At 47.0% G+C, this 281,543-nt stretch overlaps 11 protein-coding genes and 1 long non-coding RNA gene across 29 annotated transcripts; 6 read left to right on the forward strand and 6 right to left on the reverse strand.

The window, feature by feature from the left end:
- Positions 1-29,433: 29,433 nt before the first annotated feature.
- On the forward strand, positions 29,434-31,757 carry HDDC3 (HD domain containing 3). 2 transcript variants are annotated; one of them, XM_058156409.1, is made up of 3 exons: positions 29,434-30,531; positions 30,629-30,684; positions 31,386-31,757. In XM_058156409.1, the coding sequence occupies exons 1-3, from the start codon at positions 30,417-30,419 to the stop codon at positions 31,755-31,757; spliced, it is 543 nt and encodes a 180-aa protein (XP_058012392.1). In that variant the 5' UTR covers positions 29,434-30,416. The 2 variants fall into 2 exon arrangements, with proteins under 2 accessions (XP_058012392.1, XP_058012391.1); XM_058156408.1 differs by lacking the exon at positions 30,629-30,684 and adding an exon at positions 30,932-30,987 and having other exon boundaries at positions 29,435-30,531.
- VPS33B (VPS33B late endosome and lysosome associated) lies at positions 31,734-41,186 on the forward strand. Of its 2 annotated transcripts, none has more exons than XM_058156406.1 (23): positions 31,734-31,869; positions 31,942-32,022; positions 32,561-32,622; positions 32,699-32,748; positions 32,824-32,891; positions 33,846-33,891; positions 34,096-34,190; positions 35,186-35,290; positions 35,614-35,710; positions 36,114-36,191; positions 36,357-36,430; positions 36,553-36,639; positions 36,724-36,814; positions 37,089-37,163; positions 38,380-38,444; positions 38,546-38,600; positions 38,685-38,731; positions 38,880-39,012; positions 39,118-39,191; positions 39,261-39,362; positions 39,460-39,532; positions 39,942-40,103; positions 40,500-41,186. In XM_058156406.1, the coding sequence occupies exons 1-23, from the start codon at positions 31,783-31,785 to the stop codon at positions 40,634-40,636; spliced, it is 1,944 nt and encodes a 647-aa protein (XP_058012389.1). In that variant the 5' UTR covers positions 31,734-31,782; the 3' UTR covers positions 40,637-41,186. The 2 variants fall into 2 exon arrangements, with proteins under 2 accessions (XP_058012389.1, XP_058012390.1); XM_058156407.1 differs by having other exon boundaries at positions 39,993-40,103; positions 40,557-41,186.
- Positions 41,187-43,668: 2,482 nt separating this feature from the next.
- On the forward strand, positions 43,669-46,496 carry LOC131184740 (protein regulator of cytokinesis 1-like). The gene is made up of 6 exons (XM_058156445.1): positions 43,669-44,189; positions 44,294-44,426; positions 45,655-45,802; positions 45,887-46,023; positions 46,099-46,194; positions 46,275-46,496. Exons 1-6 carry the CDS (start codon positions 44,179-44,181, stop codon positions 46,458-46,460), a joined length of 711 nt encoding a protein of 236 aa, XP_058012428.1. The 5' UTR covers positions 43,669-44,178; the 3' UTR covers positions 46,461-46,496.
- Positions 46,497-46,505: 9 nt separating this feature from the next.
- On the forward strand, positions 46,506-63,123 carry LOC131184742 (protein regulator of cytokinesis 1-like). Its single transcript, XM_058156446.1, has 8 exons — positions 46,506-46,529; positions 47,685-47,832; positions 47,917-48,053; positions 48,129-48,224; positions 48,305-48,451; positions 57,605-57,706; positions 58,835-58,936; positions 59,652-63,123. The coding sequence occupies exons 1-8, from the start codon at positions 46,506-46,508 to the stop codon at positions 60,027-60,029; spliced, it is 1,134 nt and encodes a 377-aa protein (XP_058012429.1). The 3' UTR covers positions 60,030-63,123.
- Positions 63,124-63,825: 702 nt separating this feature from the next.
- Positions 63,826-76,373, reverse strand: UNC45A (unc-45 myosin chaperone A). Of its 4 annotated transcripts, XM_058156621.1 has the most exons (19): positions 76,193-76,373; positions 76,060-76,096; positions 75,806-75,981; positions 75,583-75,675; positions 74,600-74,767; positions 73,789-73,957; positions 71,809-71,979; positions 71,564-71,735; positions 70,332-70,632; positions 70,102-70,196; positions 69,594-69,735; positions 68,163-68,303; positions 67,881-68,008; positions 66,993-67,059; positions 66,795-66,908; positions 66,568-66,683; positions 66,377-66,494; positions 66,146-66,301; positions 63,826-65,909 (listed from the first exon to the last, which is right to left on the reverse strand). In XM_058156621.1, exons 1-19 carry the CDS (start codon positions 76,367-76,369, stop codon positions 65,646-65,648), a joined length of 2,805 nt encoding a protein of 934 aa, XP_058012604.1. In that variant the 5' UTR covers positions 76,370-76,373; the 3' UTR covers positions 63,826-65,645. The 4 variants fall into 4 exon arrangements, 3 of the variants coding, with proteins under 3 accessions (XP_058012604.1, XP_058012603.1, XP_058012605.1); XM_058156620.1 differs by having other exon boundaries at positions 75,806-76,096; XM_058156622.1 differs by lacking the exon at positions 76,060-76,096 and having other exon boundaries at positions 76,193-76,325.
- Positions 76,374-79,721: 3,348 nt separating this feature from the next.
- Positions 79,722-137,409, reverse strand: MAN2A2 (mannosidase alpha class 2A member 2). Of its 4 annotated transcripts, XM_058156616.1 has the most exons (23): positions 137,157-137,408; positions 136,827-137,084; positions 136,601-136,745; positions 123,632-123,803; positions 121,734-121,861; positions 87,700-87,873; positions 87,201-87,387; positions 86,850-87,027; positions 86,549-86,751; positions 86,277-86,459; positions 86,086-86,200; positions 85,921-85,988; positions 85,662-85,827; positions 84,928-85,164; positions 84,717-84,839; positions 83,748-83,862; positions 83,532-83,665; positions 83,302-83,443; positions 83,001-83,134; positions 82,221-82,298; positions 81,854-82,048; positions 81,625-81,735; positions 79,722-81,470 (listed from the first exon to the last, which is right to left on the reverse strand). In XM_058156616.1, exons 1-23 carry the CDS (start codon positions 137,286-137,288, stop codon positions 81,315-81,317), a joined length of 3,534 nt encoding a protein of 1,177 aa, XP_058012599.1. In that variant the 5' UTR covers positions 137,289-137,408; the 3' UTR covers positions 79,722-81,314. The 4 variants fall into 4 exon arrangements, with proteins under 4 accessions (XP_058012599.1, XP_058012601.1, XP_058012602.1 ...); XM_058156618.1 differs by lacking the exon at positions 81,625-81,735 and having other exon boundaries at positions 137,157-137,409; XM_058156619.1 differs by lacking the exon at positions 87,700-87,873.
- A 1,370-nt stretch (positions 137,410-138,779) lies between these two features.
- FES (FES proto-oncogene, tyrosine kinase) lies at positions 138,780-157,139 on the reverse strand. Of its 7 annotated transcripts, none has more exons than XM_058156626.1 (18): positions 156,602-156,945; positions 155,904-156,077; positions 155,678-155,774; positions 154,146-154,329; positions 153,700-153,837; positions 153,477-153,605; positions 153,134-153,256; positions 151,970-152,156; positions 151,627-151,713; positions 144,747-144,956; positions 143,438-143,560; positions 143,308-143,361; positions 142,456-142,574; positions 141,705-141,799; positions 141,302-141,425; positions 140,782-140,939; positions 140,465-140,587; positions 138,780-139,151 (listed from the first exon to the last, which is right to left on the reverse strand). In XM_058156626.1, the coding sequence occupies exons 1-18, from the start codon at positions 156,815-156,817 to the stop codon at positions 139,009-139,011; spliced, it is 2,484 nt and encodes an 827-aa protein (XP_058012609.1). In that variant the 5' UTR covers positions 156,818-156,945; the 3' UTR covers positions 138,780-139,008. The 7 variants fall into 7 exon arrangements, with proteins under 7 accessions (XP_058012609.1, XP_058012611.1, XP_058012608.1 ...); XM_058156628.1 differs by having other exon boundaries at positions 144,834-144,956; positions 151,627-151,719; XM_058156625.1 differs by having other exon boundaries at positions 151,627-151,719.
- Positions 157,140-159,625: 2,486 nt separating this feature from the next.
- FURIN (furin, paired basic amino acid cleaving enzyme) lies at positions 159,626-186,098 on the reverse strand. 3 transcript variants are annotated; one of them, XM_058156062.1, is made up of 16 exons: positions 185,963-186,098; positions 179,983-180,285; positions 170,137-170,235; positions 169,172-169,267; positions 168,546-168,674; positions 168,234-168,310; positions 167,916-168,004; positions 167,658-167,830; positions 167,359-167,571; positions 166,392-166,492; positions 166,203-166,306; positions 166,006-166,123; positions 164,845-165,024; positions 164,636-164,760; positions 163,050-163,166; positions 159,626-160,976 (listed from the first exon to the last, which is right to left on the reverse strand). In XM_058156062.1, the coding sequence occupies exons 1-16, from the start codon at positions 185,972-185,974 to the stop codon at positions 160,417-160,419; spliced, it is 2,496 nt and encodes an 831-aa protein (XP_058012045.1). In that variant the 5' UTR covers positions 185,975-186,098; the 3' UTR covers positions 159,626-160,416. The 3 variants fall into 3 exon arrangements, with proteins under 3 accessions (XP_058012045.1, XP_058012046.1, XP_058012048.1); XM_058156063.1 differs by lacking the exon at positions 185,963-186,098 and adding an exon at positions 185,648-185,787; XM_058156065.1 differs by lacking the exon at positions 185,963-186,098 and adding an exon at positions 185,173-185,586.
- A 10,524-nt stretch (positions 186,099-196,622) lies between these two features.
- Positions 196,623-205,443, forward strand: MFAP1 (microfibril associated protein 1). Its single transcript, XM_058156007.1, has 9 exons — positions 196,623-196,810; positions 196,918-197,137; positions 197,229-197,358; positions 197,713-197,904; positions 198,660-198,764; positions 198,848-199,008; positions 203,852-204,011; positions 204,206-204,295; positions 204,445-205,443. The coding sequence occupies exons 1-9, from the start codon at positions 196,729-196,731 to the stop codon at positions 204,625-204,627; spliced, it is 1,323 nt and encodes a 440-aa protein (XP_058011990.1). The 5' UTR covers positions 196,623-196,728; the 3' UTR covers positions 204,628-205,443.
- A 45-nt stretch (positions 205,444-205,488) lies between these two features.
- Positions 205,489-207,957, reverse strand: HYPK (huntingtin interacting protein K). The gene is made up of 4 exons (XM_058156008.1): positions 207,738-207,957; positions 206,678-206,733; positions 205,975-206,026; positions 205,489-205,851 (listed from the first exon to the last, which is right to left on the reverse strand). The coding sequence occupies exons 1-4, from the start codon at positions 207,921-207,923 to the stop codon at positions 205,756-205,758; spliced, it is 390 nt and encodes a 129-aa protein (XP_058011991.1). The 5' UTR covers positions 207,924-207,957; the 3' UTR covers positions 205,489-205,755.
- Positions 207,958-215,745: 7,788 nt separating this feature from the next.
- PDIA3 (protein disulfide isomerase family A member 3) lies at positions 215,746-222,627 on the reverse strand. 2 transcript variants are annotated; one of them, XM_058156005.1, is made up of 13 exons: positions 222,469-222,627; positions 222,129-222,207; positions 221,896-222,013; positions 220,958-221,062; positions 219,858-219,987; positions 219,158-219,274; positions 218,946-219,071; positions 218,108-218,290; positions 217,765-217,873; positions 217,106-217,234; positions 216,774-216,853; positions 216,508-216,565; positions 215,746-216,130 (listed from the first exon to the last, which is right to left on the reverse strand). In XM_058156005.1, exons 1-13 carry the CDS (start codon positions 222,609-222,611, stop codon positions 216,011-216,013), a joined length of 1,497 nt encoding a protein of 498 aa, XP_058011988.1. In that variant the 5' UTR covers positions 222,612-222,627; the 3' UTR covers positions 215,746-216,010. The 2 variants fall into 2 exon arrangements, with proteins under 2 accessions (XP_058011988.1, XP_058011989.1); XM_058156006.1 differs by lacking the exon at positions 219,158-219,274.
- A 50,174-nt stretch (positions 222,628-272,801) lies between these two features.
- LOC131184891 (uncharacterized) lies at positions 272,802-280,092 on the forward strand. The gene is made up of 4 exons (XR_009152050.1): positions 272,802-273,078; positions 275,985-277,260; positions 277,369-277,427; positions 279,722-280,092. It is a non-coding gene; the product is annotated as an uncharacterized LOC131184891 (long non-coding RNA).
- Positions 280,093-281,543: the final 1,451 nt, after the last annotated feature.

A 281,543-nucleotide genomic window follows, 5' to 3' on the forward strand; every position in this document is an offset into this window, starting at 1 on the left:
ATCTAACTCAGTCCTGCGCAATTAAATAAGTATGTTCTAAGCCCGCGGCGGAAGGTCCGAAGGTCCGGAAGCTGACGAAGTCCGGGGGGTAGTTCGTTCCAGGGGGTGGGAGCCCCCACAGAGAAGGCCCTTCCACTGGGTGTCGCCAGACGACATTGCCTCGCTGATGGCACCCTGAGGAGTCCCTCTCTATGAGAGCGCACGGGTCGGTGAGAGGTATTCGGTAGCAGTAGGCGGTCCCGTAAATAACCCGGCCCTATGCCATGGAGCGCTTTAAAGGTGGTCACCAAAACCTTGAAGCGCACCCGGAAGGCCACAGGTAGCCAGTGCAGTCTGCGCAGGATGGGTGTTATGCGGGAGCCATGGGGGGCTCCATCTATCACCCGCGCAGCCGCATTCTGGACTAACTGTAGCCTCCGGATGCCCTTCAAGGGGAGCCCCATGTAGAGAGCATTGCAGTAATCCAGGCGAGACGTCACGAGTGCGTGAGTGACCGTGCATAGGGCATCTCGGTCCAGAAAGGGGCGCAACTGGCGTACCAGGCGAACCTGGTAGAACGCTCTCCTGGAGACGGCCATCAAATGGTCTTCAAAAGACAGCCGTCCATCCAGGAGAACGCCCAAATTGCGCACCCTCTCCATTGGGGCCAATGACTCGCCCCCAACAGTCAGCCGCGGCTGCAGCTGACTGTACCGGGATGCCAGCATCCACAGCCACTCTGTCTTGGAGGGATTGAGCTTGAGCCTGTTTCTCCCCATCCAGACCCGTACGGCCTCCAGACACCGGGACAGCACTTCGATAGCTTCGTTGGGGTGGTCCGGTGTGGAAAAGTACAGCTGGGTGTCATCCGCATACAGCTGGTACTTCACACCGAAACCACTGATGATCTCACCCAGCGGCTTCATGTAGATGTTAAACAGAAGGGGCGAGAGGATCGACCCCTGCGGCACCCCACAAGTGAGGCGCCTCGGGGCCGACCTCTGCCCCCCTGTCAACACCGACTGCGACCGGTCGGAGAGATAGGAGGAGAACCACCAATAAACGGTGCCTCCCACTCCCAATCCCTCCAACCGGCGCAGCAGGATACCATGGTCGATGGTATCGAAAGCCGCTGAGAGGTCTAATAGGACCAGGGCAGAGGAACAACCCCTATCCCTGGCCCTCCAGAGATCATCCACCAATGCGACCAAAGCCGTCTCCGTGCTGTAACCGGGCCGGAAACCGGACTGGAGCGGGTCTAGATAGACAGTTTCATCCAGGTGCAAGGGAAACTGATATGCCACCATACTCTCTACAACCTTCATGGCGGGTTGGAGACGATAATTACCTAAAACAGCCGGGTCCAGGAAGGCTTCTTGAGGAGGGCCTCACCACCGCCTCTTTCAAGGCGGCCGGAAAGACACCCTCCACCAGAGAAGCAGTCGTAATCGCCTGGAGCCAGCCTCGTGTCACCTCCTGAGTGGCCAGCACCAGCCAGGAGGGGCACGGGTCCAGTAAACACGTGGTGGCATTCAACCTACCCAACAACCTGTCCATGTCCTCGGGAGCCACAGGGTCAAACTCATCCCAAACAATGTTACCAAGACCACCCTCGAGCGTCTCACCTGAGTCACCGCAATTTTGGTCCAACCCGTCCCGAAGCTGAACGATTTTATCGTATAGATAACCGTTAAACTCCTCAGCACGTCCCTGCAGCGGGTCATCCCGCTCCCCCTGGTGAAGGAGGGAATGAGTCACCCGAAACAGGGCGGCTGGGCGGTTATCTGCCGACGCAATGAGGGAGGAGGCGTAGCAACGCCTCGCTTCCCTCAATGCCACTAGGTAAGTCCTAGTATAGGACTTCACTAGTGTCCGATCAGCCTCTGAACGGCTAGACCTCCAGGAGCTCTCTAGGCGTCTTCTCCGGCGCTTCATCCCCCTCAGCTCCTCGGAGAACCAAGGAGCCGGTTGGGACCTGCACCGGGTCAGAGGCCGCAGAGGCACGACACGATCTAAGGCCCCCGCCGCGGCCTGTTCCCAGGCCGCAACAAGTTCCTCAGACGTGCCGTGAGCCAGACCTTCAGGAAATGGCCCAAGCTCCGTCCGGAACCTCTCCGGGTCCATCAGGCGCCTGGGACGGAACCAACGCATCGGCTCCGTCTCCCTGCGGTGTTGGATGGCGGTCAGAAAGTCCAGGCGAAGGAGAGAGTGATCTGACCATGACAAAGGTTCAATGATTATTTCCTTCAAGTCCAGATCTCTCAACCACTGACCAGAGACAAAAATCAGATCGAGTGTACCACCCCCAATGTGGATAGGGCCATCAACTACTTGAGTCAGGTCCAAGGCCGTCATGGAGGCCGTGAACTCCCGAGCTACTGTCGATGACGAGCCGGAAGATGGCAAGTTAAAGTCCCCCATGACTAAAAGTCTGGGGGTCTCAACTGCCACCCCAGCAAGCACCTCCAGGAGCTCGGGCAGGGCAGCTGTCACGCAGCAAGGAGCCAGGTACGTGACCAGCAAGCCCATCTGACATCTATGGCCCCACTTCACAAAGAGGGATTCACACCCGGCAATCTGAGGTACAGTGGTCTCCCTCGGCTCCAGACTCTCTCTAATCACAACCGCCACCCCTCCACCCCTACCCTGGGCTCTCGGCTGATGAAATGCATGGAAGCCTGGCGGGCACATCTGTACCAGGGGCACGTCCCCTTCTGCGCCCAACCAGGTCTCCGTAATGCCTATAAAGTCCGCGGCACACCCCTGAATAAGATCGTAAATTAGGGGGGCCTTATTGGCCACGGACCGTGCATTACACAACATCAGCCGAAGGCCCAGGCTCTGAGGGTCTTGACCATCCGGGGAACGGGAAAAGTCTGGGGGCTCGGGGCGCGCGATCGCCTGCAAGCATCAAGCGCGCACCCCCTTAACACGATCCGAGTCCCCACTTCCGCCAAATCTGCCCCTCCCCCATACCGTGCAAATAGCGCCACCCTCCACTAGTGGAACCTGAACTCCCCCCGTAACCCTCGGGCCTATTAACTCACCGCCACGAGCATGCGCAGGAACTGATACCCCACCCGGCGGGTTTCCCCCAACACCCGCCCCCACCCCCAACCCAAACCCGTCGTCTTCCCTCCCCCCCCCTTAAAATCCCCTTTAAAACTCCCCTTAAAAAATCTATTAAAACAACTAATTAAAAAACCCCTAAGCCTCCTATTTTTCGCATGCCACCTCTCGGGACTCCAAAGCCCGTCCTCAAGGTGGGCCCTCGATAATCTGGAGGGCCAAACCCGCGAGAGAGGGGCATCTCGCAGGGCAAGTAGGTCAGCCGCAGTAAATGTTCGCATCACTGAGAAGATCCAGCAAAAGGCCCATCCTGGGCTGGTCAAGATGGTAGCAGGTGACAAAGCAGATGGTAAAGTAAATGTTGTGACCCAGGTTCCTGGACCCAGACTCCTGGACTCGGATGATTCAGAAAATGAGGGAGAAGACCTGGCAAGCCCTGCTTCTCTTGAGCCCTCTCCCTCCCTGGCACCCACTCAAAGGGAGGGGCCGGCAAGGCCTGATTCTCCCGGGCCTTCTTCTGATTTGGCAACGCCCCAAGAACAGTTTTGGAGGGACGCAAGATTACGAAGGCTTGATCGGCGTGCGCAGCAGCGGAAGAGTTGGGACAAAGCCAAGTCATAATTGTCATGCAGTGACATCTGCAGAGACTATAAATAGGAGGCGGGACTTCCTGGTTTTTTGTCTTGGACAAAGCAATGAATTTGGCGCGAGCTAATTCATGGAGGGAAGAATATATTCGTGAGTAATTCTGGCCTTATCTATAATTTCCTCGTTATCTCCAGAAACTTGGCAGGCCCGTGGGTAGGCGTGGCCAGGACATGTATCTATGTAAATAAAAGGAAAAAAGGAAGGCCTCTGACGGACTCTTTGCTGGGAGTATTGGGGGAAGGGAAACAGAACATTTTGTCCAAGACCTGACTAAAACATCTTCCACCAAAGATGGACCAGCAGCAGGTACAGCAGCAGTTAGAGCAGCTACAAGCGGCTAATCAACAGCTCCAGCAGCAAGTGGCTCACTTGGCAGGCCAACTTGCTGCCAGGAATGTGCCTGCAGCCCCCCATCCTCCTCCTCCTCCTCGCCGCAAGTGCCCGATAACCGTGCGGATAAGTTTTCTGGGCAGCCTGAGATGTTCCCGACCTTCTTGGGACAGTGCCAGCTCTACATGGCTATGAGGCCAGAGGATTTCCCAGGCGACCGGGCTAAGGTGGCCTTCGTGATTAACCTTCTTTCCGGCTCGGCTGCTCGATGGGCCACGCCCTCTTGCTCCAGGACAGCCCCTGCTGGCGGACCAACAGCGTTTTGGCAGCACCTCGCACCATGTATGAGGACCCGTTCGAATGCTGGCGGCAACCAGGCGCCTTAAGGAACTCCGTCAAGGGAAACGCCCCTGCAGGAGTACATCGCGAATTTCGTCTTTTGTGCCAGGACTCTGACTGGAATGATGCAGCGCTGGTGGGCCAGCGTTCAGGAGGGACTCTCAGAGGAATTGCAAGACGAGCTGGCCCGCGTGGGCGCCGCGGACCCTCGACAACTTGGTGCCCTTTGTCTCCGCCTCGATGCCCGTCTGCAACGGCGACCGTCCGTCGCACCCCGGGACCCTCCGTCGACATCTGCACCCCACTTCCTGCACCACCAGCACCCAGGGTCGCCCCACGTTTTGTAACCGCTGCGGAAGAGCCCATGGAGTTGGGAGCGGCCAGACCTCGCCTAACAGCCCAGGAGCGGAACCGAGGCGCCAAGGGGATTGTGCCTGTACTGTGGGGAGCCCGGCCGCCGCTTCTTGCCCCAGAAAGCGAAGTGGGGCACGCCGGTCCCCGAATCACAGCGTGACCAATCGAAGCGGGCAGGCCCGACCTCGGGAAACCCTAGGTCGGGCACGTACTAAGCCCCACTGGGCGTTGCGGAAGTAGACTCTGGGCCCCTCGGCATCTGATTCTGGACACACGGATATGGTTGGGGAACCAGTCGGACGGGCTCCAGGCGCATGCGCTGGTGGACTCAGGGCCACAACAAACTTTATGGACCAGGCCTTTGTGACCCAGTTTGCGGTCCCGTGGTTCCGTGGACCCTCCGATGCGGGTAGAGACAATTGATGGGCGAGAACTGGTGTCCGGCCCCATTAAATTCGCCACCCAGCCTTTGCGCCTGGCTATTGGGGACCATGAGGAGGCGATCCAGTTTTATGTCACGGCGGACCTTCATTTTCCCTTGGTCCTTGGGTTGGCCTGGCTTCGGACCCACGATCCTCAGGTGGCCTGGTCGCGAACGCCATCTCTTTCCCGAGTCTGCAGTGCGTCGATCACATCCGCCACACCTGTGCCGGCCAGAACGTCCCCACCGCTGCCATCACCTTGCCTCCTGAGCTGACGGACTTCGCCCGGCGTGTTCAGCGAGAAGGAGGCGGACCGACTACCCGCGCCGGCCCTCGATTGCCCGTGGACCTTCTGCCCAACGCACCACTGCCTGTGGGACGCCTGTATTCCATGTCGGAGCCCGAGTTGGCCGCCCTCAGGGACTTCCTGGACAAAAACCTGGCCCGAGGGTTCATCCGCCTTCAAAGTCCCCTCTCTCGGCCCCGGTCCTCTTTGTGAAGAAGAAGACAGGGACTTGCGCCTATGCTGTGATTACCGCCGGCTAAACGCCATTACGGTGCGGAATCGCTACCCCTGCCGCTCATCCCGGAGCTACTGGAAAGGTTGCGGGAGGCCACGATCTTCACCAAGCTCGATCTCCGGGGCCTACAACCTGGTGCGGATACGAGAAGGAGACGAATGGAAGACGGCATTCGGCACCCGATACGGACACTACGAATACACTGTCATGCCATTTGGGTTGACCAATGCTCCCGCCGTTTTTCAGCACTTCATGAACGACGTGTTCCGAGACATGTTGGATCGGTTTGTGGTTATCTACCTGACGACATCCTGATTTACTCCCGGTCCAGGAAAGCCACCTTCGACACGTCAGTCTGGTTCTGCAACGCTATGGAGCAACAACTCAATGCAAAGCTGGAGAAATGCGTCTTCTTCCGGACTTCCATAGAATTCCTCGGGCATATCATCTCGCCCGAGGCATAGCCATGGACCCATGTAAAGTAGAAGCTTTGTGTAGCTGGGAAGCCCTCGTCGGGTGAAGGATGTTCAGCGCCTACTGGGCTTCGCCAACTACTACCGGACCTTCATCCCGGCTTCGCCACACTGACAGCTCCACTTACCCAGCTCCTCAGGAAGAAGGTTGCATTCGGTGGGGTCCCCCGCAGCAAGAAGCATTCACAGCCCTCAAGAAAGCCTTCGTCACGGAACCCGTCCTGAGGCATCCCGACCCGCTCCGGCCTTTTGTGGTGGAAACGGACGCGTCCAATGTGGCTCTGGGAGCGGTGCTGCTACAGGCTCCGACGAATGGTGGCACACTTTTTCCCTGCGCTTACTACTCCCGGAAACTCAACCCTTCCGAGCGCAACTACACTATCTGGGAAAAGAGTTGCTGGCTATCAAGGCTGCATTCGAGGCTTGGCGACACCATCTGGAGGGGGCCCGACATCAGGTGGAGGTCCGAACGGACCATCGGAATCTCGAGCACCTCACCACAGCTCGGAAGTTAAACCAGCGGCAGATCCGGTGGTCGTTGTTTTTTGCCCGGTTCAACTTCCGCGTGACCTACATTCCCAGCGGTCACAACCGGAGGGCGGATGCCCTGTCCCGCAAGCCAGAGTACCTCTGCGCCAAGGACCCCCTTCCTCCACGGACAGTGCTGCGGCAGAAGCCTTGGCCGCAGCACGGAGCCAGTGGACTTGCGGGCCCAGGTGCGAGGCGCAGCGCCAGGACGCCTGGTCGCAGCAAAGGAGAGCGGAGGTGGGCCCCACGCCTCCTTGGACCTTGGAGGAGGACTTACTCAAGTTTCGGGCGATTATATGTGCCCACAGGACCACTCCGAGCCCTCGTCATGACCCAGTGCCACGACAACCCTGCAGCAGGACATTTTGGGTTCTTCAAGACCCTCCACCTGGTGACACGGACCTTTTGGTGGCCCCAAGTGCGGCATGATATACATGCCTACGTGACATCCTGCGTACCATGCCGGCAAGCCAAGACCGCCACGGGGCCCCTCCCGGCTCCTCCAGCCCTTGCCGACACCCGACAGACCCTGGGGCGATCTCTATGGATTTCCTGACAGACCTGCCGCCGTCCTCTGGGTTCACCACGGTGCTGGTGGTGGTGGACATGCTCACCAAGATGGCACACTTCATCCCATGCCGCGGACTGCCCACAGCCGCAAAACGCCCGCCTCTTTCTGCAGCACATCTTCCGCCTCCATGGTCTACCGGACAGGGTGGTTTCGGACCGGAGTTCAGTTCACAGCCCGCTTCTGGAAGAGCCTGATGGCGCGTTGGAGGTGCAGGTATGTCTGTCGTCATCGCACCATCCGGAGACCGACGGGGGTACAGAGAAGGTCATCGGTATACTGGAACAGTATCTCCGTTGCTTCATCAACCAGCAACAGGACAACTGGGCCGACTACCTGTCTCTGGCGGAGTTTGCTTTTAACAACTCTCAGCACACCTCTACTCAGATGACCCCGTTCTTTGCCAATGTGGGGTACCATCCGCGGCTCTTCCTCTGGCACCACCGGACTCTCCTGTTCCCAAACGCAGACCTTCCTGACGGAATTGCATGCGGTCCAACAGTTGGTACGCCAGCAGCTGAATCGGGCAAAGGAGGACTACAAACGGTCCGCTGACCGCTCCCGACGGGCAACGCCCGCTGGCAGTTGGAGACCGGTGTGGCTCTCCACCAAACACCTCCCGTCCGACCGCCGGTAAAGAAGTTGGACCACCGATTCATCGGCCCGTTCCCTGTCGAGGCAGTCATCAACCCGGTAGCCTACCGACTGACCCTGCCACGATCCATGCGGATCCACCCGTTTTCACGGTCCCTTCTGGTTCCTGAGGCCACACGAGTCCCCTTCGGTGCCCAACAGCACCCGTCACTGTCGCCGAGGACGGGTCGGAGGAATCTGAAGTCCACAGCGTCGAGACTCTCGCTGGCTAAAGTCGTTTCCAATATTTGATCGCGTGGAAGGGATACGGGACTGATTTCTCCTGGGTAGATGCCTCCGACGTTCATGCCCCTGACCTGGTGCAGGCCTTCCATGAGCAGAACCCAGCCCGACCGCATCCCGATCGTCAGCCCCGGGGGAAGGGCCCTGCGGTGAGGGATAGTGTTGTGACCCAGGTTCCTGGACCCAGACTCCTGGACTCGGATGATTCAGAAAATGAGGGAGAAGACCTGGCAAGCCCTGCTTCTCTTGAGCCCTCTCCCTCCCTGGCACCCACTCAAAGGGAGGGGCCGGCAAGGCCTGATTCTCCCGGGCCTTCTTCTGATTTGGCAACGCCCCAAGAACAGTTTTGGAGGGACGCAAGATTACGAAGGCTTGATCGGCGTGCGCAGCAGCGGAAGAGTTGGGACAAAGCCAAGTCATAATTGTCATGCAGTGACATCTGCAGAGACTATAAATAGGAGGCGGGACTTCCTGGTTTTTTGTCTTGGACAAAGCAATGAATTTGGCGCGAGCTAATTCATGGAGGGAAGAATATATTCGTGAGTAATTCTGGCCTTATCTATAATTTCCTCGTTATCTCCAGAAACTTGGCAGGCCCGTGGGTAGACGTGGCCAGGACATGTATCTATGTAAATAAAAGGGAAAAAAAAGGAAGGCCTCTGACGGACTCTTTGCTCGGAGTATTGGGGGAAGGGAAACAGAACAGTAAACATGACCAGTCTGTCCTGATGGGAAACAGTTAGAGGTAATCCATGTGCGGTAGATGACCAAACCGCTGACTCAGTCAATTCACCACCCCATACAAACAACCCGGGGTGGACTATGGAAGAAGGGGGGAGGAACGATGGTAAAGATATTATTTAAAGATGGTAAATAATGGAGGGGCATCCGCTGGGCCCGCGGGCCTTCCTCCGGCGCTATCAAATATCCACGCCATTAGGGCAAGGTCACAACCACCTTGGGCCTACCGGGCCATCCGCCGCATCAAAGCACCGGGGCAGGCCGCCGCCACCTACCGCCTCCGCCCGGCCATCGCCGCCGGGAAAGCCCCATCGCCACCGCAAGCAGGCCACTGGAATCTCCACCATCCGGGAGGGGACACCAGTCGCCAAGACCCGCCAGCAGTCCCGGGGTTCCACCGGCGCCAGCACCCGACGAAGAGAACCAGGCCGCCGCCGCCGCCGCCGTGAGTTCAAAGAGGCCGATGGAGCCCGGGCGGCCCTCCAGATCTTCATTGGGGCGCAGCCCCTCCGGGGCTCCTCCCATCGCCCCCGGAGACGCCCAAACTCTAAAACCCTTCTTCAGATTGACTGAGTCTTCCAGGCAGGAGTCCAGGGGGCGATGTCAGCGCCCCACCACCACCGCCGCCGCCAAAACGCCGAAAAGGCTGGCGGCGGCTCAGCAGGCCGCCAGGATTGCCTGCAAGGCGCCATGACTCCGGGGTTCCTCCCAACGCCCCTCGGAGTCACACAGCGCCCAGCCACCCTTTTTTAGGGTGGCTGGATCTTCCTCCATCAGGGCGGGGGCCTAAGATGTTATTCAGGCCCCCCCCAGACCCGAATAGAGCCCGAAAAGGCCCGTCGCCGCTCCCCCGATCAGCAGGGCGGCGCCATCTTAGACATGCGCAGAAGCTGGAAGTTGACATTCCCTTTGCACACAGACTGCCTCCAGGAAGTCAGGAGTTCCCCTGCAACCATCCCTCCTCTCCTGAAAGGTGTCCAGTGTAATCTGTCCATTTCCCAGGGCACAGGATTTTTACTGTTTCCACTTCTCCATGTTTTTATCCACACTGGTCTTTTATAAACCAGAAGCAACCTTTGGTAGCCCCCTGCAAGATTCACAGAGTCTGCCAATTTCCCACTTGCCTTCCTCCCTGGATAATTCCATCAACACTGTCAAACTATTTACTGAATCTGCACTACTTTTAATCGTCTCATAGTTCCCATCACCAATCTCTTTCCACTTATGACTGTATGACTATAACTTGTTGCTGGCAATCCTTATGATTTATATTGATATATTGACCATCAATTGTGTTGTAAATGTTGTACCTTGATGAACGTATCTTTTCTTTTATGTACACTGAAAGCATATGCACCAAGACAAATTCTTTGTGTGTCCAATCACACTTGGCCAATAAAATTCTATTCTATTCTAATTCCTGCATTTCCCCTTCAAGTTATGATCACCCTCCGTGTCTGGAATTGGAAGGTGTTCCCGACTTGCCTTTTCTTTTCCTTCCCTGCGTTGATTATTGTGGTCCTTGGAGTCACATCTGGGGCTATTTCTTTCCACCCAGGAGGAGCAATTTTGATGATCCCTTCCAATTTCACACATTCTTTTTCCGTCACAGCCTGTGGAGGCCCCAGTGAGGGCACCGGACCCACTCCCAGCCCTGGGCCCGAGTGAATTGATATATTTCTTTGAGAAAGAAATCCAGCTGAGAACATTTGGGAAAACTATTGTGGAGTGCCATCTAGGCAGTCAGATCTGGATAATGCTCCCCAGGCCAAGTCATTCAGAGAAGAAAAGCAATAACAGAAGGTCACCCATTAAGAGTAACCTAATCAAGTAAAATCAAGGCAGCAAAATCCCTCAGAGTCCTCAGAGAAGAAATAAGGAGACTTGGCCCTTCAGGCCTGATCCTAAACTGCAGGGGAAAGGTGGGAAAAGCTGGAGGAAAGGACTGTGTCCTTCAACTGTTCTGTTCTGGGCAGGGAGTATTACGTTGCTGCAAACAATGTTCAACTTTCAGGACCTACATCTGAAGAGAGTTGCAGAGGTGCCACCTGCACCCCTTTCTGGAGCCTGAAGGATCTCAGAAAATTGGCAAAAGGCAGAGGCTGCTAGTTTCAGAAAGGACCAGTGAGCCACAGACAGGTTGCATTGTGAGCATCTGCTCAGCAAGAGGCTGCTGGAATAAAGTCAATAAAATAAATCAGGAATAGTATCTGCCAAGCCCAACGACCAGCTGCTTCAGTGTGGCTGACATATCCATATTAACCTCAGCAGAACCTCCTAAAGAATTTAACAGAGGCTGGCAAATGCAGAATGCTGGCCTTGCCCTCATTAGGTGGATGCACAGCTGGCTGACCAACTGTCCCAATGAGGTGACATCTTGAGGTTCTGCATCAAGACACAGGCAGCTTTGGGTTGGATCCCTGCTCTTTATGAGCAACTTGGTGAAAATATTTCTTTGTAAATGACACAAAGATGGGAGAAATATCTGGCATTCAGGAGAATCTTATAAGCTGAAGCAATAGGCAGAAAGTAGTACAACTAGTCTGTCTTACAACCATTTGTTTAGTGACTGAAGTTACAAAACTGAAAAAAGTGACTTATAACCATCTGATCAATTAAGTCATATCATCACTTTTTGCAACCTGACAACAAAGTCAATGAGGAAGCCAGATTTACTTAACTGTGGCAAGATATGTCATAAAATGGGGCAAACGTTACTTAACAACTGTCTTGCTTAGCAACAGAAATTTTGGGCTGTATGGTCATAAATTGAGCATGTATGTATTCATACCTGTATGAATTTGTGGCCCAAGGTAACAGGAATTGTAATGGCAACACATGGAGAAGACCAAACTGCTATTTCACTCTCTTTCGCCGGCTTTGGCAGTTTGAGAGCAGTTTGGTATAGTGGTTATGGTGGTGGCTTAGAAACCAGCAGACTTAGTCTATGCTGACAATGAGGGGAGAATTTTTATGACAAAATTAGATACGGAATATAAACAAATTTTATTAGTAGTGGTATATGTCCCAAATAAAAAGCAACAGGAATATTACAAAAATTGCATAATAGAATAATAGAACAAGAAATAGAAAATGTATGCATAATAGGAGATTACAATGCCATAGTTGATAGTAAAAGAGATTACTACAGTAATTTGAAAAATATAAAAAAGAAAATATTACCTAAAGAATTTTTCAATATGGTATCAGAATTAAGTTTAAGAGATACATGGAGAGAAATCTATAAAAAAGAAAAGCCCAAGTTGCGCACCCTCCCCCTGGGGGCCAATAATTCACCCCCAACAGTCAGCGATGGCGTAAGCTGACTGTACTGGGAAACCGGCACCCACAGCCACTCTGTCTTGGAGGGGTTGAGCTGGAGCCTGTTCCTCCCCATCCAGACCCGCATGGCTTCAAGACACCGGGCCATCACCTCGACGGCTTCATTGGGATGGCTCGGGGTGGAGATGTACAGCTGAGTATCATCAGTGTACAGATGGTACTCCACCCCGAAACCACGGATAACCTCACCCAGCGGCTTCATATAGATGTTGAACAGGAGAGGCGAGAGAACCGACCACTGTGGACCCCACAAGTGAGGCACCTCGAGGTCGATCTCTGCCCCCCTGCCAACTCCATCTGCGAACGGTCCGAGAGATAGGAGGAGAACCACCGATAAACAGTGCCTCCCACCCCCAATCCCTCCAACTGCCGCAGCAAGATACCATGGTCGATGGTATCAAAAGCCGCTGAGAGATCTAAAAGGATCAGGACAGAGGAACATCCCCTGTCCCGAGCCCTCCAGAGATCATCCACCAACGCGACCAAAGCCGTCTCCGTGCTGTATCCAGGTCTGAAGCCAGACTGGAACGGGTCTAGATAGACAGTTTCCTCCAGGTATTGGGGAAGCTGATATGCCACCAGACTCTCAACAACCTTCGCCAAAAAACGAAGGTTGGAGACTGGACGATAGTTCGCCAATACAGCTGGGTCCAGAAAGGCTTCTTGAGGAGGGGCCTCACCACCGCCTCTTTTAAGGCAGTGGGGAAAATGCCCCCCAACAAAGAAGTGTTGGTAACTCCCAAGAGCCAGCCTCGTGTAACCTCCTGTGTGGCCAGTACCAACCAGGAGGGACACGGGTCCAATAAACATGTGGTGGGATTCAGCCTACCCAACAACCTGTCCACGTCCTCGAGAGTCACAGGATCAAACTCAGCCCAGGTAATATCCACAAGACCCGTCCCCGTCATCCCGCCTGAATCTACCCAATCAGCGTCCAGTCCATCCTGGATTCGAGTGATTTTATCGGACAGATACTGCACAAAATCCTCAGCACGCCCCTGCAAGGGGTCCTCTCGAGCCCCCTGCGTGAGAAGGGAGCGGGTCACCCTAAACATTATCTGCCAATGCAATAAGAGCAGAAAAATAGTTACGTTTTGCCGTTCTTATCGCCACTAGGTAGGTCTGAATATAAGACCTTACTAGTGTTCGATTGGATTCGGAGCAGCTGGACCTCCAAACACTTTCTAGGCGTCTTTTCTGGCGCTTCATCTCTCTCAGCTCGTTATATCAAGGAGCTGGTCGAGTTCGGCGCCGGGTCAGAGGCCGCAAAGGCACAACGTGGTCCAAAGCCCCGGCCGCCGCCTCTTCCCAGGCGACTACCAGTTCTTCGGCCGAGCCGTGGGCTAATTCCCCAGGAAATGGCCCAAGCTCCATCAGAAACCTCTCTGGGTCCATCAGGCGCCTGGGACGGAACCATCGAATCGGCTCCGTCTCCCTGCAGTGTGGTGCAGCAGTTCGAAAGTCTAGTTGAAGGAGTAAATGATCTGACCATGACAGGCATTTAATAATTAGATCCCCTAACTCCAGATCATTAAGCCACTGTCCCGAGACAAAAATCAAGTCCAGAATGTTACCCCCGATGTGGGTGGGACCATTAACTATCTGGGTCAGGTCCAAGGCCGTCATGGAAGCCATGAACTCCCGAGCTGTCGTTGACGATTCGCCTGCCGACGGCAGGTTGAAATCCCCCATAACCATAAGTCTGGGGGTCTCAATTGCCGTCCTGGCTATCATCTCCAACAGCTCGGGCAGGGCTGCTGTTACGTAGCAAGGAGCCAGGTACGTAATCAGCACGCCCACCTGCACCCTGTGGCCCCACTTCACAAGGAGGGATTCACAACCGGCTCTCTGCGGGACAGTGACCTCCCTCGGTTCCAGACCCTCATTAATAATAACCGCTAGCCCCCCACCCCTACCCTGGGCCCTCAGCTGATGGAATGCACAGAAGCCTGGTGGGCACATCTCAGTAAGGGGAACCCCCCCCTTCTGTGCCCAACCGGGTCTCCGAAATGCCCATCAGGTCCGCACCCCCCTCTTGAATAAGATCGGCTATGAGGGCGGCTTTATTCATAACGGACCTGGCATTGCACAGCATCAGCCGAAGGTCCAAGTTCCGGGGAATGCAGCCACTCGGGGAACGAGTAAAGTCTGGGGGCCCGGAGTGCATGATCACTAGCAAACATGTCCCCGAACATGATATGAGCCCCCGCTTCCACCGTATCTGCCTCTCCCTCATACCGTGCCGATGGAAATGCCCATACATGGTTGAGTCTTAGCCTCATCCTTTGCCTCCGTTTCAAAGACCTCCAAACCGCGAACCTTAGAAGGGACCAGCCTAGCCCCCGGTGGGTGTCCCCCCCCCAACCCAACCCTCCCTCCCCTTAAAAACTCCTTAAAACTTAACAATATAAAATTTCTAAGCCCCTTCTTAGCTCTATGCCATCACTGGCATTAATCTATTAGCTAGTATCTTATAATCAGTATTTAAAACCGATATTGGCGTATAATTCTCTGCTTTAATACCATCTCAATCTTCCTTCGGTATTAACGAAATAAAAGCTGTCCTCCATGAAGGGAGAACATCCCCTCCCATTTGAATTTTATTGAATAGCTCTTTAAGTAGTTCAACCATCTCATTTTGTAAATTTTTATAATAAACAGCTGTTAAACCATCTGTACCTGGTGCTTTACTGACTTTAAGCTGCTTAATTGCTAACATTATTTCATCTGAAGTAATTAATTGATTCAATTCTTCCCTTTGATTTTCTGTAAGCTCACAAATATCGTTGTTGTAAATACCTTTCTATTTCTGTATCCTCAATCATATCCCTAGTATATAACTTTGTATAATACTCTAAGAATGCTTTTTTAACCAAATTCTTTTGATACACTTCTTTACCCCTATATTCTATTTTATTAATCGTTCGAGATTTTTGTTTTTTCCTTATTAAATAAGCAAGCCATCTTCCTGGCTTGTTAGCATTATTAAAAGTATTATGTTTTACATATTGTAAGTTAATTGCTACTTGATCTGCCATCAACATGTTAAACTGACCTCTTAATATATTTATTGATTCTTTTATTTTACTATTTCCTGGGCTATTTATCAATAACTGTTCTTTCTTTTTAATTTCCTCTTCCAATTTCTTTTTCTGCAATCTATTTTTATATTTAATATTCATTTGTATAAGAATTCTTCTCATATAAGCTTTATCTATCTCTATAGATGTCTCTTTTTTCATATTCATAATAAAAAATTCTTTCATTTTTTCATTCACCAGGAAGGCAAATTCCTTCCTAGCCCTTAACATTTTGGTGGAATTTCCTTTAAGTTCTCTTGTTTATTTTCCTTTAGACCACGGTTTCTTAAAGCAAATTCCATATTTCTATATTGTATCAAAACTATTTCATCATCTGTTTTTCCATTTTACTTTGAAATTCATCCATTTTATTTTCTAATTTTGAATTAAATTGCTTGATTTCCTCAACTTCCTCTTCTAATAAAATCACATTTTCTTTGGGCCTTGCTCCTCCCACTGTTTTCGTTGTAGTAGTTGCCAATTGTTGTTGTGCCTTTACATCTTGTTCCTTGTGTTTAGCAGCAGCTCTTGTCAACCTTTGTTCCTTTGGATCTGAACCCGTCGTAGGTATTTCCAACACTTGCAATAAAACTTCTTTCATCACAATCTGTTCTTGTACCTGCTTCACTTCTCTTTCCTTCACTTCACCCTCCCTTCTTCTAGCTTCCAATGGTGGAAGACTTCCAGCTTTTAATGCCTCAACATAAACTTCTCTTGCTTTTCCAACTGTATTGAGACGATGTGCTTTCCCTGCATAATATACTATTATACCAATTGGAATATCCCATCTATATTCAATCTGACGTTTTTTCATTCACCAGGAAGGCAAATTCCTTCCTAGCCCTTAACATTTTTGGTGGAATTTCCTTTAAGTTCTCTTGTTTATTTTCCTTTAGACCACGGTTTCTTAAAGCAAATTCCATATTTCTATATTGTATCAAAACTATTTCATCATCTGTTTTTCCATTTTACTTTGAAATTCATCCATTTTATTTTCTAATTTTGAATTTATCAAATATTTCTGATCTAAAGATTTAATATGTGTTTCTTGTAAACAGATAATGTCATTTTTAAATTGTTTCAGATAATGAAATACTTTTCTTCTCTTCTGTGGGGAATTCAAATCATTAACTTTCCAAGATAATAGTTTAATAGCCATTATCAGCAAAAGGAAACTTTTGGAACACCAGCCGCAGATCACATTTTTCTTTGGGCCTTGCTCCTCCCACTGTTTTCGTTGTAGTAGTTGCCAATTGTTGTTGTGCCTTTACATCTTGTTCCTTGTGTTTAGCAGCAGCTCTTGTCAACCTTTGTTCCTTTGGATCTGAACCCGTCGTAGGTATTTCCAACACTTGCAATAAAACTTCTTTCATCACAATCTGTTCTTGTACCTGCTTCACTTCTCTTTCCTTCACTTCACCCTCCCTTCTTCTAGCTTCCAATGGTGGAAGACTTCCAGCTTTTAATGCCTCAACATAAACTTCTCTTGCTTTTCCAACTGTATTGAGACGATGTGCTTTCCCTGCATAATATACTATTATACCAATTGGAATATCCCATCTATATTCAATCTGACGTTTTTTCATTCACCAGGAAGGCAAATTCCTTCCTAGCCCTTAACATTTTTGGTGGAATTTCCTTTAATATTAAAATATTCTTGACCAGCAACATGAATCTTCTCCCCCTTGCAAAATCTGATTTCTCACTGTTCTGCTTGTAAAGTAGATAACAACATCCCTTGGCAACTTTTTTTGCCTTGCTCTCCAAGAGTTCACACAATATATTTTGTCAATTTGATAAGCCACATCTGCTGGACGGGCTGCTAATATCTCAGCAAATGCTTCAGAAAAAATTTCCTTAAATTCTCTTGCTTTTCCAACTGTATTGAGACGATGTGCTTTCCCTGCATAATATACTATTATACCAATTGGAATATCCCATCTATATTCAATCTGACGTTTTTTCATTCACCAGGAAGGCAAATTCCTTCCTAGCCCTTAACATTTTTGGTGGAATTTCCTTTAATATTAAAATATTCTTGACCAGCAACATGAATCTTCTCCCCCTTGCAAAATCTGATTTCTCACTGTTCTGCTTGTAAAGTAGATAACAACATCCCTTGGCAACTTTTTTTGCCTTGCTCTCCAAGAGTTCACACAATATATTTTGTCAATTTGATAAGCCACATCTGCTGGACGGGCTGCTAATATCTCAGCAAATGCTTCAGAAAAAATTTCCTTTAAGTTCTCTTGTTTATTTTCCTTTAGACCACGGTTTCTTAAAGCAAATTCCATATTCCTATATTGTATCAAAACTATTTCATCATCTGTTTTATCCATTTTACTTTGAAATTCATCCATTTTATTTTCTAATTTTGAATTAAATTGCTTGATTTCCTCAACTTCCTCTTCTAATAAAATCACGTTTGTTGCCAAACTTGGTACTGCAATCATAAATCCTTCCTTAACTTCTTTATTTCCCACTTGAATTTCTAATATCTGCTCTTTCATTTCAGACATCTCATCTGTTATTACTTTGACTTTTTCTTATATTATATATTATATTATAGTGAAAAAAGTAAGGTTCTACATTTAGGCCAAAAAAACAAAATGCACCAATACCGTATATGTGGTACCTTTGTCAATAGTAGTACCTGTGAGAGGGATCTTGGAGTCCTAGTGGATAACCATTTAGATATGAGCCAGCAGTGTGCAGCAGCTGTTAAAAAAGCCAACACAGTTCTGGGCTGCATAAACAGAGGGATAGAATCAAGATCACGTGAAGTATTAGTACCACTTTATAATGCCTTGGTAAGGCCACACTTGGAATATTGCATCCAGTTTTGATCGCCACGATGTAAAAAAGATGTTGAGACTCTAGAAAGAGTGCAGAGAAGAGCAACAAAGATGATTAGGGGATAAAACATATGAAGAACGGTTGCAGGAACTGGGTATGTCTAGTTTAACAAAAAGAAGGACTAGGGGAGACATGATAGCTGTGTTCCAATATCTTAGGGGCTGCCACAAAGAAGAGGGAGTCGGGCTGTTCTCCAAAGCACCTGAGGGTAGAACAAGAAGCAATGGGTGGAAACTGATCAAAGAAAGAAGCAACTTAAAACTAAGGAGAAATTTCCTGACAGTTAGAACAATTAATAAGTGGAACGACTTGCCTTCAGAAGTTGTGAATGCTCCAACACTGGAAATTTTTAAGAAAATGTTGGATAACCATCTGACTGAGATGGTGTAGGGTTTCCTGCCTGGGCAGGGGGTTGGACTAGAAGGCCTCCAAGGTCCCTTCCAACTCTGATGTTATGTTATGTTATGTTATGTTATGTTATGTTATGTTATGTTATGTTATGTTATGTTATATAAAATCCTTCAAATTATCAAATGTAACGCCTCCAAGTTCAATGTTTTAGTATCTGCTGTATGGGCTGGAGAGGTGCCAGCTGAAGAGATTCCAGAGCTCTTTGTTACAGTTGTCTTTAATTGTTTAGCTGCCATTTTCTATAAAGTTTTTTTTCTTCCAAACTTAATATTCACTTTAAATCTTCTTAACCTCCTGAAAACACAGTCTTTTAAAAATCTCCCATAGATTCAATCAGCAGGCAGCAAGGAATAAAAGTAAAAAACAGCATGCAATTTCTATCAGCGGCAGACGGCAAGCAGCAAAAGTTCTGTCACTTTCACCTTCCACTCGTTAACTTGTTAACAACTCACCACCATTTTCTTGCTATTTTTCAAGCTTGATACAAAGTAATGGGGAATTGGATTATTTATTCATTCATTTATTTATTTATTTATTTATTATTCATACTTTTATGCCACCCTATCTCCCTAGGGACTCAGGGCGGTTTACAGCCATATTAAAAACATACATACATACAAAGTAAAACATTAACTTAAAAAACTTATTACATAGGCCGAATATTTAAAATAAAGATATCAATAATAAAACCCCATTTAAAACCAAATTTAAAATTTAAACATTTAAAATTTAAAAAATCTAGTCCAGTCCTGCGCAGATAAATAGATGTGTCTTAAGCTCGCAGCGGAAGGTTCGAAGGTCAGGAAGTTGGCGAAGTTAGTTACTTGCGTGAGGTTGTCCCACTTTCGTTCTGTCTGGTATAATCCTTTATTGACCAAAATAGATCTCGGAGTTTGGTCGTGGTGATTGAATCCGCCAAAGCAGAAAAATCCTCGGATCTGGAGCACTTTGGGTTGCTGAAGGGAACTTAACCCTTCAAACCCCTTTTCTCAGGGGTTTTAGGGAAGTTCTACCTCTACCCTGCAGCTCATCTCCTCTTCTTCTCCCAAAGAGGGAGTTTTCCGAACCGCTGGATGGCAGATTTACGCTGTCCTAGCGATTCCACATAATCCAGAGGTTGGCGATCATAACGATCGTCGCCATCACCTATGGAGCCAAACTGGAAGTCAACCCCGGACTTAATGAAGCACAGTGGATCAACACCAGCAAATGACATGGCTCCCCAAATCAACACAGACTGTAGAAACTTCACACTGGACTTCAAGCATCTTGCAGTGTGAGCCTCTCCTTTCTTCCTCCAGACTCTGGGTCCTTGGTTTCCAAATGAGATGCAAAAGTTGCTCTCATCAGAAAAGAGGACTTTGGACCACTGAGCAACAGATCAGTTTTTTTTCTTTAGCCCAGGTAAGACGCTTCAGACGTTGTTTGTTGTTCAGGGGCGGCTTGACAAGAGGAATACAACATTTGAAGCCATGTCCAGGATCCGTCTGTGTGTGTGGTGGCTCTTGATGCACTGACTCCAGCCTCAGTCCACTCCTTGTGAAAGTCCCCAACACTTTTGAATGGCCTTTTCCCGACAATCCTCTCCAGGCTGCGGTCATCCCTGCTGCTTGTGCACCTTTTTCTTCCACACTTTTCCCTTCCACATGACTTTCTAGTAATGTGCTTTGATACAGCCCTTTGAGAACATCCAACTTCTTTTGCAATTACCTTTTGAGGCTTTCCCTCCTTATGGAGGGTGTCAATGGTGGTTTTCTGCACAACTGTCAGGTCAGCAGTTTTTCCCATGATTGTGATTCCTACTGAACCAGACTGGGAGACCATTTAAAGGCTCAGGAACCCTTTGCAGGTGTTATGGCTTAATTAGCTGATTAGAGTGGGACACTTTGAGCCTAGAATATTGAATCTTTTCACAATATTCTAATTTTCTGAGATTGTGAATTTGGGGTTTTCATGAGCTGTCAGCCATAATCATCAAAATTATGACAAATCAAGACATGAACTATCTTGCTTTGCATGTAATGAGTCTATCTCATATATTAGTTTCACCTTTTAAGTTGCATTACTGAAATAAATGAACTTCTGCACGATATTCTATTTTTTTGAGTTTCACCTGTATACTTTCAGATCAAAAAGGGGTTTTGCCTGGTCGACAAACTAAAAACAATACACGGACTATAATTGATATATTAGAGTTTTATGAAGTGCATCCAGAGAAACAAGTTTCACTGGTTTTTCTTGATGCCCAAAAAGCCTTTGATAATTTGAATTGGAGATTTATGAACAAATTAAAAAAAATGGAATTCAGATCAAAATTTGAAAAAATGATTGAAAAAATATATTCAAAACAAACTACAAGGGATATGACAGTTAGATTTGAAGATATGACAGAAGATATGACAGTTAGATTTGAAATAACAAAAGATGTGAGACAAGAATGCCCACTTTCCCTGCTTCTCTTTATATTATCATTGGAGCCACTCTTAAAAAAAAATTAGGGAAGATCGAGAGATAAAAGGATTGAAGATAAAAAATGAAGAGTATAAATTTCAAGCTTTGCAGATGATATGGTTTTTATAATTGAGGAACCTCTAAAATCAGCCCCCAAAGTGATTAAAAAAGTAGAAGAATTTTGCACACTGGCAGTTTTAAAAATTAATTTTAAAAAATCTAAATTGCTAACAAGAAACTAAGAGAAAATAGTATGAATATTCAGATAACAAAAAAAATATATCTAGGGATTTGGCTAACAGCAAGAGGTTCCTCAATCAAAAAGGACAATTATGATAAATTAATACTGCAAATTGGAAAAGATCTGGAAAATTGGAAAAATCTACAAATTTCATGGATGGGAAGAGTGGCGGCAATAAAAATGAACATCCTCCCCAAAAGTCTGTTCCTCTTCCAGGTTATACCGATAAGAATAGAAAAAAGCTTTTTTTATTTATTAAACAGATTGATTTCAAAATTTATATGAGAAAGCCTAGAATTAGATTAAAAACTTTACAAGATACCAGGGATAGAGGAGTAGCCTTCCCGGATTGGGAGACTTATTACCAAGCAGCACACCTAACATGGTTAAAGGAATGGATGGAGTTGGGAAATAAAAGAATGTTAACAAGGCCATGATTTACCAATAGGATGGCATGCTGTCAACCTGCCTCAGATCAGTGTTTAAGAAAATAAAGACCCAACTCATTTTGAAGAAATTGGTAATTTTTACTAAACAAGTCTGTATGCAATACAAGCAAAGCCAGAACTGGAAGTAAATCAAAACCAGAGAGCCATATCCTCTCCTGAACCCTCCCCCTACTAGAGGTCATACAGTAATAATCCAATGTCGTCTTCCTCCTTGGCCACATGTAGTTTCACTTCCGATATTCTCCCTCTGTCAATCTTCTGGATGGAATGTGAAGCAAGCAGCTGCCGTTATATTCACGCGCCAAAACAGTTCAAACGTCTATTTAAAAGGCTATCTCCCTCCCCCACACATGCAATGTCAGCCGAACGCTGGGAACAGTAAAAACCTCCCCCCCCCTCCATAAATCATGTAAGACACTCAGTAAAGCAAACTTTTAACAAGGTAATAAAACAGTAAAGCAGTCTAGTAGGAGAAATACACTTAATTAAAGCGGAGGCTGACACATGCATTCTTATGGGGTGAAAAGCATAAAACTCATGGGTACTTTAGAAGACATATAATTAGGAACTCACTATTATTAATCTGGAACAAAATCAAAAAGCAACATTACATGAGAATATGGTTTTGGATTTCGCCCAATGAAACATTAATGCATCCAGATTTAATAGATTGGTCTAAAATAATTAGATACAGGGATATATTAAATTGGGAAAATTAAAAACAAAACAAGAATTGGAACAGGATTTGAATACGGAAGTCGAATGGTGGACATTTTTACAAATCAGATCAAAATATATAGAAGATACAAAGACTAATCAGATACTATTGGAGCAAAACGAATTGGATAAAATTATACACGGGAGGGAACAAAAATTAATTAGTAAAATATATAAATTCCTGTTACGGTATAAAATGGAAGAGGAAATAGTGAAGGAAACTATGATTAAATGGGCATAGTATGGAACTTCAATCACACAGTAGAATTAGAGAAGTGGGAAAAGATGTGGAGAATAAATATGAAATTAACAATATCAACAGCATACAAGGAAAACCAGATGAAAATGTTCCATAGATGGCATCTTCCGCCAGCTAGAATAGCAAAGATGTTCCCTAGTAATTCACCGAAATGCTGAAAATGTAAGAGTAACTATGGAACATATTACCATCTCTGGTGGACTTGCCCAACGGCAAAGCAATTCTGGGCCAAAGTTAAAAAGTGGATAGAAGAGATAACGCAGAAATCAATAAAGAGAAAGCCAGAGCAATTTTTACTAGGGATCCCCATAGGAAATTATACAAAGGAAATACAATATTTAACTGTTGCATGGGCCAGGAGGCTGAAGATGATTGAGAAGACTTTACAACAAACAATGTCCAGAATCAACAGCATTAGAATCAACAGCACTTTACTGAGCATCAGACAAAATTTATATAGTTTCTCAGTTTCTCATGTCTCACCTAACATACGTGTTACTTCATTATTGGTTAATTGGTCTCCAAGGCACAATAATTGGTTAGTAATTACATCATTGGCTTTTCGTGAGAATACGTGTTCATGCTAGAAAGCCAATGCAACAGTGTTTCAGGGCTACAACTTTGTTTCATCCTGTATTCTTGTATATGCTGGGAACGCTGCTTAAATGAGGTTTGCCATCCAAGATAAGAGCGCTACCCGCATTCCAAAATGCATACATGATGAATAACAAAATGTTTGCCTTTCACAATGTTTGCCTTTCACAAACCCTTCATTTCCTCGCTTTTTGTTTTTAATGAAGAAAAGAGAGACTTTTCAATAGCACGTAATTGAATTGGATGCAAAGTAATTGGAGAAGGCTTAAGGAAAAGAGCACAAAATGAAGGAATGCATTGCATAAAACAACCACAACTTATAAGAAAAACAAATACAATCAAACCATAGAAAAACAATAGTTTTAGCCAAGAAAAATCAGGTAACCAATTAGTTAACCAATCAAAAGGAGAAAACTTTTCATGAACATTATCTTTTATGGAAGCCTGTAAATTAGCCAGTTCCTCCTCAATAGTTTTATTAAGTGAATGAAAATGCACAGCACAAGCACGCTGACCAACCAAAGTACAAAATCCACCTTGATGAGCCAATAGTCTATAGCAAAACGTTGTTGAAGCATATCTTGATTTAACTCTTCAATCTCATTCTGTAAATCTCTACTGATTGCAGCAGTAGCATTGATTGATTTTTCTAAACGACATGTAAGTCCTAAAATAGAATGTCTATTTTCTTGAGCAATTATTCCTGGATATGATCCCAAGGTAATGACTCCAGTTATTGCTCCAGTAATTGCACGTCCATAGGTAGACAATGCAGAAAGTTGAGTGTCCATGATGACTTCATCAGAACATGCTAGTCCCAAGGCTGCACGCTTCCTGCGAGATGATAATCAACCAGGAACACCTATTTGTACTGGTAAAGACAAATATCCAATTGCAGCACACTGATAGTTCTGAGGGTGTACATTTGTTGCATATTTATCAAAGAAGAACCACATAGTAGGATCTTTTAACTGCCAGCCAGCGCAAATTGATCCAACATTAAAAGAATCTTTGGCTTCAAAAAGAGGAAAATTATCAGGATACATATCAGGCACAATATTAGGACCTTGTGATGTTTTGTTAATATTACCCCATAACCAATATTTTTGAGTACATGACTATAATTTCCCAAGTTATTTAAAATACGTTTTGCTTTTGGGTAATCAGACCGGTTATTAAGCCAAGTTTGTTTAGCATAACAACAAAAACATAAACCTCGCATAAACTGATTAATACGAAGATAATTCCATTTGACAAAATTCAATTGACTTGGAAGTTTAGAAAATAACCAAGAAGAAGAAATATGTTGAAGTTGTGAAACAATAAAGGTAGAAGAGGTAATTAGATTAGGAATAAAAGCAACTTGACCAAGAGCCATAGGAGGTTCATAATATAAAGTTATGTTATGACCATGAATTAAAAACATATATTGAGCATGACGAATCCAAAGGTTATGACTGAGGGAAAAAGCAGGAGTTGTTTCAGAAATAGTAGAAACAGGAGGAGGAAAACAAAGAAAACAACACAAAAGAATAGTAACAGAATTAGCAGTTATAACAGCAAAGACTGCAGTTACAAGATTTTCTGGAGTTTGTGGTAAAGAAGCTTTCTTCAGTTGTTGTTGAGCGTCATAGGTTGTAGCTTTAACTTGACTCCAAGTCATGGCAGGAGGTGTGGCGACCTGGGAAGACGAGTCTCCGTTTTGAGATTCGGATTGAAGTTTGGAATAGGATTGTGAAGACTCTGAAATTCTGAAAAGGAATCTAAAAAGGTTAAGCAATTCCAAGCATAAAGAGCAATAGAGATCAAATTTTGAACCTTTCGCAGATTGTATGGACCAGATTCAGTTTTCAGTAATTTAGTTAATGTAGCTTTAAATGTTCAATGAGCTCGCTCAATTATAACTTGCCCTTGAGAATTGTAAGGAATTCCATGAGTCAACTTAATATTCCATTGTTGATAAAAGGAAACAAAGTCCTTACTAGTGTATGCCGGACCGTTGTCTGTTTTCAGTTGAGTCGGTCGGCCCATTGCAGAAAAAGCAGAAAGACAATGAGATACTGCATCAGAAGTGCGCTCATGTCTAGAAGCAGTAACCCACAAAAAGTGAGAATATGTGTCAATGGATGCATGCAAATAAGTGTATGGCTTAAAATTAGGAAATTGTGTGACATCCATTTGCCAAATTTGATTAGCTTTTGTTCCACAAGGATTTACTCCCATAGGAAAAGGAACAGCAAATTGTTGACAAGAAGTACATCCTCGAACAATATCACGAGCCTGAGAAAAAGGAATATGAAATTGTTTAACCAAAGACTTAGCATTTTGATGAAAATATGAATGACTAGCAACAGGATCAGAAAATAGTATTGCAATATCTTTCAGAGCTTCATCAGCCCGTTGATTTCCTTCTGTCAAAGAATTCTGAAAAGGAGTATGGCTTCTAATGTGTTCAACATATAAAGGAAAAACACGTTCTTCCAAAATATGTTTTAAAGATAAAAATAAAGATAAGAGATTGACATCAAGAGAAGCTGAACAATAAGCATAAGGAAGAGACTGCATTGTAAGAAATACATATTGTGAATCAACAATTAAGTTAAGAGATTGGTCAGAAAATAATCTTAAAGCCAAAATGACAGCAGCCAACTCAGAACGTTGAGCAGATGTTTGAATTGAAGTGTATTTAGAAAACCATTGTTGACCATCTGTCCAAACTACAACATCTCGAGTAGGTGATCCATCTGTGAAAACTGTTAAAGTTTCAGGAAGAGGAGAACGAATAAAAATAGAAGAAAAAGAAAGATTTAATGTATTTATAATGACTATGCGAGGATCTTTAGGCAAAGAATAGCTAATATCACCAAGATATTGAGAAAAAGCAATCTGATATGAATCAGAGATAGGCATTAAATGTTCATGTTCAAGTTTAGTACGAGTGAAAGCAATACCTTCTAAGTCTTGGCCTGTTAGTTGTAAAGCTCGTCGCCTTGCCTTCATGATTAATTCTTCTAAAGCTGACTGATAAGGAAAAATGTTTCTCGGAGGAGAAACAGATAAATTTAACCATTCATGAATGTGAATTGCCTTTTCAGTAAAGAGAGAATAAAGACAAGCAGTAGGTAGAGGTGACGTTGGAATTATTGCTAACCATAATCCCTTAGCTGTAGAAGCTATTCTATCAACATATCGCAGTTTAAGTTTAGTTAGAATTTTTTGTAAACAATTCTTCTGCAAAGTGGTGAGAAACACCAAGTCTCCAGGATGCTTGGAACCTTTTAACAAAGAGAAGAGAGGTATCATTTCTCCTGTAGAGATTTGAAAATATGGACGGGCCCAATTAATTATGTCTAACAATTTTGCCTTTTTCAGGAGCTATATAGAGACCCCTGCTGGCCACAATGGCAGTCAATTTTTTCTAGTGAAGATCATGTAAAAATCTCCATTTTCCACTTTTCTTTTTTTATAACAAAAACAGGAGTATTCCACGGATATTGGAAGGCTCAATATGGCCAGCATCCAATTGCTCCTGTACTAAGGAATGAAGAGCAATCAATTTTTCAGATGATAAAGGCCATTGCTCAATCCAAACAGGTGTAAAACAAATCCATTTAAGAGGAAATGCCATTGTCTAAAACCAGATGAGTGTTGAGAAGAGAAAGAAGGTCCCTGTCCCCATATATTAGTATGAATATCCCTATAGAAAGAGAAGTAGACCCAAAACCAAAATCACCACAATGCCCTGTGCCAGAAGCAGGAACCTCATATGGAAGAAAAAGAAGTTGTGCCACAGAAGAGCCTTTAGAGAGAAGTTGTGGAATATTAGCCCAAATTTGCATCAGAATAACTCCAGTATAATCAGAATCAATAACTCCTGGAACCACAAAACATCCCAATTTATGAGCAGAAGAACGTGGTATAATAAGACCAACTAGTCCAGAGGGAATAGGACCAGAAAACTGTGAAGGAACAAGTTTAACTTCTAAGGGAAATTTAAAATCCAAATCTTCCTGAGTAACTAAATCAATCCCAGCACTATTGGTTGTGGCTAGGGCTGCACAAGAGAGGGAGGAGGAGGAGGAGAAGATAGGGTTACGGGAAAGGCACGCTTTGTTTTCTCCATTGGCAAGTTTCCGAGCGAAAACTTAATGCCTTCTAACAAACCCCTTGTAAAATTTCCACTAACTCCATAATCAGTAATAGCTTTTTTCAACTCATGTAAAATTTGATATGGCAAACCTTCCCATTCTGCTATCTGTTGTCCAGCTTGCGGTCCTGGATGATATTGCACTGGGCACACAGGTAACAATTCAGCTAACTCTTCCCCAGAAATAGCAGCATCTTTCTTACAATTTTCCACCATCTTTTGAAAAGAAGATTGTGGAACGATGTCAGGGGGAGGTTTTTGTCCAGTATCAGGAGGTGCAGAAGGCAGCAAATAGAATAGATAAAAGAGAAACTTCCTCATGGCCAAATGTTTCCACAGCATGCCTGCACAAATGCCAAGCATGCAAAATTTCTATCTCTGCCCTTGGCTCAGAATGCAAAGCTTCACCAATTTTTTCCCACTCCGACAATTTTAAAGAACCGTTTTTAGGATACCATGAACATCTTAAAGAAATTTCTCGTACCAGCCGAAAAAGAGCTTTCTGTGAACCAACTAAACCTGATCTTTTAACTAGATAAGTCAACTCATTTGCATGCTTTCTCTGCTCATGTGAAAGCGAGCACCCCATATTTACAGAAACCTCGAAAGGTTGAGAAGCCCGAAGGCTGAAGGTGCACCTGTCCTCGCTGGACGAAGTAAGGGGTCCCTGTTCCGGGCGCCAAATGTTGCATGGGCCAGGACGCTGAAGATGATTGAGAAGACTTTACAACAAACAATGTCCAGAATCAACAGCATTAGAATCAACAGCACTTTACTGAGCATCAGACAAAGTTTATATAGTTTCTCAGTTTCTCATGTCTCACATACGTGTTACTTCATTATTGGTTAATTGGTCTCCAAGGCACAATAATTGGTTAGTTATTACATCATTGGCTTTTCGTGAGAATACGTGTTCATGCTAGAAAGCCAATGCAGCAGTGTTTCAGGGCTACAACTTTGTTTCATCCTGTATTCTTGTATATGCTGGGAACGCTGCTTAAATGAGGTTTGCCATCCAAGATAAGAGCGCTACCCGCATTCCAAAATGCATACATGATGAATAACAAAATGTTTGCCTTTCACAATGTTTGCCTTTCACAAACCCTTCATTTAACATTACACATATAAACAGCAGCCCGCATAGTCTGTGTGCAAAATTGGAAGAAGGCGAACCCACCAACAGAAGAAGACTTAATTAAAAAAAATTTAAAGTGCGCAGAGATAGACAAACTAACAAAAGAACTCAAGGAGAAAGAGGATACAGAATATTATAAAGTGTGGTGTAGATGGTATGAATGGTTGTGTAAGGTCCAATATTAATATTTTTAAGCTCATAAATGCCAAACAAGAAACTTAAACAGAGGCTTGAGTAAAATAGCATTTAATCTTGATTAAGCTTAAATGGTTAGCTGTTCCAAACACATACAAGATACATGCAGGGAAGAACTACAAACCTGAGACAAAGCAATGTCCTCTCTTATACCAAAAAAGGTCTTTGTAATATTCTAATTACTCTAGTCATATAATCTAACTACATTGTAAAAGTCAGAAGTGTGATCTAACTCTAGATTTACATCTTCCTGCAGTGTTTATTTTCCATTATCTTTTCCTCTTTTTTTTATTAAATTTTTTTTATTTTTACATTTATATCCAACAATTCATCCAATGTACAGTCATATACAATTAGTCGGGCTTGCCCAGTCATCACCCCCTCCTTTTAACTCTCTTCCCTATTCTACCTTCTTCTACTTTCCAGGCCTTCCTCCCCTTCTCTTATCTACATCCTCTCCTCCCTCCAGCGTACACCTTCCTTCTCCTTCTTCTACCCCTCTTCCTTCCTCTTCTCCCTCTTCTCCTCTTTCCTACCTCCTACTCTCTCCTCCTTTCTCCCTCCCCACCATTCTAAAATGGTAGTTGGGCAGACCCGACCCTACATTAATTATATTTATATATCTTCAATAATCCCTGTACATTAACCATCACTCCATCCTCTACCCTCTACCCCCCAATTCCCTCCCCTTACCCCCCCCACTTCGCAGAACAAAATGCAGGGTATCAAAACTAACAATTATAACCCAAAATAAATCTTAAATTATAATCTCTAGTCACTCCACACATAATCACACTCTCAATTCCCCTCTCCTTCAAAAGATATATCTATCTTTTCCTCCTTTTGTCTTCCTAATTTGTCACTTGATCCCCTGGAGTGGAGGGAACTCAAAAGATCAAAGATGAGATAGTTCTTAGGCAGGATGGGGAGAGGTAAGGCTCTGATCAAATGGTGGGACATATAATTTGACAAATGCCAGATATTTTCACAAGAGACCTCAATAACAATAATAGTCCATGTGGCATGTTTGTGATATAACTACAAAAGGCATAATATATATGTCAGTGTCACAGGAAACAAATATTTGCATCGTGCAGGTATACAAAGGCATCATTTACATATATATTCTAGTATTTCGGTACATCTATTCCCTTCCAGTTGGAAAATGGGAAAAACGAGAAAGAGGAATAAACGAGAGATGTAGACGAAATAAAGGAAGGCAGATAATAAAAGTAGATTAAGACAAAGTTAAAACATGTGTAAATAGTAGAAAGGACCACTTCGAATGAGCTGATAAAAAAAGTGATATGTATATAAACGGTGTATGTTTGTGTCTTGTTTTAATGTGTTTAAAATAAAAAACTTTTTTAAAAAAAGCTGCCGCGGTGGGGAAAGGGACAATTATTACCCCGCATCTGGCTACTTTACATAATCTTCCTATTCTCCCTTCAACCACCACCAACCACCACCCTGGGAGGCGGCTGGGCTGAGAGGCAACCGGCCGAAATAAAAGGGAGCAAAAGCTCCGCTCTCTGCCCAGGGCGGCCTTCATCCCTCAGGAACTGCGCCGGGAGGCAGGGGCCGCTTCCGGCGAAAGGCTTCCGGGCTTCCGCGAGGCGGTGCGCGGCCCCGAAGGCCCCTCGGCAGCCCGTGACGGCGGCTGGAGGCGGTTGGCGGCCCCTCGCCAGGCCATGAGCGGCAGCGAGGCAGCGCGGCTGCTGGACGCCGTCGATTTCGCGGCCCGCAAGCACTCGGCGCAGCGGCGCAAGGACCCGGAGCGGACGCCCTACATCAACCACCCCATCGGTGAGGAGGCCGGGCGGCGAGGCGGGCGGCGCGAGGCGGGCGGCGCGAGGCGGGTAACGCCGCCTCTCCGTTCCTCCCCCCCTCCCGTCTCCCGCAGGCGTGGCGCAGATCCTGGCGCGGGAGGCCGGCGTGACGGACGTGGCGGTGCTGCAGGTGAGCCAGCCGGGCGGCGAGGCGGGCGGCGCGAGGCGGGCGGCGCGAGGCGGGCGGCGCGAGGCGGGTAACGCCGCCTCTCCGTTCCTCCCCCCCTCCCGTCTCCCGCAGGCGTGGCGCAGATCCTGGCGCGGGAGGCCGGCGTGACGGACGTGGCGGTGCTGCAGGTGAGCCAGCCGGGCGGCGAGGCGGGCGGCGCGAGGCGGGTAACGCCGCCTCTCCGTTCCTCCCCTCCCGTCTCCCGCAGGCGTGGCGCAGATCCTGGCGCGGGAGGCCGGCGTGACGGACGTGGCGGTGCTGCAGGTGAGCCAGCCGGGCGGCGAGGCGGGCGGCGCGAGGCGGGCGGCGCGAGGCGGGCGGCGCGAGGCGGGCGGCGCGAGGCGGGCGGCGCGAGGCGGGCGGCGCGAGGCGGGCGGCGCGAGGCGGGCGGCGCGAGGCGGGCGGCGCGAGGCGGGCGGCGCGAGGCGGGCGGCGCGAGGCGGGCGGCGAGGCGGGCGGCGCGAGGCGGGCGGCGCGAGGCGGGTAACGCCGCCTCTCCGTTCCTCCCCCCCTCCCGTCTCCCGCAGGCGTGGCGCAGATCCTGGCGCGGGAGGCCGGCGTGACGGACGTGGCGGTGCTGCAGGTGAGCCAGCCGGGCGGCGGCGGCGGCGGCGGAAAGCGAGGGCGGTCCCGGCAGACGCTGAGCCTCCCTCGCCCCGCAGGCCGCGCTGCTGCACGACACGGTGGAGGACACGGACGCCACCTTCGCGGAGCTCGAGCAGCGCTTCGGGCCGGAGGTGCGGCGCCTGGTGGAGGAGCTGACCGACGACAAGGCGCTGCCCCGGGCCGAGCGGAAGCGGCTGCAGGTGGAGCGCGCGGCGGGGCTCAGCGCGGGCGCGCGGCTGGTGGCCTTGGCCGACAAGCTGCACAACCTGCGCGACCTGCGCCGGCGCGCGCCCGAGGGCTGGTCTGAGCAGCGCGTGCGCGAGTACCTCTCCTGGGCCGCGCGCGTGGCCGACGCCCTCCGCGGGAGCTGCCCGGCCCTGGAGGAGCCCCTGTGGGAACTGCTGGCCGCCGGGGGCGCCGCGCGCTAGGCCGGAACCGTCGCGGCGGAGCGCCATGGCCTCCCGGGGCCCCCCCGACCTGCCGGACTTCGGCCTGCTGAAGCGTTTGGCGCGGGACCAGCTGGTCTACCTCCTCGAGCAGGTGGGCGCGGGCGGGGGCGCGGGCGGGGGCGGGGCGTGAGGGGCGGCCCTGACCCGGTTCTCGGTTCCGCAGCTGCCCGGCAAGAAGGACCTTTTCCTGGAGGCCGACCTGATGAGCCCGCTGGACCGCATCGCCAACGTCTCCATCCTGAAGGTGGGTCCGGGGGGGGGGGCCGCTCTGCGACCTTTAGGCCTGCAGCCCATTTACAACCAGCCTCCGTCCCTGCCCGTTTGCCCAGGCGGCCTTTGACTGCCCGCAGCCAGTCGGGCGGCAGGCAGATGCGATGGTGGTGGGTGATTGCAGGGGGGGGGGCGGGGCAGCACGTGGTGCAAAAGCATCACCAGGACTGGGGGGGAGGGGCAGAGGGAGTAGCAGCCTGGAGAGCCACTGGGGGAGGACACGGGTGAGATTGTGTTAGGAGGGACCAGGAAGGGAGAGAGGGGCGCCTCTAGGGAGCTTTGCAAAGACAGCTTGGCTTGCAACTCAGGTCAGCTCCAACTAATGGAGGGAGGAGAAGCAAGGCTGGTGCGGCTCCTTGTGTTACAGAGGGTGGGGGTCAGTAGTGGTATTCGCTTACCTTCGCTACCGGTTCGCAAATGTGAGAGTGCCGGCCACCTCTGCGCATTCTAATCCACGGTGGGCGCCTCCTTTGTTCTCTCCTGCATCCGATCGTGTCTGTCTCTCCGCGCAGCAGCACGACGTGCACAAGCTCTACAAGCTGGAGAAGAAACCGGCGCACAGTTCCAGTGACCAGTGAGTGGGCTGGGGGGGGGAAGCCGGGAGGCACTCCACCCGTGTCCCCTTGACCGCAGCCTGCCCTTCCCTCCAGGTTATGCTTCCTGCTCCGTCCACGCCTTGCAAGTGTCCGGCTGGTGGCGGGTGAGTGGCAGGGAGTGCCTCCTGGGAGGGTGGAGGGGTCCCATGAAGGCGCAGCTGACTCGGTGCTCCTTCCAGAATTGATCAACTCTGACAAAGCGGTGGGTCGGATGCGCAAGTACAAGATCATCTTCAGCCCACAGAAGGTGAGGCTCGGTGGTGGTGGTGGTGGCCACAAGAGTTGGGTACCCTGGTGTACCCGTGAAAGTCTTCCCAGGAGGGGTGGGAGGTCACCATGGGCTTGAGTTTCGTAGAGCTTCCTATTGGTCAGCATGCCAGCTCACATTTAAGTACAACAGACTCCTGCTACCTCCTAGCAGAAACCCCCTATCCCATTCCAGGGCAGATTACCTAAGGGTTGGGGGCAGATGTGGTTTCGGTTTCCTGTCCCCAAAACCTCTGGCCCATCAAGTGGGTATTTCGAATTAGAGCATCAACTTTTTGTGAGAAACTTGCAGAATAACAGAAACATTGCCCACTTGGAAAAACTTTTCTTCCCCACCTCTATTTGTTGAGATGGAAAGAGAGGTTTCAACCTGTGCTGGTTTATCCTCGACCCCCCAGTTCAGTTTGTCAGTTCTGCCTGGGATTCCAGTGACATTGGTACAGGGGCTTCTCTGAGGTTGCATGCGTATATGAGCGTTTCAGAGGCTGTTGTGATGCCCAGGAAAGATGGGATAGCTTTTCCTTTCTATGTTTCCTCAAAACAGATGGGGAATTATGGCCCTTTTATGACTTATGAACTTCAACTCCCATGCTGGCTCAGGAATTCTGGGAGTTTAAGTCCACAAGTCAAAAAGGGGGCAGAGTTCCCCACCTCTGCCTTAAAACCTGCACTATTACAGCCCCAAATTCAGAAAAACATGAGATTCCAGGAACTACCTTCAGGTTAAGGCCTTATGTGGTACTGGTCAGAAATGCTCTGACTGTCTTGAAGATGGCACCACACACCACCCTTGTAGTTATCCTTGCCTGGATTATTGAGCCTCAACTGGTAAAGGAGGTTTGTGCCAGGAAAAATTACGAAGCCCTTAAAGTCCTTGAGGCTTCCAAGTATGGCACGTTCATGGTTAACTGAAGTTGGCTGTCTTCTTCTGCAGTTCTACACTTGTGAGTTGGTGTTGGAGGAGGAAGGGATCTATGGTGGTAAGTCTCAAGAACTGGGCCCAGTGCATCACAGCTGGATGCTGCTGTTCAGCCCAAAAGTACAGGGAGAAGGGGCTTGGAAATAGATGGGAGGTGATGATTCTGCTGGTCTCTCTTCCTGTAGACTCAAACTGTGGCTATTCACTCAGATTGTGAAAGGCAGATAAGAGAATAGGCATCCAAACAATATCTCTGACCCTCTAGATGTGACCTGGGATGAGTGGTCCTTCTCCCTCCTCCCTCTGGATAATGACATCATCAGCATGGAGCTACCCGAGTTCTTCCGAGATTATTTTCTGGTTAGTATTAGATTTGGTAAGGTCATTTATGCTGGCTGTAATGCATGTCTTGGTGGTTGCCTGCTATCTCACCAGTATCTTGGAGATTGCATCTTAATCCCATCTTGTAAATCCTGCAGAGAGGCAGAGAGATTAAAGCACCAGGCTAGAAACTGCCAAAGCGGGGGGGGGGGGGGGCAGGGTTTGCTGAGAGCCAGTCACTCTCTCAGTCCAGGAAGAAGGCAAATCACTTTCAAAACTCTACAAGAAAATTGCAAAAACTTGTCCAAGGAGTTGCAGGAAGTTAACACTGCAAAGGCATGTGTACTGCATCCACGTACATGCACACAAATAGCAACAGCAATAGCACTTAGACTTATATACCACTTCACAGTGCTTTTACAGCCCTCTCTAAGTGGTTTACAGAGTCAGCATATTGCTCTCAACAGTCTGGGTCCTCATTTTACCAACCTTGGAAGGATGGAAGACTGAGTCAGCTTTGAGCCTGGTAAGATTCAATCTGCCAAATTGCAGGCAGCCAGCAGCCAGCAGCAGTAGCCGTAGCCTGCAGTACTGCATTCTAACCACTGTGCCACTCTTACATACAACCTTTAGGACATACGGCCTTTAAATGTACATGCAATCTTTAGGACTTGACAGTAATCTTTTTAAAAAATCATATTTTACATTATCATAGCAGCAGCACATACTCTAAAGAAAAGTATTACATATTCACATAAAAAATTACATGTTTGTGTAAAGAAATCTTTGTAATAAAAGCCATATTTAATTATTACTTGCCAATTAGTAACTTGACATTACAGTATTTGCATATATTAGTAAAAGGCTCATATTGCAAATCATGATGCTTAACTGATAAACCTTTAATCTTTGAATGCTGATTGAGTGTGCAAATTCCATTGGCTTTATGTTGGTGAGGAAGAGATTTCTGGGTTTCCAAGAGTCAACTATTCCCTTCTGGTTCCAAGGTTCCAAGATTCCATTTACTCTTGCAGGAAGCAGACCAGCAGTGGATCAACACAGTGGCCCAAGCTTTACAGCTGATGAACTCTCTCTTTGGCCCATTCACTGAGACTTATGGAATTGGGCGGTGTGCCAAGGTGCGGCCAGTTCAACCCTGGCGGGTGGACTTGCTTAGAGAGCCCCAGAGAAAGAAATGGCTCTATGGAGGCTATTGTTGGCTGAGCTGTGGCTGGAAGCAAGGAGAATGGGTGGCCCCAAAACACATTGACTAAATGCAGCCCTGTTTATGTAAAAGGCCTTTTCCTTCCAAGCTACCCAATACCTTCCTGAAAGGTTTGCTCTGTGTTGGTAAGATGTTGGTTCTCTTTTGTCGTAACGAAGCAGGCACCTGTCATTAGAAAAGGATCTTGCAAGAGTCCTGCCTGTGATGTGGTAAGTGCAATGGCTTCATTTCTCCTAGATGGTCCATGAGCTTTGGCGTGACATAGCGGAAGAGAGCGAAGTTGACAACATGGATCGGAAGCCAGAGATTGGCCATGTCTTCCTTATAGACAGAGGTGGGTCTGGGGGAAAGCGAAGAGGGAGGTAGTATTCTGCCTAGAAACCTTCCTTGATTCCAGTGGGAGTTTGGAAGCAAGAGAGAAAGTGATTCCCACAGACTTTAGTTCTTGGTTTCACATGTCCTGGAAGCTGCCAAAGATCCAAGCGATTGCCAAAAGGGACTCCAGTGCCATAGGAATTTCAGAGAGAAGCAGCTGTTGTGCCTTATTTTGAGCAAACAGTTTATTGATGAGCTTGAAATTGTAGATAGAAGTGGAAAATGGTCCGCTCGTCCCAAGCGGAAGCTGTTCTCCAGCTTAAGATCACTGTTCTTCTACCCTCCCCACAGACACTGCTTTTAGCTTCTGAGCCACCTTGGACTCTTGTTACAAGAGAGGATTCATGTTTATCTCTTTTTAGATGTGGATTATGTTACAGCCCTTTGTTCTCAGGTGATCTATGAAGGCCTGGTGGATGATACTTTCCGTATAAAATGTGGTGAGTTCCTCTCCAGCCTTGAGCCTCTGGCATTGGCATCTGACTTTCCAGTTGCTGAGGGCTAGATTGGAGGTGTCCAGGGGTTGCCATCATCCAGAATAATTACTGGGCCCTGGTAAGCTGAGTGCCATGGGGCAAGTGACTTGAGCAACCCACTTTCTGCAGGAAGTGTGGATTTTGGTCCAGATGTTACCTCCTCTGACCGAAACATTAAAGTCCTGCTGAATTCCCAGGACAAGGTAAACGTTTTCTGCTCTGGGACAGAAGCCGTTCAGGAGTTTCTGAGAACAGAAGCCGGATGGTTGGGAGAGCGCCAAGGGCTTCTCTGGGTTACCATGGTCTGGCCTGTATCTGTCTACAGGTGTTCAGCGAAATCCGCAATGAGCACTTCTCCAACGTGTTCGGTCTCCTAAGTCAGAAGGCACGGAACCTGCAGGCCCAGTATGATGTGCGTAGGCTAGAATGGGGCAATAATGGCCACAAGGGGTGGATTTGAGGCTGGCCCAGTCTGTAAGAAATGTCTCTCTTCCAGCGACGACGGGGAATGGATATTAAGCAGATGAAGAACTTTGTCTCCCAAGAACTGAAGGGCCTGAAACAAGAACATCGCTTACTGAGTCTCCGTAAGTCCTCTCAGCCGGGGTGGCCCGGGCAGAGGAATCTTAACAACAAAACCTCCCTAGATTCTTTTTCCATGGCCCACTGCCCCGTCCTAGCCAGATGTGGGCTGCAGAGCCTTTGCAACCATTTTGTAATACCAGTCTCTGGCCTGGCCCCAGCAGGAGGACTTAAAGTTGTCTTTAGTTGTTAAGTGCTGGAGGATTCACTGGCAGCTTTAGGTGTGTTCCAGAAAATATTTTCCCCCTCCTGGTTTGACCATCTTCCTCATATGTGCAGATATTGGGGCTTGTGAGTCCATCATGAAGAAAAAAACCAGACAAGATTTCCAGGAACTGTTGAAGACGGAACATGGTAAGAAGGGTTGTACAAGTGAACTGGCTGAATTTGATTATGGAGTTGGAGTTGGTTACTGAATGTGGGAAGGTATCAGAGGACGGAAATTCTCTGAGAATCATTCAAACCAGTGGGAAGGTTAGCAAGTGGGCAGGAAACAAGAAGAGTTTTTTAACAAACAAGTTGGTCTTTTCAGGTATTTATGCATAAATATATAAGGAAGTCTCTTGGCAACAGCAGAGGTTTGCTGGTTGTGGACATGAACATTCATGTCCTTTTGCATGCAGTAAGTTCTGTGTTCATCTATAGTGATGTACCAAGCATGGAAATGAAAATGTACCAGAGATCAAGGTAGTTGTGTTTGACAGGGAAAATAGAATGAGTAGTTGCAAGACACATATATGGTAAAGACCAGCTCAAGGAGGTTTGCACTTTGGAGGAATGTTTTCAGATGAGGGGGAAAGGTTTCAGAAACATTAAGACTTTCAAATGCTGCGTAAGGGAAGTGGATCGGATGTGGTCCATTGTATGGAATAAGCAGCTGGAAAGGCAGAAAAGGACATTGATTCCTGCTGCCTTGTTGCTGGGTGTGTGAGGAGAAACATCAAGGAAACTTGAGTGGGTGGGTGGCAAAGCCAGGACTGAAGAGCCAGGCCTTGGAATACTTGGCCCTTTGGGGGTCTGGTCTTGCAGAGGAGATGAATTCAGATCCAGGTGCAAAAGAAGTGCATGAAGGAAGAAGGGAAGGAAGAGGGGAGAAGACAGGCAGGGTATGAAGCGGGGTGAGCATGGTTGCAAGGAGAGGAATGGATGAAAAGCTGTATTAAACAGTTTTGGTATCAAGGATTTAGTTAGTTTTTTTAAAATGTCCTTGGCTCACCGCACTTCATATAACCCTACTACCTCAAAGCAAAGTTGGAATCAGTGCATTGAATGTTGATCTTGGGAGCCTCCATATGGAAGTGGGGAAATTCCCCCTCCTGCCAGCCTTGGACACTGGCCTGATTCCAGAAGATTCTCAGCTTGAGGGTTGGGCTGCTTCTGGCAGATGGTTTATTGGCTTTGGCTGCTTCCTTTCTGGTAGCTGGAGGGGCCTCAGGAGGAGGGGAGGTGCTAGGAGGCAGAGGCCATGCGGGGGTGGGGTGGGGTGGGGTAGGGGTTTTTTGGCAAGCAAGAAAGGTGCGAGAGAGACTGGGCCTGGCTTTACTGTCATCACTCTCTGTTTGCTTGGCAGCCCTTCTGGAAGGATTTGATATCCGGGAGAGCATCAGCTTCATCGAAGAGCACATTGACCGGCAGGTGAGAGGAGGCTGGATCACAGGGGAATGAGGAAGTGGCCCGAGCCGAGGCCTGGGGAAGGCTGTCCATTGACCGGTTTCTCCTGCACTCTTCGGAAACAGGTCACCCCTATTGAGAGTCTGAGGATATTGTGCCTGTTGTCAATCACGGAGAATGGTGGGTTGTGGCTCAGGAGGGAGGGTTGGGTCAGGCAGGCCCTGCTGTGTGCATTGACCCCACGTCTTCTGCCTGCTTCCCCAGGACTTTCCCCCAAGGACTACCGCTCCCTGAAAACCCAGTACCTGCAGGTGAGGCCGCACATGTGGCCCTTCCCTGGGTTGCAGAGAGGTCCCAAGTCAGTTTTCTGAAGGTGAAACTCTGCCCCCCTCCTCAAGGCTTTCACTTACTTCCACTGTCTCTTGTTCTGTTGTGATGCCTATCCCTGCCCGTTGGCAGAGTTATGGACCAGAGCACCTGCTGACCTTCCATAACCTGAAGCACTTGGGGCTCTTGACAGAGCAAGTGTCCGGTGAGACTCTGACGGCTATGGAGAACAAAGTCAGCAAGCTGGTGACGGATAAAGCAGCAGGTAAGGGACCTTGGGATTCCGTTGCGCCCTGGCTTCTTCTGGGGAGGGACAGAGAGATGGGTATCCAGTCCTCAGGATCCCTTTCCCCTTCCTCCCCCTCCCCAGAGAAGCTCTCGGATGCCTTCAGTTCACTGGCCAGGAAGAACAATTTCCGAGCTATAAGCAAGAAGCTGGGCCTGGTGAGTTCATGATTCAGTTAAGGCAGGGAGGGAAGAGGTCTTCAGTTGTGACCACTTGTTCCCTTGCAGATCCCACGTGGGAATGGAGAATACAACCTAAAAGTGCCCCGGGACATGGCCTACGTGTTCAGTGGCGCCTATGTGCCCCTCAGTTGCAAGATAATAGAACAGGTGCTAAGAGCCTTTGGATTGCTGGGATTAATGGGGGTATTTGGGGAGGGCTCCTTTTCTCCCTTGGCAACTCTGGCTTGATTCTATTCTATCTCAGGTGCTGGAGCGGAGGGGCTGGCTGGGCCTGGAAGAGGTGGCGAGGCTGCTTGGGGGCCATGAATTTGTCACAGGCAAGTGACTGGCTGGGTCTGGTGCTCCTGCTTGTTAAGATGGGGGGGGTCCTGTTCCCACAGCCGGGTCTCCATCCAGCAACTTCACTCTTCCGGGCAGAAAGGGGCATGCTGCCTGTTCCCTTCAGTGGTCATGGTGCAGACTTTATTATCAGCAAAAGCACTGGCATGTGTCCTCCAAGATTTGTGGTGACTCAATCTTGCTAAACTGTATAACGGCAATATCAGCAAGAGAATTGGGGAAGTTAGGAGAGCTGCCAGGGTCCTTGTGATTCTCCCGATTCCCATTCTGGTCTCTGGAAAGTGCTGATATGAAGGAATCATTGTTAGGACTCTGCTCTGAGCAGATCCAGACCTGAGGAGGACATGGAAGAGAGACCATGTATTGATCAATCAGATGCCTCCATAGGCATCTTCCAACTGATCTGGAGGCATGGATTTAGGTACGTTCTCCTTGCAGCTGCAGAAGAGCCTCGACCTCCAACCTCCCAGCAAGTCATCCTGGCAGTCTTCTTAGGAGGCTGCACCTTCTCTGAAGTTGCTGCTCTCCGCTTCCTTGGCAGAGAAAGAGGTATGAGATGCACCCAAACTGGGGCAATGGTTGGCGGATCCATGTGGTGCACCATTCTGAGCTCCTGCACATAAACTGGGTGGTGATTAGTTTGAAGTGAGGGCCCTGCTTCTAGCTATTTTGAAAGTAAGCTTGAGCAAATCAAGAGAAAAAGTAAGCTTTTTGTAACTGGTTTCCCCTCCGTGTCCAGTTACGCAGATAAACCAGTTGGTGGTAGCTTCCCGTCAGGCTTCTTTTGGGACTGAGTTTGGAGTCTTTTGGATTTTTGTCTCACTCTTCTTTCAGGAAGTCAAGGCAGGTATAAATAGCCTGCCCCTTCAGTTCTTAGGATAGATAGGTTAGGTTGACAAGGGGCTTGAGCCGGGGTCTCAGCATCACTGCCATCCCACCCTCCAGGGCAGGGAAACCTTTTGTTCTCTGCAGGGTCACTTTCGGTTCTTGCCTCTCCACCAGGGCTCCGGTTCATAATCCTGACGACGGCCATCACCAGCAGTGCTCGCCTGCTGGAATCCACCATAGAGATGAGGATGTGACCGCATTGAAGGCAAACTAGAGGCAAAGAGATGCTTGAAAATACCTTGGTTGTTCTGCCCAGCCAGGGAGAGGCTGTGTTTCCACCAGCTGGAGAATCACTGTCATTTACCATCTCCCAGGGATAAGAAGAGCATAGAGCACCTTTTCCCTTCTGGTCTTCCATTGGGTGGGAGCTGCTGGGATCTCTCTGTTGGATTTTTTTTATTAGTCCGAAGGTGACCCTTTGGAAACTGAAACTTTCCTTGGGAGCGGAAGTGTCTAGCAAGGCAGAGAAGTGTGCAGCAGTGAAAGAAAATTAGAATGTCTTTAGTGAAAGGAAGAAAGCCCAGGATTTGAGACAGCTCTTCCTTCCTCACCCAGGAAAAATGAAGAAAAATCCTCCATAGATTGAAAAAACCCTACATGGCCCACTGCCCCCCTCCCTCTCTTTTCAGCCTTCAGCTATCTGGAAACTTCTGTAATAAATGGGTCCCTGTATAATGCACATAAACATCTTGCCAGAAGCCACAGGAATAAGACAAAATAAAAGATTGATGTAATTGCTACTGATCAATTGCCTATCATGCGGTTTCCTGTTTATTTGATGCCTTTGTGCCTGCTCGCTCTCATCCTCTCCCTTTCCCAAATCCCAAATCAGAAACACTCCCAATCCGTTCCCTTGTAACGGAAGCTGTACCAAACTAAACTGGATGGAAATCGGGGTCGGGGGGAGACAACGTAATTTGTGGGGAAGGAAAGGACAGAAAAGGTTACAAAGAGTCCACAGCCTGGCGGGCGGGCGGGCGGGCGGGCGGGCGGGCGGGCGGGCGGGCGGGCGGGCGGGCGGGCGGGCGGGCGGGCGGGCGGGCGGGCGGGCGGGCGGGCGGGCGGGCGGGCGGGCGGGCGGGCGGGCGGGCGGGCGGGCGGGCGGGCGGGCGGGCGGGCGGGCGGGCGGGCGGGCGGGCGGGCGGGCGGGCGGGCGGGCGGGCGGGCGGGCGGGCGGGCGGGCGGGCGGGCGGGCGGGCGGGCGGGCGGGCGGGCGGGCGGGCGGGCGGGCGGGCGGGCGGGCGGGCGGGCGGGCGGGCGGGCGGGCGGGCGGGCGGGCGGGCGGGCGGGCGGGCGGGCGGGCGGGCGGGCGGGCGGGCGGGCGGGCGGGCGGGCGGGCGGGCGGGCGGGCGGGCGGGCGGGCGGGCGGGCGGGCGGGCGGGCGGGCGGGCGGGCGGGCGGGCGGGCGGGCGGGCGGGCGGGCGGGCGGGCGGGCGGGCGGGCGGGCGGGCGGGCGGGCGGGCGGGCGGGCGGGCGGGCGGGCGGGCGGGCGGGCGGGCGGGCGGGCGGGCGGGCGGGCGGGCGGGCGGGCGGGCGGGCGGGCGGGCGGGCGGGCGGGCGGGCGGGCGGGCGGGCGGGCGGGCGGGCGGGCGGGCGGGCGGGCGGGCGGGCGGGCGGGCGGGCGGGCGGGCGGGCGGGCGGGCGGGCGGGCGGGCGGGCGGGCGGGCGGGCGGGCGGGCGGGCGGGCGGGCGGGCGGGCGGGCGGGCGGGCGGGCGGGCGGGCGGGCGGGCGGGCGGGCGGGCGGGCGGGCGGGCGGGCGGGCGGGCGGGCGGGCGGGCGGGCGGGCGGGCGGGCGGGCGGGCGGGCGGGCGGGCGGGCGGGCGGGCGGGCGGGCGGGCGGGCGGGCGGGCGGGCGGGCGGGCGGGCGGGCGGGCGGGCGGGCGGGCGGGCGGGCGGGCGGGCGGGCGGGCGGGCGGGCGGGCGGGCGGGCGGGCGGGCGGGCGGGCGGGCGGGCGGGCGGGCGGGCGGGCGGGCGGGCGGGCGGGCGGGCGGGCGGGCGGGCGGGCGGGCGGGCGGGCGGGCGGGCGGGCGGGCGGGCGGGCGGGCGGGCGGGCGGGCGGGCGGGCGGGCGGGCGGGCGGGCGGGCGGGCGGGCGGGCGGGCGGGCGGGCGGGCGGGCGGGCGGGCGGGCGGGCGGGCGGGCGGGCGGGCGGGCGGGCGGGCGGGCGGGCGGGCGGGCGGGCGGGCGGGCGGGCGGGCGGGCGGGCGGGCGGGCGGGCGGGCGGGCGGGCGGGCGGGCGGGCGGGCGGGCGGGCGGGCGGGCGGGCGGGCGGGCGGGCGGGCGGGCGGGCGGGCGGGCGGGCGGGCGGGCGGGCGGGCGGGCGGGCGGGCGGGCGGGCGGGCGGGCGGGCGGGCGGGCGGGCGGGCGGGCGGGCGGGCGGGCGGGCGGGCGGGCGGGCGGGCGGGCGGGCGGGCGGGCGGGCGGGCGGGCGGGCGGGCGGGCGGGCGGGCGGGCGGGCGGGCGGGCGGGCGGGCGGGCGGGCGGGCGGGCGGGCGGGCGGGCGGGCGGGCGGGCGGGCGGGCGGGCGGGCGGGCGGGCGGGCGGGCGGGCGGGCGGGCGGGCGGGCGGGCGGGCGGGCGGGCGGGCGGGCGGGCGGGCGGGCGGGCGGGCGGGCGGGCGGGCGGGCGGGCGGGCGGGCGGGCGGGCGGGCGGGCGGGCGGGCGGGCGGGCGGGCGGGCGGGCGGGCGGGCGGGCGGGCGGGCGGGCGGGCGGGCGGGCGGGCGGGCGGGCGGGCGGGCGGGCGGGCGGGCGGGCGGGCGGGCGGGCGGGCGGGCGGGCGGGCGGGCGGGCGGGCGGGCGGGCGGGCGGGCGGGCGGGCGGGCGGGCGGGCGGGCGGGCGGGCGGGCGGGCGGGCGGGCGGGCGGGCGGGCGGGCGGGCGGGCGGGCGGGCGGGCGGGCGGGCGGGCGGGCGGGCGGGCGGGCGGGCGGGCGGGCGGGCGGGCGGGCGGGCGGGCGGGCGGGCGGGCGGGCGGGCGGGCGGGCGGGCGGGCGGGCGGGCGGGCGGGCGGGCGGGCGGGCGGGCGGGCGGGCGGGCGGGCGGGCGGGCGGGCGGGCGGGCGGCGGGGCCGGGCGGGCGGTGGCTGAAGCGCGCTCTTCTCTTCTCTCCTCTCGGGCGCCGCGCAGGACCTGCTGGAGCAGATGGTGGCGGAAGATGATGCCGGGGGAGCCACCGGGCAGGAGGGTCAGAGGTCCCCTCGTCTTCAGGGACGGGACGGATGCCTTAAATGGCCTCAGATCTCCGGCCGTTCCCTACCTCGGTGAAAGCGCTTCTTCTCCCCCCCCCCCCCGCTTTCGCAGTAGCCTCCCGATGTCCTGCAGCGAGCCGTGGTTGGCGTGGCGGAGCAAAGGGAGGCCGCTGACTGCCCTCCCTGCCGTTTCCCCGCTTCGCTCGTGGCTCTGATTCGGGACGGAGCCTGCGGCCTTTCTCCTTGCAAGAGCTGTCGGGCGTTTCTCGGGGGCGGTGATTGGCCGGAGTCACCCGAGGCTGCCCTACCAGGAGGAGGCCGCTCCGAATTTCTAGCCTCGCGTCACAAAGGGGGCCCCGTGCGAGGCCAGCCACGCCCCTTCCTGCGGCCACGGGGACTCCTCCCGGCCCCGCCCACAGCGGCCCCGGAAGAGCGCTCGTGGGCGGGTCCTCGGACGCAGCCAATCGCGCCGCGGCGGGGCTTTGAATCCGCGAAGCAGAAACGGTCGGGACTGAGGCGCAGAAGGCGCGGAGCCGCCTGGCCGGCCGAGATGAGACGCAGGTGTGAGGCTGGACGGGGGGGGAAACGGGACGGGGGGGCGCCGGGGGGGGGGAGCCGGGGGCGTCCGAGCTGACGGGCCCCGCCCTGCTTCCCTCCCTGCGCAGCGAGGTCCTGGCCGGTGAGTCGGTGGCCTGCCTGACCCAGGCGCTGAGCCACCTGCGCGGCATCTGGGAGGAGATCGGCATCCCGGAGGATCAGCGGCTGCAGCGCACCGAAGTGGTCAAGAAGCACGTCAAGGTGGGTGAGCGGGCGGGCGGGCGGGCGGCGGGGCCGGGCGGGCGGTGGCTGGAGCGCGCTCTTCTCTTCTCTTTCTCTTTCTCCTTGCAAGAGCTGTCGGGCGTTTCTCGGGGCGGTGATTGGCCGGAGTCACCCGAGGCTGCCCTACCAGGAGGAGGCCGCTGACTGCCCTCCTGCCGTTTCCCGCTTCGCTCGTGGCTCTGATTCGGGACGGAGCCTGCGGCCTTTCTCCTTGCAAGAGCTGTCGGGCGTTTCTCGGGGCGGTGATTGGCCGGAGTCACCCGAGGCTGCCCTACCAGGAGGAGGCCGCTGACTGCCCTCCTGCCGTTTCCCGCTTCGCTCGTGGCTCTGATTCGGGACGGAGCCTGCGGCCTTTCTCCTTGCAAGAGCTGTCGGGCGTTTCTCGGGGCGGTGATTGGCCGGAGTCACCCGAGGCTGCCCTACCAGGAGGAGGCCGCTGACTGCCCTCCCTGCCGTTTCCCGCTTCGCTCGTGGCTCTGATTCGGGACGGAGCCTGCGGCCTTTCTCCTTGCAAGAGCTGTCGGGCGTTTCTCGGGGCGGTGATTGGCCGGAGTCACCCGAGGCTGCCCTACCAGGAGGAGGCCGCTGACTGCCCTCCCTGCCGTTTCCCGCTTCGCTCGTGGCTCTGATTCGGGACGGAGCCTGCGGCCTTTCTCCTTGCAAGAGCTGTCGGGCGTTTCTCGGGGCGGTGATTGGCCGGAGTCACCCGAGGCTGCCCTACCAGGAGGAGGCCGCTGACTGCCCTCCTGCCGTTTCCCGCTTCGCTCGTGGCTCTGATTCGGGACGGAGCCTGCGGCCTTTCTCCTTGCAAGAGCTGTCGGGCGTTTCTCGGGGCGGTGATTGGCCGGAGTCACCCGAGGCTGCCCTACCAGGAGGAGGCCGCTGACTGCCCTCCTGCCGTTTCCCGCTTCGCTCGTGGCTCTGATTCGGGACGGAGCCTGCGGCCTTTCTCCTTGCAAGAGCTGTCGGGCGTTTCTCGGGGCGGTGATTGGCCGGAGTCACCCGAGGCTGCCCTACCAGGAGGAGGCCGCTGACTGCCCTCCCTGCCGTTTCCCGCTTCGCTCGTGGCTCTGATTCGGGACGGAGCCTGCGGCCTTTCTCCTTGCAAGAGCTGTCGGGCGTTTCTCGGGGCGGTGATTGGCCGGAGTCACCCGAGGCTGCCCTACCAGGAGGAGGCCGCTGACTGCCCTCCTGCTGCCTCTTTTAGCTACACCTGGAAGTCGACCGCTTGGAACAACTGCAGTGCCAGAACCTGCAGAAGGTGGTGGAGGCCATTCGGGCTGAGCTGTCCGCTTACTGGGACAAGTGCTTTTATGGGGAAGAGCAGAGGCGCTCCTTTGGCCCGTACTATGAAGGTGGGTTGGGGGCCAGCGTTGAGAGTCAGTGAGGCCATCTTCAGTGGCTCTTCCTGCCATCCCTCATGCTTTCCTCCTTCGTAGACACCTTTACTGAAGAGTTGTTGCAGCAACACGACAAAGAGCTCATGCGACTGAAGCATTATTACGAGACACATCAAGAGCTGTTTGAAGCAATCCAGAAGTGGAAGAAGAGCTGGTGTCTCTTTCAGGAGCTCGAGGTAATTGTGAGCCCGGCTGGGCTGGGCTTAGCTGCCTCTCCAGGCAGCAGGATACTCACCTTTTCTTCCCTGTAGAAAAAGGCCACTGATCCAAGTCGCTTCACCAACCGAGGAGGCAACCTCCTGAAAGAAGAGAAACTGCGTACCAAGGTGCAGAAGACTCTTTCCAAGGCAAGTGGCCCTTCCCAGCCACTCTCCCCATTCTGCGAACCTCTGTCAGCCCCACCTAAACCTGCCTTCTTCTGGTGCAGTTGGAAGAGGAGCTGAGGGTCCGGGTTGAGCTGTGGGAGCAAGAGCATACTCAAGACTTCCTAGTGAGCGGGCAGCGCTTCATGGAGCACGTGGCCGAGCAGTGGCACCTCCATCATCTGGAGAAGGAGAAGGAAAGGCAGGAACGGGTGAGTTGGCAGCCTCAGCTTTCCACCCATGGCTGTTAGTTTATCATGTCCAGCAAGGGTAGCCAAGCCTGTTGACTGCTGGGTATGCTTAGTCCCTCTAGCCAGAAGGTAGCCAGGAGGAGCCATTTTGCCTGCAAGCCCACCCAGCAGTTGCTTCCCCCTCAAGGAGGCAGTTATGAGCTCCCTCCAGCAATGCTCTTTGTTTTTTTGTTTTTTTTTTTTTTTTTTTTTTTTTTTTTTTTTTTTTTTTTTTTTTTTTTTTTTTTTTTTTTTTTTTTTTTTTTTTTTTTTTTTTTTTTTTTTTTTTTTTTTTTTTTTTTTTTTTTTTTTTTTTTTTTTTTTTTTTTTTTTTTTTTTTTTTTTTTTTTTTTTTTTTTTTTTTTTTTTTTTTTTTTTTTTTTTTTTTTTTTTTTTTTTTTTTTTTTTTTTTTTTTTTTTTTTTTTTTTTTTTTTTTTTTTTTTTTTTTTTTTTTTTTTTTTTTTTTTTTTTTTTTTTTTTTTTTTTTTTTTTTTTTTTTTTTTTTTTTTTTTTTTTTTTTTTTTTTTTTTTTTTTTTTTTTTTTTTTTTTTTTTTTTTTTTTTTTTTTTTTTTTTTTTTTTTTTTTTTTTTTTTTTTTTTTTTTTTTTTTTTTTTTTTTTTTTTTTTTTTTTTTTTTTTTTTTTTTTTTTTTTTTTTTTTTTTTTTTTTTTTTTTTTTTTTTTTTTTTTTTTTTTTTTTTTTTTTTTTTTTTTTTTTTTTTTTTTTTTTTTTTTTTTTTTTTTTTTTTTTTTTTTTTTTTTTTTTTTTTTTTTTTTTTTTTTTTTTTTTTTTTTTTTTTTTTTTTTTTTTTTTTTTTTTTTTTTTTTTTTTTTTTTTTTTTTTTTTTTTTTTTTTTTTTTTTTTTTTTTTTTTTTTTTTTTTTTTTTTTTTTTTTTTTTTTTTTTTTTTTTTTTTTTTTTTTTTTTTTTTTTTTTTTTTTTTTTTTTTTTTTTTTTTTTTTTTTTTTTTTTTTTTTTTTTTTTTTTTTTTTTTTTTTTTTTTTTTTTTTTTTTTTTTTTTTTTTTTTTTTTTTTTTTTTTTTTTTTTTTTTTTTTTTTTTTTTTTTTTTTTTTTTTTTTTTTTTTTTTTTTTTTTTTTTTTTTTTTTTTTTTTTTTTTTTTTTTTTTTTTTTTTTTTTTTTTTTTTTTTTTTTTTTTTTTTTTTTTTTTTTTTTTTTTTTTTTTTTTATTGAAAAGTTTTACAACAATTAAATTTTCCCCTCCCCTCCCTGCTGCCTCTTTTAGCTACACCTGGAAGTCGACCGCTTGGAACAACTGAAGTGCCAGAACCTGCAGAAGGTGGTGGAGGCCATTCGGGCTGAGCTGTCCGCTTACTGGGACAAGTGCTTTTATGGGGAAGAGCAGAGGCGCTCCTTTGGCCCGTACTATGAAGGTGGGTTGGGGGCCAGCGTTGAGAGTCAGTGAGGCCATCTTCAGTGGCTCTTCCTGCCATCCCTCATGCTTTCCTCCTTCGTAGACACCTTTACTGAAGAGTTGTTGCAGCAACACGACAAAGAGCTCATGCGACTGAAGCATTATTACGAGACACATCAAGAGCTGTTTGAAGCAATCCAGAAGTGGAAGAAGAGCTGGTGTCTCTTTCAGGAGCTCGAGGTAATTGTGAGCCCGGCTGGGCTGGGCTTAGCTGCCTCTCCAGGCAGCAGGATACTCACCTTTTCTTCCCTGTAGAAAAAGGCCACTGATCCAAGTCGCTTCACCAACCGAGGAGGCAACCTCCTGAAAGAAGAGAAACTGCGTACCAAGGTGCAGAAGACTCTTTCCAAGGCAAGTGGCCCTTCCCAGCCACTCTCCCCATTCTGCGAACCTCTGTCAGCCCCACCTAAACCTGCCTTCTTCTGGTGCAGTTGGAAGAGGAGCTGAGGGTCCGGGTTGAGCTGTGGGAGCAAGAGCATACTCAAGACTTCCTAGTGAGCGGGCAGCGCTTCATGGAGCACGTGGCCGAGCAGTGGCACCTCCATCATCTGGAGAAGGAGAAGGAAAGGCAGGAACGGGTGAGTTGGCAGCCTCAGCTTTCCACCCATGGCTGTTAGTTTATCATGTCCAGCAAGGGTAGCCAAGCCTGTTGACTGCTGGGTATGCTTAGTCCCTCTAGCCAGAAGGTAGCCAGGAGGAGCCATTTTGCCTGCAAGCCCACCCAGCAGTTGCTTCCCCCTCAAGGAGGCAGTTATGAGCTCCCTCCAGCAATGCTCTTTGTTTTTTTGTTTGTTTTTTTTTTTTTTTTTTTTTTTTTTTTTTTTTTTTTTTTTTTTTTTTTTTTTTTTTTTTTTTTTTTTTTTTTTTTTTTTTTTTTTTTTTTTTTTTTTTTTTTTTTTTTTTTTTTTTTTTTTTTTTTTTTTTTTTTTTTTTTTTTTTTTTTTTTTTTTTTTTTTTTTTTTTTTTTTTTTTTTTTTTTTTTTTTTTTTTTTTTTTTTTTTTTTTTTTTTTTTTTTTTTTTTTTTTTTTTTTTTTTTTTTTTTTTTTTTTTTTTTTTTTTTTTTTTTTTTTTTTTTTTTTTTTTTTTTTTTTTTTTTTTTTTTTTTTTTTTTTTTTTTTTTTTTTTTTTTTTTTTTTTTTTTTTTTTTTTTTTTTTTTTTTTTTTTTTTTTTTTTTTTTTTTTTTTTTTTTTTTTTTTTTTTTTTTTTTTTTTTTTTTTTTTTTTTTTTTTTTTTTTTTTTTTTTTTTTTTTTTTTTTTTTTTTTTTTTTTTTTTTTTTTTTTTTTTTTTTTTTTTTTTTTTTTTTTTTTTTTTTTTTTTTTTTTTTTTTTTTTTTTTTTTTTTTTTTTTTTTTTTTTTTTTTTTTTTTTTTTTTTTTTTTTTTTTTTTTTTTTTTTTTTTTTTTTTTTTTTTTTTTTTTTTTTTTTTTTTTTTTTTTTTTTTTTTTTTTTTTTTTTTTTTTTTTTTTTTTTTTTTTTTTTTTTTTTTTTTTTTTTTTTTTTTTTTTTTTTTTTTTTTTTTTTTTTTTTTTTTTTTTTTTTTTTTTTTTTTTTTTTTTTTTTTTTTTTTTTTTTTTTTTTTTTTTTTTTTTTTTTTTTTTTTTTTTTTTTTTTTTTTTTTTTTTTTTTTTTTTTTTTTTTTTTTTTTTTTTTTTTTTTTTTTTTTTTTTTTTTTTTTTTTTTTTTTTTTTTTTTTTTTTTTTTTTTTTTTTTTTTTTTTTTTTTTTTTTTTTTTTTTTTTTTTTTTTTTTTTTTTTTTTTTTTTTTTTTTTTTTTTTTTTTTTTTTTTTTTTTTTTATTGAAAAGTTTTACAACAATTAAATTTTTCCCCTCCCCTCCCTCCTAAACCCCTCCCCGGACTTCCCGGAGCAAACACAAGGTATAGTTCCTTAAACAAAACAGTCATACATTAAATTTTTAAAATCTAACACAATTATAATCTTTCTCTCTCACATAACCTGACTTCTTCCATTAAAATCAAAATAACATCCTTCATTCAAAAGCAATCCGAAATTTCTTAATCTGATATCTATTTTGAATATAATCAATCCAGTTCTTCCATTCATTTAAATATTTTTCTTGAGTACTGTCTTTCAAGAAGGCTGAGATTTTAGCCATCTCAGCCAAATTGGAAACTTTCAATATCCATTCTTCTATTGTGGGTAATTCTTTTTTCTTCCAATATTGTCCAATCAACAGTCGTGCTGCTGTTATTAAGTTCAAAATCAACTTAGTCTCAATCACTGTACAGTCCGTTGTTATTCCCAAAAGGAAAAATTGCGGTAGGAACTTTATCTTCTTCTTCAGAACATTCTGCATAATCCACCAGATTCTTATCCAGAAAGACTTAATTTTCTTACAAGTCCACCATACATGAAAATATGTAGCATCATCACAATTACATCTCCAACATTTCGCTTGCATATCTGGATACATACATGATAATTTTCTTAGGATCTAAATGCCATCTATAAAACATCTTATAAAAATTTTCCTTAAATTCTGCGCTTGCGTAAATTTAACATTTCTAACCCAAATTTTTCCCCTCCCTCCCTCCTAAACCCCTCCCCGGACTTCCCGGAGCAAACACAAGGTATAGTTCCTTAAACAAAACAGTCATACATTAAATTTTTAAAATCTAACACAATTATAATCTTTCTCTCTCACATAACCTGACTTCTTCCATTAAAATCAAAATAACATCCTTCATTCAAAAGCAATCCGAAATTTCTTAATCTGATATCTATTTTGAATATAATCAATCCAGTTCTTCCATTCATTTAAATATTTTTCTTGAGTACTGTCTTTCAAGAAGGCTGAGATTTTAGCCATCTCAGCCAAATTGGAAACTTTCAATATCCATTCTTCTATTGTGGGTAATTCTTTTTTCTTCCAATATTGTCCAATCAACAGTCGTGCTGCTGTTATTAAGTTCAAAATCAACTTAGTCTCAATCACTGTACAGTCCGTTGTTATTCCCAAAAGGAAAAATTGCGGTAGGAACTTTATCTTCTTCTTCAGAACATTCTGCATAATCCACCAGATTCTTATCCAGAAAGACTTAATTTTCTTACAAGTCCACCATACATGAAAATATGTAGCATCATCACAATTACATCTCCAACATTTCGCTTGCATATCTGGATACATACATGATAATTTTCTTAGGATCTAAATGCCATCTATAAAACATCTTATAAAAATTTTTCCCCTCCCTCCCTCCTAAACCCCTCCCCGGACTTCCCGGAGCAAACACAAGGTATAGTTCCTTAAACAAAACAGTCATACATTAAATTTTTAAAATCTAACACAATTATAATCTTTCTCTCTCACATAACCTGACTTCTTCCATTAAAATCAAAATAACATCCTTCATTCAAAAGCAATCCGAAATTTCTTAATCTGATATCTATTTTGAATATAATCAATCCAGTTCTTCCATTCATTTAAATATTTTTCTTGAGTACTGTCTTTCAAGAAGGCTGAGATTTTAGCCATCTCAGCCAAATTGGAAACTTTCAATATCCATTCTTCTATTGTGGGTAATTCTTTTTTCTTCCAATATTGTCCAATCAACAGTCTTGCTGCTGTTATTAAGTTCAAAATCAACTTAGTCTCAATCACTGTACAGTCCGTTGTTATTCCCAAAAGGAAAAATTGCGGTAGGAACTTTATCTTCTTCTTCAGAACATTCTGCATAATCCACCAGATTCTTATCCAGAAAGACTTAATTTTCTTACAAGTCCACCATACATGAAAATATGTAGCATCATCACAATTACATCTCCAACATTTCGCTTGCATATCTGGATACATACATGATAATTTTCTTAGGATCTAAATGCCATCTATAAAACATCTTATAAAAATTTTTCCTTAAATTCTGCGCTTGCGTAAATTTAACATTTCTAACCCAAATTTTTTCCCATGTTTCCAACATTATTGGTTCTTGAATATTCTGTGCCCATTTTATCATACAATCCTTTATTAAATCTCTTTCAGAATCTATTTCAAGCAACACATTATACAATCTCTTTATATGCCCCTGAGTTTGATTTCTAATTTGTTTAACCAGATTTTCTTCATTTTGAATGATACCAATTTTCTGATCTTCTTTCCATCTAGCCTTTAACTGTCCATATTGAAACCAAGTATAATTCCTCCCTTCTTCTTTTAATGTATCCAAAGATTTTAGTTGTAAATTTCCCCTCTCATTGTATAAAAGATCTTTATAAGTAATCATTTCTTGTTCCTGTTCTATATTTATATTCTCTACTGCGTGCGAGGACATACCCATATAGGAATTTTGTAATTTAACTTATAATAATATTTTTCCAGACACGCAGAAGAGAAATTCTCAACACATGATTCTTAAAAGCTTTATCTACTTTCTTATCATACAATAAATATGCATGCCAACCATATAATAAATCATAACCTTCTAGATTCAAAATCCTTGGCACCGTCAAATTAAACCAATCACTTATTACCGAAAGAACAACTGCTTCATAATACAGTTTTAAATTAGGCATTTTAATCCTCCTCTTTCCGTGTATCTTGCATTATTTTCATTTTGACTCTCGCTTTTTCCTTCCCATATAAATTTATTAATTCCAATCTGCCATTCATCCAAATTTTTATCTTTCTTAATTATTGGTATCATCTGAAACAAGAACAAGAATTTAGGCAAAACATTCATTTTATAGCTGCTATTCTCCTAACAAAGATAATTGTAATTTTTCCAAGTATTCATTTCCTTCTGAATTTTTTCCATAACACATCATAATTATTCTTATACAATTTCCATTTGATGAAGTAAGAAAGACTCCTAAATATTTAACCTTTTTTACAATTTCAAATCCTGTTATTTCCTCTAGTTTTTCTTTCTGGTTCTTAATCATATTTTTGGTTAACACTTTTGTTTTATTTTGATTCACTTTAAACCCTGAGACCCTTCCATATTGATTAATTACTTCCAACAAATATACACTCGAATTTATAGGCTGAGTCAACATAACAACCAAATCATCTGCAAATGCTCTGACTTTATATTCATATCTTCTAATTCTAATACCCTCTATCTCCCTTAACTCTCTTATCTTATCCAATAAAGGTTCCAAAGATAAAATAAACAATAAAGGTGATAAAGGACACCCTTGCCTTGTTCCTTTCGCAATTTTAAAACTATCTGTCAAACTACCATTAATTATTATCTGAGCTGTTTGCGCTCCATAAATTGCCCTAAGTATTCGTATAAAACCATTTCCAAATTGCATTTTGTCTGTTAATTTAAATAAAAATTCCCAATGCAAACGATCAAAAGCTTTCTCTGCATCCAAAAATATAAACGCTGCGGAATCTGATTTTTCTTTTCCAAATATTCCAATAAATTCACTATCTGCCTAACGTTATTCCTCATTTGTCTCCCTTTTATAAAACCAGACTGGTCAGTGTGAATCCTTTGTTGTACAATTTCCATTAACCTATTTGCCATTATTTTTGCAAAAATCTTATAATCATTATTCAAGAGTGAAATCGGTCTATAATTCCCAGGCTTAGTACAATCCTGATCCTCTTTTGGTATCAATGAAATAAAAGTAGTCCTCCATGATGGTGGTACTCCTCCTCCCATCAATATCTGATTAAATAACTCCATAAGTGGACCAACTATCTCATCCTGTAACTTTTTATAATATATTGCTGTAAGTCCATCTGTGCCTGGGGATTTCCCTATTTTTAATTGCTTTATTACCAAAATAATTTCCTCAGAAGTTATAGGCCGATTCAACTCTTCCCTTTGTTCATTAGTTAAACCTTTAACCTTATATTCTTTCAAATATTTATCAATATCCATATTCAATATTGTATCTCTGGCATATAAATTTGTATAATATTCCAAGAAAGCTTTTTTAATTTTATCCTGTTGAAATCGCACTTTACCCTTGTATTCAATTCCTTCAATAGTACGTGCTTTCTGTCTTTTCCTTAACATATAAGCCAACCACCTCCTGATTTATTGGCATTACAAAAAGTATTATGTTTAGCATATTGTATATTGGTTGCCACCTGATCTGCCATTAACATATTAAATTGACTCTGTAATATCTTTATCGCTTCAGTAGTTTTTAAATCATGTGGATTATATACCAATAATTGTTGTTTCCTCTGAATTTCCTCTTCTAAATCCCTACGCTGTTTTTGTAGTTTTCTCCTCTGTCTACTATTAATATATATCAAATTTCCTCTCATAAAGGCCTTGCTCGCGTCCCACACCATTTCTATCAAAGTTCCCTTTCCCAAATTATAATCAAAAAATTCTTTCATTTGTTTTTTACATTGATTTACATTATCCTCATATCTAAACAAATTTTCATTTATTCTCCATGATCTTCTTCCACCTTCATATTGCAACTCCATCCATACCGGACTATGATCAGTTAAACACCTTGGAAATATCTTTGTTTTCCTAACCCTAGAAAGCAAGTCATTGGTAATTAATATAAAATCAATACGTGAAAAGATTGATGCCTATCCGAAAAATAAGTATAATCTCTATCATCAAAAATTCTGCCTTCTCCATATATCTTTCAACTCAAAATCTTCCATCAAATCAAAAAGATTTAGGCAATTTTGCATGCATAGGAATTTTCTTAGAAAGAGTTCTTTTATCTTTTCTAATGTCCATTACACCATTCCAATCCCTAATATAATAAATGTTTTATAGTCCCAAAAGTCAATTTTTCATGTAACAGTTTATAAAATTTTTCTTGTTGTTGATTAGGTGCATATATGCCAATCACAAGTGTCTTTTCCTTCTAAAATCAATTCAATAGCAATATATCTTCCTTGAATGTCCGTTTCAATTAATTTACTTGATATATTTTTCTTCAAATATATAACTATACCATTTTTCTTATTCGAGCAGAAGAAACAAAATGTTTACCTAATTTGAATTAATCAAATATTTCTGATCTGATAATTTTATATGTGTCTCTTGCAAACATATCACATCATTTTTAAATTGTTTCAAATAATGGAATATTTTTCTTCTTTTCTGTGCTGAATTTAAACCATTAACATTCCATGTCAAAAATTTATTTGCCATCTCTGGCCTCTTGAAGCTTCTGAGCAATTAGCTGAAGACCCTCACTCTTCGGCTTGGCTCCTCCCACAGCTTCAGTAGTAGAATCCGTTCCTGTCTTTGAAGTCGTTCCTCCATCTCCTTACGCCTAATAGCTCCCTTGTCACTCTTTGTTCTTGAGATTGTTCTTGAGGTACTGATATCACAGGTGCAGTTTCAGCTTCCCCACTCTGTTTCTCTTGAAGACTTTTATCCACTGTTTCTACATCCACTTTCAATACATTAAAAAGAAAATCTTTTGCTTTCAATTCAGTATCAATTCGATATCTCCTGCCTTGAAAAAATACTGTTAAACCAATTGGAACCTCCCATCTATATTGAATCTGATGCTTCCTAAGCTCTTGTGTAAAAACCTAAAATCCTTCTATCCTTTAACATTTTAGCAGGGATCTCTTTCAAAACCAACACCTCCTGTTCTGCTATTTGCAATTTCTTTTGGTATGTAGCTTGCAAAATCTGATTTCTTATTGTAGAAGTTAAAAAATAAATTACAATATCTCTTGGGAGCTTTTTCTGCCTCGCTACCCAAGAATTAACCCTATATGCCTTATCAATTTGAAAATCAACTTCTCGAGGGTCCATGCCTAACATTTCAGCTAAGGCTTCTGATATAACTTTTTTAAGATCTTCTTCCTTCCGGTCTTGAAGACCCCTAATTCTCAAAGCCTTCTCCAACGCTCTATATTGCAATACCACCACATGATCCTCATTTTTATCCACTTTATTTTGAAGCTCTCCAACTTTATTATCCAAATACTGATTTGCTTGACTAATTACTTCCACTTTATCCTCCATTACTTCCAAATTTTTTGCCAAACCTTGAAAACCATCAATAAATCTTCTCTAATTTTTTTATTAGTCTCTTTAATTTCTTCCCTAAGTTGATCCTTCACACCATGAATATTATTCATAATTTCTTTAAATCGCTCTTCAGAAACTCTATTCTGTTCCTTTAATATATCTTCTAAATTAGTTTCAGACCCCCTTCTCGTCATGGGAGCTTTTGGTGGCTTAGAAGCCATTTTAATTTAAGTAAAGTCTCTAATTAGAATTATAAAATCTCAAAGTCTCAAAAAGTCTCCAATTAAAGTTGTAAAATAAAAACTTTCACCTTGCCTCCTCTGGAAAGCTTCTATTCAGCTAAAATCCACAAAGACGAACTTCACTTTCACAAGCAGCCTCCAATCCACTTCCTCTCAGACGCCATTTCTTCCTTCACTAAGTTCAAGTGAGAAAAAGTTTTCCCCTTTTAAAAAGGAATAGAAGTCAGCTCTCTTCTTGCTTCCCCAGTAATCGATCACTTGTATTTGTCCCGTCTGCTTTAAGTTATTCAAAACGGAATCAATTGAGCAGAGGTGGGCGTTTTCCTCTTGTCCTGCTTAATTAACAGGATCGAGCCGAGTCTGGAGTGGGGCTGGGTTATGCAGGCACCCCTCCGAGACTCTGCATAAGAAAGCAGAGCCCCTGGGGCAATCTTCTGCTATCCAGCCACTCTTGCTAATCTCTTTCACCCAGAGAAAAGCTTTGAAGCTGGCTAACAGCTGTTTCACCAGCTTTTACAGAATCTCAGTTCGGGACGCCATTCCAGGCGTCCTCCCGGGGAAAACGAAACCACCGGAAGCCGAAAGTTAAGTTCTTAAACCTGTATTTAAAACTTTTCTCGCTAAGGCTGAAGGAGACTCACTTGGTACTTCGAAGTCTTTTAATCCAAAGGCTCCTGGTAGCTGAAAAGCAGCTAACAAGTAACTTCTGAAAACAATTAGAAAAGGAAGTAGGCAAATGGAGTGACGCGTCAAAGGCGCCAACTGCACCTGGGACAAAAAGCAGTTCAGGGGTCAGAAAAGTCAGGTCCTGCACTTAGGCAAGGAAAACCAAATGCCCAGGTACAGAATGAGTGGCACCTAGCAAGTGTGAGAGAGCCAGGTGTCCTAGTGGATCAAGTATAAACCAGCTGTGTGTGGCAGCTGCCCAAAAAGCCAATGCAATCCCAGGCTGCATCATCAGTGGGATGGAATCAAGATTGCGAGAAGCGCTAGTACTGCATTATACTGCACTAGTGAGGCCACATTTGGAATATTGCATCCTGTTTTGGTCGCCACAATATAAAAAAGATGTTGCGACTGGGATGATCTAGGATCCTGCTTGCACAGGACTTGAATGAGAAGACTACCGAGGTCCCTTCCAGTCCTATGATTCTGTGCTCTAAGATGGCTATTCCCTTGCCTCCCAGGGCTCTAAACCCATCAGAGACCTTGAGGTCTCTTCACAGCGATCCCGTCTTTTGTGGGTTTTGGGACACGCAGATCAGGGCTCCACCACTGGATGCCAGAAGGCTTCTTTCCCCATGCTGGAGCAGAGCCTGTTCCAGCTGTGCTGCTGAGAGCACTTGGCAAATTGGGAGGCCTTGCAGCCCCTCCTGCAGCATCTTCCTCCCCCAACTTCTGACTTGCCCTCTGATTCCAAGTGTGATAGCCAAGCAGCCGGTCCATTTCTTAGATGAATTAAATCCATTTTTTAAAAAAGTTCGCTTGAGATCAGTCTCAGATAAGCCAGCTCCTGTTTAGCCTGCTCTATTCCCTTCTGTCTTTCAGCAACTCAAAAAGTCCCGACAGACGGAGGAGGAGATGCTCTATGGCAGCACCCCCACCAAGAGACGGGCTTTGGGCATCACCACACCTGGCAAAGCACGAAAGGTAAGTGGGGTTGCCCAGAAGTCAAGGTTTGCCTTTTTACCTTGTATAAGTAAATGCAGGACAGCTTTTTTCCTTTACTCTTTCGTGCCATCTTTTCCCCTTGTTGACTTTTTTCTCTGGAGCCCTGGAGACTCCTGGCCTTTTTTGAGTGCCTGAAGACACCTCGGGTTCAGGACTAACTCAGAAAGGGGGAGGGTGGTTTTGTTACTTGCTATATATATTCCAGTTAGAAGCTTTTTTCCTAATCAAATGTAGTTTTAAAAAACTGGGGAGGTTGGAGGACGTCTCTAGGATACAAACTCCTCCCAGCAGCATTATTAGGCGCAAGGTACCAAGAACAAAACGATGGCTTGCTCAGGGTAGTTCCTTTATTGCTGTTCATTGCTAAAGCACCTTGGAAAGATTTAGGGAGGGCCTCTCTCTGCACACTAATGACTCAAGGCTGATCTGCCTCCGAGTTCCTTGGGAAAGGCCCCCACCCTTTTGCAACTCAGCACCAGATTCCACCGGAAGCATACACTCCCTCCCAGGTACAATTGAAAAGAGCAAAGAAGATGATTAGGGGGCTGGAGGCTAAAACATGAAGAACGGTTGCAGGAAGTGGGTATGTTTAATCTAGTGAAAAGAGGGACTAGGGAGGGGTAAGAGGATAGCAATGTCCCAATATCTGAGGGGCGGCAGCCATAAATGAGAGGGGATTAACCTCTCTACAGCAGGGCAAGAAGCAGTGGGTGGAGGTTCATCAGAAGGAATCCAACCTAGAACTAAGGAATTTCTTGACAGGACAATTAATTATGGACCAGCTTGCCTCCATTGGGGTCTCCATCACTGGAGATTTTTAAGAAGAGATTGGACAGCCATTTATCTGGAGTGGAATAGTCTCCTGCTGAGTTGGACTAGAAGATTTCATGGTCCCTTTTCAACTCCCTTATTCTAAGTCTGCCAGCGTGAGACACAATAAAATTATGTCCTTGATCAGGTTTCTAATCCATTTTCTATGCAGCTGAAGGTATTGTGATGTAAAGACATGCAGTAGATCTGAAAGTGAGAACTGATTAGCAGCCATCAGATTATTTTGCTTTGCACCAGGGACCGCTTTCTTTCCTAACACCTGAACTTTTATTGTAGCTCAACACTACCACTATGACTCCCAACAGCACCATCCGCTCGGCCCTGAGAGGTTCGGTGTTAAACTCCCCCGGATGCCACCCACCCCTGTCTGGAGGCAAGGTAAAGAGTCTGTCAATTCCAAGCTCTGTCAAAGGCCAAGAGACAGGAGAAACTAAAGGAAGCTCAGCTGTGGGAACTGGGCAAATGTGGAAGTGGAAAAATTACAAAATAAGGGGAGAACTGTAACAGAATGCTGTAAACTGCTTAGAAATGAGAGAATGCAGAGACTGCTTCCTGGAGAAGCTGAAGGGCCTCAAGGTCCTGCAACCACAGCTGACTTTGGTGTGTTGTCAGCTGGCCAGACACCATTGCAGCGCCCAAGTGCTACACAGGCTCCAGGTGCAGCTGGCAGTTGGCAAAAGGCCCTGGCCAAATTAGAGTAGGTTAGCCTCCTTGGGTGGGCTGCTGCCCAAATCCAGCCCTTTAGCTGTGGCACAGGCTTTCTGCAGCTCAAGGTTTTGGAATGCAGACAAAATTATGCAGAAGGCAAAAGCAACCTGACAGCTGGGACGTTCCTACATTGCCCTCAGCTATGCCCAGGCAAGAGCACCAGAGTTCATGGAGCCCACATGGCGCACACCTGTGGCACTAGGGACTGGGTAGCTGGAAGACTGGAAATGCCTTCAGAGCAATTGTTTGGGGAGGATGGAGAATGGCGGTCCTAAATTCCCAGAATAGCTCTACCATGGCTTTGTCAAACATGGCCCTTCCCGTGCTCTTCCTTTAATCTTCTGGCTGTCCTTGCCCAAAGTGCCACTGCCCTCTCTGCCTGCAGCCTGTCCGGACCCCCATCCGTGTGGTTACCAAGACCCCTTCCAAAGGCCAGATGGAGCGCAACAAGGAGAACGTGTCTCCCATCAACAGAACAGTTCTGAGCGGTGGGTGTACCCCGACAGCCCCTGCCCAGCACAATGGCAGTATTTACTCTATTGCCAGCACCTATTCGGCATTTGCGGTAATTCCCTTCTCCCTCTTCTTCCCCTTTTGCCCTTCTGTCCCCACTGGTTCTGGAGCTAGAAGCAGCCTGCGAGAGTTGCCAGATGGCTGCATTCCCTGCCCAAACTTGGGCTGGTCAGCCCTTGCCCAGGGGCTGACTTTTGGGGCTGGGTGGGTCCCACTTCCTTTTGCTGCTGCTTCCCCAGCCTGTGAATGACAGCGAAGGAGGGGCTGCTGCATGCAGAAAGACAGGGCTCCATGGCTGGAAGCAAGTTTGGGCAGGGCAGCCCACAGTTCTGCCTCCCTCTACCCAGTTTCTTCCCTGCCGCTGCTTCCACGCCCACCAAATGCCCCTCTGAACACAGCACCCTTGTTCTTTTCCCTCCCCAGCGCGCATTTTCAGAGGCTTCCAAATCTGAGCACCCGTCCCACGTCCTCAACTCCACGGCTTCCAATCCTGACGGCTGAAGGGGGGCTGTTACCAGCCCTGGACCCTCTCACCATCCAGGGTCCGGCATGAACTTGACCTTCTAGGGCCTGGTTTATGCTGCCACTTTTAACTGTTTTTAATGAATTGATTTAATGAATTGGAAGTTTTATGTTACAGGGAATAAAGGTCTAGATGCAGCAGCTGTTCTGGGCCCAGGCCTGCTGCCTTGCTCATGGGGGAGGGGGAGGGTGGGCAGGGGGGAGCAGGCAGAAGTTTGCCTCCCTCCTTTCCTTGGGCAACTTTGTCCACCCAGGCCTGCTTTTCTGTTGATGGTGTGTTCACCTTGGGCACAGGAAGGGGAGACACTACAGGGATCAATGAGGATCCATCACTTTCCTCTTCACCGACTGGGCCCTCTAAGAGGCTGGCATCCCTGGCACTTTGACTGTACCTTTAATGATCATGGCTAAATTTGCACCTCCTTCACTACAGCAGCCTCTTATTTATTTGTGTGGCTATTCGCTTGCTCAGAGATGTAGGTGAGCAGCAAAAAATCAGTTCTACTGTTTTGAAAAAGCTTTTTTAAAATTTCTGACTTTGCTCTACATAAAAAGTTATTTTATTCTGCATTTAATGTTGTACTTCTGATATGTAAACATTCTTAGCTGTGCTGCCTTTAAGAAACATCTGTGCTGCTCACCTCAGAAGAAACCTGCAGACACATACACACCCCACCCAAGTTTCTCGTTCATGTCCCGAAATCAGGATGGAACTCTGTGAAGCTGCTCAACCTCCAGAGAAATGTCTGTTGGATGTGGCCACATCCTGGTGCCCTAACTGGGGAAAAAGTCGGCCCCACAAAATCTGGCCAAGCCTCCCAAGCACCTTACCTCCCTCAGCCCCAGGTGTAGCACCTGAAAAGGAAATGAGCAGCGCGAGGAAGCAAGGGCTGCAATGGGGACAGTGGGTAGTGCTGTGAAGGGTAGGCTGGGGAGCCATGTAGCCATTGGGGGCAGCCCTGTGGGGAAAAGGGTGTGTCATCTGGAGTGGGCAAGGTCACAGCCACACCTCTGCCTGGCTGCCCACCCGCCCAGGAGGGGGCAGTGGGCCAGGCTTCCAGTGCAGCCTCCCGCAACAGCACAGGGGGAGCGAGATGACCCGTTGCAGGGACGTGCCGAGGAGTTTAACGGTTATCTATACGATAAAATCGTTCAGCTTCGCGACGGTCTGGACCAGAATTGCGGGGATCTGGAGGGGGCGTCGGGGCGGTCTTGGTGACATTGTCTGGGATGAGTTTGACCCTGTGGCTCCCGAGGACATGGACAGGTTGCTGGGTAGGTTGAACGCCACCACGTGTTTACTGGACCCGTGCCCCTCCTGGTTGGTACTGGCCACTCAGGAGGTGACACGAGGCTGGCTCCAGGCGATTACGAGCACTTCTTTGTTGGAGGGAGTCTTTCCGGCCGCCTTGAAAGAGGCGGTGGTAAGGCCCCTCCTCAAGAAGCCCTCCCTGGACCCGGCTGTTTTAGGTAATTATCGTCCGGTCTCCAACCTTCGCTTTGCGGCGAAGGTTGTTGAGAGTGTGGTGGCGTGTCAGTTTCCCCAGCACCTGGAGGAAACTGTCTATCTAGACCCGTTCCAGTCCGGTTTCCGGCCCGGATACAGCACTGAGACGGCTTTGGTCGCGTTGGTGGATGATCTCTGGAGGGCCAGGGATAGGGGGTATTCCTCCACCCTGGTCCTATTAGACCTCTCAGCGGCTTTTGATACCATCGACCATGGTATCCTGCTGCGCCGGTTGGAGGGATTGGGAGTGGGAGGCACCGTTTATCGGTGGTTCTCCTCCTATCTCTCCGACCGGTCGCAGACGGTGTTGACAGGGGGGCAGAGGTCGGCCCCGAGGCGCCTCACTTGTGGGGTCCCGCAGGGGTCGATTCACATCTATATGAAGCCGCTGGGTGAGATCATCAGTGGCTTCGGTGTGAGGTACCAGCTCTACGCTGATGATACTCAGCTGTATTTTTCCACACCGGGCCACCCCAACGAAGCCATCGAAGTGCTGTCCCGGTGCCTGGAAGCCGTACGGGTCTGGATGGGGAGAAACAGGCTCAAGCTCAATCCCTCCAAGACAGAGTGGCTGTGGATGCCGGCATCCCGGTACAGTCAGCTGAGTCCTCGGCTGACTGTCGGGGGCGAGTCATTGGCCCCGATGGAGAGGGTGCGCAACTTGGGCGTCCTCCTGGATGAACAGCTGTCTTTGGAAGATCATTTGACGGCCGTCTCCAGGAGAGCTTTTTACCAGGTTCGCCAGTTGCGCCCCTTTCTAGACCGGGATGCCCTATGCACGGTCACTCACGCCCTTGTGACGTCTCGTCTGGATTACTGCAATGCTCTCTACGTGGGGCTCCCCTTGAAGGGCATCCGGAGGCTGCAGTTAGTTCAGAATGCGGCTGCGCGGGTGATAGAGGGAGCCCCTCGTGGCACCCACGTGACACCTCTCCTGCGCAGACTGCACTGGCTGCCTGTGGCTTTCCGGGTGCGCTTCAAGGTGCTGGTAACTATCTTTAAAGCGCTCCATGGCATTGGGCCGGGCTATCTACGGGACGCCTGCTGCTACCAAATACCTCTCACCGACCCGTGCGCTCTCACAGAGAGGGACTCCTCAGGGTGCCGTCGGCTAGGCAGTGCCATCGGGCGACACCCAGGGGAAGGGCCTTCTCTGTGGGGGCCCCCACCCTCTGGAACGAACTCCCCCCAGGACTTCATCAACTCCCGGACCTCCGAACCTTCCGCCGCGAGCTTAAAACACATCTATTTGTCTGCGCAGGGCTGGACTAGGTTTTTTAAATTTAGATTTTAAATGGGTTTTATTATATATAGTGTTTTAATTATCGGGCTATATTTAATAAGATTTTTAACGGACATTTTATCTTGTATTTATATGTATTTTATCTGCCTGTGAACCGCCCTGAGTCCCTTGGGAGATAGGGCGGTATACAAATTTGAATAAACTAAACTAAACTAATTGGAGGGTCCAGACAGTCCCACAGTGCTGACATGGCACCCTACAGCCAGACCCACCACAAAGCTCCAGCTTGGCCTCATGCAGCGCACTGGCCCACAACCCTTCACAGACAGTGGCCTGGGCCTGCCCCTCATGCCGCTGGCCCAGCCACTCTCCCCGCCTGGCCTGGGTCCTGGCACCGTTGGCTTGGATGATGGGTGCTTTGCTGCAAGGAACTGTCCGTGGATGGTAGTGGACAGTGTAGCTTTGGCATTGGCTGAGCCAGGGGGGCTGGATTGCCGATCCCCCTGCAAGGCAAAGTCCAGCAGCCCAGTCACTGCTGTGCAGATAAAGCTGGGCAGGCCCACAAGCCCAGGGTGGGGCCTATACACTCAATCGAGGGGCTGGGGGTGCCTTTAGCACTGGCACCCAGCTGGGGATCCAAGCCAATCTATGGAAAACGTGATTCCCCCTTAGAGACAATTTCTGATTTTTTTTCCTCCTGCCTCTCCCTTGGCCAGATAGAGCTCCTTTCACTGTTGCAAATGCTACAATTTCAGACACTGAATATACCAGATGCAGGGGTTTATTTATTTATTTATTTATGCAGTGTGTCCTGTTATTTCCTAAATCCTATAAAATTGTGTGCCAGAGTACAAAATGCAAAAAGTGCAGGAGAACCATTGTACAAGTGAAACTCAAAAAATTAGAATATCGTGCAAAAGTTCATTTATTTCAGTAATGCAACTTAAAAGGTAAAACTAATATATGACATTGACTAATTCCATGCAAAGCGAGATAGTTCACGCCTTGATTTGTCATAATTTTGATGGCTATGGCTGACAGCTCATGAAAACCGGAAATTCACAATCTCAGAAAATTAGAATATTACATGAAATCAATATCGGACCTCTGAAAAGTATAAGCATGCATATGTACTCAGTACTTGGTTTTGGACCCTTTTGCATCAATTACTGCCTCAATGTGGCGTGGCATGGAAGCTATCAGCCTGTGGCACTGCTGAGGTGTTATGGAAGACCAGGATGCTTCAATAGCGGCCTTCAACTCTTCTGCATTGTTTGGTCTCATGTCTCTCATCTTTCTCTTGGCAATGCCCCACTGATTCTCTATGGGGTTCAGGTTCAGGTCTATGGGGTTGCTGGCCAATCAAGCACAGTAATCCATGGGCATTGAACCAGGTTTTGGTACTTTTGGTAGTGTGGACAGGTGCCAAGTCCTGCTGGAAAATGAAGTCAGCATCCCCATAAAGCTCGTCTGCGGAAGGAAGCATGAAGTGCTCCAAAATCTCCTGATAGACGGCTGCGTTGACCCTGGACTTAATGAAGCACAGTGGACCAACACCAGCAGATGACATGGCTCCCCAAATCAACACAGACTGTGGAAACTTCACATTGGACTTCAAGCATCTTGCACTGTGAGCCTCTCCTTTCTTCCTCCAGACTCTGGGTCCTTGGTTTCCAAATGAGATGCAAAAGTTGCTCTCATCAGAAAAGAGGACTTTGGACCACTGAGCAACAGACCAGTTCTTTTTTTCTTTAGCCCAGGTAAGACGCTTCTGACGTTGCTTGTTGTTCAGGGGCGGCTTGACAAGAGGAATACGACATTTGAAGCCATGTCCAGGATCCGTCTGTGTGTGTGGTGGCTCTTATGCACTGACCCCAGCCTCAGTCCACTCCTTGTGAAAGTCCCCAACACTTTTGAATGGCCTTTTCCCGACAATCCTCTCCAGGCTGTGGTCATCCCTGCTGCTTGTGCACCTTTTTCTTCCACATTTTTCCCTTCCACATAACTTTCTAGTAATGTGCTTTGATACAGCCCTTTGAGAACATCCAACTTCTTTTGCAATTACCTTTTGAGGCTTTCCCTCCTTATGGAGGGTGTCAATGGTGGTTTTCTGCACAACTGTCAGGTCAGCAGTTTTACCCATGATTGTGATTCCTACTGAACCAGACTGGGAGACCATTTAAAGGCTCAGGAACCCTTTGCAGGTGTTATGGCTTAATTAGCTGATTAGAGTGGGACACTTTGAGCCTAGAATATTGAACCTTTTCACAATGTTCTAATTTTCTGAGATTGTGAATTTGGGGTTTTAATGAGCTGTAGGCCATAATCATCAAAATTATGACAAATCAAGCATGTAATGAGTCTATCTCATATATTAGTTTCACCTTTTAAGTTGCATTACTGAAATAAATGAATTTTTGCACGATATTCTAATTTTTTGAGTTTCACCTATGTGTGTGTGTCTGTCCCAGGACCCCCAAGAACTCCTGCTTTGCCCAGCAGCCAGTAGCGCCTCACCAGGCCAGCCTGGTGCATGTGGCCAGGTGCAGTGGAGGTGCTTCTGAGCGGAGAGGGAGGAAAAGGGACCAGGGCCCTCACTCCCCTGCAGCAGCATTGGGCTTAATCAAGCCATAGGAGACAGCATGAGCCAGGCACTCCTGGGCCAACTGAGCCACCTGGGGCTTATCCTCTGCCGTGGTCGCCATGGACAATATCTCCAGCATCTCGCTCTCCATCAGCTTCATGGCCACCTCCCGGTCGGCTGCCATCATGTTTCTCACCACTACCATGCCGCGATGCTGAAGCTCTGTGCAGGGGCTGAAGAGCAGAGACTGCAGGATTTCCAGCCAGTCCGTTGCCTTGGAGGAGAAGCAACAAGGGGCAGGTGGCAGGCATGCCTGACCCTGCCCTTGTGACCCACTGGATGCTCCACCAGGCAACAGCCCTGCTTCCAGAGCTGTCAGTGCCCCTGGAAAAGTAGTCCTGTGGCAGAAGGATCTGCTCAGGCTCAGAAGCAAGGTGCACCCCTCAGGAAATGTGTGCGCGCCAAGTGTGTGTGTGTGTGGCGGGGGGAAGAGATTTCACACAAACTTACAGCTTGTGAAATCCGGACACAGATCTGTGGCAACAGCGATGTCAAGACTGCCAGCGTCCCAGAAGCTGCCTGACGAAGCCTCTCATCTTCCTCCCCACTGTATAAAACCAGCAGTTTGAGTCGATCGCTGCCTTCGGCCAGAAACAACTCTGCCACCTGTATGAAAGACGAGCAGTGGTCAGGCCTGGGGGATAGTGCCCACCCCTCCCCAGCCTGCTCTCAGCTGCCCACCTGGGGGCTCAAGGCCAGGTTGCACATGCACTCCGTGGCCGCCAGACGAATCATCTCGTGTTCCTCAAACATGAAGCCTTCAATTAGGGGCACGGCCTTTTCCTTCACAATCTTCTGCCTGCAGGAGACATGGGGAGAAGTAGCCACAGAAGCCATGCACAGCCCTTCCCAAACCCAAAAACAGGCCTCACCTGAGCCTCTCACTGGTCCCAGCCAGGTTGGTGAGTGCCATCAGCCCCTCAAAATTCTGCAGGCCAGAACGAGTCAAATGCAGGAGGCTCACCAGGGGTCTGACCACCTCATAGACCTGCGGAAGAAAAGTGCCAGGCTTAGCCAGGAGGAGCCCTGCCTTGCCCACGGGAGAGGAGGACCAAGGAAGAGCCGCCTCCCATTCCCATCAGTGCTCCCCCGCAAAGACCCGTTCTCCAGGAAAGGCCATCTCTGGAGCCGTAGTGATGGCGATCTTGGCCAGAGCCTGGCCGGCCTTGCTCTGCCCCACTTCAGTTCCTTCCAGAGCCAGAGGGATGAGCGCCTATTGGGTAACAGGGAAGAAGGAAAGAGGTCAGTCCCAAGAGCCTTCTTGGGAAGAGTAAGAGGAGGAAGGGGTAATACTGACCTTCCCCCCTCCGGCAGCTACCACAGCCCCACGGTTCTCTGGGTTATCCACTATGGCCAGGAAAACCCTGTAGCACAGTAGGATATGGAGGAGGGGGGAGGGTCAGAGCCAGGTTAGAGCACATACCCTCCTACCAGCCATATGGGAGTACAGATATGGCAAGCAAATAGGACTCCTTATCTCCACCTGTCCTGTTAAGTCACAGTTTGAATCACGGCTAAGACACACAGAAACCCTGCCTCATCAGAGCGCAATTTCAGGAGGATGTGACGTGGCCTCCTCAGCCATGCTTTCAGCTAGATTCCTGCACCACGTAGAGGACTGGATTGCAGGACTAAATGGCATTTTCCAACTTTTGGGACTCTAGTTTTAACACACACACACACACCCAGAGCGGCTCAAAAATAGTAGCTGCAGAAAGCAGGGCTGGGTTGTATTTTTCATCCCTACAGTCTCTATTGGGCCCTGACACCCACCCACCCCCAAACAAGACCATTCAACTGATGTTTTCCTGTCTTGGGAACCATGCTAGTTTGCTCCAATAAGCCCCAGGGAGAAAAAGATGCTTCAGACCCTTTTCCTGGAAGGTGCATGGAGCCCATGGACTGCTGGTTCTCAAGAGTCTTCTGCAGCCCTTCCCTTGTCCAAGTATAAGTCTTAGAGGAACCACTGCCTAGCAAGGTCAGCAGCAAAATGAGAAGCTGTATCTCACAGGTATGTTCAATCAATGGAGCATTAACCAATGCCTTGAGATGCAAGTCATCTTTGGCAGGAAAGATCAGCAGCCAGCTGTCCCCTAGAAACTCAAGCCCCTCTCCGCTGCCAGCCCCACCTGACTGTTCCGAGTTTATTTGCCTTTGGACTCCAAGTCAAGTCACAGAGCCTCACCTGGAAATCAGCTCCCGGCAGGCAGGGCTTAAAGGAGGACTCTCGTTCTTGATCATGCAAACAAGAGCCGAAACCACACCTGCGGCCAAGAGCTTCTGCACGCGCCTGTGGACGAACTCTGGCTTATCCTAGAAGACAAGATGAGTGAAGGCACCAGCAAGGGCAGCCCTTTACAGGCACCTCCATTGCACCTCTGCCCACTACCCTAAGATGCGCAGCCCCTTCTCTCCCGCAGGGCTTTTGCCTCCACTCTTCATCCCCCCGGGCACTTGTCTGTCTCACCTTGGGGTGCTTCTCAGGGATGTGCTGCTTGGCATATTTAGCAAGTTCCACCATCTGTGGGTCAGGTTCCTCAAAGTCATAGCTGCTGGTACAGTTAACCAGTGTAGAGGCCACTGCAAATAAGCAGCTCCGATTCTCTGACTAGGATAGAAGCAAGAAGAAGGGAGAGGGGAGGTTTATTTAGCAGCCCTTTGAGTTCACCAATCAGCACCTGTAACTTGCAGATATTCTGGATTTCTGGAGTTGGATACACAAGCACTTAAGCCAGAGTGGTCCAAGAATCAAAACTGAGCATCTCCAGAGACAGCTACCTTCTTCCACTGGACAAAGCCAGCCTATCCCCATTGCGGCAACTTGTCTTATCATCATTCAAGCAGAATCTGCCTTCCCCTGAGCTACCAGTCAATGGGCTACACAACCATCTTTTTTTCAAAATGTTACTGCTTTTATCACAGACAAACGTACAATACAGCCACACTGGAAAGTGACTTTGTACTTTTCAAGCACAGGGGCAGACCCAGACTTGAGCAGACTCCATCCAAACTGAAGAACTTTCTCACAAGATGCAAGAAACAACAGAACAAAGAAGCCAACATAGGAAGTAGACAGTGCAACAAACCCAGATGCCTCCATCTACACCAAGAGCCGCATCACAGGCCCAACAAGAACACACAGGATCAGAGGCACTTTCACATGTTGTTCTTCCATGGCGAGATATGCCATCATCTGCTAGCAATGCCCCTCTGGATTCTTCACATAACCAAGAGGACAACTTTGCACAAAAGAATTAAGGGACATGTTTGACATCAGAACTCAAGCAAGGTCTAAGCATTTCAACTTCCCAGGAGCCTCCATAGCAGACTTCAAAGTGACTCTTTTAGAAAAGCAGGATTTTCACAGTATCACCAAGTGAGGAAGAGCTGCATCCGCAGACATTAAAAGGCTTTGGACAATCTCTTTCAACAAATACAATGGGTTTTAAACAATTGATGAAGTACTCTGTCTCACATGTCACTTCCATCTGTCAGACCAACCATCTTCCTCTGCATTTTTCCCCATCTCACCCCAATTTAACTCCTGTGCAGCTACTCTGTGCATCTGATGAAGTGAACTAATAAAAGCCTTTCTAAAAGTTGTTAATCAAAGAAGATGCACTCTGAGTTTTTGCCACCGGACACTATCATGATTCTCCACCCCAAGAGGTGGGAACCCCACTGATATGTCAGAGGCCAGCAAAGGTCACAAATAGCAACCATGTGACCACAGGATGCTACGATGTCTCGACTTCAAGGACCAATCATAAGTAGCATTCATTCAATCCCTACACAAACTTGAACAGTTGCTGAATGAGTGGTGTTTAGCAAGGACCACCCATTATAAGAATATGGATAGCTGCCTCCCTATCATGTTCAACTCCTGAAGAAGCTCTACCTGTGCCAGATGGAACAGAGCCTGCAGAGCTGCCTTGTCTTCCAGAAGTTCTTCCTTGACATCTGCGTCCAAGGTAAGGAATGCCAAACCTTCTGCTGCCCAGTGGCGGGTGCCAGCATCAAGGGTCTCATTGCACAACCATCTAGATGTGGGACAAGGGGACATTAGATCCACTAAGGCCCCGGCCATTCAGCAGGGAGCATTAGAATTTCACTCTAACCATTAGGAAAGAGAGCTCAAACATGCAAGGTTGACAGCAATCACAGAATACCAAATCCAGTCCATATTGCAACTACATCAGATCTGCTCAGGTTGTTAGTTTTCATTCAGCATAAAAAATGTCGTTTCACTCACCCTTGGTCGTCCACCACGTTTACAAATGTGAACGCAACAAGCAACACTTGATGCCTTCAAGTGGGTGCCAGGGTCTGGCACCCAAAAGGGTGCCAGACCAGCTGGAGGCTTTAGGGCAGAGCACCTCTTACAGCCAAGGAAAGCCCACACTCACTTGCAGCACTGCTTGGCCAGTTTCATGGTGGAGCCTTCGGCAAACTGTTTCATGCTGAAGTCTGTGCCCCCTGCCGAGCCCAATTTACAAAGGCCCTGAAAACACAGACAACAATCCATCATACAAGCTGCACCAGGCAGGTGTCACTTACCAAAGGCAAACAAGCAACAGAGAAAGCTCCCTTCCTCCCTGTCATCCAAACTGATCCAAAACAAGCTCCTTCTACTCACCACCAGGGCCCGGATGCGAATGCTGTCACGCTCACTGTGCTTGTAAATCTCCTTGAGCAGCGTCACACCATTCGTGGTAATGAAGGAGGCACGTTTGGCTTTATCAGCTGCATGGATCAGGGCCTCCACAGCCACAAGCTGGTGAGCCACCTGGGATGAGGCACACAAGGCCAGGATGTTCTCCATGATGCCATTCAGTTCCAGCACCTGGTTCCCGGCCTCTGAAGGGCCTTGCAGGAGGCAGCTCACAGTCTGGATGGCCCTGAGTTTCCCAGGCAGGCCATGATCCTGGAACTGATCCCTGGAAAGGAAGAGAGAACAATCTCTATCAACAAAGAGAATAAACATAGGAACTACTATGTCAATACGGAATATATATTAGAGGAAGAAATGAATATCTAAAGTACCATGTTTCCCCGAAATGAAGACCTAACCAGAAAATAAGCCCTAGCCTGCTCCTAATATAAGCCCTACCCCAAAAATAAGCCCCGGTTAAGGTTGTCATCAGCTGGGGTGGGGTGCACGGGGAAGACAAGCGATCCCGATGTGCTACGCAGGCTGCAGGAAAAGAGTTGGTGGGATGGAGTGGGTGACCAGCCACAGCAGGCTCGTTTTTGCATCTCTCGGTCTGCTTGTGGCCCGTGCAGCACATCAGGATCACCTGCCTTCCCCCCTCCCATGTCTCTGCCTCTGTCTGCTGCCAGTGCTGCTGTGCGAAGATGAACCTCCTGCGGCCACCTGCCCGCTCCAGCCTGACTCTCAGCTTTCCCACTGTGCGTCCGGATCACCTGCCCTTCCCCCCCCAATCCCTCTGCCTCCGTCTGCTGCTTGGATAGGTAATCATCTCATCTACGCTGCACGGGCTGCAGCATCAGTGTACGCCGACCAAGAGGTCAGTGGGCTGCAGCTGCTGCTGGACACCATTGGCCTCCCGTGTGCTCGCCATCTCTTGTACCCGTGCCCAGCCGGGCTGATCACCCTGATATTGTGTTTTCCCGAAAATAAGCCCTAATGCTTATTTTGGAACCCAAACAAATATAAGACCAGGTCTTATTTCGGGGAACACAGTAGCTCATGCCTATCTCATTCATGAGGCGTCTGCCATGAAACACTCTCCAACAAAAGCCAGCAAAGCCAAAAGACTGACAACCAGTCAGCATTCATTGCTAAGAAGCAACAGCTCCCTCTGTCAAACAGCAGTTTTCTCCAAAGGGCCACATTTACACACTTACCGGACATAATCCTCACAAAGTCGGTGAAAATTTTCTCTTTCGCCATCACACTTCAAGTCCTCATAAAGCTTATTGAGCAGCACGGCCACAGTCATAGGGGTGTTCTCTGTCACACGCAGGCCTTCAGGACTGTGGGGCACTGTGCCCCCAACCTCCAGGATCTCTCCGAGACCTGCAAGGAACCCTTGTTTACTAAAGCAGAGAAGGAGGCCAAGAAAAGTTACTGCACAGAGAGTCGTGCTCACCATGATCAATGACCCAAAGAGTCAAAGAGTTGTTGGAGGCTTGCAGTGGCTTTGGGGCTATTACGCTGATCAGCAGATTGAGGATACTGTCACGACCATAGGAAGAGATGCCTGCTCGAGTGAGAGCCTCTAACAGCCATCTAAGGAGCAACCTCAGCTCTCTGGATGAGTCTACAGCAACAAGAGCATCAGATAGAAGGGTAAATTAACATTTCCACTGATCCTTTTGAACAACCATCACTTACAGCACACAAGTGAACAAATCCATAACTTGACTTAGCGTAACTGCTCTCCTGCAAACATCTAAGATGCTTTATCCAAGGTGAATGTAAATAAAAACATGAATATGAGATGTCTAAAAACACAGTAATTAGAACATCCTCCCCCAAAGCAACATGCAGCACAATTTGAAACAAGGCAGGCCAGGCTCTATTTTTTGTTGCAAAGCTGGGAAATCTGCAACTTATGTTTCTGGCCCTTCCTGGTATGAGAGTCACGAGCTAGGACAGGGGTGTCAAACTCGATTTCATAGATGACTGCATCAGGACTGTAGTTGACGGGGGGGGGGGGCAGCTCAACGTCACTCATGCCAGGGAGGGGGCGCCTGTGGTGGCCTGGGAGATCCATTGTCTCCAGCAGAGGAAGGCAACACCAGGGCAAGCACCAAACTCTTGTCTACCAGAGGAGCCTTGCTGTCCCTCAGTCCACGGAGGACCCCTGGACGGCGGCGTAGGCTGCCCCGAGCCCTGGGCAGTAGAAGGCAACTGCTCCCAGGAACCACGACCCCACAGCCTAGCCTAGTCCAGCCCAGCCCAGCCCTGTTTCCCCAAGAGGGCGCTCGGCTGCGCTTACCTCCTCGAGGCTGCTGCTCTTTGGCTAGCCCCAAAAGTGCTTTTTCAGGAGGCAACTGGAAAGTCCAGTTTCCTCCTGAAAAAGCACCTTTGGGACAACCATGACCTGGATGACTGAGAATCTCTACAGATTTTTACCTATACAATTTGGGATGAACATCCTTTGAATGGTGTTGGAGTAGGAATGGCTTCCCACTGGTGTCCGCAAGAAAATTTTGGTGGTCTGTGGAGAAATCTTCATATTTTTGCCGGTGCACCCTGGTGGAGCAGCTTCTTCGGGATGACTAATGGGCCAGTTCTGTGAGTGTCATTATTACAACTCTGGAATATGGGACTTTGCCATGGCAGGGCTGGAAATCTCTGCCCTGGGGTGGCACATGCAATACGCAAAAAGGAGTACAGCCCTCTCCGTCCAGAATGAAATAATGGTGCTGTTGCCACAGCGGAGGAGGGGCGGCGCAAGCTGTGGGAGTGAAGTACTATTTGCACTTGCGCAGCATCAGCATTTTGCCTTGGTATATTTGTGCCAGCCGGTGGCGCAAAGCAGCCTTTGTCTCCTGCCGCTTGGGACTCAGAGTGGTAAATGGCAACTGGTCTGGCGAGCAGCCGGATTTTGCTCTCCAGTGCGGACGCCAGATCGACCCCTGCAAGCTCTCATCTCTCGCGGGAAACTTTGGCCGGGCTCCCCGAGACGAGAGTTTGCAGGGCTGCATACCGAGTTCGAATGCTGATGCCGCACAAAATGAAATAGAGAAAAAGAGAGAGAATGAAAGAGAGAGAATGAGAAAGAGCACTGACATCCTGGATGAAAGGGGAGCACTCAGAATGCAATCAGCCTGCAGGGCAAGACAGTCCCTAGGGACGCCATTGCCTCCTCTGTGCATGCTCGGGGTGGAGTGGGGGGCGACCCCTCATGTAGCCATGCAGATCTAAGGCTGAGCGTGTTCTGGCCCAGCTGGCTGCCATCAAGTTATAGACCAGCGCCTGGCCGGCCTGGGGTGCCGGGCCTTCGTTGTCTCCAGGGCAGCCCCTTGAGCCAGATCTAGCTATACCATGGGCCATCCTTCTACTAAGCAGTACAGACAGTGATGTCATCCCCACATCTTCAGAAAGGCAGCTGGAGACTTACCTGATGCCAAAACATTATCTCTGTGCAGCACTTCTTTCTGCAGCCCCTGCCTGAGGGTCTCAAGCATGACCTGCAACAGGTTATAGGCAGCCAGTGAAAGCTGCTCATCCTCCCTCTCTAGCACAGCAAAGAGGCGCCGAGGCCCCAGGTCACTCAGAATCACCACTGTCTGTAAAAAAGTACCCAGCTTTGAGACAAGGGAAGTACAAGAGTAGGCCCATCTTACCTATCTTCTCTAGAACCAGCTACTCTGAAATTCAAGTCTAACTAGAATTGCTTCTTGAGGAAGCAGGCACAGCTTCTCAAAATCCTAGAGGAACAGAAAGTTTTGGGATCCAAGCCAGTAAGGCTAAGGAGGTAGGGTTGATTTTTCAATAACACAGTGAGATCTAGTCCCCACTGAACCATACAAAAAGATCTGAGTTCAACCACGCTGGTGTCCATTCCAATATGGCAAGGAATCACCACGATTCAGTGAGCAACACAAATCCAAAACTATTTCCAGAACTGAGCTACAAAACAATGTGATTGTCTTGCTCTCTCCAAAGCTCCTTTGCTGGGTCACAAAATAAGAGGCAAAAAGGAGTCTGATCAGCAGAGATGCTTTCACTAGTTCCTGGCTGTGTGCAGTAGGTGTTTCAGTAGGTTCAGGAAGGACACTCCCACCCACCCGGTATGCTAATTATTTGGTTAGATATTCCAAGAGAAAGTGAAGTGCTATTAGCACCAAAGCACCATCTTGAAACAGTCAGGAGGCAAGCCATTGAGCCTACCCAGCTCTGAAAAAACATCATCTTGTAGCAGCCCTTACTCGAGAACAGTGGCCACGGCAGAGGCCGGTGAAGGTCCGCAAGGCTGCTATCATCATATCCAAATGGCCTGTGTCCAATAACTGCAGCAGTAAGCAGACTCCATCATTTTGGAAAATTTTCTCGGCACCAGGCTCCTCTCGAGCCAGAACTATCAAATTCTGAGCTGCCTGGTCAGAAAAAGAACCAGTGTTAGGTACCTGAAAAAGCTTTCCCTGTTCATACTGATTAACATTGCATTGGGAAATCTTGATCTATCATACACCCACATCTTGCTACACTCTTCCAACCTAAAGCCCTCCACCTATACTAGGCTTCACCCCATTCCCAGAAATCCAAGCCACAGAAGCCATTACCTAACAAGATTTAAAGTCTGCTACTACTTCAAATCAGGAAATGCTGCTATAGGTCCTTTGGGGGAGAGAGTGAAGGAAGATGGGGTTGGGGGTGAAGCCTCAAAGCTTATGTCCCATTATTGTGAGACTGCATGCTCACTCACCCACTGACCACCCCTACCCTTTATATACCCACATTATTTCCATTTCTGACACAATATACAAGTGAAAGACCAGCTAGAGCCATGATGGCAAACCTATGGCACATGTGACATAGGTGGCATGCAGAGCCCTCTGTGGGCACCTGAGTTGTCACCCTAGTTCAGCTCTGCCGCACATGTGCATGTGCCTCTTGCCAGCCAGGTGGTCGTCGGATCTCTGCCATGCATGGGGGAGGGGGGGCATGGGGCCAGCGCGCACACGCTTTGGGCACTCAGTCCAGAAAAGGTTAGCCATCACTGAACTAGAAGGATGGAATATTTGCTAAACTGAAAGCAAGAGTATGCTACATCTAAAATTCTGCACTGCTTCTACATTCTTTCCAGCCCACCTGTCACTTGCAAACTTCCGCTTTCAGACTAGTAAGTTCGTCAGGCTTCACGAGATGCCCAGACTATCACCGAGGGGCATCCTAACTCCCTCACCAGTACCTTTTGCTTCTTGTCTTGATCCTTCTCCCCGTTGCTCAGGAGCAGCTTAAACATGGCTTCTACTTTGGAATCAGTGCAGGTCATGGCTTTCATCTGAGACCAAGAGGAAGAGAGAGAGACGGCTCCTACCGGCCCATTCGGAGCCTTATCTTAAGGAAGCGAAGAGCGCCTGCTCTGCATGGCACCACTCGGTACAGCGGGAGCAGAGGGGCCCGGGGCCTACCTTCTCCTGGGCGCTGCTGCCAAGGTCGCGCAGTGCCTCCTGGAAGGCCTTGTTCTTGGGCTCCAAGCACACGCACCGCTGCAGGTCCGAGGCGGCCCGGTCGAGGCGGCCCAGGCCCCGGAGGGCTTGGCTACGGCGGAAGAGGCTCTTCACGTCATGCCCGTCCAGCTCCAGAGCTGCGCGAGAGTAAAAGGGAGGCGTTTCGGCGTTTCGGGGTCGAGGTCGAGGGGGAAGCGGGGGAGGGGGGCGCTCACCTCGGGAGGCGTCCGCTTCGGCTTGCGCGTAGTCCTCCTGCGAAGAGAAGGCGGCAGACGGGAAGCCGAAAAAGACGCTCCCCCAACTCTGCTCCCCCCCTGCCGCGCCCCCCCCCGCGGCGGCCTGGCTCACCAGCTTCAGGTGGCAGGCGGCGCGGTTGCGGTACAGCAGGGCGCGCTGGGAGGCCTCGGGCCCGGCCTCGGGCAGGTCCAGCGCGCGTGCGTATGCAGCCAGCGCCTCCGCGTAGCGGCTGGCCTGGAAATATTCGTTCCCCTCCTGGCGCAGCTCCGCCATCGCCGAGGCCGCCATGGCGCGTCGAGTGGGCGTCAGGCGGGTGCGACGGCCACCACTTCCGGGGGCGGACCCTGCGCAGGGCACGTGACGGTGCACCTTCCGGCGGTGCTGCGGCGGCGGAAGCGGAAGTGCAAGAGGTCGGCCGCGGCCAGCGTCAGGATGAGGCCGCCGTAGAGCCCCACGGCCAGCAGCGGCAGCAGCAGCGGGCTCCTGCGGCGGGACGGAGCGGCGTCAGCCCGGCGGGCAGGCCTCCCGCCACGAACACCCCCCTCCGGCCCGCCTGCTCAGCCTCACCGGAGCCCGGCCGGGAGCGCGGCGGAGGCGTTGGCGCTCCGAGAATGGTCGGGGCGCGGGCAGCAGGACTTGAGGGCGCCGCTCCCACCCGGCTGGCAGCAATAGGCGTCGGCCGGCGCGTCGGAAAGGCGCGGGCAGAAGAACGCGGCGTGCAGGCGCCCGTCCGCGCCCCAATAGCCCTCGCAGAGATGCGCGTTGGCGCCGCTCAGCTCGGACGAGCCCCGGCGAGAAGCGTCGAGCCATGCCTGGAAGTCGCCGGCACCTGGCCGGAAGAAGGCCGGCAGCAGCAGGAGCCAGAGCAGCATCTTCCCCGCGGCTCCCAGGCTGAGGCAGCCCGGACTGGGCTGGAAGGCAGGGAAACGGCACTCACCGTCCTGTTCCCACATCCATTAGCGGGCGCACACACACACCCCCCGTGCCATTAGGCCCTGCTTTTAGCCCCGGCCTCCGTGGGGACGCTGCTAGCCTAGCGGCGGGGAGGATCCATTAGGGAAGGAGTCTGCTAATGGGGGTCCTGAACTGGCCTGGCTACACCAAAGATTTGGAGAAGGAAAAATAAGCACGATGCTTTTGATGAAGGTCCTGGCTGACAAAGGAGGCCTTTGCCAAAGCCAGTCTTGGACTGGGCAAAGCCGGCCTCCTACTTGCCTCAGCATCTGTTTAACTCTGAGGGGGGTGAGATTTCAAAAAAAGCAGGAATTATTACTTGCAGGAATCAAAGCCGGAAGAAGCCATTTTTGTATCCTTCACCAGGAAGGAAACATGCAGACACTTGAAGAAACAAGTCAATCAAGTGTTCCAGTGATAAATGAAGTAGCTTCTAGCAAGAGAAAAACTGCATCTCAAGATTGTCAATGTATTTAGGAAGCAACTGGCTCAGCATGTCCGAAGGGATTTGAAGTAAAACTACGGGGTGAAGGAGACCAAATTATAGGACTAAACCCAAAGCAGGAAGCCTTACACAGCTATGTAATGAGAAAGTGAGTAGTGAAGAAGCATATAATTGGTTTGGAAGATATAGAGGAAGCAAGCCCAGAGTCAACCATAAATGCCTGCATATAAATGCTCACCTTATGGGAAACAGAACTTGAAGTCCTAATATATGAGGGCAAATATATTACAATATAGCCATATTGTAGCTATTACTGAAACTTGATAGGACAAAACGCACGACTGGAAGGATATAAACTGTTCAGAACAAACAGACCTAACAAAGGACGGCCTTGCATTGTATGTCAGGAAATAATACCCCTGTATAGAAAGCCTTAGAAGTATTTGGCTAAATGTTAGAGGAAAAATAAATGACATAGCCATAGGTGTCTACAGACCACACAACCAAGCAGAGAAAGTAGATGAACCCTTTGCTAAGTTAGCTGAAGTGTGCAGAAAATATGCCATAGTACTAATGGGAGACTTAACTACCGTGACAACATTGGGGGTGGGGAACTGCAGGTAGTGGGAGATCAAACAGGTTACTGATGTGTCTAGCTGACAACTTGGTCACACAAAACGTAGAGGAGGAAACTAGATGGACTTAATCCTTACTAATAGGGATGAAATGGTGGAGGAAGTAGAAGCTATAGGAACTTTGGGAGAGAGTAGCCATCTCATACTTGAGTTCACCATCGTGCAACTATAATACAACTAGGTAACTGAACCAAGTCAGACTATTATTGTAGAGTTTAAGAGAGTTGACTTCAACAGGCTAAGAGAAAAATTAGGAAGAATTCCATGGATTAAAATCCTAAAAGGAAGAATAGTTCCAGATGTTTGGAATACCCTGAAAAATGAGATAATGACCCTAGCAAAAACACCACCACAAAGAAAGGAAATGACACCTCACGAGACCAGCATGTTGCATAAAGAGCTATCTGACACATTAAGGGATAAAAAATATCCCAAAAAAAATGGAAAGAGGGGCACATAACTAAAACCACATGCAAACAGCCCAAATCTGCAAGGATCAGGAAAGGGAACATTCCTACTGAGTTAAGACTGGCAACTACTGCCAAAATACTTTTAAAAATTTCAGTAGGTAAGGAACCAAAAGAGTCAAAACCCTGCTCTGTGGTGGTTTGTAATGTACATCCCTTATTTTGTGCTGGTCTTTTACAAACAATAGAGCTGTAGTTTTGTCCTGAGTGTTGCCGCATACTAGCTTGACCGTCAGAATGCCATACTTCAATCATTTCCTAGAATTACTTACATTTTTCCTGCCTATCCCTCTTAACTTTTGGGATGTCAGCCAGAACTGCACAATTCCTAAGATGAAGGAATAAAGGAGAATCACAAAATAAATACTAGATCTGTGCAGTGATTCAGGTTTTCAAGGAAATTTGGACCATGTATTGTCTACCCATTGGACTTTTTGCTATCTCTTTAAACCAAAATATGTTTAAATCTTGAGAAAACCTGTAACTTCTTTATGGAGCTGCTAAGGGATGTGGTGTGTTAAATCTGTGCACTAGGAGTTAACACTTGGGATCTGCATTACTGCACAGTTGTAGTGAACACCAGAGATTTTGTTAAAGCTGGCTGTGCCTCAGAATTCGCTCAGGGTGCCTGTTTTAACAATAAGTTGAGACTTCTCTACTTGGAACTTTACAAACATCCGAATCTCTTTTTTCCTGAGGTGATCTTCAGCTGTGGTTTGTGTTGTTTGTTTTTTATCCTTATGTGGAAGGTGAGACCGGACTATATTGTGGCACAGTGGTTAGGAGTTCAGTACTGCAGGCTACTTCTGCTGACTGCAATTTGGCAGTTCAAATCTCACTAGGCTCAAGGTTGACTCAGCCTTCCATCCTTCCGAGGTTGGTAAAATGAGGACCCAAACCCTATGAAGCGGTACATAAGTCATAAGTGCTATTGCTATATATGTCCACTGCATGTTTTACAAATCTTGGGAACTGGAGCAACTCTGTTTCATATCCCAGACACCTGATTTTCCTGCTTCTAACCCATTCACTGGCTCTTGGTGGAGGGACAGCCGGAGCAGAGCAACCTGAAGCCACTTCTGCTTGATGTCTTCTTGGTCCCTCCCACAGCAATTATTGTAAAGACAAGACACAACGGGTGAACTTTCACATCCTGTTCATTGAGTTAATGCAGCACAAATTGAGCAACACAGAAAACAGTAGCTTGCTTTCTCTTCCTCACATAATCAACATCCCTGAAAACCAAGAGATTCCAAGGTCTAATTTAGGTTTCTCAGCATTTGCCATATGCATTACATACAATTCTTGCATCACATGCTGAAAACTCTGCCTGTGGGTAGGTAGACCTCTTAAGGTCCTGCGGTCTAAGACACTGTGACCCCTAGGTCATAGTGACAGTCTACCCATCAATCTGTTTGTAAACATACTGCATCCAAAGAAGAGCCTGTCACAGAGACCGAACCCTGTAGAAATGAAGCAAAGAACAGGGAAAAAAAACTCTTGCCTTTGCCCACTTCTAGGTTGCCTTCATGGCAATTGGAAACCTTGAGGCAAGTGCCTGACGGGGAGGAGCACCTTCCTAAGATCAAAACTAGTATTCTGGGTATTATGACAAGTCTTGCAGGGCTCAATCCCACCAGATTTACAAGAGCCTCTCCAGAGTCAGGGCTTTCTTCACAGAGTATGCTAGCAGAGTTAGCTGTATCATGGTTTATTCCAATGTGTTTTCTTGGTTTGCATGACACACTGAGCCATAAATGAAGCATGTGGGCTGTGCACGCAGGTGCCATGCAAAAATGCACATGAGAACCCAGGTGGCACATCCCAAAAGTATGCCTGAGAGCCTGTTGGCCAGGAAGAAAGGGCAGATGATGCAGGAGCTGCTCCTCAGCTGCGTATTCTGCACTTCTGTAGCTGGGCTGGCACTGCTGGCTTCGCCCTTCAGAAAGGAAGAGACACCGAGCCAGCAGCTTCTTCTTAGCCACAACACAGCAGCAGGCTTTCGTCTTGGATTCAAGGTAAGAAAGGGAGTAGAAATGTCCAGGGAGTTTCCTGACTTCATCCATAATGAAAAGGCAGGCCTTCAGCAGACAGCCTTGTGCTACTGCAGCAGCAATATGCTTTTTCCTTCCCTCTGGAAAGAAAACATCATCAGAGTATGAATGTAGTCAGCATTTCTCTTGAGAATTCACACTGTGGGTAAACACTCCATCCTCTAGGAAAAAATATGGGGGAGATGCTTCCCAGCCCTGAGTGAATTGTCACCCAACCCCTGCTCGCAAGCCTCGCCTTTACTTTCTGGAGGACGTGAGCACCCAGAGATGAGAGCTTTGCTTCGAGCTGCAGGAGCGTCACTTGGCCCATCTTCTGTTCTACAGTGTTTGCCACAAACTGCATCTGTTCTGCTCAGAATGTTCGGGATCAGCCAAACCAAATGCACAGATGGTTTCTGGAGCCAGGGAAGAGCAGAAGTGGGGTCTTCACTGCTGCTCAAACAACATCCGCCATCTCTCCTTGCAGCATAGTTCGCTGCCTTCCATGCCAAGCTAGAACCAAATTCTGGAAGCACTGCCACGTGTCCTCCAGACAGAGGCAGCACCCTGGGCAATTTCTGCAGCATCAAAAGACACAGCTGCCCGAGGGTCTCATCTTTGTCTCTGCCTTGGTATGGAGCGGCACCCTTTGGGGCAGCTGTGCCAGAGGAGGAAGAAATTCCCAATGAAGAGCTCAGGCTATCCGAGGCGAAGGCGGAAGGTTGCAATCTCCATGGGATCAAGGTGGATGGTAGTGCTGTTGTGGGAGGCCGTGGTCAGTGGATACATCAGTGTCAAAGAAGAGGGCTGCAGGGAGATCAGGTTCAGGCTCTGGAATAGGCTGCCTAGGGACAGCTGGAGAGCAAGAGGCAAAAGCTGAGGGTGCAAATGCCCAGCAACCCAAGCTCCCCTTAATTTCCTAAAGCAACTTCATACAAACTCCCCCCGCTAGCAAACATCCATTGCTGGTGCCTTTCCCTCCAGGGCAACCGAGAGCATCCAGACCTACCACGCCCTGGGTGGTGGTACAATTGAAGCCCAGATTCCTGGCCTCCAGGCCACAGTCGAAGCCCTTCCGGTGCAGGATCAGAGCTGTCTCGGCAGACGGCAAAGACTCATCCTGGGGAGAAGAAAGCCTGTGTACTACCTAGAAGCCCAAGGGCTTCTGCTCAGCAGGCAGAGGAGGCTGAGAAGCAGGCAAGGGCTGTCTAGGCCGAGACCCTGGTTTCTTTCCTCACCTCTCCTTGCAACATTCGAAGGTTGAGAAGGTGGAAGTCGCAGGGCACTGTGGTTGAAAATGGTGCAAAAGACCTCAGTGCTGGAGGGGGCAGTTTTTCCTGGACAAGCGGCATGGTGAGAACCTCAGCATTCAGGTGCATGGAGGTGATGTGGCTGAGCAGAGACGGGAAGCTGGTGGGCTGATTCTCCTGGGCCTGCAGCAAGAATGAGAGAAGATGGACACTGCCACGCAGGCTGTGGAGCCTCAGATGAGCCCCACAGGAGCCTTTACAGTTGCTAAACTATTGGCTACTAAGCATTAGGCTGGGCTTACACACACACACAGGGCAGGGAAAGGCCAGACTACACCACAGGACCAGATTTTACCTCTGGGCTTTCAACCTTGCTGCTGGGGAAGACCAAGTCTCTCAGCATGGAAGCCAGTTTGGAAAAGAAGCTGGATCTCTGGGAGACGGGGGGGGGGGTGCGATGAGAATAGGTAGGTTACCAGAGTGAATGTCACTGCCTCAAACCTACATCTCTTGTGGACAGGGAGCAGAGCTGAAGAGCCTGCTCTGTGTGCTTCCTAGGGCTGATTCATCTTCCTGCACTGCCTGCCTTCTCTTGGGCTTCCTTTATTCCCCTTGCTCTTAGCCCCTCTGTTAGGTCTCATATATCTTAGACAGATCTCTATATTTATTCCCAATAGAAAGCTCTCTCTCTCCTTAATCTCCTCCTTGTAACTGATGGATCTTCTTTTCTCTGTCACTCTTGTTTTTCAAGTGGAGGCGACCCAACTACGAAATGCTGCCCATTGACTGGGAGAGAGGAATGCCTTCCACTTTCTCTTCAGAAACAACGAGGAAATATTTTGCATTTCTCCTGGTAGAAAAGGAGACAGAGGGCAGCAACATGGAAGGGATGGGGGCAAGAGGAAAGGCCACAACAGATTAGGTGGGAGACCTTCCACGCAAGGATCATGGCCAGGACTGCTCTGCCTTCCAAAGTCAAAGGAGAAAATCAGTTGAGTACTCAATGACAAGAAACAAGTTTTGCTCAAGGATGGATTTAAGATCATTTTCCCAAGCCCTTCTGAATATCCAGCTCAGTGAGACCCCAAGAAATCACAGGCAAGGAAGGAGGCCAGGGAGCTCCGGGACTTCCTACCTTGTTTGCTGAGCTGAATCGTTCCAGCAGGAGGCGGAAGCGATTGCAGGTCCGCTTGTTGTCCTTCAGACCTTGTCCTAGTCCACGGTTATCATCCTGCATGAGACGCCGGTCCAAAATCACCTCCAGCTGGCCTGCCAATTGGGTGGAGAGAAAGCAAAAAACCCCAGTTAGGAGGTGCCCCATCCCACAACCAGGATCCCTCTTGACTTCTCCCAGGCCTCAGGCACAGCCTTCATCCTCCTGGCCTTTTTCCCAGACTGGCCACTGGGTGGTTCTGTACCCATTCCATCACACTCACCACTGCTAAGGCTGGACACTCCCAAGGCCTGGGCTGTGTGCAGAGTCAGGCGGTGCTGGCTATCCTGGATGTAGGCCATGACCGGCATGGGATAGAAGTTGGCCTGGAGTGGCAGTTTCTTTAGGTACTGCCGGGGCTGGATCTGCGGGACAGGCAAACATGCGGGTGGCTTCTCCAGCTGCACCAGGGAGGGGGGTAAAGGGTTGTTCAAGCTTCTGCCAACTCTTTACCTGAAAGCCATTCAGGTCCGTGAAGAACCTGCCCTTACTGTCAATGCTGCTGCTGAAGCGCAGGGCCAGCTCCCTGTTGACATGGTCACGAATGTCGACCAGGCAGGAGATCTCCAGAGAGAGGCCATCAACCCCTGTGGCCAGAGACGCAACATGAGGTGGTTACACCACTCTGCGCAGCCACATCCCCTCCTGCAGCACGGCCAAAATTCTCACCTGGCAGATTGTAGAGTCGGACCACTTCCTGGATGTGCTGGTAGTAAATGGCTGCTTCTGAAAAAAAGGGGCCCTCGGTCACCCGCACCACGGGAGGGTCCTTGGGGGTGTAGGGCTGCAAAGAAGAAAATGGGAAGCCAATGCAAGTGGGGAATCCAGCTTCATCTATTTCTAGCCTGCCTTTTGCTAGTTTTTAATGGTACTACATAATGCAATTTAAAAACAATTACACAAAAGTGCATGTTTGAAAATGTTAACCATTTAAGCTTTTTTTGGAAAAAATCCAGACTCAAAAAAGCCGCAGCAACAGCAGCTGTTCTGAAAGCCATAAACCATTAAATCCTCTTTGTGGCACCTATCAAGTATTAAGCGGAGCGTTTTCGCCAGAGAAGAGATGAGTAAGTCATCCATCAAAGTCAGGCAAGCACTGAAAGCAGGAGCCCAATGCCATCCATAGCCGAACTCAGCAGGCAGGCAGCTGGTCTGTCGTTGCAGCCATGGTTGGGATGCCCCTCACCCGCCTCCCCATCAGCAGACTGGGAGGCACAGAGGCTGCTGGCAGATTGAAGATGGGTTGGCCCGAGCAATACAGCTGCTTCTCTCATGCTGGAAATGGAAGAAAAGGGTCTCCCATCTCCCACAAAGGCTGCCCTGCCATCCCTGGGGATAAGAAAGGCAGTGTTTCATGCCCATTAGGAAAGCCATGAGACAGCATCCATCCTACGCAACCCCAGCTGCATCAGGTTCCCCTGGCCCATCTCATTCAGTGATCTCTCCCGGCAGCCAACCAGGTACCCCAGCAAGTCTCCCAGGAGATGACCGGGACCTCCATGACCTGATCCCACCCTTTTAGAAGCCAGCCAAGCATCACGTTTCATGGCAGACGTCTAAGATGCAGGCTCAGCAGGCTGTCCAAGTGAGGACCACTTCTGTCTTCACCCCTTCCCAGCCCAGGCAGTCCACTCAGACCTTGGCTTCACCATCGGGCAGGAAAAGATAGGCACCGCTCTTGTCCTTGGTCGTCCGGGTCCCGTAGACAAGGAACTGGCTGCTCAGATGCTGCTCCTCTTTGTCACCAACATGATGCACACTCTGCAGTCCACAAGCCGAGTACTTGTTAGTACATTTCCTCCCCCTGCCCTCCCCTTTTCCCTCCCGCCTTGTCCTCTCTGCGGGTCACCTTGAGGGAGCCACTCATCCCTGAGAAACAAGCTCTCATGTGCTGGTTCTCCAAGCAGAAATCGTCTGTGGCGGTGGACAGAACCTGTACAGGGACGGCTTCGTGCTTATACCCAGCAAAGTCATGGCCATGCAGGAAGAGGCGCACTGAAGATTTCAGCGTGTTGTGGCTATCAAAAGATTTGATCAGTTGCAGGATGGTGAGGCCCAATGCTGGCAGGCGTATCATGACAGACACCTGTCAATGAAGAATAAAATAAGCCTGGTAGAGGCCCTTGGTCCTTCCAGGCCCATCCATCCATGCAATGAAGGTTAAGACCAGAGCAAGATTCTTCCATAAAGTCTGTGGTGGAGCCTCTCCGGGAGAAGGCCAAACATCCACACACCTCAATGGCCCCTCCCTCAGGAACTTGGGACATAAGCTGGAAGATGAAATTCAGGTCCACACAATCTATGAACCTGCATGTATTTAAAAAGCTCTCTGTAGCAGGGGTGGTATTCACTTACCTTAGCTACCGGTTCACAAATGTTTGCTATGCTTGTGTGCGCCTTCTCCGCGCATGTACAGAGGGTCAAAAATAGGACAGGATGACGTCCGGGCAGATGGGTGGAGCCTCCCGCCGCTACCAGATCGCATGATCCGGATAGAGCCAGCTGATTTTCACCACTGCTCTCTAAATCTTACAAGATTTGCCTCTGTCATTCCCGTTTTCCCTGCCAATTCTCCCAAACTACCTGGAAGACATCAGGCACCATGTCTGTGGCAGACTGCCACTGAGCGCTGAGCTGCACCGCAAGGGGCTGTCCTTCCTCATTCAGGACACAGATCCAAGGGGTGTTCACCAGCAGAGACACCACAGTCAAGCGCTCTTGTTCCAGGGGGTTGAATACCACCACAAACCTGCAAATGGCAGAGAGGTTAGCAAGCTCTGTCCCTGGCTCCACCAAGAGCAGAACTCAGTCTGGCAGCACTTCCCACCCCCCCTTCTCCCACCTGGGTGTGGCATCCAATTTGATCACCATTTTCTCTGGCAGGGAGTCCTGATTGAGACGGGTCTCATCCTGGAAGAAAGAAGGAGACTGAGCGTGTCCCAAATGGGCCCCCACCCCTTTGCTAACATTCCTCCGGGCATAAAGGCAGAGGGAGATGAGAGCTCACTGTGCCAAGGAAGGGCATGGCCATGTCGTAGTGGTAGGCCTCTTTGTCTGCCAGGACCAAGTAATGGGCAGCATTGATAATGATCTTCTTGGCATTCATCAGCGAGTGAAGCAGTCTGTCATGGAACAAGGAGAAGGTCAACCAGGCATGAAGCCGAACTCTGTAGCCCAGCAGCCCAGGTTTACTCCTACCTGACACCATAGTCCACCACTACTGCTTCCTTGGCAGTGCCAGTAATAGCGTCGTGATGCTGGAAGAGTCCTAGATTGCGCCGGGCATCTGTGAGCATGGCATAATCGGACAGTGGGTACCTACTCTCCATGCCAGCATGGCGGGCGTGACTCAGAGCCAAGCTGTATAAGGTCTCAGCAGCCCTGTGGCAACAGGGCAAAGAGGCCATTAGGTGCGTAATGCTGGAATATGATTCCCCAGCAGAGCCCCTCCTCCTCAGCAGGCCACTCACCGGAGATGGGCCTCAAGCACTCGGCCCATGCTCTTATAAAAAGGCCGGGAAGTGTAGTAGCCTGTCCAGTAGTGGTCTTCCCGGTCTGCGTAGGAAAAAAAGTCCCCACTGAGCACCGGGAAGCCAGGTGGGCGCATGCCCGGGACAATGCCCATCTGCTTGTAGAGGGCATCAAAATAGTCTGAGAGTGTCCCGAACTGGGCCTGCAGGAGAGAATGAGCATCATGTCAGAGGCCAGGACCTCAGCGAGGCACCATCCCACCCTGCCTTTAACCTCCTTTCCTAAGACTGGGCAGAACACCTGCACGTGCAGCTCTGGGCGAGCATTCAGGAAGTCAAAAAGACGCTGGTAATTGAGGAACTGGGCATCCCATTCCTGGGGCTTGTCGTAGCGGAAGTCATCTCCCAGGGGCACCATAAGGACGCTGCTTCGGAACAGCTTGGACTTCTTCCGGTACTGGTCAAGCAGAAGCTGTGCCCTGGGAAGGGAGGAAGCCAGGCTGGCTGACAAGGCCCTTGAGCCTGTTTGGAAAGCAGGGAGGGAGAGCAGGGCAAGAGCAGATGGGCACAAAGGCTGCAAGGAAGAAAGCAGGAAGGGCTGCAAGTGCGTTTGAGTGGCGGGGCTGGTCCCGACCCCCTCTCAGTCACTCACCGCTCAGCCACATTGCTACTGGTGATGGCCTTGGGAGGGACTTTCCAGGGGCAGTTGATACGCCCGCCTGGCAGCCTCTTGAAGTCAAATTGGCAGCAGATTTTCGGGTCAGGCCCACAAGTGTGGGGCACATCGTAACTGTAGAAAGGCATCATGTGGCAGAGGAGGTCTGTACTGGAATCCGGATCTGGGAGAGGGGGCAAATCAGAGGAGATTCATGCTGTCATCTGCCCAAACGACCCCCGTAGATCCCGCATGGGCCAAAGCAACCTAGCGGAGTGACATGGGGGGACAGCACATCCTGGCCGCTGGGGAGAGAGGCAGGCTCCGTGGTTGGGGAGAGGCAATAGGAAGAGAAGGAAGGTGTGTTGGATACATTTGCTACCTTGAGCTATTTGTAAAATTAATAAAGGTGGGATACAAATAAATAATTCCAAGGGGGCTACCATGGTCCTCGGGGAAGAAGAGTGAGCCCAAAGCAGGGTCCCTAGGGCCTCACCCCAGTTCTGCCTCCAGATGAACTCCAGGTTCTGGGTAGCTGCAAAATGCTTCTTGATGGCATAGTGGACCCGCTGGATGAGCATGCTAGTCAGGTTAGCCCGGCGCAGGAGATAAGGCATGGTGGCGCTGTGACCAAAGGGATCCACTGCCCAGCCAGAGCGTGGCGTCACCCCTGCCAAAGAGAGAGGAGACAATCCCAAGGCAACTGCAGCCGTCCTGCCCTGCCAAGGCAACATCCTCGCTGGGAGGAGGAGAGAAAGGCTTGTTGGGGGGTTTCCCAGATTTGGGAGGGTTCCCGCGGTTCCCATATTGTTTCCCAATGGCGTGTCTTGCATCTCCCCCCATCCTTGGCCTTTGCAGATAATCAAGGGGACTGCTCCCCTTGTTGTGTCTCACTCGCTCCCCCTGCCGCAGCCGGGCTCCTCTTATCTCCTGCCGGACGCTGATAGTTCGGAAGAATGTCCTGGCATGCCTCCAGCCCCCAGCCCTGGCACCATGCCCGGACAGGCCGAGCAAGACGAAGGGCCTGACGTGCCTTCAGCCCCCAGTCCTGGCACCATGCCCAGGCAAACGGAGCAACTAAACCCCTCCCCCACAGCATGTGAGCCTGAAGAATGTGAAGCCAGTCATGAGCTCAGATTACCAACAGCTGGAGGCTGGAGAGATCCTTGCTTCCGGAGAATTGAGAGGCGATGTCAGCAAAAGGAAGGGAGGGGCAGGCCTGGATAAGTGCTGAGTCATGGAGCCACACCCCATGGCCTGTATAAAGGATCTGCTTTCTGGCATTCTCTGAGTCAGGCAAAGTCTAACTTGGATTGCTGAAATCACTTCCTGGTCTCCTGCCTGCCTTGAGAACTCTGATAGGACTTTGGCAGAGCTGCAGAGGCACGCTTGATACAAACTTCCCCGACCCGGCCATCAGCGGAGGAGTGGGACACGACACCCCTTCAAATGCAAGTCGAGCCAAATAAAGACGGGGGAGGGGGGCGCAAATGGCCTCATTCCACTCTGATGGGGCAGTCAGAATCACCTGGTGTCTTCGGAGGCAGGTCTGTGCAAACTCAGCCTAAGATTAGTGCCCTCGGTTAGAGGAAGACTGCCTTCCCTGTTTCCTCTATTCTTTGTTGGTGGAGCAGGAACAAGGCACTTCTTGGGCTTCAAGATATTTTACCTCTTCCTCCATCAAATCAAGGAACTGTGGCTTTGCATCAGGCCCAGCCTCCACCTTCCCTTCAAAGAGGTAATGGCCAGTTGAATATAGTCCAAACCAGCCTTTTGCAAAGTGTTTGAGTGATTTGGCTCAAGGTCTACTCCTCTGTGGTTATAGCATTAGGAAGGGAATAAGAGATATTGCTCTGCGAAAGGGCTTTTCAAGCTTTTATATTTTACTCAGACTTATTTAGTGAACAGAGAATCTATCTGATGAAGTAATCAAGGCTTTTAAGCTAAAATAGAACTTCCATAGCTCAACTCCTTATGTTATTAGGCACTCCTTAGAGTAATGGAGAAGAATATAAAGATATGGAAAGAACAATTGGTCTAGATGGGCTTTCTATTATTATTATTATTATTATTATTATTTATTGAATTTTTATACCGCCCTTCTCCCGAAGGACTCAGGGCGGTGTACAGCCGGAGATAAAATACAAAATATGTACAATTAAAACAAATTAAAACATATCAAAATTACAAAAACGGCTAATAATTAAAATTAAATTTAAAATATTTAAGAATATTAATAAAACCCCAATTTAAAATCAAACTATTATGCTATGGAGTAGCATAAACATTTACTGTATTCTTATACAGTAAATGAGATTTGGAAACTGGCATGTTATGTCCTTTTTTTAAATGAAGCGTATATTACAGTTATACCAAGTAAAGATTATACATTATATGCAAAATATTGTCATGTTTCATTGATTAGGGCAGACATTACTGTCAGCCTCCGCTTATTACTTTAAGTGTTTATTTACTTAGTAGAGTGTGTAACTGTTTTATCACTTCGTTACTTCGGCTGCCATCTGAAAGGAGGAGGGAAGAAGAATTCAAACAGACATACCCAGGCAGGTTTAATGAACACTGCATGCCAGGCATACCAACCAGAAGACAGACAGAGGAATAACATCGGAAGCAAAGTACCACGTGGCCAAAGAGGAGAAGGACAATGGACTAGAACTGTTTGACCCTTGGAGGGAGGAGGGCTGAGTAAGGGGAAATGAATCTGTAAGCCATATCTATTTCCAGTTTTAGCTTTACTTCTACTGCAGTAAAAGTTACCTTTCTCTATAATCAAATGGAGTCAGGGTTATCCTTTCTTGAGTATTGATCGGAGGCAATCTGACATTAAGCTAGAACTCACAAACTATGTCAGCCAACCAGGAATCCACCGAGGGGGCTGATAAAAAGTATGTACTGGGCAAGAAGCCAATCCTTGAATGCTGAGGTGCCATATAGTCCCATCACCAGGTAGAGGGTCTTTGACATCACCAGTGAATTCTTATCCACTACGAGTTTAATAGCATTTATTTTCCCTTATTTTAAGACACACTTGTTGGAATTCTAAATTCTCTGGATGATACTCCCTTTTTTCATTCTCATTTATTGGTATACCCTCCATATGAAGTGCCTCCTCCTCTTCTCTCGGGGCACCATTTCAGGCTACCCAAGGTTATTAGCTTTTTATTTATTTATTTATTATTTAAATTTGTATACCGCCCTTCTCCCGAACTGTGTGACTTTCATGAAGGAAAAAGGAACAGAGGGCATAATGAACCCCCTCTAATAAGATCAACCCCCTCTAATCCCCTCTAATAAGGGGAACCCTTATTAAGCAGAAGCCAATTTCTCTGTTTCCAGGCTATCTCCTGGCTCCAATTTTTCTTCTGAGTCTGGCGTCTGATGAAGTTTCAGCTTGAATGGAAGTGGCTATTTTCCCTCAATCATACAGCTCACGGAAGACCAGGAACACCACCTATGCTCCGCCACAAAGGGCTGGGTCTAAATCTAATAAGTAATAATGAAAAAACAAATGTAGGTAAAAGAAGAGTGTTCTGTCCCCCCAGCTCAGTCCAGGAGATACGTGAAATGACTCAATTTAGTCCATGGCAGCTATCAGTTCTGGCAGCAAATCAGCGAACGTCTGCCAAGGTTTTCTTTTATCTTTCTGGATGCTGGCGTCTCAGAAGCTCATTACCGGAGCAAACCAGAAAGTCAGGAACAAAACAGCAATCCAAGCCAAATGCTCAGTCAAATAGTTCAGCTCAAGTTTTCTCCAGTCAGTTTGATTTGTTCATCACAAAGTAGTATAGCAGCCCCTCCTGCTTTTATACCCTGTGGGGTGTGGCTCCGTGACTCAACACTTTCTAGGCCTGCCCCACCTCTGCTTCTGTTGTTCCCGCCTCTCTTGTCTACGAAACCTGGGATCTAACCAGGACTGATTGTCCACAGCTGGGTCTGGGAACGTTTCCTGGGCGGGGGGAGATACAGGAGACAGAGGCTTCCTCCACCTGGCCTGCCTCTGGCTCCTGGAGCTGAGCCAGAGAGGCAGGCCCTGTGGAGGGGAGCCCTGACAGCCCTTCCCCCTCACTCTCTGAGTCAGTCTCTGGCAGGGGGCCAGGCCTGGGGGGGGGGGCTGGAGCCACAAGAAGAGGTGATTGTAGATACAGTGCCAAATGTCTTACATGGTACAAGGACAATACATTGGAAAGTTCCTGCCTTGGCATATCCTGATGCCTTTGGGGTTACTGTGTTTGGATGATCAACAATTTACAGAGCTATTTGTGTGAACTAGCTCAAATTCCAAAAACCTTGGTTTGACCAAAACTTCAGTTATGTCAGGACAGACTTGACTAATTCTTTATGAAAAGCAAAGCTGCATAATGGATAAATGTTGCTTATATATTTAAAAAAGTAAAAATATAGAATTTGGCACACAGTAATCATAATTTGATTTAAATAAATAACTAATGAAAATTGATCTAGGAATTTAATTTCACATGAGTCTAGAGAAGGCAGAACACCAAACAGAAACACAGATGACTTTCACTAGATGGTTTTAAGCTTCAACAAATCTTTGCCAAGCAGATTGAAAATATTTAGGAAAGGAGAACCTGGGAAATCTGTTAGAACAGAAGGTAATCTCCTTGTCACAGGAGAGGAAGATTTAAATTTGTTGTAAGGATACAAGTATGTAAATGCCTATTGACTCAGCTGCCCCTCAAAATCTGAATGAATGACAGAGAGATGTATTTTGGCTCCCTTATTTTGTTTTTACATTAGCACTATTGTAATGAAAGTTTCCTTCCCTCCTTTGTTCCTTGTGGCCTGGACAAATAGAAGGTTTCTAAAATATTCTAAGCACATGACAGAACAAGTTGCTATGCTCCCGTGTCACTGGTATTATGTATGTGGGAATGATCCTGGGAGACAGGCCGATGAACTGCGGATTAGACATGTCAAATAAGTGGCAATCCAGCCCACAGGAGGAGGGGTGCAGCAAATCTCTCAGAAGTGTTCCTTGGACATATTTTGCAAGATGTATTTTCAGACTTGCAAGTTTAGAATTAGTAAACCTCATCTTTCCAATATGGCCACTGGCAAGGCTGCCTCAGTGAAATGCTCTCTAATGAAAAGCAACTGTTCTTGAGGAGAACCATCGCCACTGCCACCACAGGAAGTGGCGTGGTTCCCGAGCGAACCTTCTTTTCTCCGGATGGGGAGATCCGACATCGAAGCCTGGCAAGGGGCTTCCGAACCACCCAAGGAGAGCATCCACACCTGAGGAGAGCGTCCGAGATCTGACAAGGAGACTTGCACCATTCACCCGCCGCCCCCAGAGCAGCCCCACTTTGGGCTACAAGACGGTGCTGGATGTGGCCTGCGACACCGGGTGAGTCGCCAGGGAAGTGCCGCTGAGCCCGCTTCTCTGCCTGCAGCACCACCCCACCCTCAGCCCCAGCCCTTCACCCACCTCCATCCTCCTGCCACCGCCGCCGCTTGAAAGACGAGAGAAAGGGGCGATCGCGCCGGACTCACTTACCGCAGCCCAGCCCTGCCCAGCCTGCAAGCTTGTTTTAAATCTAAACCCAGGCACCGCTCGGCTTTCCTTGCCAACAAAGGAGACCCAAAAGAGGGGTCCAGGAGAGGCTTCACGCCAACCAGCCTAGGGACATCATGCCCCCCCCAAACCAACAAATGACAACACAGCCTACCTGGGAGGCCCAGCAAAAGCAGCAAAAGCCATTGCGCTTCCGCTAGCACCAGAAGGAGTTTCGGCTGCTCCAGAAAGCCGCAAAAGCTTTTTCAAAAACCCTCCAACCGGAAGACTACAGGAAACAGTCTGATGCTGGAAGCCACTAACTTTTAAAACGTAGCTGCTGGTTCTTAAATCACAATCTGAGCTGCTCTTCAAACTAAAACTACTACTGCCTGTTCTTCTGAAGACAGAAACACCCCACACTTTCATTGTTATCGGTATAATTAATTGATATCCTTAATTGCCTAGCTATTTCTGTCATACAACTATACTCCATTACGGATAACTCTAATATTATTAGTCAATTACCACTACTAATACTTATCAATTATCAAATGCCAATTATCATTAGTCATTAATTAGTTAACACTGTTAACATTATTGGATTAATATCCAATAATCAAATTAATTAATTATTATCAACTCTATAGTTAAGTAAATTATCATTATTTACTGTTCTATGTTATCAGAATAATTACTTGCTGGTTACTATTTCACTATTGATATTGACAAATTAATTTGTAAAATACATACGGAATATTGACCATGCCAGGCAAAAATTCCAACAGACCTGCCAAACGCCCTCAAACAAAAGGTGTTGCTACAAATAATGACCAAAATGAATCCAGAATATGCTATAAATGTAATCAATCAATAAAAGAAAGTGAAGAATCCAAGAAATGCCGACTATGCACCAATTATGCCCACCACTCCTGCCTGAAAATAAATCGATCGACAATTTTCTACAATCAGATCCTACATTTATCCATTTATGTCCATCTTGTTTTCCTAAATTAGACTACCTAATTTCCATGTCTGATAGTCCATACCATGGACTCTACCATACTTCACAACTATAAAGTCACAACAAACTATCACTGACTCCATTCAAACAAGCTTAGAAAAAAAAATACTAGCATGTTTAGAACCACGTTTCACAAATCTTGAAAAAAAAATTACAGCACAAAAAAATGGAAACTCAGCAGAACAAAATCTTTTCCCAATCCAACAAACATTGCCTAATCCACAACCTAGACCACAAATATCTGCCAATCAACCAAACAATGTAGCCATACTAGTAAAAGATACCATCGAGAGAGAACAAAAACGTCAAAACGTTGTATTATTTGGATTAGATAATACCCGTGAATCAGATATTACTAAAGTTCGTAACATCATTAAAAATTAAAATTCACCCACCTTCTTCCCTGATGAAATAACTGAAGTCTCCAGAGATGGACCTGAATACAAAAACAGTGATGGCTCAGTGGCGCCTAAATTCTGTAGAGTCATCTGCATAAATGAGACCAGCAAACGAAAGTTCATTCATGCTATAAACTCAATTGCCAGAACCATTCCCAGCTTCAACAAACTTAGAGCAAGGCCTGATCTATCATTTCTGCAACGGATTCGCTCCCGTGAACTCCACACAGAACTCAAACGACGACAAGGCGAAGGCGAAACCAACCTTTACATTGACTACCGTGCTGACTGCATAAAAAGAAAACCTACAGTCAATTGGCCAACATCCAACCCTCCCATCACTCAAAATATACAAAACTTCCAACCATCCGTCGTACAGAACCTTCAACCAACCGTTGTTCAACCAACCAACCTCCAACCATCCGTCATACAGAACTTTCAACCACCCGTCATACAGAACCTCCAACCACCCGTCGTTCAGAACCTCCAACCGTCATCCAAAACTAGGTACGCACACCCCTTATTTCCTCTACACCAAACACTGCAGATCTTAAATGCAAATTGATAAATACAAGAAGCATTGTAAACAAATTGCCTGAATTTCTCCTCTTGTTAAATACTGGTACATTTGACATTATATTGGTATGCGAAACATGGCTGAACTCATCCCTCCCTGACTCCATTATTTCAGATAAAGAGTATAATGTTTTTTGGTCAGATAGCGAAACCCGCAGAGAAGGTGGAGTGGCTATCTTTTACAAAAAGTCACTGAATCTAAAAAATATTCAAGTTGCACATAAATTTGCTCTTCCTGAAAGTATTGTATGTGAACTGTCTCTTAACATCACACTTCGCTTCTTGATATGCTACAGAGCCCCTGACTACGACATCGCACATGCGAACATGTTAACCATACTACTAGCATGGGCTCCTCTTGCCCATATCCTCTCATCTTCCTGGGTGACCTCAGTCAACCTCTTATTAACTGGATAACAAACGAATGTACAACTGAACCCATCCATACTACCCCATAAAATGCTGTTACAAATCTAGCTCTTGATCAACTAGTAACTAACAATACAAGACTCAACAACTGCCTTGACCTCATCTTCTGCAACAACGCAAACTCAATTTATGAACTACAAATAAAAGAACCCTTTTCCAACAGTGACCACAGCATGATAGACTTTTGTCTCAATATATGCCCTTACAAAAATCTTCATAATAATGGTATTCCAAACTACAATTTCAAAAAAGCCAACTATGAACTGATAGACACCGATCTCTCACCTCTTGACTGGCAAAATCTATTCTCAACCTGTATCACTGCTGAAGACCACTACAGAGTTTTCCTACTTGAAGTCAATAGAGTCATTAAACTATGCGTACCACAAACCACCACCAAAATCAGAAAAAAACAAATTACCCATATCAATAAAAAAGCTCCAAACCAGGACTTCTGGGTGGCTCCACTGCGCTAAATGGCGGGCAATCTCAGTCCGCCCGTTCTTTGTGATTCTATGAGAGCTGTTTAGACAGCGTTAATCTGCTGTCAACAGCTCGTAAATCTCTACCCTCGGGCAAGGAGGGGGATGATGAGCATTTGAGCTGAAGTTGAGCCCCCAAGAAAAGCCCCAGAATGATTTCTGGTGGTTTGATGGGAACGCTCCTTCTATAGCTCAAAAAAAGCTCCAGGATCCAGAACGCCTCTGCAAAAGCAGAGCAAAACGCAGCATCCATCTCCGTGACTGAAGAGGATTATTGATAAATTGTCAACACGGAAAGAGCCGAAAGCAGGAGGGCTGGCATTTGTTTGTAAGATGATTTTAACTCCCTGACAGAGAAGTTATTTTTATTTAAGAGTGGAGATGAAGAAAGATGGCGTTTTGTGTTTTGAAAGTGAAAGCTAAGGAAATGCTGATTACAATTGCTGGCGTGGAACCTTTAAGAAGAAAATAACAAGATTTTTTTTTAAAATGGAATTCTTTTTTTAAAAATCTATTCTTTTTTTTTATTATCTTTTTCTTACAGTGTTTAAGAAGAAAAATTTATTGGTTTTTTTCTTTTATTCCCCTTTTTCTTCTTCTTCTTGATATTACTTAGTTTAAAATGGCTTCTAAGCAAAGAGATTTAACCACTTCTAAAATATTGGAAATTTCTTCACTTCAGGTACGGAAATTGAGAGAGGATATTAAAGAAAGTCTAAGGAATTTTTTACAGGAGCTTATGGAGGCTCATCTTTCAGAAATAGATCAAAAATTTAATGAAATGGAGAAAGAAATACTGGATTTTAAAGATTTGGTGAGAGAGCAGAGTAGGAGATGAAAAATTAAAGGAATCAATTATCCCATTATTGTTATCTAGTACACAGACAGAAGAAAGACTGAATGAATTTAACCAAATTAATTCAGATTTGCAAAGGAAAATAGATGAAGTTCAAATTAATTTGAATTTAGAAAATAAAATAGATGATATTCAGGTTAAGGCTGATAAGGCAGAGGAAGAAAGGGTTATATTACAATATAAATTAATGGAATATGCTATAAGGGTGAGAGGAATAAGAGAGTGTAAGGAAGAAAATTTGAAAGATATTTTTATTCAGGCCTTTGCTCAGATAGAGGGAGTGGAACCAGAAGATTTTGAAGTTAATATTGAAAAAATTTATCGTGTTAATTCTTGGTGGGCAAGGCAGAAGTGCTTACCGAGAGATGTGGTTATTTTACAAATAAGAGGATTAGGTATGGAATTTTGCGAGCATTTTATAAAAATAAATTTCAAATATTAGGACAAGATATAATAATGATGAAGGAAATTCCTCCTAAAATGTTAAGAAAGAGAAAAGAATTTGCCTTTCTGGTGGATGAGCTTAAGAAACATCAGATATATTTTAGATGGGAGGTTCCAGCTGGTTTAACACTGAATTATAAAGGAAGAAAGTATTTTCTCAACACAATTTGTAAAGCACGAGATTTTTATACTAATGTATTAAAGATTGGGAATTCTTTGTTAACAGATGTTAAGTTGAATGGTGAATAGATGGTCGAAAATGTAAGACAGAAGAAGGGAGGAGAATGTTTAACTTTATTATATATGATTATGGTTAATTTTGTAAATGATTTATTGTGGATATAAATGTGTAATTTTAGGGGTACTATTTGATATATTTAAGGTATAAAGGAATAGGAAGATGGAATATTGTTTAATTTTGGAGGATAGATAGTAAAATTTAGGAATTTGGATTAAATATTATATTTAAGAGATGGATGTAATGTTAATTAGAATGTAATTGTTATAATATATATATTTTGGATAAGTTATAGGTGTAATTTTAATAATGTTATTTGATATAAGTAAGGTAAAGTGAAGATTTTAACTACTACAATTGATACTTTGGATATTTGTAATATTATTTGTCATATATATAAATGTTAAAGATGTGAAAAGATGGACTATTGCTTACCCTTGAAGGTTGGACAGAAAAATTAAAGAAACTAAGTTGGAAATATGAACTATTTTTGAGAGACTGCTTAGGGAAGAAAGACATTTTAGAAGAACCCTTGGTGAATATTGGAAGATGGAACGTTGTTTTGATATTGATTGATGAAGGTTGGATATTAAAAACTATGTACTTTATTCAAGAATAAACACTAACTCAATCGGAAATTTCTGAGAACTCTAGGAGTGGAATGGTCTGATATATAATGGATTGGAAGAAAAGTATCTTCTTTGTCTTTGGAAGGGGAGTGGAGGTTTTAAGGAATGACTATGGATTATGATTTGTGCTAGATTTTAATTTTTGTTGTTAGTTTTATACCCTGTATTCGGTTCTCAGAAGTCCTGGGGGGTGGGGGGAGGAAGGGGAAGGGAGGGGGCAGAAAATGGATTGATAGTTAATGTACAAAGATGATTGAAGATGTATAATTAATGTAAGATCGGACCTGCCTGGCTACTACTTTAGAATGATGGGAAAGAAGGAAGTAGAAGAGAGAAGGAGGAAAGAGAAGAGGAGGAGGAGGAAAGGAAGGAAGAGGGGAAGAGGGAGAAGAAAGGAGTAGGGAGGAAAGAGGAGAGGATGTAGATAAGAGAGGGGGAGGATGGTTATGGAAAGTAGAAGAAGGTAGAGAAGGAGAGTAAAAGGAAAAGGAAGGGGGTGGTGACCGGGCAGATCCGATTAATTGTATATGATGGTACATTAAATATGTTATTGGATATGTTATTGGATAAGAATGTCAAAATAAAACTTTTTTGAACAACAAAAAAAAAAAGCTCCAAACCAAAAAAAAAAAATCCCTCTGGCGAAGAAACAAAACTGGCTATGTAGCCAACTTCAGAAACTGCTACAAAAATACATGCAACCAAATACAAATTGAATGCACCAATTACCACACCAAACAAGAAGACGACCTTCTGCGCACAAAATCCAATCATGCTTTTTATAATTTTGTGAACAACAAACTTAAAGACTCAAGATCCATCCCACCACTAAAAGGATCTAACGGCAAAGAATATAATGATGAAACAGTTAAAACAAACCTCTTTAACACATTCTTCGGCTCAGTCTTTGTCAACAGTAATGGCTCATACCCAACATTCCCCAGTCGTACCAACAATGAGTACAACGACCTTACACAAATAGATTTCACAGAAGATAATGTTGAAAAGGCCCTTCGAAAACCGAAACCATCTCTATCTATTGGACCTGATGTTCTATGTGCATACTTCTTAAAAAAGTTTTCCACTAATATAGCAGAACCCCTGAGCATAATCTTTGAAAAAGCTTTCACAACCAGCTCCCTTCCCAAACTTTGGTCACTAGCCACGGTCATCCCTGTCTTCAAAAAAGGAGACCCCAGCCTAGTTGAAAATTACAGACCAATCTCTTTATGCTGCGTCACCTGCAAAGTAATGGAATCAATCATCAACCAATCCATTACCCTCCACCTAGAAACAAGCAACCTACTCTCTAATAAATAATTTGGTTTCAGAAAAAAATTATCCTGTAATTTACAACTTCTTCACTGCAAAAACTTAGGGCCCGGGTACTTACGGGACCGCCTGCTGTTTCCACATGCCTCCCACCGACCCGTACGCTCTCACAGAGAGGGTCTTCTCAGGGTGCCGTCCGCCAAGCAGTGTCGGCTGGCGGCCCCCAGGGGAAGGTCCTTCTCTGTGGGAGCACCTACTCTCTGGAACGAACTTCCCCCCGGTTTACGCCAATTGCCTGACCTTCGGACCTTCCGCCGGGAACTGAAAACTTATTTATTTATACAAGCGGGACTGGCCTGATTTTTAAATTTTAAATTTAAATTTTAAACTTTTAATGGTAATTTTATTGGGTATTTTTATGGTCAATTGACGGTTTTAATTTGGCCTTTTATTGAATAAGTTTTTTAATTGTTATTTTAATATGTATATTAATTGTTTTAAATTACACCGCCCTGAGTCCTTCGGGAGAAGGGCGGTATAGAAGTTTGATAAATAAAATAAATAAATAAAATAAAAAAAAATATATGGACTACAAATCTTGATCAGGGCAAAGCAATAGATACAATTTACATAGACTTCTGTAAAGCTTTTGACTCAGTAGTACATGACAAACTTCTCCTAAAACTAAAATCCTACGGCATCTCCGGACCCCTCCACAATTGGATAACAGCATTCCTGTCAAACAGACAACAAGTGGTCAAAATAGGCAGTGCCCTATCAAATCCTGTTCCTGTCAATAGCAGCGTTCCCCAAGGCAGCGTTCTTGGACCAACACTCTTCATATTATACATTAATGATCTCTGTGACCATATTATAAGTAATTGTGTGTTCTCTTCGCTGACGATGTTAAAACTATTTAACACTACCAACAATACAGCTACCCTTCAAAAAGACCTTAACTTTGTGTCGGAATGGTCAAAAACGTGGCAACTCCAAATCTCAACCAGCAAATGCTCTGTCTTACACATTGCAAAAAAGAATCTGAATACTAAATACAAGCTCAATGGACATTACCTTGTAGATGACCCCCACCCCATTAAAGACCTTGGAGTTTTCATATCAAATGATCTAAGTGCCAAAGCCCACTGCAACTACATCGCAAAAAGGCTTTAAGAGTTGTAAACTTAATCTTGCGTAGCTTCTTTTCCAGAAACACTACACTACTAACCAGAGCACATGAAACATTTGCTTGAATACAGCTCGCCTGCCTGGAACCCATACCACATTTCGGACATTAATACAATTGAGCGTGTCCAGAAATATTTTACAAGAAGAATTCTCCACTCCTCTGATTACAACAAAATACCTTATGCCACCAGACTTGAAATCCTGGGTTTAGAAAATTTAGAACTCCGCCGCCTTTGACATGACCTGAGTTTAACTCATAGAATCATCTGTTACAATGTCCTTCCTGTTGAAGACTACTTCAGCTTCAATCACGAGCATACAATAGATTTAAGCTTAATGTGAACCGCTCCAATCTTGATTACACAAAATATGACTTCAGTAACAGAGTTGTTAATGCCTGGAATGCACTACCAGACTCTGTGGTCTCTTCCCAAAATCCCCAAAGCTTTAACTAAAAACTATCTGCTATTGACCTCACCCCATTCCTAAGAGGTTTGTAAGGGGCGTGCATAAGAGCACAAGCGTGCCTACCGTTCCTGTCCTAATGTTCCCTTTGACTGTGTACAATTTTGTATAGTTATTACATACTTATGCTTATATAGAATAGAATAGAATAGAATAGAATAGAATAGAATAGAATAGAATAGAATAGAATAGAATAGAATTTTTTATTGGCCAAGTGTGATTGGACACACAAGGAATTTGTCTTGGTGCATATGCTCTCAGTGTACATAAAAGAAAAGATATGTTCATCAAGGTACAACATTTACAACACAATTGATGATCAATATATCAATATAAATCATAAGGATTGCCAGCAACAAGTTATAGTCATACAGTCATAAGTGGAAAGAGATTGACGATGGGAACTATGAAACGATTAATAGTAGTGCAGATTCAGTAAATAGTCTGACAGTGTTGAGGGAATTATTTGTTTAGCAGAGTGATGGCCTTCGGGGAAAAACTGTTCTTGTGTCTAGTTGTTCTGGTGTGCAGTGCTCTATAGCGCTTTTGAGGGTAGGAGTTGAAACAGTTTATGTCCAGGATGCGAGGATCTGCAAATATTTTCACGGCCCCCTCCTTGATTCGTGCAGTATACAGGTCCTCAATGGAAGGCAAGTTGGTAGCAATTATTTTTTCTGCAGTTCTAATTATCCTCTGAAGTCTGTGTTTTTCTTGTTGGGTTGCAGAACCGAACCAGACAGTTATAGAGGTGCAAATGACAGACTCAATAATTCCTCTGTAGAATTGGATCAGCAGCTCCTTGGGCAGTTTGAGCTTACTGAGTTGGCGCAGAAAGAACATTCTTTGTTGTCCTTTTTTAATGATGTTTTTGATATTAGCTGTCCATTTGAGATCTTGCGATATGATAGAACCCAGTAATTTGAAGGTTTCTACTGTTGATACTGTGTTGTCAAGTATTGTGAGAGGTGGAAGTATGGAAGGGTTTTTCCTAAAGTCTACCACCATTTCTACGGTTTTGAGTGTGTTCAGTTCCAGATTGTTTTGGTTGAACCACAAGGCTAGTCGTTTGACCTCTCGTCTATATGCGGATTCGTCATTGTCTCGAATGAGACCAATCACTGTTGTGTCATCTGCGAACTTCAGTAGCTTAACTGATGGATCATTGGAGATGCAGTCATTGGTATACAGAGAGAAGAGAAGTGGGGAGAGCACACAGCCTTGGGGGGCCCCTGTGCTAATTGTACAGGTATTTGATGTGATCTTGCTTAGCTTATTTATTTATTTATTTATTATTCATATTTGTATACCGCCCTATCTCCCGAAGGACTCAGGGCGGTTCACAGGCAAATAAAACATTTATATACAAGTTAAGATAATCATTAAAAAACTTATTCTAATGCCAGATTATTAAAAATATAAATATAAATATTAAAACCAATTTAAAACCCCTATAAATTTAAAATCTAAGCCAGTCCTGCACAGATGAATAGATGTGTCTTGAGCTCGCGACGGAAGGTTCGGAGGTCCGGAAGTTGACGGAGTCCTGGGGGGAGCTTCACCTGCTGCTTCCTGTTTGTTAGGAAGCTTGTGATCCACTTACAAGCCTGTTCCGGTACCTGTAGCTGGTTTAGCTTAGTTAAGAGAATGTCTGGAATGATGGTATTGAATGCTGAACTAAAGTCTACAAAAAGGACCCTTGCATAGGTCTTTGGAGACTCAAGATGTTGTAGGATGTAGTGCAGAGCCATATTAACAGCATCATCTGTTGATCTATTTGCTCGGTATGCAAATTGCAAGGGGTCTAACAGCGGATCCGTGATGGTTTTCAGGTAGGAAAGCACTAGCCTTTCAAAGGTTTTCATGACTACAGATGTTAAAGCAACTGGTCTGTAGTCATTCAGTTCCTTGATGGTGGGCTTCTTCGGCACTGGGATGATGGTAGAGCGTTTGAAGCAAGAAGGAACATAACACATCTCTAGTGATTTATTGAAAATATGGGTGAAGATGGGGGCCAATTGGTCAGCACAGACTTTTAAGCAAGAAGGAGTTATCTTGTCTGGGCCTGGAGCTTTTCCTGGCTTTTGTCTGTGAAATAGGTCCTGCACTTCCTTTTCTGTGATCACTAGGGGTTGTGAACCCAATGAAATGGGGTCAGTTGTAGGAGGCTTGGCTGTTGTTGGTGTGTCTGAGATGGGGGTTGTGGAGATAGGTAGCTGTAGTTTCCTTTCAAACCTGCAGTAAAACTCATTCAGGTCATCTGCCAGTTGTTGATTACCTTCAGCCTGGGAAGGAGGTTTGCCATAGCCGGTGATATTTTTAAGAGTTTTCCACATGTTTGCTGGTTCATTTGCTGAAAACTGATTCTTTAGCTTTTCAGAGTAGCTTCTTTTTGCTGCTCTGATCTCCCTTGTTAGTGCATTTCTGGCCTGATTGTACAGCATTTTATCACCTTTTCTGTAGGCTTCCTCTTTGGAATGTCGTAGCTGCTTAAGTTTAGGTGTAAACCAAGGTTTGTTGTTACTGTGTATTCGCAAGTTCCTTGTAGGTACACATAGGTCTTCACAGAAGCTGACATATGATGTTACAGTATCTGTGAGTTCATCCAGGTCTGCAGAGGTATCTTTAAAAATATTCCAATCAGTGCAGTCAAAACATGCCTGTAGCTTTAATTCTGATTCCTCCGTCCAGGTTTTCACTGATTTAATTATTGGTTTTATGGCTTTAAGTCTTTGCCTGTAAGCAGGTACAAGGTGAATCATGCAATGATCAGAGTGTCCTACAGCTGCACGTGGTAAAGACCGATAGGCATCTTTTAGTGTTGTGTAGCAGTGGTCTAGAGTATTCTTGCCTCTGGTGGGACAATTGACATGCTGAAAGTATTTTGGTAGTTCTTTCCTTAAGTTTGCCTTGTTTAGATCTCCCAAAACAATGGCCAGTGAATCAGGGTGTTTGGCTTCAGCCTCCATGATTTGGTCAGCTAGAGTTCGTAATGCCTTGTTTACACAGGCTTGTGGTATGCTTATATATTGTATAGTTATTTATTTATTTATTTTATTTATTATTTAAATTTGTATACCGCCCTTCTCCCGAAGGACTCAGGGCGGTTCACAGCCAAGTAAAAAACACAGTACACTATAAATACAATTAAAATACAGTTAAAAAACTTATTAAATTGGCCACGATTAAAATTTAAGACTAAAACCCATTAAAACCCATAAACTTAAAACACTAACCCAGTCCAGCGCAGATGAATAAGTGGGTTTTAAGCTCGCGGCGAAAGGTTCGGAGGTCCGGAAGTTGACGAAGTCCTGGGGGGAGTTCGTTCCAGAGGGCGGGAGCCCCCACAGAGAAGGCCCTTCCCCTGGGTGTCGCCAGATGACACTGTCGCGCCGACGGCACCCTGAGGAGTCCCTCTCTGTGAGAGCGCACGGGTCGGTGAGAGGTATTCGGTAGCAGCAGGCGGTCCCGTAAGTAACCCGGCCCTATGCCATGGAGCGCTTTAAAGACGTTCACCAACACCTTGAAGCGCACCCGGAAGGCCACAGGTAGCCAGTGCAGCCTGCGCAGGATAGGTGTCACTCGGGAGCCACGAGGGGCTCCCTCTATCACCCGCGCAGCTGCATTCTGGACTAACTGTAGCCTCCGGATGCCCCTCAAGGGGAGCCCCATGTAGAGAGCATTGCAGTAGTCCAGACGAGATGTCACAAGGGCGTGAGTGACTGTGCACAAGGCATCCCGGTCAGAAAGGCGAACTGGCGCACCAGGCAGACCTGGTGGAAAGCTCACCTGGAGACGGCCGCCAAGTGGCCTCCAAAAGACAGCCGTCCATCCAGGAGAACGCCCAAATTGCACACCCCCTCCATCGGGGCCAATGACTCGCCCCCGACAGTCAGCCGCGGACTCAGCTGACTGTACTGGGATGCCGGCATCCACAGCCACTCCGTCTTGGAGGGATTGAGCTTGAGCCTGTTTCTCCCCATCCAGACCAGACGGCTTCCAAACACCGGGACAGCACTTGATAGCTTCATTGGGGTGGCCCGTGTGGAAAAGTACAGCTGGGTGTCATCAGCGACAGCTGGTACCTCACACCAAGCCACTGATGATCTCACCCAGCGGCTTCATATAGATGTTGAACAGAAGGGCGAGAGAATCGACCCCGCGGCACCCCACAAGTGAGGCGCCGCGGGTCGACCTCTGCCCCCTGTCAACACCGTCTGCGACGGTCGGAGAGATAGGAGGAGAACCACCGATAAACGGTGCCTCCCACTCCCAATCCTCCAACCGCGCAGCAGAATACCATGGTCGATGGTATCGAAAGCCGCTGAGAGGTCTAATAGGACCAGGGCAGAGGAATAACCCCTATCCCTGGCCCTCCAGAGATCATCCACCAACGCGACCAAAGCCGTCTCAGTGCTGTAACCGGGCCGGAAGCCGGACTGGAACGGGTCCAGATAGACAGTTTCCTCCAGGTGCAGGGGAACTGATATGCCACCATATTTCTACAACCTTCGCCAAGCGGGTTGGAGACCGGACGATAATTTCCTAAAACAGCCGGGTCCAGGGAAGGCTTCTTGAGGAGGGGCCTCACCACCGCCTCTTTCAAGGCGGCCGGAAAGACTCCTCCAACAAGGAAGCACTGTAATCCCTGAGCCAGCCTCGTGTCACCTCCTGAGTGGCCAGCACCAGCCAGGAGGGGCACGGGTCCAGTAAACACGTGGTGGCATTCAATCTACCCAGCAACCTGTCCATGTCCTCGGGAGTCACAGGGTCAAACTCATCCCAAACAACATCACCAAGACCGCCCTCAGACGTCCCGTCCGAATCGCCACAATTTTGGTCCAGGCCGTCCCTAAGCTGAACGATTTTATCGTATAGATAACCGTTAAACTCCTCAGCACGTCCCTGCAACGGGTCATCCCGCTCCCCCTGGTGAAGGAGGGAGCGGGTCACCCGAAACAGGGCAGCTGGGCGGTTATCTGCCGACGCAATGAGGGAGGAGGCGTAGCAACGCCTCGCTTCCCTCAGTGCCACTAGGTAGGTCCTAGTATAGGATCTAACTAGTGTCCGATCAGCCTCTGAACGGCTGGACCTCCAGGAACTCTCTAGGCGTCTTCTCCGGCGTTTCATCCCCCTCAGCTCCTCGGAGAACCAAGGAGCCGGTTGGGATCTACGCCGGGTCAGAGGCCGCAAAGGCACGACACGGTCTAAAGCCCCAGCCGCAGCCCGTTCCCAGGCTGCAGCTAGTTCCTCTGCCGTGCCGTGAGCCAGACCCTCAGGAAGTGGCCCAAGCTCCGTCCGGAACCTCTCTGGGTCCATCAGGCGCCTGGGACGGTACCAACGTAATGGTTCCGTCTCCCTGCGGTGTTGGGTAGCGGTCAGAAAGTCCAGGCGAAGGAGAGAGTGATCTGACCATGACAATGGTTCAATGACTATTTCCTTTAAGTCCAGATCTCTCAACCACTGACCAGAGACAAAAATCAAGTCCAGTGTGCCACCCCCGATGTGAGTGGGGCCATCCACTACTTGAGTCAGGTCCAAGGCCGTCATGGAAGCCAAGAACTCCCGAGCTACCGTCGATGACGAGCCAGCAGATGGCAGGTTAAAGTCCCCCATGACTAAAAGTCTGGGGGTCTCCACTGCCACCCCGGCAAGCACCTCTAGGAGCTCGGGCAGGGCAGCTGTCACGCAGCAAGGAGCCAGGTACGCGACCAGCAAGCCCATCTGACATCTATGACCCCACCTCACAAAGAGGGATTCACACCCGGCAATCTGAGGTACAGTGGTCTCCCTCGGCTCTAGACTCTCTTTGATAGCAACCGCCACCCCTCCACCCCTACCCTGGGCCCTCAGCTGATGGAATGCACGGAAACCCGGTGGGCACATCTCGACCAGGGGCACACCCCCTTCAGTGCCCAACCAGGTCTCCGTAACGCCTATAATATCCGCGGCACCCCCCTGAATCAGATCATGTATTAGGGGGGCCTTATTGGCCACGGACCGTACGTTGCATAACATCAGACGAAGGCCCAGGCTCTGAGGGTCTTGACCATCCGGGGAACGGGTAAAGTCAGGGGGATCGGGGCACGCGATCGCCTGCATACATCAAATGCGTGACCCCCTATGTCGATACGATCCCCCCCTTCCGCCATATCTGCCTCTCCCACTTACCGTGCAAATAGACTCACCCTCACACAAAGGAACACACTCCCCCCCCATAACCTCCGAACCCATTTGATAATCGCCACGAGCATGCGCTGGAACTGGTTTCCCTCCCGACGGGCTACCCCCATCACCCGCCCTACCCCTCCCACCCCTTAAAAATACCCTGTCTAAAAACCCCCAAAGGCTCTTTCTTCTCGCATGCCACCTCTGTGGGTCCCAAGACCCGTCATTGAGGCCGGCCCTTGGTAGCGATATGGGCCATTCCTGCGAGGTGGGGGCACCTCGCAGGCGCAAGAGTTCATGTACAGTGTAGCGCATAGAAAAGTGTGAATCGGCGAGGGATGCTAAGATGGTAAAATCCCAGAGTAATAAAAATGGTGAATCTTCCAGCGGGAGTCCAGTTGGTAGAAGGACAAATGGAGCAGGGACCGGATAACGATGACAAAACAGGAACAGACAGGCCGGCAGTCTCCATAGTGTGCCTATGGGGAACAGTTCTACAATAGGTCTTAATCAGGTAGAAGTGGCTATCGGTCTGCCCGAGTCCATAGACCAGTCCAAGCTAGTCCAATCCAGTCCAATCCACTCCATAACCCGCAGATGGACATGCATGACCGCCCAGTTTAGATGACCCAAAGTCCGGTATGGGGGGGGGGAGGTGGAAATACGATGGAGCAAGCCAGGCCACAAGGGGCCATTTGATGACACGCGATGAAAAAATGCGACATAACAGGCCAAAAGAGGGGACAAACCTCAGCCACGGTTCCGGCCTCCTCTCCCACCGAGGCCTCACCACACCCATCCTCGGTGGGGCTGCCAAATACAGGGCGCCGTTGGACAGGCGCCTCGCAGTCCACACGGCCTCGCCGGGCGCAACCAGCGCCGATGGAACTGGCGCCGATGGAGCTGGCGCCGATGGAGCTGGCAGGCCCACTGACAGGCGAAAAAACGGGCCGGGATTCGCGCCAGCTGAAACCAGGCCGAATCCACACCCCGAAGCCGTCGGAGCCAGGCCGAGACCGCCGACGATCTCACGCCGCTGGAATTTGGCCAGGATCGCCGGGATCGCCGCTGGGGCAGGGCCGGAGCCGAGGCCGGAGCCCGCAGCAAACAGCAGGCCTCCCTCGCCTCCCTCGCCTCCATCGCGTCCTCGCTTCCTCAAAGATGGCCGCCCCCTTCCGGACCGCCACTCCGTCCCTCGGCCCGTTCTCGGCTGTCGCATGTCCGAGAGGCCACAAACCTCTCCAGCGGCAGCCAGACAGATCATACCCCACGCCGAGGGACCGGAGAAGCCTGGTGAGTCAGCCCGAAGTCTCCATTTCAGGGAAAAGCCGCCACCGCCGATTCGGGCTCCTCTAAACAGCTACCATTCTCGCGCATGCGCAGAGCCTTTTTCACGTTTATGCTTATATATACTGTTATATTAATACTGTATATATACTGTTATATTACTGTTATATTATTATGCTTATATATACTGTTGTGACAAATAAATAAATAATAAAATACTTCTGGGTGTGCTGCTTGTCTGGAGTATCTCACAAGATTGACACGTTGTTATTATTGTGGTCAGATCCTGCTGCCAGGGCCCTCTACAGCTGTGCACCAACCATGCTCTCAACAACTTTCCCTAAAAAGGGAAGACTGGAAACTGAGCGAAAGATGCCTAGTACTGTGGGGTCCACAAATGGCTTCTTGAGAAAGGGGCGCACCACCCCCTCCTTCAGAGCAGGCACGCTCCTCCCACAGAGCGATATTAATCAGTACTTGGACCTAACCCCATGCCACTTCCCGAGAGATCCTAGCCAGCCAGAAGGGACTGGAACCAGAACATAGGTAGCTGAACTCATAGTCCCAAGGACTTTGTCCACTTCCTCAAGAGCAACTGTCTTGAATTCTACCCAAGCAGCAAGGCTCCAGATATGTCTCCATTGCCTCCAAGGGGTCTGCCCAGGCAGAGTCCAACCTCCAGTGAAGTTGAGTGACTTTATCTGACAAATGCCAAGAATATTCCTCACAGCCACCTTTCAAGGGGTTCCCCCAGGTTCTCTTTACCCAAAAGAGCCCTGGTTACCTGAAACAGGACTGCTGGTCAGCTACCTGCAGGTGCCATAAGGGTGGAGAGGTAATTATGCTTCCCTGCCTCGTTGCCAAGAGCCTAATACAGACTCTTACCTGTGTTTGTTCGTGATATTCTGGGCATCTCTTATGCCACTTCATTTCTCTGAGCTGCTCAGTGAACAGAGTCCACACAGGCATGATTCGCCCATGGCCCTGTTACCTGCTTGTTCCAAGCTGTGACGGGAGCCTCTGCTGAACCGTGTAACAGAGTTTTGCCAAACATTCTCTGAAACCACACTGGTTCCATCAGGGGCCTAGGGCAGGCTGATCGAATGGGCCCCACCTCTCTACAGTGGGGGGCAGCTGTGGAGAATTCTAAGGCTAAAAGAAAGTGGTACATCCATGGCAAGAGACTGATGTTATTGTCCCCCAAATCCAGATTACAACCACACTGTCTAGAGGCAAACCTGAGATCTAACGTATGCCTCCCCCTCTGTGAGCAGAGCCATGAGTGAGATGGGCCAGGTCTATGGCTGCCATGGAGGCAGGAACTCCTGGGCCACCAGGGAAGACAGACTGAAGTCTTCCAGAACCAAAGCTTGGACAGCTTCATTGCCAGCTCAGGCAGAGTCCAGGAAGGCAAGCCAGGAGGTAACCGCTACTGATCCTCATGGTCCAACCTCACAAAAAGGGTCTCAGTTATCTCTGGGGCAGGGCCCCAAATGGCCATCAGAGACTCATGAATGACAACAGCCACCTCTGCCCTGGAGTCACAGTTGGTGCACACTAGAAACCGAAGCTGGCACATTTCAGATGGGGAAACCCACCCATCTCCATCCATGGGCAACCAGGTTTCAGTGGTACAGTCCAGGTCAGCATTCTCATTAAGTCATGGATGAGGGAAGCATTCTGACCTAACTAGAGTCCAGAACCACTGCAACTCCAAAAACCAATTTCTACAGCTGAATACAGGTGTCAGCCTCCACTCCAACCTTCGTATCTCTTTGTGCTCCTTATATCTAGTTATAGATAGCATGGGATTGTATTTCTAATGTACATAGCTATTGGATTCAAGTTAAGTAGAGAGAGCCCTTTAAGAGTGTCGGTCTGACATAATTAAAGGTGGGAGGGGAGATTGCTATTTTGAATTCAACAGGAATGTTTGGCGCAGACTCTAGCGGACATTGCATTCCTGATATGATTGACAACCAGAGGCCTGCGGAAGAAGATTACCACGGGACCCCGGGAAGGAGCTGGCATTGGACCAGACCTGATGACCTTTGGGAAAGGGGAGGGAGGAATAGAGTGATACAGATTGTTAGCCATATTTTGTCTCAGATTCAACTTTCCACCGCTAAACGCAGCTGCTATCCCGATGTATCTAGTAAAAGTACTTTTCTTTATTTGCAAATGAAGTCAAGGTGTATTTCTTTCCTAGATATAATCAGAGGCAGCCTGACATTAAGTTGAATCTCACCAGCATGTCGACCAACCAGGATTTTAACCAAAATACCGAGGGAGTCGACAGAAAAAATTTGATGGAAAGCCAGCTAACTGCTGAACTGGGGGGGGGGGGGGGCGGCGTCCGGAGGATATTCTGCTGACACTTTTAACCCTGAGCTGGAAGATTGCAGAGCTCGGTGGATAGAGCAATTAAAGCTGGAAGAGAAAGGGTGGAAACCAAACACCGAAGAGCTTCCGTCTGGAGTAACTAAAAGAAAAAAAAGGAGAAAGAAAGACTTTCGGAAGCAGAACAAGAGATAAGGGACAAGCTCCAGTTGGAGGAGGCATTGCGTCTTTTCCGTGAAGTGAAAGTAAGGCAAGCAGCTCACCAAAGGTATGAATCCCCAATTCAGTCCTCCAGGTGGGAGGGAGAAGAGGAGGAAGATAATACAAAGGGGCCAGCTGGAGGAGATTCCCAGGGCGGAGAGATTTCTGAAGGCCCAGAGCCAGAAACCCTCTTCCCAGAGGCAGCTGAATTGGATGGGGGTCGCACGCCACCTGCTGATCAAGCAAGGCTGCGCAGGGGAAGGAAAAAGCCAAAAATTCCCCCCATATCAGAGAAATTTGATGGAAATGCTAAGGAGCTGGAACTGTTCCTGGCGATAGTGAATGACCACATGATAGACTGGGGGGAAGATTATTGGTCACAGGCGGCACAAGTTAGAGCTGTGACTCACAACTTGACAGGAAGAGCAGCTGCATGGTTTGTGTCGCTATATACCAACCACTCCCCCCTACTGCAAAACTACGAGCATTTTATCAATGCACTGAGGAGGAGGTTCGAGGACCCCTTGGCAGAGAAGAAGGCCAAAGGCCGAATGAAAACCATCAGGCAAGGGAGGAGACCGGTGGCTGATTATAGTCAGGAGTTCAGTTCCCTTGATGAGAGGATGGTCGGAAGTGACCCTTGTGGACATTTACAAAGATGGTCTGAATGGAGATCTCTATGAACTGTGCCGGGCACGAGCCTCTCCAACCACGTTGTATGGCTGGTACACCCTGGCAGCGGAAATGGAAATCGAACTAGTAAAAGACCGTGGCAGAAGACAGCGCACTGGAAGACCGTACCCTGCCCATTCTCCTGGAGGCACTTCTAAGGACGTCCCTAGATCGAAGGGTGAGAAACAACGATCGACTGCATGCTACAGATGTGGAAAGGAAGGACACCGAGCAGCCGACTGTCGGGTGAAGCTGGTACCTAGGGCGACCTCTGGTGGTGAAAAGGAACCAGTGAAACCAGCTGCGAAGGCGCGAAAGCCGGCAAAAGTGGAAGAAGGCGTCGCCAAGAAGGCCATGCCCATCAGAGAGGAGTGCGAAGCTTCGACCGAAACTGATGACAGCAAAACCACGTCAGAATCCGACGAAGATCTTCTGGTGAGTTGGACACGGGGGCCTTTGGACATTCCAGTCAAACTGCATGTACCCTCTTCGGGTAATAAGGGGGAAATGTTAGCACTACTAGACTCGGGGTGTACTAGGTGCATGATCAGTCCCGAACTAGTAGAGAAAATGGAACTAAAACTGAGAACCCTAAGTAGGCCCATAGCCTTTGCTCAATTGGATGGCTCTGTGGCAGGGGGAGGACCCGCCCATTTCGTAACAGAACCCATAGAAATGATAATGGGAGACCATCGAGAGATCCTAAACTCATAGTAGCCCCCGGGATGGACCAACCCCTGTTGCTAGGTTTGTCGTGGCTACGGAAGTGGAACCCCCATATCAACTGGAGGACGGGAGTTTTAGGTTTCCGTTCTAGGACACTAAGAGGGGAGAAACGGGAAACCAAGGAGGGATCTACCGTGGCCATGTTCCAAGATACAATGGGGGCAATGATCGAACGGATAGAAGGGGAGGAGATGATACCTAAGGAATATTGGGATTTGCGAGAAGTCTTTAGTGAGAAAGCATCAGATGTTCTACCTCCCCATATGCCTATTGACTGTGCAATAGACATCCTCCCAGGGGTAAAGCTTCCAAAACCAAAAGCTTACCCCATGACCCAAAAGGAATTGGGGGAGCTACGTAAATTCATAGACAAAAACTTAGAGCGGGGGTTTATCCAACCGGCTAGGCTTCGTGTGGCTGCACCAGTGATGTTCCGAGAAAAGAAAGATGGCTCTTATCGCCTTATAGTTGACTATAGAAATCTAAGCTGTCTGTGGAAAACGTATACCCCATGCCGCTCATGAAAGATATGTTAGCACATCTAGCAAAAGGAAAGTTTTTCACCAAATTAGACCTACGAGAGGCTTACTACAGAGTTCGTATAAAGGAGGGGGATGAATGGAAAACCGCTTTCAACTGTCCTCTAGGATGTTTCAAGTTTCGAGTACTGCTGTTTGGACTGCAGGGGGCGCCCGCAGTTTTCATGCAACTAATAAATGAAATACTCCATCAACATTTGTTTAAAGGGGTTCTTGTCTACCTTGACGATATACTTATCTACACAGAAACAATGGAAGAACATATTAAACTAGTAAGAGCAGTTCTCAAAAAGTTATTATCTGCAGAACTTTATTGCATGCTATCCAAATGTGATTTCCATCAAACAAAAATAGACTACTTAGGGTACCACATATCGGCGGATGGATTAGAAATGGACCCAGAGAAAGTGAAAGCTGTCTTGGAATGGGCCCCCACGCACACGCAAACAGTTGCAAAGTTTTTGGGATTTGCAAACTTTATCATCAATTCATCCCTCCTTTGCTCAAATTGCTTTGCCAATCACCAACCTCTTAAAACTAAAGGAGATACAAAACCCAAACCATCATTACCTCTTGAATGGACAATGGAATGTCAGGCAGCATTTGAAAAATTAAAAGATTGTTTGCACTGAACCTATTTTAAAGCACCCTGACATGGATGTTCCTTTTGTAATACAAGCTGATGCAAGTGATGTAGCAGTCGGAGCCGTTTTGCTCCAAAACAATACTGATGGTAAACTACAACCCTGTGCTTTCACTTCGCGAAAAATTGACTGAAACTGAAAGACGATGGGCTATTTGGGAAAAGGAAGCATTTGCAGTTCATTGGGCTCTTCGCACATGGAGACAATTCTTAGAGGGTTCTAATCATCCTTTTGAAGTTTGGACTGATCACAAAAATCTAGAAGCTCTAAAACTCCTAGAAAACTTTCACCTAAACAAGCCCTGGGCTCAATATTTTAACCGTTTAATTTCCTTACATTACATTCCTGGAGGAAAAACTTTTTGGCAGATGCTCTTTCACGCTTGCCCCAATACAATGATACGCTCCGGTGGTTCAGCCAATACTTCCCATTCAACAGTTAGCAGCTCAGCTATAACTAGAAGCCATACCAAACCGAGTCATCACTACCAGATGAACTAACTAAGTTGTTTAAAGAAGCTTTGAAAACTGATGACTGGTTCTTGGCGCATTCCATGAATGCACACTCCGTGATGGACTAGCTTGGATTGGAACAAAACTATATGTTCCTCTATCACTCAGAGAAACCATCCTACAACGATGCCATGATGCCAAAATGGCAGGACATTTTGGATTTGTAAAACCTTGCATCTTCTTAAAAGACAATTTTGGTGGCCAAGTCTTAAAAGACATTCAATCATATATCTCAAGTTGCCCTATTTGCATCATCTAAAAGGCCTCCAGGAAAACCTCCTGGACTACTTCAAACAGTAGCCCGACCAGGAGCTCCATGGAAAGAAATATCCATGGATTTCATAGTGGAATTACCTGAAAGTTCAGGCAATACTGTGATTTGGGTAGTGACAGACCTTTTCTCCAAACAAGTCCATTTTATTCCATGTTCAAAATACCCTCCTCAAAGACTCTAGCAAAGTTGTTTGTACAACACATTTATAGACTCCACGGAGTTCCTGATCGCATCATTTCAGATCGAGGAGTTCAATTCACTTCTCAATTTTGGAAAGAATTTTTACGATTGATTGGCTCCACCCAAGGATTAAGCTCCTCCCATCATCCTCAGACTAATGGAAGTTGTGAACGCTCAACTCGGTACTAGAACAATATTTACGTTGTTACATTAACTATCAACAAGACAATTGGGCAGACCTACTACCTTTGCTGAAGTTGCCTACAATAACTCAATTCATAGTAGCACAGGATTTACTCCTTTTAAAATAGCTTCAGGCCAAGATTTTGTCCCATTTCAGAACTTCCCAAAGGAGAAACTACTGTTTCCTCTTTGTCAGAATGGATAGATCAAATACAAAGCACATGGAAAATGACTACTTAAGCGATCGGCGCTCACCGTGCACGCAAAAACAAGCAGATAAAAAAGATCCCTGAGAACAAATATCAAGTGGGCGATAAGGTTTATCTATCCACCAAATATCTTCAAACCACTCAAAATCTAAGAAACTTGGACCCAAATATGTGGGACCTTTCCCCATAGTGAAAATCATCAACCCGTGACTGTACAACTAGAATTACCAAAAACACTTAGAAGAATTCATCCTGTTTTCCATGTCAGTTGTTGAAACCAGAACACACATCCACTTTCCGTGCTGATCATGTACCCCTCCTATACCAATTCTCATTGAGGGCGAACAACATTTTGAAATAAAAGAAATTTTGGATTCCAGAAAACATAGAAATAAGATTCAATATCTTATTGCTTGGAAGCACTTCCCTTTATCCCAGGTCGAATGTGTGAACAAGGAAGATGTTCGTGCTTCAGGAAAAATAGCTCAATTCTATAAAAAATATCCTGACAAACCCTAACTTCTCTTTTTCTTTCTAGGACTGACGTCCTTGTTGCAGGAGGGCCGAATGTCAGCCTCCACTCCAACCTTCATATCTCTTTGTGCTCCTTATATCTAGTTATAGATAGCATGGGATTGTATTTCTAATGTACATAGCTATTGGATTCAAGTTAAGTAGAGAGAGCCCTTTAAGAGTGTCGGTCTGACATAATTAAAGGTGGGAGGGGAGATTGCTATTTTGAATTCAACAGGAATGTTTGGCGCAGACTCTAGCGGACATTGCATTCCTGATATGATTGACAACCAGAGGCCTGCGGAAGAAGATTACCACGGGACCCCGGGAAGGAGCTGGCATTGGACCAGACCTGATGACCTTTGGGAAAGGGGAGGGAGGAATAGAGTGATACAGATTGTTAGCCATATTTTGTCTCAGATTCAACTTTCCACCGCTAAACGCAGCTGCTATCCCGATGTATCTAGTAAAAGTACTTTTCTTTATTTGCAAATGAAGTCAAGGTGTATTCTTTCCTAGATATAATCAGAGGCAGCCTGACAGTAAGTTGAATCTCAGCAGCATGTCGACCAACCAGGATTTTAACCAAAATACCGAGGGGATCGACAGGAAAAATTTGATGGAACTGCTGAACTGTGGGAGGCGTCCGGAGGATTTTCTGCTGACACTTTTAACCCTGAGCTGGAAGATTGCAGAGCTCGGTGGATAGAGCAATTAAAACTGGAAGAGAAAGGGTGGAAACCAAACACCGAAGAGCTTCCGTCTGGAGTGACTAAAAGAAAAAAAAAGGGGAAGGAAAGACTTTCGGAAGCAGAACAAGAGATAAGGGACAAGCTCCAGTTGGAGGAGGCATTGCGTCTTTTCCGTGAAGTGAAAGTAAGGCAAGCTGCTCGCCAAAGGTATGAATCCCCTATTCAGTCCTCCAGGTGGGAGGGAGAAGAGGAGGAAGTAAATACAAAGGGGCCACCTGGAGGAGATTCCCAGGGCGGAGAGATTTCTTAAGGCCCAGAGCTGGAAACCCCCTTCCCAGAGGTAGCTGAATTGGATGGGGGTCACACGCCACCTGCTGACCAAGCAAGGCTGCGCAGGGAAGGAAAAGCCAAAATTCCCCCCATATCAGAGAAATTTGATGGAAATGCCAAGGAGCTGGAACTTTTCCTGGCGATAGTGAACGACCACATGATAGACTGGGGGGAAGATTATTGGTCACAGGCGGCACAAGTTAGAGCTGTGACCCACAACTTGACAGGAAGAGCAGCTGCATGGTTTGTGTCACTATATACCAACCACTCCCCCTTACTGCAAAACTACGAGCATTTTATTACTGCACTGAGGAGGAGGTTCGAGGACCCCCTAGCAGAGCAGGCGGCCAAAGGGCGGATGAAAACCATCAGGCAAGGGAGGAGAACGTTGGCTGATTACAGCCAGGAGTTCAGTGATCTAGTTCCCTTGATGAGAGGATGGTCAGAGGTGACCCTTGTCGACATTTATAAAGATGGTCTGAATGGAGACCTCTATGAACTGTGCCGGACACGAGCCTCTCCAACCACGTTGTACGGCTGGTACACCCTGGCAGCGGAGATGGAAATTGAACTAGTGAAAGACCGTGGCAGAAGACAGCGCACTGGAAGACTGTACCCTGCCCATTCTCCTGGAGGCCCTTCTGGGGACGCTCCTAGATCGGAGGGTGGGAGATAACGTTCGACTGCGTGCTACAGATGTGGAAAAGAAGGCCACCGAGCAGCCGACTGTCGGGTGAAGCTGGTGCCAAGGACGACCTCTGGTGGTGAAAAGGAACCAGTGAAACCAGCCGCTAAGGCGCGAAAGCCGGCAAAAGTGGGAGAGGGCGTCGCCAAGAAGGCCACGCCCATCAGGGAGGAGTGCGAAGCGTCGACCGAAACTGATGACAGCAAAACCACGTCAGAGTCCGATGAAGACCTTCTGGTGAGTTGGACACGGGGTCCTTTGGACATTCCAGTCAAACTGCATGTACCCTCTTCGGGAAATAAGGGGGAAATGTTAGCACTACTAGACTCTGGATGTACTAGGTGCATGATCAGCCCCGAACTAGTAGAGAAAATGGAACTAAAACTGCGAACCCTAAGTAGGCCCATAGCCTTTGCCCAGTTGGATGGCTCTGTGGCAGGGGGAGGACCCGCCCATTTCGTAACAGAACCCATAGAAATGATAATGGGAGACCACCGAGAGATCCTTAACTTCATAGTAGCCCCAGGGATGGACCAATCCCTGTTGCTAGGTTTGTCATGGTTACGGAAGTGGAACCCCCATATTAACTGGAGGACGGGAGTCTTACGTTTCCGCTCTAGGACACTAAAGGGGGAGAAAAGAGAAACCAAGGAGGGATCTACCGTGGCCATGTTCCAAGATACGATGGGGGCAATGATCGAACGGATAGAAGGGGAGGAGAGGATACCTAAGGAATATTGGGACTTGCGAGAAGTCTTTAGTGAGAAAGCATCAGATGTTCTACCTCCCCATAGGCCTATTGACTGTGCAATAGACATCCTTCCAGGGGTAAAGCTTCCAAAACCAAAAGCTTACCCCATGACCCAAAAGGAATTGGGGGAGCTACGTAAATTCATAGACAAAAACTTAGAGCGGGGGTTTATCCAACCGGCTAGGCCTCGTGTGGCTGCACCAGTGATGTTCCGAGAAAAGAAAGATGGCTCTTATCGCCTTATAGTTGACTATAGAAACCTTAACGCCGTGTGCGCCGAAAACATATACCCCATGCCGCTCATGAAAGATATGTTAACACATCTAGCAAAAGGAAAATTTTTCACCAAATTGGACCTACGAGAGGCTTACTACAGAGTTCGTATAAAGGAGGGGGATGAATGGAAAACCGCTTTCAATTGCCCCCTAGGGTGTTTCCAGTTTCGAGTTTTACCATTTGGACTGCAGGGAGCGCCCGCAGTTTTCATGCAACTGATAAATGAAATACTCCATCAACATTTGTTTAAAGGAGTTCTAGTCTACCTTGACGATATACTTATCTATACAGAAACAATGGAAGAACATATTAAACTAGTAAGAGCAGTTCTTAAAAAGTTATTATCTGCAGAACTTTATTGCAAACTATCCAAATGTGATTTCCATCAAACTAAAATAGACTACTTAGGGTATCGCATATCGGCGGATGGACTAGAAATGGACCCAGAGAAAGTGAAAGCTGTCTTAGAATGGGCCCCCCCACGCACACGCAAACAGTTGCAAAGTTTCCTGGGATTTGCAAACTTTTATCATCAATTCATCCCTTCCTTTGCTCAAATTGCTTTGCCTATCACCAACCTCTTAAAAACTAAAGGAGATACAAAACCCAAACCATCATTACCTCTTGAATGGACAATGGAATGTCAAGCAGCGTTTGAGAAATTAAAAAGATTGTTTGCCACTGAACCTATCTTAAAACACCCAGACATGGATGTTCCTTTTGTGATACAAGCTGATGCAAGTGATGTAGCAGTCGGCGCCGTTTTACTCCAAAACAATTCCGATGGTAAACTACAACCTTGTGCTTTCACTTCTCGAAAATTAACTGAAACGGAAAGACGATGGGCTATTTGGGAAAAGGAAGCATTCACTGTCCACTGGGCTCTTCGCACATGGAGACAATTCCTAGAGGGTTCTAATCATCCTTTTGAAGTTTGGACTGATCACAAAAATTTAGAAGCGCTAAAAACTCCTAGAAGACTTTCTCCCAAACAAGCCCGGTGGGCGCAATATTTTAATTGTTTTAACTTCTCCTTACATTACATTCCGGGAGGGAAAAATTTTTTGGCAGATGCTCTTTCACGTTTGCCCCAATACAATGGTACTCGCTCCGAGGTGGTTCAGCCAATACTTCCCATTTGACAATTAGCAGCTCCAGCCATAACCCGAAGCCATACCAAGACCGAGTCATCCCTACCAGATGAACTAACTAACTTGTTTAAGGAAGCTTTGAAAACTGATGACTGGTTCTTGACGCATTCGCATGAATGCACACTCTGTGATGGTCTAGCTTGGAGAGGACCGAAACTGTATGTTCCTTTGTCACTTAGAGAAACCATCCTACAACGGTGCCATGATGCCAAAATGGCAGGACATTTTGGATTTGTAAAAACCCTACATCTTCTTAAAAGACAATTTTGGTGGCCAAGTCTGAAAAAAGATGTTCAATCATATATCTCAAGTTGCCCTATTTGCACATCATCTAAAAGGCCTCCAGGAAAACCTCCTGGACTACTTCAAACAGTAGCCCGACCAGGAGCTCCATGGAAAGAAATATCCATGGATTTCATAGTAGAGCTACCCGAAAGTGCTGGCAATACTGTGACTTGGGTAGTAACAGACCTATTCTCCAAACAAGTTCATTTTATTCCATGTTCAAAATACCTCCTCAAAGACTCTGGCAAGTTGTTTGTGCAACACATTTATAGACTACACGGAGTTCCTGACGCATCATCTCAGATCGAGGAGTTCAATTCACTTCTCAATTTTGGAAAGAGTTTTTACGATTGATTGGCTCCACCAAGGATTAAGCTCCTCCCATCATCCCCAGACTAATGGAAGTTGCGAACGCTCGAACTCGGTACTGGAACAATATTTACGTTGCTACATTAACTATCAACAAGACAATTGGGCAGACCTACTACCTTTTGCTGAAGTCGCTTACAATAACTCTATTCATAGTAGCACAGGATTTACTCCTTTTAAAATAGCTTCAGGCCAAGATTTTGTCCCCATTTCAGAACTTCCCAAGGAGAAAACCACGGTTTCCTCCTTATCAGAATGGATAGATCAAATACAAAGCACATGGAAAATGACTCGCAAGGCGATCGATGACGCTCACCAGGCACACAAGAAACAAGCAGATAAAAAAAGATCCCCTGAGAACAAATACCACGTTGGTGATAAGGTTTATCTCTCCACCAAATATTTACAAACCACTCAAAAATCTAAAAACTAGGACCTAAGTATGTGGGACCTTTCCCCATAGTGAAAATCATCAACCCCGTGACTGTACAACTAGAATTGCCAAAAACTCTTAGAAGAATTCATCCTGTGTTCCATGTCAGATTGTTGAAACCAGAACACACATCCACTTTCCGTGCTGATCATGTACCCCCTCCTATACCAATTCTCATTGAGGGCGAACAACATTTTGAAGTAAAAGAAATTTTGGATTCCAGAAAACATAGAAATAAGATTCAATATCTTATTGCTTGGAAGCACTTCCCTTTATCCCAGGTCGAATGTGTGAACAAGGAAGATGTTCGTGCTTCAGGAAAAATAGCTCAATTCTATAAAAAATATCCTGACAAACCCTAACTTCTCTTTTTCTTTCTAGGACTGACGTCCTTGTTGCAGGAGGGCCGAATGTCAGCCTCCACTCCAACCTTCATATCTCTTTGTGCTCCTTATATCTAGTTATAGATAGCATGGGATTGTATTTCTAATGTACATAGCTATTGGATTCAAGTTAAGTAGAGAGAGCCCTTTAAGAGTGTCGGTCTGACATAATTAAAGGTGGGAGGGGAGATTGCTATTTTGAATTCAACAGGAATGTTTGGCGCGGACTCTAACGGACATTGCATTCCTGATATGATTGACAACCAGAGGCCTGCGGAAGAAGATTACCCCGGGACCCCGGGAAGGAGCTGGCATTGGACCAGACCTGATGACCTTTGGGAAAGGGGAGGGAGGAATAGAGTGATACAGATTGTTAGCCATATTTTGTCTCAGATTCAACTTTCCACCACTAAACGCAGCTGCTTTCCAATGTATCTAGTAAAAGTACTTTTCTTTATTTGCAAATGAAGTCAAGGTGTATTTCTTTCCTAGATATAATCAGAGGCAGCCTGACAACAGGGGACCCAAATGCAGTATCAGTCTTAAGTACTGAGGCTGCCTTCCCCGAGAACTTCCTTGCCTCTTGTCTCCCACCATATTTCCCCACAGCCTTCACTACCACATTGCCTTCTTCATCCCTCTCCCCTCTTTCACCCATCAGCTTCCCCTCCAAACCCTCCTCCTCCTCCATCAAGGCAAAGAAATTCATAGCATCCACCTGCCAGCAAACTGGAATAGAGAGCCATAAACCTGGCTGGAGATACTTCTGCCTTGCATCCAGTGCCCCAGCACAGTCAGACTCTCCCTCCCTCCCCCTTCCAAACCAGCTTTTAAACATACATGACGTGCCTCAAAGATGAAACTTCCATCTGAGCTCTCTTTCTCATGCCAATGAAAGCAAACCTTGCCTCTCCTTGTGCTTACAGCTGCGGTCTGATCCCATGGCTGAGGCAAGTCAGCCTCTCTAACCAAGGAAAGACAGGCTTTTCTGTGGAAGGCTTTCCTCCTGAAGCCACCCTTCTAATGATGGTTTGCTTCTTTCTGATGCAGCATACAGAATTCCAGTGAGTAGCCTGAGAGGTACTGGAGCGCCCAGCTACAAAGATGGGATTCCTCCCAAGTGGCCCCAAACCCCTTCCAGGTGATGCCTGGCCCTCCCACACCACACTGCTGGCCTCAGCCATGGCACTCACCAATGTTCTTCTCCAGCCACTGGTGCCCTTCAATGAGCTGGTCAATCATGGCAAAATAGTGGGAATTAGCTTCATCTGGCATCACCCAGCCTCCTGTGGCCATCTCAAGCTGCCCATTTCCTATGAGCCTGCAAACAAAGAACTACGTCAAAAACTCCAAAGGAAGCGAGTGCAAAATGTCTGAATATTGAAAATCTCTTGAGTATTCAAACTAGGCTGGGCCAATTATTTCTGAAGCATTTTGTTCAAAATAGTCCCATTATAAGCTCATTCAATTCAGCTCATAAATTCAAGATTTCTAATTTCTGGAATGATTGGAGCAATTTGCTTCGAACCTGCAAAAGAACATTTTGAACTAAAGATGCTCAGATGAAAAATATTTTCATCCTCATGTTCATTCAAGCAATGGTCTAGATATCCTTCCAGATTGATTCAATCTTTTAAAAATTGGTCAAAATATCCCACAAAAAAAACCAACATCCAGGAACAGAATTTCTGAGATTGTACCACATGGTTAGGTACAAAATACACTTAGCACATCGCAATGGCAGTTTTCACATAACACCCAAGCCACACAAACTTCCTTTCAGCTTAACATGATGGCCTGGTTCATGCACAATGTTCAGGTATGGAATGAAGTGAAAGATTTGGAACTGGGTGAGGGCTTAGAGGTTTACAGTATTGGATAGGTGAGTCTTCGTAGCTGTCCATTGAGTACATGAGGCTTCAGATGACTGACAAGCAACTGTTAAGGCACACCTGAGACATTCTGGTTATGAAGAGAGGCCTAGAGATAACTCCCTCAGGCAGGTTTACTGCCTAATAGCTGGGCTTATTAGGGATCATAAAAGGAGAAAGAGATGAAGATCAGATCAGTAGTAGGCAGAAGAAGTGATGGCAGGAGGCAAGGGGAAGGCTGTTATTGGGGAAGTGGCATGGATTGTTGGAGATCAAGCCCCACTTCGACTCTCCTGTCTTCCACCCTCAAGCTAGATTATCAAGTCCTCAGAAACCCTGAATCTGCTTCTCATTGCCAAATTCCATTTTCTCTGTAATAAGTTCTCCTCATCCACAAACTCATTGTGGGCTGAAGGACAGGGATATCCTTCCCCAAAGGGCAAGGATATGTGCATATCCAGGAAAATGAATTAATTTGGTGATAAGTTTAATGTACTATGGAACCCAGATCTTGTGTTTGAATAAGTGATGTTGCTTTTATGTTATGTAGCTGTTATTCTATATTATCTCACGGATGCCTTAAGAACACCCTATGTCCCCTATGTAATATTACCGGTATTTCTTTGTCTGTATATATTTCAGTGAAGGACCCTGTCTTCCTTTGCATTTTCTGGCTTGTTATCCCTATGCAATTTTTTATATCATTCTCTTACATTTCTCCTCTATCTTTGAAACCAGAAATAATTGTTTCCTGCTAATTGTCTCCATTCCACCAGGTTTAACATCCATTAGGATGTTAAGGTTAACACTTAACATCCTACTGATTTTTTTATACACTTGGTATAAAGGTGGGTGAAAAACCAATTCCCAAATTCTTCAATGAAATCTGGAAGCAATTTTTTCAGCTTTTGTGGGTGACAGAGAAAACACAAAACTATGTATGATGTTCAAGTTACTTAGGGAGATATTCTTGCTCATAGACTCTGTTGCTCAAAACAAACTGTGCATCTTTTGTTGCTGTCTAGTTTCTCTTGTACTTCTGCACACAGGATTACCTCTGTGGCTCAAATACTCACATTTCTGCACCAAGTTCTTTCATGGCATGGATGAGGCCAACTAAGCTACCTTACCCAACCCTTGATATGATCCTTCTAAAATGATGTTTCCCAAATTCTAATATCAGAAAATAAATCACACACACACACCCTGATCGCAGTTACCTGCGGACTGCAGTCCGTTTTTCGCTACTGATGTTGTCCCACCATTTGGAGAAGAAGGAGATTTCGGACCAGATGAAGCGCCGCCGTGGGTCTTCCTGCAGCTTCAGCACCATATTGTTCAGAATGTGCTGAGTCTGGTCCACATAGTATTTGTCAAACGTCTTGATCCAGCCTTTGAGTAAGCGACAAGGAAGCATTATAACACACCCATCACAAATATGTCAAAACACTAGCTCTTGACAAGAAGGAGACATCAGGAAGAGAAATTGACCAAGAATATGCTACTGTGGTCTAAATTTGCTACACATCTCTCACCATATCACTTCAAGGAATTGTAATGATCGAAATAAAATGGTTTTTAAGAAGGTAGACTTTGCAGTAACATGCCCATGGCTCAGGTTTGAGGAATCTGGGGAAAAGCCAATTGAAGCTTTGGTGTATGAACAAAATCAGTAACAACTTTTATCCTAATGACTCAGGAGTAACAGTACTTATTACTGCAATATATATGCTGCTCCATATCCAGAAACTCTGAGCATATCAGATTTTACAACAAAAGTAAATAAAATTTTATAACCAATCAGACTCATGCATCACTATTTGGAGAAAGCAGGATCTCATGTCCAAATGCCTGAAAAGTCATATTTTTATGGCTCTCTGAAAAGTTACTAAAGTGGGGAAGGGGTATTTTAGGTCTGGGGACAAGCTATCCCAAAGTAATGAGGGCCACCAAGGATCCTAGGCTTTCAGTGATTTCTGAGTTTCATTTGGGTGACAATGACCTCTTGACTCAGTTTCGGTTTAATTTGCAAGTGAAAAAAAAATTAGCTCAAAATTTGAAAAAAGAGCCAAGAAAAAGATAGAGAACAAACACTATTCACCACAAAATGGGATACCATGAAGACAATATAAATAAAATGCAGGATCAGAAAGAAATCTGCACAAATGATGAGCATATCTTCAGAAACTAAGGATTTCTGGATAAAATATAAAACTTTCCATTAACAAGCACTAGTAACTGGAAATGAAAAGGAAAAAATTCAACATTTTAGAAATTGACAAAATATCGATCCAAATTTTAATACAATATTACTATAAATTTGACAATAAACCTCAAGATTATTGTCAAATAAATTTTTAAAATGAAAAAATGTATATGAAACCAATGAAAGATATTAAAAACCCACCGTCATAAATACTAATAATATTAGTAAAATGTACTCAATTCTTAGACTCCCCGTTTTCATATTAAGAAGTTGATTATATTTTTGAAAATATTAAAAATGGAAAGTCTCCAGGTCCTAATAGGTTAACAGATTCTATTAGACATTTAAAGGTATTGCTATACCAGAATTTTTCTCATTAAGCAAAACCCGAAAATTAGCTTAATTCCTAAACTAGGTAAAGATCTGATAGAAGCTTCTTACAGACCTATCTCCCTCCTTAATCAATCAGAATAGAGCTGGAAGGGCCTTGGAGGTCCAACCCCCTACTCAAGCAGGAGATCCTGTACCAGTGATGGCTAATTGTTAGTGAGTATCTTTTGATTCCCGTCACATAGCCACGCCCACCCAGTCACATGACCCGCCGCCACCAAGCCACGCCCACAGAACCAGTAGCAAAATAATTTAGATTTCACTCCTGCTTCCAGCCTTGGATTATCCTCTGAAGCTGCGTCTAGTGCCAGGTTTGTACTCCTTCCTTCCTCTCCTTTTTCCTCCCTCCCTCCCTCTTTCTTTCTTTCTCTCTTTCTCTCTCTCTCTCTCGAAACCCCCATCCTCCCATTTTTTGCCTAAACCCCCCATTTTTTGCCTAGCAGGCTTCAGCTTTTTTACCTTTTAAAAAATGCTTTTAAAAGTAAAAAAAAAAAGCCTCTGACAATCCGGCACCTCAGCTGGGATCGTCAGAGCCTTGTTTTACCCCTTAAAAGCATTTTTTTTACAACTTCTTCAGCTGAAGAGGCTTAAAAAATGCTTTTAAAAGTAAAAAAAAAAGGCTCTGATGATCCCGTGGCTCAGCTGGGCATGTGGGGGGCTGGGATTTTTGCTACTGGCTCTCCAAACCACCCGCCGCCATTGCTACCGGATCGGTCGATCTGGTCCAAACCGGAAGCATTTCACCCCTGCCCACAGACTATAGAATTTGTAATTGTATCTGGAAACTTTTTACAGTTTCTTGATTCTTTTTAAAGTTTCCCCCAAGTGATAGCAATCATTTGCCACTTATTCTATACTCATTACCTGTAAATCTCCACCAAATGAATGCATGGATGCAATGGTTACCCAACTATAGACTAAAATGGACCACTAGATAATTCAATAGCTGACCAACTAGCTACTGCATACTTTCAAGACACACGCTGTCTCTTTATTACAACTGATTTATCCGGCAACCTCCTAGATCTGTGACGGTGAACCTATGGCACATGTGCCAGAGGTGGCACGCAATGCCCTGTGAGCATGCCAGCTGGTGCCCCATTTCAGCTCTGCCATGCATGTGTGTTGCCTACCACCGACCAGCTGGTTTTCGGGTCTCTGCTGCACATGCACAGGGGGCGAGGCAGTGGTGAAATCCAGCCTGGTAGCGCCAGGGGCGAAAGGCTCTGCCCACTCGCCGGAACGTCATTACATCACATTTTGGACCCTTTGTGCATGTGCAGAATAGGCGTGCGTGCTCCTGCGTGCTCCCGTTCCTGAACCGGTAGTGAAGGTAAGTGGATTTCACTGCTGGGGCGGGGGCCATGTGTGGGGCAGATGCGTGCATTGCACTTGAGGGGTTTGGATGCCTGCTTTTGGCCCTCGGTCCAGAACAGGTTAGCCGTCACTGTACTAGACTATAGAATAACCTTGTACAGGAGCTTCAGAATTACTTCTTTTAAAATAACACAAAGCACTGTAAGCAGCCAGCACATCCATCAAAGACTACACAGAAGCCAGGAAAAGATGAACAGCGAGTTATAAATTATACAAGGCAAATAATCATACAATTAAGGCAGAAGAACAACTTGATCAGAAGCAAAGCTACAAGTAGCTTATCAGGCAAAAGAAATAAAAGGCATGAAGGTATTATGGAGTTGTCTTATTTATGCATTCAGTTAAAACAAATAACTCTTCCCTTTTTTGGTGCATCCTGGTCCTGGTTCCTGCCAGCTGGATAACTTTATATTGCCAGAAAGATGGGGAAATCGCTGTAGGGAACTTTACAAAGATACTCAATGACAAATAGATCTTTCTATATTGACATGGAAGAACTCCCTATTTGGCAACCAGTAAATCCAAGGAATTTATGGACTTAATTTTTCATCTCAAATCAGGGAAGGCACTATCTGAAAATACCTGAGCTAATTTAAAAAAATGCATCAAGTTGGCATCACCTTTTACAGCATCTATAAATCTGGTCATATATTTAAGGACTGGAGCCTAGTAATCATTATACCCATCTAAAAGAAGGGGAATGAGACCAGTCCTGCCAACTATTGACCTATAAGTCTGCATAATATTATAAGCAAACTTCATGAGGACATCTCCAGTGGAAGCTTAAGTGGAGACTGGGTGGAAGAGAAAGGATTATTGGCAGAGGAACAAGCCGGGTTCAGGGAAGGCCGCTCAACATTTGACCAATGTCTTATACGTCAACAGCTTACTGAGAATAGAATAGAATAGAATAGAATAGAATAGAATAGAATAGAATAGAATAGAATAGAATAGAATAGAATAGAATAGAAGTCTTTCTGGCCAAATGTGATTGGACACACAAGGAATTTGTCTTGGTGCTGTGATGGTGCAGTAATTAGAATGCAGTGTTGCAGACAAGGTCTACCGACTGCCAGGAGTTTAATTCTAACCAGCTGCACATTGACTCAGCCTTCAATCCTTCTAAGGTTAGTAAAATGGGGGCCCATATTGTGAGGGCAATATGCTCACATTGTAAACCACCCAGAGTGCTATAAAGGACTATGAAGCAATATATAAGTCTAAGTGCTATTGCTATTGAGAAATATACATCTCTCAAGCGACTGTTTCATTCTACGCAGCCTTTGCTGATCTTAAGACAGGATCTGACTCTGTATTTTGAATCAAGCGATGGGACAAGCTGTGTAATACCACCATTGATCGCCAATACTGTTTCTTATTTGCTCATTACATGAACGAAGGTCAGAGTAAGATGTAGCTTGAAGGATACCTGACAGTATGAATTCCAACTTAACAAAAGCATAAGACTAGGTTGCATACTGGCACTTCTTTTATTTGTTATGTGAATGATGTGGATAAAACAGCTGGAGAGAGTGAAGTTTCATCTACCCAACTAGCAGAGAGACATTTAACTATACTGCTGTATCCAGATGATGCAGTAATTCCCTCAAGGATGCCCACTGGACTCAGGAGAGCTCTGGACACCTTTGTACATTATTGTACAGAGAAGCAGCTAAAACTAAATTAAAGGCATTTACAAATCACCCTAAAAAGCTACCTGGATTATTAACAACCATTCCATCAAACAGGTTGGAATGCTTTCGATATCTGGGGGCAATATTTCAAGCTACTGACTATAAAAGGGCTCATGTTAACTATGCTTCAAAAAAGGAACATCAAAGTGCAGCAGCTATTCTAATATTTTATTATATTATATTTTACTATGCCATTGTAGACTAGCCTCAAAAAGTTTGATGGCTGCAGGTACCGTGTTCCCCCGAAAATAAGATCCTGTCTTATATTTTTTTGAACCCTGAAATAAGTGCTTGGCCTTATTGCAATGCGCTCAAAAGCCAGGGGATGCCTTATTTTGGGGGAAACAAGGTATATATTAACCTACACACTTGCAGCCATCAAGCTTTTTGAGACTAAGTCTCTAGTCCAATTATATAATAACTGTACCACCTTCTAATCTTGCCTACACCACCTTCTAACCTGTCCAGTCTCAATTCTTAAGAGCAATTTTTCAAGTTCCACACTTCATCTTTAATTCCTCATTATGCATGGAGGCTGGAATGGTGAGATGGGAGACCAGAATTTGGCAATTCTACAAGGTGACGCTGATATTTTTCCCTGCAGGCCTAACTTGTTGGTATTAGAAGATAAGTTTCAAAGGGGGTGGAAAGAAGCCGTTTATAACAAGCTCCCCCTCCTAAGACTCTCCCCCACTGATTAGCGTCTCTGTGCTGAGCAGGCAAGAACCCGCCCTCAAACAAGGCCTGTAGGACATGACAGACAGAGACACATCCTGGCACATGCCATGTATCTCAACATTCCCCACCAGAGAAGGGCCTTTAACTTAGGCTGATGTAATGTGCCACTTTCAGATGTCCTAGGTACAAAAGATGCCATGCCCTTTAGGAAGATGTCCCTGGCACTCAGGACATGTACCAGACAGGTTATTTTGTATTGCCAGTTTTACACAGGGTAAATACTGGGATGTGGTGGCTCAGGGGCTAGGACGTTGAGCTTGTCGATCGAAAAGTTGGCAGCTTGGTGGTTTGAATCCCTAGTTGCTGCCGTGTAACAGGGTGAGCTCCCATTACTTGTCCCAGCTTCTGCCAACCTAGCAGTTTCGAAAGCACGTAAAAATGCAAGTAGAAAAAATAGGGACCACCTTTGGTGGGAAGGTAACAGCGTTCCGTGCGCCTCTGGCATTGAGTCATGCCGGCCACATGACCACGGAGACATCTTCGGACAGCGCTGGTTCTTCGGCTTTGAAACGGAGATGAGCACCGGCCCCTAGAGTCGGCAACGACTAGCACGTATGTGCGAGGGGAACCTTTACCTTTACCTTACACAGTATCCCGAAATGTTCTCACTGCCTCACTCCTGGCTTGTAAAACAGGATATAATGACCAGCAGTACAAGCAATTCTTACTTTCTGATATTAATCCTGAAGTAACTTAAAAGATTGCCAGGTTCTGTGTGGTGGCACACCAAATTAAGCAAAGAATAAATAAATAAGAGCAACTGAACTTTTTTGAGTAAGGGAATGGCTTTGCCTACAGGTCATTTTTTTATGTCAACTCCAGTGTTGCACCTTCCTTAGATTTGTCAGGGGCTATTTCTAAATTTTAGGTTAGTAAAATAATAAGAATAAAGCTTTTTAGCGAATGTTTCTATGTATCACTCATTTATTTTTGGATGTTCTAGATCTTCGAAAACTATTTTCTTCTTCCTTTCTGCTGATTAACAACCACAATAAAGTTATTTGAATTTGCTTATGGAGTAATTTGTTTAATGAGTGTGAAGGCTGAGATTGTGTCTGTCAGCTAGAAGAATGTGTTGATAGTTCCCTTATGTGGACCGAAAGGAAGCAAACACCGAAACATTTAGATTGAAAAAGAATCATGAGATGTTATGATGAGAGATGTTTCTCTCTTGGCAGGAAATGAGATCTGGGAACAAGTATTTTTAGCATAACATCAGAGAAGGTGATAAGGTACTGAAATTGTCTGGAGGGAGAAGGGAATTATTTTAAATAAATTTTCTCTATACTTTTTTTACTTTCTATACTCTTCTTAGTTTAATTTTTTATCCTTGTATTTGTAAACTTTAAAAATATATACAAAAAGGGGAGAGACAAGAAGCAACATTCAGGATTTGCAATGCACCTTAATGCCGGATGGAGAGGAAGTGTGCCAATCAAATTTCTGCTCTTTCGATGTTTCTTCTTGGGAAAAGTGAGACGACTGCATGTCAGCTAATTTAGAGGAAGTGTATGATAAAGTGAATAAGCTTGAATTTCATTTCTGTACCAATACATTCGTGGGTTGCCTTCTGAATATAGTGAGAATACTATAAAAGTAGTCCTCAACTTATGACCCTTCATTTAAGAACTATGGAAAGTTTGCACTGAAAAATGTGACTTATTTCTGTCACACTTACAAGCATTGCTCACCCCTAGAGTCAACATGAGCAGAACTTGGGACTTGGCAACCAGCAAAGTTCACGTCAGCTGCAGCATCCTGGGGTCTCTGATTGCCAATTACAACCTTCCCAGGAGGCTTCCTGGAGGAGCTAACTCAAGGGAGGAAACTGGATTTGCTTAATGATTGTGTGATTCACTTAGTGATTTGCTTAATGACAACTGCAAAAAAGTTTATAAAACTGGGTACAATAAAACAAGTCAACACTTGCATTGCTTAGCGAAAGAAGTTCCAGTTCCAGTTGTGAAACTAAGTTAAGGATTACCTGCAACAGGGAAGTAAATATAAGGGAGAATAAAGAGAATATTTAGCCAGTACAAGGTGCGAATGCTACAATCTCCTCTTGGATATGTGAGATATTTTTGGAATCCTTGCAGGGACATCACAGGTGTATTAGTTGTGGATGAGACATGTTCATCTTAGCAGATGAAGTCACATTATTGGCCGAGTACCCAAATGTTAAATACATTGTATGACACAACAAAGATTACGGACTTGAAAATCAATGCCAAAGACCAAATTAGGTATGTCTGGCAAATTCATTCCCAACAGCTACACATTATCATAAAAACTGAAAAACTACAGCAAATCCCTCTTTCTTCCTTTCCTCTTTCCCTTCCTCCTCCTTATCCCCTCTTCCTCCTCTTCTCTTTCCTACCTCCTTTTCTCTTCTCCTTTCTCCCTTCCCACCATCCTGAAATGGTAGCCAGGCAGACCGGACCTTACATTAATTATTCATCTTCAATCATCCCTGTACATTAACCATCAATCCATTTTCTACCCTCGTCCCCCCCCATTTATTACCCTCCCCCTTGCCCCCCCCTTACCCCCCTGAGACTTCCCAGAACAAAATGCGGGGTATAAAACTAACAATCATAATCCAAAATAAATCTTAAATTATAATCATCACACTCTGAATTCCACTCCTTTAAACATATCTAATACAAAACAATTCCTAAATTTACTCATATGCTATTTGAGGGATAGAAGAGGGAGAAGAAAGGAGTAGGGAGGAGGGAGGAGGGAGGAGGGAGGAGAGGATGTAGATAAGAGAAGGTGAGGAAGGTTGTGGAAAGTAGAAGAAGATAGAGAAGGGAAGAGAGTCAAAGGGAGTGGGTGGTGACTGGGCAGACCCGACTAATTGTATATGACTGTACATTAAATATGTTATTGGACGTGAATGTGAAAACCAAACTTTTTCATACAAAAAAAAAACTACAGCAAATAACATTTCCTTAATATTTTGGCATTTTAAAATATTCAGCTTGTGGTAGAAAGTATTAGTGTATGGACTGATAATTCAAATAATGTTTGTCAAAATAAGTGAAAATTAAGAATGCAATTGCCCAGTCTGTTGGGAATGAGAGGTGAAACAGAAAAACCTGGTGTCCTCAGAATGGACAACTTAACAATCTGTACAATAAAATAAGAAGAGAGGTGAGATTCCCTAATAAACAATTGGATTAAAGTTAAAAAGAAACACTATATAAAAATCCCAATCTGGCTATCCACAATGGAAGCAATGATTCACCCAAATAATTTAGATTTGAATAAAATGCTAAAATATAAAGATCTATTAGATATTCATGGAAAATTAAAAACACTACAGGACCTCCAAGAACAAGGACTACGGGTTGGCTGGTGGGCCTATTTTCAGTTACAAAATCGATACAAACAAGATATAAAAGAATATGGAATATATCTTAAACCACAGCAATTAGATAAAATTTTACTAGGGCCAGACAAAAAAAATATTACCCAAATTTATAAATATTTGCTAGAAGTAGAATTGGAAGAAGAAGTAGTGAAAGGATGTATGATCGCATGGGGTCAAAATATTGGACATAATATAAATTTATCAGATTGGGAGAAAATATGGAACAGAAATTATAAACTAACCAAATCAGCAGCATACAAAGAAAACGCATATAAAATGTTCTATAGGTGGCACCTGCCCCCTTCGAGATTAGCGAAAATGTATCCCAAAATGTCTCCCATATGCTGGAAATGTAAAAATAAAGAGGGAACATATTACCATATGTGGTGGTCTTGCCCCGAAGCACGTAAATATTGGTTAAAAATTAAAAAGTGGCTACAAGAAATCACGAATGAACAATTGGATCTAGAACCCGTACTTTTTTTATTGGGGATCTTTAAAAAAAAATACGTGAAGAGTATAAAATATTTAATACTACATATATTAACTGCTGCTAGGATGGCCTTCGCTCAATGTTGAAACAGCCATGTGTGCCCACAGAGAGACTTATTGTACAAAAGATTATGAATTGCGCAGAAATGGACAAACTAACTTTGAGTCTGAAGGATAAGGAGACATCAGTATTTTATGGTATATGAGAACAGTGGTATGGATGGATGGAAAGGAGATAGGAATATTTAGTTACTAAACATAATCAATAGATAAAATAAGAACACAAATATGTATAATTTAATGTTTGTCATTATTGCATGGATTATTATTAGATGAAAAACACCACAAATAAGCTGTTAAATGATATAAGCCTTTTTCCCCCCTTTTTTTTATGCTTTTAATGTAAAAAAGTTTAATAAAGTTTAATAAAAATAAATAAAAAAAAAGAAGAGAGGGAGAAAGAGAGAGAGAGTAAGAATGAATCAGTGTATAATGAGCATTGACTGAACTACAGAAAATGTTATGATTTGGTCAAAGAAAGAGAATAAAGGAGTACAAATATATGAAAGAAATTGAATGTCTTAAGAGAAAGGAAAAGAAGAGTGTGGGAAACTGATGGTGAGATTTTCATAGACATTAGAAGAATAAAAGGCAATATAGGAAGTGGTGCACATGTGTGATAAAAACAAGGATGGTTGGCTACAACAGAAGGTGGATTCTTTTATGCTCTGGAGCTTAGTTGTTTGCTTGCAGATGTTTCCACAATATCAAAGACCTAATTATAGAAGAAGATGTGATTAAACTTTCATTCAATATCACAGCACTATTTACATCATAAATCCTGTGAAAGAATCCATGGTACCATTACCATGGAACACACCTTACCTAACCAAATACATTAAGATTGAAATACCCAGAATCACGGACCGCATCAATCTTTGCCTCACTATTGGGAGTCCTCAACTTGTGATCACAATTGAATCCAAAATTTCTATTGCTAAACAAGAGAGTTGCTAAGTGAGTTTTTCCCTCTTTTATGATATTTCTTGCCCGGCTGTTAAGTGAATCCCTGTGGTTAAGTTAGTCACACGGTCATTAAGTGAATCTGGCTTTCCCGTTGACTTTGCTTGTCAGATGGTCGCAAAAGGTGATCACAGGACCCTGGGACAGTGCAACCGTCATAAATATGAGTCAGTTGCCAAGCATCCTAATTCTGATTATGTACTAGGGGGTGCTACAATGATCATGTGGAAAATGGTCACTTTTTTCAGTGCCAATGTAAGTTGAAATGGTCACTATACAAATGGTTGTAAAATGAGGACTACCTGTACCTATTTTCAGTTTGATTGAAAGATTTAGCAACAAACCAGAGGAATAACATGATACGACCACTACGCTCAGGACTCATAGCAGAGACTGTAATTTGCATCTAGAAATCACAGCACTCCCACGCATACAACCAAAGGCCTGGATCTGCTATGTAGACAACCTCTTTCTTATTATAAAAAAGGAACAACTAGAGAAGACTTTATTGAGTGCCACTCAGAGTTTGTTAGAAAATGGGCAACTATATAAATGTTTTAAATAAACGAATAAAATAAAGACCCACAACACTATCAACAATATCTTCAAAGGAATAAAAAGAGACAAGCCTGACAAATTTCTCCTTCCAATTGTATCATTATCCCCACCTCAAAATTATTAACCAAAAAGCCTCAGCATCTCACAGGGGGAACCAAATATTCCATCAACTCCCCACTACAGGGCCTTCAAAGAATCAAAGACACAACAATAAATGAAGGTGAAATGACATTTGATGTCACAGACCTTGTCACATCCACAGACCCAGAATTAGCCAAAAAATCCATGACAACAATTCATCTCATCAACCTCTGCTTTTTCTTTTTCTTTTGAATTTATATCCCGCCCTTCTCCGAAGACTCAGGGCGGCTTACATTGTGTTAAGCTTAACACATGCTTTCAATTCGAAGGACAAAGTTATCAACAAATCAAAGGTGAGACTATCACTTTCAGGACTTATAGAGGAGGTTATAATGAAATGTCTGGAATTTATAGCACTTTCATAAATTCAACCAAAAATATGGATCAGATATATACATGACACCTTCACCATAATAAAAAAGGACCAATTAGAGAATACCCACAAAACCACCATCAACGTCAAAGGAATCTAACTCACAAGGAAGAATAAAACAACAACTCACTACCCTTCCTGGTTATCAGAGAACCATAAAGGCAAATTAGAAACACGAGTATACCAAAAGGTCACCTACTCCAATCAAGTGCTCCCCTACCAACCATTCATAAGAGAAGCTGCGTAAGAACTTTATTTAGACAAACACAAACATTACAGCAACCCTGAATAGCATAAAAAGGAAACAGATCATCTATTTTTTATTTTATTTTATTTTTTACACTTGTTTGCTGCCCATCTCAACATGAGGTGACTTTGGGTGGTTTGCAACGTTAAAATATAAAACATCTTGCAACAAAATGAATATCCACAAAACTTCATCAAAAAGTGCCTGACAACTCAAGCCAATATTACATAACCAGCACAAGCTGTAAAAATTATAATACTGCCATACATCAAAAACATCTCAAAGCTACCAAAAGACTACTGCAACCACATAGTATCAGCACAGCACACAAACCAATTAAAGCGCTCCAATACATTCTAAGTTATCCCAAAAAAATCCAGCAGCCCCAGAAGTAAAAACGAGTCATCTCCAACATACAGTGGATTGGGAATGAAGACTCCACTGAAGACAAGACATAGCGAACACCACAGAAGACAAGCTCAGGATCCAAAAAGATCTTGACAGACTTGAACAATGGGCCCTATTCAACAACATGAAATTTAATATGCAGAAAAACAAAGTTTTACACCTAGGCAGGAAAAAGCACCGCTACAACTAGGTGAAACCTGGCTCAAAAACAGTAACTGTGCGAGACACCTTGGAACCCTAATGGATGATCACTTAAATATGAGCCAGCAGTGTGCAGCCGCTGCCAAAAAAGCTAATACAATCCTTGGTTGTATAAACAGAGACATAGAATCAAAATCACATCAAGTATTAGAATCACTTTATAAAGCCTTTATAAAGGCCACACCTGGCATATAGCAACTAGTTTTGATCACATTACAAAATGATGACTTTGGAAAAAGTGCAAAGAAGAGCAAGTAAGATTATTAAGGGCCTGAAGACAATAACATAGGAAGAATAGTTGCAGGATTTGGGTTTGGCTAGCCTAAAGAAAAGAAGGAATAGGGGGGACACGATAGCAGTGTTCCAATATCCGAGGGGCTGCCACAAATACGAAGGGGTCAACTTAATTTTCAAAGCATCAGAAGGCAGGACAAGAAACAAGGGATGGAAACTAATCAAGGAGAGAAGTAACCTGGAATTAAGAAGAAACTTTCCTAACAGTGAGAACAATTAACCAGTGGAACAGCTTGCGGTCAGAAGTTGTAGGTGCTTCATCCCTGGAGGTTTTTAAGAGACCGGACAGAGGTTGGATGAAGACCTCAAAGGTCCTTTCCAGCTCTGTTCTGATAGATACGCGTTGGTGTACAGTACTTTCAGGTACGTTTCCTTCCCTATTATATTGCCTTTTCCAAGGTACATTTGCTTTTCTAATCATGCCTACATTTCTTTGGTTTACCATTTAATTCATTTCTACCTCTGTAACTGCTTACTCTGAAAGGTAAGAACTGAAATGGGGGTCAATCCCATAGGGCAAAGGGAAGGTATGCATCTGTGCAGTCGGGCATCGGCGGGTTGCATCGCATTCTGCCCCGGCCTTTCCCCTTCTCCGCTCCACAAGCGCTCCCTCCCCGCCACGAGTCCTACCACCAGGGAAGGCCAGCCTGCCTCCTGCCCCGCCGGCTCACCTGGGTCGTTGTGGGAGTGGGGCACCACGAAGACCTGCAGCGGCTGCGCATCCCACTCGTGGGGCTGGTAGGTGATGTCGAAGCCCTGCTTCCACGCCCCGCCGTCCTGGTTGTCGTAGGGCAACAGCGCCGACACCGCCAGCATCTGCGGGCGGGCGGGCGGAGGTTGGAGACGGCAGGTGTGCCGGGCGCTTTCCCCCCTCCCACCGCCCCCCTCGCCGCTCACCTGCAGGTCGGGCTCGGGGCGGGCGGCGCGCGGGCCGAGCCGGCAGTCTCCGGGCGCCACGGAGAAGAAGCCGGGCCGGCCGTCGGCGGGCAGCGCCCAGGAGCCGTTGGGCAGCCGGAGGGGCAGCGGCGCACTCCGCCCCTCGTGCCCGACCGTCAGCTCCAGTACCGAGTCCTTGATACGCCCGATGATCTCGTGGTTCTCCTCCAGGAGCTGCTCCAGCTGCTCGATTCGGCTCTGCAGCGCCGAGATCTGGTTCTGCGGGGGGGGGGGGCGCCAGGTCAGCCTGGGGGACCCCCCGCGCCCCCGCGCGCCCCCGCCCGGACTCACCCGCGGCAGGTGCCGCCGGGGGGGGAGCCGGGCGGGGTCGCGCTGCACGTGGTCCAGCATCAGGTAGAGCGAGAAGACGGCCACGCAGAAGACGGCCGCCCCGCACACCGTCACCTGCTTCTTCAGCTTCATCGGCCGCGGCGGCGGGGGGCCTCGCCGCCCCGACCCAGCTCCTCCGCGGCCCGCCCGCCCGCCCGGCTCCCTCCGCCGCCGCCGCCGCTCCTGCCCGCGCCGCCTCGGGCGCCGCGCCTCCGCCGCCGCGGTCACAGCGGCCCCTGCCGGCCCCCGTCCCGCGCCGCCGGTCTCGCCCCCGCCCTGCCTGGCTTGTGGTGGCGCCTCCCGGCCGGGGCCCGCCGCTGCTCCTCGGAAGCGCGGGAAGGGAGCGGGGCGCCGCCTGGTTCCCTGAAGGCCCAGCGCAAGACGGGCCTGGCTGTCCCCGCGGGCGGGCTCTCCGGCCTGGCGCCTGTGGCCGCTCCGTTGCCGCCCGTGCGGCTTGGGGTTGGGGTCCCGCAAGGGCTACCCGAGGGTTCGGGAAGTCCGGCTGCCGGGCCAAGGTCTCCGCTCCTCGCCGGCCCTGCCGAAGGTCCGAAGCGGCCGCGGCTGAGTCTCTCCCGGAACCTCCGGAGGCTCTTCAGAGCTGTGGTCACCGACTGGTGGTCCGCAGAAAAATTATTTGCATTTTTTATATTGCACTAAATACTATTTATTTTTTTAAAAAATAATCATATTAGAGATCCCCAGGATTTAAAATTATGAATTTAATGGTCCCTGAGGTCTGAAAGGTTGGTGACCCCTGCTTGAGACTCTGCCCCCCCCTCCCCCGCCGTCGACCAGGGGAAGGGGGGGCACCCTGGATGAGTTATTGAAACTGTTAAAGCCCTAAAATTGGCTTAATTTAAAAAAAAAACAAAATTTGCCGTCTGTATCTTCCCGCCAAACTGGCCTATTAAATAGCCTCAAAGATGAGAGAGACCAGCATGAATGTATGATTCAGGATGGAGAACCAGCCGATATACATCCCCAGGGCCAGGGGGGTGGAGAGAAGGGAGGGCAGGACCGGCATCTGGTTCTGCAGGATTTAATCCCCGGGCCTGGCCCTGGATCACGCTGGAATGGCCTGTTGTTACTGGCCATGGCAGTTTAAGGACAGAAGGTCTTGCATGCCAATAGATTGCTGATTCTTTGAGAGGCTTTGGCTTGGAGCTATAAAGACAAGCGGTGCTGCTGCTTTCCTAGGAACCGATATGGTTTGGTTGATGTGTTTCATTGGAGCTTTGGCCTCCTTTAAATCCTTGGTTGTGTGTGGTCATGTGGATCTGAACAGATGCTGCTTTTTCCGAGTCGTAAATGGTGAATATTGTGGCATGTTTTGGATGAAATATCCCTTCCTTTGTTTCTGGTATAAGGTGGTGCTTCTGTAACCATTATGAAGTTTTATGGTTTAGTTTCAAATGAAACATTTAAACCTATCTCCACCCCATCGCAGTGAAGTGTTTATAAAATACAAAGCCTCTTACTCCTTAAAACCCTTCTTCTGTAGCTTCATATCTTGTCTATCTTATTTGAGGTAAAGATTGGGATTTGCTTTTAATTAAGCATGCATTTTTGAGGATATACCGGTAATCCAAACCTTATAGTTATTATTATCAACTTTAGAGAAAATACAGATGACTTCAAAGACCAAAGCTTTAGGGCTGTTCTGGCCATTACTGCTGAGTACTTGGCAGGTGACCTGATGGGAGACGGTCTGTGTGACTAGAAAGATATGCCAAGAGTGAAGTGCCACGTCTGGGATGTCACCATAGCACAGGATTTAAGAAGTGTCCGTGCAGACATCCTGAGGTCAGCATTCTCACCGTTGCTTCTTCTGAATCACAACCAGGTCTTGGAGTATGGTACTGAAGCTGGGTCGTTTCTGTGGTTCGTATTCCCAACACTTTAACATGAGCTGGTATACTTCTTCGGGACACTGGTCTGGAGCATGCAGACGAATACCTGGCAAAAGGGGCAATCAGGTTATAGAAGGGACGTCTAACAAGAAACAAAGCACTTTTTCACAGCTCAATATCTTCCTGAGAATTAAAATCAATCAACCAACCAATCAAATCGGGTAGACCAACCAGTCAATCACAAACCTGATTATGGCAGTTAAATTTATGTGGCTGATCTCTGCGCTAATTTTTAAAGTTATCCATAAGGAAAGGCATATGCACATTGCCTTGCAGTAGTCCAGTCTGTTCATCTAGGAATGACCTTAGCTGGCAAATCAGCCAGAACTGATAAAATCGTTTTTCATACCACTGAAGTCAGCAAATGAATGTTAATTGTTGAAGTCCAACACTGAAAGCCAATAGCAGTGATTTTATCTTCAAAGTATCTTAATGATTAACAGCAAACCTGTCTGGAGTTGTGATGTTTCTTTAGTGATGTTACTTAGTTCCTTATACTTATTTGGTATAAAGCTTTTACCAGGAAAAAGCCTTGCTGGAACATGAATTGTGAAATGATTTTTGTTTCAGATATCACCACCTATCATCCAGTTTTATTATATGAAGAGAGCCTATGAGGGAAACCAAGTGGGCAGACCACGTCATGCTCCAAAGTGAGCCCAGGGCTAGTATTAAAAGTTTTAAAATTAGGTAAAAACTAATAATATAAACCAAAAAAAAATAGAACTAAAAGAGAAAGAAAGAGACAAAGGAAAAAGAAAAGAAAAAGAAAGGAAGAAAAAGACAGACAAACAAAGATGTGGCTTCCGATCGTCTTTGTAGCATATAAGTCAAAATATAAATTGACCACTTTCTCTGAAGTTACATTGTGACTCTCTTCTTGCTGTAATCTATCCTATTTAATAATCAAATCCATACATTCATTTTTTTCTCTTTTATGCAAAAAGTCCATAAGGGGTTTCCAGTCAGCAATAAATTTAGATATTGTCTTTTGTTTACTCAAACAAATCAACTTGGCCATCTCAGCAAGTTCCACTATCTTCACCAACCATTCGTCTACTCTAAGTATTATCAAATAATCTATTGGATTCTGAAAGCAGAGCAACTGGAGTGTCTGCAGGGCAATTAATTGCTGAACCCCTATGGCTTGACCATGATACTCACCCCTCTCACTTCCAACCCTCTACCTTCCTGTCAGGTCTCAAGGTATATCTGAGCCACTCCTGCAGCAACTAAGCAGTTCCCAAACCTCTTCAGAATCATTTGCCACACAATTTCTGGGTTTTTGCTTAGATTCCCAGCCATGGACTATGCCACTCTGTGCCTTCAGCTCTCCTGTAAAGCCCTTTTAGGACTCACCCTTCTCCACGGTTTCACGGGTCTGCTGGTTGCTCATATTGGCATATGGTGTGGCACCCAGGCTGAAAGCTTCCCACAGCAGAATCCCAAAGCTCCAGACATCACTTTCTGAGGAATACCGACCTAAGTAGAGGAAAGAGTAGCAGGCATGAGCTGGAAGCATGGAGGATGTCCATAATCTTCAAGGAGAGATTTCTGCCAGGGATTAGACAAGGCGGTTGCAAGAAGCTCAATATCCATGGCAGCAGCTGAAAACCACCCAGCCAAGGCTTCGCAGCAGGCCTGAACTATGGCATTTGCAGGGCCAGAAACTGTACCGTAACTGAGTGCCTCTGGAGCTGTCCACTTCACAGGGATTTGTTTCATTCCACTCGTGGAGGAGTAAATGCCATCCACTTGTTCCCGTGACATCCCAAAATCGCTGATTTTCAGAGTGTTACTTTCCGTCACCAAACAGTTCCGTGCTGCCAGATCTCTGAAAAGCAGAATCACAGGCACCTGTCAGGTGGTTGCTCAGAGGCACCTGGGTCATGCTCAAGTCCAATTGTGGTCAGGTACTTTTCCAGCAGCCTCTGCAAATGGGCATCTTGCCATTCTCTGTCTTCTTTAATCAGAAGAGAGGGTCTCCTGCCTTTTTCACCAGGGTACGAGGTGACTCACTTGTTCAAGTCTCGCTCAGCATAACTGTGCCCCTCTCGCAGCAACCAGCAGCCTCGGTCATGGGACAGATTGGAAAAGGCCAACTGACATCTCCAGGCAGAGGCAATGGGGAAGCTCAAGCTAACCCTACCACAAGGTCCTCCTGACGTAGCCACAGGTTGGGCTGAGCAGACTCACCGGTGGATGCAGTGCTTGCTGGCCAGGTACTCCATCCCTGCGGCAGCATCTTCCATCATCTTCAGGAGCTCCTTGGCTGTGAGCTGAGCCCTCTCATTGCGCAGGAAGGTCAAGAAGTCGCCTCCTGAGGAGGGAGAAGGCAGAGGCTGTGGCCACTCTGGGATAGAAGCATCCCTATGCGTGAAAACTAGTTCAGCCTTTCATCGGGGAAGCTCCCTGGGTTCCAAGGGAATCAGGTGAGCAGCAGAGAAAAGAGGAGGGGCACCTGGGCATTCATGGAGTAGCCACTATCAAGGTAGGTAGAACATTCTTAAGACAGTATCATTTCTTCCTGTAAATGTTGGAGGAGAGAATGCAGGGTCCAAGCTTCAAGAAAGCAAGTGGAGCAAAAGGCCAGACTTACCCTTTACGAGCTCCATGACAATGTAGATTGGCTGCTTCTGAGTACAGACTCCAATGAGCCGCACAATATTGGGGTGGCTATATTGCTTCAGGATTCTGTAGGGGGAGTCAGAGAAGACACAGCTGGAAGGAGACAGTCCACAATGGGCTTCTCAGATCCTGGGAAAGTGGATGGCAGTTGCAAAATATGCAGTGCCAAATATCAGCACATGCTTCATCAGAACTGCTAGCAGCCTTCCATGTATCGGTGGATGGTTAGCAAAAGGATTGGGATAAACTGGATGGTACACAAAATTTATCTACTTGCCAAGATTTCCATATCCAAATTTCGTTCTTCAATATCTCTAGTTAAGGAAGACTTGCAAGCACAATTCTGAAGCCTTCACAGCCAGCTTCTTTGGACCCAGGGGCCTCTGCTGTGCCTGCTGCCTCTTCTCAGATGCTCAGAAAAGAGGAGCCCCCAGCCTCAAACGCAGATATACCATGAGACGGTAAAGGCAAGGGACTGCCAGGGAATCACACAGAGTCCAGGCTCTCTGGTGATCTGCCAGAGTAGGTGGAAGTTCTGAATGCCTCCTTCTGGGAAACTCTCCAGAATCTACCTATAAGCTGGGAAAGAGCCAGTCACTGGACGGCCATGGAGGGAGCTGTGTGTTCTCTCAACTTTTATTGAAAGGGAGATCCTGAACATTTTCTTGATGTCTGTGCTGTGGTGATTGGCTGAAGGCCTCAGCTAACAAAGTCATACGTACCCAGCCTCCTGCAGAAACCGGGCCTTCAGCTCATTTGGAAGCGTTTCACGGCAGAATTTCACAGCCACTGGAGTGTTACTGCCACGCAAGAATCCACTGAAGACCTCTCCAAAGTTGCCCTGTGGAACAAAGGCCAAGGCCACATAGCACCAGCCTCTCCTTTGGCATGGCAAGGAATAGCCAAAGGCTGGAAAAGCGCTGCATTCTGGCAGAACTAGCAAGTTTGTAAACTTCTGAAGAACAACTGTTAAGTGCCTTCACAACACACCTTTCAGAAAGACCAACTACCAACCATTAACACAAGATTGCAGCAAAAATAAAACAATAATTCAAAATCAATTCAATGAAACAACATTAAACCAACACAGCCATACATTTTAATCAATATCCTGGAATAGAACAAATCACATTCATTATTTAAAACAGCCCTCCATACAGAACTATCAGCCTTTCCCCTAATCCATGAAAAGGTCTTTCAGCTCCTTTGTAAAGCGGGGGGGGGGGACGACTTCGAGAGAAACGAAGTGTGTGATTCCAGAGTCGGGTCCATCCCTAAAGGCTTGGGATCAGGAACTCAAAAGAATACAAAAGCCAACAAAACTGTGGGGTGAATTTGTGCACAGCCCTGGGGCATCCAGAGCAGGGCCTGTTGACCATGTGCCCTTTCAGTAAAAGACTGGACAAGAAGCACATCCAGAAGCAGACAATTTCCTTTTCGGGGGGGGGGCAAACTGAAGTTTGGGAAATAAGCTATTGCTATAAAAGGAAAGTTCTGGGCATAGGTGAGGGCACAACCGATCAGCCAGGTGCTTCCTCCATTCGGAGGGGTTGTTCTGCTGAGACCTCACTCACCTGCCCAATGCGTTGCCCCAGCACAATGTCTTCATGGTCCAACACCCACTTGTCCTGTTGGAAGAGCAGTCCATCATTTCCCCACCAAGCACTCTCCAGCTCATCATCACCACCACCATTGGCTTCCTACCTTGGGGATGGGCTTGACCAGTACAATGCCACTTTTCTTCGTGATGGGCTGCCTGGACTTCAGGAAATGGTCAACCAGCAGCGGAATGGTAGGGAAAGCCTCACCCTCCAAGCGGTACAGATTCTGGGAAAGAGCATCCCACCATTACTCTGGAGGAGTACAGTTTTGGGGGAAAGTCACTTCCCCTTCTATGCTGTTGCTTCCTCTTCTACCTTTTCCTCAAAGGAATAAGATTCTCATACCAACCTTCCAAGCCAGCTGGTGGCAGAGCTTTATTCCACATAGAACTTTATTCCACTTACAAAGAATTTCCCTCCTCCTAACTTCCTTCCTGAAGAGGGCCAAGAATTGTGGGTTCTATCAATACATGTTTACAAGGTCACAGTACACAATTGGCCCAAGATCATATCCAGCTGAAATTCAGAATGTAGAGAATATGTGTCAGGTTCCTGTCGGAACACTGCCATTCCGAAAGGGAGGAGGGATGCTTCTTGGGATTGAATGCTTCGAATGCTTTTGCTTTTGCTGTCACCGCATGGGAATTAAGCATGGGCCATCAGGATGGATTCCCTCCCAGCAGGTTCCAGCCTGGTACCCAAGGCTGTGGCGCCCAGAGGATAACCTGTTATCACTATCCCTCCTCGGAGTTCTCATAACAACTTTGCGGCTTTGTATTGGCTACTGGTTGACATGGGGCACTGGGTGGGGGTTGAACAGGGGAAATTAGCTTAACACTTTGTGGGGAATCTTCAGACTCCACCTGACTTCTCTGCAATCACTTCTTTCAGTAAAAGCTTCTTTTGAAATACCATTTGTTTCAAGAGTCATGCTTTGCTAAGAAGATAGCTGAGGGCAGGCCCTTACAATAGAGAACACTGTCCTTTGCACAAAACAGCTTTCTTCTAGAATACACCAGAGAGTTCAAGCAAGTGGCTCAAATTTCTTTGACCAGCCCAGGGAGCTTCCAGACAGATGACTCCATGCTATCTACTCCTTGCCAATCCACTCCACTTGCATCAGCCTTCAGACCTACCACCTGCCAAATTCTGTTGGGTGCTCTGATGTCAAAGGGCAGCTTTGTTCTGTTCACTGGCAATCTCATGCACAAGATCTGGATTCTTTGGGGCTCTGTTCTACTCAATCAAGGCCCCTGGGTCTTTCTTAAAAAGGGCCAGAGAAGTCAGTACTGGAGTAGAAGGCTTGTTCCCAATGAGCAAAGTTGAATGGAACATGCTCAATGACTTATTTGCATAAGGCGTGCTGAGCCTGGGCCTCCCACTACTATCCTGCTGTTCCCCTAAGCACTCACATCAGCAGCCTGCAGGATAAGGTGTCGTGGTTGCCCATCCCACAGCACTGAGAGGACGTACTCCTGTTTGCCTTGGCTCTCACGCACCAAGAAGTCACCATTGGTCTGCAGAAGCTTCTGTACCTCCACACGGGGAATGGCGCCATGGTACCAGGTCTGCTGCCCAAGGGGCTTCTGCACCTCGGGGAGCTGCGGCAGAGAGGGTGGCGGCTGTGAAAGAGACAGAAGTTCAAGGCAATTTCTTTGCTCGTCTTCCCACATGGGAAGAATCGCTTCCCATGTGGGAAGATGGTAGGCGGATTCCTTCCCTGTAAACAAGAAAACAAGAAGGAGAAGGCAGGAGGAGAAAAGGAGAGCACAACTGGCCTTTGGAGAGGAGAAGGAAAGGCAAGAGAAACAGGACAAGCTGACCAATCATCCAGTACAGATAGTTCTCATTTAGCGACCACTCATTAAAGCAGTGTTGGGCAAGGAGACTTACCACCAATCCTCAAAGCTGTAGTGCTATTGCAGTGAGCCTGGAGCTGTGTAATCAGGATTTGGGAATTGACATGCAATAATAATGGTTGTAACGTCCCGATCACCATTGCAACCTTCACAGCCAGCTTTTGAAAAGCAAGTTAATGGGGAAGCCAGCAGGAAATTGCAAGTCACAATCACATAATACCATGCTTAAGATACAATTTGTTTAACGATCATTGCCAGAGCTACCATCGGAAATCAGTGCAGCCATGTGATTTTTCAGTTTATGACGACCTCACTTAGCAATGGAGTTGCCAGTCTCAACTAAAGACTATCTGATCAGCAGTGTGTGTGTGTGTGTTAGAGAGAGAGAGAGAGAGACCATTAGTCTGAGGATGGTGGGAGGAGCTTAATCCTTGGGCGGAACCTATCAGCCGCAAAAACTCTTTCCAAAATTGAGAAGTGAATTGAACCCCTCGATCTGAGATTATGCGTTCGGGAACTCCGTGGAGTCTGTAGATGTGTTGCACAAACAGCTTTGCCAAAGTTTTTGAAGAAGGTATTTTGGAACATGGGATGAAGTGGACTTGTTTGGAGAATAGGTCTGTAACTATCCAGATTACTGTATTGCCTCCACTTTTGGACTATGAAATCCATGGATATTTCTTTCCATGGGGCTCCTGGCCAGGCTACTGTTTGAAGCAAACCAGGAGACTTCACGGGTGGTCTTTTAGATGATGCACAAACAGGGCAACTTGCTATATAAGATTCAATGTCCTTTTTAAGTCCTGGCCACCAAAATTGTCTTTTAAGGAGGCGTAATGTTTTCACAAATCCAAAATGTCCAGCCATTTTAGCATCATGGCATCGTTGTAGTATGGTTTCTCTGAGTGATGCAGGAACATATAGCTTTGCCCCAACCCAAGCTAGTCTATCACGGAGCATGCATTCATGTGAATGAGCCAAGAACCAGTCACCTGTGTTCAAGGCCTCTTTTAATAACTTAGTTAATTCATCTGGTAGTGATGTCTCGGTTTTAGTATAGCTTTTTGTTATAGCAGGAGCTGCTAATTGTTGAATAGGGAGTATTGGGCGTATCATCTCGGAACGAGCACTATTGTATTGGGGCAGTCGTGAAAGAGCATCTGCCAAAAAGTTCTTTCCTCCAGGAATATAACGTAAAGTAAAGTTAAAATGGTTAAAATATTGAGCCCAGCGGGCTTGTTTAGGCGAAAGTCTTCTGGGAGTTTTTAGGGCTTCCAAGTTTTTGTGATCAGTCCAAACTTCAAAAGGGTGGTTAGATCCCTCTAAGAATTGTCTCCATGTGCTAAGAGCCCAGTGAACCTCAAAAGCTTCCTTTTCCCAAATAGCCCACCTCCTTTCAGTTTCAGTCAATTTCCAGGAAGTTTTTGTCTATGAATTTGCGTAATTCCCCCAATTCTTTCTGGGTCATGGGGTAAGCTTTTAGTTTTGGGAGCTTTACCCCTGGGAGTATGTCTATTGCACAGTCAGTTGGCCTATGGGGGGGGGGGTAGTACATCCGATGCCTTTTCACTAAAGACTTCTTGTAAGTCCCAGTATTCTTTGGGAATCCTCTCCTCCCCTTCTATCCATTCCGTCATTGCCCCCATCACATCGTGGGGCACGGCAGGATCCTCCCTGGAGTCCCTTTCCTCCCCTTTTGGCGCTCTAGAGCGAAAGCGTAAGACCCCCGTCTTCCAGTTAATATGTGGGTTCCACTTCCGGAGCCATGACAGGCCTAGCAGGAGAGGCTGGTCCATTCCTGGGGCTACTATAAAGTTTAGGATCTCTCGATGGTCTCCCATCGTCATCTCTTTTGGTTCCGTTACAAAATGTGCGGGGCTTCCCCCTGCCACAGAGCCATCCAACTGGCAAAAAGCTATAGGTCTACTCAAAGTTCTTAGTTTTAGTTCCATTCTCTCTACTACCTCGGGGCTGATGATGCACCTGGTACACCCGGAGTCTAGGAGAGTTAGCATTTCCCCTTTATTTCCCGAGGAAGGGACATGCAGTTTGACTGGGATTGTCAAAGGGCCCCGTTTCCAACTCACCAGAAGGTCTTCATCGGAATCGGAAGTGGTCTCGCTGTCATCGGACACGGTCGGAGTCCCACGCTCCTCGATGGGAGTGGCCTTCTTGGCAATGCCTACTGCTGCCTTTGCCGGCTCTCACGCCTTGGTAGTAGGTTTCACCGGTCCTTTTCCACCACTAGGGGTTGCCTTTGGCACCAGCTTCACCCGGCAGTCAGCCGCTCGGTGACCTTGCTTTCCACATCTGAAACATGCGGTGGATCGTTACCTCCCACTCTCAGAAGTAGGGGAGTCCATTGGAGGGCCTCTAGGGAAATGGGCGTGGGTTTGCCTCCCAGCGCGTTCAGCCCGACTACGATCCTTCGCCATTTCGATTTCCATCTCTGCTGCCAGGGTATATCAGCCGTACAGTGTGGTTGGAGAGGCCCGCACCCGGCACAGTGCATACAGGTCCCCATTCAGGCCATCTTTGTAAATGTCCACAAGGGTCACCTCCGACCATCCTCTCATCAGGGGAACCAGATCACTAAACTCTTGGTTGTAGTCAGCCACTGGTCTCCTCCCCTGTCTGATGGTTTTCATCCGGCCTTTGGCCTTCTGCTCTGCTAGGGGGTCCTCAAACCTCCTCCTTAGTGCGGTCATGAAGTGATCGTTTTCCAGTAAGGGGGAGTGCCCATTGTATAACGACACAAACCAGGCAGCTGCTCTTCCTGTTAGGTTTTGGGTCACGGCTCTAACTTGCGCTGCTTCTGACCAATACTCTTCCCCCCAGTCCATCATATGGTTATTCACTAACGCCAGGAACAACCCTAACTCCTTGGCATCTCCATCAAATTTTCCAGACGGGGGATTTTTGGCTTTTTCCTTCCTCTGCAGCCTCACTTGGCCAGCAGGTGGCACCATCCTCCATCAGACTTGGCTGCCTCTGGGGAAAGGGTTTCTGGCTCTGGTTCCTCCAAAACCTCTTCGCGGTGGGACACCCCTCCCAGCTGCTCCCCTGGCAGTTCTTTCATCTTCATCCCCCTCCCCCCTGGAGGACCAAATAGGGGATTCATACCTTCGGCGAGCTGCTTGCTTCTCTTTCACTTCTCGGTATAAACGTAACGCCTTATCTAGCTGGAGCTTATCTCTGATTTCCTGCTCTCGTTGCCAATCTGAAAGCATTTCTTTTTTCTTTCTCCTTGTAGTCACTCCAGAAGGAAGCTCTTTGGGGTCTGGCAGACTGCCCACCCCTAACGACCATTTGGCCTTGTCCCATTTATCTTCCAACTGCAATTGTTCCATCCACAGAGCTCTGCTTTCCTTCAGTTTAGCGTGAAGCGTAGCAGTAGACATACGTTCTACTCCTCAATTTGCTCCTCAAATTCAGGGGTTGGCTGGCTTCCCATCGAAGTGTTCTTTTCGACCCCCTCGGTATTTAAATTTAAATCCTGGTTGGTCGACATGGTGTGAGATTCAACTAAATGTCAGACTGTCTCTGATCTTATTTAGGAAAGAAAACACCTTGACTTCATTTGAAAATAAAGAAAAGTACTTTTACTAAATACATCTGGATTACAGCCGTGGATAGTTGAATCTGAGACAAAATATGGCCAACATCCCATATCCCCTCATTAGTCCCTCCTTCCCACAAGAGGTCAGGCAGGGCTGGGCCAATGCCAGCTCCCTCTCCTCCCCGCCCCCATGGTAAACTTTTTCGGGCTGCTTGGCATGTCAGGAATGCTGTTTTCGTTGAAAAGCCCGCACAACTAGCCTTCATGCTGATTTCAAACCTTTCCTCCCCCTCCTCCTTTTTTTATGTCAGACGACACTCTTAAAGGACCCTCTTCTTCTTTCCTGTATAGGATAGTAATACACCTTAAGTCCATGAGATATTCTATATTAAACATAATAACATTGCAATCTAACTACTAAATATAAAATGCACAAATAGAAGTGAAGATTGGAGTGGAGGCTGACAGAGAGAGAGAGAGAGAGAGAGAGAGAGAGAGATGACATAGTTAACAGAGAAATATACATTCACTATTCATAAAGATCTTTGCTAACTAAGGAGTTGACCACTCATAATCAACATCACTTCTAAGTAAGTGTGAAAGACAACACCACAGCACCCCACGCATATGGGGGCAGGAACTTCATCCCCAAGGCTGCATCCAGGCAGCAGCTTTGCTCTCTTTGCTCTCAGCTGGCTGGCGAAATCCACTTTGAAATCTGGCAGAGAAGCACAAGAGAGGCAAAGAGAACAAGTTGGGCTGGGCATGGTTGGTGTGGAGGGGGCCCTTCCCTTTGGAGATGGGCTCTACCTGTCCTTGAGCAACAGCAGATATACCAGGCCACCCACTCACTGACCCACCCCCACCCCCACCCCCTTGAAATAAGTTATCTTGGCTTTCTTGGGGCTGCTGCTCCTCCCTGGTTTCCTGACCCTTCAGCAGCAGCAACCCAAAAGTCGGGGGGGGGGATGGGGGGGCAGGAAATGACAGCTTGGCAGTTCTAGAAGATCCAGCTGGGAAGCTGCACAGACAAAGCTTCTGTCCGGAAGAGGCAGAAAGGGCTGGTGCTGTGGCCACAACTATATTTTAGATTTTACTTTATTTTTTACTCAATTTCTATAGTTGTCAATCTCAATGACTCTGAACAATTCCAAAACTGTAAAAATAATTTTAAAAATGTAAAAACAATCAAAACATCCACAATTATTTTATGTATTCAATTTCTATGGGCTAGGGATGAGAGCCGGGGTGAAATCCAGCAAGTTCTGACAGGTTCTGAAGAACCGGCAGTGGAAATTTTGAGTAGATCGGAAAACCGGCAAATACCACCTCTGGCTGGCTCCAGAGTGGGGTGGGAATGGAGATTTTGCAATATCCTTCCCCCAGGAGTGGGGAGGGAATGGGGATTTTATAGTATCCTTCCTCTGCCACACCCACCAAGCCACACCATGGCCACCAGCCCACGCCCACAGAACCGGTAGTAAAAAAAATTGGATGTCACCACCGGATGAGAGCAAAGCTGAATTAAGGGGACAGGCCCTTTAAGGAGGAGTGAGTGTCTGGGAGCTTTCAGAGGAAAAGTGTGCAGAGATTGTGCACTATGATTGTGACAACAAAGGGCACTCAAGAACCAACTTCAGGAGGCCAGGCCAATACTTAGAAAACCCGAAGTGCAAAAAATATAGATGGGAAGAGATTCCCTTCTTTCATTTTTACCAGTGAGTCAAAAGACCAGTTGGTGACCCTCAGAGGCCGGCCCAAATGCCCACTTTTAGAAGGAATAAATGGTTCTTGAGGCTCCCTTCTTTGTGGCTCTCCAATTCCTCTGAGAGGAACGGAACCTGGTTCGGCTTTAGATTGCTCAACTTCACTGTCCCTCTGTTGAAGTTCTTCTTCTGGTTTCCTCTTTTTTCTGATCATAGGAAATGCCTGAAGATCCCTCAGTTTTGCCCAACTGACACTGTTGCAATTACGCCACTTTCAGTTCCTTATGAAAAGCCAGCCGCAGGGGTGAAATGTAACATTTGTTACTACCGGCTCTGTGGGCGTGGCTTGGTGGGGGGGTAATGTGACTGGGTGGGCGTGGCCAACTTTTTACTTTTAAAAGCATTTTTTCTACAACCTCTTCGGCCAAGAGGTTGTAAAAAATGCTTTTAAAAGCCTCTGACGATCCCAGCTGAGCCGCACGAGCATCAGAGCCTTTTTTTTTTTAACTTTTAAAAGCATTTTTTGGCCGAAGAAAAAATACTTTTAAAAGTTAAAAAAAAACCTCTGATGATCACGCAGCTCAGCTTGGGCATGGGGGTGGGGGTGCAGAGATTTTTGCTACCAGTTCTCCGAACCACCCGCCATCGCTACCAGATGGGGTGATCCGGTCAAAACCGGGAGCATTTCACCCCTGGCCAGCAGGTTCAGAATTCGTCTAGCTACTCTCCGCCTTTGCTCAGACTAAAATCCTCCTTTTCTTTTAATTATAGACCCATTTAATTATAGACCAGTGGACTCTCCTGCTTCTTGTTTCTTCTTCTCTTCCTCCTCCTCCCCGTTTTGCTTTTTTAGCTGCTCCCCCTCCCCGCCTCTGTTTGTGGAGCACTCTGTCCGTGCACTTTCACACTTTATACTATTTTAAGAATGTTAAGTTTGCAATTTTGGGATGGTGTTAGATGGCAGTAAGCTGTTTTTAATTATTTTATCTCAAAACAAAGCTAGGAAAAATTGTGCTACTTCTAAATAAATGCCAGTTTTACACATTCCTCATCTAGCGTATTTTAAGAGCAGATGTTTGGGACATAGGACTTTTTTGGCTTTGCCTGGTCAGAAAATCCAGCTGGGCAGGGAGGCAGTGAGAAGCAACAAGTGAGGATGGCCACTCACTGAGACACGTGGACGAAAAATGCCTGAGATGTGATGCTTCAGGGCCTCCAAAGCTGGCGGTGTTCGGCCCCAATCTCGCTCAGTGTCCTGCTCCTGCCAGAGAAGGAGGGCAGAGGGTGAACGGTGTAGGCTCAGCACTACATCAGAGACCACCGCAGGGCAGCCCCCCCACCTCAAGGCTTGGAATCCAGCCCACCCAAGAGGTGGGGGTGGGGCAGAGAAAAAGGAGTGGTGGGCCCCTCTTTTCTCCCTGATCAGCACAATGGGCAGCCTGGGGCCATATGGGCATGCTTTGCTACCACCGTGTCTTGCTCTGACTTGGCAGGGCACTGCTTATACCCACCCCGGAAGAGAGTGATTGCCGGTCGCCCTGCAGATCTGGGACAGGTGGGGGGTCCAGGGGTCCCAGCTCATCCAGCTTCTGTTGCAGCAAATCCCTTTGGGCCTTGAGTTTTTCTTGAGTGCCCAGAGCAAGATGGAAAAGGTGGCAAGCTTCATGCAGGGACTTCTGCCTTCCCAGGAGGAGGATGCTACGGAAGAGAAAGAGGTACATTGGATGGAGCACCCAAGGCAGCATGCACAGGAAAAGAGGCTTTGCCAAGGGTAACACATCTGTGGCAGGTCAAGGGAGCACTCGACCCTCCAAAGAGGTAGGAGCATCCAGCATCCAGCATCCAGCATGTGGTTTCTTCCAGGTGGGCCTGCATACAGCAATTAAGAAGAGGAAAATCAAAGCTTCTCTGCGCAAAGCAGGAGCTTTTCTCTTCGATCAGCTGCTGCATGAAGAGAATCTGGGAATGAGTGAGTAGCCTTCAAGGCAGGGGTGAAATGCTACCAGTTCAGACCAGTTCACCCGAATCAGTAGTAAAAAATGCTACCGGTTCAGGCAAACCAGTATTTTCGACAATCAGGAAATCCTGCTTTCTAGCGAATCTAAATCGCACAGCACAGCTGTTCCCTCCCTCGCTGTTCTACTTATCTTTGCAGACTCAGAAAAGACTTCTTAATCCTCCTTTTTCAGTGCTGCACCGTAGCGCCTGCAGTGTGCCTGCACATGAAGTGCGCATTTGGCACGCATGAAGCAAACCAGTAGCGAAGCAAACTGGTAGCAGACCACAGAGCATTTCAACGCTCTTCAAGGACCACCTTGAACCCCTGCCTCCTCCATCATAGGGGCAGGGGAGTGATGCTGTGGGATATCAGGCAGAGAAAAGGGAGAGCTGGGAAAGGCTTTGGAGCTGGGGAAGGAGTAGCAGAGAGTTGCGGTGTTGCCTCCTCTTCTGGCCTCTGGGATTGAGAGCCACAAGATGAGTTTCACATTATCTCACAAAGGGAGAAAGAGAAACCCAATGGCATGCATGCCTTGCAGAGGTGAGCTTGCTGCTCTCCCTTGGCCTCCTCTTCTGGCCCTTCGAGGTCTGCACTCTTCCATTTGGATAACAGTGAAGGAGCCAGAGTGGCAATTCGGCAAGATCTGAAGCTTCCTGCTTCAGTGGCACAGGCTCACCGTTTTCCTGGGTTTCCTGCCATCTTATCATTCTGGATTTCAGTTTCCAGCATCTGGACACGCCGGCGATGGCCATCAGTGCTCTCTGTGGCACTGATCAGTTCCTCCTCCAGGGAGGTAAGCCTGCAAAGCAGAGAAGGGGGTCTCCTGTCTCACATATAGAGGGCAGCCCCACGCTGAGCTTTGTGAGGCCAGCTCAGCTTCCAGGGTAGCCAGTCAGGATAGGCCCATCTCTTCTTCCATCCACAGTCCCCAGCCTAAGCAGTGCCCATGCAGGTGGGCTGGATCACTACCCCACCCAGGGGCAGCCTTCTTCCCAGAGGGCTCTGCCTCCCCTACACACGTGTGCTGCAGGCTTTCCAGGGTGAGTTCATTCAACTGGAGCTGCCCCTCTTGCAAGACCTCTGTCTCGGCTTCCTCTAGCAAACTCCTATCAAAAGTCACCATGCCTGGCATCTCCTGCTGCTCACACCTGGAGAGAGAGACTCCAGCCAGTCTGAGAGTGAAAAGCCACCGGCCCCTCGCTTTCCCGGCCAGCCAGGAGAGAAGCCCTCAGCAGACAGTACCTGCAAGTGGGGAGGAACTCTTCATAGTCAGTGGCCGGCTGGATGCGGTTGATGGCCCTGACCATGGCTTGGTGCACAGCCACCATCTCCTCCTGTACCAGGCTTGTGATGCTGGCATATTCTTGCAGGGTTGCCTTCCTATTGATACAAACACCAGAGGATGGATAGAAAGAACCGCATTCACACATGCACATGCGGTTTCCTCTTTGAAGTCAGCAGGATGTATGCAGAGATTATGTGCAGACAAGTATGAAATACTAAGCCAAAGGAATTAAGCTATGAGGTAAGAAAAAAGGGCTTTGCTAACTGTACCCCAACAGTGCCCACTCTACCCCTCTCTCCCCGAAACCTAGTTTTGTTTCATCTGAAGTGAACCAAGCAACCCAGCCCAAATCTGCCCCCACTCCCCCAGCCCAAGCCCATCTGGGTTCAGCTGCTGCTCTCACGTGATCTGGGCTGTCTCCTGCAAAAGGCCATGCAGGGACTGGAGGAGGCCAGGCAGGATCTGCTTATAGTGAAGGCTGTGCTGCACCTCCGCAGCTCGCAGGGCTAGCACGTACTGGTTGTGCAGGGAGTAGAGCTTCCAGAGGCTGCGGACATACCTGTCCTTGGCCTTCTCAAGTTCCTTGCCTAAGAAGAGAGCCACAGAAATGAAAGGTAGGGTTAGACCATTCCCTGACTCAAATCAGTGGGCTCTTGCAGCTCCGTCCCCCTGCAAAGGATTTTTCAATGTCTCTGGGATAGCAAAACCTCGGGTGGGACCTTGGCAGACGGCAGAGTCCTGCTAAAAATCCTGAGGAAATAGGCTCTAAAGAACAAACACAACTTGGCATAAGCAAATAAACAAAATAACTAATCAGTTAACAGCTACAGATCTTAGGAATCCATCCATCAGACATGGATAAGTTTTTTTTCTCTGCATGTATATTTGTATGTTGCTCTTCTGGATCATGTGTTTTTAAAAATATTTATTATTTGGTCTTCATTGATTATGAATTATTATTGAAGAACTGCTGTATGCCATTCTTATTCATGTCCAACATCCAATAAATCAAGATAAACTCTTCACTCCTATAACTAAAATACACCAATTTATCCAGATCAGGACAATTTATCCAGATCAGGACAAAAACAATCCTGCAGCAGTTGGGCCCTAAGCTGGAGGACTTTTTGAGTGCCTGCCAGCACATTGAGTGGCGGATGGCTGGTTGAAAGCAGCCAGAAACCCAGCAATAATAAGCACAACTTGCAGAGTAGCTGTAACTAGCTGAGTTACATGAGCAAAGGAGTGGGCAGAGAAGGCACTTATTTAGCCACATTCTGGACCAGCTGTAGTTTTTGAGTAGGGTAATTCCGTTTAGTGCACATTGCAATAATCCAAACTGAGTTGATTTGGGCCAGAGTGATGTGAGAAGTGCTTCTAAAATGGGTTTGTGGAAAGGCTTCCTCAACCACCTGCTTGATGGGCAGGAGCCAAGAATCAAAGAAGGCACCAAAATGACACATCAGGTGGACCTGGAGAAGTGCCACCTAATTGAGAATTAAGATGCTAAACCACTACAGCCAGAAGGTCCTTGAAACCAGAGTTTATGAGCGCTTGCCTATGCTTAGTCTCCAAGCACCAGGACAGGATTTCGCAGCCTTTCATCTGGCTGGGATAGAGAGTAACCTGATCCTGGACTGGGGGGGTAACATAATTCATTCCACCTCCATGTAATAAAGAGAATGTGGAGTCCTGCAGAACTTACTGAGCAGGGGCCTCAGGCTAAGTCTCTCCCTGTCTAGCAACACCAGAGCCCTGCAAAACAATGCCTAGTGGCATCACCGAGAGTTCAAGTTACCCCATGCACAAAGAGACCGTCAAGACTAGAACTCCTCTGGATGGCTCCCTTGGAGACATCTGATTGGCTGTTCACAGAAAGCAGGATGTGGTGTGAGAAAGGCTTTGTTCCCATTTTGCCCCTGGCGAAGGACACACCTTTGCTGGCCTCCTGGTATTTGCGCTTTGCCTGTGCGCACTCACGGATGTGGCTGCGGTACTGGGCTCTCAGGCGCTCAGGCTCTTGTTGAGTGGTCTGGAAAAGCCAAGAAGGAAGCTCAGAAGGGCTGGCAGCCCTGGTGAATTTCCACCCCCCCCCCAACACTTCCTGGCCCTTTCCATGGAATCCTGTTGGTGCCAGGAGGACTCAGCTAGATGGCTGTACCCGGATGAAATCCTGGTTCATTTGATGCCACTGTTCACTATAGCATCGGTGCAGCTGCTGCTTGTCTTGGATGAGCAGGGCCAGCGTGTTCAGGGGTCCAGCCAGCAGGGCTTCTGCGTGGCGTTCCAGAGCTTGGCTCAGCGCCTCGGTCTGGGTCACCAGGGACCACCAGCACTGCAACAGAGAAGATGGCCTATTTCCACCGGAGGGACTAGAGGAGGATGCTGTCTAGAGGCTGGTTGGGCAAAGGTATTTCTGAGGAAGGGCACCACACTTTGTAACCAGTTTGTATCAAACAGAAGGCAGAGCCCCTGATGGCGGAGGGAAACGGGCCATGATCGGAAAGGCCTCCAAAACCAGCGGCCTCTCTCTTCTCCGGCACTTTGGTCAGCTCCAACTGTGGATTATTAAAATGCGTTTTGATCGTCAATCAACCTGACTCCACGCTGGAGCCACTGGCTCTTTTAGAAAGGGCACCGTTGCCTGGTCTCGCTGACACGGCCCTCGGAGGCCCCCGGACAAAGCCAGCCCCAGCGGAGAAGCGCCAAAGGTAACCCGGCTGCCACTCTCTCGCGCCACCCGAGAGCCGCGCCCTTCCGTGGGCATTTCGGATGCGGCGAGGCTGCTCTGCCCGCGTGAGCGCCGGACCGGGAAGGCGCGGCCCGAGGCAAGCCGAGATCCCACTCGGGGATACCTACCTGGCCGATCTGGCCGCCGAGGCGGGGCTGCCGGCCGCCTTCCTGCTTGCCGGCCAGGCTGTGCATCTGGTGCAGCAACGCCGCGTACTCCCGGTCGCTCTTGGCCCGCTGTCCCATCCATTTGCGCAGCCCCTCCAGCAGGCGCACCTCCGACTCCTGCAGCTGCAGCAGGGCGCTGTGGCCCTCGGGGCAGCCGAGCGCCAGCCCGAAGCCCATCGCCGCCCAGGAGGCAGCCGCCGAGCTCGCCCGGCCCGGCCCGCCGCGAAGCCCCTGCCTTCGAGCCGCGCCTGGTTGGCGGCCGAGAGACCCGCACCCCTCCTCGGCCCACGTCGCCGTGATTCCCCCCCCCCCTGCCCGGGCGCCCTGCGCGAGTCCAAAGGGCAAAAGAGGAAGAGGAAGCCTCCCGGCGGCCGCCCAGCATTGCGAGATGGCTCTTCCTGCGCGGCTTCTCTTTTCCCCGCTCCAAGGGAAGAAGGCCAGGCCGGGCCGGGCGACTCGAACCCTTCAAGGAGCCTGACGAGGCCGCTTGGCGTCCAGGCCCTCAGGGGCCCCGAGGGCTGGCCCTGAGAATTGCCCGGGGTGGGTGGGTGGGAATCTCTCCTTGATCAGTTTCCATCCATTATTCTTGTCAGGCCTTGGGGTGCTTTGGAAAACTGCTTGACCCCATCCTGTCTATGGCAGCCGCTCAAATATTGGAAGATTGCTATCATGTCTCCCCTGGTCCTTTCTCTTCACTAGACTAGCCACGATCCATCAGAGCCTTTTTTTTGTTTTACCTTTTAAAAGCATTTTTTAGCAATCACTTCGGCTGAAGAGGTTGTAAAACAATTCTTTTAAAAGTTAAAAAAAAAAGGCTCTGACTATCCCGTGGCTCAGCTGGGCATGGGGGGGGGGCAGGGTTTTTTGCTGCCGGTTCTCCAAACCACCTGCCGCCATGGCTGCAAAAATGTAATCATCTCCCAGGTGAGGTTTAGAAGGCTGAGTTCTGTAGTCAGCTATTTTGCCATTTTCACCTCACAATAGCCAGAAAGGCAAATCGAGTGACAGTAAAGTCTCTCTGTGTGTGTGTGTGTGTATGTCTCTCTCTCTCTCTCACACACACACACACAGACACACATATATTAGGCTGCCCTTAGGCTGGATGCCAGGTGAAGTGCCCCAAAGGAACTTTCCTTAAACAAAAGATAGGAGCCTGCTATAAAGATCTAGAGGCCTCCAGAAAAGTTAATTTTTATTTATTTTTATCTTGCCTTTTCTATTTTTATAAGTAACTCAAGGTGGCAAACACATACAATACTTTTTCCTCCTCCTATTTTCCCCATAACAACTAGCCTGGGGATGGTGAGCTGAGAGGGGGAGCGGCCCAGGATCACCCAGCCAGCTTCCATGCCTGAGGCTGAGTTTTTAGCCTATAGCCTTCACTGCTGGCTCCAATTGGGACCCCCAGACTTCCTTCTTGTGGCCGTTGCCCCCCCCCTCCCCCGCTTCTCTCAAACTGCTCTTCCTGTAATCTTTCTCACTGTAACTTAAGTCTGATTTTTATACTGTTCTCTGGATCAGGGGCTCCAACCAGCAAAGCTGGCTAAGGAATTCTGGGAGTTGAAGTCCACAAGACTTAAAGTTGCCAAGGTTGGAGACCCCTGCTCTAGATGGCTGGAAACAAGTGCTGACCCTCTTCTGTGGCATTCATTTCTCATGCTCAAGGACATCCAGTAATATGATTCTGTGATTTATAGACCTCCTCAGGTTTAAACGATTCCCACAATTCTCTTTATAGCCCCTAGGAAATACTTGAACACTGGGCCCTATCTAACAAAATGAAATTCAATCTAGAGAAAACTAAAGTCTTACACTTAGGCAATAAAAACCAAAAGTACACATATACACTGGGTGAAACCAGGCTTAATAGCAGTAACTGCGAGCAGGATCTTGGAGTCTTAGTGGACAACCAATTAAATATGAGTCAGCAGTGTGCAGCGGCAGCCAAAAAAGCGAACACAATCCTAAATTGCATTAACAGAGGGATACAAGCAAGATCAAGTGATGTACTAATAACATGCTATAAAGCCTTAGTAAGACCACCAACTGGAGTACTGCATCCAGTTTTGGTCACACTATAAAAAAGATGTTGAGACGCTAGAAAAAGTGCAGAGAACAGCAACCAGGATGATTAGGGGACTGGAGGCTAAAACATATGAAGAACCGTTACAGGAACTGGCCATGGCTAGTCTAGTGAAAAGAAGGACCAGGGGAGACATGATTGCAGTCTTCCAATATTTGAGGGGCTGCCACAGAGAGGAGGGGGTTGAACTATTCTCCAAAGCCCCTGAAAGCCAGATAAGGAACAATGGATGGAAACTGAACAAGGAGAGATTCAACCTAGAAATAAGGAGAAATTTCCTGACAGTGAGAACAACCAACCAATGGAACAGAAGTTGCCTTCAGAAGTTGTGGGAGCTTCATCACTGGAGGCTTTCAAGAAGAGATTGGACTGCCATTTATCAGAAATGGTGTAGGGTCTCCTGCTTGGGCAGGAATTGGACTAAATGACATGCAAGGTCAGTTCCAACTGTGTTAATCTGTATCTTACTACCTTATCTGAAGCTTCAGTTACTCTGAAACCTCTCCAAGTGGCTGCCAGGAACTGACCAGTGCGCTTGGGATGAGACAATCCTATTAAACACCTCCAAGTTGCAGCAATCAGCTGGATCCATGCCCTTAATATAAATGTATATTATTTTCATTCCACAATTAGCTTCTGCCCTTGAATTTTATCTGCTTTTATTTGGAATTTGAAGACCCAGCAAAATAAAGCCTGGTGAAAGTCTGCCTGTCCCCAGGAGGCCTGGCGGACATTCCTCAATTTTGCCAGGAGAGAAAAGAGCAGCGTGGCTGGACAGAAAAGGCTTCAGAGAGTCAGATATTCCTGGGCTTGAAGTAAGCAGGGGATATATCATAGTTCTTGATTAAGGCTTAGGGGTTGACTGAGGCTTCTGGCGAGAGAATACAGCAGGAGAAATCAGGTTTGCATAGTTCCAACATTTAATAAACTTTAATCTCTCTAGAGTTATATCCACATCCATTAAATTAAAAAAACTGGCCCCAGGAATTGGCTCCTTCTTCAAATTACAAGAAATCAGTTGTGCACCAAAAAAGTTATAGAAAAAGTGTCCTGGGCAGCCCCAACCAAACAACCTCCATCAGGCAGCTCCAGAGGACCGCAGCCAGAGATTGTCATCCAAGGGGGGCAACAAGGCACGTAGGAAAGGTGGAAGCTCCAGCAACGCTCAGCAGATCCAGGGAGCAGCCGCCAGGGTGCGCTGGTGAGCAAGCCAGCCGGCTGGCCGCCCCTCCAAGGTCCAGAGAACCTGCTCCCGGGAGTGGGGAGGGGGTGAGGGGGCTGGGTAGCCCATCTGCACTGAGCAAGGTGGCATCCTCATGGATCCTCTTCCTGACTGTCCTGCCCAGTCAGGGCAGAGAGGGGGCAGCAGATCAGGCAGGCCCTCCTGGCCATGCGGGAAGAGAGGAGGGGAGGCGACGCCTGGTGGCCAAGGCAGGAGGGAGCTGGAAGCCCTCCTGTTGCCTCAGCCCTCGCCCATCTAGAGAGATGTGCCCCCCATACTCCCCTTCCTTTCCACCATAACAGGACACAGACTGGTTTAATTTTTAAAAAAACTTTGGTGAATTAAAACCAGAAGAGAATGACTCCAGCAGCAGTAGCAGCAACAGGCCCATAAGACACAAGGGCTCAGCCCCAGAAGAGAGCAGGAGCCCCGGGGTGGGTCCGGCCTGCTTCGCCTGGGGCTGCAGACTCATCAAAGTCTTTGGTCTCTGATGAAGGCAGTCCTCTCGCCCTCGCCCTCCTCCTCCTCCTCCTCCTCCTCCAGCCCCTCCTGCCACAGAATGGAGGGCAGCCCTTTGTAGGCAATGAGATTTCCGCTCTCCAGCGAGTAGACCTTGTAGCCATGCAGGCACGGCCCCGACCGCAGCTGCAGCACCAGGAAGATAGTGACAAAGACGAGGACGATGAAGGCACAGCTCAGGCCTGCCACCAGGAGCGGCAAGTTGGAAGGGGGGCTGGCAGGAGTCACGCCCTCTCCCCCCACAGCAGGGGAGGCCCTGCTGCTCTGCGTCTGATGGGAGCAGGTATGCTCCTGGCTGTTGTAGTGGGCATGAGCCGGGCAGGACAAGCATTGGGTGGCTGAGGGACCCAGGCAGGTGGCACAGGACAGATGGCAGGGCACACAGAGCCGGGGCTGCAGCAGGTGGGGGTCGAGGCTGTTCTCCAGAGGGAGCGGTCCCAGGGACGGAGCAAAGCCAGGCGGACAAGTCTTGAGACAGGTCTTCTGGTGGAGGTAGAAGCCTTCTTCACACACTGCAAGAGAAGCCAAAGGAGAGAGGATGCAGAGCATGACTGACCAGCCCTCCTCCTCTGCTCTGTAGGTGAGAAAGCATTTCTCTGGGCAGCCTGAGTCAGTTTTCATGCCACTACTTATTTTGTTCATATTTTGTGGCTCTCAACAATGTGCCAGGAATGCAGCCTCCATGAGAAGGTCTCAGCTGCAGAGTCATTAAACCACCTGCTTAGCTAAAGTGATAAGCAGGTAACAGAGCAGACCAGAAGACTTACAGTCACCCAGCAGAGGGACAAAAATCACAACACTTGCAGTACTATACCTGCAGCTCCTGATGTAGGATTGCCAGATGGGAGATGATTTGACAGCCACATAAACTGCTTTGAGCTTTTCAAAGTACCCATGGAATAATTGATACAACTGGAAAAGTTGTCACAATCATTATTACTTTTGCAATGGGACAAATCCTGAATTAACTAAGAAAATGCTAAACTTTGCAACTGACGAAATGACTTTTACTCCACAGGACCAGGTATTTCTCTCCAAAGTGTTGCATTTCTAAAAAAAAGATGAATGAATGTGGAAGGGAAGTGAAAAGGATTGGGTGTGTTTGTGAATCAAAGAGAGAGGAAACCAGCCAAGGTCATGGAGATGAGGAAGATATGCAAGGAAAGGAAGATGTATGTTTCATTATGAATGAAGGGCTCAAATGGAGCATCAGGAAATACGAACTAATATCTTCTGGATTGTTTGGGGAGTCTGTAGGAAGTAGAAATTCAGAGGTTGTTGATGTTGTGCTCCAGGAAATGGCTACAACTCTGATGTTACCAAGTTTGATAATGAAATGTCTGCAAGATAGCACCAAGGACGCCCACCCACATCATCATATTCCTCCTCCTCCTCCTCCTCCTCCTCCACTCCACAAACTCCACTCCTCCTAGCCGATATTACCTAGTTGGATAATGAAACACCTGCAAGAAAACAGCCAAGCTCAGAGACCACCAAGGACCCCATAGCTTTCCTCCTCCTCTTCCCCTCCCACTCCTCCTCTTATCCACAAACCCCACTCCCTCCTAGCCCTGATGATGTTACCTAGTTAGATAATGAAACGCCTGCAAGGAAACAGCCGAGCTCAGAGAGCATCAAGAGACCCACAGCAGAGTTCAGCACTGAGCTACAAATCTTCTATCAATGGCTATAAAGGAAGACATTTGAAGGAAAGTGATTTGGGGGGAATCCAAATGGATGACATAGATGAGAAACTGCTTAGAAAAAAACCTCATTTTTTGCCACATATTTTAATCCTTGCAAGGTACTTGGCAAAGAATGAAAAAAGAATGCCTGCTTTGAAAAGCTGAGGTAAATAGGGAATGTTGGAAGGCTGGTAAGAATATCTGAAATGTGGGATGTACTATTATTTGGTAGTGTCAAAAGTAAAACAATCACGGAAGAAAAGAAGTAAAGGAGACAAGAATAAATGTGTAGGATGACTATGGGAAGTGAAAATCCTGTATGAAAAAAATATTAGCAGATGGATGAATCTCAAAACAAATTGAAGAGAAAGATGATATGGAAGCCACTTGAATAAAGTAAAAGGGAGAATGTGACAAGTGTCCACAAGAAGATGGAGTGAAAGCCACCTGGAAAACTGGAAGCAGAGGCCAGACTGAGAGAGCCACCTGGTGGTCCAAGGGCAGTGGGAGGGAGGAGCCAAGACACAGAAACTGCACCAGGCAAGGTGGGGGGCTGGGCTACCCACAGCTCCGGCAGGAGTGCCTCCACCCCTCCACTCAGATGGCCACAAGGACCTCAAGGGGACGTGGAGAGAGCAGTGAGCCCAAATGGACGAACTGAGGTCAGAGCAGAGAAAGGAGAGCTGTCACTAAGGTGGGACTCCTCCACTTGGGGGCGGGGTGCGAAGGAGGCACCCATTAAGTCCAACCTGTTCAGCAGGCAAAGAGGGGCAGGTCAGGCCCAGACCTGCCCTTCTGCCAGCAGGCAGTGAGCACAAGCTCAGGTCCAGGACAGGAGCCATCCCCGAGGGTAGGATCCTCTTCCAAGAAGCCCCTGGGCAGCTTTCCCTTAGGACTTACCCACACAGGCTTGGTTGCTGACCAGGGTTTTGCAGCCACTGCTCTCAAACTGATTGGAGAGGTCGGGCAGGTCGGGGCCTGTCCCATACAGGACCAGGACGAACTTGGTGAGGGTGCCTGGAAAGCAGGAAAAGGGGAGTCAGGCCAGTCTGGACCCCAGGGGAGGTCAGGCAGAAAAGCCAACACACCGCACGGCCTTCTTCCCACCCAGCTCCTGCTGGAGGACGGGGATCGGGCTCCTACCCCGTGCAGAACTAAAGCTATGCAAACTTTTCAAGAGGGCCACTTCATTATTGCCTTTTTCACTACAATTTGTTGGAGGATTGGGCTATTCTTTGGGGCCTTTGAATCATATTATAAATTTTTTAAAATGTGTTTTGCTTAATGACCATTCACTCACTGACCATTCAGTTACTATGATAGTTACTACCAGTCCTCAAAGTTATGGCCACTGCAGCACCCAGTGGGGTCCTGTGATCCAAATCTGGGTGACTGCGAACTGGCCTGCATTTATGACAGGCCCCCCCTCACTTCTCCAGCCCATCTCTGCCCTTTTGGCCACCCTGCAGTCTGCTGCTGCCCTAGCTGAGCCTTCCTTCCTTCTGCTGCTGGCCCAGGATCCAGCCGGGACACAATGCGGAGATCAGGGTGGCGGAGCCTCGTCACAGGAGCTCACTGGGCCCAGGCAGAGACAATGCCGGCAACGACTACCTGGGGAAGGTGGCAGATGTTGACACTGGAAGGCCACACCTGGAACCAGCAGAACTGCCATTTCTAAGCGGTGGGGTCAGGGACGTAGCAGTGGAAATTCTGGGCTCCATTAGGGTCATTAAACAAAGACCACTTGAACTTACAGAATAGTCCACATCTTACAAGTTCTGCGGGGGTAGGGGGTGGGGGTGGGGTGTCAGCTGAGCCCAACTGTCATTCCCAGAGCATTAACAGATGTTCCTGGAAGTTGCTGAATTTCTTTGCCCTTTGAGGGGAGTTCTGCTGTGGGAATGGGGAAAAAAACTGCCCAAGCCAAAAACAAAAAAGCCAGAAATTCATTTTGCAGGTTGTTATTCCTTTGGGAATTGACAAGTGAGAAAGAGAGTGATTTGCCTACCACCCCCATTCTCCACACTTAGTTCTGTAAAAACAGCAAAAAAATCATTACAGTCCAGTTTCTGCAGCAAATTTGGGACAAAAGAGCCACATGGCAGAGTGATTCTTCCCAATACGCTGCCATGGCTGCCAAGAGCCAAGGTGGCGCAGTGGTTAGAGTGCAGCACTGCAGGCTCAATCTCACCAGCCCAAGGTTGACTCAGCCTTCCGTCCTTCCGAGGTGGGAAAAATGAGGAGCCAGATTGCTGGGGGCAAGAACCCGACTCCGTAAACCGTTCAGAGAGGGCTGTAAAAGCACTATGAAGCGGTACATAAGTCTAAGTGCTCTTGCTATTACTATGGCGAACGCAGTGGAAGGGGAGGACAAGGACTTGAAGTTTGAGTGGCGGAACATCCCACCATCAGCACTCAGGAGAGTGTTTTCCTGGCCCCGGGGCAATCGACACTGGAAGGAAACGTTGAGGAATAAAGCAGATTACCGTAATTGTTTGCTTCACTCGTGTTTTCAATTTCCAGCACCCATTCGCCAACCGGGTCTTCGTCCCATGAATGCGTCGTCATGAAGGCCCAGTCATTAAAGCCATCGGCCGAATAGTCCCGAGGCCTGGCCAAGCAGAAAGAGATGATGGGGAGGGCCAGGCAGAGGCTCAGCAGTCTTTCGGACCGTAGGCAGCAGGGGTCAGCTTACCTGGCAGCCAGGAGGGTGGAGCGGGTGCCCATTGGGCTGACCAGGTGAATAGCCAGGTCTCCGCGGCGGTTGTAGGAGAGGGTCAGCCTGGCTTGGACATGCTCCAGTCGAGCCACGGAGTTAGCCTTTCCCCAGCAGGCCTCCACCTTCTGCCGCAACTCCAGACACTTGCCGATATCCCTGCAGGACACAAGGATCCTTGGGCAAGGCAGCCAGCAGTCGTGGAGCCTCTTCCCCCATGGGGTGGAATGGATATTCCCCTTCCCCTCCCTCTCCTTGTTAGAGGTACTGGATACGTGCACTAGCTGTCTGGCTGCCTTTTGGTTAGTTCTCTTACGGTCATTTTTACTTATTTATTGCGCTGGAATTGTGACTTTTCTATTGTGAGCCATCCAGAGTGTCCCTGGAGTCAGCAGCACCAAAATCTAAATCAGTCAATCCATCAATCCTGCCAGGCAGCTGGGTGACCTTTGGAAGTGGATATAGGTAGACAGACTTATCTCTAAAGTGCCGGCATTGGCTGCTAGGTACATGGTGATCTGGTGAAGGAGAAGAAAGGGGCGGGGGGTGGACTTGATCCCCGAGGTCCCTGTGTGATTCCTCAGGATAAAGGGGACACGGGCAATGCCAAGAGAGGGCAGATGCTACTCACCCTCCCAAGCAAGTTCCTGTACAGGTAGTCCTCAACTTACGGCATTTGGGACCAGAAATTATGATGCTAAGCAAAATGGTCATTAAATGAGTTGCACCCAATTTTATGTCCTTCTTTGCCAGGATTGTTAAGCTCCAATTATTAAATAAATCAGATGGTCATTAAGTAAATCAGGCAGTCATTAAGCAGATCGAGCTTCCCTCATTGACTTTGCTTGTTGGAAGCCAGCTGGGAAAGTCACAAATGGGCTCAGGGGAGCCAGGTTGCTGCAACCATCATGAATGCAGATTGATTATCAAGGCCCCGAATTCTGATCTGTGGGGGCGGCTGTCGCACTTCTAAGTGTGAGGATGGGCAACCTGTCACTTTTTCAGGACTAAACATGTGGTTTATGTAACGGTCACTAAACATATGGTTGTAAGTCAAGGGCTCCATGTATTCAAAAAGCCGAGCCCCCACCCCAGGAGGGACAAGACAGACATTTCCAAGCCCACCCCCCCGACACCCACTTCGGCTCTGGGAGGATGTCAATGATGCACTTCCGCTGAGGCCCCACCGAGGTCCAGTTCTTGGCCAAGGCCACCATGGCACCTGCATCCAGCAGTCCGTAGCCGTAGGAATGGCTGACTGCGGAAAGAGGGGCGAGTCAGGGCTGAGCAAGGCAGCAATGGCATGCCACAGCTGTCCACTCCGTCCCCGGGGCTACCTTTGCGTCCCACCCCGTTGGTGGCCCAGTCGTTGGTGTTGAGGTGGGCAGGTTTGGATGTCCGCACAACCAGATGTTGCATGTCTCGCCAGGTCAGGTTCTTGCTGCAGAGAAGAGGCAGGTGAGTCGGCAACGGCAGCTCCAACAGGCCCGGCCTGCATGGGCACTGCCACCTCCCTCGCCCCTTACTTGGCTTCCAGAGCGAGGGCAATGATCCCAGCGGCCAGGGGTGCTGATGCGGATGTGCCGGTATGCGACTCAGTGCATTTCTGCCACAGGTCAGTTGTCACCTGGAGGACGGAGAGAGGAAGGCAGCACGCTCACAGCTTATCCGGGCACCTCCAGGCACCTCTGAGAGGAAATGGACCCCCATTCAGTGGCCGTGGGGGCCACCTGCAGGGCTGGTGCTCCCGGCCCCTCTTTGAATTGGCCTCCTGGGATATGTGCATCCAACTGTGTGCAGCGACCTTGGCTGGGCCCCCACTGGGATCTCTAGCTGGGCAGAAACTCCCACGAGAGCCCCATTACTTTCTGCCCTCTTTTGAGCAGAGAGAAGCCTTCTGCTAAACCTCAGGAATTGCCAGATGGAGGATTTCTCTCTAGCCACAGACAAGTAGGGAGGGGCCTTAACTCCCCAAACCTTTGAGGTGTTTCAGTATCAACTGAAAGGATAACGGGTTGTTTGCTTTGATGTAACCTGAGCCACAGGGAAATGCAGTTGGCTCCCCTCCACCATGGATGCCTGCAGGTGACCAGTTGAAACTTCCGGCTCTACCCCCCTCCTCTTCCTCCCCCAACGTGCAAGGAACAAACTCAGACTGCTTGCAGCATTTCTCCTCTCCTCTCTCATTCCTAGTCCTGCGCAGGCCCCCAACACTGCCCTGCCCTCCTTCCTTGCTCCCCCCCCCCGCCGCCCTCGTCCCTCCAAGCCATTTGCACCACAGATCCTTTCCACACTCTCTTCAGGGCATTCATCTTCCTCTTTTCCCCTCAAGATCCTGAACCAACCTTGGCCCTCATGGCCAGCAACTGGAACCAAGCAATCGTGGAGCCCATTGCCAGCAATCCTGGGCTTAGGTTCCAAACTGTCTAGGCATCTTTGGAGCATGGGGGGACTTGGGGAGAGGGCGCACCCCGGGAGCATGCGGGGACTCACAATCTGCTTCTCATTCTGGCTGCCGCTGCTGTAGGTGGTGGCCAAGGTGGAGGAACAGGCCTCGCTGTACCAGGGCACATTGCCATACTGGGTGGTGCTGCTGATGGAGAGGGTGTAGATGCTGTTGGTGTAGCCGTCGCAGTTGCAACTGTCACGATCGCGACCGCCATTCCCCGAGGCCCAGACGAAGATGGATCCCAGTCCATTGCGGCCCTGAGAAAAGGGTTGGATGAAGCAGCTGGGGGCCTCGGGGTCTGCCCTGATTGGCCCCCAGCTGCCCACCCGGCTAACCCTCTTACCTGACTCACACCCCGGTGGAAGGCTTCTTCGGCCAGGTGGGCGGGGCCATCCACAGTCTTGCCGTCGTCCTCTGGGCCCCAGCTGGCACTGTAGATGTGGATGTGGTCGGGGTTCAGGCCCAGGGAGCGAGCTTCCACGGCATCCGTCACCTCCCCATCCAGCATGCGGACACCTGGAACAAAGATGGCCACTGCTTTGGCTGCCTCTGGCCAGCTGGCCCAGCCCAAGAGTGGGCAGAGCCCAAGGGCACCCCTCACCTCCGATCTTGGCATTGTAGGCCACGCCCACACCACAGATGCCATTGTTGGCCACCGCAGCCACTTCGCCTGCGCACCGAGTGCCATGCCTGCAACAGACAGAAAAGGCTGAGGCCATGCTTGCCCAAGGAGGGTGGACAGTTCAGAAATGCCATAAACAAACAAACGATCCCTTCTTCTGGGCAGCCTGACCCTGCAAGAGTGCAGATCTTGGATAAGTGTAACCCTCACAAGGGGCAGGGGGGCTCTTCTGTGGAAGCCCCTCACCCCAGTGCCCCATCCCAGGTCCTGTGCCCAGTTGCCTGCCTCCCTCCTAACCTGTTGTCATTTGTTTGCGTGTAGCGAGGCTGAGGATCCGGGTCTTGGTCGTTCACGTCAAAGCTGGCTGCGGGATCCTAGAGAAAGACAGACCCCTCTGGGGCCTTAGTCTCTGGTCCTTCACAGGAGACCAGGACACCAGTCACCTTGGAGTGACTGGCCGCTGAGAGATAGACCTGTCCCCCGATGCCTTGGCTGGGGTCACGGAGACTTGGAAGTGTGGGCCCTCCAGCGAGAGATAGACGGGGGCCCAGGAGGCCTGTGTCCTCCCCTCCCAGGAAAGCCAACATGCCCATCCTCTCCTCCACTTACATAATTGGCCTCCAAATCTGGGTGGTTCTTCTCAATGCCATCGTCCAAGATAGAGACCACCACCCCACGGCCAGTGTAGCCCTGCTGCCAGGCCTCCTGCACATTCAGGTCTCTCTGGTTGCTGTTGGACTGCAAGAAAGGGGAGGAGCAGACACTCACCCCAAGAGCCAAGGTGTTGGAGCGGGAGCACAGGGGCCTCAAGAGCCCATATGAGGGTGAATTCCCCCAACTAATTGTCCTCAAAAGAGAATCTCAAGCCAAAGAGAAGAGAAACTCCCCACCCAGGCTCAATCTCACAGGCCCTTCCCCCACTTTTCAAACATTCATCCAAATGCCTGTTAGCCCTCTTGGTTTCCCACCACCACCACACACACACACACACACACACACACACACACACACCTTCTCTGTGCTGCTCTCCTGCAAGGCCCACTCTGCCACTTCCCCCCGGCTGCCCTTGGACCGTGCTGGGAACCAAAGAGGACGATCTTGGGACACAGCCATTGGGACACATTTCAGAGCCTCCATCCCATTGGCTGGGGCGACTAAGCACTGCCCCTGGCCTGCCCCAATCTGGCCTTCAGACAGGATGAGTCCTGTCCCCCAAAGGCAGTCGCCTTACCTACCAGGTACCACTGCTGGGGGAACTTCGGATCGGTTGGCTCTATGAAGGCATCCCGCTTGGTCCGGCGCTTGGCCACTTGCTGCTCCAGCCAGAGCACCTGGGGAGAGATGTGCATGGGCATGCTGCCAGACTCCCGCAGGTCCCAGACCAACCCTGGGCAAGCATTTATGTCAAAAGATGCCACTCTGGAGCTCTGCTAGCACAGAGCAATCCTTCCATCTGACTCCACAAGGACTGCAAGCCCAGCCCTGCCAAGAGGGCCACAGAAGGTCCCTGTTGGCCAAGCGGCAGCCCCGCTCCCCCGCCGCTCATGGCCAGGAGCTCTTTTCCAAAAAGGTGAAGAAGAAAAACTCTCTTTACAGCTAAACAGACCCAGTAGAGGCTGCACAGATCCAGCCTTGTGTAGTGGTGCGAAGAAAGGTTTTCCTTTGATGGGCTTCCCTTTTCTCATTTCTCTCCCAGGATGACTTTGGAAACCATCTCCCACTGCCCTGCTCCACTCAGGAAACAAGGCCACCCTGCTCAGCATACAGGCCCTGTGGACTCTGCTCAGCAGGGAGAGGGCTTTGCCTGGGTCTTCCTCCCCAGGCAAAGGAAGCACAGCATTGCTCAGACTAGAATTCTGAAGCCCTCATATCTCTCGGCTTCACCTGCTTCATCCACCGTGAAGCCGGAAGAGAAGGCAGAGGACATGATTCAACTAAGCATCTCCAGTTCCTCCTGCCAGAACCCACGGTCTTCTCCCCAGCAGGCATCAGCCCAAACCCTTGGCAGATCAAGAACTGGGAGAGCAGCCATTCCATCCCCACCTGGGCAACTCTGATAGGCAGGCATGCAAGAAAAGATGCCAGTGGCTTGTGGGAGACCAGGAGCAGCCCTGGAGCTTGGTAGGGCAAGATTCATGGTGCAGCCCTGCAGGCCAGCCCCCTCACTCTGGGGCCAACTCTGCAAGACCAGAATTCATACCTGCGGCTCTCTGGACAAGGAGCTGTGCCAGGACCAGTGTGGCGAGAGGGACCGCTTGGCCACAGCCCGGTGGTAGAAGTGATAATAGTCCCCGATGATCTGAGAAAAGAAGCCAAGCAGATCAGGTTCATTCGAGAGCTAGTCCCAGAGTGGGCGGCCAGCGGCCACAGCAGAGGAAAGCTGCAAATACTTTGTGGCGCCATCAGGAGGCAACGGTTCCCCACGAGCAGGAAGATGCTTACCCTCCTGCCCCAGCAGTTTCCTCTGCTCGTCCCTCACCTTCCCAAGATGCCCAGCCAAGTGGAGGTCCCAAGATGCCTTGAAACCAGCTTCCCCAAATTTTGCCTCTCAAGAGCTGAAATAACACAATTAAAGGGCAGCGGGGTGGCCTGCCATTTTCCTCCTGCTGTGTGGGGGAGGGGCTGCTTGGCAGGAAGGGACGTGGGCCCCTGGTGTGAAGAGTCCTGAAGAACTGCACGGAACCACAGGAAGGACAAAGTCACCCCTAAACTGCAAGGGGCCCATTCCGACAGCTGGCTGTCTGCCCAAGGGACACGCGACTGAATGATGTGAAAGGAGATGGGACAGCCAAAGCTGCCTGAGTGAAGAAGAAAAATTGATTTCTTTGGTGCCTCTGAAATTGTTTTTCCCCCCTAAGCATAGTTTTCCGTAGGAAGGTTGCTTTGTTTTTATTTAGCTCTGAACTGATTGGTCTGGATCCCTTAACAAATGTAATCCGATTGTGAATCCCTCTTTGTGAGGTGGGGCCATAGGAATCAGTTGGGTTTGTTGATCACGTACCTGGCTCCTTGCTGCGTGACTACAGCCCTACCCGAGTTGTTGGAGGTACTTGCCGGGGTGGCGGTTGAGACCCCCAGACTTATAGTCATCTTTAAAGCGCTCCATGGCATAGGGCCGGGTTACTTACGGGACCGCCTACTGCTACCGAATACCTCTCACCGACCCGTGCGCTCTCACAGAGAGGGACTCCTCAGGGTGCCGTCAGCTAGGCAGTGTCGTCTGGCGACACCCAGGGGAAGGGCCTTCTCTGTGGGGGCTCCCACCCTCTGGAACGAACTCCCCCCAGGACTTCGTCAACTTCCGGACCTCCGAACCTTCCGCCGCGAGCTTAAAACATATTTATTCATTTGCGCAGAACTGGGCTAGGTTTTAAATTTGTATTGATTTTAATTGGTTTTAGTATTTATATCATTTTAATTAATTTGGCTTTAGAATAAGTTTTTTAATTGTGATCTTAATCTGTATTTATATGTTTTTATTGGCCTGTGAACCGCCCTGAGTCCTTCGGGAGATAGGGCGGTATACAAATTTGATTAAATAAATAAATAAATAAATAAATAAACTTGCCATCGACCGGCTTGTCATCGACTGCAGCTCAGGATTTCCAGGCTTCCATGATGGCCTTGGACCTGATTCAAGTAAATGATGGCCCTACACACATGGGAGGAGGCACGCTGGATCTTTATTTATATCTCTGGACAGTGGCTAAATGATCTGGAATTAGATGATTTAGCAACAGAACCGGTGTCATGGTCAGATCATTTTCTCCTTCGCCTGGACTTTCGAACTGCCACTCACCATCGCAGGGAGACGGAACCAATACGCTGGTTCCGTCCCAGGCGCCTGATGGACCCTGAGAGGTTCCTGACGGAGCTTGGGCCATTTCCTGAGGATCTGGCCCACGGCATGGCTGAAGAACTAGTTGCGGCCTGGGAACAGGCCGCGGCTGGAGCTTTGGACCGTGTCGTGCCTTTGCGGCCTCTGACCCGGCGCAGATCTCAGCCGGCCCCTCGGTTCTCCGAGGGGCTGAGGGAGATGAAACGCCGAAGAAGACGCCTAGAGAGTACCTGGAGGTCCAGTCGTTCCGAAGCTGATCGGACAGTAGTTAGGTCTTATTCTAAGACCTACCTAGTGGCAATGAGGGAGGTGAAGCGTTCTTACGCTTCCACCCTCATTGCGTCGGCAGATAACCGCCCGGCCGCCCTGTTTCAGGTGACCCGCTCTCTCCTTCATCAGGAGGTGCGGGATGACCCTTTGCAGGGACGTGCCGAGGAGTTTAGTGGTTATCTTTACGATAAAATCGCTCAGCTCCGGGATGGTCTGGACCGAAATCGGGATGATCCAAGTGAGATGACGGAGACGCGTCTTGTTGAGGTTGTTTGGGATGAGTTTGATCTTGTGACTCCCGAGGACGTGGACAGGTGTTGGGGAGGCTCCACGCCACTACATGTTTACTGGACCCGTGCCCTTCCTGGTTGGTGCTGGCCACACAGGAGGTGACACGAGGCTGGCTCCAGGGGATAAACAACGCTTCTTTGTTGGAAGGGGTTTTCCCTGCTGCCTTGAAAGAGGCGGTGGTGAGACCCCTCCTCAAGAAGCCTTCCCTGGACCCAGCTATTTTGGGTAATTATCGTCTGGTTCGCTTTGTTGCGAAGGTTGTAGAGTGCTGTGGCGCGGCAGCTGCCCCAATACCTGGATGAAGATATCTATCTAGACCCGTTCCAGTCTGGCTTCCGACCCGGATACAGCACGGAGACGGCTTTGGTCGCGTTGGTGGATGATCTCTGGAGGGCCAGAGACAGGGGTTATTCCTCTGCCCTGGTCCTGCTAGATCTCTCAGCGGCTTTTGATACCATCGACCATGGTATCTTGCTGCGCCGGTTGGGGGGATTGGGAGTGGGAGGCACCGTTTATCGGTGGTTCTCCTCCTATCTCTCTGACCGGTCGCAGACGGTGTTGACAGGGGGGCAGAGGTCGACCGCGAGGTGCCTCACTTGTGGGGTGCCGCAGGGGTCGATTCTCTCGCCCCTCCTGTTCAACATCTATATGAAGCCGCTGGGTGAGATCATCAGTGGCTTTGGGGTGAGATACCAGCTGTACGCTGACGACACTCAGCTGTACTTTTCCACCCCGGGCCACCCCAACGAAGCTGTCGAAGGGCTGTCCCGGTGTTTGGAAGCCGTACGGGTCTGGATGGGGAGGAACAGGCTCAAGCTCAATCCCTCCAAGACGGAGTGGCTGTGGATGCCGGCACCCCGATACAGTCAGCTGCAGCCGCGGCTGACTGTTGGAGGCGAGTTATTGGCCCCAAAGGAAAGGGTGCGCAACTTGGGTGTTCTCCTGGATAAACGGCTGTTGTTGGAAGATCATTTGGCGGCCGTCTCCAGGAGGGCTTTTCACCAGGTTCGCCTGGTTTACCAGTTGTGCCCCTTCCTTGATCGGGATGCCTTATGCACAGTCACTCATGCTCTTGTCACCTCGCGCTTGGATTATTGCAATGCTCTCTACATGGGGCTCCCCTTGAAGTGCACTCGGAGGCTTCAGTTAGTCCAGAATGCAGCTGCGTGGGTGATAGAGGGAGCTCCACGTAGCTCCCATATAACACCACTCCTGCGCAGACTGCACTGGCTGCCTGTGGTCTCTCGGGTGCACTTTAAGGTTTTGGTTACTACCTTTAAAGCACTCCATGGCTTAGGGCCTGGGTACTTACGGGACCGCCTACTGTTACATCATGCCTCCCACCGACCCGTACGCTCACACAGAGAGGGACTTCTTAGGGTGCCATCCCGCCAAACAATGTCGGCTGGCGGCCCCCAGGGGAAGATCCTTCTCTGTGTGGGCTCCTACCCTCTGGAACGAACTTCCCCCTGGTTTACGCCAAATATCTGACCTTCGGACCTTTCGGCGCGAATTGAAAACGTATTTATTTATTCGCGCGGGACTGGCTTAAATTTTGTTGTATTTTAAATTTATATTTTATATTTCTAAAGTTTTATATGAATTTTAATGGGTTTTAGAATTTTAAATGTTTTAAAGTTTTTCGGCCAATTGTATAATAAGTTTTTTAATTTTGTTTTAATTGTATATTGTATTGTTTGTATTGTTTTTATTCTGGCTGTACACCGCCCTGAGTCCTTCGGGAGAAGGGCGGTATAGAAATCTAATAAATAATAATAATAATAATAATAATAATAATAATAATAATAATAATAATAATAATAATAATAATAATAATAGTAGTAGTAGTAGTAGTAGTAGTAATAATAATCCGAGGAGCTTGCTCTCTCCAAAGAAGAAACCCCAACCTGCAATTATTTTCTTCGGCCACCAGAGGAGGCTGGAAAAAAGCTGTAGCATGCCATATTCCTAGAGAAGGAACTTTTTAATTAAAAAATAACTACAATCCTTAGAAGCTAAGCTTGAGAAAATTGAAAAATTACTAGCTAATAAATTGGATATGATTGTGAGCTATAAACAAACAAAAGATAAAATGGAAATTATAGATATGGAACAAGATTATCGTGTAAAAAAACATCTTTATTTTTTAAGTGACACTAGTTTTATCAAAAGAAAAAATACAGGAACAAGTTTTTTATGATCATTCTGATATAAGATTAAAGCCGGAAAACCTGAATATAAGTGCTTTAAAATAAATTCCTACTTGAAATTTGAAAAAAAAAAAAAGAGGAGTATTTTGTTTTACCAGACAAAAACTATCCCAAAGCTGAAGAAGCTTCTTGGATAAGAAGCGAAACGTCTTTAAAAAAAACCCAGAAAGTCCCGTTGCCTCTTGAAAAAGTACCTTTGGGACAACCATGACCTGGATGACTGAGAATCTCCATACACAGGGAAATACTATTTTCCCAGGTTAAATGGGAAGGTATGGCTTTTAATTTCGAGAGGCTTGAACTATATACAGTATAAGGGTTATTGATTTTTGCACCAGAAATGTACTTGACTTTGATTAAGGTTTAACAGAAACAGAACAGAAGGGAATATATGATCATAAATTCCAGTGGTGGGAGTCAAATAATTTAACAACCAGTTCTCTGCCCTAATGATTTCTTCCAACAACCAGTTCACCAAGCTGCTCAGAAAGTTAACAACCGGTTCTCCCAAAGTGGTGCGAACTGGCTGAATCCCACCACTGATAGATTCCCTTCCGTTCTGTTTCTGTTAAACCTTAGTCACAATCTGGAGATTCAGGATGAAGGATAGGAAGAGGAGGCTTATGTTGGAAACAGAAGATAAAAGATTTAAGTGGCATATCTACTTAAGATATTTTTTATAGAGATTTTTATAGTTATTTTTTGGATATGCTATATTGAAGGCAGGGTAGAGATTTATAAGATGGTCTCCAAAGAAAAGCAAGAGACTGTGTGGTTGCAGCTTGGGATCTTCCCTCCTGGCTTCCCATGGTCTTTGTCAGAAAACGGCTCAGATGGTCACACGTGATCATGTGACTGCAGAAACACTGTGGTGATCATACATGCGGAAACCGGTCATAAGTCACTTTTTTTAGTGCCTTTGTAATAATTTCAGGCAGTTGCTAAATGGTCATAAATCCATACACTACTGGTGGGTTCCTACTGGTTTGCCCCAAATTGGGCGAACCAGTAGTGGCGGTGATGGGAGGCTCCGCCCACTCACCTGGACACTTCTGGGCATTGCGCATACACTACCTGTAAAGACGGTTAGAAACCATGTTCCACAAAGAGAGACTGAAAGGTGTTGAGCCTTGGGAGAAAGTTAAGACTCATGAGTAGGAATATGATAGCACCCAGTCACCCCAAAGGTCAAGCTCTATTCTTGTTCGGGGCAGGACAGCTTCTGAACCAGTGGAGAGAGCCAGTCTGGCCTTCCTGAACTGAAGAGGGATGAGTGGAAAGGGTGCAAAATGAAGAAACAGACAGCAAAGATGCAGGAGTTCTGTGGAGGGCACCAAACTGTTCCCAAGTTGTTTCTCAGCTATCAAAGATGGAGGCTGTCCCTTCTAGCCCAAATGCCCTACAGCCATGCCCTTGATGAAGACAGAACCAAGTTAATCCATGGTTGCCTCCCATCTCCTTGAGGGGAAAACTGGGATGCTGAGTGGGCCACTTCAAATGGAGGCTGGAATGGAACTTCCAAAGCAGTTAATCCAACCAAATCACTAAACTTCCCAGCCTCCTTTGGGGGAAGAGTTCCTCCTTCCTTTTGCAGTGCAGCGCTCCTGGTGGTGAGGGGAGCCAGGCAGAGAAGCATTGGTATGCAATCCAGGGAAAGTGCTCCCTCCTCACCCAGCGCCCCAAGGCAGCTGGAAAGGAGTCTCAGCCCCGGGGAGAGGGCAGGGCAGCTGCTCCCTGTGGCTGGAATTCCCTTGTTATGGGCTTCAGTAACAAAATCTTGACAGTCTCTGAGTTTTCCTGTCCCTCTCTCTCATACTCAAGTGAACCAGGGAGCTTCTTTCTCCCATTATCAAGCTTAAAGATGGTTTTGCAACTGTCATCTGTTCCACTTTTTGCCACGATCCTCTCCTTAGCTCTCTACCAGGAGGCTGCTCCACCCAAGAGGTCCTGCTACCACAAAACTAGGAGCTTGAAAGAAAATTGCACTCCTGATTCCAGACACAGATGTCCGCGGGCAATGCACAGAGCAGCTTTCTTAGCCCACCTCCTGCTCCAGTGCAAACCTGCTATGAGACCAGATATGGTCATAATCCTGGGACCCTTTGCAGAGGCTGACCAGATAGAATGCTATCTTTGCAACAGTCTATAGAGATTCTCGGTTATCCAAGTCACGGTTGTCCCAAAGGTGCTTTTTTTCAAGAGACAACTGGACTTTCTGGAATCCAGAAAGTCCAGTTGCCTCTTGAAAAAAGCACCTTTGGGGCTATCTTTGTAACTGGGTCAGTTTGTTCCATGGACCACAACATGTTCCAAAAGACTTAGCCCATTCATGAACCCATGTCAAGGACAGAAGGCCTGTTTGCACTGTGCTGAGTAGACAAGGGAACTTGAGAGTTCAAGTTTCAACAGGGATGGAAAAGGCCACCTTCCCACACCAAAAGAAGAGGTGCCTCAGTTCCCTGAGTGGAAAAGGGCCTCAGATGAAACAAGAGGGACTTCCCAGCCTTTCGCAGTGGGGGTGGGGGCACCTGCTGGACACAGATATTCAACAGGTCCACCATCTGGCAGTGGGGCTGCCCATCCTACATAATTCCATTTCATCAAAAAGGAGGTTATTCTCCTGGTCAACCTGGTAGGATACTTTATTGACGTCTAAGTATACAACATCCACTGCTTTTCCTTGCTCTGATGATCTAGTCACTGTCCAGAAAGACAGATTGACTGACGCAGCCTATTTTTAAGTAACCCACATGGGCTTCTGGTAATCACCATGTTCCTTTGCCAGCGCCTGTAACCCTCGGCTCAATGATAATCCTCTCTAGGATTTACCCAGATACGGATGTCAAGATGATGTCTCTGTAGTTTCTTGGCCCACTTTCCCCCCTTTTTAAAAACAAGGGAATAAGTCTTCTTGAAATTTTCTTCAGTCCAGAGGTTCTCTGTGGTTTTGAGTTCCCACCTACCAGTTTATCACCTTGGGCTATCACAGAGACTTAAATTGCCTCAAAGCAACAAGGACTTCTCCCATCACCTGCTGCCTATTTTGACCTGGGTTTGGTCTTCATCCCCGTGCAGTGCACCTTTTGACAAATTTGGCCATTTTTTCCTTTTGCAAAAAGACAGATGCAAAATAGGAATTAAGCAATTCACGTGTTTGGCTTTTACCTGTCACCATCTCACTTTCTTCTCCAACCTGCAGATCAACCACAAAACTATTTTTGGTTATTTTTGGTATTCATTGAGAGCCTCAGCTTATTCTGAATCTGATCCCTCTGGACTCCATCCTTACAGATTACGGCTATTCTCTGATATTCTAAAGGCCCTCCCTTTCCATTTTTAAGCTTCTCCTTTTTGTTGTTGTTTTTTGTCTGAGAATTCTTTATGCAACCACACTGGGCTTTGCATTTCTCCCATTTTTCTTTCTCTTTGATGTCATTTGTATTTGGGTCCTAATTATCTTATTTTTCAGAATTTCCCAATTCTGACTGAGACAAAGTGGAGTAAAACAGTTGCTTCCTGTGAGCTGGGCTCACTGCGCCCTCCACACTCCTTCAGGCAAGCCTGGCCTCTTCAGCAGCTCCCATCGCCCTGATGGGTCAAGGTGCCAGGTTCCTTCGTTGCTGATGGCTGCCAAGCCAGGTCTCCTATGTCCTATATTTGCACCTTACGTTTTCCTACTCAGATACAACACTTGATTAAATTTCCCCATTAAAATCTATCCTTTCCATTTCTACCAACTGCTTAAGCCTGCCTAGATTTTGTTTCAATGTTCAGTTTTTCCTCTGTAGCAATTCTGAGCTACAGACATTCTCTTCTTTTGTTCTGTGGTTCATCTGAGGCATCGGTCGTGCTTCCACCTTTGTGCCATTTGCAAATCTAATAAGTCTTCCTTCAAACTGTTGAGCAGCACAGACTGTACCTTGTGGGCCTCCATTCAACAATTCTCTTAAAAGTATCTGTTTAGAGTGTCTTAGAAGTGTGTGAGTTATTGACATTCAGTACCTTTATCCATTATTTTAAACTTCCAATCCTTAAAAATGGAATGGGAGGTTTAAAAGGGAAAAGCTAAGGTAGCCCTAAGACTCAAACTATGAAGAAAATTTAACTTTCGTGAACAATATTTCATTCCTGCCTAATCTTAACCCAATGAAACCATTGCTAAGGCAAAGTTTGAGGAGGATGATAAAATGAGAGAGAGGGAGAGAGAGAGAGAGAGAGAGGGAGGGAGAGGGAGAGAGAGAGAGAGAGGGAGAGATTTCATCACAAGAAAAAAACTACCACTCAGTAGGTGATTTAACCCCACTTGTTCTGGATTAAAATGAGTCCAAGGCTTCTTACACACCAGCTCACTCCCCAACCACATCCAGCAATTCTCTCAGCTCTCCTTCTGCTGTTCTCTCCTCTCCTCCTCTGTTTGGGAAGAGTGTAACTAACTTACGATGCTTTACATAACACACCTTTCCCAAGAAATACTCCATACTTGAAACAAGAAGCACAGCGATCTTCAAATACTTGTCATAACAAATGTCTGTCTGTAAAGAGGCTTGTGAAGTTACATGAAACTTTGTAAAAGCCTCCGGTAAGCTCTGAGCCTGCTCCTCACACAACGGTGATGTGTGAGCCTGGCCTCAATGCCAGAAGACTGGGTGGGAACTGACATCACTGGCCACCTGGCTTGCCAAGGGAAGCGGGCTTCGATCCCGCATCAACTCTGGGCAGCTGGGCCCTCAGTCAACATCACTGCTGCTCAGATAAGAGCCGTTGCTATAACAGCCGTTGCTGACCAGTCATCAAAACAGCTATTTTCAAACAGCCAACATCAAATGTCCCATCCTAAGGAAGAGCACTGGCACTTCCCAGGTACTTGTGACTGGCAAAGGCAGACAGGCAGCCCAACAGCCAGCTCCAGAGGAGCTGAGATCTGCTTCCCAAAGGAGAAGTCAGCAGAGCCAAGAATTCAGAATGAAAGCAAATGCTGCCAGGCCAAGGAAAGTATTCCAATCCAAGGGAATCTCTGTAGCTCAAGGTTGACCTTGGGGGTCCTTGCTGCTCCCTGAGCTTGGCTGTTCCTCGCAGATGTTTTGTTACCCAACTAGATCACATCTCAGTTCACTTCTGTGTGCTCGGCTCAGAAGCACTGAAGATGTGATCTCGCCAGGTAACTCAATGTCCACAAGCAAAGAGCCAAGCTCAGAGAGCACCAAGTAAAACGGGACCAAATGAGTGCCAGGGAGAAGACTCCTCCATTGTTCCAGGAGTCAGGAACTACACACTGGGATCTCAGGCTGCTTCTCTGGTATCCAAACATCCAGGGAATTCATCCCCCATGAGGCCCTGCAGCAGAAAGGGCAGCACCCCTGCAGCCCCTCCCTCCAGCAGCACAATGTGCAAACCTAATGGCTTAAATAGCAGCAAATGCTGTTGGGAAGTAACTCACCGGTCCCAGGTTGAGGAAGCCATGCTTCCTGGCCATCCGTTCGGCTTCCTGCAGGCCGGCGGGTACCAGGACAGCCCAGGTATTGGTGTAGATGTGCTGGCTGAGTCCCTCGCTGACCAGAAGGGCCAGGGGCACTGTCATCACCCACCAGAAAAGCAGCAAGGACAGCCTCCGATCCATGAAAGCCAGGAGGGAAAGCCAAGCTGGGCAGCCAGGAGAGGCCCTCGCACTGCCCAGCAAGGGCTCAGTCGGCCTGAGGAACCATAGGAGTTGGCTCTGGGCCACCTGTCGACTGCACAGCACCTGAAGACCAAAGGAAAGCATGGGGCTCAGACTGGACCTTCTCCCCCCCCACAGCCCCAAGATGTTGAGAAGAGGAAAGCAGGATGTAGTAAGAGGCTATGCCTGACATCTGCAACAGGAGCCAAGTGGCCGGCGAAGGGGTTGGGGGTGTTGCCATCTAGAAGCACCATTTTTCAAGTTCCTGAGCCCAGACAAGGAGGAGCTTCCTCCTGCGTGAAAAAGGTGCAAATCTGTGCAAGGCTGGCTGCCAGCTGCCCTCATGTGGGATGGGAGGAGCTTTAGGGGCTTCAGTCCCCCTTCTGGAGGGCCCCAAGGAGAAGGAGGGAGGTGTTCCTACAGACCCACCTGGAGCACAGCACAGAATAGTCCAACCCTGAGGGAAGGAGAGGAGATCCGGCCAGGTGCACTTCCCTGCGTGGGACAGGGGATGCTCTCCGAAGCCCCTCCTGGCCCCCTTAAAAAGCTGTGGCCAGAAACAACCGAAATGAGGAGGCATTGGGCTCCTTCACAGCAAGGGTTTCTTGCCACGCAACACAGCTGTATTTGTGGAGGAGCCAATTTGCATCCTGTTAAGCATTTACCTATTTAGTAAATAAATCCTAACCTCAAACAACTTTGTGTTGTACTTACTTTTCTTGGAGCCCTGGGACCAAAATAATCCCATAAGGAACTTACAGGGAAAAAAGGCAAGCTGAAAACATGCTATGCATAAATGAACAAGTTTGCCAAGAAAAGTAAACTTATTTGCAAGGGGCCCCCCCAAATTTAATTGGCTACCGAGAGCCCCCTGAAGCCATGGTTCTCTTGCTCTCTAAACCAGACAAGCATCAGTTGTGCTCTGATCTCCCACAACTACTCTCGGGAGAGTGCTGGCTGGGGCGACCACAGAAAAATGGGACAACCACACATAGGCGGTATGTTGGGCGAACAAGAGGCATGTGGCCTGGAAACCCCTCAGTGGAGCCACTGGGCACCCTGATCCCTGACTCAGCAGGGCAAAGGACAGTATCGATTCTCCTTGTTCTGTGGGCAGCTACTGTTTGCACTTGACCTCCATCTCTTGATCCAAAAACCTGGTCAGAAGAGGACTCTTTGCAGCCTGCACAAGCGCTCCGGCTCAGAATATCCTGGGTTTCAGCTGAAGGAAGGCCTCGGGGTTGAACGCAGCCCCTCCGTTCCCAAGGCTGAAGAGTCAGCAGAGAGATGACCAAGCAGGTCATCCCAGCCAGATGACGGTCAGGAGAGCCAGAGAACAGAGGAAATTCTACCCAGCCACATTACTTAATTTCACCAAACTTGCTGTTCCTGTCTGGCCCTGCACCAAAAGTGAGCTCCAGCCTCCAAAGGTTAACCTTCTAGCAGAACAAGCTTATTGACTGGGTGAGCAAACAAAAACCCTTCCTGGGAGGCTGTGCTTAAGGAACAGGTGGGTGCCATTTCTATAGTCCAAGGAAATGCCACTCCGACCTGACGGACGGGTATGTGTGGCAAAGGCCAACCGGGAGCCCTCCATTCTCCGGCCAGTTTGGCAGAGTAACTGATACATCTTCGGAAAGGGAGAGGTTCAGGCCACCTGTCTGGTGGCAAAGAATCCAAGCGTTCTCCCTGGATCAGTGCCAGAGGAGGGGACGGGGGAGACATACCAGAGACATGTACTTTCATCGACCACTGGAAGGAGGAAATGGCTCACATGCGTTGCCCAAGAATGTGATAGGCAGCTTACAAAACACGCTTTTGAAGGGCTGCCACAAAGAAAGGGAGGGAGGTATTTGATAAAGTATTTTCCAAAGCAGCAAGAAGGCAAACCAGAAGTAATGTATGGAAACTGAAAAAGAGAGAAGCAACCTAAAACTAAGGAGAAACTTCCTGACAATGAGAACAATTAACCAGTGGAACAGCTTCCCTCCAGAAGTTCTGGATGTTCCATCACTGGAGGTTTTTAAAAAAAGACTGGACAGCCATTTCTCTGAAATGGTATAGGATCTCCTCTAAGGTCCCTTCTAAGTGTTATTCTGTTATTTCCCAGGCCATCCACTCAGATTTTGTCATCCTCAGTTTTCCTGCCTGAGCAGGGGGTTGGACTAGAAGACCTCCAAAGTCCCTTTCAACTCTGTTATTCCTGAGCTAAATGCGCGAAGACCCTCATTGGGGACCCTATCTCTTTTGCTTCCTCTGGACTAATGAATTAAAGAGCTGCCTCTAGACATTCATTTTAATATATTTTTAGAAACCTGCAGTTGAAAGTTCTTCATGTCTCCTTACCCTGAAGACCCAATTTCATTTGGCATTTAATCCCAAACTGATTGCCCTTTTAGCATTTCTCTTGACACGTCTTCAAAATACAACCCCAAGAAGCCATATCTCTCTCTCTCACACCCACATCCTCAATTTAAGCAAATTCCCTTGTCTTGGAGCCTTTAGAATCGCAGGCTAGAACAGGGGTATCAAACTTATGTTGTCATGGTACGTCATGTCACGTTATGTTGCCATGTCACAATATGTTGTCATGTCACGTATCGGGACTTTTTTCCCTTCGCTAAACTGGGCGTGGACCGGGAGTTTGACAGCCCTGGGCTAGAAGGTATCTTGGAGGTCTTCAAGTTCAACCTTCTGCTCAAGGCAGAAGACCTCATACACCCGTCAAATGTTTGTCCAGTCTATTTTTGAAAACCTTTAGTGACGGTGCACCCACAACTTTGAGAGGGAAGCTGTTCCCTTGATTAATTGTTCTGTCAGGAAATTTCTTATTTCTAGGATGGATCTCTCTTTAATAGGTTTCCACCCACTATCTCTGGTGCTTTGGAGAATAAGACAATTCTCTCTTCTCTGTGACAGCCGCTCAAGTACTGGAAGACAATTATCATGTGCCTCCTAATCCTTGTCTTCGATAGGCTAGATATAGCTAGCTTCCTCAACCGTTCATCATACTATTTAGCCTGCAGACCAGAGGTGAAATTCCCCCCACCAGTTCTATCCGGCTCGCCAAACCAGTAGCGGGGGTGGTGGGAGGCTCCACCCACCCGCCAGGACGTCATTACATCCCATTTTTTTACCATCTGTGCATGTGCAGAAGAGGCGCATGCGCACTCCCGCACACTCCTGTTCCTGAACCGGTAGCAAAAGTGAGTGGATTTCACTGCTGTTGCAGACTCCTTATTAAGTCTCCTTCTGCAGGCTGGACTAGAAAACCTCCAAGGTCCCTTCCAGCCCTATTGTTTTATGTTCTATATTCATCTTTTTTGCTCTTTTCTTCAGACTTTCTGACACCTGAGCATCTTTTCTTTTATATCATGGTGACCAAAACTGAATGCAATATTCCAAGTGAGGTCTTACTGGTACAGTGTAAAGTAGTAGTATCAATGGACATGATCTTGATACTATCCCTCTGTTGATGCAACCTAGGACTGTGTTGGCTTTTTTGGCAGCTGCAGCACACTGCTGGCTTATATTTAAATGATTGCACACTAGGACTCCAAGATCCTTCTCACAGTTACTGTTGTTGAGCCAATGGGTGCCACCCTTTCTGTATCTGTGCATTTGTTTTTTTCCTGCTTAAGTGTAGGATCTGACTTTTCTCACCACTAAACACTCATCTTGTTGGAGATGATCCAGTTTTCAAGTCTGTCAAGATTCTTCTAAGTCTCGAGTCTATCTTCCAAAGTGTTAGCAATTTCCCCAGCTTGGTGTCAATTTGCAAATTTCATGAGTTCCCTTTCTATGCCCTTGTCTAGGTCATTTATGAAGATGTTGAAGAGTTCTGAGCATAAGACTTGTTTTCAAAGAACCCATGTTGGGCATTCCCAACTTAGCACCAATTTATACCTTCTTGGCAGATACAAGTAGTCACTTTCTCAATGATTAACCCTGGCTTTGTTAGCAGAACTGAGCAAATGAAGAACATGGGGACACACAGACATGCTTCAGCACGGATTTCCAAGCCATTTTTTCTCCAACCATTGTTATTGCTAAAGGTGAGAAAGTGCAGATTCGCTCAGGTCCTCCAGCAGCTTCAGGAGACAACCACTTCCTAACCACATAACCCATTTCGACTCAGAAGCCCACATCCCAAGCCCTGCTTGCTCAGGCCCAAAGCAACCAGGCGCAAGGCTGCCATCAGATGCTCAGCCCTTTAATCCACTTATTCTGACCCATGGACCAGGAAGGTGAAAGGAGCTGCTACAAGCCTCTTCTGGGGACAGAACCTACAGGTGAACTTGACTAAGGGGCACACGGGAAAATATGTTGTTTCCGGAGACACTTCTCACATCAGCAGGTAAGCTCAAATTCTCATTTATTTCCTTCTACTGTCTTTCTTTCCTCCTCACTAACTCCCCCCCCCGGAGTATTCTTGGAAAGTAAAAAATAAGATGATGAACCCCAGTAATGCAGGGGATGGGCAGTCAAGGGAGGTGGGAATTCCTATGCATGGTTCACATCTCTCTCCTCTCACACAACTTCTGTTGGCGAAACCCTGCCACAGCTTAGCTTGAGCACCTAAGACCACCTGATGCTGGGAACGGTCATGGGTGCAGTGGGAGCTCTGCTGCTCTGGGGAGGGGGTGTTTGGGCAGAAGGTGACCAAGCAAACCAGGATGGGTCTTGGGGACCAAAACACCCGATCCCTGGTCCTTACCTTCTTACTCGGGTTTACTACAGAGCACAGATTAAGCGGGCCTCCCGCTCAGGAAAAGAAATCACTGCCTCGTCAGAGATTTTGACCAGAAGCTGCCTTAACTAGTCAGCAGAGGATCCTTCCTTCCTCCGTGGCTTTAGATTTCGGGAAGCAGGTTTTCCTTTCGCAGCTCACCGCAGACGGCCAGGTGTTAGACGCGCCATTCAGACTTAGCCCCGGAAACTCTCCCCACCCCCGCAGGGCCTGTGACTCACCGGCGGCTCGCAGACACCCCGGCTTCGGCTGCAAGAAGTGCAGGCAGCCTTCCCGGCCACACGCTTCCTCCTCCCGAGGCGGGAGGCCCGAGAGGAAGCGCCTGATCCGGGCACCCAACGGAGCCCTTCCCGCGGAGCAAAGCCTCGCACGACCACAGCCGTCCCGAAGGCCTCCAGACTTTCCACGCGCCTCCGCCGGCCCGAGCTCCCTGCCCTTCGGATCCCAACACGGGCAGCGCCCGGCGGGGAGCGGCTGTCCCGGGGCTGCACGCGCCCGCCTCGCCGCAGCGGCCGCCTCGGCTCCAGCGCGGCGCTCGCCAACCGGGCGGCCGAGAAGCGGGCTGGATGTGGGCCCCGAGGCGGAAGCCCGAAAGGCGAACAAGCCTCTCCGTCCCCCCACCCCGACGCGGCCTGCGCCCTTCGGCCGAACGCGGCGAGCCCGGAGCGGCCGTCCCTTCCCCGCCGTCGGCCTTACCTTCCAGCCCGCGGGGCTCGCGCCGCTCTCCCCACCGCGGCTGCCCGCTCGGCCCCTGGGCGAGCGGGAGCGGCGTCATCGCGGCGGGCGGGAGGCGGACCGGGAAGCCCAGCCGAGCTGCCCCCGCCCCGCAGCCTGGCAGCGGCCTTGACGCTAGTTGACGCGCGGGCGGCGGGGCGGCTCCAGCCCGGTTCCTCCCCTCGCGCGCAGGCAGGCAGGGCCGCCCCCCACCCAACCCCCGGCCGGGCCCTCTGCGCGGCCGGGCCCCGGGAAGGCGGCGGAGGGACGGGAGGGGGAAGGCGAAGCCGGCCGTACCCCGGGGACCATGCGGGCCTAAGGCCGCTCGGCGCTTCTGCTGGCCCCGCGGCGGACGCGGCTCTCCGGCTCTGGGCTTTCTCCGGGGATCCCGCCGGCCTCGTCCATCGCTCTGCCAACGTGGCTGCCGGGGACGCTGAGCTCGGCCGGTCGGTGTCCAGGAAGAGCCCGCGGAACGCCGGGTGGCCGCTGGGCGGGAGGGCTCCGGGAATCCCCTGGGCAGGTGCGGAGGCAGCGCCTAAAGAGCCCCGGCCGGTCGAAGCCCCCCCGCCCGCCCGCCTCTCTTCCGCTCCGTTTGTGGGCCCCGCACTGGGAAGGGGACAAACTCCGACTCGCGGGAGGCGCCTCCCAGGGAAGGGCAAAGCCAAGGGAGCCATAACGAAGCCCAGCAGCAGCCGCCAAACGGCCGATTCGTGCGGAGGGAAGCTGGGATCTCGGCCGCGAGGGAAAGAAATGCGGGCCTGGGGCGTCCAAACGGCGCTGGCGGATTTGGTCGAACGAGAGGCTCGGTAGTCCTTCCAGTCGGGTGTTCGGGAGTTGCGGCGCTACTCTGAGCGTTTCTGAAGGACGCAAATCCTATTTGGAAAATGAATTGAGGCAACTGTGCCAGAACTTGGAAGAGCCCATCCAGCCCACCGTCCTGCAGGCAGGGAAATTAAAGCCTCCCCCATGTTTGACGTTGAGTCTCTGATTAAAGAGCACCTTTAAGGAAGTGGTTTCACAGTCGGGTTGTTCTGTTAGGAAGATTTTTCTCACTTTCAGCTAGAATTTGGTCTTTTAATTTGTCCCTTTCTCCACAGAAACTACTGGTGTGTTCACCCCCCAGTGACCTCTTTTGGGGAAGTAGTGTGAAGAGGCTTTCATGTTTATCCCTCAGATATCTTTTCTCCAGTATTTTCCATCTCTCTTCATGGGAGTTGGCTAGCGTTTCTTAACCCTTGGCTTCATGGTAACACATGCAAGCCACTGAAATCTCCAAGTATTTTTTAACCTCTCTGATCCCCTGGTTTCCCCATCTTATCCCTGTCAGGAAGCCTGGAGGGACCTGTCCCGGTTGAAATCATCTTCAGGATGGAGCCTGTCATTGCCTTCCTCTTTAAGACCAGTCTTCTTAACTTCTCCACCCACCTTTGTTCTTGACTCCTCACCTTTCGCCATCACCTGTCAGTATGTTCATGGGCCAGGCCAGTTACCTTTGCCTCCTTAGTATTTAATAGTCCACTTGCTATTTTCTAATGAGTGATTCTAGGTCTTCTTTAATGTCTGCTAACGAAGTGGGGTTGTCTCCATATGGCAAATTGTTAGTGATTTGGCCTCCAATTGATTCCAGCTGTCATTTCTTTCAGTCTAATTATCCTGCACGCTTAGACATAGGAAAGAGGGGCACTTTCCTCTCACCCCCTTTCTTGCTCTAAACCACTGTATTTCTCCACCAGCCCTACAGCCTTGTGAACAGGCAAGGGCCAGCTTCAGTCTTCACAAATCCCAAACCCCCCTTTCCTTCTGAATCCTTCTTTTTGGAATCATCCTGAGTTGGCCTTCCAAGTCTCCTGAGAAAGAAATATGCCATCAGGGAATTGTGGCATTTGGGGAAAATAAATGTCCCAGAGACTTTGGTGCTTAAAGTGGCAAATAGGGTTGCCTGAGACGTCTTTATGGGTATCGGAACCAAGCTCTTTCCAATGGATTTTGCTTTATGGAAACCTTTGATTATAATCCAACTCTCTCAAAACACTGGAGGAAAATTCCCATTTTCTTTTTGACCGCGCACTCTAAGTGGTTGCTAAAGTCTCACTAAGTATTTGGCCTTGTGGAAAGCAGATAACCTTCCTCCCAAAAATTGAAGATGATTCAGATTGTGATCACTTTTTTTTATAAATATATTTTGATATAGACAGCTACACCGGGAAAGTCCCTGGGTGCCTGAAATGAATTTCTCAAAGAATTTGACTCAATCAGCCAGTCATAAGCCTGGTAGAGGCTCAGCTGGCCCAGAAGCAATGTTTGGGTAGCAACCCCATGGCTCTTTGAGCTGCTCTGGCCACCGGTGGGATTCAAGGAGCTGCTTATCTCCCATAAGGCCAGCCTGGCTGTTGCAGGACTGCCTCTCCCATCATTTCTGCTCTGCCCCCCAGAGCTGGTGGGAGGGCACACTGTGGGTCCCTTCCAGCAAACAACTTGTTGCCATGCTTGCTTGCCTGCCCCGTGTCTGTGTGGTCCTGACACTGGCATCCTCCCGTAAGGTGCCAAAGCTATTCCACTGGTATTCAGGCCAAGGGCTTAGGGGAACTTTGCTGGCTAAATGTTGCTTTTCCAGGTTGGGACTACTGTTTTAACCTGGGTTTTGGGGGGTTGGAGTATGAAATTGTTGGTTCTTCACCCAGTCACTGCTATGGGACTGGCAGCCATAGAAATATGTTTTTGTAGTGCAGTGGCACATGGCTGCAGAGGCAAAGAAGCTCCTCTAATGCACAGACATTGCCTGAACACGGCAATATTCTTTGGGGTTGGTGGTCTGGGGTACAGTTCATTTGCTCCCCGGCTGCCTATTTCACAAAGTTATTTCTAGGACAGAAGGACAAGGGAGAGAATTCTGGACTCTCCTAATCACGTTTTCGGATTTATTCATGATATATGTATTCAACCTTTTTCTGTTTTAAGTATTATTTATTTTTGTTTAATGAAGTAGAAAACATTAGCCAAAAAAGTGATTGGCCGCCCTGACAGATACATTAAAAATTTGTTCTGTAATCATTAGCTGATATTTTTATCGTATTGTTTATTCATTTGCTAATCCTATTGTCCATTTGTATTTATCACTGCATACTATATACTTATTTGCTTAATGCTTAATGCCAAAAACACCCATCTCCTCCCACAATGCCAGCTAAATACCTGTTTAACTAGTGACACAGAAAAAGGCTCAATGCAGGAAGCCACTCGCCTAATAAACCCTCATAAATATCAAGCCCAAGAAGCACCCCCTGAATGAAACAGTCACACATACATAAGCTACAATTATTTGTTTACTTGGGAATTCCATATCAGGCTTGCTAGATTGGGGTTTTTTTCTGTGTCAGCAGTTAAACAGGTCTTTTGCTGGCATTGTGGGAGGAGGTGGGTGTTTTGGCATTTCCTGGTCAGTCTTCCATCTCTGCCTTGTAGCGGAAAAAGACTTGAGGACACTGCGCCTACCACATTTCTACGGCTCTTATTCTGGCACATCTTAACTGGGCAGAGTTAATTCATTGATTGAAGCAGCATATAAATACATGCATATAGAGTAGCTTCAGATTCAAGCAGAAAGACAATTCATGTTTAAAATATTCCAGCATCCAGAAATAAGGAATGTGGCTGATTGACAAAATGCAAGTAATTTAGATTCTGATATACAAACTGTTATGTATCTTTAAATATTTAGGCGGGAAACAAGCACGTTGCTGATTGGTTGAAGCCGCCGGTTAAACAGTATATAAAGGGTTGTTTTTCCCCAGCCAGGTTGCTGGGTTCACCATATATTAAAGAGCTGTTGTCCCTACCCTGGTCTCCAGCCTCGTTACTTCCCGAACTTAACACTGGCGACGAAGGTGGGATCTCGAGGCTAAAGAGCACCAGAACCGACCTGAAGTACGAAAGATCCGAACCCAGCAAACACAGGGCAGAAAAACGGAGATGGCCAGTTACACTCCGCCCGCACCGTTTGACCCGGCTAAAGAGAAATGGGGAACGTATATGACCCGTTTCGAAAGCTTTCTAGAAGCCAACGAACTGCAAGGAGTTCCAGACAACCGCAAAAGGGCATACTTCTTGAGCCACTGCGGTCCCGAGGTCATCGACATCGCGGAAGCCCTGGCAGAGCCAACGCCGATACAATCGGTATCGTGGCAAACTCTGCAAACACTTCTAAAAAACCATTTCGCGCCAACGCCGTCCAAATACGTGCGGCGTTTTGAATTTGGAGAGCGCCGACAGCTAGAGGGCGAATCCATCGGCGACTACATGGCCGCCCTACGGAAAGCCTCCAAAGACTGTGGGTACCGAGACCTGGACGAGGTGCTGCTGGAGCAACTCATCAGGGGGGTCCGAGACATGCGTTTGCAGAGGCGGCTGCTATCGAAAAGCAATCTGACGCTGGCAAACGCCCTGGACGAAGCCAGAGCGCATGAAATGTCCACCCAAGCGGCGGAGACACTGCAAAAGCCTCTCACACCAAAGGCGAGCACAAAGTCAACCCCGGTGCACCAAGAAGAGATCCAAACCGAATCTGACGGTGAGGATGAGGAAGGGGTTTGCCGAACTGAGAAACGGGGCCAAGAGAACCGGGACGAATGCGGAAGTTGCGGGGGTCAACACCAGCGCCAACGCTGCAAGTTCAAGGACGCAACATGTCGGCGGTGCGAGAAGAAGGGGCACCTAGCTCAAGTCTGTCGAGCTCCCCAACCTTCCCGCCGAAAATTTAAATCGGCCAATCAGAGCGCGGGATCGGCAAGGCGACCCGCGATTGGCTCAAACAAAAAAGGCGCGGATTCAAACCAAACGACGGTGGTCATAGGCCGCGCCTCAACCCGGGTGGAGAAGAAGATCTTCACCAAACCCAAAATAGAGGGAGTACGGTGCCGACTCGAAGTGGACACCGGGTCAGCGATCACCATCATGTCCTGGGACACTTTGCGAAGTCACTGCCATCAGTCGCGAAGCGCCACCTGCAAACACAACGGCTACGAGTCCACGACTACCAAGGGAATCGCATCCCTGTTCGAGGGACCACCTCCGTCCGAGTCGAGTACGGACCACACAAGAAGACCCTGCCCATCACGATCGTCGAAGGGACCCTGCCTAGTTTGTTGGGACTAGACTGGTTTCGTGCACTGGGCATGGGAGTGACTGGCATCTACAAAAGTGACTGTAACCTGAAAGACATACTCATGAACGAGTTCGAAGATGTCTTCAAGGACTGCCTGGGCAAGTACAAGGGGACCCCTATTTCCTTCAACTTAGACCCCCAGGTAGCTCCCATTAGGTTAAAGGCAAGGAGAGTCCCTTTTGCCCTTAAACCGAAAATTGACAAGGAGCTAGATAAGCTCATAAATCAGGGGATTTTGGTGCCAGTCGATCACGCAAAGTGGGAGACGCCAATCGTCACCCCAGTAAAACCAGATGGGTCAATTAGAATCTGCGCTGACTACAAGGCGACGCTAAACAAAGCCTTACAGAAAAGCGCTTACCCAGTTCCCGTGGTGCAACACTTGCTGCACTCTTTGGGGCAAGGGCAAGTCTTTGCAAAGTTAGACTTGGCTCAAGCCTACCAACAACTGCCCGTAGACGCCAACACAGCTGAAGCCCAAACGATTGTAACTCACAGGGGGGCCTTCAAGTGTACCCGATTACAATTTGGGGTGAGTGTGGCACCGGGGCTGTTCCAAAATTTGATGGAACGACTGCTGCAAGGGCTCCCAGGGGTAGTTCCCTACTTCGATGATGTATTGATATCAGCCGAAAACGTAGAGGAATTGGGGGAGCGTTTGAGAAAAGTTCTGGGCATTTTCCGGTCAGCCGGACTAAAGGTTAAAGTAAACAAATGCCAGATAGGGGTAGAATCCGTCGAATTCTTGGGCTACCGAATAGACAAGAAAGGAATTCACCCCACTGAGAGCAAGGTCAAGGCAATCAGAAAGGCTCCAGCGCCAAAAAACAAAACAGAGCTACAGGCATTCCTAGGGCTAGTGAATTTTTACGCGGTTTTTTTAAAAAACAAAGCGACCGTTGCTGAACCGCTGCATAAACTTCTAGGGAAAAATACTGCTTGGTCTTGGGGGAAGTCGGAAAGTAGGGCTTTCGAAGCAGTAAAAAACCTGCTCTCGAGCGACAGCCTGCTCATACAGTACCATAGCTCATTGCCACTAGTGCTGGTTTATATGCCTCCCTTACGGGGTGGGGCTGTACTCAGCCACAGACTGCCAAACGGCACAGAAGCCCCTATAGCCTTCTACTCCAGAACGATGTCCTCCCAGAGAGGAACTATAGCCAGTTAGATAAGGAAACGCTAGCAATTGTGTCAGGGTGAAAAATTTCACGAATATGTTTTTGGGCGAGACTTTGAAATTGTGACTGACCACAGACCGCTGTTAGGAATACTGGCTGGCGATCACCAACGCCTGTGGCACTTTCGCCACGATTGACTCGATGGACTATTTTCTTGGCCGCTTATTCTTACAAGCTGCAGCATCGACCAGGAAAAGAAGTGGGGCATGCGGACGCGTTAAGCAGATGCCCACTACCAGGGGCGATCGAAGATCCCACTCCGGGGGCGCCCATCCTGCTTATTGACTCTTGACTCTGGCCCAGTCACATCTAAGGAAGTGGCTCGGCATCATACCGACATTATGTTAAGGACTGTACCGGTTGGGTACAAGAGGGTGGCCGCGCCGGGCGAACGGTTTAAGGAATTTGTAAAAAAACGTGATGAGCTCTCGGCTCAAGGGGGGTGCCTGTTATGGGGTGATCGTGTGGTAATCCCGGATAAATTAAGGGGAAAGGTATTGGACCTCCTCCACGAGGGTCACCCAGGGATCGTAAGGATGAAGGGGCTGGCAAGAAGCTATGTGTGGTGGCCACTCATGGACTCAGAGATTGCTGAGAGGGTAGGGAAATGCCAGGCTTGCCAAGAGTCCAGACCTCTACCCCCAACGGCCCCAGTCAGGGAATGGGAAAAACCCCAAGGGCCCTGGTCAAGAATCCACATTGATTTTGCTGGCCCTTTCCACGGCCAAACCTTCCTAGTGGTTGTCGACGCATTCTCTAAATGGTTGGAGATCATACTCATGAAATCCACTACGGCCGAGGCAGTAATCGCAGCCCTGCGCCACCTATTCGCAACCCACGGGTTGCCCGACACTCTGGTGTCCGACAACGGCCCGCAATTCACGGCAGCCCAGTTTGAGGAATACTTGGCAGAGGAGGGCATCCGACATGCCCTCTCTGCGCCTTTCCACCCTGCGTCGAATGGCCTTGCAGAGCGTTCCGTCCGGAGCGCTAAGGAGGCATTGTCCAGGCTCAAGCCAGGTGACTGGCAAACAAAGATAGATTTCTTTCTGGCCGTTCAGCACAGAACCCCAAGCACTGCTACAGGCAGAAGCCCAGCCGAATTATTGATGGGACGGAAGCTCCGGTGCCCACTTGACCGTTTGAATCCCCATTACACACCAGAGGGTTACAAGGGGGAACTAGAAAAAACGAGAGAAATGGGCATAGGCGACCGAGTGTGGGCCCGCAACTATGGGGACGGCCCAAGTTGGCTCGCAGGGCAAATCATAAAAGCAACCGGTCCAAAGTCATACTTGGTCGAGTTACAAGACAACCGAGTATGGAGGCGCCACATAGATCAGATAAGGAAACGAATAGCTGAACAACCCGAGCTAAATGAGACAGATCATGACTACTCATTATTTGAACCCACAGCTGACCATAACCCGGGGGAGGCGCAAGACTTAGCTGAGGTCCCGGAGGTCCAGCGACGCCATCAGGTTCCCGACGGAAACAGCAGGGAAAACTCCAAAAGTAATCCAAGGCCGGAGGGCCAAGAAAAAGAGACTGCCAGTAATCCAGGGCCCGATGGCCTAGAGAAAGAGCTGGGAGGAGAAAAAAGCCCCTCCGACCAGCTCAAAACACCACCCAGGACTGAACCGCGCAGGTCCGAAAGAATTAGGAGACGCCCAGGTTATTTGCGTGACTACGTCGAAAAATAACATGTAAATAATATGTAGATAATGGTAAAGTGTTTTCTGGGAGGGGAGGAGTGTTATGTATCTTTAAATATTTAGGCGGGAAACAAGCACGTTGCTGATTGGTTGAAGCCGCCGGTTAAACAGTATATAAAGGGTTGTTTTTCCCCAGCCAGGTTGCTGGGTTCACCATATATTAAAGAGCTGTTGTCCCTACCCTGGTCTCCAGCCTCGTTACTTCCCGAACTTAACACAAACCATAGTAAAGAAAACTAAATCCAGGAATAGCATTATGTGTAAAGCAGGCTACAATTTTAGAAAAGAGAATTGTGCATTTTTATCTAATACTAGTATGTCCTGATAGAATGCTTATTCATATACTTTCCAGAGTCAGGGACCATCATTAACAATCTTCTATTCTTGAGTCATGTTCTTTAAAAAAAAACAAAAACTGGCTACCAGCATTGTAATTCTTCCTTTGTAGATGAGTACAAATAAAAGAGTTGCTTTGAAGCCAGTCAAGCAAAGGTTAGGTTTACACAACAAACTAATCTTCAACTTTACCCATGTTAGGAAACTAGAATTCCTATGTCACACAAAGTACTGTGCCCAAATAACCAGACCATGTTTTTAACATGGCATGTTGCTTAATATGAAGACCTGCCAAACCAGAAACTGTTGACCTTCACCTTAGTCAACCTGCCAGGGGAAGCCAGCCTGCAATCAGTGTCTGCAGCCAGCATGCTGCCAAGACTTTGCATCCCAGAAGGCTGATCTTAGCTGACCTGGATCAAGGCCAGCCAGGAAGGTAGTTATAAAGGAACAGTGAAAACTGGAGGAGGTACATCCCGAGCTGAGCTCCCTCTGCTGTGAAGCAGATGTCCCCCCTCCTGCATTTCTCCTCAAGACCCTCCACATGGGCAGCCACAGCCCCGACTGTTTTCATATTAACATCTTTTTACTTCTGAAGAGCTTGGAAATTGGGCTCCACACAAAGAACACCAAAAAACTTTCTCTGTGAGTTTCTTGATGTTCACAAGCAACTAAGTAGTCTCTGAACAAAGCCCCAGCCCAGCAGGAAACCATCCCTTGGCCTAGTAGAACTGAGTTATTTGATATTGGAAATCACAGCACCTGGCAAGGTGAGGGCTTCATACCACAAATAAACATTCCTAGCAGATTGGATCCTAGGCCTTGCTATGAATGAACTCTACTACACAGGAAGTGGCCTGCTGAGCACCGTCATCTGTTCTCTGCACTGGAAACGCCCATTAACACAGCAAAGCTGGTTGTTAAAAGGATAGACACTGATCTCTGCCCTAACCCAGCAGACTAGTGGTCATTCTCTTCCCCTCTCCAATACCAGGTCAGAAATCTACCTACACAGACAGACAGACCAGTATTACAGTAGGCCAGAGTTCGGAACCTGGTAGTTTGTCCCGAGCCACTCAGCCTGGCTTCTCATGATGGCTTACTTCACACATACCAAAATAATGGCTGGGTTCCCACAACATCCTGAGCTATAAACTCTACTATTGTGGGATGAAACGTTTTTTGCATTCTGGCTATATCAGGGAAGGCGAACCTGCCAATATCTGCAAATAAAGGAAGTGTGTAAGCAATTTGAGAAAAGAACTTCTGGCATTCAAACTGAATTCTGAAATTTACTTGAGCATGCACAAACTGAAAATGTGTTTTCTTTCACGTTTAGTAGAAAACAACCTAATTGAAAGGTGTCCTTGGAACCTCTCGGACATCTTTATTCAAAAGTTTGGAGATCTTCACCAAACAAATAGCAGCACTCAGAAATAGCTGCTCTTCTGTTTTTCTCCCGGGCCACAAAAACAGGTAAAGCCCATGCTGAATACACAATTGCAGAAAATTTTTCTAATGGTGTGTTTTCCTTAACATTAAACAATAAGAACATAGTTCTGTTTTGAAAATAAGTTTGTATAAAAGTGTACGATGAAGAAAGTCCCAGCACCAAAGCCAGCCAAACGACGAGTCTTCTCAAGTTTTTTAAAGAATCCATCTTAAATTACTCAAGGTTGGAATAGCATGTGGCTGGAGAGATCTTAATTTTGCTCAATGAAATATTGTAATCTAAATAGATTATTGTGTCTGCACTGAGCAAATTTTAGTCCTTCCTCATAAAATAGACATTCAATAAGGAATCAAGAAAGGAGACATATGGAGTTATTCCTTTTCTTTATTTATCCCAAACTTTTAACAAGTTGCTAAATAATTCCAATATATTAAATATTTTCAAGGGAAAAAAGTGTACACCCACCCAAATACATCTGCAACCCTTCTGGTAGGTCTTCCATTAAGATGACGGAAATATAATCCACGCTGAAATCCACTCAGGCAAATAGCTCGGCAGTACAATTTGAAACTTGGAATGGGGGGGGGGCACCTTGCTCTTTTAAATCTTGGAAATTCTTGAATTTAATATTTGCCCCTTTGCTGGATTATATACGACTCCTTACTAGTCCATGCCAGCCATTAAATATACCTTGTGGGGCTTGGAATTTGAACCCCTTGAAATAGAAAATGTGATTGCTGCAATTCTTTCTTGCCAAGTAGATTTTATTATTCCCTCTAAACACGTGTGCCGCTGTTTCCAGATTGGTGAATAACCGTTGTTGAATAATTCCTCTTTTTCCGGTCAGAAAGATGTCCGGCTGCTCCTTCGCAACCGACCGGCCGTCCCGTCCACGCGCCGATCCTCCTGCCGAGCAGAGGCACCGAGCCGCCGCCGCCCCTCACCACGGGCTTTAGGCGCTTCCATCCCCCCTCACGCGAGCTCGCCCTCCGGACTCCGAAGCCGGAGCAACACCACGGAGACTTCGGGTGCCGCTCCAGAAGGGCTGCCCCGCTTAAGCCCCACCTCGGAAAAGGGCGCCGAGGCTCCGCCCCCACGGTCCCCGGAAGCGGAAGCGGGTCAGAGCAGCAGCCGGAAACGGAAGCCCATCTCCCGTCAGTCCTGTGTTTACGCGGGGCGGACGAGCAGCCGTCCTTCCTCGCGCCCTCCCCACCGTCACCATGTCGGGTTCCAGCAGCGCCCTCATGAAGCAGCCCCCGATCCAGTCCACGGCGGGGGCCGTGCCCGTCCGCAACGAGAAGGGTGAGGAGGGGGCGGGAGGGGGGGTCCTCGGCGGGGAGAGGCGGAGGGGAAGGAAGAGGGGGTGCTGGACTCAGCTGGAAAGCCTGAATCCCGCCCGTTTATTCCAGGGGAGATTTCCATGGAGAAGGTGAAGGTGAAGCGGTACGTCTCGGGGAAACGCCCCGACTATGCACCCATGGAGTCCTCCGACGAGGAAGACGAGGAGTTCCAGTTCATTAAGAAAGCCAAGGAGCAGGAGCTGGAGCCCGAGGAGCAGGAGGAGGAGCTGGCCAGCGACCCCCGGCTGCGCCGCCTGCAGAACCGCGTCAGCGAGGATGTGGAAGAGAAGTGAGTGGCAGCCAGGCTATCTAGGCCATGCCTGGAGGCTTTTTTGCAACCCAGCAGAGGCAGAGAGAGGAAAATGACCTTTGTCTTCCAGGCTGGCAAGGCACCGCAAGATTGTGGAGCCAGAAGTGGTGGGGGAGAGCGATTCTGAAGTTGAGGGTGAAGCTTGGCATGTGGAGCGTGAGGACACCAGTGAGGAAGAAGAGGAAGAAGTAGACGATGAGGTATGTGCAGGCGGAAGAGCCAGTGTGGCGTTTGGCATTGGACTGCACCTTTGAATAAATTTTGGAGGTTTGCAAGAGCAGCAGCAATGAGCCCAGCTGAATTTAGAAATGTGGGGGAATATTTTTGTAGCGTATCCAGTAGCCCAGTGTTCTGACTGGCAACATCTAGAATCTTGGCCATTTTTCCTCAGCTTTTGCTAGAGATTCCAGGAGTTGGATCTGGACCATTTGACATGTAAAGGTCCTATACTTGTGTAATTTTAATATACCCATAAATTGATAACTGACTGGTTGGAATGGGGTAGGGGGTGCATGGACACATGATAACCTTTTCCCTTTATCCCTCCTTAACAGGAAATTGAACGTCGACGTAATATGATGCGCCAGCGTGCTCAGGAACGCAAGAATGAGGAGATGGAAGTGATGGAACTGGAAGATGAAGGCCGTTCTGGGGAGGAGTCTGAAACTGAGTCTGAATATGAGGAGTATACAGATAGTGAAGATGAAACTGAACCACGTCTTAAACCTGTCTTCATTCGCAAGCAAGTTCCATTAATTTGCAGTATTAATTTTTCATAATTGTCCTTTTTGATTGAGGAACCTCTTGCTGTTAGCCAAATCCCTAGATTATTATTTTTTTGTTATCTGAATATTCATACTATTTTCTCTTGGTTTTTTGTTAGCAATTTAGATTTTTTAAAATTAATTTTTAAACCTGCCAGTGTGCAAAATTCTTCTATTTTTTTAATCACTTTGGGGGCTGATTTTAGAGGTTCCTCAATTATAAAAACCATATCATCTGCAAAATGGGGGCCTCTGTGGCTCAGACTGGTAAGACAGTCTGTTATTAACACAGCTGCCTGCAATTACTGCAGATTCTAGTCCCACCAGGCCCAAGGTTGACTCAGCCTTCCATCCTTTATAAGGTAGGTAAAATGAGGACCCAGATTGTTGGGGGCAATAAGTTGACTTTGTATATAAATATACAAATAGGATGAAGACTATTGCTAACATAGTGTAAGCCGCCCTGAGTCTTCGGAGAAGGGCGGGATATAAATGCAAATTTAAAAAAATTAAGAAAAGGAAGGGGAGGAGGTGACAGTGGGCATTGATTTCTTGAGCCTGAGTGGTATTTCACAGCTTTTCTTTTAAAATGTTGGTGGCATATAATTACACCTCCACTTTGGGTACCTTCCAAGGCATTTTTCTTCCCACAATGGGTGTGAATTCTAATAAAGCTTTCTTCTAGAAAATATTTAATTTGGATATTATTCAATGGCACAAATATCTGTTGCAGAAAGGACCGAATCACAGTCCAGGAGCGAGAAGCAGAGGCACTGAAACAGAAGGAACTGGAGCAAGAGGCCAAACGTATGGCTGAAGAGAGGCGCAAGTACACTCTGAAGGTATTGGGAAAGGAAGGAGCAGGTGATTGAGACACAAGGAATGTGGTCCTTCAGGAGGCTTTCTCTCCCCTAAATTGCTGCAGATTGTAGAAGAAGAAGCCAAGAAGGAATTGGAGGAGAACAGGCGTTCTTTGGCAGCCCTTGATGCTTTGGATACTGATGATGAAAATGATGAAGAAGAGTATGAAGCTTGGAAAGTGCGAGAATTGAAGCGAATCAAGCGAGATCGTGAGGAACGTGAGGCGTAAGTATAATCAGAGCTTTGATTGGGAAAAAAGTTAAAACCTTCTCTCCTCACAAGAGGAGGAGGATTGTTAATGCCAAGTTATTTACTGCCTGCTTTTTTTTTATCCAGCCCCCATCCCAGTATGGGATTCCAATGCTACACCTTTCTGATGGAGGGGCCATTCAGCCTTTGTAAGCAACTCTAGCACCTCCCAAAGTAGCTTGTCACATTGCCAAACAGCTGATCAGTGGCCTTGTAATTGGCTGTCCAATTCAGCTATCCAGACATTTGTCTGGTGTTGCTTCATGCAGAGAACTCACATTGTTGGCAATCTTGCACAATATGTTTAACAGTTTACCTATTAGCACTGTAGTTGCAACAGGGGGAATCTTTCCAGCCTCATTGATACAGGACAGAGGCATGTCAGAAAGCATGTGATCACATGAATGCATGACAGTATCAGCATTCCCTGACAATTCTGGTTGCTGTCTTTAGGGAGGAATATGTGACCTCATATGACCTTGCTTAACTTCTGAGTTCTTGTCAGTTTCCCCATTGACTTTGCTTCTGGGAAACTGGGAAGGAACATTGAAATCATTATCATGACCACAAGAATGCTGCAAGGGGCAGCATTCCACATAAATTTGAACAGTCACTGAACTACTGGTTGTAAACAGAAGACCACCTGTATTTCTGAGAAGTTTCCAACCCAGTTGTGCTCCTTTTGTTTTAAGGATTTAAGGTTTTAGGGATACTGTCGCCTAATACTTCTTCAAACTTGTTGAAATTGACTTTTTTTGAAATCTAATATGCATGTATGGCTATGCTCCAATCTCTTCTCTCTCTTGTATCTTAGACTCAAAATGTTGTGGTGACTTCCTAATCTACTCATTGCTTTTACTTCTTTGAGCAGCCAATCTCTTTGACTCTTCTCTAGTTTTTAAAAAATTAAATAGCAACAGTTACAAGAAATCTTTGGGCAGTCTTGGTTGAAATGGCTTTCCAGCAGATGTCTGAATAACTGAAGTTTTCCACTGTTATTAAGGCACTTCTCTGAAAGTTCAGTAACGTTGTGCAGAAAGGAATGATCCAGATTTTCTGGCTGGCTTGAAAAAGGTACCACACCTCCACAATAATAATATCCTTTTCTTCTGTTGCCCAGATGCTTTTGACTGGGCCTTCTCTGCTCATTTCCTCAGTCTCTGCTTGTGTTCCCTTCCTCTCCTTTCCCCCTCCCCCTTTTAAGTCTGTTATACCTTTCAGCCTCACTCCCAACCCCCTTCCCAGAGTGGGTATCCTCAGAGCATCCCAGATCAATGGCTCTCCTCTCTTTTCTTGAAAACTTGTTAGTTCAAGGGGAGGGGGGCAACTATTCCACTGCTTCTCACAGTCAAGAAATTCTTCCTTATGTAAACTAGGCTGGATTTCACCTTGTAAACCTTCCATTCTTATCCTACCCTATCCCCATTCTCTTCCCAGTGCTGAGCCTTCCACTGTGGAAGAGCACTTGTTTTCTCTCTCATTAGCCTTCTCTTTAGGCTAAAAATACACAGTTCTTATCAGCACTTGTCAGGATTTTGCATCCAAGCAAAATCGCCATCTTTGTTGCTCAGCATCCCTTTTGTATTGTGGCAAGCAGAATTGGACCTGGTGTTCTACTCCAAGGGTGTCTTGTCAGCGTTCGTTCATTCTTGGTGCTTCTTGTTTTACCTGCTGCTTAAGCCGGTAGTGTCTTGGCATGGAGCTTCTTTCTTCTGATACACCCAATTTACAGGTAGTAAAGTCAAAGACATTTACTTCTTGTAACCAAATGTACAACAAATATGTTATCATTTGCACATTTTAAAATTTCCCCATCCATTTTCACCTTTTTAGTAAGTAGAGGAGGTACACAGATTTATTACTTCCTCTTGCTTTCACCTTTTTGGCACAACTCCTTTTGCTCACCTTTCCCTTTGATATTTTATGAATTAAGTTTCAGATCCATAGTCCTCATTGTGTCATACACGGATTCATTCCTTGGGCAGGGGATGGACTTGAAGAATGTTACAAGTCTATGGAACCTGTTCATTTCATCACATACTTATTTGACTCAACAAATGAGAATGTGGTTTCTCAAGTTCATACGTTTGTCAGGAATTCACTGAAGATCAGGCATCCAGTCTGTGCCCCCAGCCACACTGAACTTCTAAAATTTTGCTCCTCTTACAAACTTTCAGTCAAAATTCTTCAGGTAATCTTTAAAAGATTAATTTCTTTGTAGGTTGTGCATCACAAGAACACCATCTTTGTCACGGATGTGACCATCCACAGTCCACATTTATGACTAAAACTCTACATCATTAATATTTAACAAAAATCATCATTTATTCATTCATTCTTTTTATAGGTTTCCATAGATAAACTTTGATGGAGCTGAAGAGCTGGTCTACACTACCATCTTTTGGGATAGATTTTCCAGGTGGTAGCGAAATCATGTTTTTGCAAGGTAGTGAACAGAAAAATTCCATGGTTGATGGAATCAAAATGGGAGGGGAGAAAAAGATAGTTTGTGCGCCATGTGCTAGATGCAACTGTATAGATTAAGTTAGCAGCATAATTGGAATAGAATAGAATTTTATTGGCCAAGTGTGATTGGACACACAAGGAATTTGTCTTGGTGCATATGCTCTCAGTCTACATAAAAGAAAAGATACGTTCATCAAGGTACAACATTTACAACACAATTGATGGTCAATATATCAATATAAATCATAAGGATTGCCAGCAACAAGTTATAGTCATACAGTCATAAGTGGAAAGAGATTGGTGATGGGAACTATGAAACGATTAATAGTAGTGCAGATTCAGTAAATAGTCTGACAGTGTTGAGGGAATTATTTGTTTAGCAGAGTGATGGCCTTCGGGAAAAAACTGTTCTTGTGTCTAGTTGTTCTGGTGTGCAGTGCTCTATAGCGTCGTTTTGAGGGTAGGAGTTGAAACAGTTTATGTCCAGGATGCGAGGGATCTGCAAATATTTTCACGGCCCTCTTCTTGATTCGTGCAGTATACAGGTCCTCAATGGAAGGCAGGTTGGTAGCAATTATTTTTTCTGCAGTTCTAATTATCCTCTGAAGTCTGTGTTTTTCTTGTTGGGTTGCAGAACCGAACCAGACAGTTATAGAGGTGCAAATGACAGACTCAATAATTCCTCTGTAGAATTGGATCAGCAGCTCTTTGGGCAGTTTGAGCTTACTGAGTTGGCAGAAAGAACATTCTTTGTTGTCCTTTTTAATGATGTTTTGATATTAGCTGTCCATTTGAGATCTTGCGATATGATAGAACCCAGAAATTTGAAGGTTTGTACTGTTGATACTGTGTTGTCAAGTATTGTGAGAGGTGGAAGTATGGAAGGGTTTCTCCTAAAGTCTACCACCATTTCTACGGTTTTGAGTGTGTTCAGTTCCAGATTGTTTTGGTTGCACCACAAGGCTAGTCGTTCGACCTCTCGTCTATATGTGGATTCGTCATTGTCTCGAATGAGACCAATCACTGTTGTGTCATCTGCGAACTTCAGTAGCTTAACAGATGGATCATTGGAGATGCAGTCATTGGTATACAGAGAGAAGTGGGGAGAGCACACAGCCTTGGGGGGGCCCTGTGCTAATTGTACAGGTATTTGATGTGATCTTGCTTAGCTTCACCTGCTGCTTTCTGTTTGTTAGGAAGCTTGTGATCCACTTACAAGTCTGTTCCGGTACCTGTAGCTGGTTTAGCTTAGTTAGAAGAATTAATAATTACACTCTCAAATGTGTAACACCAAACAGGATGGTACAGAATTTGCTCACCTTTCTAGACAGTTCAGGCTTCTAGTTTTTTTTCCTGCTTTGAGCTATTGTAGCTTAATAGGGGATTCATAAGTCAGTTTGCCAAACTGCGCAAAAGCCTGCAGGAGATTTATTCAGTTTCTCTAAAAGGACAGCAGAGCTGCTCATGCGCTGGAAATACTAAACCTTATTACTGGCAACAAGGATGGCAAAATATAGAATTCAGCAAATATAAAGGCTCTGTGGGGAGTCAACCTAGGTAATATGCTTGGGAGAGAGATCTCCCAATCAAGCTACTTCATTCAAGGTGACTTGAAAATAGTCTGCCCCAAATGCCGAGCATGCCGGAGATCATAGGGCAGCCACTCCTAAGCATCTTGGCCTGGAAGTGAGTATTAAAAAGGAGCAGATGGTTCCAATCCCAGAGAATAGCATCACGAGTAGAAAGCTTCATGATATAGTTATGGATTGTTCCCTTTTCAAGTTGCAGTTTCTGCTTTCTCAGAACAACTAGATTCCTCCCATCCAATGTGATGAACTAGGAACAGCAAGGGAGAAATCGCAAGGATAGCATTATGAAGCGGTGTAAAAGTCTAAGTGCTATTGCTGTAAGTTGCATTTTATCTAGCACCATATCCATCTCTTCAGGCTGCAACAGTGAAAGGCCTTCATATGCATAAGACTACATCGGCAGTTGGTCAAGGGCCGTAATAGTGATGCCTGGTCTATCAGTTCTTGGTTCTAGAGAAATTATCAAGGGGGGTATTGTAAATCCCATAATGATATGATCTGACTCTTGGGGTGTTTAAAGAAAAATCTTCACAAAAAAGCTTTCTATGCTGTCAGGAACACAAAATTAGGCTGTTGTAATACTGGACAAGCCCTATGGCCGCTTGGCAACCTTCTGTGAGCTAAGAGATCTGCAAGCTGCTAAAATTCAATTTCATTGTAGAGATGTGGTGCATTGACAATAAAAGGCTGGATTTGGTAAAAGTCATTTATCAAACATCAGGAGGGATGGAGAGAGTGTGGCTATAAGTTTTTATTCTATATAGGATGGAGAAGGAGAAAGCAGAGATTGAACGTGTACGGAATTTGACTGAGGAGGAACGCCGGGCTGAGCTCCGAGCCAATGGCAAGGTCATCACCAATAAGGCCGTGAAGGGCAAATACAAGTTCCTGCAGAAATATTATCACCGCGGTGCCTTCTTCATGGTAAGCATTTTGCCCCAAAACTGAAAGAGAATCAAATATCTGTTCAACAGCCAGATTTGCCCTTTGTCATCCTCTGTAATAACAGCTTTGTCCCCATCAATTTTATCTTCCCTGCAAACGAATGTTGGGGTCTTTTTCCTATCCCCAATAGTTGTCAGACTTCCCTGTGCTCAGGTGTGCTCTTGCTTCTTCAGGATGAAGATGAGGATGTGTACAAGAGGGACTTCAGTGCACCAACTCTAGAGGATCACTTCAACAAGACAATCTTACCTAAAGTCATGCAGGTAAATGGGAGAGGAGCCCAGTTGCAGATTGGAGTCAGGATAAGCTTTGTGACTCCCACCAGCATTCTCAGGACAGCATATGGGCCAGGTGAGCAATTCCAGAGACCTCATCTCAATCTTTCCCACACTTTCTTCTCTTTGCTATCCAGGTGAAGAACTTTGGGCGTTCTGGACGGACTAAATACACCCACCTAGTGGACCAGGACACAACTTCCTTCGACTCTGCTTGGGGGCAGGAGAGTGCCCAGAATACAAAGTTCTTCAAGCAGAAGGCAGCTGGCGTGCGGGATGTCTTTGAGAGACCTTCTGCTAAGAAGCGGAAAGTGACTTGAATGGGGAAGGATCATCCAGATCCCTCTTTTAGCTCTGGCTCAACTACTTAGTTACTTGTGACCACAAAATATTTTTATTAGCCTGAATCGACTAAGCTGGCGCTGTTTCAGCTTAACGGACTTTCCTTTAGATCTTTTGCAGTCCCATTTCTAATTTTGACTGACTGTAAAGACAACTGCTCTTTATAGGAACACTGTTTAAATAGTGGGGGGGGGGCGCAAACTATTAAATGACCCATTTATCTTAATTTAAGACTGAAAAGTGCTGTTATCCTGGTGGTTTGATGATCTGATCCTGTCATACAAAAACTCTTTCAAGTAAATCTGTATTGCTGCATACAAGTTAAAGATAGATGTGCTAGAAAAGGCTGGAAAGCAGCTTTCATGAAACATGCTAAGCCATTATTTGTTTCTATAATTTACTAAATGAACCATATGAACATCATGCAAACATCGTTCAAGTGCTTGTGTGAAGCCAGTTTGCCTTTAACAGGGAAATAGCCCCCTCCTTGTTCTGCTCTTATTGATAGAACAGTGACAGCATTAGAGGATTGTTTGCAAATAAAATAACATTAGAGCTAATACAATGTAATTTATAGAAATTCACTTTCCAGATAACATTTGATTGTTTCATTTTTATTTTGGAATCTGTTGGTCTCACATTGCCACGGTTGGTTTTACAGCTGCAGTTTGGGAAACAGAATAGCTCATGATCTCTTTGAGATCAGTCTGGCCCCACTGAATTTGGTAAATCACCACTAAAATGGGTACAAGTAATGATAAAGTTGGGAATAAAGTTTATTTTTTCTATCTCCAGATGTTCCTCTTTACCTTGAAAAGATCAGTCACAAGAATCTGATAGCCTTTTTCTGATTTTCTTTAATTTAAAAATTGCATATGTAAAAAATGTGAAGTTCAGTAAAATTCTTGAAGGGAAGATTTAAAATCTTTTTAATTAATTAATTGGGGGAAGATAACTGGTTAATCTGCATCAATCTATATATAACACAGTAAATTAGAAAATCACACTTGATTTAATAACTTCAAAATTTGTCATACAGTGCCTACCCTGCCCTCCAAAGGCATATTTTTTACTTTCTCCACAGAATTACACCCAGCACAGAGTTCTCAATTGGTAAGAGTGATTAGTGCATCCACCACATTGCCCATGTGTTCTCGTAAGCTGCGTTCTGCTGCTGCCCTAGATATTTCCATCTCATTCATCTAAAAAAAAGATAAGAAAATTTTTAGCCAGTACAAGTTGCAGGTATCCACGCAGAACTTTCTGAGATTTCAAATATCTCTTGTTAAAGTCAAGGCAACTTTTAAGTTCTATGCTAGACTTACAATCAATTCCAGATCCTCTTTCTTGATGGTGACTTTTGCCAGCTCTTTTTCTCTACAACGAAGAGAAACAGTTCAAGATTATATTCATCCAGACAAGAGTACAGTCCTTCTGTCCCCTCTTTCCCTACAAGTGTGCCAGATGGAACTTAACAAATAATACTGCCTATATAACAGAACCCAAAAAAGCCTAGGTTTGGTCTTCCAATAGCAAAAAAATAGACATTAAATATTATTTCCCAGGCAAATGCAAAACCTACCATTCTATATCACTCTGTCTTGGCAGTAGTTGGAATACTCAGGAAGGTTGGCATACCCTGAAGTTCTTTGACAACTTCTTTAGGGTCTCCTGCTTGGCCAGGGGTTGGCCTAGAAGACTACAAGGTCCGTTCCAACTCTGTTAAACTGACATGGGATGTTTTCTATATCCTTTACTAAACTCAAATAATTTCCCTTTTAGAAGTGTGCTTATTTAAAATTCATTTGAAATGAACTTGGCATTACAAATTGATCTGCTCTTGTAGTTTGAGCTTACTTGTCATAGCTGAAATAAATCTGTTCTACTCTCTTTTGATCTGTTCGCTACCACCCTTAAACTCACAGCCATAATTTCTACCTAGGAAATCAGTTGAATTCTATAGTTTTATACTTATAAGCCCCATGCTGCTCTTTGGGAACAGAAGTTTGGAATTGTTCAAGCACTCACCGCTCCTGCTTTGCTTTCTGCTCTCTAGACCTTCGGTCCCCTATCACAGACATGGCCTAGGAAAATTTAAACAAAAGGAAAGCTTAGTCATCTGAAAAGTTTGCATATATAAAAACAGATTATGCAGCAGGCATTATAGAAAGTTTCACATAATCAAAGAGTTTTAAAATTTCTTTGAACTCTTCCTGTCTCTTTTCAGTGGTTCTTCATTGTGGAACCACTTGAAACTGCAGTATGGAAATCTCCATGCACAGCAGGAGTTCCAATAAACCTGAGTCAGGGAATAAAATAATTCTATTCTGCAGAATTCCTGTGTAAGAGGTACCCCAGAAAAATAATCTGATTTCTCAGATAAATTAGGTCAGATTTGTATAGGCAGTAAAATTCCAAATAAAGATTTCTGGGGCAACAGCATATTAAAATTTGTAAAGTCATTACTTGGGAGCAGAAGTCTAAAATATATGCTATAAAGATTTAAGCTGGCTAAAACCATGGCATACTATGACTTGTAATTTACATATTTAGAAAAAATTACTTAGGTTTGTCTAAAACAGTAAACAGTTTCTAAATTTTAAGAGAATATGGCAAAGGCCATGTTAATACAAGAAAAAGAAGGGCATAGATGTTTGTGCTTATTTATTTTGTTAATATGTTTATTTTTAAAATTGTTTTACAATTTTAGAATTGTAAACTACCCAGAATTAGTTGAGTTGGGTACTACAGAAATTAAATAAATTTGAATGCAGGGGTGATGTAGAGAATTAAGTATAAGCTTAATTATGGGATAGATTGTATGTCGAGAAGTATGAATTAACCTCATCTACATCGCTGTGGGTGCACAGATACATGGTTACCTTCTAGCGCCTGGGAATATGGACAGAAGTTGAATTAATAGGGGTGGGGGCGGGAAGTAATATTCCAGTCCACATGAATGCAGCCCAAGAAAAAGAAATGGCGCGTAAGCCGGTGTCTGTGGGCCATTCAAAGGAACTGCAAGGCCGGCCGCCTGCCTAGACTTGAGCGGGACCCTTTCCTCCTCCTCCTCCCCACCACCCCGCACCGTTTCCAGGTTGGAGCTCTGGATCTCCTTCTCCTCCGCGTAGTCGGTCACGCGCTCCAGATCCGCCGCGCCGCTGTCGTGTTTTCGCGGCTTCTCGGCTGGTCGCCCTCCGGCGCCATCTCCGCCGACCGCGGAGCCGTTGGGCTCGGCCTCCAGCTCCAGCTCGACGTCTCCCTCGGCCGCCATCACTCCGCCGGCCCCGCGCAATGACGCACTTCCGGGACCGCGCGCTCGGGCCAACCGCAGAGCTCGGAAACGGAAGTCGGGACGTAACTTCCGGTGGAGGCTGCCGGGGGACAGGGAGAGTGCAAGAGCAGCCAGGCGGGAAGCGGTGGCTGACGCGAGAGGAGGCGGCCGGCCGGGAAGAGGAGCCCCGGCGGTCTTGGCCTTCCCAGCCCGGGGACGGGGGTGGGGCTCCGCGTTCAGCGGCTCTGGAGGCCGGGAAGTAGCTGGAAAGAGCCGGCTGAGGCGGAGATCGCGGGGGTGAAGCCGCGCAAAGGCCTTCCTGGCTGCAGGAAGGAGGAAGATCCGCAGATCTGGGCGGCCTTGCCAAGCGGAACTCTCGCTGCGAAAGAAGGGTCTCCAAGCGCTGGACAGAGCCTTAAAGCTCATTTGAAAGCTAGGCCAGGAGTGATGACCCTCCGAGCAGCAGATACCACCATAGATAGCTAATGGAGGGGGGCAGCCAGGCTGTCAACAACCTCTGAAAAGGACCTGTTAGAAACAAGTTGATAGGTGACCTCTCAAAGAGGCCACCATCACAGCTGACTTAGCTGGAGTGGCTAAGCTACCAATAAGAGAAAATATTTGTAGCTCAGGGTTGGTGCTAGGGTCCTTGGTGCTCTCTGAGCTTGGTTGTTTTCTTGAAGATGTTTCATTACACAACTAGGTAACATCAGTGCTAGTGGCTAAACTAACTGCACCAAGACCGCCTTCTATTTCTCAAACTCATTACAGATGATACCACAAGACTGAGGCCTAGCCACTTGCATCTGCCTAGAATCTGAATTGTACTTACTATCTTTCTATTTGTTTTATTTTGGTTTGTAATGTTAGGCAACCAGAAGTGCTTTCTCTTCCTGTAAATCAATAAACACTTTTTCCTCCCTGCTAAGCATGGCAAATTGTTTGTGGGAATCCACATTCATCTGCAATAGTAAGCCCAACCATAAGTAGGCCTATGCACCTGACTGCTGGGACATATACATAACATGCTGTCTTGTTACAGGTAGTCCTTGAATTATGACCATAATGAAGCCTGCCCATAACAGTCAGAATAGAATAGAATAGAATTTTTTATTGGCCAGGTGTGATTGGACAACAAGGAATTTGTCTTGGTGCGTATGCTCTCAGTGTAATAAAAGATACCTTCAAGGTACAATTTACAACACAAATGATGGTCAATATAGCATTAGCACTTAGACTTCACAGTGCTTTACAGCCCTCTCTAAGCAGTGTACAGAGTCAGCATATTTCCCCCCAACAATCTGGGTCCTCATTTTGACCCCGTGGGAAGGATGAAAGGCTTAGCCTCGTGAGATTTGATCTGCCAAATTGCAGACAGCCAGCAGTAGTCTGCAGTACTGCACTCTAACCACTGCGCCACTGTACCTCATAATCCAGGAGGTCATTAACTGAGTCATATTAAGTGAATATATCTCCATCCTTGTGTTGTGACCCAGGCCCAAGTAGGTAGTAGGAAACTCAGTCCGTGCAAAAACAAACTTTATCCGAACAGCTGAGAATTACTTCATTCCCAGCGTCGTTCTACTCAAAAAAATGCCTCCCAACACAAATTCCTCGGTCCTGTTGCAAACCTTGGTCCAATTAGGCTGCCAAAGGCCTTTCTTGGCAAACGTTCAGAAGTCACAAAAATAAAGGCAAGACGTAGACGAAGCAGAAGATGCAGCTACCAACATTGTTTTCCAGCAAGGTTCAAACGCCGGTGCTGGTCTGTTTAAAGCCTACTCCCAAGCTGCTCTTGCCTTCTGGCAGCTCTTCTCATGCGTGCATTAGGAACAGGTTCCTCCTGTTCCTCTGCCTCACTACTATCAGGCTCTGGAGTCTGCACCTCATTTCCCAATGGCCCTGGCCTCACCTCAGCCTCATCGCTGTCCGACTCCGTTGCCTGCTCCGTAGGCTGCTAACAGACCACACCACCTTGCTGTCCCCATGCATTCGTTAATCAAATGCAGTGTCATTAAGTGCACATGGTGTAGCTCGGGTGGGGAAGACCATTAGGACCTAGACCATCTGCCTCCAGCCACCCAAGGCCTCCCACAACCCAGAAATCTCATGCTCCATTTCCTACCCGAGGTTCCACATCTGTTGGGTCTTTGCATCAACTCTCTAGCACTGGTTGGTCACTTTCAAAGATCACCAGAGCTCAAGATGTCAGCATAGTAAAGGAGAACAGGCTGTGCCGTGTGACAGAAAAGCAGTCGTCTTTCTCAGGCATGGTGAAACTTTTCCTGTCATTGCTAAATGCTAGACTCCCTCTCCCCCAATTACCTCCTCTAATCTCCCCGAGCTCCATTTTTGCTGGCAGAGGGCTAACAAAACAAACTAAAAGCAAAACAAAACAAAAGGAGAAATGTTTCCCCTTCTGCATTTGAGCATCCAAGAAGGGACAAGAGAGGAGAAAGGGAAAGAGGAAAGACAAAGAAAGAAAGATGAGAAGAGAGCAAGGAAGGGAAAAGGAAAGGGGAAGGAAGAAGAAAAATGAAGAGTGAAGGAAAAAGAAGAAAAGGGAAGGAAGAAAAATCCTGCTTTGCACTTGGCCACCAACAGATGGAGGACAAGGGTTTGGTGCACTCTCTGTTCTGGCCTTCCTCCACTGGAGACAAAGGATCCCACCAGGCCTACCCTGCCCACCACCCTAACGTGAGTGATGTTGAGCTGGCCAAGCCCACCCACTCCACAGGTGAAACAACCCTACCCTGATGTGGCCCTCAATGAAATAGTTTGATTCTCCGGTATACAGTAATGGCACATATAATAGCACATATTGTAATGGCACATATAATAGCACATACTGTACACATGCTGACCAAGTTGCACAATTTCTGTATAGGCAAACCACATCCGTATTTTAAATGTAGTAATCCCACTTATGTTTATGGCCTTGGTATTTTCTTGAGAGTCTTACAGCGATCACATCCCTTTTTTCTTAGGCGATAGAATTTCTTTGAATTCAGTTCTTTCACCCAACTGTCGAAAATAATCTATACAAGAGCAAAATTCCTTGTGTGTCTAATCACACTTAGCCCAATAAAGTATTCCGTTCTATTCTAATCTTCCACAAATTGCAGGATGGTAATGAATCACATAAAAAGGTTAAGATTCCAGTGCACGCTTGAAAAAAATCCTTTGGGGAATAACCATTTTCTATGGGCTAAATGAATGATTTCCTAGACTACTGAAGCCAGAACGGGAGGATAAATACCGTTCCTGTATTCTGAAAGAAAGGAGGGGATCAAGGAAAAGGCAGATTTCAGTCCCCAATTATCAGAACAATTTTAAAACTATCAATCTACCACCTCCTGGAACTCAGTGCAGAACATACTACTCGGAAAGCGAATTCTCTTAACTTCATCTTGCTTTAGACTTTTGGAATTTTGCAGTGTATCTTCATTACTGCAAAGCATTTAACAAAATGCCCCACTACTATCCATTCTCATTTGCCCACAGTTGACAATGACTTGATGGCACATAATCCTCACCTTTTTATGAACAATCTAGTTTAGGATGAGTTGCAAGGTTCATTTAGGGAGCTCCACAATTGGATTCAATAACCATCTTAGAGGCCAAGTTAGAACAATGTGTTCTGCTCCAGTTTTCAATGAAATCATGTCTGGGTTTACAAAATACACGAAATCCTGATCGTGAGGCCCAATTCGCAAAGTTAGTATCATGTACAGCCCCAAAGAGTGCTCATCATGGCTTATCATCAAATTGAGGCATGGCAAAATCAAGAGCATCTGTGTTACTTTATCAAATCAGAACAGAATAGTAAAATTGGAAGGCACTTTGGAGGTCTTCTAGTCCAAGCTCAAGCAGGAGACCCTATTCCATTTCAGACAAGTGGCTGTCCAGCGATGGGGCGCCACAACTTTTGAAAGCAAGCTATTTCACTGGTTAATTGTTCTGTCAGAAAATTTCTTAGTTCTAGGTTGGCTCACTCCTTGTTTAGCTTCCATCCATTGCTTGTTGTCCTGCTTTCTGATGCTTTGGAGAATACATTGACCCCTTCTTTGTGGCAGCCCCTCAAATATTAGAACAATGCTATCATGTTGTCCTTAGTTTACCTAATGCTAGCCTAATACCTAGTGCTTTCATGTCACCCAATGTCTACAGTTCTCTATGCTGAATTTCATTTTGTTAGTAAAAGGTAAAGGTTCCCCTCGCACATACATGCTAGTCGTTGCTGACTCTAGGGGGCAGTGCTCATCTCCGTTTCAAAGCCGAAGAGCCAGCACTGTCCAAAGACGTCTCTGTGGTCATGTGGCCGGCATGACTCAACACCAAAGGCGCACGGAACGCTGTTACCTTCCCACCAAAGGTGGTCCCTATTTTTTCTACTTGCATTTTTACGTGCTTTCGAAACTGCTAGGTTGGCAGAAGCTGAGACAAGTAACGGGAGCTCACCCCGTTACACGGCAGCACTAGGGATTCAAACCACTGAGCTGCCGACCTTTTGATTGACAAGCTCAATGTTCTAGCCCCTGAGCCCTTTCATTTTGTTAGATAGGCCCAATGTTCAAGACTGTCCAGATCCTTCTGGAATTTAAGGCTATCTTCTAGGGCAGCGGTAACCAACTGGTGGTCCATGGACCACTAGTGGTCTGCAAGAAAATTTTGGTGGTCCGCAGAAAAATTGTATATTTCATTTTATTATTTACTTTACTCATTAAACATAAAACTCAAGTCAACTGAAGATTCAAAAATGCATCACAAATACCATTGACTGGTGCTGATGGTTGGTATGAGTTGCTGCCAGCATCCTAAGTATCTTAAGATGCATGATGATGATGATGATTTATATATATATATATATATATATTATATTTTATTTTTTTATTTTTATATTGCATTTTTAATATTGCACTAAATCAGGGGTTCTCAAACTACAGCGCATACAATGTACAGAACGTACATTGCATATGTGCAATGAACGCTTGTGTTGCTGCAGAGTCTCCCCCTTGGGGGTCTTTTTGTGAGGGTCAGAAGAGGGCAGAAATTCCGATTTGGGGTCTGCTGCAGCCTCCTGGTGTGGGGTTTTGGGCAAAGGCTGGGTGGAAGCGCCACTGGTGGCGAAGAGCCGGACGGCTTCATTCCAGTGGGACTGCCTCATCGCCTGGAACTGGCTGACCATCTCAGCCTGCTGAGCCCTCAGGCGCCAGTACCTGGCCTTGCATGCTCGCGGGTCTTCCCTCTGCTTGGAAAGCCTATGCTCCTAGTCCTCAGTGAGGTGCTTCTACTGAGCCTTCTTCTCGGTCAGATCCAATTTGAACTGAGCTGTTTTGCCAACTCATGGTGACTGCTTAGGTCCAGTAACTGGACCTTCCTGTTGGGGCCCTAAGGAGCCAGGGTGGGGAGGCGAGGAATGGCTGGGAGGGGAAGGGGAAGTAGAGGCCGGTGAAGCACACCTCGACGTGACATTGAATTGGCCACACCCATCCAGTCACATGACAACCTATAAATGCTCACCCAGCCGGTCATTAGGCAGATCATTAGTGGTCCATGGGATTTAAAATTATGAATTTAGCAGTCCGAGGTCCGAAAGGTTGGAGACCCCTATTCTGGGGTATTGGCTATTCTTACCTGTATAATGTCATTTACAAATGTGAAGAGTTCCCTTTCTATTCCCTCATTTCAATTGTTTACGATGTTGAAGATTATTGAGCCTAAAATAAACCACTGCTGGAGGGTCCTGCTTACATCTTTCCATGTAAATGTAGTTACATTAAGGTGATCAAGGTTGTGGTCTACCTTGTCAAATGACAAGTATATTATGTCCACTACATTTCGCTGGGCCACTAGTTTAAGCCCTTCTCACTCAACAAGGGCCTAAAGCAGGGGTCCTCAAACTTTTTAAATAGCGGGGCAATTCACAGCCCCTCAGACTGTTGGGGGGCAGACTGGGTGGGCGGGCGTGGCTAGGTCATGTGACTAGGCGGGCATGGTAAATTTAGCAGTCCATTAAACAATGCACACAAATTAAACTTTGTTTTGCTCCTGGGGTGTTTTATTTGCATGTTATTCTTTTGGTTGACTTTTATTTTTACTAGATCGTTTTTTCAGTTGTTTAGGAGTCTAGGGGTCCCCTTCAGGAAACTCGGTTTTGCAGCAATTCTTCTCAGCCCCAAGGAGCTTACAATCAATAAGTCTCTCTCTTTTTCCCTCTCTGTCTCTTACTGTCTCTCTTTTTCTTCTGGAGGTGGGGGAGGTGAAAAATGGATTGCGCAGACTCCCTGGGAGGCCTCCATGCGCCCCGTTTTTGGCCTGCAGAGTGCTGCTAGAGGCAGGGGAGACCAAAAACGGGCCCTTGTGCCCCGTTTTTCACCTCTGCCTCCAGAAGCATTCTGCAGGCCAAAAGGGCCCCTTTTTTGGCCTTCCAGGGTGTCTATGTGCCCCATTTTGCACCTTCCCCCACCTCCAGAAGCATTCCGCAGGCCAAAAATGCTGGCCTTACCTTCATGAGCCCCCCAAGTTAAGTCCTGCACTCGGCCGAAGGGTGGGGGCTGGCAGGGCGATGTAGGCAGGGCAGCCTCGTGGTTTTGCGCAGGCTGGATTAATGGCTTCAGCAGGCCGTAGTTCGAGGACCCCTGGCCTAAAGAGACAGCAGGGGAAGCAGACAAAAAGCTAAGAACAGGCAAGGCCGGGCACCGATTTTAACATAGCCTGTCTTTATTCATATTCTTTTGGCCTAGACATCAGAAAAGAGCCATCTCCCATTTTCAGAGGATTGACACGTACAGCCAGCTATAGTCAGCATAAAAATACTGGCGGGATCCTTCCAGCAACTTTATATTGGGGTAGTTCTCCACCGTTCCGTGGTAATTTCAGCAGCTAGCCAAGCAGATTAAGAGTTGGAAGGGACCCAATAGGTCATCTACTCCTACCCCCTGTTCAAGCAGGAGACCCTATACCATTCCTGACAAACGGCAGTCCAATCTTTTCTTGAAAGTCTCATGTGATGAAGCTCCCACAACTTCCAAAGGCAAACTGTCCATTGGTTGATTGTTCTCACTGTCATAAAGTTCTTCCTCATTTCTAGGTTGAATCTTTCCTAGGAATCAACATTGCTGTATCCAGCTGAAAAGCTGAATCTTGTTTGTAACTTGGTCCACACTATGCAGTACCCTTGTGGCTTTGCTGTGTATCTGGAGCTGGGGTGCCCAAGTGGGGGTCAAATAATTCTACAAAGCACGAGAGGGCAGGACAAGAAACAATGGTTGGAAACTAATCAAAAGGAGAAGCAACCTGGAATTAAGAAACTTCCTATCAGTGAGGACAATAAACCATCTTGCCTCCAGAAATCTGAAATGGTATAGGTTCCCCTGCTTGAGCAGGGGGCTGGATCAGAAGACCTCCAAGGTCCCTTCCAGCTCTGCTCTGCTCTGCTCTGCTCTATTCTGTTCTTATTCCTATTCCTTTTCCATTCCAATATTCTATTCTGCAAAATAGTGCGGTGCTTTCAGCTTTGAGATACGATTCAGGTTTTCCAGACAGAACTACACACAACAGTAGATTTGTTGACTCCATGTTTTGACTCCATGCAGTAGTTACAGGCTACATGCCCATTCCTCAGCAAAAGGAGGAAGCAGAAGCAACCACTGCTGCCAGTCTGACTTTGCTCACTCAGCCCAGAGCTGTTCTAGGCAGCTATCTCCAAAAAAGGCTCCAACAGAGGCAGCTCTCAGTAGTCCCTCTTAAAGACGAAGCCAGCAACACTGGCTCTCCAGCACGAGGCTCCCTGGTCCCACTATTACACGGGAACTGGGGGTGGGGGATCAAGGGTTCATTTATTCGTTCATTCCTCCAAATGTACAAAAAAATTTAGAAAAGAACACCACCCCACTCCAGTCAGGGCATCCATGGTAAGTGCAGCTAAGACACAAGGGGCAGGTAAATTAGTAGGACAGCAGCCACCGGCTCTCCTCTGCCTGAAAGGTTTTGCTTTCCAGCAATGAAGCTGCACCACGGAGCCCTGGTCTTTTTTCCAGAGCAGCCGCCAGGCTCCTCTCTGAACAAGGCGGCAGCCAAGGCTCTCACAGATCCTCTTTCGGCACCTTCTTCTTCTTCTTGGGCTTTTCATCTTCTTGTAGAATTGGTGGATATGTGGCCTCCCTCTTCAGATAGCTGACAAAGTCACTCACCTCACGCCCCCCCTGGCAAGGAGAGAGAAGTGAGGCCAAGAGGAAGAGAACTAGCGAGATGCAGGCCACCCCCTGCCCACTGTTTTGCACGATCCACAATTCACAGTAGTCCCCATCTTTTACCCGTTGTAGTCCAGGAAGCCCAGCTCAATTCCAAATCATCTATCACACTCCTCTTCCCCTCCTTGGCGCCTAGGCGGAGTTCCCATCCACTTTTTGGGAATGCTTTTAAAAGATTCTAATCTAGCCTCTAGCTCTGGAATTTCAGGGTGGTTTCCCTTCCAAGGCCCAATCCAACCAGACCAAATTTCTGCTGCTGTAGTTTGTATCACATCTCTTTACCTAGGAAGTCCTTCCGATGGAAATAAGCCAGCAAAAGATCTGCTCACCTCATATTTCTTTGGACTTTGCTTGCTACCGGCAGGAGCAAAGTAAATTGTGGGGAAGCTGCAGCACAAAGAAAGATCCAGTCAACATATTCAATCTTTTTTTGTAGCAACAGCAAACATGAATTTAACTGGTCCTCAAACCTCAATAAACCCATTATTCTGCATGATTGGCAAACGGATCAAAAGGCAATTCTAAGAAAGCTGTTCTGCTAGTAGCAGATGTAGCTCACCAGGAAAAGCCAACCGCCATTCCTGGGCTTCCTTACCCTTTGACTTCATATGGTAAAGGCACATCATTGGCTGTAGCATCCATCTTAGCTATAACAATGTGGGGGTCTTTGTTAAGCTGAAAAAAAATAAGCCAGTAATTAGGGAGGACAAAACTCTCAGCCCCCTGAGAAAATGGTGACTGAGATCATACATATGTGAAGTCAAAAGCAAACAGGACACATGTTTTAGCAGGAGGAGAACCACCAATATTTCCTATTCTTGGGATCCAGAAAGGCACCCAGAAAGGAACTCCCACCAGTCACTTCACAGATAAAGTAACTTCTCTCAAGAGACTTCCAAATTGAGGCAACCCTTCCTTTCCCCCTACCTTCTCCCCCAGCTCTTTGTATTTGGGTTCAAGATTCTTGCAGTGGCCACACCACGGGGCGTAGAACTCTATAAGCACATCCTTACTCTCCACGTTTACGATTTCATCAAAATTTTCAGCCACGACTACCTGAGAGAAACAAGGAGGTTTAAATAAACAGGCCAGAATTATATAAAAGAACCAAAACACCTCATGGTAAAAAGAACAGTTGCTTTCTCCAGCTGCAATCATACCTGTTCTTTCCTTGCAATGTAGAAAGTAGCGTCCAAGGTCACATTTGTACAATTGTGGAATAACATTACCAGTTCAAGTCACCTGCTTACTCATACGGAGGTGAACATGGCCCAGTTTCAGACAGCTGTTTATGCTAGCATATAAGTACTGTAAAATTTCACATTCCTCTAACACTCCTTGTATTTGTTTAATTTAGTTTAACATATTGAAACAAGAAGGGCCATTACCATGCTGAATTAAGCATTGTGTTTTGAGAGCAAAATGTTGATTTTTTATTTTTTGTTATGGTGCCCTTTTTTCCTAAGGGATTCAGGAAACTGTACAAAATGTTCTGCTTCCCCTATTATTTCAGACACATTGGAACACCAAATAAAATCTCTTCCACAGTTACTAGAGGGTTAAAGGAAAGCTAGCCCTGTTCTCACCTTTACCGGACCATCATTGTTCTCTGGGATGGGCTCTGATTTCAGGTATCTTTTCAGCTTTCCATCGAAATAATCCTGAAGGAATCTCTCCAAGGCTTTACCATCACGGCTGCAAATGGAGTAAGAATTGCTTCAGCCAGCATAGACCCATTTGTATCCCCATTAAGGATACTACCCTTAAGAGCCACTAAGGAAACAACACAGGCCTCTTCTCCTTCAAAGCTCTTCCCAGAACAATCCAATGGAAGCTCTGCCCTGCAGGAACTGTTTCCATTTCGAAAGAAGGAAAACTTCCAAGTAGAAGCTGTTAACTCCCAACAAAGGAACAGAAACGTGAACTTACGAAAATTCCTCTTGCATGGCAAATTTCTCTCCTTTGGCTGTTCTGATAGCGACAAGAGGCACATCACTGGTAGACCCATCCAGCCCAAACTCTGTGAGTTCATGGCCAAAAGTCTTTCGACTTGCAACAGCAAAATTAAGCTTGTGACCAGCATCCAGGAAACTCCGAGCAACTTTCATCACTCTGCAGAAACAAGGCAACTGTCCTGTTATTGTCAGGTCAAGAAAATTGAATGGCCAAACAGGAAACACCCTGTACTACAGAGTTATTTTCTAAGGAGACTTGTTTTTGAAGTAACAATTCTTCAGAGACAAAAAGGATAAGTCTACCGAAGCACATACTTCAGCACAGACCATGGCTAACCCCTCCTTCTGCTGTAGCTTGTGTGCCATTTTAATCACTCCTGATCTTTGAAACCAATTTTATATCACTAACCAAGGGAAGGAGGAATGGTCACCTATTCATCCTGCCCTTAGTGCTTTTTAAAATACTAGTGCAAGAAAATCCCGGATCCAGCTCCCTACAGGCAAGAGGTCTTCAAAGGTGAACTGCCCAGCTCTTCTTTAGCCACTCAGCAGCAAGCACACTCTCTACCTCCTGTCACCTCCCACCAATAGTCTATCATTGCTTCTTTATCTCACTCCCCACAACAGAAAGTTTAATTTTGGAAGGCCCCATATTTCAACAAGACTTTTTTCAGTGGCTTTCGCAACTTAGCTGCAGGGGAACCATAACTGGCACAGATATGACTTTCATTTTATTTACTGTTTTCTCCAATAGTCAGATTTCATCTATAATAAAAATGGTTCTTGACATAGAAATGGAATTCTTAACTTACCTGTTGCGCCAATAATTGGAGCCTTTGGGATTCTTTTCATAATCTACATCGTAATAAGCCACTAAAAGATCTTTTCCTTGGATCAATTCTTTATTGTCTTCAGTCATGTGTGGGCATAAACCAAAACTGAAACATAGAAATTCACCTTTGTTAGTACATGAATCCCATTCAGACAAACATACTTGCTATAGGAAAGAAACTATTATGCTCACATGTTCTCTTGAAGAAATTTCTTAATTTTGCCAGTTGTGATCTTTTCTTCTGTATATTGCACAGAACTGTCCTCAAACTTGTTTGCAAGGTGTTGGGGACGGAACAGGACAATGCCCCTGTGAAAAGGAGACTGGTGCATTTTGGCAGTCAAACCCAATCAAGCATCCCTTTGGCTCACAGTCGGAAGGAGACCAAGTACAATCCCATTCACACTGCAGGATTCACTGAACCATTCCCTACAGATGACTGAAGGTTCCTCCAGGATAGGGCCCCAGTCCCTGAGCAAGTCTCAGCTGCTTGAGCCAATTCCACAGGGAGAAGCTAACACAAAGGCAGCAAGCACATCAAGTTCTGACTTGCCTGCATAGATAAACAACTATCAGCCCAGAAGGGACTTGGCAATTTGTGCCACTGTATAAACGTGACACTCCACCTTTCACAGGCTACTCAAAGCAAGGTTTAAGCATTCTAAAGAACCATGACATATACGTGAGCCTTTCAGGACCAAAGACGAGAGTAAAAACTCATTCGCATAAGTTAACAACACTATAAAGTTTTGCTCTTTATATTTTGAAAATATGAGCAACTTTTAAAGTTATTTGGTTGGCAAGACACACAAAAACAAGAACAAACCTCATAACCTCTATAAACCTTTTAAGCCAAACCAGGAAAATACAAGGTCAACCACTGAACACTTACTCGCCATCTGGTTCATATTTCTTAATGAGGTCCTCATCACTGACATGCCCAAAGCGATAATGGTCCCGCAAATTGCTTGCTGCTTTCATGTATTCTGAATGTGCATCGCCAAACAGCTCTCTGAAGAATCCTGTAATTCATAAGAAATAAATAGCTGTGTAAGAGGCCCAAGATAAATAATTTAGTTCTGCCTTTGAGAAACTGGATTGATGACATGGGAGGAAAAGCAAACATTTCCTTGGTGGTGGTGGTTTTTTTTTTTGGGGGGGGGGGGGGAGAACACAATGCATGACTGTTCTTTAAAATGACAAAACAAGGACTTCAAGCCTATTAACATCCTCAACTGTTAAGCCTTTGTTAGCTATTGATGTTATAGATTTTTTTTTTAATTTACATTTATATCCCGCCCTTCTCCGAAGACTCAGGGCGGCTTACATTGTGTAAGGCAATAATCTCATCCTATTTGTATATTTATATACAAAGTCAACTTATTGCCCCCCCCCCAACAATCTGGGTCCTCATTTTACCTACCTTATAAAGGATGGAAGGCTGAGTCAACCTTGGGCTTGGTGGGACTCGAGCCTGCAGTAATTGTGTTTAATAAGTGTTTAATAACAGGCTTCTTACAGCCTGAGCCACACGCTAGTAAAATCAAGTTAGCATTTTATTGCTGAATTGTTGACAGTATCATTTTCTGGGTTTCAGGTCCAGGTGTATTTTATAACCCTTATCACTTAATCCATAAAGAACGAGTCAGACCCAAAAATTATCCCAGCCTTCAAATGCCACCCAACACAACCAACCCATATGCCTTTGGTATTTTTATTGGGGACTGTGCCTTGCCAAGACAGGTTCTCATCTGAAAGATGAAGTAAACCCCACTTCCAACAGGAAGACAGAAGGCAAGACCAAATGGAAATCAAGTTATTTAATGGTTTTTTAAACACAACATATTTAACTTAATTAGCAGATCATCCCATCCTAGCTTTATCTAATCAATTGGTCCATGAACCAAATCCTCCACAGAAACAATCCAAAATATCACTAATTAAGGTAAACACTGATCTGTATTGCGATCTCCTACCCCACAAACTACTTACCCACCACAGCAGCATCCTTTTCACTGATGAACTTCTCAAAACCCTCAGGAGAAAGAGGGACTGAGGCAGGCCCAGCCTGTTTCTTTAGATGACTCACAATTCCATCTTAGAAAAATAAATATATAAATAAAGCCCAAAATTTTTTAGAGACTCACATTGACATGGTACAAAAGCCCCAAAGAACAGGCTGCAGTACATCAATCATTGTTTCAATCCCATATTTGTTATGTTAATATAGGCAAATCTCCCACATCTACAAGTAGTCCTTGACTTACAACAGTTCATTTAATGACCATTCAGTTACAAAAGCACCGAAAAAGCTGACATGACCAGTTTTTCACACTTACAATAGTTGTAGCATCCCCATGATTAAAATTCAGATGCTTGGCAGCTTACTAATGATGGTTGCAGTGTCCCTGGGTCAAGTGATCTCCTTTTGCAATCTTCTGACAAGCAAAGTCGATGGGGAAGCCAGTTTCACTTAACAACTTTGCTATTAACTAAACAACTGCAGTGGCTCACTTAACAATTGTGGAAAGAAAGGTCTTAAAACGAGGCAAACTCACTTAATAGAAATGATGGGCTCAATTATGGTCATAAATCGAAGATTATTTGTACTGATAGGACAGTTTCCAACACTAGCTGCAAAGTGAGAATCCAGAGCCCAGAGCTGCAACCGGTGGGCACAATTTAAAACTGCAGCAGGCCGCCGGCCCTCCCCCCATCCTCGGGTTGCTCAAGAGGGTCCCGGGCAGGGCCTTCTGCCACGCCGCCACCACCGCCTCCTGTACTAGCAACGGACACACAGGAAAGGTGCGGAGCCTGCGCCGGGACTCTGGCCAGGCTTCCCGCAAACCGAAGTAGCAGCCCCGACACCCCCCCCCCACGGGCCTTGCTATGCCATGAGGGCTCGAGCAGCCTCCTCGGGGGTCGCTCACCGGCTGTCCTGGGCCCGTCGTAAGTGCCAGACTCCTCCCCGTTGCGGAAGATCTTCAGGGTCGGGTAGCCGCTCACCCCGTACTTGTTGCAGGTCTCCGAATTGGCCGTGCAGTCGACCTGGGAGGGGAGTCGAGGGGACGCGTTGCCGTCCCAGCCAAGGCCTCAGCCCGGCCGGCCACCCCAGACTCGGCTCCCCAGGCTTGCCGACCCCCAGGCCCCCGCGCCGACCCACCTTCACCAGTGGGACGATGCCCTTCAGCCGCGTGGCCGCCGACTCGTACTCGGGCGCCAGGCGCTTGCAATGGCCACACCTGCAAGGGGACGCAGCCGGTTAGCCCGCGCCTTCCCCCCGCCTCCCGCCCGGGCCTCGCGGTAGCCAATCCGTTTCCGGCCGCGCGCCCCGGCAGCCACTCAGGAGAGGCCACGGCAACGACGCCCCGCCCCCTGGTGCCCGGGCTGCAGCCGCAGCGCCAGGCCCGCCGCGAGGACCCCGCCGGGCGACCCCCCCCCTCGCTTCCCTCTGTCGGCGGAGGAGGAAGCCCGGGAAATGCCGCGCGCCAATCCCGACCCACCAAGGAGCGTAGAACTCCACGAGGGCGACGTTGCGGTCGCTTAGGCCGCTGTCGAAGTCATCATCGCTCAGCTCCAGCACGTCGGAAGCGCGGGCAGGCCAGGCCGCCGCAGCGAGAAGCAGCGCGAGGAGCAGCGTCGCCATGAGGCCCAGCGGAGAGAACGGAGGGGAACGGCGGCGACTTTCGCTTTCCCCGGCGATCGCCTCAGTTCGGGGCTAAAGAGGAAGCGGAAGGGCCGCCCCCTGCGCAGACGGGCCGGATCTAGCATGTGGCATCCGCCCATTGGCCCGAGCGTGTCGGGCGGGGCGGGGCTGGCGCGCTCCCGCCCGCCTCTCCTGGCTCTCGGGTTCGCGCAGGCGCCCTGGCGTGAGGGGGGGGAGCCCTCGCTGCCCCCTCAGCCGCCTATCCGGAACGGGGCCGAGGGGGACCCAGGAGGGAGCGGATGCAGGTACCGAATTGAGGCCGGCGCCCACTTGAGCCCGTCCGAAGGCAAAGCGGGGGGCGTCATGAATTGGGGGCTTTGCATGCCGGCCCGTTGAACAGGGGAAGTGCAGGTCGAGGCCCGCCCGCCCCCCCCCGCCCCCCGTTCGCTGCAACGGCGGTTGGGGAGCGGAGTCGCGGCTCCTGCCCCCTCGGGCGCTGCCTGGCACGGAGGCGGCTCCGCTGCCGGGCGCTTTCCAGCCGGGAGGACAAGAGCCGCGTCTGGCTACCTCCGGCTGCTTCGAAGGTCGACGCGTCCAAAGGAGAAATGCAGAACGGAAGGAAGAAAAGAAAGAAGAAAACGGCCGAGGGGGGCGTTGGTTAAAGGAGCGTCCTGCGCCTTTCTTCACGGCAAACGAATTCGTTATTCCCCCTTCCCTTTTAACTTTACAATAAAATGTAACTTTACAATCTCTTCAGCCTGTTATTTTTTCAACCATCAAATCCAGAAATTATCATTTCATTTTTTTCCCCATTTTCAGCAAAAAGCCCATAAAAGGTTTCCAGGAACTGGAAAAAGGGCAGAAAAGAGCAGAAGACATCTTGGTGAGATGGGTGGCATATAAATGTACTAACTAAATAAATAAGGCACAAGAAGGAACCATTTAAATTACAGGAAGCAGCTTTGGGTTGATGTCAGCAAAAATTACTAATGGCATGAGCTGTTCCACAGTGGTACAGACTCCCTTGGGAAGTGGGGGGCTCTTGTGCCCTGGTATTTAAACAAAAAGTAGGAGTTCATCAGTCAGGGAGGCTGTAGTAGATTCCTACAGTGAGCAGGGGGATCGGTACAGTTTCTTCTAATTCCTACATTGTGTTTATAGCTATTTTTTAGAAGGCCACAAATCTCATTTCACTCTTCTTTGACATCATTATGTCATTCTGTTTCCTCTGGCTCTCAACAACCCAAAACCCAGAAAGAACAATGTTTCTGTGAAAAATTCACCATGCTATCCTATGAATCTCTTAATGTAGCTCCCAGATTGGAAAATTTGCAACTTTTATATAGCTGCTCATCTCACTTAATGACTGTTCATACAACACGGTGAATCAAAAACGTCATGAAATAATCATGCCTTTAAAACTTCATGATCTGAAAAGTGCAATCAAAGACTCCTAAGATGGAGAAGACATTGGAAACAAAGTCCTGGGAGGAACTGTAAAGTCTGCTTAGGGAGGTGATAAGCCTTTGTGCATCTAAAGGATCACATTATGGAGGAGGAGCAGAACCAGTTCTTTCTTGCCTTGGAAGGGAGCACAAGACCCAATGAGGTGAAACTGGAGAGAAATAAAGGTAAAGCCTAAGGAATTCCAGATGGTGACCAGTGGCATCAAACCAGATGAAGTGTCAAGTTTTTTGCTGGAGGACTTCCAACATTTGTTTGATGTTGATGCTTGACTTGTTTCAGCACAAATGGATGACCTTTAAGGTGTCTGACCAATAACAAGCTGCTGCACAGCTTGACAAGGGCACAGCTTGTGAATTCAAAACCTGCTACTTTCTGAGCATTCTGTGTGCAAAAGCCTTTCAAGGCATGTGGAGATAGACCAGAGGGAGGGAAAAAGTGGAAAGGCCTTGTTCATCCAGAAGAGCAGCTGGTTCCAAGAGCAGACAAGTTAAAGGGGAACTTTTAAGCTGTGTCCTCTATGAAGATGTCACTTTGGACAGAGGTGAGTTCAGCTGGTGGCATTGTTAGCAGGAGCAATTGAGAACTACCGGAGAAGCCACCACTAATTTGTCAGCTGCATTGTGGTTTGGAGGAGGAGTGGAGGCTGTAGATCAGGGGTGTCAAACTGGCGACCTGCGGGCCGGATACATCACGCACAGGCCACTCCCACCACGGTTCCACAAAGGCAAAAAACGCAACACAATCGAGCTGTAGATCCTTAATCTTCGGCAGGACTGCTGCTGAGCCACTGCTGGAGATCCCGTAGACACTTCCTGGGAAGATCTAATGCCCCTGGAGGGCCTAATCAGAAAGCTGCTTCTACAGCTCTGGGAAGGTGGCCTTGAAGAAAATACTGAGAAACCTAAGTGGGCAGGACCTTCCTGACATCTTGAGGGCAACAGTACACTTACCACAATTGAGACCTGCAGCTCTGTCACTGAGCAACAAGCTGGATCAGTTCCATCTGTGATTGTTAAGCATGATGTCACATTATTGTGGCTGGCAACTTCCTGCCAGCTTCCCCCTTCTCTGTTGTCAGAAGCTAGCTGTGAAGATTGCAAATAGTGATCATGGGACCCTGCAAACATTTTAAATGCACACCAATTGCCAAATAACCAAATCATGATTGCAATGGCCACAATATCGAGGACCAGTAATAAATCTCGTTTTTCAGCACCATTGTAATTTGAATGGTCACCGAATGAGTGGTTGGTAAGTGAGGGCTACGGTACTTATATAGAAACAGCAAGCGTGTTTTGTTTAAAGAGGGGCAATTGAGGCTGCATTGGGGTGGGAGGTAGGTGAATCCCAGATCAGGCAGGACCCTCTGGGCTTGCCATTCCAGGGAAAGAAAGGCTGTTTAATTTTGTGGTCATCATTTTGCAACTGGGGTATCTAATTCCTGGGCCTGGGGACCTTGGCCACAAGCTTTGGTGATAAATGCCAGGTCTGTTTGCTAACAGGCTGCACACATTTGTGAGCTCATTAGGTATTACGAAGACCTGGCTAAGTGAGGAGAGGAATGCAGCCTCTGCTTTGTTCTTCAGGTTTCCAGTCCATCAACAGACTCATCATTAATTATTAATGAATTCCCTTGCTACTGTGCTGGAAATTTTGCTGGGGTACTGGCCACCCCATTGCCTGTTAGGGTCACTGTCCAGCCTACTTGACCTCAAGGCTGGTGTGGAGTGGTATTTGATCATTTCCTTCTCCATGTTTTTTCGGCCTGGTCAAACAAAAGTTTGGAAGTTCATGGCATCCTTGGGAACCATATGCTTGTCCAAAATAGCTATGGGCCCCAAAATAGAGATCTTCTAATCAAACCACTTGCCCAGGGCAGGAATCCCCCTACCATTCTGGACAAAAGGGTTGATAGAGTCTTTTCTTGAACTTCTCCCACATCCGCAACTGTCCCCTGATCCACCAATTTAATCACCTCTATAATAGTGGTGAATATCTGTAGCTTGGGTATAGGATGAGGGTGAAGGTTTGTTCTCTGAGCTTGTGGGTTGGTTTCCGAATGTTTCATTACCAGGCTAGGTAATCTCTTCAGCAGTGGTTAGGGGATGTGAGTGTTTTTAATCATAATCTTAAACTCTTAATCACCTCTTCAAAGAAAGCAGAGAGATTTATCTGGCACAATCTCAATCAAGCTGGAGACCCTACACCATTTCAGACAAATGACTGTCCAATCTCTTCAAAACCTCCAGTGATGAAGCACCTAAAACTTCTGACTACAAGCTGTTCCACTGGTTAATTGTTCTGTTAGAAAAATTCTTAATTCCAGGTTGCATCTCCCCTTGATTGTAGTTTCTGTCCATTGTTTCTTGTCCTGTCCTCTGGTACTTTGGAAAATAAGTTGATCCCCTGCTCTTTGTGGCAACCTCTCCAATACTGGAATACTGCTATCATGTCCCCAATCTTGGCCAATCTTCGTCTTTTAGTCTCTAGGCCTTTAATCATCTTAATTGCTCTTTGTTCTTTTTCCAAAGTCTCAACATTTTTTTTGTAACATGGTGACCAAAACTAGATGCAATATTCCAGGTCTGGTCTTAAAAAGGTAAAAGTTCCCCTTGCACATACGTGCTAGTCGTTGCCGACTCTAGGAGGTGGTGCTCATCTCCGTTTCAAATCCGAAGATTCAGTGCTGTCTGAAGACGTCTCCGTGGTCATGTGGCCGGCATGACTCAACGCCAAAGGCGCACGGAACGCTGTTACCTTCCCACCAAAGGTGGTCCCTATTTTTTCCACTTGCATTTTTAGGTGCTTTCGAAACTGCTAGGTTGGCAGAAGCTGGGACAAGTAACGGGAGCTCACCCCATTACACGGCAGCACTAGGGATTTGAACCACTGAGCTGCTGACCTTTTGATCGACAAGCTCAACGTCCTAGCCCCTGAGCTACCGCATCCCTAGGTCTGGTCTTACTAAGGCTTTATAAAGCAGTACATGATTTATTCACGTGATTTTGACTCTATGCCTCTGTTGGTGCCCCAACCAGGGGTTGTATTAGCTTTTTTGGTGGCGGCTGCACATTGCCAGTTCATATTTAAGTAATCATCCATTAGGATTACCTCTCACAGTTACTGTTTTTGAGCCAGGTTTTGCCTACTTGTACTGTTGGTTTTTCCTGCCTAGGTGTAAAACCTTTTCTCCACATTAAATTTCATGTTGTTGGATAGGACCCAAGTCTGTCAAGATTTTTGTTGGCTTAGTCCTGCCAGATTAGTGTCATCGGCAAATTTGATGATTTCCCCTATTATTCCCTCATTTTTCCATCTGGATTACCATGAAAGATTACTAATTGTTCATTAATAGTGTATGGATGAGACGCAACAGAAAAAATTGTGTACTAAGGTTGAGTAATTTTGACTATAATTAATAAGTACAGTATTTTAAAGTGTTGCTTAAACACTTGTGTCAGTTTTGGAAGACAATTTTCTTTTTTGCTTCTTAACTGCCACATATTTTAGCTGGGAAAGTTGGGAGGGGGTTGTTGTTGGAGTGGTAGAAAGTTAGTCATAACAACATTCCGTATTCAAGGACTTTTGCCTGCGTCTGATGGAGACTGCCTGAAGATTGTATCCAATTGAGTGTGAAAAGTTGATTAGACAATGTGATGAACTTGTGGGTGTGGAGCAGGGCTGTGAACTGTCAACTGGGTGTAGAAAACCTGGGAGCTTTCAGATTCGAGTTTTCCCAGCTGTGCCAACATGACATCTCTAATAAATTGGAACTTTGAGGAACCTTAAGCCTCAGAGTTTTATTTCATTGGGGGTGTTCCTTGCAACCCTGACATTAACCCGAATCTCCTAAATAACTAAGCAGCACCCTGAAAAGGGGCTGAATGGGGTGCTGAGCCCCAGCACCAACCTAAAACTTGGGTGGTGTGAAGATTCAGTGAAGATGGAAGAGAGAGAGGAGATTGCAGAGGGAGCCATGGGAGCACATACTGGAAGGTTTATCGAGATCCGGTATTCTCCTCTGAAGGCGTGGTACAAGGCCTTGAAGCTGCAGAGACGATGCAAAGCCTAGGCACTTGGTCCAGGGAGATGGATTCCAGGAAAAGTTGCCAGTATGATCCAACTCCAGAGATGGGACCGAAAGAGCGATCACCTGAATATCGTCCCGTATCCAGCCCTCATCAACCTGCCTTCATGCTACTCCCTGCGGAATTTATCCCCCCAGGCTGGGGATTCTATCCTGGTCAGGGGTGGGTCCAGTGCCAGTGGATGCCAGCACCATCTGCTCTCCCACTTACAAGATCACTATGGCCCCATTTTGCCACGACGATCCCAGCACTGCCATGGGATCTGATCCAGCAGCCAGCAGTGCTACCACCGCAGGTTCCAGTTCAGCCGCTTGTCGTGTCCCACTCCTCTGCTGATGGCCGGGTCAGGGAAATCCGAATCAGGCGTGCCTCTGCAGCTCTGCCAAAGTCCTAGCAAAGTCCTCAGGGCAGGCAGGAGACCAGAAAGTGACTTCAGCAAGATATGTTTAGACTTTGCCTGACTCAGAGAATGCCAGAAAGCAGGTCCTTTATATAGGCCATGGGGTGTGGCTCCATGACTCAGCACTTATCCAGGCCTGCCCCTCCCTTCCTTCTGTTGCCTCCGTCTATCAAGTCTTCTGACGCGAGGGTCACTCCAGTCTGCAGCTGTTGGCAATTGACCTCCCTCAGGCTCACATGCTGTGGAGGAGGGGGAGGGGTCTAGTTGCTCCGTTTGCCTGGGCATGGAGCTAGAGCTGGGGGCTGGAGATACTTCCTCCTCTTCAGCCTGTCTGGGCATGGAGCCAGGGCTGGGGCTGGGAGGCATACTAGGACATTCCTCCGTGTTCGGAAGCAGATAAGAAGGCCCCGGCTGTGGTGAGATTGGACGAGACACAACATCGCTGGCATTCACCGCAGCACCCCAACAGGTCTCTGCCCCACTTCCAGTCGCCATGGCGATTCAGCCAGCAGGGCCCCACCACCACGGTTTAGAGCAACGTTTGATGGTAAGCCTACCAAACTGGCCTATTTCCTCAGCCGAGTATGAGCTCATATAGATCAGTGTGGAAAGCAATACTAAACAGATTGCGATTTAGTATCTGCGATCTGAGAGAGGATGAATGAGGAAGATGCTGCTGACTGGATAGCCCAGCTCCATAATGACAGGGCTGCTGAATTAAATAATGCTGAAGATTTTGTTGAGCTGTTTCAGGCCAGATTCGAAGACCAAGACCAAATCAACGAGAGTGAAGCCAAGATAAAGATGATGAGTCAAGGAAATCGACCCATAAAGGACTTCGTATGAGACTTTAGACGGGTCGCGGGGAACCTTGGACATTGGCCAGATAAATACTTCTGCATTATTTTAAAGAAGCCATTGATTAAGAAGTCAGAACCGCCTGTGGAATCTGGGGGGTGCCAGAGCAACCGCAAGACTGGTATACTATGTCAATAGCTCTTGATAGCAAAGTTCACCCACACCACAGCCCCTCAGCAAGGAGCCCCTGAAGTATTCATGCAATTAACAAAGTGCTGCATGAACATTTATACAAGGAGGTTCTAGTCTACTTGAATGACATTCTCATATTCAGTGAGACATTAGAACATGTGAAACTAGTCTGACAAGTACTAAAGAAACTGTTAGCCGCAAAACTTTATGCAAAGCTGTCCAAATGTGAGTTTCACAAAACTACTGTGTGTCGAATGAAGGCACAGAGATGGATCCCAGGAAAGTGCAAGCTGTACTTGACTGGCAGCCCCCTCACACCAGAAACAGCTGCAAAGTTTCCTGGGGTTTGCTAACTTCTACCGGCAATTCATCCCAGCCTTCGCGGAAGTGGCTCTGCCACTTATTGAACTGCTAAAGACAGGACCCTCTCCCGCAAAGCCACAGCCAACGCAGCCGCTAGCCTGGATGCTAAGCTGTCAAAAACTATTTGAAAGCTTGAAGCGGCAGTTTGCAGAGGAGCCCATCCTTCAGCACCCAGACCCAGATAGACAGTTCATTGTCCAGGCTGACGCCAGCGACGTTGCAGTGCTCCTCCAGGAAGACCCCCAAGGACGGCTGCTTCCCTGTGCATATGTGTCCAAAAAACTCATAGACACCATGCAGAGATGGACAGTATGGGAGAAGGAAGCCTTTGCTGTTCGTTGGGCTCTTCTATCATGGCAGCACTTCCTAGAGGGAGCCAAGATCCTCTTTGAGGTATGGTCAGACCATAAAAACCTCGAAGCATTAAAGACCCCACGAAGGCTTCCCCCAAACAGATCTGCTGGGTGCAGTACTTCAAGCGGTCTGATTTCAAGCTGAAATACATCCCAGGGGGAAGAACCTGCTTGCAGATGCCTTGTCAAGGAAACCCCAATATGACACCCAGAAGGAGGTCATCGTCCATGCCATCATCCCAGATACGCAGAGCAGGGGTGAAATCTAAAAATTTTCCCTACCAGTTCTGTGGGCATGGCTTAATTGGTGGGCGTGGCTTGGTGGTCAGATGACTGGGTGGGCGTGGCCAATAACAATAAATAATAAAAATAATTAACAAAGTATAAAAAACAATAAGAGGTACCAAAAACCAACTTTCACACTTTACACACACACAACACAACTGACTCACACCCAGTGTAAAAGCAGCTGCACTTCACACTTCACACAGCCACAAAAAGCTCAAAAACCAACTTTCACACTTTACACACACACAAAATGCCACATATAGGTTTCTGAGATTTTGTATGTTTGTGTAGTTAGAGTGCAACACTACAGAAACACACCAAATCTCAGAAAGCTGCACAAATATTATATTATTTTATTTTATTTTATTGTGGACTTCAAATCCCAGAGTGTCAGGCTGCCTCTGATTATATTTAGGAAAGAATACACCTTGACTTCATTTACTTTAGTAAAGTACTTTTACTAAATACATCATGACTGCAGCAGTATAAAGTTGGATATGAGACAAAATATGGCTAACATTCCATATCCCCCCATTAGTCCCTCCTCTCCTCAGGAGGTCAGGCTGGTCTGGTCCAATGCCAGCTCCTTCTCGGCCCCCGTGGTAATCTTCTTCCCCCGTCTCTAGCTGTTAATCATCTCAGGAATGCAGTGTCTGTTGAAAAACCCGCGCTCTAATATTCTTGCTGATTTCAACCGTTAATCACCCCTCCCTTTCTATTCTGTCAGACGACACTCTTAAAGGGCCCTCTTCCCTTACCCTGAATAGGACAGTAATACATCTTACTGCATTCAGTTTTGGTCGCCATGATGTAAAAAAGATGCTGAGACTCTAGAAAGAGTGCAGAGAAGAGCAACAAAGATGATTAGGGGACTGGAGGCTAAAACATATGAAGAACAATTGCAGGAACTGCGTATGTCTAGTTTAATGAAAAGAAGGACTAGGGGAGACATGATAGCAGTGTTCCAATATCTCAGGGGCTGTCACAGAGAAGTGGGAGTTGGGCTGTTCTCCAAAGCACCTGAGGGTAGAACAAGAAGCAATGGGTGGAAACTGATCAAGGAAAGAAGCAACTTAGAACTGAGGAGAAATTTCCTGACAGTTAGAATAATTAATAAGTGGAACGACTTGCCTGCAGAAGTTGTGAATGCTCCAACACTGGAAATTTTTAAGAAAATGTTGGATAACCATCTGTCTGAGACGATGTAGGGTTTCCTGCCTGGGCAGAGGGTTGGACTAGAAGGCCTCCAAGGTCCCTTCCAACTCTGTTGTTGTTACTTGTTACATCCTTAAACTATTTTACATTACACAAAGAACCCATTACATTCTAACTACTGAATATAAATTGTACAAAAATATGTGAGGATTGGAGTGGAGGCTGACACAGAGTTCCTCAGCCAGCAAAGCCAGCCAGTTGATCACCAAAGAAATAGATTAGCTAAGCAATTGATTCTGTCTGGCTGAAACTGAAACAGCTTTCGGGCTATGGCCATGCGCTCATCAGTAATCAGGTAAGTGCCTTAGAATCAGGTAAGTGCCTTAGAATCTCTACTCTTACTTGTAGAAAACATGTACAAGTAAGGTTCTGCTGATGAGGAACTCAAGTGAGATCAGCAGAGGAGAGTTTTTTTGTTTTTTTTAAAGTTTAAAGTCTCTGCCAATCTCACTGAGGGGCGGGATCCTCAAAGGCTTTTTTTTACTTTTAAAGGCCTGTTTCGGCTGAAGGAAAAGCGGCTTTTAAAAGTAAAAAAAAAAACAAACCTCTGCAGATGGTGCGGCTCAGCAGAGGCGGAGGGGGGGCGGGGCCAGGGATTTTTGCTACCGGTCCTCCAAACCAGCAGCCGCCATGGCTACCAGATCACACGATCCAGTCCGATCCAGGAGCATTTCACCCTTGACACAGAGTCACTACCTGAGTCAGGCCAGCAGCGGAATGACTCCATTGATGTCGACTTGAAGGCAGCACTATCTACTGATCCATGGCTAGCCGACAATCGAGACACGTTGACGACCCATGTTGGACTAGCTTGGAAAGGTTCGAAAATTTACTTCCCCAACAGCATGAGGCTCCTGGTGCTCCAGCGTAGCCACAATTCTCGATTGGCTGGTCACTTTGGATTTCTAAAGACCCTTCATCTGATTAGACGACAGTTTTGGTAGCCAAAGATGAAAGCTGATGTGGAGGACTATGTAAAAAGTTGTACCACATGTCCCAGCAATAAGACAAGATTGGGGAAGCCTCCCGGTTTGCTTCAACAGGTAGCTGAGGCCAGCCGCCTGTGGGAAGAAATAGCTATGGATTTTATAGTAGAGGAAAGTGGTGGAAATACGGTAAAATGGACTGTGATAGACCTGTTCTCCAAACAGGCCCATTTTATTCCTTGTTCTGGACTTCCCTCGGCTAAGAGATTCGCCAAGATGTTTGTCAAACAGATCTACCGGCTGCATGAAGTTCCACGACAGGTGATCTCCGCTTGAGGAGTTCAGTTCACTGCTAAGTTCTGGAGGGAGTTCCTGAGGTCCATTGGGTCATCTCAACTAAAGAACAGGAAGAAAGAGCAATAAGAGAAGGAGCAAGAGCAAAAGATGTCAAAGACCAAAAAGAGATAAGAGTGACTAGATCTACAAAACAAGTAAATAAGAAATGGAGGAAGAAATTAAGATGATATCAATGAACATAAAACGGATTAAATTTGGTGATAAAAAGAAGAAGAATATTTAATAAATTAGAGAAGCTAAAATTAGAAATTATATGTTTGCAAGAAGTTCACATTAGAAAACAACTTAAAAAAACTTTTGGAGCAAGAAAAATTGAGGATATTATATACAACGCTTGCTTGTCAAAGTAAGAGGAGTAGCACTGTATATTAAAAAGACAATTCAATCTAAACAAATATTTGAGGATGAAGAAGGAAGACTATTAATGGTAGAAATAGTAATGAATTTTAAAAAAATAATGTTAGTGGGGATATATGCTTCAAATGAAAATCAAGAAGAATTTTATGCGAAATTGCACAGGAAGATATTAAAATATGAAGATAAATGCATAATAGGAGACTTCAATGCGATTGATAATAATGAGTTAGACTACAAATCTACAAAAGTAAATAAAAAAATAAGAAAGACTTTACCTAGAGCATTCTGTACAATGTACAATAAATTTGAAAGAAAAGCAGTATACATTCTACTCAAACAGGCATATGTTGTGGTCAAGAATAGATATGATGTGGATGTCAACAGAATTAATTTCCAAGATACATAAGATTGCTATAGAAGCAAGTACATGGGCACAATCCAATAACAATGAAGAGGAAGAGAAAAAGAATGAGATGGACATTAAATCAAAACTTACTAAATGAAAAGGACTTTCTACAACATATGGAAAAAGAATTGCCTCTCTTCTTTAGAGAAAATAGAAGAGAGGATATATCACTGCAAAATGAATGGAATACTAGTAAGGCATACATTAGAGGATTAGAGGATTCCATTCAATATGGCGCCGCTGAAGGCTGCCTCGGTGAAATGCTCTCTAATGGTTTCTTTATTTTTAATTATTCTCTGCGACTCACTACGGATTTCTTACGAGACTATCTACTAAAAATTAAGCAATGTTTCCTTAAGGAGCAGCTTTCTGTGATCTCACCCCATCCCCTCTTTACAAATGCAGAGGAGATCTTAACACAGGAAGAACAATTTCCCCGGAGCCATGGACTACCAAAAAACCCAAATGGAGAAAGCAAAGAAGGACAGGTAAACGGGCGGGATTCTAATCAAGCTAAGAAATAATAGAAATAAAACTCCTCTGTCTTTAATTTTCCTAACCAATGTACGTTCACTTGCTAATAAGATGGATGAAATACTCCTCTTAAACAGATACAATTCTGATTTTCACAATTCAGCAATCCTATGCTTCTCTGAAACCTGGTTAAATGAATCAATTGAAGATAGCAGCCTACATATCCCAGGGTTTCAGAGTGAACAATCAGACAGAATTACAGAAACACCTGGTAAAAAGAAGGGAGGAGGCTTATGCTTGTATATCAACAACAGCTGCTGTCAGGATTTAGCTAGAATATACAAATTCTGTGACGAAAACCTAGAGACATTAATTATCAACTGCAAACCATACTATTTGCTTCATGAATTTTCCTCATTTCTTCTAATTGCTGTTTATGTCCCACCACAAGCTTGTGTAAACAAGGCATTACGAACTCTAGCTGACCAAATTATGGAGGCTGAAACCAAATACCCCGATTCACTGGCCATTATTTTGGGAGATCTAAACAAGGCAAATTTAAGGAAAGAGCTACCAAAATACTTTCAGCATGTCAATTATCCCACTAGATGCAAGAATACTTTAGACCATTGCTACACAACACTAAAAGATGCTTATTGGTCTTTACCACAAGCAGTTATAGGACACTCTGATCATTGCATGATTCACCTTGTACCTGCTTACAGGCAAAGACTTAAAACCACAAAACAAACAATTAACTCAATGAAGACCTGGACTGAGGAGGCAAAATTAAAGCTACAGGCTTGCTTTGACTGCACTGATTGGAATATTTTTAAAGAGACTTCTGCAGACCTAGATGAACTCACAAATATTGTAACATCATATGTCAGCTTCTGTGAAGACCTATGTGTCACAAGGAACTTGTGAATATACAGTAACAACAAACCTTGGTTCACACCTAAACTTAAGCAGCTACATCAATCCAAAGAGGAAGCCTACAGAAAAGGTGATAAAATGCTGTACAATCAGGCCAGAAATGGAGAGATCAGAGCAGCAAAAAAAAGCTACTCTGAAAAGCTAAAGAATCAGTTCTCAACAAATGAACCAGCAAACATGTGGAAAACTCTTAAAAATATCACCTGCTACGGAAAACCTCCTTCCCAGGCTGAAGGAAATCAACAACTGGCAGATGACCTGAATGTGTTTTATTGCAGGTTTGAAAGGAAACTACAGCCATCTCAGACACACACAACCCCCATCTCAGACACACCAACAGCCAAGCATCCTACAACTGACCCCATCCCATTGAGTTCCCAACACCTAGTGATCACAGAAAAGGAAGTGCAAGACCTATTTCACAGACAAAAGCCAGGAAAAGCTCCAGGCCCAGACAAGATAATTCCTTCTTGCTTAGAAGTCTGTGCTGACCAATTGGCCCCCATCTTCACTCATATCTTCAATAAATCGCTAGAGATGAGCTATGTTCCTTCTTGCTTCAAATGCTCTACTATCATCCCAGTGCCAAAGAAGCCCATCATCAAGGAACTGAATGACTACAGACCAGTTGCTCTAACATCTTTAGTCATGAAAACCTTTGAAAGGCTAGTGCTCAGAAATAAAAGTCAAACAATGTTTTTGATACCATGGTATCTTGCTGCGGCGGCTGAAGGGGCTGGGAGTGGGAGGCACCATTTTTCAGTGGTTCTCCTCCTTCCTCTCTGACCAGTCGCAGACGGTGTTGGCAGGGGGGCAGAGATCGACTGCGAGGTGCCTCTTATGTGGGGTGCCCCAGGGGTCGGTTCTCTCGCCTCTCCTGTTCAATATCTATATGAAGCCGCTAGGCGAGATCATCCGTGGTTTTGGGGTGCGGTGTCATCTGTACGCTGATGATACGCAGTTGTACATTTCCACCCCTAACCATCCCAGCGAAGCTGTTGAGGTGATGTCCCGTTGTCTGGAGGCCGTGCGGGTCTGGATGGGGAAAAACAGGCTCTGACTCAACCCCGCCAAGACTGAGTGGCTGTGGATGCCGGCGTCCCGGTATAATCAGCTGAGGCCATCGCTGTCTGTGGGGGACGAGTCATTGGCCCCCACAGAGAAGGTCCGCAATCTGGGCGTCCTTCTGGATGCATGACTGTCATTAGAAGAGCATTTGACGGCCGTCGCCAGGGGAGCTTTTTATCAGGTCCGCCTGATACGCCAGTTGCGTCCCTTCTTACACCGGGATTCCTTGTGCACAGTCACTCACGCCCTCGTCACTTCCCGTCTGGACTACTGCAATGCTCTCTATATGGGGCTTCCCTTGAAGAGCACCCGAAGACTTCAATTAGTTCAGAATGCGGCCGCGCGGGTGATAGAGGGAGCGACTCGTTGCTCCCATATAACACCTCTCCTGTGCAGGCTGCACTGACTTCCGGTGGTCTTTCGGGTGCAATTCAAGGTGTTAGTTACCACCTTTAAAGCGCTCCATGGCATAGGACCGGGTTACTTACGGTACCGCCTGCTGCTACCGGCGATCACCCATCGACCAGTGCGCTCCCATAGGGAGGTTCTCCTTGGAGTACCGTCGGCCAGTCAATGTCGGCTGGCGACACCCAGGGGGAGGGCCTTCTCTGTGGGGGCACCAACCCTCTGGAACACGCTACCACCAGGTATCCGTCAACTCCCTGATCTTCGGACCTTTCGACGCGAGCTGAAAACATTTCTGTTTCACCGTGCAGGACTGGCCTAGTGGGGTTTTAATAAGGGGTTTTATTGGTTTTAAGTTCTTCAACCAACTCTAAATTTTCCTTTGTATTAATTGATTTTACTTTGACTGTAAACCGCCCTGAGTCCTTTGGGAGAAGGGCGGTATAGAAATCGAAACAATAATAATAATAATAATAATAATAATAATAATAATAATAATAATAATAATAATAATAATAATAATAAATGGAAAAGAAATGAAAAAAATGGTAATTAAGAAATAGAAACCCAGATATCACCAAAATAGATGGAAAAGGGGGAGGGGGGGATGAAGAAGAGAAGATTATAGATATAAATGTACAACCATAAAATGAAGGATTGGGTAAAATAGAAAAGAAATTGAAAAGAAGGTATATATTATCAGAAGATTGGAGTTGCTCAGATATCAAACAAGGGAAATAATATACAACGAGGAAGAAAGAAAGAAGAAAGGAATAGAAGGTAAGATAGAGGAGGTGAAGGAGAGAGAGGGATGGAAGGAAGGAGAAGGAGAGGACGATAAGTTAGGGGATAAGAGTAGGAGAGAAGGTGAGAAAGGAGGGAAAGAGAAGACGAGCAGGGGAGAGGAAAGGGAAGTAGGTATGAGGAAGGAGAGAACAGTTTTTTCCCTGAATGCCATCACTCTGCTAAACAAATAATTCCCTCAACACTGTCAAACTATTTACTAAATCTGCATTATTCTCATCATTCCCATCACCCATCTCCTTCCACTTTTGACTATATGACTGTAACTTTGTTGCTTATATCCTTACAATTTATACTGATATTATTTCCTGATTGCTTAATTGTAGCCTATTATTATTATTATTATTATTATTATTATTATTATTATTATTATTATTATTATTATTATTATTATTATTTATTAGATTTTTATACCGCCCTTCTCCCGAAGGACTCAGGGCGGTTTACAGGCAAAAAATAAGAACACAAGTACAATTAAAACAAAATTAAAAATCTTATTAAATAATTGGCCGAGATTTAAAAACATTTAAAATCTAAAAACCCTTAAAATTCATCTAGAAATTTAAATTTAAAAATTTAAAATTTAAGCCAGCCCCGCGCGAGTAAATAAATACATTTTCAACTATTGCCTTATACATTGTAAGCCGCCCTGAGTCTTCGGAGAAGGGCGGGGTATAAATGTAAAAAAAAAAAAAAAAAAAAACTCGCGGCGAAAGGTCCGAAGATCAGGCACTTGGTGCAAGCCAGGGGGAAGTTTGTTCCAGAGGGTAGGAGCCCCCACAGAAAAGGATCTTACCCTGGGGGCCGCCAGCCGACATTGCTTGGCAGACGGCACCCTGAGAAGTCCCTCTCTGTGTGAGCGTACGGGTCGGTGGGAGGCATGAGGTAACAGTAGGCAGTCCCGTAAGTACCCAGGTCCCAAGCCATGGAGCGCTAGTGACCAAAACCTTACCCGAAAGACCACAGGCAGCCAGTGCAGCCTGCGCAGGAGTGGTGTTACATGGGAGCCGCGTGCGGCTCCCTCTATCACCCGCGCAGCTGCATTCTGAACTAACTGAAGCCTCTGAGTGCACTTCAAGGGGAGCCCATGTAGAGAGCATTGCAATAATCCAAGCGAGAGGTAACAAGAGCATGAGTGATCGTGCATAAGGCATCCCGATCAAGGAAGGGGCACAACTGGCGAACCAGGCGAACCTGGTGAAAAGCTCTCCTGGAGACGGCCGTCAAATGATCTTAAACCACAGCCGTCCATCCAGAAGAACACCCAAGTTGCGCACCCTTTCCACTGGGGCCAATGACTCGCCCCCAACAGTCAGCTGCGGCTGCAGCTGACTGTATCGGGGTGCCGGCATCCACAGCCACTCCGTCTTGGAGGGATTGAGCTTGAGCCTGTTTTTCCCCATCCAGACCCGTACGGCTTCCAAGCACCGGGACAGCACTTCAACAGCTTCGTTGGGGTGGCTCGGGGTGGAGAAGTACAGCTGCGTGTCATCAGCGTACAGTTGGTATCTCACCCCAAAGCCACTGATGATCTCACCCAGCGGCTTCATATAGATGTTGAACAGGAGAGGCGAGAGAATTGACCCCTGCGGCACCCCACAAGTAAGGCGCCTCACGGTCGATTTCTGCCCCCCTGTCAACACCGTCTGCGACCAGTCAGAGATAATAGGAGGAGAACCACCGGTAAACGGTGCCTCCCACTCCCAAACCCTCCAACCGGTGCAGCAAGATACCATGGTCAATGGTATCAAAAGCCGCTGAGAGATCTAATAGGACCAGGGCAGAGGAATAACCCCTGTCTCTGGCCCTCCACCAACGCGACCAAAGCTGTCTCCGTACTATATTCAGGTCGGAAGCCAGACTGGAACGGGTCTAGATAGACAGCTTCATCCAGGTACTGGGGTAGCTGCCATGCCACCACACTCTCTACAACCTTCGCAACAAAGCGAAGGTTGGAGACCGGACGATAATTACCCAAAATAGCTGGGTCCAGGGAAGGCTTCTTGAGGAGGGGTCTCACTACAGCCTCTTTCAAGGCGGCAGGGAAAACCCCTTCCAACAAGGAAGCATTAATAATCCCCTGGAGCCAGCCTCATGTCACCTCCTGTGTGGCCAGCACCAACCAAGAAGGGCACGGGTCCAGTAAACATGTGGTGGCATGCAGCCTCCCCAACAACCTGTCCATGTCCTCGAGAGCCACAGGGTCAAACTCATCCCAATCTCGACAAGACGCAACTCCGCCCTCTCACCTGGATCATCCCAATTTCGGTCCAAACCATCCCGGAACTGAACGATTTTATCGTACAGATAACCACTAAACTCCTCAGCACGTCCCTGCAAAGGGTCATCCCGCGCCTCCTGGTGAAGGAGAGAGCGGGTCACCCGAAACAGGGCGGCCAGGCAATTATCTGCCGACGCAATGAGGGTGGAAACATAAGAACGCTTCGCCTCCCTCAATGCCACTAGGTAGACCTAGAATAAGATCTAACTAGTGTCCGGTCAGCTTCGGAACAGCTGGACCTCCAGGTACTCTCTAGGCGTCTTCTCCGGCATTTCATCTCCCTCAGCCCCTCGGAGAACCAAGGGGCTGGCTGAAACCTGCGCCGGGTCAGAGGCCGCAAAGGCGCAACACGGTCCAAAGCCCCAGCTGTCCAACACGGTCCAAAGCCTGTTCCCAGGCCACAACTAGTTCTTCAGCCGTGCCGTGGGCCAGATCCTCAGGGAATGGTCCAAGCTCCGTCAGGAACCTCTCAGGGTCCATCAGCCTATGACTATCATTAAGTGTTGCATCATTAAGTGTTAAATTTGTATCCTATGACTATAATTAAGTGTTGTACCTTGATGAAGGTATCTTTTCTTTTACGTACACTGTGAGCATATGCACCAAGACAAATTCCTTGTGTGTCCAATCACAGTTGGCCAATAAAAAATTCTATTCTATTCTATTCTATTCTATTCTATTCTGTTCTGTTCTGTTCTGTTCTGTTCTGTTCTATTAACAATGACATATTTAAGAAAACGGAATAAACAAAACAGACAAATACAGAAAAAGTTGGAAAAGGAATATGAGACACTAGAGGAAGAACTACAGAAGCAGTCACAAAATAAAAAAAAAAATAAAAATCTGATGGACTTGCAAAAACATAAATTAAACTTAATGGAAAATGAAGAATTGGCAAATAAAATAAAATTAACAAAGCAACACTTTTTTGAAACAACAAACCAGGATGATGGTTAGCATATAAGATGAAAAGGAAAAAGAAAAAAAATGATAAATCAGTTATTAAGCCAAGATGGAAGGATAAGTTATCAAAATGAGGAAAAGAAAATAATAATTGAGAAATATTATAAAACTCAATACCAGCAAGAGATGGTGGCAGAAGGAAAGATAAAACAATACTTAGAAAAAGCTAAAATACCTAAAATCCCAGAAGAATGTAAAAAGTTATTAGAAAAAAGAATATCAATGATGGAATTGATGGAGGGAATTAAGAAACAAAAGATTAATTGTGTTAACTGTGGATGACAACTGCAGTGTAAAGACTGACATCTAAAGGCAGAAGAAGAAACGCAGAAGCAAGAAATTGAAATGATCTGAAATAAAAGACTTGATGATAACTGTGGACTGTAATTGCTATAAAGGCTGATACTTAAAGAATTAGAGCAATCCCCAAGGAAAGATTTTTTCATTTTAAATTTAAATAGAATAATGAGAAAGTTGTTTTTGATGTCTTGAAACTTTAAAAATATTTGTTACTTATGCTTTGTAATTATACTAAATAATGATTTTAGAGGCAGAGGAACATAGCAGGAACTGAGTGGTCTTGACCTTAGGACCACTCCCATATAGATTGATAGGTTGATGTGATCGTACAACCGACCTAAGAAAGGATGTTAAAAGGCTGTCTTTAGATTCATATTATAGGTTCTAAAAGATTTATGTAAAATACAAATGAGAATTATAGAATTTTTATATTTTGGGGAATGATGGATATGGGAAATTGTTTTTGATGATTTGAAGTTTTAAAAGAAACTGTTATTTTTGATTTGTAATTTTATTAGATGGCGAGCTTTAGAGACAGAGGAAGATAGCAGGAACTGAATAATTCTTATTTCAGGATTATTCCCATGTAGATGGATAGGTTGATGTGATTGCACGACCGCCTTAAAAAGGATGTTAAAAGGCTGTCTTCAGATCTATGTTAAAGGTTTTAAGAGACAATTTTAATTATGCAAAACATGAATGATAATTATAGAATTTTTAAGGATACTTTGTGGAATGAGGGAAAGACTATAGAAAATGATTTTTGATTAAAGAAATAATGTTACTTATGATGATATAAGACAGTGATTTCTAGAGGCAGAGGATGATAGCAGGAACTGAATAATTCTTATTTCAGGATTATTCCCATGTAGATGGATAGGTGGATGTGATGGCATGACCGCTCCAAGAAAGGGTAATAATGGCTGCCTTTAGATCTACACTAAATGTTTCAAAGAGAAAATGGAATTTATGAAAAATATAATGATGATTATATGAAAATTTTTAGAGATATTTTGGGACTAGATATTTTCCAGGATAAAGGGATGGAATAGATTTTAAAAGAAAAGGGCTATCATAACATTTGAAAAGGGGAAAATATTGGACAAATGATATAATGAGAGGATGAAATTCGAAATATGTTTGAATATGTACCCGACCGATATCTTTTTCAACAAAGATTTGTATGTTTTATTTTGTTTTTTTTAAATAAAAAAAAACTTGTTTTCAAAAAAAAAATACCAGCAAGAGATGGTGACAGAAGGAAAGATAAAACAATACTTAGAAAAAGCTAAAATACCTAAAATCCCAGAAGAATGTAAAAAGTTATTAGAAGAAAGAATATCGATGATGGAATTGATGGAGGGAATTAAGAAACAAAAGAATGGTAAAACACCAGGACCAGACAGATTACCAGCAGAACTATACAAAACGTTGCAAGATATATTAAGCAATGTAATGTTACAAGTATTTAATGATTTATTAAATGCCAAAATTCCGAATTCGTGGACGGAAGCATATATAACCCTTATACCAAAAGAAGAATCAGATCTACAACAAATAAATAGACAGTTTCATTATTAAATGCGGATTACAAAATTTTTGCATCAATAATGGCTGAAAGTTTGAAGAGATTATTAAATGAATTTATACATCTGGATCAGAATGGCTTTCTACCTAAAAGATAATATGCAAGATAATATGTGAATTATACTGGATATATTGGAATACTATGAAGCACATCCAGAAAAGCAAATGGCATTATTTTTGGATGTGCAAAATACATTTGATAATGTGAATTGGCAATTTATGAATACACAATTGAAAATAATGGACTTTGGGGATAGGTTTTAATCATAAATATGGTTAAAACTATATATAAAGACCAATTGGTAAAAGTGATGGTGAATGGCGAAATGACAGAAAAAGTAGATATTAGAAAAGGAACTAGATAAGGATGTCCATTATCTCCATTGTTATTTATATTGACATTAGAAATTTTAAACAGAAAGATAAGACAAGATAAAGAAATAAAAGGAATGAAAGTAAAAAAAGAAGAATATAAACTACAAGCAGTTGCGGATGATTTAGTGTTTATTACTGTATGGAAGAACCAACAGAAACACGTCCAAAGTTAATTGAACAAATAGAGGAATATGGAAAAGTATTAGGATTGAAAATTAATAAAGACAAGACAAAAATCATAGTTAAAAATATAAGAGAAAAACAAAAAAAGCAATTAATGGAGAAGTTAAACATTCAAATAGTGAAGAAAGTGAAATACTTGGATATTCAATTAACTTCAAGGTGTGTAACGGTGAAGGAAGACAATTACCGGTACTACAAATTGAGAAATCAATTGAAATAGAGAAATGGAAAAACCTGCAATTATCACTAATGGGAAGAATAGCATTAATTAAAATGAATATACTACCAAGAATCTTCCCCCCCCCCCAAACAATACTGATAAAGGAGAAAATATTTTGAGAATTTGAACAAAATGATGTGGTAATATATATGGCAAGGCAAAAAAAGCAAGAATTAAACTTACACTGCTTCAAGATTCTAGAACTAGAGGAGGGTTTGGACTACCAAATTGGGAATTATATTATCAAGCGGTGATGTTAACCTAGGTTAAAGAGTGGATTTTACTGAGAAATATGAGAATATTGACTTTGGAAGGACATGATTTGCAACTAGGGTGGCACGCTTTTCTATGGTACGGAAAAAATAGGATACATGGGTATTTTCAGAGACATTACATAAGGAATGGTTTGCTAACAACATGAGAGTGAGTGAAAGAAAGACATTACATGAAGATACCAATGTGGCTTTCAACAATAGAAGCTTTGACACATCCAAATATGATTAATATGAAAAATATTGTGAGATATAAAGATATTTTAACAGAGAAGAGAGAACTAAAATAAAACAAGAACTAGAACAACAAGGGATTGAGAAAGACTGGTATACACGACTGCAAATACAATCAAGATATGATAAAGATTTGAAACAGTATGGTTTTAGTTTGGAAAAATCAAAATTGAATGAGATATCGATTGAGACAGATAAAAAAATGATTTAAAAAATTGTATAATTACTTATTGCGGTAGAAGAGGAAGAAGCAAAAGAGACATTGATAGCATGGGCAAAACACTTCGATTATACAATAGAACTAGAGAGGTGGCAACAACTATGGAAAAGGAATTACAAATTAACAATGGCAACTGCATATAAAGAAAATTTATATAAAATGTTTTATAGATGGCACATGCCACCAGAAAGGATAGCAAAAATGTTTAAGGATAAATCAGCTAAATGTTGGAAATGTTTTCAATTGCCAGGATCATATTACCATATGTGGTGGACATGTATGGAAGCAAAAAATTATTGGGTTAGAATACAGGCATGGTTAGAGGAAATGTTGCACCAATGTACAGTTAAAACCAGAGGTATTTTTATTGGGTATATTACAGAGTTAAAACCAGAGGTATTTTTATTGGGTATATTACCAGAAAAATATAGCAAAGAAGATACATATTTGATTAGTCATATAATAACAGTGGCGAGAATTGCACAAAAGTGGAAGACAGAAAAAAATCCCATCGGAAGGAGAGGTAATAAAGAAGATGCATAATGAAAAGGTTAAGATTGAGAATTAAAGATAAAGAGGAATCATTGTATTTCAAGACATGGGGACGATTTTATGTATGGTTAGAAAAGGAATTTGAGTAAAAGATTATAAAGAAATAAATTAGAGAAGCTATAAGTAAATGAGAGAGAAGACACAAGAAATAGAAACCCAGAAGACAGCTGTATAAATGGAAAAGGGGAAAGTGGGGGGGAGAAAGAAAATGTTATTATATAAATGTACATTTAAGATATGTGCGTATTTAGTAAAATGAAAAAGTAATTGAAAAGAAAGTAAAAATCGGGATTGCTCGAGTACCATTTTCAAAAATACTAAATTGAAAATGAATACAATAATAGAGAAAGAATGGAGAGGGATAGAAGAGAGATGAAGGAGAGAGAGGGAAAGAAGAAAGGGAAAAGGAAAGGAAGAAAGAGAGGGGAAATAAGAGAAGGTTAGAAGGGAGGAAGTAGGGAGCTGTGGGGGAAAGGGAGGGGAAGTAGAGAGGGAGAAGGAGAGGAGGAAAGAGTAAAGTAGAAGAGTAGATGGAGGATGGGAGGAAAAGGAAAGAGAGGAGAGGAGAAGGAGAGGAGGAAAGAGTAAAGTAGAAGAGTAGATGGAGGATGGGAGGAAAAGGAAAGAGAGGAGAGGGTGAAAAAGGATTGTTGTAAAACAAGGGGATGAAATGGTAGAAGAGCAACCCCAAATATATTTAAATTATTTAGGATGAAGATTGTATTAGTATGAAAGATAAAAGAAAATATGTATGTTAGATAAGAAACTGTAGATTTAAGATACGTTTATGAGGGGGAAAAATAAAACTTTTGCAAAAAAAAAAACCCCTATGGTACTGGAGAAGAATCCTGGGCGGCCCTTGGACTGCAGCAAGGTGATCAAACCAGTCAGTCCTAGAAGAGATCAACCCCGACTGCTCTTTAGAAGGCCAGATCCTGAAGATGAAACTCAAATACTTTGGTCACCTAATGAGAAAGGAGGACTCACTGGAGAAGAATCTAATGCTGGGAACGATTGAGGGCAAAAGAAGAAGAGGATGACAGAACGAGGTGGCTGGATGGAGTCACTGAAGCAGTAGGCATGAGCTTAAATGGACTCCAGAAGAGGACAGGAAGGCCTGGAGGAATGTTGTCCATGGGGTGGCAATGGGTCGGAGATGACTTTGCAACTAACAACAAAAGCTACTGAAAACTCAATGACAACGAGGACAATTGCAGCCCTGCTTCCTTAAGACAATCATCATATTGGAAGGGGCCTATTTCACTGGATGGCAGTTCTGTCAAGATGCTTCTTCTTAAAATTCTAAAGTATCTACATCTTTGATTTTTCATCCCTCTGGAGCAAATGAGAATTAAGTCTGAACCCTCTACAATGCGATTGCCCTTCAGATAGTTGAAGGCTGCGATCTTTCCTACAATTTAAACATATTTTGGTCTGTGGAGTCCTTGGTGGTTTCCCTGCAGGCATTTCATTATTGAACTAGGTAATCAGTGCTAGGATGGGCTTTTCTCCATTTATATCCAGTAGCTTCCCTGCCAGGGTTGAGGGAGGAGTTTGGTGTTCTTGATATTTCCTTGAATAGAGAATTCTTTTCTGCTTGCTTGTCTGGTGTTAATCCCTTCTTATCTGGGTCCAGGCTGCCAGAGATCTATTCTGGCCTTTTTTACCTTAGCTTTTTAAATTATCTCTTGAATGTGTAATTATGATTTATTTCTTTGTGTCTATTGATGGCCGATTTCTTTAAATGGCAAGCTTCCCGGATTTCCCTAGCATTTTTGGAATTAGCTTGGTCTAGCATGCTCGATTTCCCAAGTGAAACTCTGATTGAGTCTGTCTGTGTGTTGTGAGATTAGGAAGCTTTCACCATGTTTTCTGATTGCCGGGCTCAGACAGCACCAAGGACTCCAGAATTCAAACTTAACTACATGAATTCTCTTCTATTGATACCTAGGTCTTTTAACAACTCATAGAAGAAACCCTGAGCTCCCCTTGGAACCCAACAGGGTTTATTAGTTACCTAAGCAGCCCAGTCTAATAGTCCCTGCCTAATACTTCTACCGTGGGGGACACAAGAGGGCAGCACCGTCAAGCCAAATTGTCTGACCATATTGATGGTCCTATCTTCCTTCTCTTACTCCTGCCCCAAGACAAAAAACACTTCTAAAGTATGACTTGTGCATGTGCATAATAACCCTTGATGACTTAGAGCAAATTCCATGATTTTTATAATACCCTTCTGAGCTGCTCCAGAAACTGACTGCAGCCTCAAGGATCAGCTTTGATGTCTCACCAGAACCATGCAATGGAATGCGTACCTCTCATCAATTCTCTGAGGATTGTCAGTCCATCAGGATGCGATTTTCCCAGGTTTCTTTTTTTTATTCAAAAAGTTTTTATTAGTCAAAAAAGGTTTATACAAATACATATCAGGTATGGTAAATTTTCATTTTTCTTATCTAAAATAAGAATTTTACTCAAATTTTTTAACACATACAACAGCCATAAGGCAAGCAGGTGACACGAAGTAGCTAAGTTTGCAAATTTTAAATACGTAATAAAGAAGAGTCAAGAATAAACAGAATATCGTACAAAAGAGAATAAGGAAAACCAACACAATCCCAAATATCTTTATCACTTCCTAGTTTTGGATCTCAGAACTCTGGGTTCAGCCTGACCCAACTCCAGGGCCGCAACAGCGGCAGCCCCTCAGCCCCATGATCTATATCCTCCCCTTCTTCAATTCCTGGGTCATCTGATTCCAGGAAGCCTTTGTGTTCCTCCACATAGGCCGTAGCCTCCGCAATTGTACTGATTTTTTTCGTAATGCCCTCCCGGAAAATCATCAATCCCTCTGGCATCAGCCATCTGAAGCCCACTCCCTTCTGGTACAATTTGCTTGACAAAAAATAATATTTCTTTCTTTTTTCACGTACCTGTCTGGGAATCTGCCTCAGAATGGCTATCTCCCTGCCCCTGTAAATCAGTGCCCCACTCCTATGTTTTCTAAGAATTTCATCTCTCGCCTCTTCTCACAAATTTGACATGAACCTCTCTGGGAACTGCATGCGTGCGTGCATATTGTAATTAACTCTATAAACTCGATCCACATCCCAATTCATGAAATCAACACCTCTCCCAAGAAATTCTCCCAACAATTTAGTCACAACATCTCTCAAGTCTTCTTGGTCCACTTCTTCCAAATTTTGAAACCTAAGGAAATAAGACATTTTATCCATCTGTAGTCCAAGCACAGCATTGCCTGTCGCCTCCTCTCTTTTCTGCACTGCCCGCATCTCACCCTCCAAACCTTCCACTTTCTGCTTGTTTTCTGCTGAAACTTGTTGAGTATCCTTTAAATCCTTTTGGATAGTCACAATTTCTGCTCTTATTTCATCCAATTTCTTGTCCATATTAGATAACTTTTCCAAAATTCTCTCCATCTCTCCAGCAGTTGGTCTCTGACCTTTGCCATTAAGGAAAAAAATACAAAATCCTCAGGCAGGCACAGTATCCTTGTAATTTCCTCCGGATCCACCAGGGGCACTCACAGGAGCAACGAGTCCAGAGTACAGTTAGTCAACCAGGAAGTCAAGGGAAGTGATGTCATCAAAATTCTCATAGTGAAGGCGGAAGCTGGACGCCACCACTGTTCCCCAGAAGGAGGGGGCCTCAAACCTTCCCTCCTAAATTTCTCCATCACCTCTTCTCTCCAGAGCTCCACAAAACCGTAATCTTCTTATTTTAAGTTCTCCTCTCTCCAGAATAACTCGTGCTCCTTCCAACCGCAGGGGAGAAAAACCCCCGCACCGGAGCAGTCCACCACGCCACCGATATTCCCTTCCTTCTCCTCCTCAATTCTTCTCCGCCCTGTTCACCACCAGGCTGCTGCAGTTATAAATCAATGCCCGGTGTCACGGGCACAGCGCCCAGGCGACGACCAAAATAATGGCGGCCTGTGGCCTCGAACCCGCCGAGCCTAGGACGCGCCAGCATCGGTCCCCACAATCCTGTATGTCGGCTGGGAGACCCCTGGCGAGCCGTCCGTGCGGCAGGTGTCCTTTTCGGAACACCTGGCCCCTGAGGGCCTCGGCGGCGGCCGGATTCGGGCGCTGGAGGCAGGAGAAGCCTTCCAGACGTCCGTTGCCGCTGGATACCGGAAGTCGTCTCCATTTTCCCAGGTTTCTTCAAGGAGGGGCGCTGCAGCCCTACCAGCTGCTCAGGTACTGACCCAAACATCTTCCCAACCCACTAGGCTGGAAAGAAGTGGGGAGGGTCTATGTGGACAAATGGGCTTCTAGCAAATTATATAAACTTGCTGAATTACAAGAGCAAGTTCCTCCCCCCTCAAGCTAAGATCATGAAATGAGGCAGGAAAAGCACAAATTGGAACCACAAAGGCCTCTGTTCCAGACAAATACAAACCTATTTAATAAAGCCATTGAAGGTTCCCAAGGAGTGGTGACCTAGGAATAATTCTACGTCCTAGTGGGGAAGGCACAGCTCAGCCCAGGAAGCGGAGCCCGGCCATCCCGGAGAAGCCCAGGAGCAGAGCGAGGACTGCGGCTCGAGGGAAGATGCAGCTCCAAGAAGGATCTCCAGGAAGGTGATATACAGGAAGGTCCCGGCCGCCACCCCCTCCAGTACGCTCCGTGCCAGGGAGCCCCGGGGCGCAGCCACCCCACACCCACGGGGGACGTGAGCGGGAAGCAGGCCAGGGTTTCTGGAGCAGCCACAGGCCCAGGCTGGCCCCGATGATGCACTTATGGAGGACGGCTACTGCCAGCCAGAGCACCTGGCTCGACGTGTCCTGCAGCCCCAGCGACAGCGAGACGACCAGCACCAGCGAACGGAAGGCCCGCTGCTCCCCGACGACGGCTTCTTGGCGGCCCACGAGGGGCGGCGTGGCCTCGATCCCCGGCCGCTTGCTACCGTCCAGCATCACGTGCTCCAGCACCAGCAAGCCCAGAGCCAGGACCAGCTTGGGCGCGGGGAAGGCCAGTTGCAACGGAAAGAAGCGGAGCCAGTTGAGACCGAAGGTTCTGGTGGGGGGGGCGTTGCTTTCGACGACGGGAGCATCTCAGGGACCCACCCAAAGGCGGCCAGGGGATTCCCCACCGGTCCTCGGGGGGTCAGCGGCCACCTCCTGGAAGTCCCCGCGCAAGTCAAGGCCGAGCCGCCCCGTCGCCCCCACCCCCGCTCGGCCACGGGGCCGCTGAGAATCCCCAGCACACAAGGCGCCTGCAGGCGGTGCGGCTTGGCTGGCCCTCGCCCGGGAAAGCCGCCGCCCCGCTCAGGTACCGGGAAGCTCTGCCGACGGAGCTCGTCCCGAAGATCGGCCAGCGAATCGGGCCCCACGTCCGGCACAAGCAGGCGGCCATAAAGACTCCGGCCGCCGCGCAGCTCAGTTTACTTCGCCCGCTCCGTGCGGCGGCCGCGGAGTCGGGGAGAAGAAAGGCGCTGAGGGAGGCCCGGCGGCCCACGCCACCCGCCCATCGCGCAGGAGATCCCCCGCACCGCTGGCTGCGGCCCCACGCAGGCGGAATAGCAGCGCCGGGAGGAGGCCGCAGAGCAGCGGCAGCGTGGCCAGCGCGAGCTTCAGCGCCTGCAGAGACCAAAGGGCCCCCGTCGGATCGAGCGCTGCCCCGCCCGGCCCTTTAATCCCTGGCTCGGCCCGCCCACCACAGGCCCAACCGGCCGCCTCCGCTCCGTCCCGTCCCGCGGAGGTGGCCTTGTTGGAGGGGGGCGAAGACCTCGCCTAGGAGTCCGCGGCCACCGGCATCTGCCCGGCTTTGGCGCCCGCCCGTCGGGGAGGGTGGGAAGAGGAGGAGTTCTGGCGCTTGGAACAAGAGCCTTTGCAACCCGGTTGGCGGAGCAGGGCCGGAGTTTGTCCACAGCAGCCCCCCGCCTGCGGGAGGACGGCTCGGATTCTGCTCCGGTGGGAGAAACTTCCCTCCCTCGAACAGACGGTTCCCGGCGTCCGTGAGCAAGCTTCGAAGCGGCAGTCCTTGGCCGCCGTGCTTGGCGTGAAGAGTGGGGCGCTGGGGTATCGGCGTCGGTTCTTTGGCTGCGGCTCTTGGAAGTACGCTGACTGGATACGCGGGGGAGGGGGGTCGGTCAAGGATGCGAGCCCGTCTTCATTAGGGACCGCCTGATCGCTTTTCTCGAGTAGGGAAAAGTGGCCCTGCTCGGCCGCCCCGCCCAGTTCAGCCGCGCCCGACGCCTGTGGCCGGAGGGCTGCCCAGCTCGCGAGATTTGAGGGGTTTTTAAGGCCCCCGGTTTCTCCTTCGAGTTCCTGCAGAGGGCCCCCCCGGGGTAAATGTGGTCCTTGGGTTTCCCTCCCACCCCCGTGGCTAGACTATCCCTGGAGTTGGACCATTCTTTCTTTTATATACACTGAGAGCATATGCACCAAGACAAATTCCTTGTGTGTCCAATCACACTTGGCCAATAAAAAATTCTATTCTATTCTATTCTATTTTGTAGATATGAAAACTAGTATTTGCTGGACCTTTGACACCAGCTGGACAAATCCTGGTGCCATGAGATTTAGGAGTAGCAAAGTTTGGGAAGGGGACCCATCTAGTTGTTCCCATTGTTTTGTGCCAGGAGGCTGGGATGCCAGGGACCTTCAGGAGTGCCTTGGGGCATCCTCTGCTTAAGGAGCTAACCAAGCAGTATCCATGTAGCTGATGATGAGGGGATAGTTACCTAGAGCCCCAGAAGAAATCTAATCTGCAGACTACTTCCACCACAGGTGGTCATGGGGCAAAGCTACAGCTGCCCTCCTCCATGTCCCCTGGTGGGCTTGGGTAGGAACACAGGTACACCTGTCCTGCTGCCCCACTTGGGGGTTTCAATACCATCAGCTGTGGCATAAGGTGACCATGAAGGCTGAAACCACAGGCATCATTTTGTAGCAGTCCCAGCCAGCATGGAGCAAGAGAGGCTGAGTGGCCCAACAGGGGAATAGTCTCTTCTCTCCCATTTGATTTCCTATTTATATGAAGTGGCTGAGGAAAACCCTGCAGAGTCTGGGTTTGCTATCAGAATCTACCCGGATATGTAACTCTGCCAGTAGGCTTGTATGGGGGTTCCATTTCCTGTTCCTGTTGACTCACTCTGCACAATCTGCAGAGGGGGCTGCCTTTTTCTGCCTGGGATGATGATCTGCCGTTAGTTAGCATTGAGTCATCCTGAAACCTTTGGACTCTGTTGGAAGCTTTAACAATCCTTCCTCTTTGGAGGGCAGTTGAAAGCTTGCTGTAGTATAAGAACATGGAGTGACATAAAACCATGTCTGTAGCTGCTGCTCTTGTCCCCCTCCCCCCCATCACCTTCCCAAGGGCCACATAGATGCCTCAGGATAGAATAGAATAGAATAAAATAGAATAGAATAGAATTTTATTGGCCAAGTGTGATTGGACACACAAGGAATTTGTTTTGGTGCATATGCTCTCAGTGTACATAAAAGAAAAGAAAAACCTTCATCAAAGGTACAACATTTACAACACAAATGATGGTCATAGGTTGCAATTTAACCCTTAATGATAGCAACAAAAAGTTACAGTCATAAGTGGAAAGAGATTGGTGATGAAAACGATGAGAAGATTAATAGTAGTGTAGATTTAGTAAATAGTTTGACAGTGTTGAGGGAATTATTTGTTTAGCAGAGTGATGGCCTTCGGGAAAAAACTGTTCTTTTGTCTAGTTGTTCTGGTGTGCAATGCTCTATAGCGTCGTTTTGATGGTAGGAGTTGAAACAGTTTATGTCCAGGATGTGAGGGATCTGTAAATATTTTCACAGCCCTCTTGATTTGTGCAGTATACAGGTCTTCAACGGAAGGCAGGTTGGTAGCAATTATTTTTTCTGCAGTTTTAATTATCCTCTGAAGTCTGTGTCTTTCTTGTTGGGTTGCAGAACCAAACCAGACAGTTATAGAGGTGCAAATGACAGACTCAATAATTCCTCTGTAGAACTGGATCAGTAGCTCCTTGGGCAGTTTGAGCTTTCAGAGTTGGCGCAGAAAGAACAGTCTTTGTTGTCCTTTTTTTATGTTAACTGTCCATTTTAGATCTCTTGATATGATAGAACCTAGAAATTTGAAGGTTTCTACTGTTGATACTGTGTTGTCAAGTATTGTGAGAGGTGGAAGTATGGAAGGGTTTCTCCTAAAGTCTACCACCATTTCTACAGTTTGGAGTGTGTTCAGTTTCAGATTGTTCCGGTCGCACCACAAGGCTAGTCGTTCCACCTCATGTCTATATGCGGATTCGTCATTGTCTCGTATGAGACCAATCACTGTTGTGTCATCTGCGAACTTCAGTAGTTTAACAGATGGATCGTTGGAGATGCAGTCATTGGTATACAGAGAGAAGAGAAGTGGGGAGAGCACACAGCCTTGGGTGGCCCCTGTGCTATGCAGACACTGTATGAGAATTTTAATCCTTCCCATTGGGTGGATTTGGGGCGTGGGCTTATGTGTGAAACTTATGTCCTAGGTCTTCTGCCTGCAAAAGTCTGGCAGTTAGAACAGAGCCCTGAGCAGAGTGGGCTCTGGGGTTATTTTCTATTTGTCTTTCATGCACATTTGCTTCACACCTTGCCTGACTATTTCTGCATGTAGTTCATTTTTAAGAAAAGTACCTTTTTCCTGAAATATGGAGTTGAGGGTTTTCTTTCCTAGGCATTGATCACAGGGAGTCCTGACATTAGACAAGGTCTGCTTTAACAGTCAACCCGAAGACTGCAGTCTACTGTGCAGACTGAGCATCTAAATGTCTACCCACGAAATTGAACTGGAGGAAACCGGGGCACCAGGTGGGTCCCTTCTTAGACCTCATCACACCCGAGACAAAGTGGAAGGACTGGAGGAGCTGAACCTCGATAAGGAACCTGTCAAGCCCACACGGTCATTGGGCATGGGGTGAGAGGAAGAACCAGAGGATCAACCCTTGAAGATACTTTTTCTCCAGGAAGCAGAGGTTCCCACAGGCAGGAATGTTGGGAGGGGGACAAGAGGCAAAGTCCCCCCTCTTGATTGGGAGGACGCCATGCTGAGCCATACCTTGTACCTATTGCAAAAAGCGATCAAGAATCAAAGAGCCTGGGAAACTCTTGCTCACTCAGGCTCCCTGAACCAGCCCAAACCAAACTGTGAAAGGAGCTGCTGCAGTGGCAGCCACACTTGCTTCACCGGGATCAATGCCAAGCCCAATAGTGCTGCTCCCAACAGCTGTTGCCATGTGGACCCCTCCACCTGCAGAGATCCCCCTCGGAGATGCAAGACCCTGAAAGTTCCAGCCTGAGAATTGAAGCAACTGGGGTTCTTTCTGGTGCAAGTGTAGAACTACATGCAAGAATATGGGGCTGAATTGGGGACAGAGGCAGCTCAAGTAAGATGCATGACTATGGCTCTTGAAGGTGCAGGTCTCCCTCTGAAATGGTCTCCCCCCAGCTGCGTAACTACAACCGATTCATGGCAGCCCTTCTCCAATGGTTTGAAGTCCCACTGGCAGAGCGCAAGGCTCAGACCCATATGAAGACCATGACACAAGATTGGGGGTCGGTGGCCATGTACATCCAGAAGTTCCAAGAGTTGGTGTGTCAACTAGCCACATAACCTGAAGACCATGGCCTCATCCATTGCTTCAAATATGGCCTCAACAATGATTTTTACCACACCTGCATCTCACGTGGGGCCCCATGCACCCTACAACACTGGTATGTGTTGGCGGATGAGGTAGAGATTGACCTAACCAAAAACCGATACTGGGGCACTGGTCGGTGGTGCAAATCCTCCCCCTCTGGGCAAAAGGAAGTCAGCAAGGGATGAGTCCAGGCCCAGACAGCAATCCATGGCATGTTTTAAGTGCGTATAGGAAGGGAGCCAAGCTATGGAATACTGATCCACCAAGCCCAGCTGCAAAGTCATGGCAACTCCAGGGAGAAAGGCAGAGAAACCAGCTCCAAGGTCCCGAGAGACAGCGCTGAAATGGGTGGAGATCATTGAGTTTTCTCTTCCTGATTATGAGGGGCTGGGAGCTCCAGCCAGCCTGGATAAGAGTGAAACTGATTCCAATGCTGACCCCCTGGTAAGCCAATACGTAATCCCCCTAACCATTCTGGTGGAACTAGTGGTGCCCTCATCAGGAACCCAGGGGAGGATGTTGGCTCTACTGAACTCGGGCTGCACTAGATGTGTGGTTAGCCCTGAGGTGGTGGAAAAGTTGGGACTGAGATTCAAGCAGCTGAAGGTGCCAATAGCTTTTTGCCAACTGGATGGGACAATATCTGGAGGGGTCCTGGCTCATTTTATAACTGAGTCAGTGAAAATGAGAATGGGAAAACCCCAAAAGACTGAGTTTTATAAGTGGCATAAGGGATGGAGAGACCCCTCCTGCTTGGACTGTCTTGGCTCCAGAAATGGAAGCCTTATGTAAACTGGAGGGCTCTTAAAAATCCAGCAGAAGGTGGCCAAAAGGGGAAGAGGTTCCAACACCAAGAGACAAGAAAACCAAAGAAAAGAGGGAGTTAGGGGCAGATGCTCAGGAACACCCGAAAAGCAAATGACTGGGAGGGCAAGGGGCGGGGGGCCAGCCAGTGGTTGGTTCGGCCAACAGGGTGCTACAGCACGGGGCCGAAAGAGCTTCATTTATCTGGGAATCTGAAATGATTCTTGATTTAAATCATATGGTAAAAAGCACCCAAAGAAGAAGAAAGAACAACATCAGCAAAAAAATAAACAATAAACCATTGCTTGTTTTTGGAAATGGTTCAAGAGGGAACACACACATGAGAGAGGGGGACAGAGACAGAGAGGGAGAAAGAGAGATGAGAGAGAGAGAGAAAGAGAGAGACCAGGAGAAAGAGAGAGTCACAGAGAGAGAGAGAGATACCTGTTTCCCCACAGAAAAGAAAACACCGGGAGCCACAAAACCTGGGTAGGCATGGCTTGGGGGGCTGTCATGCGACTGGGTGGGAGTGAGTCACATCGAGCTGGCCATGTCCACCCAGAGTTTGTGGCTCCCGGTGTTTTCTTTTCTGTGGGAAACTGGTCCAAATGGCTCTTTTGAATGTTTAAGGTTGCAGACCCCTGGGCTAAATCGTGGGTGGCAGTCCTGGTGGTGTTCCAGGAGAAAAAAGATGGAATCCTTCATTTATGCATTGACTATAGAGCGCTAAATGTAATGTGCATAGAAAACGTCTACCCATTGCCACTGATTAAGGACATGCTTGCGCATCTAGCCAAAGGCAAAATATTCACTAAGTTAGACTTGTGGGAGATTTATTACCAGGTTCGGATCAAGGAGGGCAATGAATGAAAACTGTGTTTAACTGCCCTATGGGATATTTTCAATTCAGACTGCTCTCCTTTGGTTTGCAGGGAGCCCCAGCTATTTTCGTGCAACTGATCAATAAGGTGTTGCATGACTACTTATATAAAGGGGTGTTGGTGTGTGTATTTGGTTGATATTTTAATATATACTTGAGACTTATGGAGGAGTATGTGAAGTTGGTGGTCCTAGAAAGACTTTGAGTGGCCACATTGTGTGCAAAGCTCTCTAAATGCGAATTTCACTAAGATAAGATTGATTACCTGGGTTACTGCATATATTATGAAGGAGTAGAAATGGACCCAGAAAAGGTGAGGGCAGTGGTAGAATAGGCCCCTCCCCACACCAGGAAGCAATTACAAAGTTTCTTAAAGGTAAAGATAAAGGTTCCCGTCGCACATATGTGTTAGTCGTTCCCGACTCTAGGGGGTGGTGCTCATCTCCGTTTCAAAGCTGAAGAGCCAGCGCTGTCCGAAGAGATCTCCTTGGTCATGTGGCCAGCATGACTAAACGCCAAAGGCATGGAGCGCTGTTACCTTCCCACCAAGGTGGTCCCTGTTTTTTCTTCTTGCATTTTTTTATATGCTTTCGAACTACTAGGTTGGCAGAAGCTGGGATAAGTAATGGGCGCTCACCCTGTTATGCAGCACTAGGTATTCGAACCACCGAATTGCCGACCTTTCTATTGACAAGCTCAGCGTCTTAGCCACGTTTTTACCAATTTTTATCGATAGTTCATACCCTCATTTGTCAAGGTTGGTGATTAACGTTACTGGTCACCAACCTTTTAAAAACAAAGGACAAGGGCAAGCTGAAGCCAAGTCAGCCATTTAAGTGGACTGTGGAATGCCAGGCAGAAAATGGCTGTTTGTGGCAGACCCTGTACTAAAGTGCCCTGACTCAAACATTCCTTTTGTAGTTCAGGCAGATGCTAGTGATGAAATAATAGCTTGGGTTTTAGATTTTGGCAGTATGTCAGGCCTGGAAACCATATTAGACTTTAGGGTTCCAGACGCTGCCACATTTTTCCCCTGAGGGGAAGAAGGGGGGCTAAGGGGTATGGTAACATTCTTTAGACGGTCAAGGTCGGATGGGGTTCACATCTGCAGGAAGAGTGGCAAGAAGATATTTGAATGGACTGGGAGAACGTGGGACCATGTGACCATCAAAGGGTCAGGGGTGGGACTCTTGGGGTTTGTATAACTGGGGAAAAGAATCCGGAACTTCAGTTTTGGAATTGCACTCATCGTGTGCCAGTCTCCTCATGCTAGTAAAGAACTCTGGAAAAGAAATGTCTCTGAGTTTCTTTTATGCAGAAGAGGTATTTCTGGAACCTTGACATTATTCCAAAACTCATAACTTTCTTTTGCTAACGGTACCCTCTCCTCCTCTCAGAGGGGGCCCGTTAGAGGGGTGCTGGGCCCCAGTCTCCGCAACCTCCACAGCGGTGCAAAGACCCAGTGAAGATGAAAGAGCAGCAAGTTGAGAGCGTAGAAGGAGCGGCGAAACATGATCCTGACGATTTAGTTGAAGTCACCTATTTCCCATCTGACGAGAGGACCAAGCCCAAGTGGTAGAGCCTGCTTGTCAGCTTGGAGCACGGCCCAAGGACTCTGATTCATGGGTAAGCTGCCAGTCGGGAGAAAACATTTCCCCGGGGCGGAATGGAGAGCCCCCTCCCTCTTCTCAACCTCACTGGAGGACAATAAAACCTGGAGAATCGGGAGAGTCACTGGATTGGGACCTGAGAAACCCCCTGAAATCCCAGTCCCTATTAGACCTCCCTGAAACTTTTGAGCGCCTGGAAGTGAGACCTCGAGAGCCTTTAGCTCAGCCTAAATTCACCTTCCTCCCACCAGAGAGAGAAATTACTGAAGCTCGAAGCCGTCCCGATGAACGCAGGAGGACCCCCCCTGCCTCTTTCAGACGGCAGGAAGTTCAGGCAGCACCAGGGGCTTGGGGGGAATCACAACTCCCCCCTCCAATTGATCTTTCCCGCCAACAAAGGCCTACGCTGCCTCCAGCAGTTTCTGTTCCTCCTGGCTGGGCGTTTTATCCTGGACAAGGGTGGATCCAATGCCAATGGCAACCAGCTAATTCAGCCCTTTCTTTCCTGGGCCCCACGCCGATGGTTTTTCATCAACTGAAACATTTCAAGGACTTCCTTCAGCAGCCAGGGGAATTCCACCCCTTTACAGCTCAACAACCAGCCACAACAGCAACGCCCCGCCAAAATCCTCTGCAACCGCAAGCAGGCCAGCTAAACCCCCTGCACCCCTCCACCAACCCCTCCCCTTTCAAACCAACCTTGATGGGAATCCACACCACCTGGCTTACTTTCTCAGCAGAATTGAGGCTTACGTTGAACAATATAGACATCAATACCCATCAGAAAGAAGCCTAATCAACGCCATCTCAGATGGAATGAATGTGGGCTAGCCTCAGAGTGGATAGCTCAGCTATACAATGAACATGCACCAGAACTAAACAATGTTCACGGATTTATGGCACTGCTTCGCAACCGGTTTCAAGATGATGACCTAATTGCAGAATGTGAAACCACCTTAAAACAATGAAACAAGGTAACAAACCGCTAAAACAATTTGTATGGGATTTCAGAAGAGTTGCTGGCAATCTTAGACATTGGCCAGAACCCATTATTCTTCATTACTTCAAAGACGCCATTGATCACAACATCAGTGGAGCCTGCTCCACCAGAGGAATCCCAGAACAACTTAATGCCTGGTACAACGTGTCCATTGCTCTGGACAGAGAATTCAACCCCCTCCAGACCCAATCACCAACTACAACTCCACAACGACCACCTACAAGATCCTCCCTCTCAAGACCAACCACACCTTCCACCTTCCAACCTTCAACAATAATCAAATGCTACCGTTGTGGAAAACAAGGACATCGGGCGTCAGTTTGCCTAGCCCCCACACCCCTCCCACAGTATCGACCACCAACTGCTACCCGACCACGCAACCCTCCTCGAAAAAATCCTAATACCAGTCGCTTTGCAAGGCAAGCCATAGACCTCCCTACTGACCTTCCGTCATCTGATTCGCCTCCCGACGACTCAAACCAAGCAGAAAACGACCCAATGATGAGTGCACCTATTCCTCCTTTGCCATCAAAGTAAACTTAATAATTCCAGGAGGGGCCAAAAACTTTTAGACGCTATTGTGGACACAGGATGCACCAGATGCCTGATTTCAACCTCCACAGTCACCCAACTCCGTATAAAAACATTTCCCTTGAAGCACCCAATTAAATTCCACCAGGTAGATGGAACCTTGATTGGTGGCGTTCCAGCAACCCAAATCACACAACTGGTTCGCTTAGAAATTGGTGCCCATCATGAACTTATAAGATTCATAGTAATTCCTAAAATGTCAGAATCCATCATCCTGGGTTTAGCTTGGTTGGACAAATGGGAACCCACAATCAAATGGGAGGATGGATTCAGGAAAATTATATGGACTTTCGGACCCTTAGACCAAATCCCCCCCCCCCACCAATAAAAAAAACCCTTATCCAAAATGACCACCAGAGGAATCCAACAACCAACATATCCAAGCCATCTCCTAATGAACCCCGCATCCCTAAACCATACATGGATTTATCAGACGTTTTTAGCGAGGATGAATGTAACCGAGGGCCGAGGTGTAGGGGTGGAGGGGTGGCGGTTATCATCAAGGAGAGTCTGGAGCCGAGGGAGACCACTGTGCCTCAGATAGCTGGGTGTGAATCCCTCTTCGTGAAGTGGGGTCGTAGAACTCAGGTGGGCTTGTTGATCACGTACCTGGCTCCTTGCTGCGTGACTACAGCCCTGCCTGAGTTGTTAGAGTTGCTGGCCGGGTTGGCAGTTGAGACCCCCAGACTGCTGGTCATGGGGGATTTCAATTTGCCATCAGCCGGCGTAGCATCCGCGACAGCCCAGGAGTCGATGGCTTCAATGACGGCCCTGGCCCTGATTCAGTTAGTTGACCGCCCTACCCACGTCGGGGGAGGTACCCTAGACCTGATTTTTATCTCTGGCCAGTGGTTTAATGATCTGGTTTTAAATGATTTAGTTGTGGAACCTTTGTCATGGTCAGATCATTTCTCCTTCGTCTAGACTTTCTGACCGCTACCCACCATCGCAGGGAGACGGAACCAATGCGTTGGTTCCGTCCCAGGCGCCTGATGGACCCGGAGAGGTTCCTGACGGAGCTTGGGCGTTTCGAACACCTGTCCCACGACTCGACTGAAGAGCTAGTTGCGGCCTGGGGCGGGCCGCGGCTGGGCTTTGGACCGTGTCGTGCCTTTGCGACCTCTGACCCGGCGCCAGTCTCAACCAGCTCCTTGGTTCTCCGAGGAGCTGAGGAGATGAAGCCGGAGAAGACGCCCAGAGAGTGCCTGGAGATCCAGCCGCTCTGAGGCTGACGGACACTAGTTAGGTCCTATACTAGGACCTACCTAGTGGCAATGAGGCTGAGGCGTTCTCGTTCCTCCCTCATTGCGTCGGCAGATAACCGCCCGGCCGCCCTGTTTGGGTGACCCGCTCGCTCCTCCAACAGGAGGCGGGGACCCCTACAGGCGTGCCGAGGAGTTTAACGGTTATCTATATGACAAAATCGTTTTAGCGAGGATGAATGTAACCTCTTACCCCCCACCGGCAAACTGATTGCAATTGAATTGCACCCAGGGCAAAATTACCAAACCCAAAATGTACTCAATGACACCAGCAGAAATGTCTGAACTAAGAAAATACATTGACACTAACCTAGCCAGAGGGTTCATTGAACCAGCAAAATCACCTGTAGCTGCGCCTGTGCTATTTAAACAAAAGAAAGATGGTTCTTTAGATTATGTATTGACTTCAAAAATATCAATGCGATTTGCATACAAAACACTTACCCTTTACCACTTATGCACGATTTGTTGAACCACCTATCAAAAGGCAAAATTTTCACCAGATTGGATTTAAGGAAGCCTATTACCGGGTCCGCATCAAGGAAGGTGATGAATGGAAAACGGCTTTCAACTGCCCCTTGGGCAGTTTCCAATACCGTGTCATGCCCTTTGGCCTCCAAGGCTCCAGCTGTTTTAGGGAACTACCGGCCAGTCTCCAATCTTCGCTACGGCGAAGGTTGTAGAGTGTGGTGGCATGTCAGCTACCCCAGTACCTGGATGAAGCTGTCTATCTAGACCCGTTCCAGTCCGGCTTCCGGCCCGGATACAGTACGGAGACAGCTTTGGTCGCGCTGGTGGATGATCTCTGAGGCCAGGGATGGGGTTACTCCTCTGCCCTGGTCCTATTAGACCTCTCAGCGGCTTTTGATACCATCGACCATGGTATCCTGCTGCGCCCGGTTGGAGGGTTGGGAGTGGAGGCACCGTTTATCGGTGGTTCTCCTCCTACCTCTCTGATCGGACGAGCCGGTGTTGACAGGGGGCAGAGATCGACTCAAGGTGCCTCATGTGTGGGGTGCCACAGGGGTCGATTCTCTCACCCTCCTGTTCAACATCTATATGAAGCCGCTGGGTGAGATCATCAGTGGCTTTGGGGTGAGATACCAACTGTCGCTGATGACACCCAGCTGTACTTTTCCACCCGGGCCACCCCAGTGAAGCTGTCGAGTGTTGTCCCGGTGTCTGGAAGCCGTGCTGGGTCTGGATGGGGAGGAACAGGCTCAAACTTAATCCTCCAAGGCGGAGTGGCTGTGGATGCGGCACCTCGGTACAGTCAGCTGCAGATCGGCTGTCTGTCGAGGTGAATCATTGGCCCCGATGGAGAAGGTGCAACTTGGGCGTGCTCCTGGATGGCGGTTGTCCTTGAAGACCATTTGGCGACCGTCTCCAGGAGAGCATTTTATCAGGTTCGCCTGATCCGCCAGTTCTGACCCTTCCTGGACGGGATGCCTTATGCACAGTCACTCATGCCCTTGTTACCTCTCGCCTGGACTACTGCAATGCTCTCTACATGGGGCTCCTTGAAGAGCACCCGGAGACTTCAGCTAGTTCAGAATGCGGCCTGCGGGTTATTGAGGGCGTCTCGGAGCTCCCACATAACACCTATCCTCGCAGACTGCACTGGCTACCTGTGGTTTTCGGGTGCGCTTCAAGGTATTGGTTACCACCTTTAAAGCGCTCCATGGCTTAGGACCGGGCTATCTCAGGACCGTCTATTGCCGGCTTCTATCTCCCATCGTCCGTACGCTCCCACAGAGAGGGACTCCTCAGGTGCTCAGCCAAACAGTGTCGACTGGCGGCCCCAGGAGGGCCTTCTCTGTGGGAGCTCGACCTAATGGGCGAACTTCCCCTCGGACTCCGACAATTACCTGACCTTAAGACCTTTCGCCGCGAACTTAAAACTTATTTATTTCATATGGCTGGACTAGCCTGATTTTTATTTTTATTAGATGGGTTTTTAAAATTGTGTTATTTTACAGGGGAGTATGTTTTTAACGTTTTGGGCATTTAAATCAGTTTTTTAAGGGTTGTTTTAAATTATTGTGTGTATTTATATTTTATCTGCCTGTTCACCGCCCTGAGTCCTTCGGGAGAAGGGCGGTATAAATAAAATATTATTATTATTATTATTATTATTAACCTCTTACCCCCACCGGCAAACTGGGTGCATCTCCTCTTGTGTGCAGTGGGGTGATTGCTTGTGAAATTTAGAATTTGGTCTGTAGGTGTGGATTTTTGGTAGATGTAGGTTGTTAATTCTCCATTATCTTGTCTCCTTATGTCAATTTCTAGGAAGGCGAGTCCTTCTTCACATGTAAAACTGATCCCAGTGAATACGTTATTGAATAGATGGTGTGTCTCTTCTAGTGTGGAGTGTTTGATGAAGGCAAAAGTGTCGTCCACGTAACGTACCCAAAATTTTGGCTGGATGGTTGGCAGGACTGTGCGCTCATGTTTCTACTTTACTGCTTCTGCTGTTAGGCCGGATATACGTGATCCCACAGCCTTGTCTTGGTTGATATATTTTGCCATTGAACTTGAAGTGTGTTTATGAGGCATAACTCCAGAAGTTTCATGGTAGCGTCGGTGGACATGGAGTGTCCTTTAGGTCAGCGGTCACCAACTGATGGTCCGTGGACCACTGGTGGTCCCTGAGAAATTTTTGGTGGTCCCCAGAAGAATTATTTGCTTTTTTTAGATTGCACTAAATCAGGGGTCCTGAAACGTGCAATGAATGTTTGTATTGCTGCAGAGTCTCCCTTTGGGGTCTTCTTGTGTGGTCGGAGGGGCAGAAATTCTGGCGTGGGATCTGCTGCAGCCTCCTGGTGTGGGGCTTTGGGTGTAGGCTGGGGGGGGGGGAAGAGCTGCTGGTGGCCTCATTCCAGTGGGACTGTATCATGGCCTGGAACTGGCTGACCATCTCAGCCCGCTGAGTCTCCAGGCACCGGTACCTGGCATTGCACTTTCACAGATCTTCCCTCTGTTTGGAAAGCCTAAGCTTGTAGTTCTCAGTGAGGTGCTTCTGCTGAGCCTCCTTCTCGCTCAGATCCAATTTGAACTGAGCCAGCTGTTTTGCCAATTCTTTCTCATGGTGGCTGCTTAGGTCCAGCAACTGCTTCACGTTGGCGAGGAATAGCGAGTAAAGGCTGGCAAGGTGCCCTTCGATGTGAGTGACATTGAGTTGGCCACGCCCACCGAGTCAGATAACCACCTTTCCATGCCCACCCAGCTGGTCATTAGGCAGATTATATTAGTGGTCCACGGGTTTAAAATTATGAATTTAATGGTCCCTGGGGTCCAAAAGGTTGGTGACCTGCTTTAGATTATGGCTTTGATTTTCTGTGAGTAGATCATGGATGGTTTGTTTGGCCAGGTCAGTGTTGACCAATGTGAATAATGCAGGGATGTCAAAGAGACCATTATTTCTTTGTTTATTTTGATGTTTTCAATTAATTGAAGAAACTGTCCTGGTGAGTATATAGAATAAGCCAAATTGTTGATGAGATGGTGGAGTCTTTTTCTTAATTCTTTTGCTAGTTTGTAGGTTGGTACTTTGGGTAGCACCAGGGGTGAAATGTTCCCAGTTCAGACCGGATCAGCTGATCCGGTAGCGATGGCAGCTGGGGTTCAGAGAGCCAGTAGCCAAAATCCCTGGTCCCCCTGCCCATGCCCACCCAATCACCGCTTGCCGCTTCTTTCCAGTTCACTTGTTTTTCCTGCCATTCGCTTTTCTCACCACTCGGGGCTTCCGGCCCACCCACCCTCATCCACGGCCTATATAAGTTCCTCTTTCTACGCGGCCCAGCTACTTCGCCCAGAAGTTCACCAATGCCTGCCTGCTGGGACCTTGCCTCGCTCAGACCTTGCCTCACCCCGCTCAGATGCCTTGCCGACTGCCACTCGCTCAAAAAGAGAAGCATTGCCGGTTGCAGCCTAGAGTGGCCCCTCCATCCCCGGGCTCCCATAGTTTGTGCAGCGACGGGGATTGTTTGTGGGCCTCATGCTGCCCCTGTGCTTGCCTGCCTGGCCTGGCTAAGCCACCTAGCTAACCACCCACCTTTCCCCCAGCCTCCAGCTTGCTTACCTTCACTCTTTAGACCGAATCCCCAGCCTCTGGTCGCAACGCCTGCCTTGCTTTGCTTGCTGCAATCCCGGCAATCAATTGCATCAGCTAGCAACTGAATCTGCCTGATTGCAATCAATCTCATAGGGAGTATGTTTTTAACGTTTTGGGCATTTAAATCAGTTTTTTAAGGGTTGTTTTAAATTATTGTGTGTATTTATATTTTATCTGCCTGTTCACCGCCCTGAGTCCTTCGGGAGAAGGGCGGTATACAAATTAAAATATTATTATTATTATTATTATTATTAACCTCTTACCCCCCCACCGGCAAACTGATTGCGCAATTGAATTGCACCCAGGGGCAAAATTACCGAAACCCAAAATGTACTCAATGACACCAGCAGAAATGTCTGAACTAAGAAAATACATTGACACTAACCTAGCCAGAGGGTTCATTGAACCAGCAAAATCACCTGTAGCTGCGCCTGTGCTATTTAAACAAAAGAAAGATGGCTCGCTTAGATTATGTATTGACTTCAAAAATATCAATGCGATTTGCATACAAAACACTTACCCTTTACCACTTATGCACGATTTGTTGAACCACCTATCAAAAGGCAAAATTTTCACCAGATTGGATTTAAGGGAAGCCTATTACCGGGTCCGCATCAAGGAAGGTGATGAATGGAAAACGGCTTTCAACTGCCCCTTGGGTAGTTTCCAATACCGTGTCATGCCCTTTGGCCTCCAAGGGGCTCCAGCTGTTTTTATGCAACTAATTAATGAAACCCTGCACCCCCATCTCTACAATGGGGTTCTTGTCTACTTAGATGATATTCTTATCTACACAGACAATATGGAACAACACATCAAATTGGTCAGACAAGTTCTTAAAAAGCTCCTAGCCGCCAAGCTATATGTCAAACTTTCCAAATGCGAATTCCATAAGGAATCCCTGGACTACCTAGGTTACCGGATATCAAACAAAGGTATCGAAATGGACCCAGCCAAAGTAAAAGCAGTGTTGGACTGGCAACCGCCACGCACACGTAAGCAACTTCAAAGTTTCTTGGGATTCGCAAATTTTTACCGCAAATTCATTCCTTCTTTCGCAGAAGTAGCTCTACCATTAACAGAATTACTAAAAACTGGGCCATTACCTGCCAAACCCAAACCTAACCAACCCCTACCTTGGACAATGGACTGCCAACGTTCCTTTGAACACCTGAAACGCCTCTTCTCGATGGAACCGATTCTTCAACACCCGGATCCAAATAAACCTTTTGTGGTCCAAGCTGATGCAAGTGATGTAGCAGTAGCCGCTGTCTTATTACAACGGAATACCGAGAACAACCTTATGCCCTGCGTGTACGTATCTAAAAAACTGACCGACACTGAACGCAGATGGGCAGTTTGGGAAAAAGAAGCCTTTGCAGTACGTTGGGCACTCCTCTCCTGGAGACACTTCCTTGAAGGGGCAAAGGAACCATTCGAGGTGTGGACGGACCACAAAAACCTCGAATACTTAAAAAAAACCCGAAAGCTTTCTCCCAAACAAGTTCGATGGTTTTTCAAGCGCTTCCATTTCACCCTCAAATACATCCCAGGCGACCAAAACCTACTGGCTGTCGCCGTATCCTGGAAACCACAATTTGACAGCAAACGCGAAGAGGTGATACATGCGATGATCCCCGATAGCGAACCGGCTAGCCAAGCACTTACTCGACCGCGATCACGCCGCAATACTAACATCCCACCAAATAAACTGCTAGTGGACTTAAAATCAGCACTCACTGACGATGCTTGGTTTAAAGAAAACTTGCCAGACCTCACCTTGAGGGATGGGGTACCCTGGAAGGGCACCAAAATTTATGTATCCGTCGCTATGCGGTTGCCAATACTACAGAGAAGCCACGACTCTCGCCTAGGAGGTCACTTTGGATTTTTAAAAACTCTCCACTTGGCTAGAAGACAATTCTGGTGGCCGAAAATGAAATCAGATGTCAAAGACTATGTCAGGAGCTTTGCTACCTGCGCCACCATGAAGTCCAGACCAGGGAAACCCGTAGCCGAACCCACCAGACCCTGGGAAAAGATTGCCATGGATTTTATTGTTGAACTCCCACCTAGTGGAGGAAATACAGTGATATGGACCGTGGTGGACTTGTTCTCTAAACAGGCCCACTTCACTGCGTGCAGCGGATTGCCATCGGCTAGAAAATTAGCAAAGCTCTTCCTCAAACACATCTACAGACTGCATGGAGTCCCTAAAAGGATAATATCCGACAGGGGTGTTCAATTCACAGCCAAGTTCTGGAGAGAGTTCCTACGGTCCATTGGGTCGTCTCAAGGACTTAGTTCTGGATTCCATCCGGAGACTAACGGAGCGGCTGAAAAATTAAATTTGATGGTGGAACAATACATACGGTGTTACGTAAATTACCAACAAGAAAACTGGTCCGACTTGTTACCATTTGCAGAGGTTGCATATAATAATGCGTACACAGCAGCACGGGTTAACCCTTTTCAAGTAACCAGCGGCATGGACTTCGTTCCAATGCCTGAACTCCTGCAACCCCCACTTCGGTTTCCTAACAGACTGGATGAATTCGTTGAAGAAAGGTTGGGAAAATACAAAAAGGCCTTAGCTGTGACAGCTCGAATTACAAAGCCCAAGCTGACAAACACCGCTCCTTCAACCCCTTTTCGCATTGGAGATAAAGTCTTTTGTCTACTAAGTATCTAAGATTAAGGATACCCAGCAGAAAATTCGGTCCAAAATTTTTGGGTCCTTTCCCCATTGTAAAATTATTAATCCGTTACCGTCCAACTCAAGCTCCCTCGAATGTTGGGGAAAATACACCCGGTATTCCATACCAGCTTATTAAAACCTGCTAGACAGTCTGGTCTGAGACCTCAACCTGCCGCTCCCCCACCACCCTTGATAATCCAAGGTGACACCCACTATGAAATCAAGAAAATCCTTGACTCTAGACTATATAGAGGTCAATTACAATATTTAGTCCACTGGAAGGGATATCCATTATCTGAATCTACTTGGGTCAAAAGTTGGAAAGTAAATGCGGACAATTTGATTAAACAATTTCACGACACTTTCCCTGACAAACCTAAGAAACCTCTTGGAGAGGGGAGGGGGGGGTAGAAGGGAAGTGTGAACCACTGACACTCTTCTTTATCGACTCTTTGTTTTCTTTCCTAGGATATAGCTTCTTTTCCAAGAGGGGACGCCTGTCAGGCCTGGAAACCATATTAGACTTTAGGTTTCCAGACGCTGCCACATTTTTCCCCTGAGGGGAAGAAGGGGGGCTAAGGGGTATGGTAACATTCTTTAGACGGTCAAGGTCGGATGGAGTTCACATCTGCAGGAAGAGTGGCAAGAAGATATTCGAATGGACTGGGAGAACGTGGGACCATGTGACCATCAAAGGGGTCAGGGGGGTGGGACTCTTGGGGTTTGTATAACTGGGGAAAAGAATCCGGAACTTCAGTTTTGGAATTGCACTCATCGTGTGCCAGTCTCCTCATGCTAGTAAAGAACTCTGGAAAAGAGATGTCTCTGAGTTTCTTTTACGCAGAAGAGGTATTTCTGGAACCTTTCTGGAAGCTTGCTCTCCAAGCTTATTTCAATTTACTTTTTGAACTTTTTGTTACCAGACTAGGTAACATCATCAGCAGGATTTTCTTATCCTATTCCTCATTAGCTTATAAATGTCTCGTGTGCCAATGTGGTCAGTTGGTTGTGTGATTGGTTATTCATTTCGAGCTATATTTAAATTCTGAGCAGCTGATTGGTTCTCTTGTTGGTCGGTCGTTTGAGTGATCTGTCCATATTTTGATATGCTGGATCTAAATCAATATGCTTGTTAATTGCTCCTTTGGTAGACTACCAGGCTTCAATAAATGCACATGTGTGGTGGGTGCTGGATGGCCAATGGTTTTTGTTCCTTCCGAATCGAATTGGTATTGTTCATTATCAATATGGCTCGAGATCAGGGATTTTTGCTTGTGCTGTTTAACTGCCAGTTGATGTTCATGACCCCTTGTTTTCAATTGCCTTTCTGTTTGTCCCACATATTTGGCTACAATTGTTGCAATTGATTTTGTATACTATGTTACTGTTGCCTTCCTTCTGATAACTCTTCTCTGAGTGTAAAGGTGGGTTTGTGAGCTATCATTATTCCTAGGGGTTGCAATATTCTGGCAGCTGTTTCGGATGTTCCTTTGATGTATTGCAGGACTTGTTTTTGTGTTATGGTTGGCTATGGATTTTCTTGGAGTTTGGATGATATATTATGACATTTTTGGGATAGCCATTGAGGAGAAAACATCCAAAAGGTGTTTCTCTTCTGCTTTTTAAGGACTTAGTTCTGGATTCCATCCGGAGACTAACGGAGCGGCTGAAAAATTAAATTTGATGGTGGAACAATACATACGGTGTTACGTAAATTACCAACAAGAAAACTGGTCCGACTTGTTACCATTTGCAGAGGTTGCATATAATAATGCGTACACAGCAGCACGGGTTAACCCTTTTCAAGTAACCAGCGGCATGGACTTCGTTCCAATGCCTGAACTCCTGCAACCCCCACTTCGGTTTCCCTAACAGACTGGATGAATTCGTTGAAGAAAGGTTGGGAAAATACAAAAAGGCCTTAGCTGTGACAGCTCGAATTACAAAGCCCAAGCTGACAAACACCGTTCCCTTCAACCCCCTTTTCGCATTGGAGATAAAGTCTTTTTGTCTACTAAGTATCTAAGATTAAGGATACCCAGCAGAAAATTCGGTCCAAAATTTTTGGGTCCTTTCCCCATTGTAAAAATTATTAATCCCGTTACCGTCCAACTCAAGCTCCCTCGAATGTTGAGGAAAATACACCCGGTATTCCATACCAGCTTATTAAAACCTGCTAGACAGTCTGGTCTGAGACCTCAACCTGCCGCTCCCCCACCACCCTTGATAATCCAAGGTGAAACCCACTATGAAATCAAGAAAATCCTTGACTCTAGACTATACAGAGGTCAATTACAATATTTAGTCCACTGGAAGGGATATCCATTATCTGAATCTACTTGGGTCAAAAGTTGGAAAGTAAATGCGGACAATTTGATTAAACAATTTCACGACACTTTCCCTGACAAACCTAAAAAACCTCTTGGAGAGGAGAGGAGGGGGTAGAAGGGAGGTGTGGACCACTGACACTCTTCTTTATCGACTCTTTGTTTTCTTTCCTAGGATATAGCTTCTTTTCCAAGGGGGGACGCCTGTCAGGCCTGGAAACCATATTAGACTTTAGGGTTCCAGACGCTGCCACATTTTTCCCCTGAGGGGAAGAAGGGGGGCTAAGGGGTATGGTAACATTCTTTAGACGGTCAAGGTCGGATGGAGTTCACATCTGCAGGAAGAATGGCAAGAAGATATTCGAATGGACTGGGAGAACGTGGGACCATGTGACCATCAAAGGGGTCAGGGGGGTGGGACTCTTGGGGTTTGTATAACTCGGGAAAAGAACTGAACTTCAGTTTTGGAATTGCACTCATCGTGTGCCAGTCTCCTCATGCTAGTAAAGAACTCTGGAAAAGAGATGTCTCTGAGTTTCTTTTACGCAGAAGAGGTATTTCTGGAACCTTTCTGGAAGCTTGCTCTCCAAGCTTATTTCAATTTACTTTTTGAACTTTTTGTTACCAGACTAGGTAACATCATCAGCAGGATTTTCTTATCCTATTCCTCATTAGCTTATAAATGTCTCGTGTGCCAATGTGGTCAGTTGGTTGTGTGATTGGTTATTCATTTCGAGCTATATTTAAATTCTGAGCAGCTGATTGGTTCTCTTGTTGGTCGGTCGTTTGAGTGATCTGTCCATATTTTGATATGCTGGATCTAAATCAATATGCTTGTTAATTGCTCCTTTGGTAGACTACCAGGCTTCAATAAATGCACATGTGTGGTGGGTGCTGGATGGCCAATGGTTTTTGTTCCTTCCGAATCGAATTGGTATTGTTCATTATCAATATGGCTCGAGATCAGGGATTTTTGCTTGTGCTGTTTAACTGCCAGTTGATGTTCATGACCCCTTGTTTTCAATTGCCTTTCTGTTTGTCCCACATATTTGGCTACAATTGTTGCAATTGATTTTGTATACTATGTTACTGTTGCCTTCCTTCTGATAACTCTTCTCTGAGTGTAAAGGTGGGTTTGTGAGCTATCATTATTCCTAGGGGTTGCAATATTCTGGCAGCTGTTTCGGATGTTCCTTTGATGTATGGCAGGACTTGTTTTTGTGTTATGGTTGGCTATGGATTTTCTTGGAGTTTGGATGACATATTATGACATTTTTGGGATAGCCATTGAGGAGAAAACATCCAAAAGGTGTTTCTCTTCTGCTTTTTTTAATGACTTAAAAAGGGTCTGGGTGCATCTCCTCTTGTGTGCAGTGGGGTGATTGCTTGTGAAATTTAGAATTTGGTCTGTAGGTGTGGATTTTTGGTAGATGTAGGTTGTTAATTCTCCATTATCTTGTCTCCTTATGTCAATTTCTAGGAAGGCGAGTCCTTCTTCACATGTAAAACTGATCCCAGTGAATACGTTATTGAATAGATGGTGTGTCTCTTCTAGTGTGGAGTGTTTGATGAAGGCAAAAGTGTCGTCCACGTAACGTACCCAAAATTTTGGCTGGATGGTTGGCAGGACTGTGCGCTCATGTTTCTACTTTACTGCTTCTGCTGTTAGGCCGGATATAGGTGATCCCACAGCCTTGTCTTGGTTGATATATTTTGCCATTGAACTTGAAGTGTGTTTATGAGGCATAACTCCAGAAGTTTCATGGTAGCGTCGGTGGACATGGAGTGTCCTTTAGGTCAGCGGTCACCAACTGATGGTCCGTGGACCACTGGTGGTCCCTGAGAAATTTTTGGTGGTCCCCAGAAGAATTATTTGCTTTTTTTAGATTGCACTAAATCAGGGGTCCTGAAACGTGCAATGAATGTTTGTATTGCTGCAGAGAGTCTCCCCCTTTGGGGTCTTCTTGTGTGGGTCGGAGGGGGCAGAAATTCTGGCGTGGGATCTGCTGCAGCCTCCTGGTGTGGGGCTTTGGGTGTAGGCTGGGGGGGGGGGGAAGAGCTGCTGGTGGCCTCATTCCAGTGGGACTGTATCATGGCCTGGAACTGGCTGACCATCTCAGCCCGCTGAGTCTCCAGGCACCGGTACCTGGCATTGCACTTTCACAGATCTTCCCTCTGTTTGGAAAGCCTAAGCTTGTAGTTCTCAGTGAGGTGCTTCTGCTGAGCCTCCTTCTCGCTCAGATCCAATTTGAACTGAGCCAGCTGTTTTGCCAATTCTTTCTCATGGTGGCTGCTTAGGTCCAGCAACTGCTTCACGTTGGCGAGGAATAGCGAGTAAAGGCTGGCAAGGTGCCCTTCGATGTGAGTGACATTGAGTTGGCCACGCCCACCGAGTCAGATAACCACCTTTCCATGCCCACCCAGCTGGTCATTAGGCAGATTATATTAGTGGTCCACGGGTTTAAAATTATGAATTTAATGGTCCCTGGGGTCCAAAAGGTTGGTGACCCCTGCTTTAGATTATGGCTTTGATTTTCTGTGAGTAGATCATGGATGGTTTGTTTGGCCAGGTCAGTGTTGACCAATGTGAATAATGCAGGGATGTCAAAGAGACCATTATTTCTTTGTTTATTTTGATGTTTTCAATTAATTGAAGAAACTGTCCTGGTGAGTATATAGAATAAGCCAAATTGTTGATGAGATGGTGGAGTCTTTTTCTTAATTCTTTTGCTAGTTTGTAGGTTGGTACTTTGGGTAGCACCAGGGGTGAAATGTTCCCAGTTCAGACCGGATCAGCTGATCCGGTAGCGATGGCAGCTGGGGTTCAGAGAGCCAGTAGCCAAAATCCCTGGTCCCCCTGCCCATGCCCACCCAATCACCGCTTGCCGCTTCTTTCCAGTTCACTTGTTTTTCCTGCCATTCGCTTTTCTCATCACTCGGGGCTTCTGGCCCACCCACCCTCATCCACGGCCTATATAAGTTCCTCTTTCTACGCGGCCCAGCTACTTCGCCCAGAAGTTCACCAATGCCTGCCTGCTGGGACCTTGCCTCGCTCAGACCTTGCCTCACCCCGCTCAGATGCCTTGCCGACTGCCACTCGGTCAAAAAGAAAAGCATTGCCGGTTGCAGCCTAGAGTGGCCCCTCCATCCCCGGGCTCCCATAGTTTGCGCAGCGACGGGGATTGTTTGTGGGCCTCATGCTGCCCCTGTGCTTGCCTGCCTGGCCTGGCTAAGCCACCTAGCTAACCACCCACCTTTCCCCCAGCCTCCAGCTTGCTTACCTTCACTCTTTAGACCGAATCCCCAGCCTCTGGTCGCAACGCCTGCCTTGCTTTGCTTGCTGCAATCCCGGCAATCAATTGCATCAGCTAGCAACTGAATCTGCCTGACTGCAATCAATCTCATAGGTAAGCAGCTGAATCTGCCTGCCTTGTGCCTTCAATTGGGTAAGTAACTGGGGGTTTTTTTTGTGTGTGGGGGAGCTTTACAAAATAGTTAATTGGGTTTTTTTTAGGAGTTTTTGGTTTTTTTAGACATAGCCATTTAAAGTTTAGGAAGTTTTAAATTTAGCTGCTTTTATTTAAAAATATAAATAAAATAAAATAATAAAATATTTGTGTAGCTTTCTGAGATTTGGTGTGTTTCTGTAGTGTTTCACTCTAACTACACAAACACACACAATCACACAAAGCTGCATGTGGCAGTGTTTTGTGGAAAAAGTGTGAAAGTTGGTTTTTGAGCTTTTTGTGGCTGGTAAGATCCCTGCTTGTTGCAGGGGCCTTTTTGGGTCAAGTGCAGCTGCTTTTACATTGTGTGTGAGTCAGTTGTGTTGTGTTGTGCTGTGCTGTGTGTATGTAAAATGTGAAAGTTGGTTTTTGAGCTGCTTTTACAGTGTGTGTGTGTCAGTTGTTTTGTGTTGTGCTCTGTGTATGTAAAGTTACTGTCAGCCTCCGCTTGCTACTATTTTATTACTTTATTATTCTGTTTAGTCTGTCTCCTGATTTATGCATTTACTGCTCTGCTTGCTACGGCTGTCATGGTAATGGGGGCAGAGGGAGAGAGCTGGAGGAGATGCTGTGTAAAGGACTGAATTAGAAGTTTCTCTTCAAACTTTCTCGGCAGTTGGAAGGCAGGCTGATAACAGTCAAGGTTAACAGTCCAAACATACCAGAGGGATGGAACCATCTGAAGATGCATACCATGTGTCCCTCTGAGGGAATGTGGATTGGACAACGCTGACTGGACCAAAGGGAGGAGGGTTTCAGGGATATTTCTTATGTGTAATTTCCACGCCAAATGTCTCAGATCTTGCTTTCATTTTGTTGCTTTCAGTTCATACTTGATCCTTGAGGAGCACCCGGAGGCTCCAACTGGTGCAGAATGCGGCCGCGCGGGGGATTGAGGGAGCTCCTCGTAGCTCCCATGTAACACCTCTTCCTGCGTAGGCTGCATTGGTTGCCGGTGGTCTTCCGGGTGCGCTTCAAGGTGTTGGTTATCACCTTTAAAGTGCTCCATGGCATTGGACCGGGATATTTACGGGACCGCCTGCTGCCGACAGTTACCTCCCATTTTCCAATACGTCCAGTGCGCGCCCACAGGGAGGGTCTTTTTTTTTTTTTTTTATAAAAAAGTTTTATTTTTACAATCATATCAAATAATTCATCCAATGTACAGTTATATACAATTAGTCGGGCTTGCCCAGTCACCACCCCCCTTTTTAACACTCTTCCCTCTTCTACCTTCTTTTACTTTCCAAACCTTCCTCTCCTTCTCTTATCTACATCCTCTCCTCCCTCCACCCTCCACTCCTTCTCCCTCTTCTACCCCTCTTCCTTCCTCTTCTCCTCTTTCCTACCTCCTACTCTCTCTTTTCTCCCTCCCCACCGTTCTAAAATGGTAACTGGGCAGACCCGACCCTACATTAATTATATTTATACGTCTTTAATAATCCCTGTACATTAACCATCACTCCATCTCTACCTCAACCCCCAATTCCCTCCCTTACCCCCACCCCCACCCCGACTTCCCAGAACAAAATGCAGGGTATCAAAACTAACTATCATAATCTAAAATAATTCCTAAATTATAATCTCTAGTCACTCCACACTTAATCACACTCTCAATTCCCCTCTCCTTCAGAAATATATCTAATACAAAATATTTCCTAAATTTACTCATATGCTATTTGATATTTTTTTATCTGATACTTATTTTGAATATAATCAATCCACATTTTCCATTCTAAAATATATTTTTCTTGTGTATAGTCTTTCAAATAAGCAGAGATTTTTGCCATTTCTGCCAGATTTGATACAATAAGTGTCCATTCTTCAATTGTAGATAATTCTTCTTTCTTCCAATATTGAGCAATCAAAAGTCTTGCAGCTGTTATTAAGTTCAAAATCAATTTAGTCTCAATAGACTCAGACACTGAACTGGTTAAGGATTGTATGATTAAGTGGGCACAAAATTTTTAGCAACCGATAATGTTGGAAACTTGGGAAAGAATTTGGGTGAGGAATGTTAAATTTACACAAGCACAAAATATGAGAGAAAATTTTTATAAGATGTTTTATAGATGGCATTTAGACCCCAAAAAGTTGTCATGTATGTATTCTAATGTACAGGCTAAATGTTGGAGATGCGATTGTGAAGATGCCACTTATTACCATATATGATGGACTTGTAAAAAAGTTAAAGCATTTTGGATTAAAGTATGGTGGATCATGCAGAATATTTTGAAAAAGAAGATTTTCTCCGCAGTTCTTTCTACTAGGAATAATTATGGATTGTACAGCTAGGGAGGGTCTTCTTAGGGTGCCGTCGGCTAGTCAATGTCGGCTGGCGGCCCCCAGGGAAAGGGCGTTCTCTGTGGGGGGCCCGGCTTTATGGAATGAGCTGCCGGTGGGACTCCGTCTCCTCCCTGATCTCCGGATCTTTAAGCGCGAGCTCAAGACTTTCTTTTTTCACCAAGCGGGGCTGGCCTGATTGATTTTAGTATGGGGATTTTAGTGGGTTTTTATAGGGTTTTACCTAGGTTTTAGTTTTGATAAATTTTAGCTAATATTTTAATGTTACAGCGATTGAATCAGTTTTTTAAATTTGATAGTGTATTTTAAATTTTTGGGGATTTTTGTCGTTTTATTGGCTGTACACCGCCCTGAGTCTTCGGAGAAGGGCGGTATAAAAATATGAATAAATAAATAAATAAATAAATAAATACTCAGTAAAAGTACCTGTCTCTAAAAACCATGGAGTTGGGGTTTTTCTTGCTTCAGTGTTGCAAGGAGGCACGTTGACAGTTACATTGTGTGTCATCAGCTAACAAAGCTCCTTTTTTTCCTTTTTGCAGTAGCTGCCACCTTTAACAGGAAGGATTAAAAGGCAACCATTTTGATGGGTTTCTTGGCCAAGCATTATGCTTGGGAGAAAATCTGGAGTGAGCACCAGAATAGCACAAGAGTTTCCAAAAATCATCATATGGCACTGCTTGAACCATCGTCTCCAACTTGTTTTAGATGACGCCATAAAGGAAATAAAGCAAGTAAATCATTTAAAAATATTTATTGATAAGATATGCTCCATTTTCTAGCAATGCAATAAAAACCGAATAGAACTTGACGAAATATCTGAAGAACTTGTAATTAACATCATAAGGATTGGTTGAGTTTTTGGGCCAAGATGGGCTGCCTATAGTTTACGGGCAACCATAGCTGTGTGGCGTGCTTATCCTGTGCTACAATAATATTTTCATGCAAATGCAAAATACTCAGGTATGGCTGCCCATCTGGAAAATAAACATTTCTTAAATGATTTGGCGTTGATGATAGACATTTTGAAAGAAATTTCACTTCTTTCAGCTGTGTTGCAAGCATGCAATATGGATATAATAAAGGCTGAAAAACTGGTGAGAAGATCAATAAAAGCATTTGAACTGCTAACAAAGTGAAAGGGCCCATACGAAAGAAAAGTTGGGCAAATTCCTCAGAAACCTTCAGGAATATAAAACTCATAGAAATTCATTGATTTGTTGGTCTTCATCGAGAAAGACTTTTAGAAAGTTTCATAAAAATTTGCACAAACGACTGATGGACTGTGAACATTTAAAAACTGGTAGCCAATTGCAAGACACCACAAATAAACTACAGTTTCTACAGTTTTTGGTGCCAGAGTACTGGGACTTTGAGGAAATAGTTGTTCCATGGACAGCAGCTGAAGAACAACTGCGCACATTTGGTGACATTTTCAATTACCACATTGAAATCAACGACTCTAAAGATTTTGTGGAGAATGTGTTAAAAGATCTGAAGAGGATTAAAAAAGCAAAAGATATTGTCTTTTGCAGCAAGTTCTGCAGAAGCGGAATGGGGTTTTTCGAAAATGAACTTGATATGTTCAGAGAGTAGAAGTCACCTAGCCGTTTCCAATTTAACCAGCCTCATGACCATCAGCATTACTGGGCCACCTCTTCCCAAATGGGACCCTATTCCTGTAGTGAAAAAGTAGTTCAGAGAACACCATCGCTCAGCCAATGATCCGCGCGCATCAAGTGTAAGAAAAGTGGAAGTGATGCCACTGAAATAACTATGTGGAAACATCTTAAAGCTGAAGACAACTAACCGGTTTATGTAAGTATTTGTGTACCTCTTTTATTGTTTTTTATTGTTTTGTGTACTTCTGTTATTCTCATTTACATATTAAATGGTTAAATTTGCATATCATGTTATATCTTGTAGGTCATTATTATCATTGGTGCAAGAAACGACGTTGAAGACAACACTTTTATTGCTCTTAGGTAAGTATTTGTGTACCTCCTATTGTTTTGTGTACTTTGTTTATTATTTAAGTATTGATTGCATGAAATGATTGGAATACTTTCTTTTTGTAGGTCAAAAATGGGCAAAGAAGTGTGACGTTGACTTGGCCACGCCCACCGGGTGTCCTGGCCACCAAGCCACACCTACCAGTCACGTGACCACCAAGCCATGCCCACCAATTAAGTCACACAAAAATTTTTAGATTTCACCCCTGGGTAACACCACTATGGAACGAAGACTAATTTTATTTTTTGGTATTTTGGGAAGTCCATAGAATCTGGGTATAGTTGAGTTTTATGGTAGTAATTTTTTTTATTTCTGTTGAAGTTAATTGTTTTTCTTTTTCCTTTTTTAGCAAGGTTGTCCGTTGTCCTTATTCCGTTGTCTTGTTGGGTCTTTGTTGATTACCTGGTTAATGCTATTAAGTAAATTCTCGGTTTTCTTCATGTAATTGGTTTTATCCATTACCACAGTTAGTTTGCCTTTGTCTGATGCGAGTGATATAGCTGTGGGAGCTGTATTGTTACAAGAGAATGCCCAGGGCCTGCTACAACCCTGCTTGTACATCTCTAAAAAATTTACTGAAACTGAGCAGAGCAGTGGTGGGCAGTATGGAAGAAGGAGGCATATGCGGTACGATGAGCTTTGCTCACTTGGCAACACTTTCTAGAGGGAGCAAAAATACAGTTTGAGGTGTGGGCTGATAAGAATCTAAGTGCACTGAAAACCCCGGGTAAACTATTCCCTAAATAAGTCCACTGGGCTCGATATTTTAACTGGTTCAGTTTCACCCTGCACTATATTCCAAGTGGAAACTTTTATGGAGGATGCTTTGTCCAGATTGCCTCAATACAATAGTATTAAAGCTGAAGTGGTTCGATCGGTCATTCCCTCGAAGCAGCTAGCCACTCCAGTGACCACTAGATCTCAGATGAGAAAGGGAGATTTTAAATCGGGGGTGTCCAAAGTTTTTTGAGTGAGGGCCAAATACAGAAAAATAAGCAAAGGCCTGGGCCGGGGGGGGGGAGGGGGGGCTGAAATTTTTTTGTACCAGTTCTTTGGGCGTGGCTTATTTTGGGGTGTGGCTTGGTGGTCAGGTGACTGGTGGGCGTGGCTAACTGCTCATGTGACTGAGTGGATGTGGCTATGGGCATAGAAACTACTCAGAGGGCTAAAAAAAGTAATTTTTGACCAGTCCTCACACTTATGACCATCCTCACATTTATGCCCATTGCAGCATTTTTAACAACCACATCACTCATTTCACAACTGCTTCTCTTCACCATGGTTACAAGATAGGGTGCAAAATGTAAAGATAGTTGTAGGTGTGAGGACCAGTCAAAAGTGTGAGAACCTGTCAGAAATCACTTTTTTCAGCCGTCTGGGCAGTTTAGGCTTAAGTATACTATATGTGTGTGAGTTATATATATGTGCATGTGTATCTCTATGTTTGTGTACGTGTGTGTTTGTGTTATGTTGATTTTAATGTAATATTTTAAATATAATTATTCAGAAAGGCATGCGGCTGGACAACAAACAGTATATAAGCCTAGTAAATTCATGTGTGGCCGGGCCCCACACAAGAGGTGCCATATTGACACATGACTACTGTGTGTATTTCTAACTCGCCTATAATGTGAAGAACATTGCTCTCAGTGGGAGCAGTGATGCTGTCCTTTGGATTGAAGGATGGCTGGGATGTCAGGAGAAAGTTTGGTGGTTGAGACACGAAGGACTTCACAGAGATGGCTATCAGTCATTCTGGATCTCAGTCTGCTTTTGTTCTGATTTAACAGAGAAAATGTTTGTTCACATATGTATGTTGGGCCGAACAGGCTCATCATTCTTTATGGCGTCTCATCAGAGGAAACTTGGCATGATCCAAACTCTGATAGAAGTCAGGAGGAGAGAAGCTGATGTTGACTCTTCAGAGAATCATCACATTGCATTTCAATCAGTTCTAACTGCAGACTCTCCTCCACTTCTTCTGCATCCACCAGGAAGGGGGTCGAGAACAGCTTGATTTGTTTTTCAATGACAGAAAAATCTTGAAAACGCTGGTTGAATTCTGTCACGAGAGATGTAATTACAGAAACATATTTCTCCTTTTTAGCAGAAAGGTCTGCCTTTGGAAAAGCAGACTTGATTTCAGACAGCGAGGGAAGTGTGCAGCATTAAAGCTTCGTAGTTGTGTCTCAAACAGGCGGAGCTTTACACAGAAGGCTTTCATGTGCGCATACAGGTGTGACACCAGCTGTTCTTTGCCTTGTAGGTTCTTGTTCAGTGTATTCAGATGATGAGTAAGATCAACTAAAAATGCCAGGTCTGCCAGCCACAGAGGGTCACTCAGTTCATGAAGAGGTCGGTCCTTCTCTTTCAAAAAATTGTCGATTTCTGATCTCAGCGAATAAAACCGCTGCAGCACAGAGCCGCGGCTGAGCCAGCGCACATCAGAGTGGTAGAGTACATCCCCGTATTCAGCATCCACGTCAGATAAGAAAGCTTGAAATTCCCTGTGGTACAGTCCTCTAGCTCGAATTATGTTGACAGTTTTTACAACAGTGTTCATCACATTGCCCAGCTGCACAGTCTTGGCACACAGTGCTTCTTGGTGGATTATACAGTGCATCCTAACAGCCTCACCTCCGCTCTCTTTACCTTGACGCACACCATGGATGCCATTCCTTTGCGCTCACCCGTCATGGCCGGAGCTCCATCCGTTGTTACTCCACAGAGCTTGTCCCATTTAAGCCCCATCTTTTCAACTGCCTCTGACACAGCGTCAAAATATTTCCACCCGTCGTTGTGCCTTTTAGGCTCATCATATCAAGCAGCTCCTCCGACAGCAAAATTATCATCGACTCCCGCAAAAATTAAAAGCTGTGCGGTGTCTGTATGCCTGTGCTCTCATCGCATGCTATCGAGTAAAAATCAAAAGCACAAGCTTTCTCTCTCAGCTGAAGTTTCAGGTTAGCTGACAAGTCCTCGATTCTCCGCACCACTGTATTTCTGGATAAGGTCACGTTGTTGAAATCCTGCACTTTTTCCGGGCACATTACTTCTGTGACTTTGATGAGGCGCTGCTTTATGAAATCACCGTCTGAGAACGGTTTGCCATGCTGGGCAATAAGTTTTGCGACTTCATAGCTTGCTGCTGTGGCGTTTTCCTGTATTTTGTTAGCACGAAATAAAAACTGTTGTTGAGCTTGCAGGCTAGCTGCCATTTGCTTGAATTTCTGTGCTCGTTTGGCACCTGTGTACGATGCGTAGCTCTGATGCTTGGTCTCATAGTGCCGACGGACATTATACTCTTTCATCACGGCAACATCTTCATTGCAAATCAAACAGACACACTTTCCGTTGATTTCTTTAAAGAAATATTCATTTTCCCACCGTGTTTGAAATCTTCTACACTCACTTGCTATCTTGCGTTTCTTGATTGCTGCCATTCCTGGTGACTCGTGGTAAATATTTAGGACTATACCAGAGGCCTGAAAACCTGGGACATTACAATACAGATGGATACAGTCAGTCTACTAAAAAGCAACAATATGTGGATATCATCTTCATTTAAGGGGGGAAAATGTTTCATATTCATTCATCTTTGTCAAACTTGGTCCCTTAAGACTTGTGGACTTCAACTCCCAGAGTCCTCAGCCAGCAAAGCTGGCTGAGGAACTCTGGGAATTGAAGTCCACAAGTCTTAAAGAGACCAAGTTTGGACACCCTGATCTTGGCTTTGTTTTGTATTTGGTATGAACTTGAAACTCCTTCGTTATTCCCTGCCCAAGGGGTGGAGGCGAGGAGCCTCACCAGGCGGCCCGGGAAGGCGGTACAACTCCTGGGGTCGGGCATGGCCAGCAGCCTCTTTCCCGCCGCCGCCTCCTCCGCCCCTCCTTCGTTATTCCCTGCCCAAGGGGTGGAGGCGAGGAGCCTCACCAGGCGGCCCGGGAAGGCGGTACAACTCCTGGGGTCGGGCACGCCAGCAGCCTCTTTCCGCTCGCCGCCTCCTCCGCCCCTCCTTCGTTATTCCCTGCCCAAGGGGTGGAGGCGAGGAGCCTCACCAGGCGGCCCGGGAAGGCGAGGTACAACTC

Source organism: Ahaetulla prasina, chromosome 13 (genome assembly GCF_028640845.1).
Source record: "Ahaetulla prasina isolate Xishuangbanna chromosome 13, ASM2864084v1, whole genome shotgun sequence".
Lineage (NCBI taxonomy): Eukaryota > Metazoa > Chordata > Lepidosauria > Squamata > Colubridae > Ahaetulla > Ahaetulla prasina.

What these genes read in the sequence shown, in the direction of transcription:
- HDDC3 (XM_058156409.1), top strand. Translation starts at nt 30,417, where the DNA reads ATGAGCGGCAGCGAGGCAGCGCGGCTGCTGGACGCCGTCGATTTCGCG. An exon ending in CTACATCAACCACCCCATCG is followed by an intron (nt 30,532 to 30,628) that starts GTGAGGAGGCCG and finishes CGTCTCCCGCAG; the next exon opens with GCGTGGCGCAGATCCTGGCG. An exon ending in CGGACGTGGCGGTGCTGCAG is followed by an intron (nt 30,685 to 31,385) that starts GTGAGCCAGCCG and finishes CTCGCCCCGCAG; the next exon opens with GCCGCGCTGCTGCACGACAC.
- VPS33B (XM_058156406.1), top strand. Translation starts at nt 31,783, where the DNA reads ATGGCCTCCCGGGGCCCCCCCGACCTGCCGGACTTCGGCCTGCTGAAG. An exon ending in GGTGACGGATAAAGCAGCAG is followed by an intron (nt 39,013 to 39,117) that starts GTAAGGGACCTT and finishes CCCCCTCCCCAG; the next exon opens with AGAAGCTCTCGGATGCCTTC. An exon ending in CTTCCTTGGCAGAGAAAGAG is followed by an intron (nt 40,104 to 40,499) that starts GTATGAGATGCA and finishes CCCACCCTCCAG; the next exon opens with GGCAGGGAAACCTTTTGTTC.
- LOC131184740 (XM_058156445.1), top strand. An exon ending in GTCTCTTTCAGGAGCTCGAG is followed by an intron (nt 46,024 to 46,098) that starts GTAATTGTGAGC and finishes TCTTCCCTGTAG; the next exon opens with AAAAAGGCCACTGATCCAAG. An exon ending in TGCAGAAGACTCTTTCCAAG is followed by an intron (nt 46,195 to 46,274) that starts GCAAGTGGCCCT and finishes CTTCTGGTGCAG; the next exon opens with TTGGAAGAGGAGCTGAGGGT.
- LOC131184742 (XM_058156446.1), top strand. Translation starts at nt 46,506, where the DNA reads ATGCTTAGTCCCTCTAGCCAGAAG. An exon ending in AGAAGGAAAGGCAGGAACGG is followed by an intron (nt 48,452 to 57,604) that starts GTGAGTTGGCAG and finishes TCTGTCTTTCAG; the next exon opens with CAACTCAAAAAGTCCCGACA. An exon ending in CACCTGGCAAAGCACGAAAG is followed by an intron (nt 57,707 to 58,834) that starts GTAAGTGGGGTT and finishes CTTTTATTGTAG; the next exon opens with CTCAACACTACCACTATGAC.
- UNC45A (XM_058156620.1), bottom strand. Translation starts at nt 76,369, where the DNA reads ATGGCGGCCTCGGCGATGGCGGAGCTGCGCCAGGAGGGGAACGAATAT. An exon ending in CTTTGTGAGGATTATGTCCG is followed by an intron (nt 70,633 to 71,563) that starts GTAAGTGTGTAA and finishes CTTCCTTTCCAG; the next exon opens with GGATCAGTTCCAGGATCATG. An exon ending in GGGACCAGTGAGAGGCTCAG is followed by an intron (nt 66,495 to 66,567) that starts GTGAGGCCTGTT and finishes TGTCTCCTGCAG; the next exon opens with GCAGAAGATTGTGAAGGAAA.
- MAN2A2 (XM_058156616.1), bottom strand. Translation starts at nt 137,288, where the DNA reads ATGAAGCTGAAGAAGCAGGTGACGGTGTGCGGGGCGGCCGTCTTCTGC. An exon ending in CCGACTCTACAATCTGCCAG is followed by an intron (nt 83,666 to 83,747) that starts GTGAGAATTTTG and finishes CTCTGGCCACAG; the next exon opens with GGGTTGATGGCCTCTCTCTG. An exon ending in GCAAGGTTGAAAGCCCAGAG is followed by an intron (nt 82,049 to 82,220) that starts GTAAAATCTGGT and finishes TTCTTGCTGCAG; the next exon opens with GCCCAGGAGAATCAGCCCAC.
- FES (XM_058156625.1), bottom strand. Translation starts at nt 156,817, where the DNA reads ATGGGCTTCGGGCTGGCGCTCGGCTGCCCCGAGGGCCACAGCGCCCTG. An exon ending in GAGTTCCTCCCCACTTGCAG is followed by an intron (nt 153,606 to 153,699) that starts GTACTGTCTGCT and finishes CTCTCTCTCCAG; the next exon opens with GTGTGAGCAGCAGGAGATGC. An exon ending in TGGTCAAGCCCATCCCCAAG is followed by an intron (nt 143,362 to 143,437) that starts GTAGGAAGCCAA and finishes CTCTTCCAACAG; the next exon opens with GACAAGTGGGTGTTGGACCA.
- FURIN (XM_058156062.1), bottom strand. An exon ending in ACGCAAACAAATGACAACAG is followed by an intron (nt 168,005 to 168,233) that starts GTTAGGAGGGAG and finishes TGTCTGTTGCAG; the next exon opens with GCATGGCACTCGGTGCGCAG. An exon ending in CAACGGGGTGGGACGCAAAG is followed by an intron (nt 166,124 to 166,202) that starts GTAGCCCCGGGG and finishes CTCTTTCCGCAG; the next exon opens with TCAGCCATTCCTACGGCTAC.
- MFAP1 (XM_058156007.1), top strand. Translation starts at nt 196,729, where the DNA reads ATGTCGGGTTCCAGCAGCGCCCTCATGAAGCAGCCCCCGATCCAGTCC. An exon ending in AGGAAGAAGTAGACGATGAG is followed by an intron (nt 197,359 to 197,712) that starts GTATGTGCAGGC and finishes CCTCCTTAACAG; the next exon opens with GAAATTGAACGTCGACGTAA. An exon ending in GATCGTGAGGAACGTGAGGC is followed by an intron (nt 199,009 to 203,851) that starts GTAAGTATAATC and finishes TATTCTATATAG; the next exon opens with GATGGAGAAGGAGAAAGCAG.
- HYPK (XM_058156008.1), bottom strand. Translation starts at nt 207,923, where the DNA reads ATGGCGGCCGAGGGAGACGTCGAGCTGGAGCTGGAGGCCGAGCCCAAC. An exon ending in AGAGCTCCAACCTGGAAACG is followed by an intron (nt 206,734 to 207,737) that starts GTGCGGGGTGGT and finishes AAATTTTCCTAG; the next exon opens with GCCATGTCTGTGATAGGGGA. An exon ending in AAGAGGATCTGGAATTGATT is followed by an intron (nt 205,852 to 205,974) that starts GTAAGTCTAGCA and finishes TCTTTTTTTTAG; the next exon opens with ATGAATGAGATGGAAATATC.
- PDIA3 (XM_058156005.1), bottom strand. Translation starts at nt 222,611, where the DNA reads ATGGCGACGCTGCTCCTCGCGCTGCTTCTCGCTGCGGCGGCCTGGCCT. An exon ending in AAATATGAACCAGATGGCGA is followed by an intron (nt 219,275 to 219,857) that starts GTAAGTGTTCAG and finishes TCCTTTTCACAG; the next exon opens with GGGCATTGTCCTGTTCCGTC. An exon ending in GCCATGCAAGAGGAATTTTC is followed by an intron (nt 217,874 to 218,107) that starts GTAAGTTCACGT and finishes CTCCATTTGCAG; the next exon opens with CCGTGATGGTAAAGCCTTGG.